Genomic DNA, 288,358 nt, shown 5'->3' with positions numbered 1-288,358 from the left:
TAAGTTTGATATTTTTGAAGTTATATATACTCAGAACGTTTTAACATACGTGCGCTATTTGTGTTGTTTACAGTAACTTAAAATATTCAACTCTGCCAAAAATTGGAACTAAAACAGAACAACATCGCGCGATTATTTTTCAACAAATTTCGACGTGAATTTACTTAGCTACAGTGCATCGATAAACTTAATTAAATTTGTGACGATAAAGCTCCATCAATGATCAGTGTTTATCATTGGTATGGTGAATTCAATCGAGGTCGTAGATCACTCCAAGACGAATATCGTGAAGTTCGTCCAAAATAAATTGTTGTTTCCGAAACTATTGATGCTGTGCGGATTTTGAACGATCGTCATGTGACTTATCTTATGATGTGGACAAATATAGATATTGTTGGAATCAGCATACATTCTAAATGGCATGAACATTTCATTGTAAAAAAAATGTATTCACGTTGGATTCCACAGAATTTGTCAATCGCTCAAAAAACGGATTGTGTCGATTAGGCGAGAGAAATAGTAAAAAAATACGATAGCGGTGCTTCGAAACACGTCTATGAGATCGTAATAGGTGATGAATCGTGGATTTACGCGTATGGGTCCGAAACTAAACAGCAGTCGACTGTATTGGTGTTTCAAGATGAGCAGAATCCAACAAAATTTGTTCGCGCACGAAGCACTTACAAGCAAATGATTGTCTGTTTTTTTAAAAAACTAGACTTACCGCAACCATACCACTAGAACAACGCAGAACAGTAAATTCTGCGTGTTACACAACTATTTGTTTGCCAGTTGTCTTTCAAGAAATCAGAAAACTTACCGCCGAAGACAGATTACTCTTCACCACGACAATGCATCGATAGAAGCAACTGCATTTTTGCTTACTCTAAACAACGATTTGATGAGTAATCAAACCCGTATAGTCCTGACTTGGCAACGAATGACTTTGTTTTATTCCCGTACGTAAAAAATAAGCTAAGAGATCAATGTTTTTCGATACCTGAAGAGACGGTTGATGCATTCAGAAGGTATTTTTTGGAGATACCTCAATTAGAGTGGTAAACGTGCTTCTGGTTCAAACGCAAGCAAAAGTGCATAGAACTTATCGGAGAATATTTTGAAAAACAATACAGCGATTTTTGGTGATTTATATTTGATTTTGTTCTTTAATGCCAAAATATTATAGGTAACCCTCGTTTGATTGGAATTTACTCATTATTTTTATAACTTGCGTGTTACTTTGAAATATGGCTATTAGTTCGCAAACATCAAAATCAAACTTCGAAATGTGCTAAAATGTCCCCACAGTAAATGTAGTGAATAAAATACCTAATATTGAGGCTGGAAAGCAAATAAATGCGAATTTATTACAATTTTTAAAGTGATCATTTACATGGTGAAGACCTACACTGAATACAAAGTGCAATTAGATATTAGATGGAATACCGTAAAATCTAATTTACTTGTGGGCAAATAATTAGCTAAGAGCGGTTAAATGCACTCACATAAAGAACTTAGATATATGAAACAGAGAGCGGTATAGCGAGTGAGCTAGCCTTCAAACCCAAACATACATATATGTTTGTATGTGTCTTCATGTAGACAGCAATAGATAAACTCCATGACCAAATGTACTGTGTCCATTAAACGCTTGAACACACTGCTGCGTGGCTGCGCCTTATACCGAATCGAAATATGTATTTGCTGGCAGCACTTCACACAATTGTTGCACGCTTGAATGGACAGCAACACTGTGTTGTGGCATAACCACAACATACAATTTATGTATGAGATACTTATAACACTACTTGTAAATAATATACCAACTACTTAGGTGGAGTGTTAACACTTTGTTGGACTTCTAAATGCATACAACTTCTAAATACACACAACCATTTGCACATACCATACATATTATGTATGTTTGTGTGTGCTTGTGTGATTGTGCGGTATATCTAAGTTCACAAAATTTACGTCCTGCGTTGGGAATTTTCACAAAATTGGTGTAGTCGAGTGGAAAGCATATAGCTTAGCAATTTAAGAGGCTTCTTACTTGCCTCTACATATGTTGTTGTTGTATGTGCTATTATGCTATTTTATGTACATATGCAGTGATTTAGTGATTTGCTATGTCTTTTGTGAAGCTTCTCATTTACTTGTTTGATATAAATTGAATAAAATATTATAGTATAGAATAAAATGCCCAAAAAGTGTAAATATTAAGAAGGCAGGGTGCCTATGTACGCTGAGAAAAAAACATTTTTTTTTTTTGACTTCGGTTGCATCGATGGCAATGGCAAATTTCGTGAGGATATCTCATCAAATTAAAAAAGTTTTCCATACAAGCACTTGATTCTCACCGTTATTTTCTTGCTTGGACAAAAAGTTAGGATCCGGAGAACGAGTGCAAATTTCAGACTACTTGACAGCAGAGTTTGATGCTGTTTGAGCGCAGTCTGAAAGAGTTTTGGCGTCGTTTCGTGACCGTCGACGAAATATAGTTTTAAGCAGTGACCAAGTAGCAGACGAAACATCGGATTTCCAAACTCTCTGACAGCTTTTCTCCCTTTCCTACGTGAAGTTTTGATACAGCAGATATCTTGGCAAAGTAAACTCGCCTTTTTGGTCTTCTAGTTATCACTGCTAGAATTTTTTTTTAAGAATAATTTAAAGAACCGACATTTAACATCAGTTAGTTATTCAGGCTCTTAAGACATATAAAATGCAATTTTTGACCTATAAGTAAAGAAAGTATCCACTCTTTCTTGAATTTTTTTTGAGTTTTCGGAACATAAATTATCATATGAAGCACCCTGTATTGGTTGTCTTTGAATTTGTTGTATCGTTGTTATTTAGTGTTTGCATTGTTTCGTGCTCGTCTTTCTGTATGAGCATAAAGTACAACATGTTATACATTGCTAAGAGTATCTCAACATTACACTTAAGTGCACCTTTTGTTCAACAAAAATGGGTTGGCACTCGAAAAACAAAGCTTCCGGTACAGTTCATCTTTTGCAATAATGTTGGTTGTAATTCCGTTAGTGGTTCCATGTATGATGTGCAAATTTTGATCTGTAACAATTCTGTAATCTGTGCAAAGGAGTGTAATTTCGAGTAAAAAGCGTTTTCAAAGAGTGAGGCGACATTTAGAAGAGATCTGATAACCAATTGCTTAATAACAGTAAACCGATTTTTCATATGTGAAAGAAAATTGTATATAAAAGCTTTAAAATGGTCTATAAATATACAAAATAGATGAGAGCAGGAAGGTCGAAACCCACTATAATATTATATTGGGGCTACAGAAAAGTTTGGCTCAAAAATATAGAGAGATCTGATACAAAGTCAACCAGAATATTTTTTATTTTTTATTTTAAGGAACAAACGATGACGTCTGCTATTGAATGGGTCATCGTTTTTGGTACCTGGGGGTTTGAAAAGGCATACTCCAATCTTTAAATCGAAGTCTGGCTAGCTTAAAATGGTAGCAGTGGGCGTTTATGTTGTCCGAGTTCACTTCTTTTAGCCTCGCTTCACCCCTAGCTTGAGCTCGCATACCACAGGCTGGATTTATATTCTTCCTATATCTCTTTAAGTTTGTCAGCCGTCTACTCCTTTTCCTACACGGTACATGGCATGCACATATGCTTTGCAATCACTTTGTTTAAGGCCAAGTGACCGAAGAGTCACTGCAGCACCGATTTATATTTAGCAGAGTTGGCCAACAGATGATTTGACAGCTATAAAATTTATGACTATCGGTGAACTTAAATTGTAGCGTAGAAAATTGCGTCATGCAATTTTTATGAGTGCAAAACCCCGAAAAACGGACGTATACAAGCACACACACAGACACATGTGTATAAATGTGAGTAAGCACATAAAAATTCGAATTTCTGCAATAAAAAAGTATAAGATATCGGGAAATGTGTGCGCAAAGCTTTATTCATGCGCATATATGTATGTATGCACATGTCATGTTTATCCGACTCACTGTGCAAACGCTTAGACGAGGCGAGTGACAATTTGGCAGCATGTCAAAAATAATTTTCAATGTTTTTATATGCAATTCCTTTTTATTATTGCAAGGTAAATACACAGTACTCCGCAACTGATGTGTCTTTATTATTAAAATGTGTATTATCAAATAGGAGAGCGTACGCAAGAGAAGAGAGCGCATGCACAGTGGGTTGAGGAGGGGCGAAAATGTCGACACATTTTTTTATTTATGAAAGAAAGAAGTATTTTAACATTAATGTCGAAAAGAGTAGACAAAAAATTAGTATCTTTAAAAAAAAACTTTGTTATAATAACCGTTTTTTTTTACTTGTACAGATAAATGCATATTTTTTTCTTTACTAAAAATGTATTATGCCCTGAACATATACCCTGTTTAAGGTATAAAAAAAATAAGTTTGCCATGAAGTTTGTAACACCCAGCAGGAAACGTTGGAGACTCTATAAAAAAATATATATAAATAACAACTGAGTCGATTTAGCCATGTCCGTCGGCAGATGTGCCTCTCTGTCTGTATATACTCGAATTATTCCTTTGGTTTTTGAGATATCGATCTAAAATCTTATACACGTTCTTTTCTTCCCAAGAAGCTGCTCACTATTTGGAATTGTCATTAACGAACCACTATAGCATATAGCTGGCATACAAACTGGGCGCTCGAAGTCAAGTGCTTGTATGGAAAAATTTTTAATTTGACAAGATATCTTCCAGAAATTTGGTATGGATTATTGCCTAAAGAAATGGTGCAATATCTGAAAAAATTGTTCAGATCGGATAACTATAGCGTATAGCTGCAATACAAACTGAACGATTATAATTTATAAAAAAATTTTACTTTAAAGATGTAAATTCAATTTGTTCTTCAAACGGATCAATTCTGCCTACTGTGCAGTGTTTTATTTAGCAGCAATGTCATATATAAACAATTTACTTTTCCAATAGTCGAGTATAATTTTTCAACGCTTTATTGCCATACACATACACACACTCACATGCCCACAGTTGCATAAAAAAATTCCGTTGACTAAAATATAACAATAAAATTAAAATATCATAGTCATTGATGTTCGCTGACAAATGTCACTGGACACGAAAGTGCAGTGTCGGAAAGCGGAAAGCTTTACAAGCATATATACGGACAAGTTGGAAAATAAAAATAACTAAATTGCAGCACAAAATAGGCAAAACAGCACAACTACAACTAAAAGTGACAGCCGAAAAACATACAATCATATAACCCACACATATATACATATGTATAGATATATACATAAGCACGTATAAACTAAGCATAAAAACAACAAAAAAAATACTTTTTAAACTCATCCAAAGAAATTTTATGCGAAGTGACACCAGCAACTGAATTTGTGTGACACCAATAAAAAACATGTATGCATACTAGGGTGGAACGAATTTTTTTTTTTTTAGCCTGAGGGTAAAATCTGTAGATTATAAGAAAAGAAAATTTTTGGACCAAAAGTAAATTTTAATTAAAGTAAATTTTCGAGTAAAAATTTTTATTTCGTAAAAATTTTTTGATACGTGTTCTAGAAGCTGAGGAGAGTCCTCTTTCTAGCCAATTAAAAGTTATCAACTTAAAAAAAAGTTTTTTCGCTCCAGCCTAATTCATACACATAGGTAAAAAAACATACATATGCATACAGTTGCGGACAATGAGCGCATCTGTGTCAAATGCCATAAATTTTCATTTGCATTTTTTATACATCGAAATTTGTGTTTTATGCATGTAAAGGGTGTTTCAAAAGCGACTTCAATTAAGCTGCCAGGGATAAACTTCGATTTTTTTATTCGATTTTCACAAGTAACTTACAGCAAACTTTGTCTAGTAGATGGAGGTTTCAGCATCTCAACTGATAGCTGAATCAGCAACAATTTTTCGGAATGAACTAATGGCAAATGGACCTAAATAGATTGCTGTCTCTGTGTGTTATAGTTTTTTAATTAATATTGCTTTCCCAAGGAATATCGACCACTACACCAATAGACAGCTGCATCCATTCACACGCTTGTTCTTGGTATTCATCTAATGTACAATATAGAGCACCTAGAAGAAACCCTGTATATTAGTTGAAAGTACAAATGCATGTTACAGTCATAACATGCTGCCACTATCGTTATAAAAGTTTTAACATTACAATGCCAATATTACAACAATTTGTTTTGGTTCTCATACCGTTATTATCAATATTATTTCGGTAAATTTTTTATTGTATTTCGTGCGGATGAGGCAACTATTGGTTAAACTAATTGGAAGCTAATTCGCGCGAACTCGAAAGCACGTTTTTAATAACATCACCGCAAGAAAACATAATAAAAAGAGAGAAGAATAAGAGATAAAAAGAAGGAAAAACAAGAAAAAATCCTTAAATTCGACTGCACCGAAGTTATAATACCCCTCACAAATACAAAAGTTTCTATACAAGAGTTTGATTTTAATCGGTCAGTTTATATGGCAACTATATGCTACAGTGATACGATATGAATAATTTCTTCGAAGATTACACAAGGATAATAATCTATGCCCAATTTTGTGCAGATATCTCTTCAAATGAAAAAGCACTAACAAGCGCTTGATTCCGATCCTTTAGTTTGCATGACAGCTATGTGCTATAGTGATCCGATATCAGCGGTCCGGACAAATGAGTAGCATCTTGAGGAGAAAAGGACGTGAGTAAAATCTCAGATTCTTATCTCAAATGCTGAAATAAATACTGACAGACAGACGAATAGACGACTCAGCTCTTCAAGCTGCTATATATATATATTTAGTGCTGGGTGTTACAAACTTTGTGGCAAACCTAATATACTCTCTTCAGGAAGTCTTGTAATTTCTCCAGCGAAAAAGATTGCGATTTATATCGCTAGCAATTGCACCAGTTTATAAAGTCGAACTTCGCAAAATTGGTGGGAGAAGAGAAATATACCATGCATCAAAAGTAAAATACCAACAGCGTCTGGGTCTATATAACCGGAACGAACCTGGACTTCTAGCCTGCCTACATTATCGAAAGTATTCTTTAGCGGATATGTGTATCTTATACCGTTACAACAACAATAACATAAAATAAAATTCCCGAGGGGTGTAGGTATCCGATTTGTTTATGGAATATTTTTTTGAGAATACATGGCGACCGCTCGAAAAGAAGCTATATCTAAATCGTCTATTTCAGTAATAACTTCTATAATATGAATATTAAATGACTGGTATTAGGTATGAATATTAAATAACTGTCTAACTCAGGCATATGAACTCAGTCAGACCTATACAATAGAGCAGTTGAGAATAAACAGAATTCTCTGCAGAAGTTTATGAGCTATTTGCGCTTTTTGATAACCTTTTTTTGTTTTCTCAATAGTGAGTAAATAGCTGTGGGAATTCACCATAGTCGAGGTGGCAGTCGTCCGGATCCATACCTTTACACTACCTTCGTGGAATCGTAACCCCGGAGGCTTTAAAAAATTTATGCTTTACGCAGTGTTTTTTTTTTATAAAATAATATAACGATTAAACAACATAACAATTTTCTCTAAATTTTTGACATCATTCGTTCAAATATACTGCGCTAGTATTGTGTGACCTAATTCCACTCTAATAATAATGATAAAATTTTATAGTAATAATTAAAAGTCATAATAGACTGCTGCTTTCTCCTGCCACCCACACAAGTGGACATGACCAAATTCGATATACTTGTACACAATAATTCTCCAATGACTCGTGTTGCATGTGAGCGCACATAACAAATGCTTTCCATGTAACCCGGTGACACAATTATTGAATTTTTGGCAATTTGTATGACTTTTGTTTAAACAAATTACCAAAATGTATGACCAGATAACACACGAGAGAGTTGTTATTCGAAGCTTCGAACTTGCAGCAACAACAATGCATGAATGTGGCAAATGGTCAAGGCAAATAAAAATTTATACAAACACATAAATGTAACCATATACGAGTATAGATATTTGGTAGTATGTGTGTGTGTGTAGTATTGTTGACTATTGGCATTTGGAAATTGTAGAGAAATATCTTGTTAACAAAATTACTTATTTTATTAACGAGACATGCTGGACAGCGAATATTACAAGACGATTGTTTTTAGTACTGTAAAATTTGCGGTAAGATACAAGGTTTTAAAATTTGACTAAAATCCAGTTATTTGAATGACATCCAGAAGTTTTAATATGCTTATTTCAAAACATACTGGAACCGTATCATAATTCGATGGAAACGTTATGTCATTATAACGGTGTTGCAAAATTTTATAATGTTCCACAAGTATTTAATTAGAGAATTGAAATTCATGAGATTCATATTTTATAAAACCACGTGACCAAATCGGGTTCCAACAACGCTTATTACTGAAGAGCTAATGCACAATGGAGAAGCGTGAGACTCATATTTCATAAAACCAAGTGACCAAATCGGTTCCTGACCACGCTAACTTCAAATATGTCGTAATTCTGAGTTTTGTTGTGGTAAAATTGGCATATCTGGAGATCGGAAAAACCGCCTGTGATCGTTTAAAAGCCAACCGAGAATCGAGAAAAAGAAATAGTAATGGGCTACCAGTCATTAATGCCCAAGTTTTCGAATACTAGTTCAACAGTAGATGCATAGTGAATCAAGCACAGCCGAGTGGAATCGAAAGTAATTTTTTAGCGAACCCCGATTCATTAGCTATTCTCTGTTCTTAGCCTCCAAGCTTTAAAGAGAAATAATTTTGTTCGAGCAGTTATTTTTACTACCCAAAAACTTTTCTCCGTAGTCGTGTTGCCAAACAAAACTCTCGTATTTGGGAATCGGAAGACCGTATGGTCGTGAAGAAGCCAAGGGAGAGAAAGAGGCAGAATTCATCGAACAGTTTTTTGATGATCGGTATAACAAAATGTGATATAGCGAACGAAGTCAGAGCAGATATATAGAGACCAACGTTTCCACGATTAATTTTTTAATTTTTAGAACACGTATTTCCTGCTTTTACGGAGAGTGAGGCTATTTGTGCGTTGTGTTATGTGTTTGAGCGCAAAATTTTTAAAGCAACCTCAAAAAAAAAAAAAGAATTAAAAAGGTTTTGAATAACGCACTTAAAGCTCGCTAGCCGGCGGCCGTTGTAAAACATTTGCCAGCCAAGCATCCTATTCATGAACAGACACTTCCATGTTTAGCTACGCTCCACTTGCGCCAAAAGCTATGGGAAAATTGAGTATACAAACAACAACTTGGTCAATAAAGCAGGCATATGGCCGAAAGAGGCGCTCGGCTAAAACAGGATTGTACAAAATTAAGGACAAGCATCGAAAAAAAAGAAAACACGAAAAGTTTAGGGCGCTTGCAAGCGTTGAAGCGTATGCTAGCAGCAATACACAGCTATAAACGAAGCAGAGTATAGCTTGGATTCACATTTACATTACATTTACACAGCTGCAACGGCAAAGCATGCTAATGCCAGTTGATGCGACCGCCTGACTGACAGATTGACTGATGCGGAGGCAGCAATGAGCCGCCGCTTACGCCGCCTACAAAGAAGGTCAATACAAAGAGGCGCTTTACTGGTAAATGGCCGACAGCTGTGAGGCAGCAGCTGGTGGGCAGCTACTAACAGTGTTAAGCAAACGCTAAGCATAATTGATAAATAGGCGAATATGGAGTAGCATTAAAGCGAATGACAGCCCGCAAAGAAAAACGAAAAAAAAAAATTAAATTATTTTAAAGTCATAAAGATTGCTACGCAAAGGAGAACACAGACGTGAAGTAAGCTCGTTGAAGTTTGAAAGTCCAGTGTTGCCGCCAGATGGAGACTTTGACCTCTTCGTAAGCCGACGAATGTACCGTTCACTTCATACATTAGCTACTTTAGGACGTTTAATGCGCTCGAATGCCTCTGAAAGCAGCTTTCTGGTGAATTTCTAAAGCGCTGTTGCTTTTTACTTTTGCCAGCGATTTATTTGTGCACGCTTAGCCGGTGTGAACGTTTTCCTAAAAGTTAATTTGGTAACAGTAAATAAGTTTAAAAAAATCTATTTATAAATTTATTTTATTTGAATTTCCAGCCAATAACACAAAGCAACGAATATGTTTCATTTGAGTGACTTCCTATCCATATCGTATTAGATATTTACGCTGTGTTTTGTGGAATCATCATTTTCTTGAGTACTGAATCGTTGTTAGAAATTTTTACAAAATTAGAAGACGTCGGAGGTCTTCACTTTGGCTCTCTGTACGACTCCTTCAAATAGTAAAATTTAAGGCGATATCTCACATTATATTTGAAGAAGATCCTCATATTTTTCAACTGCCAAGTATATTTTATTGAGTCCAAACTTCAATTTTCTAGCGAAGTTATATTGCCCAATATGGTTGTTCGGCGGTGGGTGTGGCTATTATATTATATAATTGTATCATTTTCAAGTTAATTGTGAAGTTTTCAAATAACTCGACTACTCAATAAGAGCTCTAAATTAAAAATTTCGGAAAACTACGTTAACGAAACTTTCATTTCTTATTCATTTCGCCCACTAGCAATAAAATAGAACATAATGCCCGAAATAAGCTATTCATCCAATCACTCGAAGGATGGTTGGGTTTCACTTCCTGAGTCCAATACAACATGCATTGCATACTTGACGAGTTGACAAGAAGCCTTTCTCTAACCTCTGTATAAATCGGATAGCATTATTATGACATAACAGATTTGTAAAATTCAATAATAATACTTGGTTATTTCCTTCTTTTGATCATGTTATGTTATTTAAGTCGTTATGTTATGATATATTAAGTAAAGTTTTACTATTAACCGTGACAATGTTGATTGGTCTTCCTTTCAAATCGTATTATGCTACGTTTTGGTGTAATGTCACGTCAAGTTATTATGTAAAAATTATGTTACAAGTATGTTGTGTTAAATAATGTTACAATTACGTTATGTTATGTTAAGTTAAGTTAGTTGAGCTATGTAATTTTAAAATATGTTAAGTTAAGTTAAGTTATGTTAAGTTAAGTAATGTTAAGTTAAGTTAGGTTAAGTTAAGTTATGTTAAGTTTAGTTAAGTTTATGTTATGTTTTTTATGATATGTTTTGTTAAGTTAAGTTACGTTATGTCAAGTTATGTTTTTTTATGTTATCTTATGTTGTGTTATGTTAAGCTACATAGCTATTAGGCTATGTTATATTACGTTACGTTATGTTATGTTTTACCATATATTTCATTTTAAAAATTCCTCAATTCCTCACTCTGCAAATTAATATCTATATATACGCGCAAAGCTCTGCAATGATCGCAAATCTAAACTTAAACTACTTAGTTCATTTTTATTATAGGAACATTTCTTAACCACTTACATAATAAAGACTTGAAAAAGATAACAAGAAAAGCTGAAAGAAAAGCATGAAAATTAAAAGTATTCTCAATGGAAAACGCATTAATCTTGATACTTCATACATACATATATACATGCATACTCACCCATAGAAGTATATGTTTCGCTGCCCGAACTAGCCACCACCATTGCAAGTGTCACGTTTCGGCCATCGTCAGTTTACCAGTTCATCAGTAAGTGCTCAGCACACGCTTGCCACCGCTGTTGCCGTTGCCATCCATGATGCCAAGTGGCAAGGACAAATTTGTTTAACAGCTAGAACAAGCAACAGGAAAACGAGAAAAGAGTTGAAATTCACATAACGAGAACAGTTGTAACAATTACGGAAAATAAAAGTGAACAGTGCATTATAGACGAGCGCGCAGCGCAGCCCAGCAACACGAGCAGCGATTGTGGCCGTCAAAGACAGCAACAACAACAAAAATAATGACAAAGCTCTGAACAACTGAACAAGATTGTGAAAGTTATCTCAGCTTAGAGCGCTGCAGCCAGCTGCTTTGTTGTTGCTTGACAGTGCGGCGCGGCGCGTCTGCCAATGAGCTGTCGGTGGTTGCGCCACAATGAATGGGTTCTTTCACTTTCGAGACGTCTCAATTTCTGTCACACCTCTCCATTTCTATTCTACTTATACAAGTATACACACATACACATACAAACATAGTTATTGTCTTAGTTTTTTCTTCATTTGCAAGTGGCGAAATTTCACGAACAACTTTCATTGCGCCAAAGCATGCACTTAACTCTGTATGTGTTGGTGTGGCTGTGTTTGCGTTCGCTAGTGTGTAAATGAAAAGTTTCGAGAATTTTTCTTTCGCATTTCGCACTTACTTTTAGCTTTTATTTTTGTTTTTGTTGTAGTTGTGCTTTTTTTTATGTACTTTTGCAGCATTGTCTTAGCGTCCCCCCTTCTCCAGGCGGGCACTTAGCATTCGCAGCGCTTTTTACGGCGCAGCTAGAAGAATGCGCTGCTTGCAACATTCTTTGCGCTTGTCTGCGCGCCGTTACATCCTTGAAAATTTCGCAACAAGCGAAAAGTTCTTAATTCCATTTGTTGTTAATGGAAAATAAATTAAAAGTCAAAAGTACAGTTGCGTTGTGCACTTGTGCGCAGGCACACATACACGCGGTACATACATATACAACGGCATTGAAATATATATATGGTTGTGTATCATATATATATGTATGTATATATATAAATATATGTGGGTTTTTGCACTTGCACTTCGGCTCACTGCAAAGCAAACTTTTAGTGCCATCCATATTTAGCCTATTTAACACTCTGGATCATATTCCTGGCCTCCCTTCCGTAACATCAACTGTTCCACTTGTTCAATACCATAAAACACGCCGGTTGCAGCGGCTTAACTCTTCGCCGTTCTTTGGTTGTTCCGTTTCTCAAGTTTTATTTGCATTTCTCATGGAAATAAAGTGGCAGTTAAGCATCCGTTGAGCGAAAGTGTCTCCTCTCACGCAAAGATTTGTAGCGTGGCGTTTGTTGTAAATCACTTGCACTTGTTAAGTAATGTTAAACACACATACTTACTTTGAACTTCTTAATTTACAATATAAGAAAACTTGAAAAAAGCAATATTTTTGTTTCGCGTACTTTAACAGCTTGTAAAAGCAGTTAATACAATTAAAATTTATTGTTATGTTTGTCAGCCAATGTCATGTTACGTTAAGTTATATTTTGTTGTTTTATTAACCTTAGCATAGCTGTAGCAATTTTTTCATTAATAAAATATTTTAAGCTATGTAGTTAAGTTATGGTACGTCACGTCACGTTAAGTTGTGTTATGTTGTTTTATAATCCTTGTCACAGCTACAGTAGTTTTTCTATTAATATACTATATGATTTTAAGTTAGTTAAATTACGTTATGTCACGCTATGTTAAGTTAAGTTAAGTTATGTTATGTTTATTTTCTTATTTTTCTAGTGTCTTGCATTACTTTTTTATTAAGGTATTACTTTATTCTATGTTATGCTATGTTAAGTGAAGTTAATTCAGCATAAAATACGTTATATTATATTACGCTATGTCATAATATGTTTTATTCATTGCCTGCGTTTTTCCCTTAAGGGGTTAGGACTAGTCAGAATTTTCAAAAAATCAATTTTGGTTTTTGCATTTTCGTTAAGTGTAATATCTTGAAAATATTCTCTTAAAGTTTCAAGTTGATCCGACAATTACTTTTAGAGTTATTGGACAAATGACAAAGAGCGCTCGGGCACTTCCAAAGCAGCAGCTGCAAGAAACTTTAAATGCATTTTTCTCAAAACTATGTGTTTTGAACTGGTGACAACTGTAACTCGAAAACCGCTCAGTAGATTTTAATGAAATTTATACAGCTTTTAGAACACATAATAAACTCGGGCCTGATCGAAGGATTTTTTTTCGATTTGTTAAGACTAATTAACTGTTGATTTTTTCATAAAAATCTAGAAAACATATCTTGAGGCCGCCTTTTTGTTAATTTTTGAAAAAAAAGCTTCGATTAGGCCCAGGATTATCTATTTATAAAACTAATCTGATTGATTTTAGATGAATTTCCAAGGACTTATGGTTGTCACCGCAAGCACCTTTTTTTGGAATTGAGTCAACACAGACAGCTATAACTTTGGAAATTAAATTTTTTTTTTAATTTTTGTGACTTCAAGTCAAAACATTGTATAATAATACCATATTACTAGTTTTATAAAATAACATGATTTAATAGCAAAAAAAAAAATGACTGAAAATTCTAATTTTTTCGTGCCTCTGACTACCTAACCCCTACTTACTTACTTTCTGGCGTACTTTGCCTCCCAATAAAAAGTTAACATTTTTTTATAAATGTAGTAGTCTAATGATTACGACATTATCCCAACATCAGCTCTCTTTAACTTACCTATATTTTTCGGAGAGCCACCTGTGCTAACGATGATTCCCCTAAAGCGAAAATAGACTCTATCTATATAGTGGCATTTTCTGTATAGGTATGCCTAAAATATGGCGGTTAATTTCAATGGACAAAATAAAGATCAGTAAATGCAACTAAAAGTTTTTAAATACATTCTATATAATTCAGAGTCTTTGAAATATGAGAGAAGCCAATGTTTTAGCAGGCGTAGGTAACGCTAAACTCTCTCTTCTGGTATGAGTGTTTCATAAGGTCTCAATGCTCTAGAAATTTGCTCTAAGTTACGGCTTTATCACAGAAACGTCAAAATTCTACGAAACCCAATTGATTTATTCAAAAAAAAAATATATATATATATTTTATTCTACAATACAAGTCACTTACTCGACAAACTCACATACATTGACATATTCCAGCAACTGCGAACCCAGCATGCTATTCGATATTTTCCTTAATATTCACCAGTTAATAGTATATTAAAACGATGTGCGAAGAGTCGTTTGAAAGCGTATATGGCATTCCATATGTTCGTATGTCTGTGTGTGCCTCTTTGATTTGACTTTGACTTTGTTTGAATGACAAATACTTTCAAGCACAAAGCTCAAAGATAATACATGCCCATTACTGTGGCTGATGTACATATTTGATTTAGTAAATATTGTTGGAATGTGGACACCAGAATCTCAAGAACTTTCTAATAGTTATATGCTTAGCTTTCGACATATACGAGTATGGTACATATAGTATTATGTTGGAATATTAGCTGTTGGCTATTCTGGATAGTTTCCGAAGCAGGGGTAGCATGCTAGGTCATTTCACTGTAGATGAGTGGCGGGTTATGATTTTAGGAATGATGCAACATTGACCTCCTGGGGTCTACTGTGGTGGTTTGGTTGTTGTTTTCTTCTAAACTCAAAATACAATTTAGTGATAGCAAGTTTCTAAATTGAATTTCATCAATAGATCATGTGTATATAATTTCAAGCATCCACATTGTCAATCAAGTCAAATCAATGCTCACTTCGTCAAGTTCATCAAATCAGTTAATGATTTTAACTGCAGCTGCAACTAAAATTACAATTACAACTACAACTATAACTACAATTACAACTACAACTACGACTACAACTACCATACAACTCCAAGTACAATAATAAGATATGCTAATTGAAAGCATTTGCACTTGACAGCACCGATAATTGGACATTAAGTCGCTTTGACAACAATGCCGTGACACATGACACCAATTCATACCCATAAATACAAGCATATATACGAATACATACATACAATCTGCTAACACGTTGATATTGTGACCATTTGACTGTATTGCCTTTTGACTTCGAGAATAATCGGCCATCTGTAGCGTGCTGTTGGGCTTAATTCGCTTCAGTTGCGATTGCAAATCTCTTTAAGACCATATTAATCCTTAAGGAAGAAAAGAAGTAAGAAATCACCATACAAAATACGAGTTTAGGAGGCTCGTCGATATATCTGCAGCTGATTGTTTGGGCAGTTTTAATCTATGATACACTCAATGGTAGTACAGGGTGATTAATGAGATTTAGTTGTGGTTAAAGTAAAACATTAATTGAGAGTAAGAACTTTAAATGGTTTGCCAAATTTAAATAATTAAGAATATATTAAGATGACCGGTTACCAGTCTGATTGGTTGATATTTTGAAGTTAAGCCTTAAGCCCTGAATATAACGCTCTTTAGAAACTTGCTAGGAGTTAACGGTCAAAAAAGGTCCGAATGAATAAACCTTAGAACCAACGCATGAAAAAAAGTATAAAAAATAGCGTCGCTTTTGCTGTCAGAAAAAATTAGAGAAATATTAATATTCATACGAAATTGCGCTACTGAATATGAGAGCGGCAGAGTGTGAGCGAGAAAGTTGGCATATTTAAGTGGCGAGAATGAGATGCAATGACTAAATTGAGAATAAAGAATGAGTTGCTAAAAAAGAAAATAGTAAAATAAATATTGCTGACTTTGCTAATGTTGCAAAAAATTTTTTTCAGCGAGACTTTTTTTCAGATAATTCCTCTTTTTTTGTATTGGCGATTTTATGTAAATACAGCTGCTATATAATCTGTCAGCCTTACACTGTGAAAAAAATTTACCAGACTCAGGTTATTTGCCTCAAAAGAATATAAAAGAAATGAATTTTCATAAATATGCGAAAACTAGCGAACTAAAAAGAAAGTTCATAGCAGAGCACACAGCATTGGCGAAAGCTGCCAGAAGCCAGAAAAAGGCCATGTCTTGCAGCAAAACGTACGCGCTGTCTGTTGCCAGTAGATTTGTGTATGCAAATACCAGCGAGTATGCAATAACAACACACACGAAAGAGAAGGCAAAGAGGTGCGCGTCAGCACAAACAAGCCAAGCGCGGCGAAAAGAAGCAACGAAATAGAAAAGCAGATTCGCTGAATCCGCGAACCAAACAACTATTTGTGCTACAAAGCAAAGCAATGCACAAACGCGCGCTGAAGTTGAAGAATATATATTTTTATGTTTCTTTTAAAGTTCGTTTGGCTCCTTTTTTCCAGTTATTTCCTACTTTTTGTTAATTCCGCACGTTACGTTGCTATTTTGCCATTCTTCTACGTGTTCAAAATTTTTATAAAAAATATTTGTTCCTTTATTTTCAAATATCAACAGAAGTGTGTGTGTCTATGTGTTAGCGGCGTGCGCTCAAGACAGACACACTGTGAAAGCTGCTTTGCTTTGAGTTGTCGACGTAGCACTGCTTTCAATGCAGAAAATGAATATTTTGGCAAATTAAATGTGGCAAAAGTAGACGTTCTTAAGTGCGGAGTGGCGTATGAGTGACCTCTTTCGTTGCTGCTGATTTTTGAGACAGTTTTTGTGAATTTCGCTTTAGCTTTTTTTTCTAACCGAATTCTTATTCTTTTCAATATGACATAAACTAGATTTGAGCGTAATACATAAATAGTAAATATATTATATTATATAATTTGTTAATGCATTAGTTTATAATTTTTGTTAAGCTTTATCCAATTTAATAACTTATTTATTTAAAGTACGTAAATATATTAACAGTATTTCTCTTTTTGCAGATTAACCGTTTTCGGAGCGAATAATTCCGGTAAGTCGTAGATTTTGTCGGTATTAATCAAAAAATATTATTATAAGCGAGCTGGTGTGCCTTTACTAAATTGCGTTGCCCACCTTAGTCTATAAATTACGCTTGTCAACACATATGCGCCATTTCAGCATTCTTTTCATATAAACATCTATTAAATACGAAGTCGAAAGTTTTTGAAAAAAAATTCTCAAAAAATTGTTAACGCGTATAATATCTATATATAAGTATGCTCGATGCTTATTTTATTTCCGGACACAGACTCTTTAGTTAGCTAAAATGATACACGTTGTAAACAACTTCTTTCCTTGCAAAAATATACTCCTGCCTCTTCAATAATTTTAGTTTTTATACCCGGAAAAAATCAAAATTTATACTCTTTGTTATAAAAATTTACTGAGTGAAATTTTTGGGGTGTATCGCTTAAACTATCTTCTGTAATCTTGAATTTTGCATTAAACAGACTTTTGAGCACCCAAAAGTAGGCTACTAATTGTGAGGTAAAATGTATTGACTGAAATTTCTCTTCAGCTTAAGTTTGCCTTTTCTTTTTTCAATTATCTTTTTTCTGATTTATTTTACTATATTCTTCTGTTTTCCTGCTTTATAGGTTGCTCACTGAGTTTTTCCAACTTCGCGTTGAAATGTATGCTACAAAAAAGTTTTTTTTTTATCCTGAATACGGTATATTAAGTTTTTAACGAAGTTTGTAACACCCGGAAGGAAACGTCGAAGACTCTATAAAATATATATATATATAATTGATCACCATGACGAGCTGAGTCGATTTATGATCGTCTGTCTGTCCGTCAGTTCCTCTGTGCATCCGCACAAAACCAGACCCACTCAGTTTCTGAGATATCGATCTATAATCTTACACACTTTGTTTTGGTCGTGTGTCGGAACCGCCGATATTGGACCATTATAGCATATAGCTGTCATAGAAACTGATCGATCAAAATCAAGTCCTTGTATGGAACAATTGTGCTGTTGACAAGATATTGTCACGAAATTTGGCACAGATTACGATTGAAGTCAGCGCTACAATTTGTGAGTATATTATTTGGATCGGTTCACTATAGCATATAGCTGCTGTACAAAATGACCGATCAAACTAAGGTTCTTGTATGGAAAACTTTTTTATTCGACGAGATATCTTCACGAATTTTGACTCAGATTATTATCTCAGACAGCGCAATAATATTCGAAGAAATTGCTCAGATCGAATCACTATAACATATAGCTGCCATACAAATAGACCGATCAAAATCAGGTTCTTATATAGAATCTGTATCGAAATATGCCACTGTGCAATTTGTTATTTTGTGAAGTTTGCAGCATAGTTTTTGTAATAAGCGAAATTTGTTACATGTGGCTTTGCAATTAGCTAAGCTTTTAGCATTTAAAATTAATGAATTAAAAAGGCAGCATCCCGCTTTCTACATATATGCTTGTTTGTATGTGTGTATGTAACTTCAACAATTTTCAACAGTCAAAATTTTATTTTTCCTTTACGTTTGAGTGCTTACGATTGCACGTGCAAAGGTAGAGCTAAATGGAGATTTCTAAATGGCGAGAAAAGCCACTTGGCTGCTCTTCCGCTTTGTGTATGTGCACTTGTAAATCTATTTAGAGCGCTCTTAGCGGGCTTTTGAGATTGTGCATGTATGTTGTGGTAGCGCTTGTACGCCACTAAAGTGCTAAATAATATAATAATGATGTGTGTGTGTGTGTGCGAGTGTATGAAAATACTCTGTAGGAATAGGTATTCGTAATAGCATAGTTTTCATATATTTTTCGCAACATCTCCTTCGCCTATCTTTTTATATACGCCAACTCAGCCGGCAGTTTTTGAGATTTTGATTTGAAATTTTGCACACGTACTTTTCTTCCTATGAATGTGTTGCTTTGTCGGAACCGCCGATTTCGGACCACTATAGCATATAGCTGCCATACAAACTGAGCGATCGTAATCAAGTGCTTGTATGGAAAACTTTTTTTTTGTCAAGGTATCTTTATGAAGTTTGACAGAGATTATGATTCAAGACAGTGCTATAATTTGCCAACATATTGTGCAGATCAGAGTACTATAGCATACCTATATCTGCCATACAAACAGACAGATCAAAATCACAATAAAAACCTTTTTATACCCTTTTAAGCTGTAAGAAATGCACCTGTGGAGGGTATAATAGCTCTGCATTTTTGCATTATAATTATTATTTTCAGTTAATATTTTCGAACAAAATTAAAATTTTTATTTTCAAATTTTTAACTTTTGTAATAATTAATTTTTTGTGGCTGCCACATTGCCTGCCAAAAAATGCGCACGAATTCTGCGAAATCTCTACAGCTGTAGAGAATTACAAATTTTCCTACTCAGTTTGCTTTTTCCTGCTGGGCCTGTTGGAGTTTGTGGTTTTTATTCATTACTCCGTTTTGTGATTTTCGCTTTAGCACAATTTTGGCTGTCATGTTTTTTTTATTATTATTAAAATATTATTTATTTACAGTTATGCGCTGCTGTGTTAGTTTTTACTAAACGTAGCTGGCTTTTTCCATTTAGCTGTTACTTTAATTTTTTTTTGCGCTTGTGGCAACCTCAAAGCACACTTAAGCCAACACAATTGTATTTGTTGTTATTGTTATTGCACGAATGATGCCACAAGTGCTTCAACCCACATGCATGTACATGTATGTGTGTGTACTAACCACTCATGAATAATACCAGATATGTTTTTAATGAATTTACCACAACAAAAAATTGTAAATAGAGGAAACAGAAATTGGTTGGCATTAGTTTGCGCTTGCTAGAACAAATCATTAGCGAAGTCTAATGCCAGGCACTCAACATCGCATTGGTTTATGAAAGCTCACGCTCATTTCTGTGAAAGCTCATTTTGTATAGGCAAATTGTTGGTGAGTTGTGCAACATGAAATGTGCAGCATGTGGCTTGCCACAACCTCCCATATGCACTTACATTAACTACGGAAATCTCTGTGGCGCAGTCGTTGGCATTACCGTTACCGTTATAGCGTTGCGCAATGTGAAGCTGCTGCTAATAGTGTTGTTGCGCGTGAATGACTATGCATTAGCTTACCGCTTGTTGCAAGTTAACGTTTCTAATTAACTTTGTATCGAGTCCATTTTTATACCCTGAACAGGGTATATTAAGTTCGCCACGAAGTTTGTGACACCCAGAAGAAGACGTCGGAGAGCCTATAAAATATATACATAAATGATTAGCATGATGAGCTGAGTCTGTCTGTATATACGAGAACTAGTTACTCAGTTTTTGAGATATCGCTCTGAAATTTTGCACCAGTCCTTTTTATCCCCAAGAAGCTGCTCGTTTTTTCAGAGCCGCCGATATCGGACCACTAGAGCATATAGCTGCCATACAAACTGAACGATCGGAATGAAGTGTTTGTATGAAGAGCTTTGTCATTTGATGAGATATCCTTGCGAAATTTGGCACGGATTATTGTCTAAGGTAATATTGCAATCTCCGAAAAAAATTGTTCAGATCGGATGACTATAGTATATAGCTGCCATACAAACTGAAAGATCGAAATGAATTCGTGTAAGAAATCTTTTGTATTTGTGAAGGGTATTATAGTTTCGGTGCAGCAGAAGTTAACATTCTTTCTTGTTTAAAAATTTCTTTTATCAAAATTCTTTTGGTTTTACAAGCAGCGCAATAAGAAAGTCTAAAAAAACTAATGCCAAACAATCGAAACTAACGCTACTGGCCACACAAAAACAAAAAATTAAAGAAAGAAAAAAATCTTATTGACACTGTTTTACTGCCTGTATATAAATATATAAGTAAGCGTGTGTTTGTATGTGTTTTCCTGTGCTGCTATGTGCGTTCTCGACTTCATCTTAAGGCGCGCGCTCGCTACTAAATGACGCTAATTATTTGCGTGCTTTGCGGTATACAACTTGGCAGTTGGCGCGCTCATCTGTGGCATGCTACTTGTGGCAACTTTTGAACATTTTACGCTTTCTGCAATTCAATTGGGTCGTTTTGTCGCTGCTCCAACTCATTGTGGTATGCACGTCTATGTACATTTGTGTGTGTGTGTGTGTGTCTGTGCGCAGTGAAAGTGCCAGCGTTTCGGTGTCGGCGAAACTGTGTGCACATATACATATATACAGTAATATAAGTGCAGTTAAGTCTTAGTGAAAATTATTTGACGCGACGACGCTTGTACATTAATCATACGCCGTGGCGTACCATTTAGGGTGGTTGTGTTGATGTTTTTCTCTGAGTGTCACGCTGTGCACTGCTTATGTTTAAATTACATATAGAATACAAATCTGAATTTCATTTACAAAAAATGTGAGTTAAATAACTTTTCTCTCTTCTTCTTTTTTACGATTTACAAATCGTTTAGCTTCATATCGAAAAATATAACTTTTATTTTATATAAAAATGTATATTATTATTAAATTACATATCATCTAGAGTATTGTAGACTCCAATCAATTCAAATGTTAAATTTTTACTAAGTTCCAGGGTCTCTCGGCAGGGTCAAACCGTTCTCGCCAATTTCTGATTCTGAATATCTCTAAATCACTCCTGGATGTGGTACTTAAAATGTTTGAAAAATCTAACTAAAAATGTTTATAGGTATATGCAAACTAGAATCTAAAAATGAATTCTGGAAAATGTTAACAACTATCGTAAATAGGTGGCAATATCCTTTTAAAACAATATTTTCAACTTTAAGCCTCATTAAACTTATACAGTTTGATACCTACGTTTTACTACTTCTTGAACACATGTAATTTTTTATATCTAGATTTTTCAAACAGTTGGCAACATATCTTCAAGTACATATTTTTAACGCTAAGCATCCCTAAACCTTGTTTCTTTGATTATACTATTGTAGTACTTCTTTAATTATTTTAATTTTGTTGAATTAAAATTTTTAACATGTGGCAACCTATTTCAAAATTAATTTACTATATGAGCTTTCTTAAAACCAAATCTATTGAAATACTTGTTTTATTTTTATAAATTTTATTGAACAGGTGGCAACCTTATTCCAAGTTATTTTAAAATATGAGCTTTCTTACAATTTTTGTGGGCGTAAAATTGCAGTTGTTTTTATATTATACATTTTATTAACTAAGAATATTTAAATAGGTGGCAACCTTCCCATTTTATTAATATTTTGCTTCAAAACGTTCGAGTATTTTACTCAGAAGTAAACTTTATTATCTCCATATATTGCTGTATATTTTCAAAAATAATATCATTATTACAAAACTTCTCACCTACAATAAAAAAAAAAACAAATAATATACAAGTATATGAAAATCCTACATACCTACATCACTCTTAACGCCTTTCTCAGTGCCATTTCCCGTTATTATTTATAATGTGTTTATGAGAGAGCAAAAAAACAAACCTGATTTATTTTATATTCTCTCTGCACTTTCAACATTGAAAATTGAATTATTTCCTTTATGTTATAAGCCACTTCTACGCACCTGCCGTTATGTGCCAACAACAACAACAATACCAAACAAAACATAAACAACCTTGAGATGTGAATAGAATAGTGCAAAAAGAATGGCAAAGCAGAGCGCAGACAACTGCAACATCAACAGCGCTTCCGAGTAGTTCCGAGTAGAGGGCAATGGCAATAGAGATAATCCTTTGAAATGAGTCAAGGTTATTGGGATCAGCAAACAGCGGCAACAAAGCTTGAACAACGGACTTGATGAAAAGAAAACTTTTGCAAGGCACAAGGCACTCAAAGACACGACATATATGTATATATATATATGCTCATATGCATCAGTGTAAGAGCTCATAAGCTGAGCATTTATGTTAGACATTTAAAAGTCCGAGCGCAGAACACGCGTATGTGCTTGGAAATGTGCGATAAGATACAATCAAATGTTGCAGTTGTAATTGCAGCAGAGCAACAACAAAAGTACTGCCTTCCTAAGTTTTTACATGTGCTTTTCTGTTAAGTAAATATGTCATATGAACTTACAAAGTTGTAAGTGTAGTTGTAGTTTTAGTTGTAGTGTTAGTTGTGATTGTAGTTTTGGTTGTCGTTGTACTTGTGACAGTATGTTGTAATGATTTGTAAGCCAGCTAAAAAGTTTCATCAACGTCAACATGTTGCAACTTAACTCTTCCACATTCTGTCTGTCTCTTTGTCTGCCGCAGCGTTCTTTTGTTTGGCATTGTAGTGCGTTGAGCGACAGTGAAGATTTATGGTGTTATTAGAATAGTTTTGTTAGTTACATAAACCAAAGGAAGCGTACAACAAAAGTCGCTAGAGTTTGTGGTGAGAGTAGAGATAGCAAGCGGCTCTAGTAGATACTGGAGCGCTTTGATGCTTATTGTTAACGAAATCTACCTACTTATATGGTGCCAAAAACAAAGTTCTAGCAGTTAGTACATACACTCTTATTCTTTCTAAATAAGAATCGTTTAAAGTTTTCCTTTAGTGGAATGCTGATTTTGACTTGATTTTGTTTGTTCGCCTGCACATCTTTAGAGTCTAAAGCCTTTATTGTTGTGTCTTTTAAAAAGTATTCGTATGCACATGTTTAAGGGTGGACTCGCATAAATCGATTGATCTTCTTCTTCCTTCGCAAGACAGTTCCGGGTGGAAAATTGGTTCCGCAGATTTCCAGATTCCCAACGAAGCGCCATCAGTTTTGCACGTTCCTCTCTTTGAAGTCATCGGTCACCGCAGCTACTCATCTTTTCATTTGTCTCCCCTTAGTTTGCTCTCCATATATGGTACCTGTTTCTTGAAGGCTGTTTTTGGTGCTCTTTGATTTGGCATTCTTTCCACGTGCCTCAGTCAGCGCATTACTTCGAATTTGTCATATTGAGACCTGAGTATATTCTGAAGCGAAATGCTTTCATCAAACCGAACTCTCCACCATTTTCAAAGTGTCAAGTGACTTTTATTTTGTTGTGGAGCGAGTTAAATACTCCGAAAGAAATGGAAAGTTATTTGAGAATGAGAGCACGTTCCTTAATAAGAGTATATTTAATACGATGACCTAGAGGTTAAACTGCCTTCATAAAGGCGCATGCGTTCGACTGATCTACAGAGGGTTTAAGACCTGGCTAAGGAAAAATTACACTTTTCACTTATAATATTGTGTTATATATATTATATGTTAGGAGGAGCTAACTATATTTTTGGAATGATCAAAATTAAAAAAAGTAATACTAAGCGGAAATGGTAAGAAGAGAAGGATAAATAAGAAGAGATAATATATGACAAAGTTTTGATAGAGCAAACTCATGGGAGAAGGATAACTTTAAAAGGTTTATGACATGAATACTACAAGTAGTTTGAAAGTTCCAAGCCTGCTCAAACTAAAATTTGTGCGAAAGTGAGTGAGAGAAAATAAGAGAGTGAACGAGAGAACGAAAGTGAGAGGATGAACTTATTTGAAACAATGAAAACTAAAAGGAATGAGATCAGTAATTAGAAGCGGAGTAACTGAGACTGAGTATACATAATTTCTGAAAGGTCAATAGTATACTTAATGCTAACAGAAATTTGTTTTTTCTTTTTTGGTATATAACTAGTTGTTAAAACAGTGTTTGCTATAAATAAAATCTCAGCTCCAACAAAAGCCAACATTTCAGAGGTTTCTCTATCAGCTCAATAGCAGCGCCGCACAGCTTGTCTTATAATATTATGCTACCAACTCAGCTGACATGCTAACAAAACAGCTCCGGCTGCGGTGGCAAAAACTGCTATGCATTGTATGCATGTTGCCACAAGCCGTGAACAAATTGCAAAAGAGGAAAAGGATGCGCGGCATTACCTGATAAGGTGCTTTATGTGTATGCGTGCTTTATGCAACACTAACAATAAATGTAGCTATTTAACTCTTCTTTGCACAAGTGAGACTTATTGCTTGCAAGTGTGTATGTGTGTGTGTGTGCAACAGCAGCAACATAAAAGGATAACCGCATGCAACATTTCTGTTACGATTATTGTTTACAAACTGTTTACCTGCTCTTATACATCACTCACACATACACATATATGTATATATTTAGGTGTATACAGTAGACCTTGAGCGCTTATGACTTTAGCGTCATAAATCAACTGTTACATACCTACTATGTGGCAGCATCGGTCTTGCGTTGACAGCATTGAAAGCAGCTTCCAGTTCTCGTAATAACATTGTAGATTATAAATATGTATATGTTTGCATGTGATGTATGTCTATGCTGAGCAGCTGTTGCTATTGCCAGTTGATAAGCTTGCTGCATATGGCCTCTGCTGCAATGACAGTTATAACCCTCATCATGCAACTAAATGCAAAATTTGTATGTAGTATGTGTTCACTTCATTATGCTGAAATGATTGGTGTATATGTGGCTGAGGTGTTTCTGTGTGCGTGTATGATATATATGTATATATTTTCGGTAATAAAATTGCTTGCATCGTATATGCTTATAAATGACATTTATTTGCTTTATTTGACTGCAGGAGCATTATTAAATTATCAATTAACGTTTAATAATAGAATATTTTACTTACTCTGCCAAAAGTTTATGAAATCCATGCCAGCCATATTTATAGCTGCCAATATATTAAGGCTATACCTGCTCCAAGCGACCATATATCCATAATAACATATAAGGTTCCAGTAAAAGGAAATCCATTATTTTTCAAATAGTTGGCTTAGGTAAACTGTAGCTCGCATGTCTAAGTATAGGTTATGCTATATCTTACGCTACATATCAGATGGATATTAACAGATATTCTAAGTGTGGGTTTCACATGAGTCAACGCAAAAAAATCTCAAGGACCGAACTTCCATCTGCGAATCGCTGATGTTATGCTATGTCTTTGGTGGGATTGGTAGCGAATAATCTACTACGAGTTGCTCCTCTACTGCTAAACTCTTAATTCGGACCTGTACTGTCAATAATTGCATCGTATGAAGAAAGTTATCGCCCAGAAGCGGTCAGCTTTGGGCTATAGCAGAGGAATTGTGTTTCAACAGAACAACGCCAGGCCACACATATCGATAATACCAGCAGATCTGGGAGTTTGTTTGAAAGTTTCTAATGCATTCGTCTTATAGTTCGAAGCTGACAACAATTTATTACTAGCTGTTCCTGCCTATGGCGAAAAATTTTACTGATGAAAAATTCGCTTCAAGAGAAGTTTGGGAAAATCAACTGTCTTAGCAGGGTTGACTAGTAAGCAATCAACATGCAATGATTTATTGGCGGGATAAAGGCGGCTATGTTGAAACAGCTAGATGGCGTAAAATTGGACTGAAACTTTTGAATATACATATATGTATAATGGTTAGTTGCTGGTGGTGCGCGTACGCCCGCAATTCTGTTCGAATACTGATTTTCAATAGCTTTTGAAATCGCATATTTACCATTTGATTATTTTTTCTTCGGCCCATTCCAAATAGCTCTAAAAATACTCGTCATTTACGGTTCTTAAAGTAAGAAAGGTATATATATCATATATATTTGATAAATGAAAAAATTCAGAATGTAAATATGTGTTAAAAATGTAAAGAGTTTAAAAGTCTGACCGAGATGACAGTTAAAAAAATTTCGACGTTATTAAATTATCGCGACAGCCGTTTGAGTTTCAGTTTTTTTATGTATACTTACTTTGTTGAAGACCTTCTAATTCCAAAAATATGTTTGCAAAAATTTTATACATCAAGATAAATTATGCTTTAAAAAGGCTAGACTTCTACCGTCATCAAACGTGTTTTTTTCACAATTTAATCGTTATTTGAATAGAAGAGGCACTTTACTTGAAATATATATATGTATGTGTATGTGTATGTATACTTAAGTTACTGCAAGCTATTCTTCCATTTACTTATATTGATTTTATGAGCAGCAAATAACAATACAAAGTTTCTAGTTTCTATCAGTTTTTACCAATGCCACGCCTCGTTACCCGACTAGACCCTTTGCTTCTGCATAAACTTTATACTCAATGAAATTTGTTTTGTTTGTCGCCAGGCAAATCCTCTTGAATGCGCACCAACACACGCTCAAGTGTTGCAAACAAAACGCAAATAAAGAAAGCAGACAAAGTTTTCGAAGCAATCGAGACAAGTGCCGGAGCGTTGGTGACAAATATTCGATACACCACTTGAGGCGCATGTAAATATACACGCACACATATGCGAACACACTCAGACGCAAGTACATACACGCACATACACTTTTTAACACCTAAACTTATTGTTTAGTTAACTTTTGTAAAGCGGTGACTGTGGCAATTGGTTTTATTGCTTCGAGCTGTTTGTTTCTGCCAGTCAAGTGCCGGCGGCTGTGGCGGACTGTGGCAACTTGATAGACTGTTGCAAATTTACTAATTTGTGTATAGAGATGTTGACATATGTATGTATGTCATTTGTAAGAGAACCAGAATGCAGACATGTGACAAATGCTGAGTAAGTGTGTGTGTGTTGTGCGATGCCCTCAAGTATTTAAGCGTTTTAACTGACATATGTTTTTCAAAGGGATTGCAGCGTTTGTCTACGTGTGTGTCAATTTGTAATGCGTTAAAGGCGAGCTCATCGACTCGTTGGCTTTATTTCTTATATTCAATTTTATATTTTTATTTTAAATAATGGTTGAGAAAGCAACCTTTTTAGCGTAGTTCAAGCGTATTACATTGTGGAATTCTAAGTGAAATATTTAATTTACTTTTTCTTAATTTTGTTTTGTTTAGAAAGGCATAGTTGTGAATAAAGTCAAGAACGTGTGGGATTTAGTAACATACATATATGCAAAGGTTAAATTTTAATTTGCATGTAAAGTAATTTTTGTAATTTCGAAAGTTGTTGCATGTTTTTTAATACTAGGTGGCAACTTTTAACTTAATTTAAATTAGGGTTGGCAACCTTTCAAAAAAATATTTTTAAATGATAGCATTGTGAAATCTTTCTGTTTTCATACTATTGCAAAAAAGTGATTCAAAATGTAATTTATAGACTTAAAGATTTAAAGATTTTTCAAATTAATAGTTCTAACCATGTATCTAATATTCATACGCAAAAGTTAATAACTAATAATTAGTAGTTAGTAAGAATATAATATAAGGTATCATGTATTTAAGTCCTGTTTCTGGTGGCTGAAATAAATAAATAATTAATTAAAAACTATTGCAAAAAATAATTTTAATACTTTTTATTTTTTAAATTATTGTTTTTTAACAGACGGCAACCTTGCAAAAAAAAATTTTAATATTGGCATTCTGCAACCTTTCGGCTTGCATACTCGTATCGCTACAATTAATTTTTTAATTATTTTTCAAACAGGTGGCAACCATCGTCAAAAAAATTTTAAATGAAAGCATTTTAATGTTCGTACACATTAAGCAAAAATTAATTTCTTTTTGTATTTTTGAAAATATTATAGTATGTTTTTAATAGGTGGCAACCATAACCTAAAAATATTTTATACTCTATGTTTTTTTAATATTTGTAGTGCATACTTTTTATTAAGATAAAAATTGTGTTTAAAATTTATAAACAAACGGCAACCTTTTTTTTTTGAAAACAAAATTTTTGCAAAAAAAGTCAGCTGTTTTTCGAGGGTACCAAAAACTTCTACACACATTTTACGTTCATATCAGAATGCTTCCTGAAATTCACATTGCTTCCGTTGCTCTCTAGTCTTATTCAATTACTTTTCCGTTTGGTGAGTTTGCGCAGATGTACTGTTGCTCTTTGTTGTAATTTTTGTCTCTCCATTAATTATGCTACCTGCCGGTGTGTTTATGTGTTTTAACATAATATTTATCCGGTGTTTATTGTCGGTCGTCATGGCGTATACGTAATAATCGACAGCAACGTATTGAAATATATTTTTGTCATACTATGATTAACGCGGGCTTTGTTCTGCCTGTCAGCAGCGTTATTTGTGCTTATTAACGGTACAAGTTGGCATTAAACAATCTAACGGTTTTTGTGAGTATATTTCATTTGTTTCGTGCTATTTTGGTGCTCTGAATTTTTTAATAGTTTTACGATTTTTTGCACACTTTTAGTTTATACAAATATAAATGGATACTTTTTTGGTTAAGTATGAAAAAATATATTTACTGCATGAATTGCTGTATAAAAATGTATACCCCAGAATTTTTTTTTGCCAAATTAGCAATAAATTTATTTACTAGATATTGTTTTTCATTGCAAATTATTGTTTACTACTTAAAGCTTAGTTGAAAAACATTTTTTGATTACTAATAAATTTTGCAACATTTAAACTGTACACTTTACTTCCATTTGATATATTCTGCACTTCGTTTAATATCAGCTTGTCTGCTGAGAAAGCTTGTTAGTGCAATTTAAAAATCGACTGACTCATTTACAAAATCCACTTGAGCATAAATGTCATTATAATTTCAATATATGTACTTTCCACATGGCACTAACAATGCCAAAGTGCATTACCAGCACTGCGAAGTATGCAATCAAAAGCTGTAATTTACATGAGCTGAGACGAAAGAAATTAGACAGGACATGCGGGATCCCGTTTCATTACTGTATGCATTTATGGCAGTCACTTTACGAGTATTCAGCCAACAACAAAATATTACTTTTAATTAGATGTTCAACGGGATCCCGAAGTCACATTTCCGAAATCCCGAAAACCACTTTACGATTGTTCAAAAACATGCAATTATTCGTATACACCGTAGTGCTGTGCGCAATCAAAGTACAGGTTTACTCTCATACCTCTATTGTTTACATTGAATACAGTCGAACCCTGCTGATGGCGACGTTAAACTGTTTCCGAATGATGAGCACATTGATGAAGTCGCTTGAATGTGCCAAAAATGTCAGCATCAACAAGAGGCGCATGATATGCCTATATGGCGTAGCACATAACTGTTTTACAATTGCCACAAAGAAGTGTAAGCATAGAAGGCTTGTTTTGGTCAATACATAAAACTATAACGGCACCTATATATATACCATACATACATACATTTTTGTGGATATAGATATATTAAGGTGTGCCAGACAGTAAAATAAAACAATTTGAGTATCAAATGGAAAGTGTTTTTGAAATATTTTATTTCGTAAAACATATTTCGGGAAAAACAGTGTTGCCACCTATATCAAAATAAATTATATTTAAAATATTATTATATAATTTCCGTGGTATTTGAGGTAACCTTTTGAAAAGTATATAAATAAAATATATAAAAGTATATAGTTTCCAATTAGTTATAATTTGCAGTTGAAAAAGAGCTGCCACCTGATATAAAAATGAAAAACTTAGCAAAATATAAAGAAAAAATATTATGAGAAGCATTAGATGTCTAATAAAGTCTTTAGGAAAGTAAGTACTTACTAAGGTTAAATAATTCTACCAACTATTGTTAAAAAATTGGGAACGGTGTTGCCACTGAATTCACGAAGAAAAATAAATAAACAGAAAATATTATTAAGTGTATGATATTTAAAACAAACTCATTAGTTAGTATTTTAGAAATATTTAATAGCTTAAAAGTAATTTGTTAACTATTATTAAATGTGTTATGTCCTTTAAGACACCTAGTAAAGATCATGCGAAAAGTAAAATTTTTAATTTTTAGGCATAATTTTGTTAGTGTTGCCACCTATTGTAGAAAACAATTTCAGCAAATTTAGAATATGTGCGAACTAATAAGCCTTTAGGAAAGCTTAAAGCCTTGCGAGAGCTAAAATTTTGGCATGGTTCGAAACAGCGTTGCCATCTATGTAAAAAATTTGTTGAAATAGTTATTTTTTCGAACTTAACTGCTATATTTGGTATATAAAGGGTAACGCCTTAATACACCCACATAGCATACAAGTTTACAACATCTCTATTTAGGGATACATACATATGTATATGGCCTTCCAGGCAGCCCATACACTCTTGCGGTTATGCTGACATGATTGAAAATTTCGTTTATTGGATGTAGGCGGAACAATCGCAAGCATTGGCAACAATCTGAGTTGTTAAGTAAAGATACAATGATTTCAACACATATTGTATACAGCAAGGCTGCAGCGTTGTCTCGAACGAAAATATGACTAGCACCGCATGTGTTCGAAGTTTGAGTCGCAAAGATATTTGCATTATTCTTCCTCGCACTCAACTGTTTCCAGTTCATGTAAGCCTTTTGAGAAGAGCAATTGGAACCAGTTATTTATCTCCAACTATAGTTAACGATGTTCGTTTGAAGTTTTTTTAATAACGAAGTACACCCGAAACAGATGAATTGCGAACTAGTTCTTGTACTTGCATCCAAGTGGAAGTAATACTGGTGTACTCCCAAAATAGCCTGCTCGAAGAAATTTGTGCTCCACACATATACATACATGCGTACTCATAGTTCGGACAAGTTTCGAGTTCTGTAAATAAAGTTGACAAAATTGCTGCCTATTCGAAATAAAGTGTAACCACTTTTCCAACCACTTTGTGGCAAGGCGAGCATACATACACACAGCGTTGCATATGCAAGTGTTTCAAGTGCTCAACACTTCGAAGTCGAGCAAACTCTTTTTTTTATTTATAATTTTGCTATTTCTAAGCTTGATTAAGTATTTTGCCGAGCAAACTCTATATTTACAACACGAAGCTTGATTGCCACATATGAATACAAGTATGTCAGTACGCGTGAGGGTGCGTGTGTGTTACTTTATGGTCACTTGGAAACCACAAATCCTGATTAAGTCGATTCATGCGTTTACACAAACACAAAACATGGGTGTTATGTCATGTTTTTCGATGCAAAAGTAGAGTATCATCTTAAGTGATGCTGCATGTCGTGTTTTATGAATATTTTACTTTTTTATTTTAGCCATCGAAGTTCTGTCAAAGTTTGTATGGAAATAATCGACGAACTCATGTGGGCGTGTTTATCTTATATATAATATATAAAAAATGCGATTAAAGGGTGAAGAGGGTTAATTCTATGGATTACAATGAGATAAAGTTTTGCTTTTTGTATATGTGGCAACAATCTTTGTTCGAGATGGAGTCGCTGGTGGAAGTAGTCCATATACATATGTCAGTGGGTGTCTGGCCAAGCCAAGCGGTGTAAACAAAGATCTGTTTTCTCGAAATAGTCACCTGAAAAGTTTTTAAATCTTCGAGGCTTCATAAGGTGTATAATGGAGTCCCTTAAAGTCGTTTTGGTTAAGAAATATCACTCCCCGTTACTATCATTCATAAATATAGTTATTTGTATTACTGGCTTCGTTGAGATGAAGACCCATGGGCTTACGTGCTTCAAAAGCTCGATTAACCCGATTAAGACTGGCCTCAGCAAAAATTTATAATGAAGCCGTAGAGGTAATTAATATAGCGGCAACGCTAGAAAAAACAAATCTATTGCTTGGCAAAGATAAAACATTATATAACGACATTATATGAAATTTTTAGAAGACGATTTAGAAAATTAACAGAATTTTCAATATTTAAAAATTGTACAATATTAGAAGTAATTGGTATTTACATTTTTTATAGCGGAAGTAGGTATATAAAGATATTTATCTAGATTTTGATTGGTCAGTTTACAAGGCATCTATATGCTTAGTAGTCAGATCTGTACAATATTTTCAGGGGTGTGGCAATATTTGCGGCAATAATCTATGCCGAATTTCGTCACAATACCTTGTCAAATAAAAAATTTGTCCGTACAACGACTTGATTTCGATCGTTCGGTTCGTATGGCAGCTATATGCTTTAGTGGTCTGATCTAAAATTTTTTTTCGGAAATTGTAGCGAAAATTGTCCATACAATGATTTCGATCGTTTAGATTGTATGATAGCTATACGCTATATAGTTCTTCAGCTTCTTGGTGAGATAAGGATGTGTGCACAACTTCAGGTCGATATCTCGGAAACCGAGGGATTAGTTCGCGTTTATACAGACGTACATGACTCGACTCAGCTTGGCGAGAGTATAAAAAAGTTGACGAGTTGAGCTTAGGAGTTAGCTTATATGAGTCAGCTTAAAGTCACTTGGAGAAATCAATAACCATGCGGTGTAAGTATAATAAGGTAACAGCCTTTAAGCATCCCAAACAAATAGAGCATTACTGTGTAACTTTCTTAGCGCTCCATTCATACATTATAGGCAGACTTACAACACCTTCCTGCGCTTCGACGAACAGAAACCGTTCAGCAGTAAGCGGGTCATGTGAAACTATGAGCGCGCCGTTGGCCAAATCACGGCGAAACAAATCACATTTTAATAGGATTTACAACTTCACAGCAATCTGTGAAGGCATAAATTCTCGCGAACAACAACAATAGTGGCGGCGTCTTGCAAGCGCTTTAACGCCTGGCACAATAATACATTTGCCGCGTCTTCATGCATTCCATATAACCATGTCTTTACGCGTATGTGTGTGCGCAGCCACTTATGCGCTCGGCCGTAAAATATTCAAAGAATATGCTAAAAAGCGCTCGCAAATTGCAGCGCCTGACCGCGCGGCACAGCCGCCTGCTCGAATCGCGAAAAAAAATGTGTGCACATCGTCTGCCTTCCCGATTTCTGGAAGTATTTGCATTGCCAGCGAATTTACATTCGGCCGCATATCTAGTGAAGCAAACGTGAATTAAACGCTGGAGCTGCTAGATGCGCCGTCGATTACGGTTGGTTGGCAACGAGTGAAAGTTATAGGCGCAGCAGCGTGGCGCAGAAAAGATACGTAATTGGAAAAAAAAAATGCTGTCTGCCCAACCAAGCAGCAACGCGCGCCAAATCAAAGGCGCAGCCAACCAGGCAGCAATGGAAGAACATACGAACGAGCCTACGCTAGCGCTGCGCTCAAAAGTGAAGACTTACTCAGAAATCAGGCTGCAGGCAGAATTATTGATGCGCGCCTATAAGTATGCTATGTGCTTATGCTTAAAAAGTGAGCGTCAACACTTACACTTGATATTGTGCATGTGTGCGTGGGAGAAGTGCGGTTGTTGTTGTTGGCTTCACTGCCATCACAGCTGCATTTGGCATGCAAGCAATTTGTGTATGGCCGCGCCAGCATATCGCATTTCCAACGACGTCATTGCGCGCAATCGGCAAAGTGACAAAATTATTGCTTGGATGAGCGCCAGTAATATTTAAATTGCAATTTCTGTTTGCTATATATACACATACGCATATAAACACTTTAATGACGGCGTCAGCGTTTTTACAGTTCATAGTTTCATCTCAGGCTTTTTAATTTCTAAGTCATCGTTGCATGCATTTAAGCGTTCTTTTGAGTATTCAGAACTGTGTGCTTCAAATTAAATCCTGTTACTGTCCTACTCAGCCGTAGCCTCGCCGTCAAGTTCAATTATTAAAATTTTTATGGCAGATAAAGTGTGTTCTCTTTCCAGACGCCGCACTTTTCGCTTATAGGAACTGAGGACCCTGCTGAAGTATTGCTTTTAAAGGAGAATGATTCGCTCAAAATCTAATATAAAATTTTTTTTTCCATGACTGTTCTATTAACCAAGAAAGATATATCGCAAAGTGATAGATATGGATATTTATTGAAACGATTTGCAAACCAATATACTGCTATATTTATACACATTTTGCACTATAAGCATCGACTCGAAACATTAAAACCAAAAAAATTAAAAAGCTGCCATATTTTTCAAAATTTTAATTGAATCAAATTTATAAGTTATAAACATTACAATATCCACTTCAGGATTTTAAAATATTGTATTGAAAAGTGATTTTACTAATTTGGAAATTTTAATTTGAAAAAATTATAAAATACGCGAGAACCCTTCTTAAAGACAATGACATTTACTTTACCTTTAGCGAGAACAACAACCCTTCCCGAAGTCAATGACCTCTGGTTCAAAAACCCTTCCGGAAAGCCATGGATCTTTTACCAGGAAAATTAACTTTCTTCCGGTCAATTACCCTTTTGTTTACATTTAGCGAAATAAAACACCCTTAATTAGGTCAATGGTTGTTGACTTTCATAAAAGTCATAGACGGTTGCGGTAAAGAATCCAGACCTTTTCATAACTTTTCTTTTAGCTTTATAATTTGGTTCAGATATTTTGGAGGACAACGTCCGGTGTGCTTAACGTGGGTACCTGCTGAAGACAGTCTTAACTCACGACGCTCAAAAGCACTGCGGATTAAATCAATGAGTTGATCAGCGCCCTGAAAATGCTGGGCATGTTTCAGTACCAATTGGCAGTGTTGAATAGACACACTAACCACCTTAGTAGGGGTCGAGGTCCGTCTAAAACCTCTGAAATACTTTGGGTTCGGCACCCGGTTTCAATGCAACTCCACATTGAACTGACAAAAGGTCTGTTCCTTCCGCATTCGGGTATTAACCACAATGTCCACGATATTTCCCGAAGGGCCGTGTCACATTAGCAGATAGAAGTGAACTCAAAATTATCTTGCTCCCCGTGATACCATAATTAAGTTCGTTGCTGAAACTACTATTGTACTAGGAGAGAGCTTCCATATTGCTTTGGACTGGTAACCAGAGGTTGAACCCCATACGCACAATGTCTAAACAATTCACGCGCAAACATACCAAATGACCTTAACTGTTCGGCATTCCGACTAGTGGAGATCACACTACTAATATCTAATTGTCCGTCAGTCCAGTTAATCCTCATACCCCCGAGATCCCTAACCTCCGAGTACGAGTGTACCAAATTTTAGAGGGCAGTCAGATATCTACTTCTAAAAAAACCGCTTCAAAATTAGGAGCTTTTTGGGCTATGCTCTTTGTTCTTATTAGAGGTCGGAACCAATCCCACTTGAAACAAAAAAATTATATATTACAGATGCTACTTCCTACTTCTATGCAGTTTTAGTTATAGCACTTTAGAGGGTTTACTTCAGTTATGGATTATTAGCTGACAGGCATATGGATTTCAACACGTCTCATTAGCCTGATCATTTGGCTATACATAACTCTAACTCAATTAATTTTAGGTGTTACAAACCCCCGTTAGTATGAAAAGTGTGACCATTTGAAACCGGGCCGCACTTTTATTATGCTGCATGCACAGTTAAACGCCGAGCAATTACAATAAATTTCCACAAATGCAGACAAAACGGAGAATCACAGTGGTGAAGATAAATTAACTCGCAAAAGGACACAATTTATTCAATTAAAATTTGTGGAAACCCACAGCCGTTATAATTCAATGTTAGACGGCAACAAAAAAAAATATTGTATATATATATTACAAAGAGCAGTGAGTGGGTGGTTGGGTGAAGCGGTAAATGAGCATATATAAAAAGTGGGCATTTATAGCACTGGTGAGCTATAGCACGGTAACGCCGATGTGGTTACAATAGTTGGTAACACTATCGCTCGCTCGTCGAGTTTTCAAAGTGTACGTTTGTGTTAGTGTTGTCGGTTGAAATTTGTAATAAAATGCGAACAATAGGCAAAGATTAATGTGCAGCTTCGCTTTCGCAGCAACAGCGCAGCAACCGAGCGACCAACTGACAGCGCACAGTTGGCCATTAGGCGATCGTTTGCAGCAGAAACTCAATCGATTGTTATCGACGTGGTCATGCTAGTGACCGAAAAGCGCACACACACACATACTTGCAAAGCAAATCGGAAATGCGGCGCTCAATTCGACGAGCCAACTAACCAGCCAAACCAAAAATAGTTGGGCACTTGGGTAACTCAAATTATTATTGCTTTTTTTCGCTTTTTTTCGCTTTCCAACTAAAATATCTTCCATCGTATGCAAAATGCTGTCTGTGTGGGTGTGTGTGCGGTGTGGTGTGGTGTGTGTGAATAGTTCGCAGTAATAAAATTAATGTTGGTGATTTATTTTACGCTCTCGTGCGTTATTTTTGGTTAGTTGCTGTAGTCATGGCAAATAAGCTCTATCGAAGTCTGTGCGTGTGTGTGTGCGTAGTTGGTTTTGCATTACACATGCTGTTGGTTGCTATAAAGTATGGTGTGTTGAATTCGAAACGGATGGTGGTCCAATGTGCAGCTGCGGAGATAACTGCTGGTAAATGAAAGGAAGAAGTAGGATTCTATTTTGATGGTTATGCATCTATTTTCGATGTCGAACGGCTTGTATTACTAACGAGTAAAGCGCAAAAATAATGCGAATAAGAGATTTTTTTTTTTTTTCGGGCTTATGATAAGAAAAAAATGCAGCATAATTATAGCGAAATATTAGTTCTAAGAGTGGTTAGGATTTATTTCGCAGGAAGTTAGGTTTTAAAATACAAAAATCTTAGTAAAAGGCTGGGAAGAGTTCAAAAACAACTGCTAAGTGATGTAAAGCCACGTTGGACCCACTATTTTTCTGTTTGGCAAGTCATTCGGTTATCTTCTTTCAGCAGTTTTAGAAATAACATCGCTTTAAATGGAATTCAGAATTTAAAAAAAGGTGTGTTTTTGGAAAAATGACTTAGCTTTCACCAAGTTGTGTATATTCGAGTTTCGGGTACTAGTTTCAGTTATATAGAATATTTTTTTTCGTTAACAAGCATCTCTTTTAGGACTTTTATCAGATGTTATTTCTGCGAAATATTCAGGTTTCTGTGAGGAATGAAAAAAAAACGACTTTTAGCTTTTACCAAGTTGTGTATATTCGAGTTCCGGGTACTAGTTTCAGTTACATAGAATATTTTTTTTGTTAACAATCTTTTTTTTTTATACTTTTATCAGTGCCATGGCTACGGCTTTTATATAGAATATCAGCGAAAATATATTTGTATCGATTTCTGAGATGCTGATAGTCTCTGCTATCTCAATATTCTTCCAATGTAGTTGTCTTATTAACTCAAAATTTCGCAATTTTTCTCATATTAAAAATCAACAGACCTAAGATATGTCTCTCAGGAGCTAAAAACTAAGAAAAGAATATTTTTTTTTACTATCAAAATTATACCAACCAATCAGTTGCAGTACATTTCGCTTACGATAATTAAACCAAAAGTTGGTTTAGTCCTCTGCAGTGATTCCAGCAAATACTCTATCCAAAAAGCAACCTAAAATCATCCATATAACAAATCATATACCTGAGCTACTTTTCTTTTCGCATTTTGTAAGGCAATTGTTCATAGGCAACTGAGAATATGGTAGCCATTTTCGGTATTTTATGTATTACTACCATCACTTCATATAATTCACAGAAATGTCAAATTCAGACGACTACTCATGACAGATAGCCAACAATATATGCGATTTCTAGGGTGAATATTTCGAATATCTTTATAAAATATATGTGTACTTTATTTCTATGTAATTTACGAAACTGTTGAATTGAGTATTTTATCAAAATTTAAATAAAAAATTTTTGTGTAGGTTATTTTTTTCCAATTATTTATGTATATTTTTTGGAATTCTTGAAGAAATTTGATTATGTTAATGCTGTAAGCAGTGCTTCTCTAATATGTAAGCTCGGAGTTGTTATCTGCGCTCTCTAATATGTTGAGGTTAGTAGCCATACACAATAGAGAACCCTATTATAGCAGTCGGGGAAAGTAGACCAGAAACTTTACACCATTTGCCTTACCTTAATGGTGTTATTCATTTTATTTGCACACTTAACGCTGAGACGGTTATTTTGAAGTTTTTTTTTTTGGTATTTAAAATTATGTTCCTGATTTTCATTGAATGAACTTTTTATGAGCAAGCCATCTACCTAGAAAATCAAAGATTTAACGTTTCTATGACGTCTCAAAGTATATCCTTTGTAGCGAGAATAATGCACATAGAGCAACTGTAAAATTATATTCCATTCTATTTACTGCGCTAACTATTCTTGGCCTCTAGAGAGCTATAACTTAAGGATGCTCTCCCATAAAGTGCACTTTCAGACTTTATTAGCGTAAAAATACCATAAACTTAACTAAAATTCATACAAAGACTCGCGCTCATTTCTATTTTCGCACAAGTGCGACAACCACAATGTAGATTATAGCTTTGAATGAAAACGTGCTCGTAATTAACACTTTCACCCGACGGAATTGCGGTTCATTGTGTTCAATTTGCGACTTGGTGCTGTCACACGAAGTCAAGTGTTCGTATTTCCCTTTCGGATTTCCGCACGTACAAACCGAATTAACTTAACCGATGCTTTTTAAATTAATTTTATTTTTCACGTTTTTGTTTTACTTGTTTTTGTTGTTGTTGTTGTCGGCTTTGGTTTGCCATTTCACGTCGACATTCTATATTCCGGTCATCGGACGCTTTGCATTGTCTGTTTGCAGCAAGTGGTGCACACTTAACGGTAATTACGCATACACGTACATTACTTAACAGCACATTTAATTTTTAGTTTTAATTGCCAGCGAAGTGGCAGAGAAGCGCGAAGTGCGCGAGCATGAAGAGAGCCATTGATTTTGCTCGACTTGTGGCAATTACACGCACGTGCACACACACACACACATGCGCACACACAATCGCATAAACATATGTAATACGTCCATTTAATTGATGTTTAACGCATGTCTTTGGTGTTAAAGCATGAAGCTTCCGCGTTGCGTTGTGCGAATGACCCATTTTCGCGTTAATTAGCTTTTTTTTAATTGAAAAATATTTCGCTTTAACTTGAAAATTTCATTAAAGTGTCTTTAACAATATTCGTCAACTTCAAAAGGTTTATTTTTCTTACTCTGCAGTGCTGATCTTTGAACCAAACCCTGAGCAGATTTTCCATTTAAATGCAATCGTTCAGTGTACTGCTTTTTCCACAAATTCGATATCGAGTTTCTATAAAAAAAAACAAAACTCAAGAATCTTAATATTTTTATGTCCTACGTTCTTTGTTGATCTCGATATGACTGTTGCTTATTTCTTAAGAGGTTATATCCTGAAAAACTTGTTTTTTCTTTGTAAACTCTTTTTGGAGAGGCATTTCATTTAATACATAAATAAAAAAGAAGAAACTGTTAACTTCGGTTGCACCGAAGCTATAACAACTTTAACAAATACAAAATATTCCATGCAAGCACTTTATCCTGATCGTTTAGTTTGTATGGCAGCTATACGCTATAGTGATTCGATCTGAACAATTTCTTCAGATTGTACTTCTGCTTTAGAAAATAACCCATGCCAAATTTCGTGACGATAACTCGTCAAATCAAAAAGTTTGCCAAACAAGACTTGATTCCGATAGTTCAGTTTGTATGGCAGTTATTGCCTATAGTGGTGCGATATCGGCAGTTCCGGGAGATAAGCAGCTTCTTGGGGAGAAAAGGACGTGTGCAAAATTTCAGATCGATATCTCAAAAATCAGGGACTAGATCGCGTATACACAAACAGACGTTCTTGGCTCGTCATGCTGATCATTTTGCATGTTTTTTAGGGTCTATGAAGGTTCTTCCTTCTGTCCAGCATATAAATATGTACATTTACATAATTAAATGTACATTAATAATCGGCGATTAATCTTTTTATTTCCTTTATCCCGTAGCGGATCTCCAGGAGGACCTCCGAAAAAAGGTGTCTGGCTTTTCTGTATAAAATTATCTTAAATTCAAACCACTAACTAAATTTAATAATACTCAAGATGAATACAGGTATCAATTGAAGGATTAGTAAAAATTTTGATTTTTGACAAAATGGCGGCTTCAAAAAAATCTTTTGTAAAAAAAGTTACACTTCAGAGTTACTAAAAAATTTCTAATTATTATCAAAAATCGTACTCCTTCCATCATTATTTAAAAAATATGTCTAGGAAGGTCATGAGAATATTTCAAATCGATCGGTCCCGTTATTTCGGAGAAATTTACCTCGCCGACTTTGAAAAAACAGCGTTTCGAGAAAAACCTGTGTAAAGTTTTGGAATCAATACGCTCATATCTCCGAAATAGTTTGCCGGTTAAACTTAAAATTTGTGTAGAGTATTCTCAAATATATTTACATTCGCTATATATGCAAAAATTAAATTTTTTTTGGAATTGACAAGTGGATATAACACTTTAACTGCCTCAGTCTTTTTTTTATCAGTGAAACTATTTATATTTCGCACACAAACTCGTTGTGAATATAAATTAAACAAACTCTACTTATTCCCTTTTTAACATATACCATACTTAAAGCCACTTCCTTTACTGCCACGAATTTTGTTCCCCTTTGCTGTCACTTATGCGCAGCGTCGCACGGGTAAAGCGGTGCTACAACGTGTTGGCTTTCACTTCTATTCTAGCATTAATGGCAGATAATTTAGTAATGAATAGCAAATTTAATGAATGACAGTCAAAAGTAAAATACCGAAGTCGAACAAAAAGAACTCGCGCCAAAAATAAAGAGAATAAACCAAATTTAGCAAAATTTTTGCCTTGAAATTCATTTGCGAAACGGTAAATTGCGTTGAAATTGCAGTTGAACAAAAGCGCCAAAAGGCATAAAGAAAATTCCATGCTTTGTGGGTAGCGAGATAATTATGCAAATATTTCTGAGGTTTATTTGATGTGCGTCATTCTTTTATATATATACTAGATGACATAATTAAGTCACGGATTAACCAAAGAGGTCTTTTAAAATTATGTATAAACTAAATTGTTTAAATTTAGTAAGAGTATCTGTATATTTCTTAAGAGTTTTTCAGGGAAAATGCACTTGTCAATCTGAGTTGCAATCTTTGAAGATATAGTGCACCGCCAACACTTGCTCAATGAATTTTGGTAATGCAACTGCAGGTAACGGGTGATAACCATGACCATCAAAAACTGATCATCACTAATTAATTTATATGTAACAGTCTTTACAGCTCTAGCGTCGCTCAGCTTTGATAAAATTATGTAAAAACATTGAAGCGTGTGTTTTGAGATGGACGCGCCTTCCAACCTTTGCCTCTCCATTACTAAAGGTAAGGTAGGAATGATTGCAGAATTATAACATTGTTGTGCGTCAAATTAAAAGCAAGTGCTAAACTTTAGATTTCGCTTTCAAACACTGTTTCATAGCGCCTAAAATTATCTTTATTCGGATCGAATTTCATACAATTTCACCCATATCCTAATATTTTTTCTTTTTTAAATTAAATTCTCTTCTCATATGGTCTTATTTAATTAGATCCTCCCGCGTATACCATAATATCGTCACATCTAATTTCAATTCACGCAAACTTTCTTACCCGTTATGTCACATCGAATCTGAAATGATCTGTTTTGATCTTATCTCATCTCATCTCGTCTCGTCCTCTATCTTCCCCTACCAGCACGTCCCATTTCATTTATTCCTATCTAGTCTCATCTCCGATGTCATCTCATCTTACCCAAGCCAAGTAACTCAGCTTATTTGGTCATCAAACCTGTTCTCTTAACCTCATCCATATCATTTCCTTTTATCTGATATCAATTTCTCTACTCCCATCTCACTCTATCTCTTAACATATCATGCCATCTTATTTTGTCACCTCTATTTTCAGCTTATGGTCCGCCATCTCATTTCAAATCATTAAAATTCAGGGTTAATTGTTTACAGCTAAATGCAGAATTAAAATCGCATAAACAATAAAATGCGCGCTTAATTGTTATCTATGTGAATATATGGTATTTATATATTTATTGTGTGTTTAATTTAATTACAATTTAAGTATAATTTTATTGTTATATCCATTGAATTCGTGTTCAGCTATTGCCACGATGAACGTTGATAACTATGTCTGTAATCTACAAATGAACATATGAGAGCTCATATGAGCGCATATACGAGTATGAGAAAAAATAAAACTCACATAGATTTACCGCAAAAGTGCCGTTTTAAAGTATCACTGCGCATAAATTATAGAAAGTTATTATATAATCTCTAATTTTGATATTGTAAATAGACATACCTCGCCTCCAATGAGCCTGGCTTTAAAGCGACATTTTGTTGGTAAATATTTGTTACAGAAGATTTTCTGAATGCGAGGTTGTATTGTTGCTACTGCACCATGATTCCTTACAATTTTTTTTATGCTTACGTCGCTACTGGATTCTTATAGTTTTCTGGTGCTTGCAGAATTTTATTAGCGTTAATGTGTAGACAAAGTCGAGCTTCTAACACTTTCCATTTCATATTCCCCGATTAAAAGTTTCTCCTCCGTCGCGTCGGATGGAACGTGAGACAAACCACAGTTTTACAACCAATATCTTCATTTCGTTGCACCACATCGTTACATGTACATTCGCTTGCATTGCATCGATTGCAACGATTGCCACGCGTAGTGGTGCTACAACAATCCATATTAGACGACGGCATTTCCGAAACATTTGAATATTCTGAAAGTATTTCCGAAATATCTGGAAAACACTCCGACTGCGTTTGTTGTGGATATTGATATGAGAGATTTACGGTATTACTACAGCATTCCGGTTTTGTTTGTCTACGCGCGCAACCTCGCGGTCTTTCGCATGGTTGACTCGTGGGATATCGTTGGCGCTGCGAATTGCGATCGCAAGACCTACTCGATCCATGACTTCTACTTCGTCGACTACTTCTACATCCCATTACTCAATTTAGCAGGCGCATTCGGAAGTTTTTGCTGTTTTAAGGCGAAATTACGGAAAGACGTGAAATTTTTTTCAAACAAATAAAATTTTGAAGCTTATTATTATTGTATACAAAAAATATGTTAAGCAACGAAAAGAAAACAAATAAGTGAAAATTTAAACATAAAAACTCAGAGACACTCTATTGCTTTTGTTTTGTTTCAATGCTGTCAAAAAACAAATTCACCACAGTGTCGAAAGAAAACAAAGTTCATTTTCCTAAGATATTTAACCCTATACTGACCGGTTAAAAAATTGCTATTGTTTTTACATTGAAAAAAGGAACTAAATATAATTTCTTAAATTAATAATACATAATTTCTGAATTTCAGAATACTCTGAAAGCCTTATACTTGTACTTCTTAAAATTTTTTTATATAATAATGGGATACAAAATATTTGAAAAGATCAAATTTATATTTGAATGAATTTGCCATGCACATAACATTTTTAAACAATTTCTGACTATTTTAATAATATATTTAAAGATGAAAAATATATAGTGTTGCCAGCTTAGTCCAAATTAGAAAACTGTATTGTATCATATATGTATATATAAAACAGTACATTATTTGCTCGGAAGTATTTTTAGTAGCAGTTTCCAGAAAAACAATATTTTTTGCGAAGTGGTTGTCAAATTACTGAAAACCGGTATTTAAAAAATCAATTTAAAACAGAGTTTCCTCAAATAACATCTTTAAAAAAGTAATCAAAAACCCCAAACATAGATAACTTGACCTGTGAGCATCAATGTGAGGTTTTTCTATATATTTTCACTGAAAATATATTCATATAGGGTTGCCACTTTTATCTAACTCTTTTTTTAATTTAACTATTTTAAAGCAAGAAATCACGCACATGCTGCGTATAAGATTATATTTTTAGTTTTTAATTTAAGAGTTGCCATGTTTTTAATAAAAAAAATATTACTAACACCAAAATTGAATTATAATAAACTGCAAATATGAAAAATAGCGAAAAGAGATATATGTAAATATATAAATATGAAAAACTTTATAAACGCATAGGGTTGCCACTGTTAATTCTCATCTCACCAAAAAGGTACCTTCGGCATAAATGTTTATTTGAAGTTACTTCAGTCCAGATTAAACAAACAAAAAAAAAAAAAAATATTAACTTCGGCAGCTATATGTCATAGTGAACCGATCTGAACCATTTCTTCGAAGATATCCTTAGATAATAATCTATGCCAAATTTCTTGTTGATATCTCTTCAAATGAAAAAGTTTGCCAAACAAGCACTTGATTCCGATAGTTCAGTTTGTATGGCAGCTATTTGCTATAGTGGTCCGATATCTGTGGTTCCAAAAATGAGCAGCTTTTTGAAGAGAAAAGAACGTGTGCAAAATTTCAGATCGATATCTCAATACACACAGACGGACAGACGGACGGACACGGCTAAATCAACTCAGCTCATCATGCCGAACATTTATGTATATTTTTTATGGGGTCTCTAACGTTTCCTTCTAGGCGTTACAAACTTCATGGCAAACGCAATCTCCTTGACTTACCTTTTTTGTTCCTGCTTCAGAGTGTCTTCAAAGCGCCAATATGTAGTTATGTGCATTTATTAGTTGCAAGGACCGCATCCAATATCGTCTACTGCGTCAATCCGACAAACGGGGAGGTCGTAAGTTATATTCCGGATTTCGATTTCACGACCACAAGGACAACGCGGCACAGATGGATTATTTGCAGTGCACGACTTTCGTTTTTTACTGCTACAAGCACAACTTTCAACATTACGTTGACATTCGGCTTTACTACGCGGCGCACGCGTACATTGACTTTGTTTTTGTTGCGTTCGTGTTGCATTTGCCCTCGAGTTCGTTGCACATGGACGTACCGATGCTTTAGCCTGCTCGCAACAACTATCAACTACACGCTGTGGCGGTGAGCTGCAAGCGGCACTTGTGCCGGATTTGCAAGGGCAGGCTACTGCATTTTGATCAGCCGGGTAATGAAAGCTCTTACTCTGTTTTTGATCCCTAATTCGTTTGTGTTTTTCTTCCCTTTTTTTTTGTTTGCACTGACAACATTTTCTTCCCTTGCCACGCGGCAATTTATAAGAGCGCAATAAACATTTGGCGATTTGTTCTTGCTGCGCGCATGAGCATTGACACGCGCAACAGGGATTTGGTGTATAAAGATGTTGTAGCCCGTTGGCCTTTGGCGCCTCCTGGCGGCAACAAGGACAAAATGCAATCGGCGGAATTTCTACTTCTTTAGACCTCATCTTTATTCGGCTACAGCCACAATTAGGACATTGTGAACAACAACAGGGATAGATTTGACAGCAAAAATCGCACTGCACGTAGGAAATGCCGCTAGAAGAGAGCGTAAATTCGGGATAAGTAGGACAAAACTCTGGTTGGCAATAGTAGCAAGGCTCTTTATTTTTCTGACTACGGCTTCTATGGTGGCGTCTTCTGGTGTTGCAACAGCTAGTTTTGGCACAGCTGGGTTTGGCACAGCTGGGTTTGGCACAGTCACCTCTACATCGACTTTCTCCGCTGCCCATCGGAATTGATCATGACCTGAAATTTTGACTGCTTGCGCCGCTCGAAGGTGGACGATTTGTAGTAGAAACAATTTTTTTAATTTAAAACATTAATTTTGACGAGACGAACACGTTTAAAAATTTCAATAATTAATTTAAAAAAATATTGAAAATAATCTGACAAAACTTTTTTGAGTGAATTGGAAATTTTTCGTTTGAGTTTAATATAGTACATGGAGACCAGTTTACAATAATATTACCGGAGAATCAAAAACCGCAGTCATAGTACATTTTAAGTTCTCAAATCCACTCTGAGAGAGCGCGTGTTTGCCGTGGTAGCATACTTTTACGCGCAATTGTTATTTTATGTGATCTGGTTGGCTCGTAGTTTCAAGAACGTTTTAATGCGGAACATTTTCGTATTTTCACACTTGTACCAGCAGTTAGTGGACCGTAAGTAGAGTTTGGCTTGCAGCAGTGTGGACAATACTCGCGCGCACAGGTAACTTGGGGTCCAGCGTAATTATTACACACACAAATCTTCCTTATGTTGTCCCTAGTTTGGGGCTCATTTTCGTAAGCTTGATTACTTTCGCTAACTGTTGCTTGCTCTTTACCGTTGCAACATCCCATAACTTTTTCATGAGAATTTTGAAAAGTTAAGAAATTTTATTTTGCAAAAAAAAAAAAAATTATTTAATTTTTTTCAAAAGGATATTAAGGGAGGCAATAAGACAATTGAAAAAAAATGAAGCTTCAGGGTGAGTAAAAAAGAATACCAGATCTACTAAAGCGTATTTCGAGTTCATGCTCTAACAAAAGAAGTTGAAAATAGTTTGGAAAGGTCCTATATTTGGAAAATATACAAGGAATATTCAGGAGACCATAAACTCCTAATACTTTGTGACTAGTTGCAGGAATAGTTGTAATTCAAAAGTAATCCAAATTATAAAATAAACAACTTGCCACAACCAAACAATATGCCTTAATAATTGCCTACTTCTTCTCCGTTTCTAAACTTCGACTTAAAACATTCTGGTTGGATTCACGAATGCTTAATTACTAGCACTAACATTACTTTGCAGAAAGCTGCGCGGTAAAGTCAGTGGCAGCATGAGGCTGACAGATCGAAAAGACTGCTGAAAATGTCTAGAGCACGCCACCAAGAAAATAATGGAGTATTTCTTGTGCCCTTGTCCCGTGGAGTCCCACAATATGAGACACTAAAAGAGATATCGTTAGTGAGACCACAGATGTTATGGAAATTCGCGCCCAGCGCAGGCATTGTAAAGGATAACTACTCCCCAAAGACTTCGTAACGAAACTCCATCTCGTATCGCAAATCACCAAAACTGGTCTCTTCGCGGCCCATTGGTTTTATAAAAATTTTGTGACATTTTTTCATATTTTTTTATAAATAAAATTTTAAGCAAGTGGCAACACTTCTTATAAAAACTTAAAATTGTAAACTTTTTAGTTTTTCAAATTATTTCCAATTTTCATTGTCATAAAATTCTTTTTTTGCTTAAAATTTTCAATTTGGTGGCAACTTTTTAATTTTCTTGAACCATTGAAGTAGTACGCCGCAAATATCAGACGAATTCTGCAAATACTCTGTTACTTCTTAGCGTTACACAATTTCAAAGCGATTGATTTTCCTACCATTCTTTAAGAAATTTAAGAAAGTCAATAAAAACAAGACAGTACGTTAACATCAGCTGTACCGAAGCTATAATACCCTTCACAGATGCAATTTATATAGTATAAAAAGTGCAGAAAATTTTAAGCTTGATGTTAAGCTATATGCTGCTGTAGTCCCTCTGAACAATTTCTTCGAAGATTGTAGCGATGTCTTGAGTAATAATCTACGCCAAATTTCGGGAAGATACCTCGTCAAATGAAAAAGTTTCCATAAAAGCACTTGGTTTCGATCGTTTAGTTTGTAAGGCAGCTATATGCTATAGTAGTCCGATATGTCTGACAACTGCATAGCTCCTTAGGGAGAAAAATACATATACAAAATTTCAGACCGATATCTCAAAAGCTGAGAGACCAGTTCGTGTATATTCAGACAATCAAATAGACGGACCATTTATGGTATATAGTACAAGATTGTGGCAAACTTTATATACTCTGTTTAGGGTATAAAAACAGCTTCAGAGAGCATATCGAAAATCAGAGTGGCCCTCGCAACGTCACACTGATCGGTATCGACTTCGGTACGCCGAAAAATATAGGGTTGCTATTATTTTAATGAACCTAGTAATTTATTAGTAATTTCGGAAATATGTGATACATACTTTGCTAAGAATGTACAATATTATAAAAAAAAATTACTGCTAAACTACTTCGTATTGCATTTTCATTGCACGCTTTTTACGGTATACATACTTGTATTAAAGTAATCGTTTCAGTCATTGTATGATCTGCAAGACCGGATATCCTCGGCACTTTGGTCCGTACAAGGACATGCGCGTATCGGTATAACCAAATGCGCGTAGGTGGTGGTTCTTCGTGAGCGCTGGATGGTAGTGCACGAGCGCCGTCGCCTATGTTGTCTTGACGATTTACAGCCACCAGTGTTTGAGCAGCGGCAGCGCTCTTCACCACAGTTTGCGCATTGTTGTTCCCTAGCGCCAGCTGAGCAAGAGCCCGCTGAGCGTTGTGGTTTTCGTGACTGCTTAGCGCCAGACTTGCAGCTACTCGCTTGCATCGATTGCTGTGGCATTTCGTACTCAGGCATTTGATAAACGCCGCTATCAAAAACGCAGCAATTTTCACTGCGCCGCTGCCAATCCGATTGTGTGCTTTGGCAGCTGTTAGCCGATCTTATTGAAGTTCCACGGCCCCTACGACTGCATGCACATCCCATTGCTTTTATTTACGGCGCGTGCGCGCGCATTGCGCGATCGTAGTTTGACGTGTTTCAATTTTGACTTTATAATTTTTTAATTTTTTTGCATAAACTAATAAGATTATGCATTTTTGTTAAAACGAAATATTAAGCGAACCAAAAAGTAAACATTTTCACAATTTCTTTTTATTTTCACAAAATACAACATATGACAGGTGAAAAGATATAACAAACAACATATTCGAAAACAAAATATAATTGAAATTATTGTAAAAACGTTTAAGTCATAACCACACTGCGCTTGTGCGCTTTAAAGTATGCTACTATTACCGATAGAGCATACCTTTTGGCGCAATAATTTTTAGACAAATATTACCTACAACCAACTAAACGGCTGGACTCTCTCAAACATCAAACACTTGTGAGCGTTAACATGAGCCAGGCTTCGGATGGCTACATGAGGCTGAGCAACAGTACTGCATGGGCTGACAACAACATGAGCATTCCTGTCCATAACATGGCGGCGGCTCGTAACAACAGGCTGGTGTCTCGAAACAACAGGGTGTTGGTGGGCAACAGCATGGCGGCGTTTCATAGCAACTTAACGGTATTGGCTCTGGCTGTTTCATGGACCCACAACAAGGATATGTCGGCATACAAAACGGTGGCGGTTCGCAGCAGCAGCAGCCTTGTTGATTCTGTTGGCCATTCATTTGTTGTTGTAGACGTTTCTGCAACGCTATTTGTAGCTCTGCGCGTTTTTGTAAACGCTCAGCCAATTCTTCTGCAATCTTTCGTCGCTGCATATCCTCATCGTGTTCACGTACCATGGATTGTACCATTTCTTCGGTGCACTTGCAACATTTGGTCAGCGGTACGCCTTTAGCCTTTCTACAATTGCATTTGGTTTGACACCCGGTCTCTTTATTGCTGCTTATAATTCGTTCACTATTTCTACGCTTTCTCTGTGGCTCCTTTGGTTCACTATCGTATAGTTCGCTATTAGTTCTTTTGACACGCTTGTGACTCTTCGCCGCCGCTGTCTGTTCTTCTTTACATCTGCAAGACTTGCTGCCGTCGTTGCCGCTTACGTTTGCGCGTTTTGTCTGCGGTTTCTTGCGTTGAAAGCAACAACAAAGCTGCTGCTCGCTTGAGTCTGCCTCCGAATCCGATGATTTGTTCGGCTGTTTATCCATACCTTCGGGTTTGGACGCCACCACTCTTCTATCTCTGGGTTTGCATTCGCAGCAACGATTGTCACCAGATGGCGTCTCATTAGTTGCGTCATCTGATTTTCTTGGCTGTCTTCTTGGTTGTCGTGCCGCTCCCATTACCATTTCATCCTGCTGTTGCCACTTTTCCCCCCGGACATGCCAGCGCGGTTGTGCTTCTCCTAATCTCGGCTCTTGTTCGCTTTCGATGCTACTTCGTCGTCTCCTGTTGTCTTCTTCATTTCCCGGGTTTCTATGTGTTTCTTTTAATCTCTGCGCTTGTTCGCCTTCGATGCTACTTCGACGCCTCCTGTTGTTTTCTTCGTTTCCCGATTTTCTACGCATATCTCCTAATCTCGGCTCTTGTTCGCCTTCGATGCTACTTCGTCGCCTCCAGTTGCCTTCATCGTTTCTCGGTTCTCTATGTGTTTCTTTTAATCTCTGCGCTTGTTCATCTTCGACGCTACTTCGTCGCCGCCTGTTGTCTTTTTCGTGTCTTAGTTTTTTGTGTGTTTCTTTTAATCTCAGCTCTTGTTCGCCTTCGACGCTACTTCGACGCCTATTGTTGTCTTCTTCGTTTCTCGATTTTCTATGTTGTTCCGTATCACGCGTTAATTTGTCGCTTTCTTTCATTTTTTCTTTACATTCACAGCATCGGCAACCTATCGCATCAGTTTGATCCCGACGAATTTTTTCACTTCTGGGTTCATCACTTCGTCTTCTCTGCGGTTTTGCTCTCGCTTCTTCGTCAATTTGTTGAGTGAGTTGTGCTTTAGTTGGTTTGATTTCTTCGGAGGATTCTGCCATTAAATTTGTGTTCTTCATTATCATTTCCGCTTCCTGCAGAAAATCTGTTGTAGTCCCCTTCTCACATGTGCAGCACCGATTGCTCTTTGTCGTGCTGTCTTGTGAGTGGCGTCCGTTTGTGGGCCCAGATGGTTTGTCGTATTGATCTTGTTGCGTTCTTATCATATCTGTTTGAACTTCTAATTCGATGTCTCCTAATGAAATAATATCATCGCCTGAGTCCGAGTCTAGGTCTATATCTTGCGTTACTTCTTTTTTACACGCACAGCATTTGCAGCTTTTTGCGTGATTTCGGTTGGGATTTACAGCTGCATTGTCTTGTGATTTTCTGCGTTCTTTTGATGCTGCTTCTATATATTCGATTTCTTCATCTTCGGTCAACTCATCCTCTCTCATCTTGGACTGAATTTTCTCTTCTATCACTATTTCTTCTTTCACTACTCTTTTGTGCTTCACTATTTCCACTTCTTCCTCCTCTACATCAGCATCTATATCCTCAGCATCTTCGTAGCTTTCGTGTTCTTCTATCGCCTCACCTTGTGCTTTTTCCTCTTCTGCTGCAAGTGGTTGCTCACACGCACAACATTTGCATGCGCTTTTTCCACCGCCACTCGCTCTTTCACGCTCCTTGCAACAGTATTCGCGTATTGCATTGGCTATTGCTTCAGCTTCGGACAATTCTCCCATACGCGTATCTCCCATGTTCTCACAACACATCACACATTGACCGCCACCATTGCAACGATCAATGTTTTGAAGTCCATTTCTACGCTCTATTTGATTTGGTGCCGGTGATGTTCCACCTCCACCTCCACAAGTACAAGCGCAGTTACAGCAAATGGTTGGTGGTGTGTTGTTTGCACATTGTTTTTTTCTGCCTGCGGTTCTCACCTGATTTTTCTCTCTAAACATTCGCTCCACCTCGTCTAATTGTTCCTCGGCAGTCAGCGGATCTAAGTGGTATTCGCAGTCGGTAAACGCATTATTGCATGTGCACATTCCATTTGTGCCCAGACTGGGTATCCTTGAGAGTACGTATTTGTTCGGGTGGTTACAGAGCTCTGCATTATAAATTTTACCGTCTCTTTTACTATTACTTAATACGCATGAGCATTGCTTCAGATTCATACGACTTCTTCCGGCTCCCATCGTTTTAGAAAGCAGGCTTCCGTAGCATGACAACGACGCGTTACACAGATCACAGATCAAAGACTACGTATCGTTTGAACGGCGCAGTGTGAAACGAAAATTTTTCGCTTTTTCTGTACAAGAATTTTGAGAAATTTGGTTATACAAACAAAACAGTTCGAAGACAACAATAAATTTACATATTTTTTTATAAAATTTTTTTATTTGTGATTGTCTGAATTGGAAAATTCTCTATGATATTAAGCTGTCTACACATTTTTCATCGCAAGTTTAAAATCTATTAATCAAACCGCTATCACATTTATAGCGAGAAGCCCATCCTGCACTTTGGTCTTCGAAAGCTTTGGACTGCCGACAGGATTTCGATTCGGTAGAAGTGTGCCCAGACCGAATGTAATATTGCTGTTAAGAGAGAGTGAGTGTGATATTGGAGTGGTTAAAATTTTTTATATATATATTCAATGAAAATATGTGTATAAAAGATTAATAGACTGCAATTTGAAGATTGATTTAGTGCCGCCAAAGTTCCGGGGCCTTACCCGGTACACAAAAAAAGAGAAACAATAACAAGCATAATTGCTAAGTAGCTATTTATAAATAATCTTCAGTCTTTCAACATTAAATATATTTAAATTTTCAAAATAAAACTGTTGTTTAAACGCGCTGGCAATCTAAAATTTTTATTTGATAAGCCGTTTGAGAATTACCATTTTAAGCTGCCGCCTAAAAGTATGTCAAGAGTGTGAAGGAAACATGTGTTTCACTTAAGTTAATCAAATATTTGTAAGTAAATTTAGGTAAGAAAATTTCGCGAACCTTTTTTTTTTTTTTTTTCTTTTCGCCGAACAAGTTTTTTCTCCAATTTATCACCGCTTTTCAGCAAATGGTGTACCGCCTGCTGTCAGCACGGTGTAAGCTTCAAATTTGTACAATTAATTTCAAGAAATTTAAAACTTTCGAAATGCCTGTCATTCGGCGCTTTTGTTGTTATGCTTCCCTTATTCACGCTTCTTCATATTTGTAACCTGGCTTGCGCTAGTGCCACGTTTTAAGGGTGAAGACAACAAAAACCGTAAAAGCCGGCAGATATAATTTTAAGCTGCCTAAACGAGTAAACTTTTTAATTTAAATCGAATTTTAAAAAACATCTTCCAGCTATTGAGTGGAGGCTGCAGTAAACTTTATTTTTTGCACAATAAAAAGTTTGTACAGGCAGCATATCATTATGACAAGCGCGAGGGGTGAGTTTTACACAATGCCAAGTTCACTAAACTTGTTTTGCGCTTGTGTGTTTGCGTGGTGTTTCCAAAAGCATACCGTTTTTATGAGTATCATAATAAATAAAAGTGAGAGGATATTTCATACCAAATACTGTTACTGTCACAACGTGTAGGAAAGCGTATAGGTCTCAAGCTTATATTTAGATAGTAACAATTTTCTTTTAAAAATGATGAGACCGATTCACCAAAGAACTTCTTTCTTCATTAGGATTTAAATTGTATCTATTGTATTTGCTCAACTCACAAAAAGAAATCGCAAAGTGCTCCCACCGACACTGTTCTTGTGCGAGAATGATCGGTAAGCATATTTTCCTAATAACAAAAATTCGGGATTTTGATACTACTGTATTTTACTATTTTAGATAATTCTAAAGCTGTTATAGCAAATTCCGAATTTCTAGCGTTACGTCCTCACTGGATCCCGACATTATTGAGGTGTTCATTCGGGTCTGAATATATCAAACATTGCTGTTTTAACTTTTTTATTTTATAATAAGTAGCATACATCAATATTCACATAAAAATCCGAATCTCGCAATTTCGGTAATCACTAAGTAGTGGTTTATTTGAAGTTAAGATTAAATTATATTTATTTTTTCTAAGAAAGGTATTTTTTCTTGTTACTTGTTTATAATAAAAAAAACAATTCCGCTACATCCGGAAAAAAATCGGGATTTCGGGATTGCAGTTTTTAGAAATCTTTCAAATTCTGATATTAATAATAAGTTAAATGTATTTATATTGTTTATGATCAGAAAAATAATCCCGAAAATAATCGGTATTTCGGGATTGCCTCTTTTATAATTCTTCTACATTAACCATAAATTCCATGAAATTATTTTGTTTAATATTAAAATTAATCCCGTTGGATCGCGTAAATAATCTCGATTTCGGGTTTGCATTTTTTATTATACTATTATTATAATATATTAGAAATTTTTATTGTACTATAAATTCTGGTATCAACTATAAATTATTTCTAATTATATTGTTTATGATCAGAAAAAGAATATAATCGGGATTTCGGGATTGCATTTTTATAATACTTCAAAATTCTGGTATTAACAATAAATTAAATGTAATTATATTTTTAGAGGATAGTGTGCAATTTTGGAAGACTTGGTTCTTATATTTACCTATAATATATACAGTGGAGCGCATATAATTAAGAAAAATTTAAAGTAATTGAATACTTCCATATGAATTATCTTGTGTTACTTTTTATACACTTTTGTGAGAAAAATACTTAATTTCTTCGTTGTATTATAGTGAAATCGGAAATCGAATATTATTATTTTTTTTTAGAAGTTTCAAATAAAAAGTTTAACAGTTGTCAGGTCCTTCTGGCCCAGGGTAAATCGGAAGAGGTCTAGGGAGCTCGTCGTTTTCATCAAAGTCCACCTTTCAATGGTTGTAGCAGTTCTAACTGCACATCGTCCGATCGAGATTCATGCGGTGATTGAACATCTTACCGGAAGCTAGCTGCATCAGCTGTCTAGAAGAATATAGAACAGACTCATTTCAACATTTCCTCCACGATTGTGCCGCTTTTGCTAGATCAAAGCAAAAATACTTCGGATCTCATACCATTAGACATCCAGGTAAAATTACGAAAATAGAAATAAGCAGATTTGTGATAGGTTCAGGGTAGCTGATATCCAACTATAGGAATTATTTCGTCTGGCATTACAAAGAAATGTAGTTAACAGTCTTAGTGTGATCATATACTAAAATCAGCTATCTAACTGAGCTTTTGAAGCTTGCAAAAAAATCGTTTATAATTTTCTACCCACCAGTGTATATGCATCAATTATATATAATAATTTATATACAATATATAATTTTGTTGTGCTTGCAAAATTTCGGGATCCTGCTTTCTAATTGCGGGATCCCGAAACTTCGGGATTGTAAAAAAAAAATAGCTTAATTAAATTAAATCACATTTCTTTTCTTTCCAGAAATAATACAACTTACAATGCGAGGTAAGTGCCATGCATTAATAAATTTTAACAATATATGTATATTAGACTGCTTTTTTTTTTTTGAACTATTTTTTTTTTTTTTTACAAGATACAACACTAGATACAAGATACAGAGATTTTAAGTTGAAGTGGTATGACCTCACCTGAGTTTCAGAAATCCATAAAAATTCCATACTACTTCAACTTAAAATCTCTGTATCTCAAAGAGTATTAATATTATCGATTTGGTGCCAAAGCCTTTTTTGTAGGAAATTAAATTTCCTACAATTTTGTTATTAACAATTTTTCTGTATCTAGTGCTGTTTACGAGATAATTCCATAAAAACGGGAATTTCATGGAAAAATTAGGTTTGGGGGCCCGTACTACCCCGCAGGTGCAAGTTATAACTTTACCGCAATGGAGACTTTTGTAGAGCGTTCAATTCTGAGGAATACCTAATGATGGGTGAGATAATCCCATCAACTGCCGCTGAGTTATAAAATTAAAAAGAAAAAAAATCAAGTTTTACGTGTATTTTATATGGGAAATCTTTACAGGCCTAGGTCTAGTACTTAATATTAAAATTAAAGTCCCAAATTTTTAGGGAATTTTTTTTATGGTATTTCCAACAAAATTTCACCATGGGATCGAAAAAAAAGCAGTCTTATGTATATCCAAAGCTTTCAAAATTTATTTTTTCATATGACTTTTCGGATGTTTTACGATTGCCTTTTTATCACAATAAGACAAATATACCAATATATTGTTGAACTATAAATTATTATGCCTCAATATTTTAGTAACATAAACATATATGTTAGTTTATCAAGCTTGCAAATATATGCCGCTGCAAATAATTAGCTTACAATATGCAATTGTTGGCATATTCAATTTTCCAGTTGAATTGAAGTGTAATTTAAACGAAAATTAGCGCAAATGAATAGAGTAATAGATTTATCGCTATGCGCACATACAAATATAATATAAATATAACTGCATGTAAGCTTTGCTCTTAGTTATCGGTTATTATGAAATTAGTTGCATGATTTAATTGAAAAACAAAACAATATCACTCATACGCCCCGTGCAACCGCAAAGCACATTTTATTATGGGCAGCCACAAGCCATGCATGAATGTGTTTATTATGAAGATAAAAACAAACGTACATATGTAAATATATGTATGTGTATATGCATGCATGAGACTCTATTATGTCGCAAGCCTTCCAATGCATGATTGTGGTTACCTAGTCTACCACATGCACATATAGATGCTGTATATCCCCGCGCATAGCATATGCATGCATGCCTCTGTATATATACGATATATTATATATATATATATATATAGCACTATATGCCTTTAGTGTGCATGTATATTATGCCGACATTTATTATGATAAGAGCATAAATAATTTTTAAATTAAATATCAACGCTTTGTTGCACTTTATTTGTATTTGTTGTTGCTGTTAGCGCTGTTTGCATTGTTCCGTGCGCTTCATAAGGCTGGCGGATATGGCGCGTAAAACATGCGTTCAACGGAAAGCGGATGCGGAAATAACGCCATAAATTTAGCTGCGAATGACGACAGTATAACAACCTAAAACACAGCACAACAACAACAATAACAACAGTAAATACGCAAAAGTCAACAACATTTCAAAGCCACAAACACGCACCACACCAGCAGCGTTTACCCACAAACAGCAATAAATGTGTAGATACGTGTGCAAACTGCATAGTCAGCGCTGTTGTTGGCTTGTAGACTGTTCGCGTGCGTGCGTGTTGACCGTTATATGCTGGCGACCGCATTGAAAGCGAAAATCTAACTAAACAAGTAGAGAATATCAGTCCAGGCAGTGTTAAATCGGACGCATACGAATGTAGAGGGTGTTTGCATCTACTCAAAATTTAAAAAAATCAGAAATTCTCCACACTTGTGAAACACCCTTTATTTCTGCATTTTTATACCCTGAAGAGGGTGTACTAAGCTTGCCATGAAGTCTGTAACACCTAGTGGTAACCGTCGGAGACCCATTAATATTATGTTTTTATGTTCTGTCTATCTGTAGTCCCTCACTCTTTGAGATATTTATCTGAAATTTTGCACATGTCCATTTCTATGCAAGCAGCTGCTTATTTGTCGGAACTGCCGATATCGGACTACTATAGCATACAGCTGGCATACAAACTGAACATTCGAAGTCAAGTGCTTGTATACATTTTTTTTTATTTAACGAGATATTTTCACGAAATCTGGCATGCGTTGAATTTGTTCAGATCGGATTAATACAGCACATAGCTTCCATATAAACTGGACCATCGCAATCAAGTACTTGTATAGGAAACTTTTTAATTAGACAAGATATCTTCGCCAAAATTGGCATGAGTTATTATCCAAAGAAACAAGAAGATGTATTCTCCGGAGAAATTGTTCAGGTCAGGTATCACTATAGCATATAGCTGCCATACAAACCGACCGTTAAAAATCAAATTCGTGTAAGTAATCTTTTGTACTTGTGAACGGTATTATAGCTTTGGTGCAGCCGAAATTAATGTTTGTTCTTGTTTTGAAACTAAATTTATAACCTTTTGCCTAAACACGCATTTAAAAATAAATAGCCTACAGTTACATATGTGTGCTTTCTTCTGTGTATAGTATGTGAGTCACGTAGGCCACATAAATATCTGCATATTTTATTTCACTAAAAATTATGCTGCAACTTTGACGTCATGCTGTGAACGGTATATACATAGATACGTTTGTGTATGTGCGTGTGTTTGTGAAGCGAAGGAGATCATATTGTGGCTACAGCAAACAGGAGGCGACACCTTCACACATACACACTCACACATATATACATGCGTCCTGTATTAGAATGTTCACCGCAATGCCACTTAATTCTATTTAATATTGACGAGGACGCGCACTTTTAATAAGCCCAACAAACACACACACACACACTCACCGTTTTGCTGTTGCTATTTAAGCGAAACAACCAATTTGAATTGTTGGCTAACGGCACTATTTTGCATGTTGCTGCTAAATTAGGTATTATTAAGTTAAGCTAAGTGTGTGTGTGTGTGAGTGCCTACAATGTGTCCTTGTGTGTGTGCCTGCTGTGTGCCCGTGTTTTGTGTAGAGGTATGACCTTTCACTACGCTTAATTTGACTATATGATTTATAACGGTTATTGTGTTTTTAAATTTACCGTTAATTACCCAATTAAAAGAGAATAAGTGGGAGTGAGTTTTAGAGAGGCTAGAACTTCTGCAAGACAATAATTTATTAAGAATTTATGTGTGCAATTAGCGGTTAAGAGAAATTTACTGTTATTCACTTCGGGTATATTTTGGGTCAAGTTAGTAATCAAAGCTTTTTTCTTGAGACTCAATTAGTGTATGAGATAACATTTCTTTACATTCCTTTCTTGATTCACTTGACTTAATTAACTGTATATGACTAGGTGTTCAAAAGTATGTTTGCCTTTCTTCTTTGAAAATTCGCCAATATTGGTTGGTTCGGTGGCTTTAATAAAACACCTGAATCTTTTCCTGCCTAGCTGATTTTGAAGACTAAGCATTCGAAAAAGGAGCGTTTCTGCGTTTCATCATTCTCCGCGCATGCTCTGCATTCTGAGCGTCCTCCGATTCTCCTTTTTCAAATTTCTGGAGGTGAGATCCTACCTAAAAGTAGAAACTTTTTGGTATTTCCAGCACTAACCCAAAGTACTTTTGCGGTATGCCCAGCATAAGGGAATTGCTTTCCCAACTTTATTCGAGCGAACCAAGTCGTCTGATTTTTTATTTCCTTATTTCGAATATGACCTGGTAACCATATGAGTTTTACCGATGACTGAAAGTCGTTTTTACTTCCTTACATAACCTAATGCAGTGACACTTCATGTTGGCGCTGTGTATAGCCTTAATTGCCGCTATTCACTAGAAGGTTTATGGACTTGCTGGTTAGAGCAGAAGATCACTTGCCACCTTCTGTTATACCAGAATTTTGGCTTAAAAGGCAGATGGGAGGTATTAAGTTTGAGGCTACTCTGTTTCATCTTTTAATTCATCTGTGAATACATAGAATTGGCCATTATGCGGTGGATTACAATTGTATTACCGCATCGGTCGATTTTTCTTTACTGGGGAAGAAAAACGTTGAGTTTAATTCCATATGTATCTCTTTTACTCGGTCGCATTCTCAATCTAGCACGAAGTCTATAACAAGATCGAGTACAATACCATACCCACAGTGTTGCTAAGCCTGGTGCCAATGGCCTGAAACCTCAAGTCGGCTGGCTGCAAACATTTTCACTTATAGCTCTATGCTAGAGATCGATAGTCAATCTAAAATATATTTTTCAGTCTCGAAGTACGGGTAGAATTTTATGTGTCACTCCACTCAGACTTCCAGTAAAGCCAAGTACGCCACGTTTAGTTTCTTCAGCTTCGATTGCATCAGATTGAATAAATCTTAATACTTCTGAACTCCGCGGACGATATATCTCAGCAGGCTTAATCGCTTACTTTGACAAGTTCCTGATGCTATGTAGGCTTTCAAGACTGATATTGTTTTAGATGCTGATGCTAGATCTACAAACAATAGCTGATATCACCAGGGATTTCAGTTTTATAGTAGTAAATAGGTCAGGCGAAAAAATACAAGTCTGCGGGGACTTTATTTGGTGAAAACAGATATTTCGTATGGTCTCTATTTCTTCTAGAATCATTCAGTGTTTTTAGTAATAAGTCATCGCAGTTTGTGAAATTTATCGTATTGCAATAATGCAGTCGGTCTTACAGCTGCGGTAAATTTATTACAATTTTAAGCTCTTTAATAATAATAGCTCTTCGGATCTCTGCCGAATAGGAAGATGTGAATCTTATAAACTTTGGCTGTGGTATAGTTTTTTGAATATCTGTGTCAGATTTTTCGGAAAATTTCTCTAGGTAGGTCAGAAATAATTATATTTGTTTCTTCTTAAGAAAAATTGTGCCAATTTTGTGGCCTCGAATTGGTAGCCAGATCTAATTGACTACTTCCCTTGTCGCATATATCGCATCTGCTGTTGGTATATATAGTCGTTAGTCTTTGTTTCGACAGCGTTCTTCGGCACTTGTTGGTAGTCTTCATATGTTTCTTGAACCTAGTACGAAAGACACTATCACGACGAATCGTTTGTTTATAACTTAACTCAAATCAGTATCCGCCTACCTTATCGCATATGGTCCCAGAGTTTTCACGTTTTACGGAGTGTGTGAGTAAGCACGTATAAATAGTAGAATAAAATATATTGTTTTCAAATAAAAAAGAGAGCGGTTGGTTAGAAAATAGTGCAAAACTACGAGTCCGAAGTAGCTACTTTTAATTTATTTCAGTTATCCGGTTCCATATTGATATAGCAACTCTACATAATACCATTTTATTGCACTTTCCCTTGCGCAGCATTCATTTAAGACAAGTGGCTGATTGTAAGCGCAAAGAGAGAAGTTACCAAAAGCCGGTGGTCTTAAAATATTCCGCAAAGCTCGATTCTTTTTTACTTCTCACTTTTTTGGTGGCACATTGTCTTTGAAGAAACCATTCACATTACCCGGTGGATCGTAATTGGCGACAACCCAAACCTTCTCGCCACTGAAAGAGCATTAAAACAAGTTCAAAACATGTCGCTCCACACTTTGGAATACATTCTGCACTTACGCCATCGCATAGGCCACACCCACTTGCTTCGTGTCGCGCCATATCAGCTGTGTAAAGTGTCCGGTATATGGATTGAATTGTGATTTGGCAAAATCATATTTGGCGATCTCGTCGTACCACATCTTCGCGGGCATATCCGGTGTCACCTGTTGGCCGCTGCTGTAGTAGATATTCTCACCGTACTTGCCATTAGGGCTGTGCTCCATCTTTTGCCGTTTTGCGAGGTTCTGAAGGAGGAGCGAAAGAGAATTGTTAAACATGATGGCACTGATTTTTGGAGTACCACAGCTAACCTGTGCCCATTTAGCGGCGACCTGTGTGAGGTTCGGATTAATGCTGAGCGCCGGTGTGCCGTGCATGGCTCGATATTTATTGTGCGCCTCCAAGCAAGCTTTCTCGAAATCCGCTTGTGATATTGTAATGGGTTTCGGCGGTGGTTGGTTGGGTGCACCGCCCACGGAAACTTTTTTAATGATAACGGTACGCTTTACCGTCGCCATATCAGCTACGAACCGCACCGCTTAAAGCCAGTCTTGCGGCACACAGACCTTGTGTACTCAATACGTCGCCCGTAGTCACCAGAAATTTTTTTTATAAATATTTTTCAAATGAAGAATCAACAATGAAAATCTCTGACACATCATTTTGAGTGAGCACTTGCTTTTGAAGTACTAAGATTTCAAAAAATTACAAGAGTTTCACAACATTGGTGGAACTTATCAACAGTAGAGTTTCCATTACCAAGTTAATTCTAGATAATTATAAAGTGAAACATCTCAAGAGTAAGCAGAAAACGTGCAGCTATAAATTGTTGTTACCTAAGCCATCCGATGCTGGCTGTTGGCAATCAGTTTGGGCTAATTTAGCTAATTAACTTCTCATTGCTACGCACACCGCTCTTGACGGTGATGCCTCACTAATGCTGTGGCTCACCGCTGGTATGTGGACTGTTCGTTTTGTTGTTGCTATGGTGTTGGTGTAGGCAATTTACTCATGAATCTCTTATGTCCAGAATTCTGAAATACAACCGGTAAAGAGCACTTCAGCACACTTCTACTGCCACTTAAATGCCCGGCCACTTGGCCAAGTAGAATGTTTAGCCCGAGGCGGAAGCTGCTGAGAAGGTGTTAAAATTCTTGCTTTGGTTGTTAGGAAATGCGAAAGATGTTTATTTGGACTACCTAAATAGGGTAGTAGGTGAATGGAGAAATGCAGCGGTATGATTTCAAAATATAAATACTTTAAGGTGGAATTGAAGAATAAAGAGAGAACCCTATCAAATTAAAAAATTCAAACTTAAGGGAATTCGTTAAATATATATCAGTACATATGCTATTATTCTGAACCGTCTCGCTCTGTTCGGGTATTATATGCTCTAAATCTGTTTATACGAGTAAACCGCAATATTTTTCAAGCCCCTATCTTTGACTGGTTTTTGTGACAATTACAGTCCGAGGACTTCCAGCTTCTAGATAGTTATAAGTTTTTATATGACCCATCTGAATAAATACCCGTTGAAAGAGAGCTTACTCAGCCCCTACGAAAAAGTTGCGTGTGTAAAATAAATAATTTAAAAATATTTCTTTTAAGCGCATTAAAAACTTTAAGCTCTTTTATACAGAATCTTCTCTGGCTATTAAACCAATTAAATCGTATTTTTACTGCCCTCACAAGCACACACATGTATATATCTGTATGTATATATAGTACATATATTATATATATATATATACTCAGCCATTAACTTTTGCGAACTTCCAACTTCAATTAAAACTATAATTACAATTATATATGCAGGCAGATCTCTATATATATACATACATACATATATACATATACATGTGTATGTATTTATGTAAATACAAAATGCCCATCAAAGTGCCAAGTTCACTCGAAAACCCCAATTCAATCTTATTTGCATATATTATTTACTCGAGGCCATGCCACTCGTGTGCGCCACGTACACAACGCACCTACTCGTGTTCGGGTAGTGGTATCGCTGCGTGTGTATGTGTGTAAACGCTTGCGGCGACAAGGATGTCAGATCACAAACACACAAAGATTTCAGCTCTTTTTTGTTTTTTGGCTGTGTCTCTGGAACATTTCCGACTCGCCTTTCAAATGGTCTAAGCAAGTTTTCTTATGCACGTATGGGCTCAGTCGAGCAGCGAGTTTTCAAAGTTAGAAAGCATGCATTCCCAGTGGGAAAGTTCGTTGGCAGATTAGGTCATATTGTTTCATATAAGTCTGATGCACATCGACATGGTCATGATAGAATTTCTCGAGAAACTTTTCAAGGTTAATACTACTCTCGAATGTTTGCAATCTGAATCTGTAAAGATTTTAGATTTTCAGGTTAAGTGGTATCTATCGATCTTTACACCTACAGATCTTCTACAAGTATGTACAAACTCTTATATAGTCCGGCGGATTACCGACCGTTATTCTGCTATAAGCTTTCTTATTTCGGTTCTTATCTTGCTTCAGTAAATTTTCTCAACAGGTTTTTACAATATTTTTGATATCTAATTCTCATCACAGGTTTTGCCAAATTGAATGGTTGCAGATTATCTGCAGTGACTTTAGAAATCGAAAACTATAATCCGACCTCTAAAAGTAGTCGTAAAGATATTCAGAAATGTAGTAAATAGTTTGAGGGAATCATTCGAACACAAAAATACGGGTCGACAGCTGCATTAATCATCTTGAACAATTCTCCGAGAGGTCTCTATACGCATAATAAATGTCGCCATTTTGGATAGCGGAAAAAGAGCACGAAGGTTTTCAGTCTAGGTTTCGGGCTTCCAACGAGTATGAAGCAGAGTAAGATGGAGATCGCGACATGTGAAGATTTTTAGTCTTCGGTTTAAACTTTCGGTAGCACTATCCGTGTTTCGGCAAATTGCTAATTGTGGGTTTTTAGACATTACCTTTCTGGCTTCATAGAAACCTTGAAGATTTACTTTAGAGCGCTGTTCTCTACATAACGGGAGCGTTAAGCACCACTCTAATGGCTGCAGTAGAAATGTTACTTCAATCTAACACCAATCGAAATTGCAGCTCTGCAGAAAATTCAGTTGCAATTATCTTCGAGCACAGCTCAATAAGCAGTGGTTTGATGGATAAAATAGAGTCCTAAACAGACAGATCAAAAATGGCCAATGGAGTGGGAGCAAACAGCTGGGACTCAGATGAACACTTCAAGCTTCCGGAATACTGCAGTATCTTCTTGGATGAGATATCTAACAATGCAGGAAACAACATAAAGAAGGTCAATCTATACGTCGATAGTCAGGCGGCAATTAAAGCAACAATCTCGCAAAACATTACGACTGAGAATGTCCTTAAAGGCAGGGAAGCAGTAGATGTAGTGACTGCCGGAAAGTGGCTGCAGATAAATTGGGAGTTCCGGGAAACGAAATAGTTGATGATATTGCCAAAAGTGCCAACCTTCTGCCTATTGAATCAGTACAGCAAATACGAAAGTCACTAAAAACGATATACAATGAAATTTCCGAAAGCGCTGACAAACAGATTAGAGCGAGATGGCATGCTTATGGACATAGAAGACAGCCAAGTTCATCTGCAAGAGCCCCGAATGTATGCTTTTTACTCACACGGGCGACAGGACTGTTGTTGGCCTAACGACAGGTCACAAACTACTGCCATGACATGCACGCCGGATGGGCATAAGTATCGAATATACATACAGAAAGTGCAGGGAAGTAGTCAGTATAACCTAACCTACTTTAGATGTACTTCGACACAAATTGAGATCAAGGACTTGATGTTCAGTCGAGCTATAGTGGTTTCGTGATGAGTTCTGAGGTTTCAGCGGATTTCGAATTTCAAATTATTACGAATAATTCTATATTTCTTCATCAGCAAAAAATATAATTTGAAGTTTTGAGGAAAATTTTTGGAAGTGATTTTCTTACGAGGTCCCATTAACTTGCTTATGCAGTGTATTCATGCGTGCGCATGTATTTGTATAACGGAAATTTTACAACTATTTTTATTGCCCACAAGTTTAAATTACTTTGGCAAAACAATCAGAGTCCACAACGGCGACGAAGCCGCAGGCGAACACGCAGAGGCCGGAGTCGATGGCAATGCTGGCGCAGGCGCAGGCGCAAATGCAATAAGCACAAGTAAGCGTAGCACAACAAAAGCAAACATACTTAGCAATTTGTATATGCATATGATTGCTGATATGTTTGTATGTATTGCTGTAAGTTTGTCGGGTATTCCGGTAGCGCAATTAAACCCCAGAAAGTAATCCCAAAATGGCAATAAATATTTGCTGCACAAACGAATGGACGGAGCGAGACAACTCGTTGAATGGACCAACGCTCGAAAAAGACGAACGAACGAAGTGTTGTAGATATGAAGCGGGTGTTATAGACACTGGGCGGCTGTGAGCGGTATGTTGGCACGCTGCAAACGGCCAAACGCCTAATCTGCTTGCTACCGAACGCTTGTTTATTAGCATGCACATGTATACGTTTATGTGTGTGTGTGTGTGTTTGGTTTAACTTGTGCGCAAATTGCTATTAACATAGTGTATTTGGTCATAAAATGAGCATTGACTTGGCCATTGCCAGTTGAAAAGTGTTCAACGGCAGCGGGGTGTGGAGCGAATGTCATTTGACATAGCAGGCAAAAGGGTGAATGTGCTGTGGGTGGCAACCACCGTTGATGTTATTGCTATTTTTGATGAAAATGCTGATTTGATCGCCATGACAATGCGGCCACTGACACACACATAGACATTATTTGGAAGGAACTTCTAGTTTTTATTGCAAATTGTTAACAGCCGACACATACAAATGTCTACACGCATACATACAACCACTTATGTATACATATATAAACATACATACATCCATACATACCAAAACGTTTGTAAGTGTTTGTGCAACATATCCGTGCGCTCTAATGTTGATATCAAATTGCCAGCAACCAATAAGTGTCAACAACAAAAATAACCAACAAAAAGCATATGAGAACAAAACAATTTTGTCATGAAATTTAAACCAACAACATCGTCATCATCATCAGCATCACCATCAGCAACACTCGGCTAAGTATAGATCCATCAGTTGTGTTGTGCTTGGGGAGCCATTTGCATTTTAATTGCCACACGAACGTTAATTGAGAGTTGTTCGATAAGAGGCGCACGCAACTAATGTGCTAGATAGACCTATGGAAATTCGTATTTGGTTTCGGTACAAAATGCGTGCACCTACTCATATATGTAAACATGTTTACAGTTATATGCACGCGCATAGATTATTTGAACATAATATGGCTTCATTAACATTGACATCGCAATTTAATGTAGAAATGCTGTACACGATATATTGTATTAATTTCAACATAATATGCCCCCAAAAATGAAACGGTTTTTGGAGTAATCAATATTTTCGATATGCAGATGCTAGGACAAGCTAACCAGCGTTGTAATCTATTTTTGCTATTAAATCATTTATTTTAAAACGAAATATTCACAGCGCACTGATATAAAGTCAGCCGGAGAGTAGCAGCAGTATTATAAGGGGACTAAGAAAAGATGAAAACTATTTCGCATTTATCTGGGAGAGAATTGACCCAAAACGATAATGCATTATATTTTTTTCTCTTCTTTGACACTATAAACGTGGGTTGGTCTGATCCAAAAACACAAAACTTCGCCAGTTGGGTCTAATCTCACCAAACACTTAGCACAACCTTCCTCACCGTCAAGCCAGAACCTCCTGGTTCCGATTCGACCATAACCATTTTGGCTTGTAAGTGTTTCACTTTTCATATTTGTCTCCAGTAATCATCTTCTTCAAAAATATATCGATTTTTGTTGCGATTCAATAAACTTTGCAGATAGAAATTTGGTCCAAGAGTTTTTTTTTCCTTTAACTCATGTGGCACCCAGCAACAAGTTTCTTTTGTAGCTGTATTTTTAAACGGTTCCAAGCGGTCTTTTGTGTTATGTTTAGCCCCTTGGCAAACAAAACCGTGTTTATACGACGGTCAGGCGCGTCGAAATTTTATCGATGTTTTCGCTTTACAGGGGACACTTTCTTTCTTGGCTTTCCAGGGTACACTAATATAGTACAAAAAAAATGTTGGCAGAATATTTAATTTTCAGAAGGTTTATCATAAATAATTTACATATAATATACAAAAAAGTTTAAAATATTTAAAAAAATATTCAACATTTCGAAGACACTAAAAAATTTCACCTTATCGCCGGCAAAACATTATTCGAATATTCGCCATTATAATTCCCTGGTGGATCATAGTTGGCGACGACATAAATACGATTACCGCTATTAAAACAATTGAAAATAATTATTGGGTGTTTATTTGTAAAAGAACTACCGTTCTTACCTGCTCGCCATTGCCACGCCCAGACATTTGCTCCCCTTCCACACAACTTGTGTAAAATGTCCTGTGTTTAGGCTGAAAGCACCACCTGATTGAAATTTATATTCACGTACCTCAGCATACCAACTGTTCACCGCATCACGACCGCATAAATTTGGACGACCCACTGACATGTACAGATTTTCGCCATAACGGTTATTTGTACGATGTTGAAAAATATTGCGGCGTGCCAAGGTCTAAGAGGAAAGTGTAGAACAATGAAATTGGACATTTTTTTCAACGGTAAAGAACTTTTGTTTCAAATAACCGTAACTCTTTTCAAAATTGTATATGAATTTAGTTTTGACAGCTGATTTGACAGCTATCCCTCAAGGAAATATGTCATATGTCATAAAATTAAAACACCTTACACTTTTTAACATAATTCAGATACTACTTACCTCCGCCCATTCCTTGGCATAATTGCAAAGTCCTCGATCTAGTGATAATGGTGGACTGCAATGCTGGGCCCGAAATTGGTTGTGCGCCTGAAGACAATCTCTCTCGAATTCGTTAAAGTTCATTGTTCAAAGCTGACAAATGTAATGATTCCAAATTGTTTATATTTTTCTATTTTTATAATCAGCGAAGCACTGCTAACACTTACATAGGCTAGATAAAAAAGTTACGATAAAAATAGTCTAAGATAAAAATGTCGTGTAAGCAATGTGGCATGCTTTTTTACCGCCGGCCCGTCGGTAGGTCTTTGATAATTATGATTTATACTATTTTATTAAAATATTTTGGAGAGTGAGTAATTTAAAAAAGTGGAGATTATGTGTATGTAACTAGGAAATTGATATCACGATGATAAAGTGTAAACAATGTGACTAGCTTTTCTTACTGCCGGCCAGTCGATAGGTCTTTGATAATTATGATTTATACAATTTTATTAAAATATTTTGGAGGGTGAGTAATACGAAAAAGTGGAGATTATGTGTATGTAACTGATAATTCGATATCACGAAGCTACGGTATAACACTTGTTTTTTGGAAAAAAGTGCTTAAATCCAATACTTTGAAGTTATTTCGAACTTATTTTAATTAGGGCGCTTAATTTTCATATTTTATTGAAAAGTAGCGTAGCCTACTCGGTTACGGTTATGAACGTGGCTCACTGAAGGCAAAAAACTACAGTTAAGTAGTTGCGACTAATATAATGATTGGCTTTAAATTTAAAAATTTGGAGGGGATTGCTAACTCAGGTCAATTAGTCGAAGCAATTAAGAAATTAATTGACTCAATTAATAAAAATAATTACTTTTAAAAAATTAAATGTTTTCACAACTCAATTACCGAAGCAATCGAAATGTATATTGACTCAATAAGTGAAATTAATTAATTTAAAAAAAAATTAAATAACAGAACTAAATATATAAAAATTTCATTTTCAATTTGTTCACACAAATCAATAAGCGGAAACAATTAAGCTGTTAATTTAATTACTTAATAAAATAATTATTTTAAAAACAAAAAATAAATTAAAATAAAAGAACCAAATATATACATGCATATAATTTTCACACGTATCAATTAGTCGAAACAACTGAAAGTCAATCAAGCAATAATAATATTAATTGTTTTAAAAAATTAAATTAAAATAAAAAAAACCGAATATTTACAATGTTCAATTAACACAATTAGCCGAGCAGTTAGGATGTTAATTGACTCAATTAATAAAATAAATTACTTTTGAAAATTAAAAAATAAAACTTAAACAAAAAACCAAATATATATAATTTTCACAAAACTCAATTAGTCGAAGCAATTAGGATGATAATTGACTCAATTAATAAGATTAACTATTTAACTATTAAAACTAAAAATTTTTATTTACCGAAAAAATACAATTTTTGTATATTTAAAATAGAAATAAAAAATATTAAGGCCTTTAGGATACATATTATTGTATATCTTCATTATTTTGCTTGCAAATATAATGGGACATTAATGTAGATAACGAACTTAAAGAGTATTTACTAAATTAATCACAACTTTTACTACGTGCTACGTGTTTATATTGTTTGTTTATTTACACAAATATAATATGAGCTTTTAATTATTGTTGTTTATATATTTACATTTGTATATACAATAAATGACGGATCATTATTTTCATTCAGCAAAAGCGAAAGCGAGGTTATAAATCAGGTGAATAACCTAAAAAATCTATTTCATAATATATTTTGATATGAATCACGCGATAACGAATTAAGTTTGATTAACTATTTAAATATTTACTTTACTATATTACAATTAGATTTGACACAATGATATTATATCTATGATATATGTGTTTACATCCAACCAAACACAATATTTGAAATAAAATTGTACTCGCTTTTATTCAAAGACAACTTTTTGTAGGTGTGTTTTTTTTCTTCTTTCAGAATATATTCAAAGGAAATCATATATGCTACGAATGCTCTATAGTTAGACAAAATATCATAGAAGTGTATAATATTAGGTTTACCACGAAGTTTTTAACACAAAAGGAAACGTGGAGACCCTATAAAATATATAAATAATTGATTAGTGTGACGAGTTGAGTCAATTAAGCCGTCTCCGTGTGGCTGCCCGCCTTTCCCTTTATATATACGTGAATTAGTCTCTCAGATTTTGAGATATCGATCTGAACTTTTGTACCCTTCTTCTTCTCTTCAAGAAGCTGTTAATTTGTCGTAACTGCCGGTACCGAACCACTATAGGGTATAGCTGCTATATAAATTGAGCGATCAAAATCAAGTCCTTGTATAGAAAACTTTTTTATTTGAAAAGATATCTTCACGAAATTTGGCGTAAATTTTCTAAAGCAACGCTATAATCGTCAAACAAATATAAATGATATTTTTATCAAATTTACTATTGTACTGTTCAAAATAGTTGAGATAAAATGCGTCTTAGTTAAATAAAGGCTTGAAGGGTCAGACCTTGCGACTTTCGGATGCCTCTAAGACAGTGTACTGAATGGAAACTGCACGCCCTTAAATCAAAAGAACGTTGTTTTAAATTTGGGTTCCAACAGTTTCATAACCGGTAAAGATTTCTACTTCTTTAATATTGTAATATTTCAAAGCGACATCGCTTTAGGGCCGATTCCCTTGTAAATATAACTTTAGAGGAGTTAAGTTTGAAATGATATAATTAAGTGTCCCCATTCAGAATGAATAACGCATGAAATCCGGTTACTGAAAGTAAGTAGAGAAACTCTATGAACAGAAACATAAGAACCTCTACTGAATACGGATTTATCGGACGCCAGCACGCCCCTTTAAGCTGGCTCGTTGCATGCGATTAGGTAAGGTTATATGGCTGAGAGGTTCTGCAGGTCATTTGCACTTATTATCATTAGTACTTTGTGTAGACAGAAAATAACTCTAGTAATTGCATGCCAAGTTTCTAGAAAGCATCTTGTACTCATTACAAATCTGCGTAAGCGTCAATTGCTTGTCTTCTTCCAAGCAACTTCCGCTTTTGTAGCTTCCAGCATATGGTATGATTAATATTTTTACCGCCTTACAACAGGTACACCTTAATGTAAATTGACTATTGTTTTGAATAAAAATACTAAATACATTCAAAATTACATTCCTTATTCACATAAATCCTTTTTATTATTCAACTTCAAGTAGTGGAAAATACTCTATCGCACACATATTTTTTTTTTATAAAATTCTATGCATTATGCCAGTACATATGTGAATACGTGTTTGAAATTACTTTTATGTTGTAAAATAATTAACCCTTGACCCGATTCGACCAAACACTTAATTAAGCGCGCAGAATTTCTTTCGCTGTCCGTCGCGTCGCGTCAAAGTCAAACTCAGTTATTATTCGCCATTCACTCAATTAATAATTTCGAAGACTTGATTTTCGTGCAAAGCGCGTAAACTATTCGCAAACAACAGCTATTATGAACTGGAGCGATGAAGCATACACATATTAATATTATTATTGTTCTTACCTCTGCACTTTTGCCATTTTGTTTCGACACACCCACCGAAGAATGCTGCCGCAGTTTAAAAGCGAGACACTGATAAGAAGATATAACATGTGGAAATTTAAATCAGTATAAGTAAATACTACACTTTTGTATGTAATCGCAGTTAGTTCAATGTATTTTCATATTATCGAAAGGCCGCGGCTGAAATTTAATTGCTTAGGCGCGGCAAGTTATGACGAATTCCCACTGACGCTGAGTCAGTTAAGCGGAAAATAAGAAAAAATTTCATGCCGATACACAAATCACAAGTAAAATAGTAAAATACCGCACGCATTCAGGCACGAATGTCAGTATTTCTTGCGGTCGAGTCAACCGTGTCAAATCAAAAGAGGCGCGAATTGAAGAAAAAATTGTTAGAAAATTAGTTTATAGAGTGTTTAAAAATTATTAAACGTATTTTGCGTATCGGGAATTTAAATATTATATACCCTGAATATTATATAGTTTGCCACGATGTTTGTTATACCCAAAAGTCGGAGCGTCGACAAAATATACATATAATTGCTTAGCATGACGAGCTGATTCGATTTAGCCATGTCTGTCTGTCTGTCAGTTTGATCGTCTGTTCGTCTGTCCGTCTGTCCCCATATCAGTTTCTGTGATATCGATTTGAAATTTCTCCTCAAGAAACTGCTTATTGGTCGGTTGACGAGATATTTTTAAGAAATTTGGTTTAGTTTATTGCCTAAAGCAATGATGTAATCTCTGCAGAAATTATTCAGATCGGATTACTATAGCATAGATCGAGTTACTATAGCAAGTTCTTGTAAGAAATCTTTTGTATTTGTGAAGTGTATTATAGCTTCGATGCAGCCGAAGTTAATGTTTTTCTTGTTTTCTTATAAACGATGTCATTTTAAAAAATTTGTGAAATTTTGGGAAAAAAACATATTTATTTCTAGAGACTTTCCCAAATATTTTAAGTGTTTATATCTAATTAATATATTATCGATATTTTAGGTGATAATCGCTCAAATCGTTTTAGCTCATAAGCTTCTCAAAGCTTTGTATAACCTACAGGTGCAAGCATACCCTATACTCTGTTTAATATATAATTAAACCATATATTATATTTCACAGGTCAAAATCTTTCAAAAACTCTTTACTTTTTCGATTTTATCTTTTACATTCTTCTTCATTCTTTCAATACTTATCCAATAGTTCGCTAGATTGTATAGTTCTATAGTTTAAAAATAAAGTTAAATGCATCAACGCTTCAGTCAGTATAATATCTGCCTTTTCGATGACATATGGAGACTCTATTCACACTATTTTCTCTGGGCTAGTTCGACTGGTATAACATTTATTCTAGAACTATAGGAAGGGAATTTTAAAATATGAGAAAATATCGTCTGAAAACACCCATACATTCGACTGCTGTTTACTTTCGGGCTCATACGCGTAAACCCACGATTCGTCACCTGTCACGATGTCGTGTTTCGAAATGCGGCACGAGCCTTTTTTGAGCGACTGTCAAATTGTGTGATATCTAACGTGAACAAATTTATGTTACAGTGAAATGTTCATGCAATGTTGAAAATACGCTGGTCCCACTTATGACTATAGTTGTCTTAATCTCGCGATAGGTCGCATGACGATCCGTCAATATAAGTTTACGCACAGCAACAATAGTTTCCGGAATAACAACTGATTTTGCACGACTTTCACGAAATTCGTGTTGGGTTGATCTACGACTCCTATTGCATTCACCATATAATCGATAAACACTAGTACTTGACTTAGCTTCATCGTTAAAATTTAATTAATTTAATCGCTGCACTGTTGCCGACTTATTTCTCTTCGAGAGTTGTAAAAAATAATCGCGCGCAAATCTTCGCTACTTACATAATTAGTTTTTTGGCCGAGAAGAATATTTTAAGTTACTGTAAAAAACACAAAGAGCGCTTGTATGTCAAAACGTTCTAAGTATAGCAAAAATGTCAAACTTTAGAATAAAGTTTTTAGTTGCCAGGTTGCAACACGAGGGTTGCCAAATCCCGAAATATAAAAGGAAACCTAGGTAGAGTATTTGAAATATTTACTCTTGAATCTTTTGAACATAGTGTTCAGATCTACCTAATTTCGTTTAATACTTGCTGAAGATCCCTGTCTTTTGAGGCTATGTGCTTCAAGCCCCTCGCCTTTGCTGAATATTGCCTAAATTTATTTTTTGTATATAAATATGGAAGTTCGAGTCTATGGCGAAATGTATGTCTAACTATTAGAGAATTGGATTATGCGATTTTTTTAAGTATTCTCAAAGCCTGCAATATCCCTGGGGAAACTAAAAGAACCTTTGCATTTAAATTTTGAATAGCTGCATATACTCGTATTCATCATTTATTTTAGTTTTTACACTTCCATAATACTGTGTCAATATATTTGTGAATATCTCTGAAAAAACTTCCAACCATATATATACCTTTGTATATACTTATTATCAGTATTTGGAAAATATTGAATGTTGCTGTAGTCTCTAGCTAAAATTAAATAACTGTTCATGTACGAGTATATGCCTTTGAATACATACAAACATAAATATGTAAACGTTTGCTTGTATTTTTAATCCCTCAATGGTGCTAAGCCTTAAAGTGTGTGTTTCTGAATTTTCCGTTTTGCGGAGCTTTACTTAATCCGTTGTTAATTCTCAGTTAATATTATTTTGCATAAACACTTAACAGAAGCTTAATATGCCTATGCATGTGTGAGAATGTTAGTGTTTATGAATGGAGCGAGCCGTATAATGTAAAATTTATTGTATATAGGTATGCAGGCACATGTCCATAAAGAAAAATAAAGATTTATGAGTAAAACCTGATGAAAAATATAAATACAGGTATTTTATTATATAAACAAGCTCTAAATATATAACAAAACTATTTTTTTTTACACCCTGCATTTAAAAATCGCTACTTTTTTGTTAGCCTACTTTTAGGCTTAAACGTTCAATGTGATTGGTCATAACCATTAACCAATAAGAAGTGATTTCACAGCTGAGCAGCGATCGTGTATTTAACTGCACAAACGAAGTGAAACACAAAGCGAACATAATTTTATTAACAAATACCCGTTAACGGATTTACAAAAATGAAATTTCAAGTATGAGAAAGCTAACTTTGATCATAAAAGTAAACTATTGCGATATCTCTTAAGTTTGCTAGAATTTTGTATAAAATTCTATTACTCTTTCGCTTAATATACAATATTTAACAGAGTGGCAATTTTTGACAATCAAATTTTTTATAAAAATTTTATTGAAAATTTTTAAAAAAGTTATTACATTTTTTTTTGCTTTCTGAATAACGCAATGTAATAATCGAGAAGGTTGCCACCTGTTATTAAAAGATTAAGTAAAGGTCTGAAAATCGAAAAAACTCAGAAAACTAAAGAATGAGAGCTTGGGGTTGAAGATTATTTTAGGAAAGGGTTGCCACCTGTTACCGAATATTTAACTCAATTAATCTTATATAGCCTAGTTACCATAGATCTTATTTAAAGAAACGAAACTAAAGCGGCTTGAAAGCTAAAAATATTTTTGGAAAGAGATGCCATTTATGTAAAAAAAATATTAATAAATGTTATAAAAGAAGTTAAATATTGGCATTAATTTAAACAAGTTTGAGAACGATATGCCGGTAATATTTTTGAAGAGATGGAAAAATAAAGTTCGAATAAATTAATTTTTTTCATTTCTTACGCACTTTTTATGTAGCAGCTGTTTAAAAATTGTATATAGGTGGCAACCCTTTCTAACTACTTTTAAGAGAACTGCCGCCTACTTCAATTCACTTATGCTTTTCTGTAAAAATCTGGCCACGCTATATAGTATCTATTGTCTAAAAACAAAATTTTTTTCAAAGGTCTGAACGTCGAAAAAACAATAAACACATTTGGTACGTTTAAAATTTTATTCCAAATTAAAATTATTTAATCATAATTAGATTAAAAATAAAATATTTAAATCATATTCGCTTAAAAAATATTTAAATAAAATTATATTATGTAAAAATATGTAATATATATAAAAAGTTTTATACTTGTATATGACGGAATTTTATGTTTTCATGGAAAGAATTCTTTCTTTGTTATTCTGACTAATTTCAAGTGGCAAGCTTTGGAACAAGTATCACATTTCGTAAGATCTCGTTTCATTCACATTATTAACGCGAAAAAGTCCTTACTCTCAATCCCACCCATACGTCCCGTCTTACGCCTCTTCATTCTGCCAGCTGCGACCCAACGCAAACGGGGCACCCGTTCCCGTCTTCACATAGAAAATGCCATTTTTCAGCTGTGCGGGCTCACCGCCCATTCGATAGAGATCCGCAGGTGACACCTCTTCATTACACTGCCATTCCGGCTCACGACGTTCACAACGCGTGCCCCAGAAACCCACATCGGTTGTGATAGACTCAGCAAACATTTTGTAGGCGCGTATGTGTGAGCAACCCACATAATAGCAGCGACTTTGGTAAAAACCATAATTCGGGTAGAACGTAGCATTACCGGTTGGTTCGAGGAAACCCAAATTGCCGCTTGTCTGTATCGACTCGACATATTTGGCATCCGTGGGATCGATACGAAACTCAGCGCTACGATGACGGAACTTAGGACCCGCAGGATCCAAGGCAAAGATGGTGTTGTAGCGCGCGGGTTGTATAAGTTTGCCAGCAGCGCCGGCAATTTGTGCGCCCAACGAGTGACCGATGAGGTACATATCATCGTAATCTGCTTTAACGGTACGCTGCAAGTGCTGCGTGAAACGTGCGACTTGTGCGCCAAAGCCCTCAATCATCTTGACGACCGCGAAGTAATTGACATTCGTGGCGCTGGCGCTCCAATCAACGATAATCACATTGTAATCGCCGCGCTTGAGGTAGGCATTCTTGACGTCGCGATTAAAGGAGCCACGCGACTGACTCATCCAGCCGTGTATGATGATGCTGTTGAGGATAAAAGTAAAAACCGGTTATTTATTAGTTGATAGGGCGCACCTTCTTTTAATTGCTTGTTTTCAATTTTTGTCAGTATACTAACCGCGTTGGTTGCCTGGGATTAAAGCCAGCTCGCAATATTTCTTCGCGCTTATCGCTGACACTCAGTTCACGCCCACATTCAGGGAAGTCCTGTTTGAAGAGGTAGAAATTCATATTCATCTGCGACATGCCAAAGGGATTCAAATGACTCATAAATTTCTTCAAAAATGACAAATCAAAGTATTTCTTGAAGCCGCGTGGCTCGCGCAAGTCATTATCACATTTGTGCCACACACAGAACTCGTCGTCTTCACTTTCATCCTCCAATTCTTTATCCATATTAAAGTTTTTATCCATATTACGATGATGTCGTCGCTCATTGTAGGCCTCCACTTCGAGATTGGTAAGCACATTGGATGCGATATCGTCCACGACTTTCACTTCGCGCATGGGCGCTAGAATCGCCGCGAATGCTGTGGAGTATCAAGTGTTATAGTTATTTATAGTATATAGTTAAGTTGTAGGGAAATTTATATCCATTATATTTACAAAAAACATATATAAGCCTTGTGAAATTTTGAAATAAAAGGGTGAAAACATCGTGTACTGAGATGTGATGTGCTAATAAAATTATTAAAAAATTTTAAAAATCTATAAAGTGTCATATTATTAACATAATAAGACGTATTTAGTTTTGATTTGTGATGTGATGTGTAAGGCAATTATCTTTGAAAATTTAGCGTATGAGTTATGTGATATGGTATATGACGTGACCCAATATCACATGACGTCCTTTAACAAAAGTTTTGAAAATATTAAAAAAGAAAACCATATGTTTGATAGGATATGCAGTATGATATGATCTGATATCATTTGATGAAATGATATCATGTGATATTAAATAACCAGAAAAAAAGTAATGTACAATTATAATTTAAAGAGATTTATTGTGATGTGATGGGATACTTTCTGATGTGTTTAAAGTTATGATTTGATATCGAACTTTCGTCTTCTACTAAATTTACAAATTTTAAATTATGACCATAAAATCCGAATTTTAATTAACAGTTTTTAGGTTTTGAATTCAATTTTTCTCTCTTATTTTCACTTTTGAAAAATGGAATTTTAATTTTTGTAAGTTCAAACTTTAACACTACTACTGCGAAGGTTTACCATACACCTATTTCAAATAGGTCTCCCTCTCTCTGAAAATTAGAAGCGTAAGAACAAAATAATCTATAATATTATTCTATACACAAATTTAATTAAAATCATGACATTATCATAAAATATTAAATAGGAATATAGAGAAAATGGTATAAATAAATCATTTGAACGGTTCGTAGTTCTAGGAATTGCGAATTTTACATTCTCCTTTCTAATTTCGAACTTTTGGCTTTCATTTAAAATGCTTGATTTGAAAATTCGTGTTTTTATAGTTTTGCATTTCATTTTTAATTTCGAATTTTAGTTTGAAACTTTAATTTCGTATTTTAAATTTTCCTTATTAATTTCGAATTTTTGGTTTTAATAAAAAAAACCTTAATTTGAAAATTTGTGTTGCAATATTTTTGCATTTCATTTTATTTATCGAAATCTTCATTGTAATTTCGGATTTTTTATTAATTTTAATTTTCAAGTTGAAGAAATTATTTGAAAAAATTCAGTTTTTTAAACCATAGCAGTTTATATTATATAACTGAATTTATGTTACTACAATTTCCATAAAATTAATGCTTTTTTTCAATTAAAATTGACCTTGAAGCAGCAATTCGTCTTAATGAAGTCATTCACTTACCGCACTTACGAGTACTGCTAGCAAACGCTAGCAAAGTCAACAGCAACAAAAACAACTTCGAAGTTTTGTGACTAGCAGTCATTTTCGCACAAAGAAGTGTGCTAAATTTTAATGTAAAAAATCTTATTCGATGCTCCGAACTCCCCGCTTCGCAAACAATAACTGGATAGCGCAACAGTTCCGCCAGCTGCTGGTTCACCGTTAATTTAATGTTATGTTTAAATTACGGCAAATTAGTGCGCTTCGAGAGACCGTATCAATGCAAATGCCAAGTATTAATTTTATTTAATTTTTTTCGATTTTAATTTATTTTACTTTATTCAACAGCTACAATAGTGCAACAAACGCGCTGTGTTTTTGTGTGTGCGCGTGTGTTTTTGTGTGTGCGCGTGTGTTTATGTAACTTATTTGCGCGTGCAATTCAATCGTAAAACGCTGCAAAAACAATCACAATCGCAATCAAAACAATAACAATAACAACAATAACGTGGATATAATTTTCAAGCGGCAAAGCGCCAATAACCAACAACAATATTTATTCTGCACGGCTTTGTGCCCGCCGATATCGCGCTCTTAGCGTTTGTTCTGCCCGGTTGCTGGTTGATCACAGCAGCAGCTGCTATTGAACTCTGTTGGCCGGCATCATTGGGCGCGGCACTTTTATACAACCTGCCGTTCGGTGCGTGCGAATAGAGGACGAGCGCTTTATAGCATGTCAGTGGAATATATATATGTGTGTGTGCGTTTGATAAGTGCATGTGTGTTAGTGTGGCGCATGTTCTTTATTTTATTGTATTGTGTATTTTTTGTTTTTGTTGTGTTGTAACTGCGATTTGTTCGCGCTCGCCAATTGCAAAAGTTTAAAATCGTCCGGGTATAATCGCGTGCTACGTCCTGCGGATCGCGGGTGGCGGGTTGCGGGTCGCGCGTTGCCAACTATGGACAATGCAGCACTAAGTCGATCGGCGTGGAGTACAGATTAATGCTTTTCAATTAGTAGGGAATTCCACTGTCATTGGTGTTTACTGTGAAAATGCAAACGCTCATACATATGTATGAATGTGAGTGTGTGTGTGTATAGGCACGCGAGCCCATACACAAGTGTGATTACATAAGTTATGCAAGCGTAATGCTTGTGGCTTTCGCATGTCAACACGGTTTAAGCGATTGCTGTGAAACTGATAGGCACTTAATTTTTTTTTGTTGGCTTTGTGGACCAATTGGTCTGAACTTATGGTTAATGGTTATATTTCTTTCTATATATATTCTAAATATTTCTAATATATTAAAAAATGATTTACGATTTGTTTACTTTCATGTTTGGCAGAATATATAATTTTTTTCACCTAACGGTTCTTTATAACGGTATATTACGGAGAGAGATAGGGTAGTGTAACATATCCCTAACATCAGAAAGAAAAAAATATATTATATAAAGAAGAACCGAATTAATGGACCTCTGCCCTTCATTCGTATATTCGTCTCACCTTTAGTCTCCATAGATGACGCTGCAATCAATATGGTACAACAACTTGTATTTATACCCGAAACAGGGTATACTCGTATTAAGTTAGCCACGTTATTCGTAACACTCAAAATAAAACGTCAGACACGCTATAATAAATGATCAGCGTGACGAGCTGAGGCGATTTAGAAGTGTCCGTCTGTCTGTCCATCCGTCAGTATATATGAGGACTAGTCCCTCAGTTTTTGAGATAGAAATCTGAAATACTATAGCTAGCTGCCATATATTGTTGTATATAGAATAATCCTGGTGGAGTGTTCTAGTCTAAACCAGCATAACCTTAATGTGGAGGATTAGGAATGTTCGTAGTTTAAATTTTTTGCAAAGAGTTGCAGTATGATATAAATTTGATACTCAAATAAGTTGATAAATTACGTGGAATATTATAGTGTGCATTGTACATTAAGCTAAATCAGTCAAAGAAGGCTTTTATTTAAAAATATTTATGTAGAAGCGTTGCCATATGCTTACATTTTTTATTAAAAAAAATTTAAAAAACATGTTAGAATTTCAATATAAAACTAACAAAGTTTAAAAAAGCTTATAACTGAAAATATTTTAACAGGGTTACCATATACCTAAAATTGACTATTAAAAAATATTTATGATTAGAATTTCAAAACAATTTTTTATTAAAAAAATTCAAAAAAAATTTAGAATTTCGATATAAATCTAAACGTGTTTAAAAAGGCTTGCAATTCAAAATATGTTGCAGGGTTGCCATATTTTTTTTAATTTATCAATTCAATTCTAAAAATTAGTTAAACTTAAAAAAACCGTATTAAGCTAGATAAGCTTTATAGTTAAAAATATTTTTTTTAAAAGTGTTGCCACATGTTTTAAAAACCCAAATTCATGTAATAAATGTAAGATGTGGCAAAAATATTTTATGTATGCATATACTACTTAAAAACAGTTAAGTCTATGTAATAAGTGCTATACATAGTTATATACCATAATAATATATTTAATACAACATAATTCAGGAACTTGTTTTATGCGCTTAAATTGAGCCAGTCTACGTCAATTTCTATCTGATAAAGTTTTTCTAGACTTCCGCAAATTAAATGCATTACTGTTTCTATACAACTTTTATTTTTGTTTTAATATGTTTTTGGAGCAACCAGTTTCATGGCAATTTTTTAATTGATTTTTTTACCAAACATATACATATATATGTGGGTACATAGATATCTACATCTCAAACTGCAAAGCTCGCTTTGTTTTATTTATATGCGTAAAAAAAGTAGAATTAAGCACTCAGTTGGACAACAGCAGCAAATCGAAATGAATGAGTGAATGTGTCAGAACCCGAGTTGGTGCATTCATGGGATTCCCGCGCGTGCCATTCATTCCTTGTTTTAGTTTTTTTTTTTATTATTATTTTTTCTGTGCTCTCTGAAAGGCAACTGAAGCGGCGGGAAAAACTATTCACAAAAGGAAAACAAAAAATAAATTTGTACAAAAAATTACACGCTTTCATCCACACACATTTGCTTGCATATTAAGTGATAAAAATATAACTGCAAACACAAACACAAACATATATGTATGTATATATGTATACATATATTTGTGGAGCTATGCATAAAAGTGCACTAAAGCCTCGAAATCACAACCGCATACTCTTATTCTCACACACATATATGTATGTATGTACATATGTAACGTATATATATATATATCCATATACATATATACCATATATGAGTATATCAACTCGCTTGCATACGAATCAAAATTTGCGAATAGCTGTGGCGTCGCTTTGGCTGCTAACGCGCATATTTATCTGCAATTTCGGCATGAATGCGAAAACCAAACTTAAATCGCCTTTTATTTTGCACGAATACGGGAATTACATTCTTTCCTTAATATCATCGACATTGCGATTTTTATTTAATTTTAGTTTTATTTGTACTTTTTTTTTTTTTGCCATTCAAGCTTGTGCTTTTTCGGCACTTACACTTGGCAGTTTCCTGCCAAACGGGTCTGTCACTATCGAATTCAGTAGATTCATTCATTTCATTCTTTCAGGAAATGTAGTTAGCGCGCGACTGAGTAGTGAGTAATTGAAAATGACGTAGAAGTTGAGTTTTTTGTTAGGTTTTCTCCATAAATATGTTGGCATAATCGCGTATAGATTCCAATTAAAACGCTTCAATTAGCAATACCCAAGTTGCAGCTGCATTTAATATCAGTTTTTATTGCTCTCCAGGGGTTCCAGTTGGCGTGTAATGACACGCTTACAGCTTACGTGTATTTTTTACTAATACGTCGCTTTACTGTTAACTGCTATGATTTCAGAAAAATAATTGTTATTGTGAATTTACAGAGAAATTAGATCACTGAACAGCAATTCATATGTATTATGTCATTATAAACAACAATGTATAATGGAAAGTATTGGTAAAGACTTATAATTTTTATTACGAGATGACAGAAATTTCATATAAAAACGGAGAATAAGAAAGAAGTATTAGAAATATTTGTGTTTCATAACTTCAAATCATTAAAAAATATACCTATAGATAAGTTAAGTTACGGAGTTGATCCCAGTGAAGAAAATCTCGAAAATCACAATTGAACAGTTGAAACACTCCTGTGGCTGTACTAACACATATATCCATAACCGTTTCATAAGTTCAAAGTTCGAAAACGGTTCTTGCACTAATTTGAAATTTCTTTTAGAGCTTTCAGATGAACTTACTGCCTTTAAACTGTGGTAATTCTATAAGATTTACAGATAAATATCTAATACATGTCATAGAGGTCTACATAAAGCGTTGTTCATCATATCACTAACCACACTGCTCTGCTCCATATTTTACTGAAGTAATATGAATTTATGCAAACTTCACTCATTATGCCACGATGACAATTGAAGTCAAATAATAAAAATTGGCATTTAATAAAAATATAGTGAAATATATTTGCTCTTTTACCTTATTGTTCAAAACCTTTAACATATTTTAGTGTGCTAGCTTTTTGCCATTCATAATTTTACTAGATATAGTCAAAGTATAATTGGATCAAAATAGTGTCAATGTCAGTAAATTTGACACAAGGACACAAACTGAAAATATAATATCCTCCACAGGTGTTTTTTAGTGGCGTAAAAGGGTATACAAATATATTTATCTTGATTTTGATCATTATCGATAGTTAATATGGCAGCTTAATATTATATTTTTGGAGATTGTAGCGGTAATAGTTTATGTCAAATTTCGTGACAATACCTTGTCAAATAAAAGAGTTTTTCATACAAGCACTTGATACCGATCGTTCGACATGGCTAAATTGACTAAGCTTGTTACGCTGATCATTTATATATATAATATAATATACTTTATAAGGTCTCCGGCGTTTCCTTTTGGAAACATCGTGGTAAACTTAAGATACTCTGTTCAGGGTTTAAAAATACATAAATATATTGTAATTAATTCTGATTCATTTTGAAAAATTTTGAATTCTCTTGATCACGTTGTCGATCTTAAGTAGGATCTCCGAAAAAAGATGTTTAGGGTAAGTATGATTTTTTTTACTTAAAGTTACTTTAAATCCGAAACCCGATGAATACAGATAACGATCGAAGGCCTAGTCAAAATTTTAGTTTTTAATAAAATGGCGGCTTAAAAAAAAGGTCGTTTTTTGTGAAAAAGTATATACTTCACCTATATCTATATATATATATCGAAATTATTATAAAAAAATTGTGTTCCTTCGATCATTACTCAACACATATGTCAAAGAATGTCGTAAAAAATTTCTAGCCGATCGGTCTAGTAATTTCGAAAAATGGCACTCATATCCTTATTCCGACAGGACGAGAACGAGCAGAGGTTCCCCTGCCTGCGTGCACTCGGGCGCTGGAACTATGAACTGCGCGCGAGCTCAGCAAGCGTTGGTGAGCACTTATAGAGTTGCGAAAGCCTTCTGGCCCAGAGTTATTTTATGAAAAGATTTGTTGTTGTAATTTATTATGAAGATTTGTTTGGTATTTGTTCTTTATTTACTTATTTAGCTTGCAGCCCTTGCAGTGTAAGGGAGATATAACAGAATCGGTATCTTTTTCCTTAAACTGGAATATATTTGAATCGGTGTAAACGAAATGAAATTGATATGCGTTGCAATAAGAAAAATAAGAATACATGATACAAATTAAAAAGAAATTGAAAAAAATATATAAAACCAATTCCACACGATATCAAAATATATACACTTATACGCTAATTAAGGGTAAGTGACCGATCAGTGGCACGCTTGTAAGAAACTGGCACACGCACTCGTATTTGAATTTATTACATATGAGTATACAGTGATATGAATTATGAAATCAAGGGAGCCGGTGATTTATAATAAACTCATACAGCCAATGTTTCTTTGCAAGTGATATTGACGGAAGAAATATTTTGTCGATGTATTTTTTATGAAACATACTTGTAGAAGGAGTGGATTATAGAAAAATTATGTGCTTTATTTTGAGAAGTAAGACAAGTTTTGTGAAGTCGGAGGCAAACAAATTTTAACCAATACTGATAGTGAGATCAATTTAACATATTTCGAATGATGTTAATGCGAGAGCGTGTTATATCAGACCATACCTGGACAAAAACTTAACAAATGGCAAAAATCATTTGAAACTCAAACCGACTCTTTATAGACTTTAAAGTAACCGCTCTTAATAATAAGTCATAAGTTGATGGAGATTCAAAAAAAAAATAAAAAATATGCTGAAGAATTTAACGTTACCATGTGGGACATTTTTCTAATGTTTAAGAAATAGTATTTGTAATTAAATGAGTGAGCTAAGTGAGCGCTGTGATGTGGTGAATCTCAAAAGCAAAGCTATTTTAACTCTCAACAAGTTGTGGATCTGTCTAATTATTGCAGTTTTCACATTGAACTTCGGATTGACACCGTTGATCCAGGATAACAATTTTGCTTAAAATTTAAATCGCTTGTCACAATATTTACAATTCGGGCAAGTTGCTTCAACGATATTTGCGGGTTTAAGAGATCTGTCGAAGTTTGTTTTTGGCATCAGAATTGATTTGATTGTATTTATTCAAGCATGATATCTCTCACACGGGAGTACTCTACGAAAATTTCGACAGACGCTCATCTAAAAAAGTATGCTACTCATATTAGGAGCTTATAGGGACAGCTGGCATAAAAAAGTGCAGTGCAAGAGTTTTTTCTCTCCAACTAACGCTCTCTATCGCGCTAAACTCTCATGTACTCTCTCACTATATCTACTCTGTTGTGGTACTCACTCACTGCTTTATTATGGAAAAACTATTTACCCTTATCCCATGCGAATTCGCATATCATTAACGGTAATAAAATGTTACCAATAATTGCATTACATTGCATTAGCCCGAGTTGCCCATTTACAGGCCATGCACGAAATGCGAAAAGGCGCGACTTAATTAACTCATTACAAATCTGGCTAATTGACATTGATTTGTTGCGCGCAGTTGAAGTGCAACATTTTCGTGGACACACACACACCGGCAAACACATATGCAAATAATTACCCAAATGTGGTTTCATACAGAGACACATTTACATAGGTATATAATATTTGTATGCTATTATTAGTCACCAAGCCATTTATATTATTATTGTAATTAAATGTAATGCTGTCGAAATAATTAAATTTGAAATTAAGCTGATTGAATTTGCAGCAATACGCCTAATTGTTTGCTTTTCTATGACAGACGCATGCACATACATGTACTTACTCGTATATACCTGGTAACAATTAGATGAAACATATTACTGCTACATACACATATGTATGTGTGTATGTTTGTTTTTGTAAACCAATGATACAATATTTAGCATTATATTATAGCGATTGTTCCCTATTCTATACTATACTATAATATATTTTAATATAGTAGTCTTGAACTAGTCGAGTACTCCTAAACAATTGGGCTGCTGTAATAAAGATCGGCATCAGATATTTAAAATTAATATTTATTCGAAACTAATTTCTCAATATCCGACTCGATTAATAACGAAGCATATTAAGTGTGGGTAGCATTCAGGCAGATAGTAATAACAAGCAAGACATAGCCGTGGATCTAGTCACAGAATTCGTGATGGGATGAGCGATTATATTCACATTTGACTGAGCCTTTTCTAGAAATTATTGAGTCGCCAAACTTTGCCTGCAATGTATAATGAAATATGAGGTGGCGTACCGTCTTGTTGGAAATCGAGATCGTCCGCGTCGATTTCATCAAAGTCTGAGAAAAAATCAGTCAAAATCATACTAATATGCTCGCTATTGATGGTAACAGCATTTCTTGCCTCATTTCGAAAGAAATAAGGCCCGATGATGCCGCCATACCACAATCCACACCAAACAGTCACGTATTGATGATGCATTTACGTTTTCTGAACCACACAATGATTTGACTCACCCCAATAGTGACAATTTTATTTGTTGACAAAGCCATTAAGCCAGAAATGGGCGTCATCTGAGAAGATGATTTTTCGATGAACGTGGATTTGTGAATTTTCGGAGAATATGAATTTACGTAATAATCTTGGACACTTTCTAAACGTTGTATCAAAGTGTAACGTGACTTGAGGAAATGGCACACCATACTGAACACACTGACAAAATTTGACACAAATCCGAAAAAATGAACGCCACGAGCTGTCAAAATCACGCTATTCTTATTGGTACACGCTGTATATCGAGTGTACATATGTCTGAGAATAGGAGCATTCTCCGAAAATTGTAAGCTGATCCGCCAAATTGTTTCGGTGATATGATCGTATTTGTTAAAATTTTTTGCTTCCCAAGACTTTTTTGTTTTTCTTGAAACACTATTTTCAGAGTCGGTAAGCAAAATTTCACCGAAACGACTGCACAGATCGGTTGAAACTTTTACACAAACTCCTCAGGTATACATATTTGTCAAGTAGTGTCCTCCTATTAATATTTTTTACAATAAAATTTACTTTTTAAACCACTCTGAAGTGTACATTTTTTTTACAAAAAACTACTTGTTTTGAAAGCCGTGATTTTGTCAAAAATCAAAATTTTGACTTGATCTTAGATCATAATTTTTATCCATTTATAATAACAATAATTATAATATTTTTTTTTTTTGGATTTCTGATATTTTTAAATAGTCAACCAAACCTTCATAGCAACAGTTGGATCATTTCTTTATTTAACTAATACCTGAAAGTGAGGTTATGCATATTTTGTATACGTATTCTATATCATTAGTTGTTTAAGTAAACAATTTAAGGTCATCGATGATGTGAGGTAAGGGTAGACTATATACATTATTTTTAAAATCTCTCATTGATTCGGATGTGAAGAGGGTCGAGTTATGGAATCCTACGGCAAGAAGTATTAAGCATTAATCGAATTTCTTTGCTTATAGTTTTTATAGTTTTTAATCTCTCTTAATCAAATATATTATATTTTATGCATTCATCGAAGTTCTCTGCTTAGCACGTAACGGCTGTAACTCTAGAACTAGCTAGAAAACCCACATTGATTGCAGAAAATAATCCTTTTTTACCCTTTACAATTTTGAGAGCAGCTGAAAACATTTCGTATTTCCAACGTAAACAAAGAATGGCTTAGAGCATAAATATTATTATATAACGGTATTTTTTTTAAATATTGTATATGCCTCATAAAAAATTGTAACATTTATTTATAGAAATTTAACACTTCACAGAGACTAAGAGAATAAGTCGAGAAAACTAAATATTATTTTTTGGTTTCGACTGAATCTAGCAGTTCTTACTGTTTATATGCTTCTACTGCTCAACCTAATAACTTGCCTGATTATAATCAGTTCTAAAATAATATACACCATTTAATGTTGTTGCTTTAATGTTAACTTATATCTACATATAATATTACCAAGCACACGTGTCGCATATTCAATTGCCATCGACACCCACACACATAAACTTATCTAACGTGTTTGTCTGTTTTTTACTGTTGTTACATGTGTTGTAATTATGTTGGTATTTGCTGTAATTACAAACTCATTTTTGTTGTTATCTTGTCAGTTTAGCAATTACATGTGTACAATACAATTGCGTGCGCCATATAAAACCCACTCGCATAAACACCTAACACACTAACACACCTGCATATACAGACGCACATGCGCATGCGTGTATCGTCCTTTGGGGACGCAACTAGGCGCTTATCTGTCGCTGTGTCGGAAGGAAAAACTTGTTTCGGCATTAAAAGCATTCAAATTAAACACGTTTGTGTTTAGTATTCAGCTTAGCTGCTTTTAAAAATTAGCAAAAATTAATTGGAACGCAATTTTGTGCACCAAAACTAATTTATTAATTACTAGCTGTTTGTCTCTTTTATTTAATTATATTTAAATAAATATTCAATTGGATTTAAAGTAAACAAAACACTTTTTGCTTGTTTTGAAATATGTTGCTACTACGAAAATACGAAAATAAAACAAATAAGCGTATGACGATACATTACAGAGTTACTGCCGAATATAATCGGTAATTGAAATTATTAATAATTACTTTGTGATCGAAAAAACGCAGTATAGAGCAATTCTTAAGTTTCCTTCGGCGAAAATTAATTTTTACGAAATGCATTTTCATCTCGATAGCTTTGAATTATGATTGATTGAAATTGAAGGTTGTCTAAATGCCCTCAGTTAACATATTTAGCAGGTACTGTATATAATGATTACTGTTGCGATTTTAAACGAAAAAATCAGGTACTTACACAAAATACAGTTACACTCTGATACACAAAAAAAGGATAACGTCATGAATTAAATGGCGGATCGTAAATAAAATTTCGGATTTTGTGATTTTTTTCACCGCTAATGATTCAGTTTGAGTAATTCCATACTAACTCAGCAGTAATCATTACTTTTGAGCAAAAAAAAGTATAAATCTTAAATAATTATTATGTATAATTTATATTTTTAGGCAGCAAATAAAACTCACTTCTAGATTTTAGAAATCGGTAATATACATATCTATGCGCTTAATGCTGCCATATGTTCTGTTACAATTTTAGGCCGTTACAAAAGTTAAATTTTTTTTAATAAAGTTACCTTAATTTAATAATGTATTGATGTATTAAATGAGGATCTACAAATTCTATTTGAAATGCTTACCTCTTGCTTACACACTAGCCCTTAAAAAATACGGTCAATAATCAATAATAGCACGCACAGTTTCTACTGCCATTGACAACGCTGCTCGAACAAAAACTTGATTTGAGATTTTTCAAATTTGTTTTTGGGTAGTCGACAGGCCATGTTCTCTAACTTCGACCCCAAACTGTAGTCTAATGGATTGAAAACTGGACTTCCAGACAGCCAAACATCTGTAGTTATGCAATATTAACCAGCAATATTACTTTTAAGCCACTGCTGGGTGGTTTTTGCCTTAAGTGCAGGAGCAGTTGGAAGATCCAACGCTCTCCTTCGTAGCGAGTATTGTTTAACTGCTTTACAACGTTACATAACAACCTGCTAGTATATTTTTGTTTCAGTTTTAACCCCTTTTTTACGGTAGTGGTCAGGTGTAACGCTAGACTCCCTGCCAAACGATTACAGCAGCTGGAAAGTGGTCATGTTGAACAGTTGGAATAACATTTTTGGTGTCTTAGGAAGTTTTTGTTTTTGTCGTTTTGCTTCTTAAAAACTTATTCAAGAGTAAAAGTTTATTCAACTGTAAAAAGGATACTCGGAGCATTCTGATTAAAACTATGTATGAGGAGGAATGACACTAATAGCGTTGAGTGTTCAGAAATGGTCTATTCACTGTGGCTGTCATTAAAGTAGATGTAAGTCTAATGCTCCGGAACAAAGACTCCTTCATGGAGTGGAGTGAATATGTAATCACTGATCGTGCACTCAAGATAAACTAAGAAATTTCTGCTAATATTATTAATAGTTATCGATCAAATACGACTAAATAAGTGTCTGGCCACAGACAAATTTTACGGAATTTGAAACAAGTCGAAGCTCCGCTCACTGCGACTTTATTCTCACTGGAACTTGCAAGGTTTTTCGATCTCGAATCACTTAAGCTGTTTAATGTCGGTTCGAAGAGCCTTATCGGTAAGAACCAACTTCGGGAGTTCTTCGTCATTATAAAATACTTGCCTTTAATTGCCCAAATATGATCCACAACCGGATATCTATAATGATAAGCCAATTCGCTTCCTGCAAGCAAGCAGATTAATGCTTCAACTTAAAGTTTTTAAACACAGTATCGACAGCTTATAAAAACAAGAAAAAATATTAACCTCGGTTGCATCGAAGCCATAATAACCTTCATAAGAAAAAGATTATTTACAAGAACTCGATTTCGATCGTTCAGTTTGTATGCAGCTGTATACTACAAGTATAGTTGTCCGATCTGAACAATTTCTTTGGAGATTAGATTACTGCCTTAGACAAACATGCCAAATTTCTTTCAAATATCTCTTCATTAAGAAATCTCGTCAAATGAAAAAGTATTCCTTCCATACAAACACTTTATATGACAGCTATAGGCTATATTGACTTGATATCGGCGGTGAAAAATAAGTATCATCTTGTGGAGGAAAGAACGTGTGTAAAATTTCAGATCGATATCTCAAAGACTAAGGGGCTAGTTTCTGTATATACGGACAGACGAATGTGGCTAACTCGCCTCAGCTCGTCACACTGATAATTTAGATATATATTTTATAGAGTCTCTGACTTTTCTTTCTGGTTGTTACAGTTAAAAACATCGTGGCAAACTTAATATACCCTGTCCAGAGTATAAATATACGATGTTGACTGCTGCTGCTTTGGTTCAAATAAGTGTGGAAAACATTTTCATTATTTAAGACGAGCTTATAAAACAAAAGAACAGAAGGAAAATCAAGGAAGTTACTGCTTAAGTCAATATTGCAGTCTTCTTAAATATTAATTAGAAGCATGAAATATTCGAAAAAAGATGTTCCTCATTTAAAAAACTGAGTCGCTAAAATCGTCATACCAATGTGGCATGTTTCTTCAGCAAAAGACAACAAAAGCATAAATTGCGTAGGAATGTGCAACTTTTTTATGCCGCAGCACAATTTTGAACTTTGGAATGCATTTGCTTACCTTCAAGTGCACACTCTAAATAAATGTATATATGTACATATGTATTTAAGCCTCAATTGTATAAGCGCGCATATGAAAAGCGCTAAATTTTCAGTTAAACGAAAGCATTTCACATTGGATATGCGCTCATGTGTATGTATTGTATTATTTCTGCCATTGCACTTTTACAGTATTTCACTTAATACACACAGGCACACTCACACTGGCACATGCTTGCGAATGCTTATATCGATGTAGGCGATATGAATACCGCATGAATGTTGGAAAAGGCAACGTTTGTAATTAAATTTCAAAGGAACGCAGCAAAGCGAGTCGGCCTACAAAAGCCGAAGCCCAACTTGCCCATAAGCAGCGTAAACGCACACCTATACACTCAAACAAACACTCACACCCTCACCGATCAACGGAAAGCAAAAAGAAAATGCTAAACCGAGAACAATTGTAATATAAACTGCACTCTTATACGTGTGTGGCGGTGTGTTTGTGCCTGCGAACAAATGTAGTTGGGCGCATGTGGCAGCACATGCTTAACATATGTATGTGTATGTGCTAGGCTTTCTTTGGCCGCTTTAATGGCAAAGGACCTTGAATTAAATTTAAATTTCTCATACGCATCGGTATTACAATCTCTGCCGTCGCTGCCATTCCGCAGCTTATATTGTTGTACATTTGCTTTCTTTGCGTCGGATGCAATTGTAGTATTATATATATACATATATATATTTTTTCTTTTTTTTGCAAAGTTCATCATTTTCCATGATTACATTTTAAATCTGCCAACGTTGTTTGTCGGCAGGTGCAAATTAAATGACCCTGTAGGACTTTTAAGCTAAAATGCTGAAAACATGCATACGAGAGAAAGTTGGATAACAAATTTTGTATTCTAGTTTTGACATAAACTAACGAAAAACGTTGATTTGTCAGCTTTTTCTTTTATAACAGCGATTCTTATGTTAAAAAAAATCGTATGTACTCCGAAATAAATTACAATGTGTCTAGTTGCAAACCAGTTGGTAAAAAAATATGTATGGAGTTTTAAATTGAAATATAAAATCAAAATAAATTTTAGGAAAACTACTCCGAATTTAAACACAAGGTAACCAGTTGCAAGCCGGTTGTTATAAAATATTTTTCGAAGTATACAGTACAGTTGATATAATATATATTTTTTTTATTTCATATTTTAAAGTCTAAAATGCACAAAATTATAGGAAGCCTTCTCCGAAACAATTAAAACGTAACTAGTTGCAAACCAGTTTGTAAGAAAATATTTTAAAAGTTTTTAATGGAAATATAAAATTAAAATAAATTTTAAGAAAACTAGCTCGAAATAAGGTGCAAAGTAACTAGTTGCTAAACAGTTGTTAGAAAATATTTTTAGAAGTACAATTTATATATATTTTTTTATTTCATATTTTGAAATCTAAAATCCAAATAAGTTTTAGGAAGACTAATCCGTAGTATATTACAGCGTAACTAGTTGCAAACCAGTTTGTAAAAAAATATTTCTTGGGGGTTTTAATTGAAATAAATTTTAAGAAAACTACCACGAAATAAGGTACAAAAAAACTAGTCGTAGACCAGTTTGTAGAATATATTTTTGGAAGTACAATTTATATATATTTTTTATTTCATATTTTGAAATCTAAAATCCAAATAAATTTTGGGAAGACTACTTTAAAATGAATTTGGCAGACTACTCAAAAATCAGTTACAACGTAACTAGTCGTATGCCAGTTTGTAGAAAATATTTTTCCGAGTTTTATTTTAATACTTAAAATATAAATTAATTTTAGGAACGCTACCATGAAATAAACTACAAAGTAACTAGTTGGTAACTAGTTTGTAGAAAATATTTTTCGAATTTAAAATAAAATTGAGGAAGCAAATTACAAAGTAACTAGTTGGTAACTAGCGTCACATAACTCTTTACGTTCATTTTGCGCACAGTAAAATCGATTGCATAAACATTTATCTTGAATTATAAAATTTAACGCATTATTTTATTCCAATTATATTTTTATATGGTAGTTAAACAAGAATGTGTTAAATTTCCTAGAGGATACTATAGATAAAATAGCGCTTCGCTTAAATTACGCCGGCAATAACCACTTCTCTGCGCATAAACGAAGTGCAGATTAAATCTACCAAAGGCACAACACTGCCCTACAAACCTTAACAGCTTTAAAAAAGCTTATATTTATGTTTATAGGTATGTGTATGTGCGTGTTTGTTTGCAACGCACGCGTCACCAAATTTCCACTTTGTCTCTTTGATCGCATCAGCAATTTTTTTTGTGGCAACGATTTTGACACAAATTTTAATGAGGTTTCTTTTCGCTTTCTATGGCTGCATGCCACAAATTATAGCATGCCGCATACTTTTCACATTAGAACCAACTACAACAACAATAATAATGTCGGCGAAAATAATTAAACGAAAAAGTGGTTGAAAGCCAGTTTTTTTCTCGTTGTTGTTGTTGTTTTTGTCTGCCACAGCAATATGTAGAACTGTAAATTCGCTAACAGCAATTGCACAAACACAATAACAACTCTTCAGTGTTGCAACTGCGCCTGCAATTGTCGCAGTTGTTGTTCGTAATTTGCTCACGCTCCGCGAAATTGAAATTGCTGCAGTTCTTAGTAAAATTTTTGCGCATTTTTGTTCTTGCAACTGATGCAGCAACTCATTTTTTGTTGCTCCTTTTTGTGTTGCACCATAGGTGCTCTCACTCTTCTGTCTGTCTATCTGTCTGCACTCCTTTTCTTCCTCCATGCAATTGTTTACTGTTGTTGCAATCAATGCTAACGGCGCACTTCTTGTCTGCAAACGCACTTCACAGCCCCACCCTCCCTACCTCCCTGCTTCACCCGGCAGTTAATGCCGTTTACGTCGACAATCGCGTTGGAGAATTCAAAAATTTCGCTTATACATAATTGTTTCAAGTGGTAGTTATCATTGTTGCCACACATACAAACATACATACGCAGGCTTATTTGTTAACGGCACCAATGGCAACGCGACTAAGATAATAATGCTGAAAAGTCAACGCTGGCGTAATTATTATTAACATTGCACGGCTCATCATCGCCATGAAGGCGAGCGCACGTCCAACACCCCCCTTGCCTTCAATTCCGTTATGTTGCACGTTTACACATTTTGTTGTTGCAGGCGCTAGTTTCACTGCCTTCATTCCTAGTGTTTGTTGTTGCTACTATTGTTGTTGTTTTTGCTATTGTTGCCGAGGTCATTGTTGTTGTCTTCACATTTTTGCACTGCTTTTGCTGTTGTTTGTTGTTGTTATTATAATTTGCGCGCTTTTGTTCTCCAGTTTACCGTTTGCTGCAGCATTAATTGTTGGCATTGTTTTCTTTGCCATTGCAAAAGGTGCGGATAATGTGCGCGCGCCGGCGAGCGAGGGATCCCGCTCCAGCGACGTATGCTTGTGTGTACGCGCGGTGGCAATGCGAACGCCTGACTTTTGCTCGCGCTGTGCATTTAAATCGGATTTATTTTTATTGCTCTCCTTTTCGTTCGTTATTCCTTTCATTTCTTTCTAGGTTATGAGGTAATCGTTCACCCTCGGCGTTGGCCCCTTTCAAATCAAGTTGCGCTCCACTTACTCACTGCATTTTAAAAATTTGTTCTTATTTATCGCCAGCAATATAGCTTTAAGGGGAGACGCGGCAAATCGGTTTAAATTTTCATAAATTTTTAACTTCTTTCAATCGTGTTTTTTCCCACTTAAACTGTTGGACCTTCGCTGCGTTAGACCAAAAATGGCATAACATATGGTTTAGCTTAGCGCCTGAAAAATTTGCCATCGTTGGTTCTACTGATAAAGCAACAGGCTTTAAACTATCTCTTCTTGACTGGAAGTTTTCGCTTATGGTATTTGAAATATCCTCAACTATCCATAAACAGCACTAAGGGCCTGCCATTGTGACTAATCAAGAATTTCAGAACCATAAAAATACCTTTGGTGTACAATTGTATTCTCATAACGGAATATTTTATATTTGTTTTTATCTATCTCGTTATTATGCAGTTAGGACCTACACTTTCAAGAAAGCTCCGACCGACAAAGACATCTATTGGAAATTCTGCAGAAACCATGTCATTTAATCCACGCTTCTCGGCCTTAATGAGATTGATCCGTTCCGTTTTACTCGACTCTTTCCGGCATATGCGATTTAATTTCTTGATATGGTTCAGCCATCAAAAAGTTCCTTACAAGAAAGCGATGTTTACGAGGAATATATAACTCAATGAATTATACTGTACAGGGTTTTACCCATTTTCAGCTGAACTTAAATCTCAGCTGTTGTTATATTTGCATACATGAATTGCTCCCTTCAGAGAGCTGTGGATTTACTCCGATAGGCGATTGTCTATATTGGCTTTGAGCTCGCTAACTGTGCGCTCAAAACTAGTCAAGGAGTGCATGACCTCATTAGCATAGCTTCAAGCTACTACCATATCAGAATTCTATGGCTGCTGGGTATAGCTAAATTGCTGAAAACTGCAAAGCCGATTAACTTGCTAGGGAGGGCACCCTTCCGCAATTACATCCGATTGGATGCAAGTTGGTTTTCCAATATCTTCTTGCGTCCTGGTGTTGAACCTTTGGACCTCCAGTGAGCGCAGCAAGTGCTAGTCAACAACCAGAACTTATGCGACTGCGAGTTCCTTCTAGGCCAGAGGGAGCCTTAAGAGGTCTCAGGGTTTTCATGCGCAAAACAAAGAACGAAGATCTGTCCAAGTGAGATTCATCGATTTTGGATCAACCCTGCGGCCTGACCTATCCTTTATTTTATATATACATACTTGCAATATACAATTTTTCTTTTCGAAAAAAATTTTTCTTCTGAAACCAAGAAATTTAATAAGCAACCATCATAGTTTTGGTAATTTCTTATATAGTTTGTTGCAATGTTTTTACGTAAGTTGCTCTTAGCAGCTCAAACTTTAATTCCTCACCACTTTCCTCCCACCCAAAAACACAAAAACAATTTTTAATTAACTAAATTATTATATTTTATTGACTTTTAATTCACAAAAGGCAATTTTATCGCATAAAAATGAACTATTTTCTTATTTTAACTTAAAAGTTTAAGACAAAAGAGACCAAAGTTGAAGAATAGAAACACAGTGTAGGTAAACAAAAATACACCTTAAAAATCTGCAGCAATGAAGTAAACAATAAAAACTATTAAAAGGAAGTGTATGTGTTGCAAAGAAAGGTCCGAACAAAGGATGCAATATTGAGGAACATTGATTAGAAGCTAGAGGCTGGCAGGAAGTGCCGCTCACATTGACAGAGTAGCTGGTCAGCAGTCAGACAAGTTGGTGGTACAGAACCCGGGAAAGAACACGTTAAGTTTCGGCGAATACGCAACTGCACGTGGTAGCTCAAAAATATGCAAACTATCTGCACTTGAGTCTATGGGCTGGATATCATCACTTGCTTTAAAATTTTTTGAACTTGCTTTTTTTTATTGGCCTTACAGTGGTAAATTTAGTTTCTAACCGAAAACTGGCGAGTTTTTGAACACATCGTACTAGTTCGGAACCACTCAAACAGCAGCGACATCGTTAAGAGTTTGAAGCATGAACGTATATGGTGCGAAAAGCACTAGTAACAGACCAGTTTTTAACAAGTATATTTCCCCAGCAGAATATTACCGCTAAACATGAACTTGTTGTATCGGCAGTGTTGTTGTAGTGGTGCCTAAAGCACGCCATCATCGCATATTCAATTACATAATTGCCTAACACATTGCTGCCAAGAACCTATGTTACTAAGTACATATGCAAATTAATGGAATGCTCTAAATGAATGATTGAGTGATTGGGTGAGGAACCGGTACCAAAGAACTAATGCAAGTGGTGAGGCGATGGTGTGCTTCACTCCTCGATGGTGCAAAGATTGGGCGCACGCAAAATGATACTGGTGGCCTTGCCGCCGTTGGCCAGCAGAACGGATGCGGCACCCACATGACCATTCAAGTGTCCATTGTTTCTCGACTTGCCACGTGACGGCTTCACTTGTAGATGCTGCTGGTTATAGGTGTGATGGTGTTGCTGTTGTTTGCCGTTAAGCAGCAAATGCCTTTGGTGTTGATAGTGTTGATGAGGATGTGGATGCACATAAATGCCCGTATCACGCAACTTGCGATACAAGGATATATACTTGCCGGCCGTTGTGGTTCTAGGAACTATATATTTCTCACAGAAGCTGGTTTTGGAGCGTGCGGCAGCGCTGAGCTTGTCATAGGCGAGCGCCTGCAGGAATGCCAATACGAATGTGTAACAATTGTGGCTATCCTCCTGGTAATGGGAGACGGTCCAGCGATTCGGCTGATTGCAAATCTGCGGGCGAGCAAATAGATATCAGATAACACATAGATATATGTATAGAAGTATGTGAGTGTGTATGTGCAATATATTGTGGTGGCTCTAACATTCATAGCTGGCATGCAGCGAAGCGTATCGAAGCCGTAGGTGCTACGCTTAATTGCGCTTTTCTTGCAGCAATTCTCATACATATACACTCACACACACACACACACACACATTTGTGTAATGTGTAACGGTGCATAACTTACCTGCTGCAATATATCATCCCAATAGTCATACCATGGTTCGGGGACATCGCCAACCAGCAGACATTGCCACCAATCGGACATGCGTGTATTATCGGGCCGGTGGCGCCGCAAGCCATACCGATCGAATTCCACAACACAACCCGTTGAGGTCGTCACGGCAATATGCAAATCGGTTGAGTTGTTGTAGTCGCTGTGGAATAAAGAAACAGACCAATACATAAATCTATCATCCCGCATATGTATGCAGGTGTTTGTGTATGTGTGCTTGTTTAGCGGTTAAGTAGCATCGAAGGAAACTAATTTGTCAAATTCGGAATGTTATGAATGTGGAACACAAATTGAGATCGAAAGACTATGGAGAACAAACTAATATGCATTCATTTCAATTTTGTGTGGATAGGTGGAGGTAAATTAAACATGCTAGAATTTAGAAAGCTTTTAACAGATTTAGGAGCTTTTAGATGATAACGAGAAGTGTGGACGTATTCTTGTTGCTTCTTAGCTTATTAGTGAGCTCTCTTCAATTTATATTTGATATAACTTGTGCTTAATGATGAGCGTCTAAAAATGTCAGTGTTTTCTTTGGTTTGAGTTTATAAATAGTCTTCTAGTATTGGTTTCGTTTCCTGAGCAACACGAAAAGACATTGGCGGCAATGCGGTAACCGTCACAGGCAGGAACTTTGATGAATAAACCGAGGCATTATTCGGCATTAGTGTTTCCGAAAAAATGACGAGTGCATTAATGCCGACTCTTTATATAATATAAAATAATTGTTATTAACTGAACCCTCGCGCTGCGTTACTTCACACTGAGCTTAGAACCTAACGTATAAAAGACACCAATGGAAAGAGAATTTAAAAAGAATTTGTGGTATCTGATCACCAAATACATAAAAATGCCTCCTCGCAGTTAGTAGAAATCTTCAGCCATACAATTCTGCCGAATCTCGTGTAGATATCACTTGTCAATTAAAAAAGTACATACAAGGACTTGATTTTGACCGATCACTTTGTATGGCAGCTATAACGTATAGTGGTTCGATATAGGCTGTTCAAAATAATGAGCAATTTCTTGAAAAAAACGAACGGGGGAAACTTGTAAACATTAGGGAGTCTATTACCCTTTTGTGTACATTTTATGGGGTGAATAACCCTTTCGTTTACCTTTAGTCAAGCTCACAACCTCTGTTTACATTTAGCCAAGTCAAAAACCTTTATTTACATTTGGGGTCAGTGGCCCTTTTACTTACATTTTAAGGGGTCAATGACCACTTTATTTACATTATGAGGTATACATTTTGCCAAGGTCAAATTTATTTTCTAAATTTCGAGAAGACATCTCGTCAAATACAAAAGTCATTTGTATGACAACTATATGCTATAGAAGTCCGATCAGAACAGTCTCCACAAATAAAAAAGTTTTCCATGCAAGCACTTTATTCCGATCGTTCAGCTTGTATGACAGATATATGCTATAATGATCCGATATCGGCGGTTTCGACAAAGTCTCTCGAGGAGAAAGGGACGTGTTCAAAATTTCAAAACGATTTCTAAAAATCTTTACGACTGGTTTGCGTACATACTGACAGCCAGACGGACATGACTAAATCGACTCAGCTCATCGTGCTGCTCATTTAATATTTCCTGCTGAGTGTTAAAACTTCGTGGCAATCTTAATATACCCTGTTCAGTGTATAATCAAAATTTTTATCGCGACTGTGTAACTTCGGATAGTCTCAAGCACAGTAAACGACAGAATTTTTGGTTTCTTAAAACGAAAAACAAATAAATGCTCAAATGAAGCCAATAAACCTGTATTTATTCATTTTTGTATTTAAAACAGATATGTAAATTGTATGTGTATGGGTGCATAAATATACTCACTTGAGAAAATCGCCTGTGGTCGGACGTAAAACAATCGCGCAAGGATATTGCGAGGCACGTATAAACGGATAGGGCAAGCGAAAAGGCAACAAACGCGTAGAGCCAACAACACCAACACCAACAACGTTACCGGCACGTGTACGTTCACCATTGCAGCCATTACTAACCAATTCATTACCACGTACAACGTTTTTGCCGTCGTCAGCTTCAGCGGCCGCATCATTCTTGCCGTCCACATCGACACCGGTGTCTAATACTTGTTTGCATTTGGGGCAACGATGTGGCAAGTGGAAGCAGAAAACTTTTACATTGCAATGATGAAAGCATAAAATGCCTGGATCTGAGGTAATTGTAGTTGTTGTTGTTGCTGCTGTTATGGCTGATCTGGTGCCAGTTGCTGTTGTTGTCCCAGCCGCTGTTGTTACCGTTGTTGCGGCGTGTGCCGTTTGTTTAGTAACTCTTCGTGCTTTATCGCTCATTGTTGTTATGGTTGTTGTTGTCATCAGCATGCTCGTGGTCGGCATTGTTGAGCCGTTCGTTGTCAATGTTGTCATCGCAGCGGTTGGTGTTTTTGTTGCTGTCAATGTTGTTGTTGCTGCTGCTGCCAACATGTTTTTGGCAATGCGTTTATTACGTTGCGTACGCTTCCGCTACCGTATGCGTAGCCTACTGCGTACTCTGCTGCTCTCGCGGCTACTCTCGTATCTTCCCTGTGCCTCTCGATGCCCACTTCCAACTGCTATGTACCATCCGTGGTCACTGTTTGCGGTCTATCTTCCGTACTTTTGTACTATCCGTGTGTAATCGTGTTGCTATCGTCGCTTCGCATCCGTTGTACTGTTGTTATCGTCCTGCAAAGAAACATAAAGTCCTTGTAAATAAAGTTGACAAGAATATTGCGTGTGCTTTGCGCTAAGCGGCGGACAATCTCAATGCGACGGACAAATGCAGCTACTTTTGTGGCATATTAAACACTTGCCATTCATTGTCACTTAGCCATTGAGCCGGGTTTTAACCAACCAAACCAATCGAAGGTAACAAGCGCCAACGTGTCAGCGACAGTTACAGAAGCGAGTACGAGGTCGAGTGGATAAGGCAGGAGGTATGGCGATTCAAAGTAACTAAAAATGCAACCCTGTCCTTGCAGGTATATCTGTTGAATTTTGCACAAGCTGCATTAGGTCATAGGTCCCAAACCGATGACCTGAAGATTTCCGATAAGCAAGAGAGACAAGAATTCACAAATTAAGTAAGTCACATGATCCGCGAAGAATCACTAGAACAGACTTAATAATACTTCTAGGATCAAGGTTCCCCAAAAATTCGTATTAAAAAGCAATGCTGTTGGGCCAACTTTGTCAGCTGATCTATTTTATATAAGGTATTGGAAATTTTAATATTTCCGACGAGCAAACAATGAAACATTTTGCAAGATCAGCAGGCAGCTCAAACCCGAAAATACTTCTGGGTTTGGCATATTAACAAAAAGTGAAGATCGTTAAAAAATATTCAACAATCAAAGATTCTGGTCACTAAAACATGGGCTTGAAAATCATGGTCGCCAGAAGTAAAGATGTAAGGTTACTGAAGCTAACTAAACACCTTGTTATATGAGAGACATGAGCTATTTCTCGATACATACGAAAGCAATTGTATCATGTTTTCGACTGTATTTCGTTCAATGCTAGGCTAATTTTTATGCTAAGGGAGCAAAATAAATGCCGAAGTCCGATCGGGTATAATAGGCAGTGTCAAACTAAAATCAAAGAATCGGCGTTCCATGAAGGAAATGTGAATAAAATTATGGATCTGTGAGCCAAAGTAACCCTAGGTTCCCAGTTCTATGAGTTCCTTGCAAAATGTGCCGTTCATTTCAATAGCCTCGAAGAGTTTAAACAAATACCTTACAGGCAATGTGTTGAGTTCTGAACAACAACTCTCAACTATTTCTAGGTTATAAAAAAATGTGTATAAATAATACGAACTAAGTTCGTTACTTGCGTGATTTTTTAAAAACTTTTATAAAACGAAAACTGGAGCAATAAAAGCGTTGTAAGTACACCCACAACTAACAAAATTGTTACTGCAATAGTTCACTGACTTCTCGTGCTGCCCTCGTTTGACGCACGAGGTAGCCACAAATATTTAAATTCAGTGACAATCTTCAGTCCATTTTGTTTTTGTATTTTTGTACGCAGTTGAGTGGCGCGGAAAGCGGTTTAACGAGAAGGAGTTTATTGCCAATTTCATCCAACAACGACTGATTAGGACTGAGACCACAGCACTTGTAGTTGTTGGATGTATGCTGATTCGAGCTTGTACGCACTTTGGTAGCGCACACATTTTCGCTTCCCCAACTTTCGCTACCTCCCTGGTTCTTGTTGTTACTCTTGTTTCGCCAATTCGTTGAAAGTTGCACGGCTTACAGAAACAATGCGTTACGCAGCACGGGTATTTATCGTTGACAATTGGCATGACAAGACCACCGGAAAAGGGGGCAAAAAGCTGGCCAATCAAGCAAATTAGTATAGTAAACTCTCCAAGGAGTTGTGCTGTTCTGTGTCAGGAAATTAAATGAATATTTTTCTGACATGACTGCATAAATAGTTGGGTGCATATATAATGTTATATGTATAAGCATATACATATACATATATACACGTATGTGTATTAGGGTGCGTCATTTGTAAGCAAATTTTTTTAAACTGAAAACAGACTGAAAATTTTCAAGAAGAAAACGTCTGAAAATTTAGGCTTTAATATTTGTATTAAGAGGATACCGTTCCTAACTTTCCATTTACCCTTTAAATGATATTGAAATATTTATTTTTTTATTTTAATAGCTTGACATTGAAACATTGTGAAAATGAAATAAAAATTGATTCCGGCAAGGAATTGAACGGTCTACGAACAAACCAATAAATATATACGAAAATAAAATAAACAAGTAAGGAAGTGCTAAGTTCGGATGTAACCGAACATTTTATACTCTCGCAAAGTCAAATGGTATACTCGTTTGAGATTTCTTTGTGGATGGACTGATATTTTCGGTAGAAGGTCAACTATAGGCACTGGGGTCCACATATTTAGTACTTAGGGGTTTGAACAGTTTTGGTTAGATTTAGACAATTTTTGGCCGCAGGGTGGCATACTTTAATTGCATTATTCACGCAAAGTTTTACCCCGATATAATCATTGTTACCTGATTTGCATAGTGGAAAGTGAAAGAATCAGATGGAATTGAAAATGGTGTTACATGGGAAGTAAGCGTGATTGTAGTCCGATTTCGCCCATTTTCGCACTATGATATAGAAATATGAAAAGAACGTTATGCACCGAATTTGGTTGAAATCGGTTGAGCAGATCTCAAGATATGGGTTTTCACCTAAAAGTGGGCTGTGCCACGCCCACTGACCAATTTTGAACGCGGTTCCTATAAAGCCAATTTATACCATCTCAGAGATAAGATTTAATGTCTCTGGCGTGTTTAGTGCTTGATTTATCGCGCTTTTAGTAGTTTTTAACAGTACCGTTATATGGGGAGTGGGCGGAGTTGCCACCCGATTTCAACTATTTTCACACCGTCAATAGAAGTTCTAAAAACATTTGCTTCTAGTGAATTTTGTTATTATAGCATTAGCGGTTTAGGAGATATGCACATTAAACCTATTAGAGGCGGGTCCACGCCCACTTTTAAAAAAAAAGTTTTAACTGCAGATGCCCCTCCATAATGTGATCCTGTGTACCAAATAACAGTCTTGTATCTTATTGCGGAGCAAGTTATTTGTTTTTGATTAATGGCGTTTTGTGGGCGTGGCAGTGGTCCGATTACGCCCATCTGCAATACCAACCGTCTCACGGTATCTAACTCGATTAGTTTTAGGTGATACAAACAACCATTAGGTGAACAAAACTATTATACTCTGTAGCAACAGGTTGCGAGAGTATAAAAATTCGTAATGTAAAAATTGAATATGTTCTTTTATCTTCCGATAGTAGTTTGAAGAGCCTTTAAGTTGCTGCCTAAAGAATTTTTCAAAGCTCAAATTTTAGGAGGCTACAATAGTTTATTACCTTCTTGTACATTTTCGGTCTGTTTTTTAGTTGAAAAAAGTTGCTTTAAAATGACACACCCTAATGTATATGCACTTACATAAATATTGTACAATGTTTGGAATATAAGTATTGTACATATTTGATGACAAGTGCGTGGATAATCGAGAAGCATTTTTATTAAGTTCCATAATTAATGAGGTAATTATCGTAACTCCGTTGTCAATCCAGATAATGATTGTAGATAGTTTTGTTCAACAAATTGTTGTTTGTAACATCTAGATATAAGCGAAACATCTAATACACACGCTTAAGTGATCGAAATGTCGGGACGAATTGAGCTCCGAATGACTTCCCGGCCGTTCATGTGTCTGCTCGTCTATGTAAAAAAAAGGAATCGAATTTGTAATGCATTAGGTTGCTTTCGAGAAATTACAACATTTGAACAATGTTAAATGCTGCCATTTAGAACAAAGTTACAGAGCTATAGCCCAGTAGCCAACAAAACTACAAAATTAAAATTCGTTAGAGGGTCTTTATGACAAGACGACAACATATGTATAACCTAAAAAATTCTGAAAACTGAAATTTGTAAAATCAGCTAAATAAATTAAATTGAATATAACATGTGGCAACTCTTTTCTAAAAATTACAAAACTTATTCCACATAACTAGCGCTCAATTACGGAATATGAATACTGAGTTTCGATTAAATATGGCGACGCTTTTTAGAGCTAATAATCATAAGTTTTATCATAAACCAAATTAATATGTTTACTGTAAATTAAAAATTGTTTCCTAAAAATCCTTGTTACCGTTTCTGAGCAGAATTAATAGTAATTAAATATTTCTGGTACGCAAAAATGCACAGAATGACTTCAGGTTATGAAAAAAGTAACAAAAGGTTATGTAACATACAATATCCGACTAATAACCATATACGATGTGCTAAATAACGCGAAGTTTCGTATTTGAAAAAAATATTTATTCATTCATCTACACTAAAACCTTCAACATAGTCCTCATTCGATATTCTGCACTTATACAGTGCTTCTCAAATCTTCGAAACACTACTCAAATTAGTTTTTGGATTAGCCTTTACTATCTTTCATCTTTCTTGTGAGGTGCTTTTTATTTTTGGAAATAGAAAAAAGTAATACAGAGCATTACAGTATTGTTTTTGGCAAAGAATTCACGAACAAGCCACGAAGTGTGAGCTTTAACAAATGAGTACAGCCGAAAACTTTATCGTATCTCGCGGACATATACTATTGGATATACATTTGGACTCTTCAAACCAGCGAATTTTTAAATTTTATGATTTCCACTATTTTCTCAACCCACCACGTATATTAATGCGCACAGCTAGTGTGGCATCCTTAAAAAAATTTATTTCAAAAAACAAAAAAAACTCTTTATCAATCTTTAAGGATATATTTATACATATTTTAAGAATACAATTTTTGAGCTGCTCGTGATTTCCAACGACGCTAAAAAATAGCATTTCACAGCTGCTGATTCCAGAATTCTCATGAAATGAAACCTTAAAAAAAATTGTCTACTAGAGGATGTTTTTTTTTAATTTCATACCTGTATCCTTAAGTTGGGTAGTTGGCTACTAATTTGACAGTAAAGCCATAGCAAAAAATTCATTTGACAATATAGCTCACTTATCTTTCAAATACTACCAAAATTTGATACGAGCCGTGCACTAAATATGGTTTTGGTAACAATTCGATTATCACGCCAACTATCGGAAATTGTTTGAACTAGAACTCTCTCTAAAGGCAATCATTTGTTAAAATTGATAAAATTTAAGTAAAATCTAGGTTCTTGTTCCATTCCAGCGCAAAATCTTAGTGTAACGTATTAAGGATGGAAACTAATGCGGAGCTTACATTTACCTGATTGAATAGTTGCACAACTTTGCCGACTTCAAAGACCTCTAGAACACATATTATTTTATTATTCTAGAATTTTGCTTTCAATACTACTATTTATATGCAACAAAAAAAATATTTCGTTGACATTTGTGCCCAAAAAAATTTTGCTTTGATTAAAGTACTCTGCTGTAGCAGAAAATTAAGCCTGAAAATCAAAAAACTATGGCTCTTTACGGACCATTTCAAAAGACAATTAACAACTAATCCTCATTATTATATAATTATAGATTTGTGCTGCCACTTGACATGCTTAACAACTTCATTAGCTTATACTCCAATAATATTTATATATAATAACAATCCTCTGCGCTGACACTCTTAACTTGTAGTATATAATAATAAATACAATATATTATATTATTATTGTAGTAGATAATATAATTATAATTATATATATTATATATATAATATAATAATAAGCCATATATTTTATACATATATCTAAGTGTGTGTATGTGTGTGTTTTAAAAACGAATTTGATAAGCATATCAAAGTCACTCAATCAGCAAAAGATCTACACAAACAATGAACACACTCACGCACACACCCAAAGAAAGGAAAAGATGGGGGAGGCCGGCCTATAAATAGAAAATATAACAATTTAATATCTCAAACGATGTGCTAATTTTACACACAAACATATGTGTGTATGAGTGGCGTATAAGAACAACCAACGGCTGTTTGGTTGCACAGCGAGCAATGATTGTAAAAATCTGTTGGTTACGTATACGCCGTGCTGAGCTAAAAAGCCGGTTGCAAAAGCTAAAGAAAACATAAACAAACCGGAAAAATGCCAACAAGAAAGCGAAAGAAATTAAGAGAGAGACAGAAATTGAAGTTGATAGCAAGAAAACATAATGTAATAAAAAAACGTTACAGAGAGCGAGAAAGCGAGGAAAAGAGAGAACGCGAATGAGAGTATGCAAACTGCGTCGACTCACCACCAGCGAGCCGAAGGAAGAAAAGAAAGAGCATGTTAAACGATGCATAATTGCGTACGCTGAGAGTAACTGCATCACCTATGAACCGTTACAGGTGATTAAAAGTTTTCTGAAGCAAACGAGGAAGCAGCAGCAGAAGGCGCACAATCAACCAAACTAACCAACTAAGCGTGTACACCACGCGCTGTCACCCTATAAATTGCGGCCTGCAAGTGCAGCTGTGTGGGCGCGCAGTATGACAAGTATAACAATAATACTAACAACAACAAGCACATTACAGCGCCAAACTGCAGTCGGCACGCTGCGCTCGTCGATCGGCTAGCATACGCCGCGCACTAAATTTTCCAATCCACAATCGGGGGTGGTTCTTTGCATGCGTACGACACCCTTGGCCGAGCAGTTGTCGACGAGCTACGGTTACGAATGGTCGCATTGTAGTATCACAGCGCTCGCCGTCGCCACAGCAGACTACACTTTGAATTTGAATTTGAACAATTGAGTTGCCTTAGTGCGGTGAGTAGCGTGCTCCACCTTAGCTTCGGTGTTTGACAGTTGGTGAAACGACACTTTTGTACCTAAATGCATGTTGCATCCGTTGGATGGCCAACAGTGGTGGTAGTGTCGCGTTGCATGAGTGACGTGCTGTGCCGTAACGTCGTGGTTGTCGCTTACGTTTATGCGCTGCGCAACGCAATTGAACGCAAACCAGCCAAATAAAGGCAGCAAGCGCTGAGCTGAAAAGGATAATAAGGATAACCAGCGCATACACTGCGGCTGATAGTAGGCTAAGCCAACTAGCGCGCTATTGAATATTGCATGCAGCAATTATTGTAATGCGAAAGTGTGTGACGCGTTTACAGTTACATTGAATTTACAAGCTGCAAACGCTAAATAATGCAAAATGCAATTTATTTGTAATTTATTGTGCAAATCAAAGCAGTGATAAGTTTAGGAACAAAAACAAAAAAACAACAAAAGTGTCAATAGCATGCCAGCACGTGATTGCTGCTGCGGAAGAAAGTGATTATTTACTTTGCTGAAAATTAATGCGCTACTCATAATAGAGATATACGCTTTTAAAGCTGCAAACAAATCCTTTGAGTGTGTATAAATCGCATAAATCGCTAAAGCATATTTTGTGTCAAAGTGCAGTGTATAAATCGAAATCGAATTTGTGCTCGCCTGTTGGCTTAATTTGTTTGTTTGTGGCCCGTTTTCTTTGCGGTTTCCGTAGCGATACACTTTGTGGGTTGCTTTCGGTATCAGTTAGCATGGCAACGTTTATTTTATTTTCGCCTTCTTAATTGGCTAAATGCAACATTGTTAAGCTGGCATTATTTTGTGTGGAGTATAATGACCTAAGCGAATAGGTATGTCGAAATTTTTGTTATACATTTTTGAACTTATTTATATGTGATAATAACAGCATATATAAATAACGCTAGCATACTTATTTGAAAGCGTTTATATGTATTTTTCAAAGAAAATTAGTCTACAATATATTATATATATTTTTCCACAGTGCCTAGATGAAACGTAGCGCCTCGAAATGTTGCTTAGCGTCATTCCCAGGGTTAGTTTATATTATGAAAACCCTATCTCAAGTATATTTAACACATGTATTTCAGTTATTTAATGTTCTTTGAATTATTTAATAATATTTTAATATATTTATTTTTTATAATATTTATTTATTTATGTTTGTCGTTAGCATAAAAGCAGTTTTACAAATAAACACAAATATTTTTACATAATTCTATGCTCAAATTGCTGAGAAAAATGGCTTACAGGGTACGAGCATATGCAAAAAAATTTTTATTTTTCAAGTTATTGTCACACAAACGCTTTTTAATAGGAAGAATTTACAAAAAAAAAAAAAACACAACTGCTGATGTCCTTTGATAGTTAAAAGGAATGTATAAATTTTAATTCACTTTCAATGAAATACATGCCTATATGCATATTCTCTGCTACGAATATACATATGCATGTTCAAGATATATGCATATAGGTTTTTTAATAATGACTAATGAAAATATTTAATTTTTTGTCTAATTTTAAAACAATCAAAAATATTTTTTATACAATTTCTATAACATAAACATTACAATATGAATTTGTCTCCTTTACCAAAAAAAAAAAAATTAATAAAAATATAAAATTTAAAATTAAAAAATTTATATACAAGTATATATACATATATCTAAGTAGCAAATTTAATAACAATATAAAACTCAGAATCTTAAAAGAAAAATTATATGTGGCATATACAATAGTAAACTTAATCAGAGTTGCGTGACTTTAAACACTTAAAAATAAATATAATTTGAAAAAACATCAAAAAATTCGATTTTTCTTCTCAGTGTTCAATTTATTTTTTATTTTATAAACTTCTTGGCTGTAACCTAGGCTTGTTTTGAAAATGTATGTACATTTTCATATATTCATACCCTGCACGGGGTACCATATTTTAAATATATGTACTGGAAAAGTTTTTTTCAGTCGTATGTTAACCTTTAGCTGGTTACATAATTTTTTAATTTTTTCAAATTCAAATCATAGAAAAATTATATTATTTGTCCGTGAAAATTTTATGGAATATGTTGTTGCCAATTTTTAAAAAAAAAAAAATATGCTTTGTTCATATTTTTTAACAGAAAACTAAGTTAATAAACTAATTTATTATTAGTTAAATTATTAAAGCAAGAAACTTTGGTTGCTATAATACGCTTCACAAATACAAAAGATTTCTTAGAAGAACTTGATTTTGTTCGTAGAGTTTTTATGGCAGCTATATGCTATAGTGATTCGATCTGATATATTTTTTCGGAGATTGCTCGATTGCTTTGACAATTACTCATGCTAAATTTCGCGAAAATTTCTCTTAAAATGAAAAATCTTTCTATACAAGTACTTTATTTCCATCGTTCAGTTCATATGGCAGCTATTTGATATATCTGATTTATACCATTTCTTCGTCATTATTGCTTAAAAAAATAACCCATGCCAAATTTGGTGAAGATATCGCTTCAAATAAAAAGTTTTTCATACAAGCACTTGGTTCCGATCGATCATTTTGTATGACAGCTATATGCTATAGTGGTGCGATATCGGTTAATCCGATCAATAAGCAGCTCCTTGGTGAGAAAACGATGGGTCAAAATTTGAAATCAATATCACAAAAACTAAATTACTTACTCGCGCGTCTATTCAGAGGGATAGACGGATGGACATGGCTAAATCGACTCAGCTCGTCATGCTGTTCATTTATATTACAGGGCCTCCGACGTTTCCTTCTGAGTATTACAGACTTCGTGGTAATCTTAATATACCCTGTTAAGGGTACAAAAACTAGGCACTTTTAGTTTAGTGTTAACTAATCAATTTTAATTAGTTTTATAATAAATTTAAGTTACTAATATTTAGTATCTAATTTTTATTTGGACAAAATTTGTAATTAATTTTTATTTATATATAATATATGTTATTTTAGTTCATTTAAAAATTTTGTAATCAACAATGTGATCACCTTTAAGACGACTTCTTTGAAAATCTCTTTCACTTTAAAATTATCTTCAAAAATACTTCTGTTAATTATCAGTTTAAAAAATAAAGTTTAGTTTTCAAAATTTAATTTATTTTAATTTTTTACGTTTAAAATTTAATGACATTTTTTTAATATTAAAATTTTTTTCACAAATTTATAACACCATAAAATATTTTTTTGATTTATTAAGTTGAAGTTTTAAGTTATAAATATTTCTACATTTTTTTTAATATAATTTTTTTTAATATTGTTTTTATTTATTATTTTTCTAATTATTTACCATTCAAGAAATCAAATTAAATTAAACATTGACATATGCATACATATATAATTGTTTCTATATAAATTCAAATTTCAGTTTCTTTCTTTAATTTTTTTTTTATTTCCACAATTTTTTGAAACTTTTTATTCCTTCTTTAAAAAAATTGTTTTAATTATATAACACAATTTGGTTTCTGTTATTTCTTAAATACAATTTTATTCTAGAATTATTATTCTGAAAAATATATTCCCGGCGATTATAATATTTTTAAGCAGCCTAAAATTTTGCTGATTTAGAAACAGATTTAATTTAGAGTCGACTTTCTTAGCCTGAACTTTTATGAAAATATTTATATCTGAATATTTTGTAAACATAATTAATTTATTTAAATAATCGAATAAGTAAGTCAGTAAGTAATAATGAAGTGTGATATTTAATATGTTTTTAACTTTGTTATAATTTCTTCCGAAATACAACGCAACCGCAAAAAGTTGGTAATATAAATTATAAATAAATAACATAAAATTTCAATTCATATTTGGTGATAAAAATCTGAATTAAGCTAATTTCACACAGCTTGAAATCTTCATCAGATAATTTTTCTCCACTAAAAACAGGCGCCAAATTGTAGATAACAGATCGCTATTAAAAATAAACTCTATTAAGGGGCCTACATTTAGGCGCTATTCAAATAGCTCAACTTAACTCAAACCGGACTTCAAATACAAATTCACACTTGTAAAAAGCAATTTTTTGCTAAAGCCTTTTCCATTTCAACCATAATTGATACATGCAGCGTGGCCTTTCAATAAAGACCGTCTATAAATCAACTTCATTTTGCCAAATAAAAGTTCACACGTTTTTTTTTCATCCGTAATTTATGCAAGAAAAAGTGCATTTTTTTCCATTTTGTTGTTTGCACACACCAAAGTAACAGCGGCGAAAAAGTGTACGCTTGCTTTCAAAAATTCTATACGCCAATCTGTCGGTTCCATCTGCAATAAATTTCAATCAATATACTTTTCAATGTGCTCGTTTTAATGCCATTTTGCTTGAATGCCAACAAAAGTGACGAATAAAGCAGTGTGCGCAAAGCTAAACACGTGAGCTTTTATTGAATGGCGGAAAGCAGCATAAAGGCGAAGTGCAATGCGCGTGAATATTGCATACATTTAGGAGCGCGCACGTGTAAAAATAAAAATATAAAATAAAGTAAAGCGAAATATATTATATATGTATATAATATTTGATGCACACGGGAAATATTTTATATATTTTGCAGAGCGCATAGTTTGAAGCAAAATTTTCGTAAAGCACATAGTCAATGCAAAATTGTAGCATACATTTAGGAGAGATTTAGGTATAATACGCCTTAAACTAGACTTAGTTTTTAAGCGTTTAAGCGATGTTATTATTTTTTGCGTATTCGTGTTATATATTTATGTTATGTATATGTATCCGATTTTTCATTTTTTATTTGATACGAAAATATGCCACTTCCTTTACGTTATCACTTTGTCTTTTTTTCCAGTGGTCAGCCGGGCAGCAGCCAATTTTTTTGTTACCACAAGCCTAACAAATAAAAATAAAATGTAATAAATTTGCTGTGCAAGTACCATAAAATCCCATTAGGGCGACAATAAAAAGCTATTATTTCTATTCGTTGCCGCCCCGTTATTGTACAAAAATTTCACACGTTGTTGTTGTGTGACAAAATTTTAAAACAACTTTATTTTACTGTTATCCTTTATATTTATTAAATTTTTTTATGTTTTTGTTTTATATTTTACACACTATTTGATCTTTAACGGCACATTCCAGCAGTGACCCGCGCGCATTCCGACAAACGTTTAACCGAATGGAGACAAAATAAACCACAACAAAGACATGCCAGAGACATACAAAAATATTAAAAAAATACTTTATATTTTGTTGTTCTTTTTTTATTTGGTGTTGCTATGCTAAGGCATTCACTGAAAAGCCTTCCGCTCCATAGCACACGTTTTCGTCTTCACTTGCCGATTTTTTTGTCATTTCCACTCACTGATTAAAGTGAGCGACAAATAATGCAATTGTTTTCTGTTGTTGTTGTGATTTTTTATCCAGAAAATTTTGCTTTTTCCTTTAAGATGACAAAAATTAAGTTTTCCTTTATGCATATCCACACTTCCTGCCAACTTACGTAATGGAAATGTGTTTAATGCACTTGTGTGTGTGTGTGTGTGAGTGCTTGTTGTTGTTGTGTGTCTTTGCTGCTGCTAGGTGTTGAGTCTGGAATGCCGTTAGTGCAGGGCAAGTGTAACTTTGACTTGTTTATAGCACCTTCCTTGCGTACGAGCGCCTGGCTGTAAACAAACACAAGCACACAATCAAACACGCAGTGATGCAGATGAAAATACAAACAAACACAAATGTATGTGGACCATATATAAACGGCTCTATAGTGTTTATAAGCATATGGATACTGCACAGTGGCAGAATTTTTGTGCAATTACAAGGGAAATGCTACTCGAGCCCTAGTGTGCGGCACATTCACACATACATGCATACACTCGAGCATACATACACACATATGCATATGCAGCATATGATTCATAACACATCCTCGTCCATATGCAAGCACTCATGGCAAAGTGCCTGTCAACATCCGGTACGTTTGTTTGCTCCCCACCTCTGAACGTCTTAACCCGTCGTCCTTCAGCGGTAACACTTACTGCCGTGCTATCCTTACTCTTTGGCATGCACTTTCATTTCCTGCTCCGCTGCTGCTGTATACTCTGTCGTTTCAGGCTTCCCATGTAGCGCATTTGCTAGAGTTGTGGCACTTTTCCTCGCCTGCTTGTTTTCCTTATGTTTGCCTTACCTGCGACTCGACAATTTTGCTGAGTAACGTTTCCTCAAGAAGGCGCCTTTTATTCCCATTTTCGTTCGCTTTTTTTTCTAGCCGACACTCTTCCTGCAAACTGCTGGTTTTTCGATTTTTTCGCCTTATAATTTTCTAGTTATATTATAATATATATATTTCGAGTATATCACTTTCTTATCTTTAGTTTGGCACAGAATATTTATGAATTTTTTGATAAATTGAGGTGTGGACGCAGCTCAAACCATTGTTATGCAGTTTGGGCAGGTACATTGTACACTTTTATATACATTTTTAACTAACCACGAGTCTATGTTCCTGAAGATTCAATCTTATGATTTACCCTTCTGGTGCTGAATCCTTCTTATTCTCTCTAAATATTTCTTTAACCTGCCAAATAAGCGACACCTTTTATAAAAAATAGTTTCAAAAATATTTATATTTTGAAACCTTTTAGTGTATTGCATATGCTGTAACTACAAAAATTTAACATATGGCAACCTTTTGCGTAATATAATAATACCAAATGTCTCGTAAAACTCCTTTAGTTTGAGAATCATATTGCTGCGTCTTTTAACCGAACTTCTTGTTGTAGTTTAAATAAAAATTTCCCAAAAAGTTTTAACACTTATCAAAAATATCCTAAAACTTTGTGCTAATAATAAATTTTAATATATTTTAGGAAATGTTTTGGTAGGGAGGCAACCCTTCAAAAAATATTTAGTAATAAGTACCTACTGAAAGCCATTGCCTTAATACCTATGTTATTGTATAATAATAAACTTATTTCACCAATATAAATAAATAAAATTTGTAAACATGTGGCAACACTTCTATTATTTTTTAACGCGTTTTAGAACCACTTATATTGAAAACAATATTAAACTGTACTTTAACTTATCTATTAGTATGAAAGAAAAAGAATTTTCAAAAATATGGCAACTTTTTTATATAATATTTACGCCCGAAAAATATCTTTATACTCTTTAGCTTGATAGCCTCAAGAAATATACAACTTATTAGTAATTTAAATTTTGAACATGTGGCAACACTTTTATGACTAGTTATTTTATTATATAACTATGAGAAAGCTTTCTAAAATGTTTTAAAACAAATTTTGTAGTACAATGTCTCACCCTATCGCTTAGTTTGTATACCGAAAAATATACTTAATCTTTTTTTATTTTGATATTCCGGAAGAAGCAATACTCAATTTATTTCACTAATTTAATGGTAAACAATTTGTCAATAAGCGCTTAATTCTAAAAAAATATTTTAAAAGATCTTCTGTAACTTCTTTAATTACCTAACCTCACTTTAGAATTTTTTAACTTACGCTATTTGTTTTAAGTTAAACTTTGCAACGTGATGACTACTCTTCTCATATTGCTTTGTAATAACTGTGTTGTACTAATTGGTTTATATTACTAATTTTTTTAATGTTTATTAATTTTCAATAGGTGACAACTCTTATAAAAATATCTTCGAACCATCTCTAGTTTGGTAGCCATATTGTAATAATTTATTTTATGCCACATTTTTTATTTAGCCAATTTAAAGTGGTGGCAACCTTCTATTTTTTTTTTTTTATAAACGAGTATGTTTGAAACCCTTTTAGTTTGGTAACTACATATTTTATATAATACACATATTATTTACTTAGCTTTTTGAAACGGGTGGCAACTTTCTTTTTTTATTTCATCAAGTATATTTGAAACCTCAATTGGTTGCTACTGTTATATTTAATTTAAATATGTATATGTATATATTTTTTATTTAGCTATTTGAAATGTGTGGCAACCTTTTATTTTTATTTTTTTAAAATTAACGCATTTATGTAAAACTTTTTTAGACTGGTAACCTTACAGTAGTATTTTATTTAATACATAAATTTTTACTTGGCTATTTGAAATAGGTGGCAACTTTCTTTTTTTTTTCATCAAGTATATTTGAAACTTCGTTTGTTTGCTACTGTCATATTTCTTTTAAATATGTATGTATATACATATATTTTTTGTTTAGCTATTTGAAATGGATGGCAACCTTTTATTTGTATTTTTTAAATTAACGCATTTATGTAAAACTTTTTTAGACTGGTAACCATATATTATTTATTGCCATATTTTTTACTTAGCTATTTGAAATGGGTGGCAACGATTTTTTTATTTGATCAAGTATATTTGAAAACTCGTTTGTTTGGTATTGTCATTTTTCATTTAAACATATATATGTTTATTTAGCTATTTGATGGGTGGCAACTTTTTATTTGAATTTTTTAAATAAACACATATTTTAGAAACATTTTAGTCTGGTAACCAAACAGTAGTATTTTATTTAATGTCATATTTTTTACTCAGCTAATTAAAATAGGTGGCAAGGTTTTTTTCTTATTTTGTATAAACTACTCTGAGATTGCCCAAGTGTATTTTTACACATGGTCAAATTAAAAACATATAGTAAAGAGTTAGCGAGCTGAAAGGTATACAGACTCTTTCGAGCATTTGATCAATTCAAACCCTCACTTCCGACCTGCAGAGAGAATTTTTATATACATACACAATATATATATATTATTGTTTACATTTTTCTTGTATTATTTTTGGATAGCGTCTTCATATTATTTGAAAAATTTTGGGACCGACAAAGTTTTCCCGCACAGCTATTGGATTTCTTGAGCACTTTTTGCTCCTGGAACGGTGTCCACTTTTCGGAAAAAACATCTGTGTTTAAAAGAAAGTATTAACAGCTGTATATTGTATGCAATTTGTAGCCGCCAACATATGTGTTAACACAATATAACGTTATTTACTTTCATATACAAGCCCAAAGCAGAAAAGTTTAGATAAGTTTATTTCATAAGGAGTATTCGGCCTTTATTTCAGTAAATTTTTCTCAATTATTTACACAGCTACGCAATGCGTAACAGTCTCGACGCATGTTTAAAAATTAAATTTTATTTTACCCTTGAAAGCAGCGACGCGCTAACAATTGAAACTTAAAGCGGCGCACTAAACACACATATGTCTGCCTGAATGCTTTAAATAGGCGAGCGAATATACGCCATTCGTGTATATGCGTTTATGTGCGTAACAGTGGCGTAGTAAACAATGTGCGATGTAAACATTTGTATATCTTCATGTTGTTTGACGTGTATTTACACAAGCGTAACTGCATATTCGAGCAGCCGAGCAAGTGTGTGTGCGGGTGTGTAAGCTTGTCAGCTTATTTAAAGTCGACTTGTAGGCGTTCAAAAGGATCATATCAGAATGGTAGCAGCGCGTTAGTGAAATGCTAAAGTACGAACAAACAAACATATATATGTATGTGTGCTTATGCGCACTCATACACACACACACGCCGGCCATAACTACGCTACTTATGTGCCTGTGCGCGCTGCTGTCGCTTTTGGCTGCTTGTATGCTCATGTTTGCAGCAACATTGCGCCCTTGTGATTAAAGTAGCAAGCAAACAAAGGATACTCGGAATATATGGTTATGATATGTACGCGCGCCTAAATATATGCAACGCATGGAATTTCATCGGTTTTCGCCAAAGCAGCGCGCAAACAAACACATGCATAAACACGAGCGTAAATACACAAACACAAGTAAATTATGGCGTATGATACTGTAAAATAAGTTTCGCCAGTGTGGGTGTATGTGTGTGTGCGTTGTTTTGGTAGCATACATGTAGGCGCACAACAGCAACTAGTCAGCTATGCCGTCATACAAAAGTGACGAACACACACAATCACGCTTGTCTGAACATACACATAAATACCAGTTCGCGCACATACATACAGACAAGCACAAACACATTTACAGACGCTTAGCGGCACATTATTTAAATATACATGAGCACAGTTGGCTATATATGGGCGCGCGCAACAGCACTCCCACACACACACACACACAAATATCTCTCTTTGCATAAGTTTATATAAGTAGTCATGCATGTGTGTGTGCGTGTGCTTGTTTGTGTTTATGCGCTTAGGTTTACTTTGAAGTTTTCGCCGGTGGCGCTTGTCGTTCTTCGCCTTCGGTATCGTCACCAGCCAGCAGCTACCAGTTGTTGCTTCTGGTCTGCTTCTTTCACTGCTGCTGGCCGTTATGGCTGCGCCCCTCCACTGTAAGTATGTGTGTATATATTTTAATGGCAGTGTGTATGTGTTTGTCTGCAGCCAGCTGAAATGTTGATGACAAAAGTTTGACGACACCGACGAGTTTGTTTGCTCATCATAGTTTTACCAGCTGCTCGACGCGTCCGTCTGTCGGTGCAGCTTTGGGCGTCACACTCGTATTTTAAATTGGCACTCTGACCGAGTGCGGCTGTGGGCGGAGTAACCCCGTGAGCCAAAATGAAATGAATATTTTCAGGAAATTTCACTTTTTCGCACACAAACTCAATTGATTGCGGTGCAACGCAATTTGTTGGAAAGTTTTTGAAACAGAACTGCCAAGTGCTATAAAAAAATTAATTATTGAAATTATGAAAATGTTAATAGAAATATAGAAATTAAGGCAATAGCGCCAAAATCACATTACATTACAAAAGTAACTAAAAATAATGTTTGTCTGTGTAGAGTTGCCACATGTCTCAAATTACAAATGACAATATATATTATTTAAAAAAATTAAAAAATGCGCAGGCAACATATTTTTACCCAAGTTGCTAAAAAATATTTATATATAAATTAATTTTTAGCGTTGCCAATTTTTCCAAATTAATATATAAAAATGTTCATAATAATAAAATAACGCATGCAAAATATTCAGATATTTTTGTATAAGTAACCAACAAAAAATATTTCTGTTTAGGGTTGCCAGCTTACTACAATTAAAACAATAAAGAAATTTAAAGCGTATTGAGAACAGTAATGATAAAAAAAATACTAAGAAACACTGACGCAAAATACACTTATAAACATTCACATATGTAAGTAGCTAGCAAAAAATCTATGCATTCATATTTATCTTTAGGGTTGCCAATGTTCTCAAATTCAAATTTAGCAATATTCATAGTTTCTATTATATAAAAAGAGGCAAAATGTTTTGAAATTTATGAAATGAAAATATTTTTATAATAATGTTTAACAAAAAATATTTCTGTTTAGGGCTGCCAGCGTGCTACAATTACAAAATAATAATTTTTATTACAGATCGAAAGCAGTAATATTGAAATAAAAACACTTAAAATATGTGCCTATAATTTACTTGGGGAGAAAATTATTCTGCATAGGGTTGCCAACTATTAAGAAAATTATATTATCAAACAAACTATAAGACAATTTAAAGCCAGTGCTGTGTTTTTAAATTAAACTTTTGCACAGTATAGCTGATATTTTTCGTAAAAGTGTTTGTGTGGTTGCCACATATTTGAAATTGAAATTTAACTTGAATTTAAACAAGTAAGGAAGGCCTAATTTCGGATGTAACCGAACATTTTATACTCTCGCAAAGTCAAATGGTATACTCGTTTGAAATTTCTTTGTGGATTGACTGATATTTTCGGTAGAAGGTCAACTATAGGCACTGGGGTCCACATAGTTAGTACTTAGGGGTTTGAACAGTTTTGGTTCGATTTAGACAATTTTTGGCCGCAAGGTGGCATACTTTAATTGCATTATTCACGCAAAGTTTTACCCCGATATAATCATTGTTACCTGATTTGCATAGTGGAAAGTGAAAGAATCAGATGGAATTGAAAATGGTGTTACATGGGAAGTCAGCGTGGTTGTAGTCCGATTTCGCCCATTTTCGCACTGTGACATAGAAATATGAAAAGAACGTTATGCACCGAATTTGGTTGAAATCGGTTGAGCAGATCTCAAGATATAAGTTTTCACCTAAAAGTGGGCTGTGCCACGCCCACTGACTAATTTTGAACGCGGTTTCTATAAAGCCAATTTATACCATATCAAAGATAAAATTTAATGTATCTGGCGTGTTTAGTGCTTGATTTATCGCGCTTTTAGTAGTTTTTAACCGTACCGTTATATGGGGAGTGAGCGGAGTTTTCAACTATTTTCACACCGTCAACAGAAGTGCTAAAAACATTTGCTTCTAGTGAATTTTGTTATTATAGCATAAGCGGCTTAGGAGATATGCACATTAAACCTATTAGAGGCGGGACCACGCCCACTTTTTAAAAAAAGATTTTAACTGCAGATGCCCCTCCCTAATGTTATCCTGTGTACCAAATAACAGTCTTGTATCTTATTGCGGAGCTTAGTTATGGCAAGTTATTTGTTTTTGATTAATGGCGTTTTGTGGGCGTGGCAGTGGTCCGATTACGCCCATCTGCAATACCAACCGTCTCACGGTACCAAGAAACATGTCTACCAAGTTTCATAAAGATATCTCAATTTTTACTCAAGTTAGAGCTTGCACGGACGGACGGACGGACGGACGGACATGCAGTCACCCGGATTTCAACTCGTCTCTTCCTCCTGATCATTTATATATATATAACCCTATATCTAACTCGATTAGTTTTAGGTGATACAAACAACCGTTAGGTGAACAAAACTATTATACTCTGTAGCAACAGGTTGCGAGAGTATAAAAATTAATTAATTACTACGAAATAATAAGCAAGGAGTTGAGGTTTGCTTTATAAAAATTCGATATTTTTTTTAAAAAGCAACCAAACGGTAAATTCGAGCTTCCGATAGCTTTAGAAACGCTGGTCAGAGTTAGTTATGTTACTTGAGCAATGTCTTAGATAATATATTTTTTTTTTAAATGGTCATAGTCGTAGCAGTTTTCTGCAGAAGTATTAAAAATTATTTCCTTTTTTCACGTTACCAAAAATATTTGGTAATACAGGGTTGTTTAAAAGACTTACTTTTGTATTCAGATAGATGAAAAATATAAATGTGAGTTAGAAAGTGTTGCCATATGAAAAGAAAATTGATTACTAATTTTGGCGAAATGCTTCGCCAAAAGTTTTTCGACGTGAAAAAATTCCTCAAGAGACTTTCGGAGGCCTTTGAAACTGCATTTTCAAAATTTACGTCAAAAAGAAACCACTTAGGATTAGTCTTGACTGCGTACTAGACTAGCACTCGGTAGATATTCAATCCGAATTTAAGAGGCAGAAAGTCTATAATTGTAAAGGAAATTGTTTTTGCTTATCTTTTCGTTTATTGTTGTAAAATTTCCAGAATTTTTGCAGACTGGGCGCATATTTAATTTTGCAATATACTAAACACAACGGTTATAAGCCCCGTTGTAAAATATATATGTTAGTGTAAGCGTAGGAAAATGCAGATAGCAAAGGTACACAAACACACATTCATATATATACACATACACTCTTATAGTCATGTATACATACGCAACGGACATATGCATGCCCGCCAACTTACTAAACTGAATGAGTGTATCCGTAGTCAGGGCTAAACTTTTTAATGGACCGAACATGGTCGCCTTCTACATGGCTTACCCTTTGCAGAGCAGCAACATCACCACACCTCTCCCGCACTTGTGCGCTACCAGCGCCGCTTAAACATTTTTATGAGCGTTATCTGTGTAGCATAATTGCATATGTTTTTTATGTTTTCATGCTATTTGTTGTCACTGTTGTTGTTGTTGTTGTTGTTTTTTGTCATTCACTTTCCATTAGCTTTGCCTCGCCTCGCCTTTGCTTGGTTGCCGGCTTTGTAGGTTTTCTTCCGCTGCTGCAGCCGCTGCGGGATATACGTGCAAATGCAAATGTGAATGTGTGTCAGTATGTGTATGAGTATGTGTGTGTGTATGTGCTTTTCGTTTGGTTGGGTTTTTAATTAAATTATGAATTATGCACACTTAGTTAAGCAGATTTTTGTGAACAAAACAACATTTTTTATGTATTCGCTGCCTTTCTACTGTCTGCGCAAATACTAGTGGCCATAAAGCTATAAAGCTGCAACAGGGCAGTGGAGAAATTGACGGCCAAAAATATATATGTATGTATATTTAGCATATAGTACATCTAAAACTTTAAGTTTGAAACTTTGTTTGTTAAAGCTTTCCAGCGACGCAAAATTGCTTTTGCAAAAGTTGGTGTTTGAGTGGCAATGAGAAATTTGCTAGCTTATGATTGTTTTTACTTTTGTGAATTTTAGGTTAGTGCAATAGTATATATGAGGTCTCGCATTTGGTTTCGTGTATAAAATAAGTTGTTCACAGTAACAATTAAACACATAAAATATATTTCTACTTATTGTACTTATTATAGAGTTGCCAAGGTTATAAAATACAGGAGGATTAATAAAAAATTACGAAAAAATTGGTTACACGATGATCAATATTATATAATATTCTCTAAAAATATATGTACGTATGTATATCTGCAATTTTTACAATATTAGTCAAATATTAAATAGGGTTGCCTACCTTTTCAATAAAAAAGTACTAAAATGCGTTCAAAATTACTAATGCTATGATTTTATATGCCAAATATATGTAATTTTTTTTCTAAAAAAGATAATTTTGTTTAAGGAAAATGTTCGTTTGAGCAAAGGATTGCCGCCCACTTGTAATACATATAAAGCTAAAATACTAAATAAATTGCGCTGGAAGTGACAGCAATGACGCACATTATAAGATAAAAAGTTGTTTTAGAAGGATTGCCAACCAATCGAATAGTCAAAAATAACTTAAAGTAAATATAATTTTTTTTCTTTGACAGAAGTGTATAAAAGGAAAAGGGTTGCCAACTGAGTTGTAATTTTTACATTTTAAATAAAAAAGTATATCCAAATCCTACAAAAACTGAAGGCAGCAAATCATATTAGACCAAAGTCGATAATTTAAAAAAAAAAAAAAATATTAGTAAAATATTTACGCGCGATCTGCGGTCGAAAGGAGGAATCTTGTCTAAGCATGCCTTTTTATGTCCCAAAAATATAAATATAAAGTAAGTATAGCGCAAAGTTCTATTTGAATAGGGTTGCCAAATGTATGCCAGAACCAAAGTTGTTATAATTTAGTAATATAAAAACCTTTATTAAAAGTCAGTGTAAAATACATCAACTTTAAATAGATAATGAAAATAAAACACAAAGTTTAGCACGAACGGGGTTGCCAAATGTATTCCCGAACTAAAGTGGCTAATATTTATTACAAGAAAAAATATTTTTCTTAAAAATCAATAAAAAATAAATAAATTTAAATTAAAATTAAAATTCAGTGAAAAATATATAAATTTCAAATAGACATTTAAACTATATCACAAAGTTTAACATGAACAGAGTTGCCAAATGTATTCCCGAATTAAAGTGGCTAATATTTATTACAAAAAAAAATATTTTTCTTAAAAGTCAGTGAAAAATATATAAATTTACAGTATATAATGAAAAGAAATCACAAAGTTTAACATGAACAGAGTTGCCAAATATATTATCAAACTAAAGTTGTTCAATTTTTGCAAAAAAATATTTTCATTAAAATTTTAACCAAAAAAAATATTTCAAATAGGTAATAAAAATATATATCGCAAACTTGAACATGAACAGGTTAACCAACTGTATTCCAGCACTAAAATAGTTAAGATTTAGTATAAAATATAATTTCCTCAAAAATCAGTAAAAAACAAAAGATTTCAAATAGATAATGATACTATATCACAAAATTTAACATGCACAGGGTTGTCAAATATATCCAGAACCACAGTTATTCAAATTTGGTAAAAAAAAAAAATACTTTTATTAAAAGTTTGTTTGTCGCCAAATATATTCAAGAACTAAAATTGTTTACTCTTTTTACAAATAAATATTATCTATATTAAAAAATTTATAACAATATTATTCACTTAAGTTAAAAATATCTGAAAATTAATTTAACCATATTATTAACAAATTATTTTTTTAATATTTTAAATCATGAAATTTTAAAATTATGAATTTTTATAAACTTGTTTGAAACAAATGCCGTTTGTTCTTGATTCACATTTATAGCTGTACATATACAATACAAGCATTTCCTTGCGATTGAGCAATCAACTTGCTGTAATAGGTAGTAATATTAGCATTTCTAGTGCTGTCGCCGCTCACCAAGCAAATAACTGTCAAATATAATATTACTGACATTTTTCTATTTTTCATGCTTATACTTCATTGCTTTGTGGCACTTCTTCGTAATATAATTCATACGCTTATGCTTATATTTATTTGTAAAACCTACAAATGACATTACTAACCTAAATATTATACAAACTCATTGCTATATGTTAATGCAAAAACAACAACCACAACACGTAAACGGTAACAAAAGCATATTAGATTATTACCCATCCACTTGAAGCAAGCATACCCACCTATTTACATATGTATGTAAGTATATACGCTCATAAGTATCGTACTTAAATTTACCAATACATACACATACATATGTACACATAAATAGTTTATGAGTAGCGAGTAGTAGCAGAGAACTTAAACCATCACGTTGCCGTTGCCGTTCATATAACCCAGACCAAACAAAGAGACAAATACAAGCGCATTCACAGACGCACACACAGATGTAAATGAAATATATTTTTATGTGTGTATGTGTGTGTATGCTTGGATGTACGGCATTCTTCGTCTAGTCTTATTTGCACTATGGCTCTTACTTGGCGACCCACACTTTGTCAATTTATTTATTTAGTTGCTTTCCCCTCTCTTCAACGCCTCGTCGCCTCACCGCTTGCCATCGCTGTGTGTCGTACATATTTCATCGATGGAAAAATGAGGGCAAAATGAAATTGTCTGCTATGAAAGCTTATTGGACAGAAGCGTATCGAATTTCCACTACTACTACGTTGCGAACCGCATTGCTGGTGTTGAAATGCATAGACGCACATACACACACACACACATACACACACTTAAGTGCCAGAGTGTCTCTGTGTGTTTGTAGGTAAACATTGCTTTTTCTCGTAAAAATGGTTGATGGTTGTCTGGTTATTTGTGTGTGTGCGCTTGTGCACCGTTATGTAATATCAAAACGAGTGCTATGAGCGTATGCGTGCGCTTATGCGAGTGTTCGTTTGTGTTTGCAGTCGCTAAGCATAAAATAGTGTGTTAAGAAATAGTGTCGTCAGAGAAAATGAAATGGGCACTAAATTCGCATTTTTAAGCATATTTTCCGAGCATTGCCACAGCGTAACGGTTCGTCTACGTACATACATATAAAAATACATATATATATATGTACATATATGTGCGTGCGTAAATTCGTTATTTGCATTCCTTTTCATGTTTAGTGCATATGAAATTGAATGTGATGGTCATTCAATAAGAGAATTATTTGAAATTTATGCTCAGGGTCACAAATAATATTCTCTTCACATGCTTCGTACATATTTATTGGCTTATTCTTGTTCGTAAAATGTTTATACTCAAGTTATGCAAGCAAGTTCTTAACTTAAAGGCATTCGTAAGGCTTTACAGCACGAGTTGCCATGTTTAGTAAAAAAAAATAATTTTTTAAATTGACATATATTTTTAATTTTGTAATAACCGTAACGAATTTAAATTTTTTAATATTTTTTAATAATCAACATGAGTTTCCATAATAACTTGTATAATAGTAAAAAATATATGTGTTTTAAATTGACTATAATTTTTTTTTTTTAATTGTAAAAATCCCAATATTTTAAAGATTTTAATATTTTTAAAAATTGCAAAACGGAGTTGCCATATTTAGAAAATATATATTGATTTAATTAACATAATTTTAATAATTTTAAAAATTATAACCTGGGTTGCCATTTTAAGTAAAAATTATTTATTTTAGTTTTCCATAATTTTAATATTTTCAAAACCTAAAATCCAAGTTGTCATATTTAGTAAATAAATTTTTCTTTTTATTTTATAAACATTTTTTTTATATCTGACTATTTTTAAAGTGCAATCTGAGTTGCCATATTGAAAGAAAATATGTTTTAAATTACCATAAATTTAATATTTTGATGAATTACAACCTGAGTTGCCATTTAAAGTAAAAATTATTTATTTTAGTTTTCCATAATTTTAATATTTTCAAAACTTAAAACCCAAATTGTCATATTTAGTAAATAAATTTTTCTTTTTATTTTACAAACATTTTTTTTGATTTTGTAATACTTCACATTTTTTTTAAATCTTACTATTTTTAAAGTGCAATCTGAGTTGCCATGTTGAAAGAAAATATTTTTTAAATTACCATAAATTTAGTATTTTAAAATATTTTTTAAATTACCATAAATTTAATATTTTAATGAATTACAACCTGAGTTGCCATATTTATTAAAAAAAACTTTTTTTAATTTCTTTAATTTTAAGACATTTAGAAATTTGCGCCCGTGTTGCTTTATTTAATAAACTTTTTTTTATATTTAATATTTTTAAAATTTTATATTTTTTGTTTTTTGAAACTATAAATCTTTCTTTACAACCCTTTATACTTGTATGACCAATTTTTTATTCTCTATCGCAAATTTTTTCGAAGCTTCTTTCGAATTGCTTTTGGTTTTATTTATTCGTTTACCAATTTTTTATACCTACTATTCAATTCAATATTTATCTAAAAACGCTTTCTTAACATTGTTGTCAATGGTCACTTTTGATTCCTTATCGCATAAATATTCTTTGCAGTCGGGCATCACAACGTACGAAGCACGAATAGCAATTTTAAAATAAGTTTTCGTAAGTTTTTTGCTCAAGTTCGAAATTCACATTGAAAAATCGATTGAACAAATCATTAAAATACGGCCACTAGTTCCTTCGTGAAATCTCACGTTTTTGTTTTTATATTTTCGTTAAAAACTAATATGTGAGCAGGGATTGTATAAATAAGTATTTCTATGATTTTTACTTGAATTAAATATTTACCGAAGAAAACTGCCAGAAAGTATATATTTTCAATACCGCTTTGACCAATACGTTTGAATACATTTTTCCTTTAAGTCTTACCTGAGTTTTCGGATTTATTTTATTTTTGATATAAGTTGAAAGTTTTCGTCATGAACTCAAGAGTACTATTAATTCATTGAGGAAAACCACTTCGCGTAAACATTTATTTTTTTGTTTTAAGTTTTTCGTAGTTTCTTCGCAGTTTTCGGTCTCTTATAATTTTTCGATTTCCGAATCGTCAAACATCAATGCATATCATATGTATATATATAACATTATTAGTATTTATTATTATTTTTGTTTAAATTGTAGGTGCCCATTTTTAAGAGTGGTAAATTTCCAACAAAACTATGAGCTTTCCGATTCATCATTTTTTACATTGAGTTATAAAATTTATAAGAAAAAACAAGTTTGTCTTAAAATCACCAAGAGATGTTTTTTCAAGTAGTTGCAAGCGAGATTTGAATTTTTCTTTCTGATAATAAGAAAAAATACAAAACCATTAGGCGGAGGACCTACCCGTTACAATTAAGAGCTCATACTTAGAGAGACTTGCTTAGTGGTGTCTAAGAACCTCCTTTGAGAGTATCAAACGGAAAAAAATATTCGTATGTATTATATATATTATGTATATATACATATATATATTTTAATAAACAGTTACAGTTAATATGAATAATTGAAAATTTTTTCCACCGACCGCAACATCAGCGGTTCTTTTGACTAGAATACTCACACTTGCCTAAAAAAAAAGAGAAAAAAGTAAGGAAGCTCATGTTCGCACGCAACTCACTACATGCTTGTTAATACGTATTTCGTGACCGAGTTGGCTACACTGTTCTACCAAGCCGAAAGTGCCTAGGTTTTTGTGCATAAAATCTCATCCACATATGTAGCTCCTTGTCTACTCTAGTCATCCGCTACATGAGCAGACAAAAGAATGTACAGAGAGACGTCACAAAATCTCTAGAGCGCACAATTTCGATTTTATTATTCCATAAAACAGTCGCTAGGTGAAAAACTCTATTACACTTTTTGTGCAACATGTTGAAAATGAAAAAAAAAAAAAAACATAATATAAAAATTTTAAATTTCATAATTAAAATCCATCACGAAGCGCTTGGTTGCATTTAATTTTATGGCCTGTTGCACCGCCGTCTTTTTTATTGCAGCTTTCGCGCGATTTTAATTATTCTCTTTGCATTTAACTGACTTTGCTGGATTTCAGCTCTAATGTAAGTACGAATGCGCCTTCTCCACACACACAAACACATACACATACACTTTCATATTTTCTTGCCACATTTTCACCATTTCGTCTTTCGCATCTCGCTTTTAAGCGAAATTGCATACAATTTGTGCAAATACCATTAAGTTAACAGTTGCAGCGGTGCACTGCTGCCGCCGCCAAGGCCGCAATTCTGCCGAAAAACGGAAAGCACTCTTTGACCGGCTATTTTCACCAGCACGAGTTTGATAATCACTTCTTTGACGCCGCACCGTTTTTTGTATGATGTTCGCATTTTCGTCGTTCGTCGTTTGTCAGCTTAATTTTTTATAATTTTTGCTTCGCAGTATTGCTTTTGCAGCAATTTGAAGATAGAAATGAAACTGAAAACAAGTTAAAAGTGGAACAGTAATAAAAATATGCTATATTGATTTGTAGCCTACAATCAGGCGCATTGACTCTTTGTAGCATTTAGAGAATATTCGTTTGAGAAATTGAAATTTTTTCAAACTTGTACTGAAAAATATTTATTTTTAATAAAATATATAGCATTTTTTTCCCTAGAAAGCATAAAATGGTTGAGCCATTGAAAGTTTTCTTCAAATATATAAACTTTGAACATTAAACTTGGCAGAAAAACGAAATTATTTTAGTATTTACTAAGCAAACCGCACTTTACATTTTTAGTACCAAAAAATATAAGCACGAAAAAAATCTGAAAATTTGCATTACCTACCCATTTTCATAATTTATAATATTAAAGTTGTAAAACTCGAAAATTACATTAGTTAATCAACGAATTTATAACGCTGAATGGCAGCTGTCTCAGCCCAAATGACAAATAATAAACACAAAAAAAAACTGTCTTGCGCCTAAATTGCTGCTATAAAATGCGCGCCTTTGCTAACAAGAAACAAACATACAAACTTACATATATGTATACGAGGGTGAGCCAAAACAAAATCGATTTTTTTCGCTTGGTACTGTGAAAAATAGCTACTTAGACACCTCTTAGTATGATGAGCTCTTAATTGTTCAAATATTCTTTCTTAAGAACTTTATAACTCAATTAAAATAAACATTTATAAATCTTAAAAGTCATAATTTTTAAGAAATTTACTGATCTACAAATATGGAATAAGAACCTATTTTTCAGAGTACCAAGCGAAAAAATTTTTTTTTAGATTATTTAGTAGGGTGGAGCGAAAAATTTTTTTTTTTTTTTGCTTAGCCTGAGGGTAAAATTTGTAGATCATAAAAAAAAAATTGTTTGTAAAAAAAAATTTTTTAACATCTTTATCTCCTGTCTAATTTGTTTGATAAAAAAAATCGTAAATGCCGCTCATTTGCCAATTACACTAAAAATATTTTCATCAAAATTCTTTATTTATACGAAACTTACCCGTAGGAATACCCACGCGGCCACTATTTGCAACATCACTAACTCCTCTATATATTTTCTCGCTCGTGCTTTTGTCGTCTAAATTACTCTGCTAACGAGCTAAGCTACCACCCAAGCGCCAGTTAATTAATCAAATGCTGCTAATCGATTTTACCGCTACCCCACTTTCGATTTTTCTTTTACGCTCAGCGCGCGCAACAACAACAACAAGCGTAAGCACTTTTTGCCTATCCAAAGTGAATACTACCTTATTAATGGCAAGTGTGTGTGAGGGTGAAGACTGATATATTTAAGTGACTAAGAAAAAGTGTTAAAGATTAAGATAGAAAGAAAGAGTTAAAAAACGTTGAAAAAACTGAGTAAGTAGGGTGAAAGTGCAGTGTAGAAAGGAGAAAGCGTAAAAAGTGGCGAATGAGGTTAGGTTAAATATGGTGAAAATTGCCGCAAATTAGCATGAAAAATCAATGGACTTTATTAAATTAAGGTAAAATGTGTTGGTAAGCAGTTTTAGTTGCACAAACAAATAGCCGGCGATGGTTGAGGGTAGGCAAACATAATCATTGAGAGTGTGTGTATGGAGGTATGTGTTTGTTTACAAATAAAATGTGTGTGCTAAGCAGTTGGAGCTTACATGCTTCCTATGTTGATTGTTGTAAATTGTTGTTGTAAAGTTTCACATATACATGTATATCTATTATTTGCATAGGAGATGTATGTATGTGTGTATGTAAAGATGAGTTTTTCTTTGTATGTATGTGTATGTTTAGCAAAGTTTACACATTTATGCGCCAAGAACTCACACAAATATGCTGCAAACTGTGAATTATAGCACAAAATCATGCTTAACCACAAGCACAATGAAGCAAAACTAAATTCAACAACAAAAACAACAACACACTGCTAAACAACTAGCAAAATCAGGGCAAACAACTGAAATAATGGTCGTGTGTAATGGAAATATGGAGTAGTATGCAAACGGCTGAGCAGGGCAACAGACGAGGAGTGTGAAGAGTTGAGAATTTCATTACATGGAAACATGGAAACATTGATTACACAAACTGTTAACTACATGCTTACATTAAACAACTACTAAAACAAAAATAGGAAATACAAGAAGAAGAAGAAGTAGAAGTAGAAGAAGATGAGTTAGCGGTAGGGTAAGAAGAAGTAGTGGAAGCAGAAGCAGCAGCAGTAAGCTAAAGCTAACAGCTAACTGTGTATAGGGCCTTCTTGTTTCTTGCAGGAGGTAATAATCACCAGGAATAACTACACTAACACACGCACACACATTTGAACACACGCTTGAGCTATTACTTAGTATATGCACAACAGATAATCGACAAAGTGTAGCAGCCAAGCAGCCAAATCGAAGTTATTATGTGCAAAACAAATAAAGCGTAGCATATACACAGGCGCAGACGCACGTAGGCGTAAATAAGTGAATGGCAAGTCGGTAGCAAATGAAATTACGATTGCCAATGGCGCTGTAAAAGTCAACAAGACAAAACACACAGATCTATAAAAATATATATACAAACACACATATACACACACGGCAAACAATATTAAAAGCAAAATTATATTTGCGTAAAATGTGTGTGTAATGTATGTGCGAAGGTCTATAACTATGTAGGTATTACATGGTATATGCATAAATATACTTGTATGTATGTAAAAATATTGTTATATATTAGGGTGTTCGTTGTTTCTTAAGCTGATTTAATTTTTTTTTTTTTTTTTTTTTTTGTTCTTGCAGACGCCCCCTGCAGCATCAGCTTTTGTAATAAACAGATTATTCAAAGTCAATAAGAACTTTATTTTCAATGTACAACTTGCCATATTTCATATTCATCATATTTCTTTTCTCATATATACTCGTACAACTGGAATTATTTGACTATTTGCATTAAACACGTAAATCTATAAATTTGCAAAAATTATATTGTATTACAGTCAAAAAAGCTCATATTGGTTTTTTTTTATCAAACTACTCCTTTAAAAGTTATGCGCAGTTAAGGCTATCAATTCCATCAAATGTACTGAGCATTCTTATGAATTCTGTGTTGCTCATACGCCATGGGACACTGTGGGCATGCTCAGTTTACTTAATATATACCTTTAACTACATATAACTTTTAAAATAATGTTTTTATAGAAGAAACAAGAAAAGACGTTAACTTCGATTGCATCAGAGCGTTAATACTCATGACATATACAAAAGGTGTCTTGCAAGAACTTGATTACGATCGTTTGCTTTATATGGCAGCGATATGCAAAAGTAGTCCGCTAACGACAGTTCCGACAAATGAGCGGCTCCCTTGAAAGAAAAATACAGTTGTAAACTTTTAGATCGATATCTGAAAAATTGCGCGGCAAGTTCGCTTTTACACAGAGTTCGCATGGCTAAATCGACTCAGCTCGTCACGCAGATCATTTACATATACACTTTATAAGGTCTCCGGTGTTTCTTTTTGATTGTTACAAACTTCGTAGCAAACTTAAAATATCTTATTCAGGGTAAAAAAAAAAAGTTCCTAAAATAATTGAACTTTATTAAATCGTAAGAGATCTTTGTGTAGAGCATTCAATTTCCTATCTGGCCAACGAAATATTTTTTCACGTAGTTAAAAGCGAGATTTGAATATTTCTATCTGCAATAAAAAAAAAAATAGAAAACTGTAGGACAAAGAAACTTCACTTTATAATTAAGAGCTCATACTAAATAAGACTTTCTTAGAGGTGTATTTTTTTTCAGAGCCCCAAAGCGAAAAAAATATTTGTTTTTCGTTTTATCGCACCCTAATATATATATTTCTAAGCTCATGCAGATGTATAAAGACAGCAACGAGAAGATAAAACTGCCAAGCGACAGACACATACATAATCGAGTAACTGTGCACTAATGCTAATTCCACACACACACACAGGCAAGCGCATGCACTTTGCTTTTGGTGCGAAAAGTGAAAATTGAGCACATTTACTGCTGCTTCTAGGTGCTGCTTGGCACACAAACACATATACAGATATTAACATACAGACACTAACACACTTAAAAACTAATATAATACACATATTTGTGTGTGTGTGTGTGTGTGTGTGCGCGTTTATTACCTTTGATGTTAATATTTGCAGTTGCAGAAACCATTAAATCAGCACGGATATTAAAACTTTTAACTCGCCTGGTGTTTTTTGCTGCTTTGTTGCAAGTTTTCTATGTAAATGCATTGTGCTGAGATTTGCAGATGTGGCTCCATACCATGTAAGTTGGTTTAGAAAGGTTTTTAGTTGATTTTATGTACAAACATATGTGCAGAGAATATGTGGTAGGGTCTTGTTAGTGCAATTGCAACAGCTGCAAGCGGAAATTTATTTGTTTTCTTTTCGAAAATTGAATTAGCCGTGTAGGCTGTGGTAAAGCTTGCTTAATTTTATTATATATTACTTACTAGCTCAACCGTTGTGAATAAATAAATTAAATATGCGCCAAAAATTAAGCTTTGGTTATGAAGCCTAAAATGCTGCTATAAATTCTAACAAAAAATACATTATTTTTACTACCTTTCTTTGGCATATATCGTATTACGCACACATATACCATAAGTTAACTTAATTCTGGCTTATCTTTAACAAAATCATTATTATTTTTATATATATTATTCATATAGTAGAGCAACTCTTCGCATTTGTTGGAAAATCTTCCATTTTGATAAATTTAAATAAAATATTTTTTGTATTGCGCAATTATATGCGTAAAATTTTGTTAACATGCGTGAATTGATGTGTCAGTTATAAACTATTTTTCAAATGTAAAATTCCAAGAAAATTTTTATTTCAATTTTAACTTGCTTTTTTTTTAATTTCGCAAATCATGCCTATGTTGTCGCCTTAAGTTTTGGTTATTCTTTTAACTCTAATAATTTTCTCTTTACCAGTTTAATATTAGATCAGCATTCGCCCAAATGTAGGCCACATTTCATTGGTATTGCCTATATTTAGGCACGTATTCCATTATATTTCCAAAGGGATTATTTATTGTACACAAGTTTGCTTCATGGCTTCAAGTTATTAAAGTTAGAGAACTATTATTTTATAGCCAAGCATAATAAGCACGCTTGCCTTAAAATTTAAATTTTGCCTAACCTAGGCTTCGATATTTGTCAAAACTATATGAAAAATTTTGCGAAATACGACTCATATCAATTCATTGTGTTTGGCGATCATGTAAATACCGGTATCTGATTTTGCCATTTGTTTGGCACAGAAACTCTTTTACTATCTTTAGAGATCAAAGGCTCTCTTGGAGGTGGCAGAAAGTAGTAGTTGTGTAGTCTAAACATTAAACGAAGTTTAGAGTAGTGTAAAGAGATTACTAATTGTTCATTATTTTCAGATTTTTGGTATTTTTTCACTTTGATATTTTTTTGTGATCTCAACGCCCCCAAACCATTCTATTAACACCATAAATTGGCTTCTTTAGCTTTTATCACAATAACAACTTGTTTTTGAACTTATGAAACACTTTTTCATATCATTTTGAAGCCTAAGTCAGGTTAAAACTTAATTAGAAGGCAACTAAGCTTGACAAGCTGTACTATAAAATAATATTTTTCTAATATATATATTTATATATTATATATAATATTTTGAAATCATGTTCTAAAATTTTTTCTCAGAAATCCGTTCTGAATAAACATTTAAAGCCTGCGCTTCAGTCTGTTTACAGATAGTTGTGTTGGAATCGCGTAATTCTTTTTTTTTATTTAAATAAAAAATAATATTTTGATTGAGCATTGACACACTTACTATTTGCACATTGCCACGCTTCAAAAAGCAAAGCAAATAAATCACTAACACTTCGCTAAAAGTTTTTCAAACACCTTCTCCTTCTTCTTCTTATACTTTGTCTTCTACTTCTACTTCTTTTACTTCTTACTTTGCTTTTTCCTCTACTGCTTCTCCTCTCGCCGTCTGCTTTCGAGACTTAATTGCTCAGCACTTGCTTTACTTTTGACGACTTTTGCCTCGCTGACAGCTACTACGTGGTGGCACTGACACACATACACACACGCACCAATATCACTTCGCTACATGCACAACTCTTGGCTACTTTTCCACTCAAACTCGCTGAAGAACGGCAATTTGCCACTGAAATAACAACTGAAAGATAGTGAAAACATATGTTTTCCCAGTATGTAAGTGTGTGTATACATGTGTATGTGTATATATGTGTGCTTGGTTGCAGTAAAAGCGCTTATGGGTCTATGGAAAATATTTTTCTTCGGTGCAAATGAAATGAGAACGCTTGAGCTCTATGTGACGGTAAAAGTGCAGAAAAGAGTTTGCAGCGCACAGCATTGCATAACTTAGCATAAGCTGACTCGTTAGCCATTGATATTTATGAGCAGGGCGCTGCATGTATATGTGCGTGAGTGACTTTTCCGAGCACAAAAGCTTTTTGTGAGTGTGTGTGGCAATATGAAATTAAACCACCAAGTGGAATCTGCCGAATTAATATGCAAATTTGTCAGCGTGTATCCATGCGGAGCGCCGTTAACTTCCGATTCGTCGACTGTCAGTCGCTGCCCTGGCTGCCTTGTCTGCGCTCGGCCTGCGAGTGTGTTCGCACACACCATTGCCGCTACATGCCACATTAATCAAATCCTGTCATGCATATGTGTGGGTATTGTAGTCGATGGCAGTCGACGCAGTGGCACTTGCCTCACGTTGCACCGCACTGTGGCCGCCAGTGAAATGAACCGAATCCATCATCGTCACGGCAGTCTGTCGGTGTCTGCGTACGCAATGTAGTGTCTGTCATATGCGTGCCTCGTAATGTTGCGAGTTGGCATCTTTGAAATGCATATCTTCAGCGGACAGACAGACAGAGACAGACAGCCCTCTCTATGCCATAAGCATATTTGCAGCAATCACAGATGGCAAGTATTTGGCTGCCGCAAGCTTAGCTGGTGCTATCAACCATTACCAATGTTGCAGTTGTTGTTTTTGAAGTACCAAGCACTGAGTGGAGCATTTTGCATCCAAGTGTATTTTAATTTAGCAACAGTGATAGGGATTTAATATGAGGATTCCAATTTCGTTTGAACAAGATAACTCGACTAACAGAAGTAAGTTCTAGAACCTGTAAACTTGCAATCGTTCAATAATATTGTCTACGCTACATGTAACAGCACTTTTAATAACGATATCTTCGAGTAAGAATAGGACACCTATGAAAGGTCCACGATATTTGCGCGACCACTCCGTTTTGAAGTCGATTAGTGATGCCAACAACCGATGTTGTTGCTGTTGTGGCGGCAACAAACATCGCTGAAGCATTTTAGAGAAATGCTTCCGAGTTGACAGTCCTTGGCCATATATAATCTGGGTCCATTCCGTTTGCCAACCCAACAAACGATCTGGTCCTCTGTTTCTTATTTTTTTATTATTCTAACTATGGAAAACTAAACTCTGCTGCATTCATTTCATTTAAATAACGAATCAGTCTGGCTAAGTTCGTGATATTAACTTGAGGAACGAAGAACATCTGTAGGATTCGGCCCGTCTCTGATCAACAAAATTTAGATTATTTGAGGGTAAGGTTAAGTTAAGATGTCGATCCTAACAGGGATCTCACTCGGACAGCTTAGAACGCCGGTCCGCTGTGTTACCTAAAACTCCTATATAATAAGTCACAAGACCCTTGCAAATCGGCAACGAGCTTTGCCTATCGCTATCACAAATTTGTTGAGTTAATGTCAGTTTCAGCTAAGTCTCCTGGTTCGTCGAAGGTAAGACAGACGAGAAGTTTCAACCTCAGTCTTGCAAAGGCTGGACAATAGAGGAAAAAGCGACTGAATATTTCCATTTCACCCTCAAAACAACTTTGACAACTTGCGTCCGTCAAGATTTTTAACCTTACCGCATGAATGTCAATCTGCTCTATGCCAAAAGAATCTTAGTCGCACAGAAGCTGGTCGCGATGTCCATTAGTCCAGTCCTAGACGGAAATGGAGATCCAACTCGGTTCCATCCCAATGTGAGCAGAGCAAAAGCGCCTCCTCTGGCTAGCTCATTGGTTTTGAAGTTGCCAGTGATTCCGCTATGACTAGACACCCAAACGAGTCTGATGATGAAGTAGCTTGATGCTACTTCTAGTGAGGACAGACACTCCGTGACTAGCTTAAAGCGCACCGTTATCGAGCTCAGCGCTAATATTGCCGCTCTGCTGTCGGGGTATTGCCGAAGTATTGCGGGAGTTTCCAAAAAATTAATGATATATGTTTTTAGTCAATACACAGGAAATTGCTGTCCATGCCTTTTATTAAATTTGACGGGAAAAATGCAAGTTTATAACTCCGACCAAAGCTCTTCCATGCAGTTGTTGTTGGATTTTGAGCATCTACTTCGTTCGCCATTGACTGCTCACAGTGACGTAGCAATTTTTTACGACAATTTGTTGGGTTCCGCAGTCCCTGCCGGAAAATGTATGGATTCCGAACTGTTTCGACTTTAGTTCGGCACAACTAACACACCGATGTGCTCTAACAATCAATCGACTTCCGCTACATATTCGTATATTTGCTATAGTTCCGATGTCCGTAGCAGTTTAAAGAATCAAAAAATAATAACGAATAGTAGACGAGCTCAGTTGACTGCTGGAGAGTGTTAGACTTACAATCAGGCTATAATATAATAGTTCAAATTTGTGTACTTCTTATTTGTTTAGTTCTCTAAAGTTCTCTCAGGTCATCCGCGTGACAATTTCAGCTAAATTCCCAAAAGTCTGTAGAAATATTTCTACATAGTCGTTCGCATTCCCCTGTAGGGACAACGCACCCAAACACACACTCACACATACACAGCGGTTGCATGGAAGGCAGCAGTTGTTATGCCGTCGCACACTCCAACGCGTGTAGTTCAACTGTTTACAGTCGCTGAGTGTTCGAGTCTGGGATTGTCAAATAAATTATTTTTGATTGCGCTGTCACTACTACTCCAAACAAACGCTGCCGGCGCACTGCTCATGAACGTGTGCGTGTTGTTGGCTTTTTGACAGCAACAAAAATCGCTTTAGCAATTTATTAAATTTTTTCGCACACGTTTTCGTTCATTTTGCCATTTTCACACACATTTGATTTATGGAATTAATACTTTTTTTCATTATCATCCTTTTTATTTTTTCCGCTTAATGACCGCAAATGTTGCATTTAATTTGCATACATTTATTCAGTTTATAAATTTTGCACTGAGTATGTGTTAAAATTCCATCAGAAATAACCAGTAAAATGGTTGTATTAACAATGTATTACGTACCTAATTGTGTTTCACAAGTTCACAATTCTGCATATGCGAGCAACGGTTGTTGGCAAAGCTGAAAGAGGGGAGAGAAAGAGTATGTGCATTAATTTTTAATGGCAACATTTAAATAATTTTAAAGCTCATCACTATTATAATGCGTTAATTTCACAGAAATTTATATACTCAGTGGCAAATTGAAATGTTTTTCTCTTTGGTTTTAATAAAATTTATTTTATTGAAAAATATGTATGTATATATGCAGTAAGTTGAAAAGTATATAGGATTTTTGCATGAAAACTCTTTACTTGAGCTTTAGAGTGCTTTCGAAATGTTGGACTCACACTAGTCGTAGTAAAGAGTAGATAATTTCGATATTGTTTAGAAGTGTAAATTTTTTGAGGGAATTTTCCAATTTTTTCGTTCAAATTTTGTTAACTCAGCTTTAATTGTACGTATCGTTATTGAATTCAACTATGCAGATTTTTCAATTAATCAAATTGAGCTCCACCTAGCGGATTTTACTTTTTTGACGTATGTTTCCAAACAAATATAACCTTAAATTGAAGCTTATAGAAGTCGCAAAGAATAGCGATGTTACTTTTCCTTACAGTTGAGGCATGTCCGTATGTAAAAATTAAATAACAGAACCTCCCGTCGATGTCACATTTTTCCGAGCGAGGCAATTGTGACAAACGGAAACATCAAAGAGGGAAACAAAGACAGCCGTTTCTACAAAACACACTTGCTAATCTATGGTAAGTTCGAACCGTACATTTTATACTCTCGCTCTTGATCAAAACTAACATAAGCGATTTAATGACTGCTGGAAAGCTAGATAATACTATATCGGTTTTATCGAGGCTAGGAGAAAGTCCGGACTGATTACGTCAACTTTTGGTGTTACTCAAGTATACTCGAGAACATGTTTTCACGCAATTTAGGGTATAAGGTTAGGTGACCACATTTTTCGCTGCAAAATCCGGGGCGGTATTTTCCATATTACTCATCCATGTTTTCCATATTATAATTCACTGAAAATCGCGACATATTATAGGTGGGAGAGCAACACAAATTTATTCAATTCATTCTTTCTTTTTTTTAATTCCTAAGCGCGGGACGCTTAACGTATGGATTCCGAATACTATCCTGGCCAAACCGGGACGAATGGTCAGCTAAGTTTAAGGGTAGTATGAAACCGATTTTATCCATTTTTATCAACGTTACATTTTATTAGCAGAAAAAGAAGTTCTTGGAATTTCTTTTATATATCTCATATATGCGGTTATGAAGCCTACCGGAAGCTCGAAAATATATATATTGGACTTATAGGAGTTCCCCTAGCCGATTTTTTGCATTTTCGGACAAAATTTTATTAGTAAAGACTATTTATGAATTTCAATAATATATCTCACCTTTTTCCCGATACTTTCGATAAAAAATCAACTATAGGCACATGTTTGGTTTAGGTGGATTTTTCGGAATTTTTTTCCACAGATTTTTCATAGTTTTTCTTATGTCTTTGGGTAATGTAGAAAGAATTGTTTAAATCCAAAATGGCGTTATTAGAGCAGTAGGCGTGGCTGATGCCAAATTTGTATCAGAAAAGCAGTGGTTGCAGTATAAGTTAGGGATTTATTACATTTATAATAAATTTCAAGTATTTCGATATTTCAGTGATGAGAAGTGGTGTGTCCATAGAATAAACTGAAACTACCTAGTTTCGAACTCAAAATCACATATTTTTTTTCATTTTTGAGTATTCTATCTTAGTTGCTTGCAGGGTGTATAAATTTCAAGCAAAGTATTGCTTTGCACGAACTGACAGGTGACTGAACGAATGATTGGGCATCGCGAAATCAACCCTGATTAAGCTGATATGAGAAACAGTATATATAGGTATAACATTTTTTTTATAGTGTCACCAAAAACAGTTAGATAAAATGCACTATTTTAGTTGTTGCATGCATCTTGCAAGAGTATTAAAACAACAACAACAACAACCAGATTCCATTCACAAAGGCTCAATGCAACCTAAATCGAAGCGAATATTAAATGTCAGAAATGATTCAAGGTCACACTCATATCAATATCACGGAGGATTCAAGCATTAAACGTCGCAAAGTGAAAACCCATACATATGTAGACAAGGTTGATTGCTCATTCACGCTTGTGGCAAATAAGCTTTTGCGTTAAACTATTGACAGTGAGCAAGCAGGCAAATGCAATTGATGCGCCCGAATGGGATGGCAACCGTGGCAACCGAAGCCGAGTGTGGTCAAAGCATATGCTAGGTGCGCACAACATACACATACACTAACACACACGCACACATACACAAACGTGCATGTAGTCACACCACACGCCCAGCTAGTTGCCACAAAACCGCTATTGGAAAGGCAACAAAGACAACAAATGCCAATTTGACTGCTACACATGATCTCCGAAGAGGTGTGGTCGGCGAGCTAGAATTCACAACGGTATTGTGCTACACTTGCTGGTGTTGCAGTTGGGGCAAGTAGCGCGGATAACCACGAGCAATGCAACCGATACGACCGATGTGACCAATATTGACAACGGAACCGTTGGTTGGCACTTGATTTTATGGCCGACACACACACATGCACAAACACATATACACGCCATCGGTAAGCAATAACAATGCTTTGAACAGAAAACAATAACAACTACCGAGCTACAGAGCTTTGTTTACCTCTTAATTAACTCGGCGCTAAGCGAATGGCTGTTGACATGTGGCATATGCGGCATATGCGGCATGTTGCAGCTGTCTAATAGGCAGCAAAACACGCTCACCAAACAACAACTACAACAAAAACAACAGTTGGAGATAACAAACACACCGCGTTGAGTGCGTAAATACAAACAAACCGAAAAGCTTTAACGGGCTAAAAGGATTTGTGAACAGCAGCTCGGTAAGCCAACAACAATAGCAATGACAACAAAAGCTACAAACAAACACATTTTGGCCGACAAGTGTCTAAACAATTTCTGTTTATACCGCGCATTATTGAGCCTAATTGCAATTTGTTCTGTCATCAGTCACTTAAAGCGACTGACAAATAACGGTACACGTCCACGCCACATGTGGCAGGCAACAAAAAATGGAAAACGTTACACATATGTATTTATGTAGACGGTTGAAAACGCTTCATTGCTGCCAGTTGTGTAATGGTGAATGGCGGTTGTTGTTGTAATTTACGCCCAACATTTTTTCTTGTTTTTGTGTTTGTGTTGATTTCGTGCGGTAACCCACAGTGGCAACTCTTCGCTGCAAACAAAATTGAATAAAGTGACTTTTGTGAGGTTTTGACACTTCTGCCTGTGCACAGGTTGTGAAGTGAAAAGCTGAAAATGATACCAAATATATTTTCGTAATTGAATATAAAGTGAAAATCGTAGAGAGTTGCCAGCTATTTGTGGTGTTTGCTATAATAAGTCTTGTGTCGATATGTTTATTGAGCTCTGAATGATCTATATTTTGAGGAAATGTTAGTAATTTTATGGCGTAAATTTTTATGCATTGGCAACTTTTTTCAAAAAAAAAATTTCGACATAAATTTTTTATAAACTATGTTTAAATTCTTACTAACATAACTATTTTTTTTTTTTTAACAAATGAATTCTACTTAACTTTAAATAGGTGGCAACCTTTTTCATGTATAATATTTTCTCAACTTCAAGTACTCAAAGGCATCTTAAGTTTGGTACCCATATTGCAACCATTATTTAACTTATTAATTTTATGGCGTAAAAGTTTTTAAACAGTTGGCAACTCTTCCTAAAAATATTTTCGTCATAAATTTTCCATAAACCGGTTTAGCTTAATACACATATAAACATTTATTGATTTCAACAAATCAAATAAACTAAATTTTAAAATAGGTGGCAACCATTTAAATATATATTTTCTCAACTTCTATTATTCAAAATCATCTCAAATTTGGTAACTATATTGTTATTCTTAATTAGCTTGTCAATGTTATGGCGTAAATTTTTTAAACAGTTGGCAACTCTGTCTTGAAATATTTTTGTCTAAAGTTTTTTATAAATCAGTTAAGTTTGACACCCATACTGTAGTACTTCGTTTATTCTTGTAATTTATGTACCAAGAATTTTGAAGAGGTGGCAACCCTTTACAAAAATACAAAAATGCATTTAACTAAGCGTACCGTTCACACACCAATAAATTTTAGGTGGCAGAGAACTCATTTACCTAGTTTGATCAAGCCAACCAAAAAGGACTTCCGACCGACAGCGTTACTACTTTCGATTTCGTAACTTTTCCTTCTTTCATTTTTGAGACTCACTTTTGCTTGGGAGTGAAATTAAACCACAAAGTATTTTTTTGTAATAAGTCCCTTATTCAGTCAATTGAAAATAATTTTTCACTCGAGCAAAGACAAGAAAATTCAAAGAATGTGGCTGAGCGCCTAAAAATAGATTAAGTGTCGATTTTACACATTTGTATATGTGTACACATACATATATAGCCAAAATTGAATAAAATCTTAAATTCCTGCGTTAAAATTGAATTCCTGCAATGAATTAACAAAGCACTCTCCTTTCCGCTTCACTTCCGCTTAAGCGCCATATTCGTTGCGAAGCGTCCAGCTAAACGTGCAAACAATTGCAACTTAAATGTGCAAAATATTGCCAGCCAAAGAAGTGAAAATAAACAAAATGATCGGCTAATGCGAACAAATGGCGGATGAAACAATTGTGTGGCCAATAACAACAAACAAATAATGAGCATTTCGCAGGCCATAAGCCAAGGAGCAAAGGTCGAAAGGGCGCGGTGCTGAAATGGACCACGACACAGCGAGCTAGAGCAAGTGATGAGAGCGTGTTTCAATGGACGCCAAATACTTGAGTTGAAGTGGGCGCTAGAGGGGGTTAGAGCGACGCCGACAAATGACGACGGAAGCGTAAGCGACAGATAAGCGCGAAAGTACGCAGAGGATTTAGAACTTAAGCGGCAGCTCAACGAAAAAGCATAGACCCGCATGCTCATCAAGCGTGTAAGCGAGTGTGGATAGTGTGTGTGTGTTCATATAAAGTGCAATATGTGTGTAAGTGTATATGTGCTAGTATTTGTGTGTTTATCTAAAGCATACAACTTAAATCCTCAAGATAAATACGTACAACGGCGCTACAAACACAAATGTTCGCATGCGAACAGGCGGACAAACAAACGCATTGCGCATTAACTTGCAAGTGGCGTCTTAGAAAATAGCATGACAGCAACAACAACAGCAGCAAAAACAATGGCAATGGCAAACAGTTGCGCGGCAGCAGCTGTTGCAACCACTCAAGCGTGCATTGGCTTCTGAGCTAAAGCAAACACGCGCACGCACGCACACTGAAACAAACATGTGTTTGTATATGATACATACATATATGTATAATATATACTTATGACAGTATGTGTGTGTAGTGCGCCGAGGTTTCAGCGGCGGATGATTCGCTAAGCTTCCTGACACATGAGCCACTGATGGACTGGCCGATTGCAAGCAAACGCTCTTATTCGCCTCTATGTGCGAGTGTGTGTGTGTGTGTGTTGACATTTGAACAACGGCGCAAATTACATGCGCCACTTGTGTGCGACCCCGGCGAAGGTCAGCCAAAAGGATATGCTATGGATTTGCAGTATGAGCGGAAACTACATAGCGCGTGATAACTCACATAAGCAGCTCAGACAAGCGGCCAAAGGAGCAAGCAGCAGTACAACAACACACACACCCACACACATGTTGTAGCATCGTGTGAAGCGTTAGTCACTGTGGCAGCCGGCAAGCGTCACACATCGTTGCTTTGTTGCCACTGCTAATGATGTTGGCGCACCACATTTGCACGACGAAAAAGAAAAAAAATAACAGAAAAATAAGACAAAATAACGGAAGCAGTGAAGCTTGCGTTTCCGCAGTAAATTTTGTGTGCAATACGTTTTCCCACATAAAATACTTTGGGTTTGCTTTTTTCCGCAAAATTTTCTATTTATTTTGCACTCCCAAGTGACCTTAAATGGGGCACTTGATTCATATCACTGATGACATAGCTTACTGTTGCATGCATGTTTATGTGTTTGTAAGCACAGATGACATTTATGTAGTATATGTGTGTGGGTGAGTTTGCTCATCGTTCGGATATTAGTTGTGCTTATGAGTTTTGCTCGCAGCAATTTTTAAAAGCTTGCCAACACTTGAAACCGGCTCATAGTGACATAAATTATGTTTAGACCGCAAGTGAGCTGGCATTTGAGTGTATATGTGTGTGTGTGTGTGCATGGAAGGATCTAGTAAAAATAAATCCATTATTTTTGCATTAAATTAAAGGTTTTATTTAGCATAGTTAAAACGATCCGATTTGCGTCAAAAATGCAATGTTTTTTTCGATAGCTTGTTGCCATTTTGAATACAATTTCATAACGCCACATAGAAACTCTCCTCCCTAGTGGCAAAAAACTGCCACAGTCCATCACAAGCTTCTCTTGAGACGGGTTTCCACCAACAACTATAAGGTGTATGCAGAAGAGAATCCGATTTAAGCTGCCGGAGCCTCAGTCGAATCACTATCGATATTTCTGGCTTGGTGTTATATGAACGTAACACAATACCACTGCTTTTGACCGCTGCTGAACGATTTCTTAATTCACACAAATTTTTTCTGCAATTTTGCAAAACCTTGCAGACAGTCAACCCCGGCTTGACCACTATTTGCACCGGCTCATCGCCAATTAACAACGACCATTTTTGCTTGACGTTGTCATGAGTAATTCATTTTTTATCGCCAATAACCATCCGCTTCAGATATATAACGATTCAGCTGCGATTCGCAGATGGAACTTCAATGCTTGAGATATTTTTCCATTAACTCGCGTTACTATGAGTTTCTTTTTGTATCCAGCCTTTTTGGCCTTCCAGAGCGTATCATTGACCGTTAGTCGAAAAAAATCACTAGCTGGCACCGTCAAAAATTCGACCTAAGGCTACTATTCAAATACCTCTAATGATTCAGATATCTTATTTTCATTCAATATAGTTCTTATATGTATAAAGAAGAGATACCGATAAGGTGTCATGAATATTAAAATAAAGAGAAAGATAAATCTGAGATTAAACATGAAGATAGTAATAGTGAGTTTTAAGATATTAATCGTATACAAATAGCTTTAAAAAGTCAAGCTTCTTTATTATGCTCAAGCATTCCTATTTTCAGAGACTAAATGAACTTGTGAAACATTTAGCTGGCTATGTTAGGCTCGACTACATACGATCGTTTCAGTTTTTTTTATAGTTTAATGATCGAATCGGAAAAAAGTTTTAATGGAAAGTATATTAGCACGTGACATATTTGAGAGAGATAGAAAATAATATCAAAATTTCTTCACATACCGTCAGAACTCCTGATATTTTTTTACTCTTCAAAAAAATACCTAAAGCCTAAGTTGGATTAATTAAATTAAAATGTAAATGTGTGAAATGCCTTTTTGCCATGGACGTCTGAACTTTAAACTTATAGAAATTAAAACAGCTGTTAGCTTAAGGCTTGTCCAGCAGCTCACTGGATTTGGTAAATATCGTGATTTTTTTCCACGCCAGCTGTCGCTTACGTTGGTGCACTGGGAGTCGTGGAATATATTTCGCCTCATCCGGCTGAAGGCTGAGCAATCGCAAATGTCATGTTCTAGCATATCATCTTTCTCCGGACAGTCTCTGCATTCCGTCGAATCCACTTTTCCAATTGCCTGAAGGTGAGATCTTAAGGGTAGATGTCCTGTAATGACCCCTACAATATTATTGAGTTCGCTTATGGCCTAGAAGTAGAAGAGTTTTTGTCTTTCCACCAACAAAACTACCCCGAGGTAACTTTGTGGCATGTAACGTGTTGCTAGTGTACAAAAACCTAAAATGTTCCTTCAAGGGTCCATTACCTCAAACAACTCTTGAAGGAGTAGAATGGTCGTACGCAACTTAAAATAATTGTGTTCCCTGCTGCCTCCGATCGGGCTAACCTGTCTGCCTTTTCGTTTCCTTTCTATATGATATTAATCGCGTTACCTGCTCATAATCTAGTTATTGCATGCTTTCAGTGAGACCTAATAATGGCGCTATGTATAGCCTTAGTTGTTGATTGGCTATTTACTAGAAGGTTTATGGACATGCTGGCTAGAGCAGAAGCCCGCTTTGAACTTTCTGTTGTGCTAACAATTTCGGCCTGAAATGCTGATTTGTAGTCATTTTGAAGCTGCGTTCCTTTAATTGCTTTAACTTTTTAATAGCATATGAAGCCTGCTTTTGTGCTTTGTTCAGCCTTTGATCCATCGTTGAATACATAGATTTCGCCGTTGGAACTGTCGATCAAAGAAACATTGGTGCATTTTTCTCTAATAAGGAACGCTGTGTGTTAATTTCTCATATATCTCCTCTTATCGGTCGTAGCTTGTGGCTTGCTTGCGATTATGTAAGTATTCACTCAGCCATAAAAACATAAAAAATTAAAAATATTCATGACAATTATTATTTTTGTTCTCTGCTTGTAAGGTAGTTTTCATCCATACAATTCATCTCTCATTCCTCAATTTTAAATTTCAAGAGTTAGCAGGCAGGCTTTGCTCGTCATTTTGCTTTGTGAAATTAACTTAAAATGAAAACTAATAATTTATTAAAAAATGGAAATATACAATTTCAAACATTCCAATTACTCAGTTATTTAATCTGTAAATCACAACAACCACTAAAAGCGACGCCTATCAAATTAAATCCAACTTAACACCGCAATTTTCCTATCAAAAAGACTTATCTGCTCACTGGTAGTTGCTTATTAAAATGGCTTAGAGTATGTGCAAACTACTGAGTTGGGTCAGCACGCGAATGCAATTATTTATGGACGTTAAAAAAAACAAAACACATAAAAAACAAAAAAAAAAATTCAAAAAAAAAACACAAAAAAACGAAAAAACCACAAAATTATTTTTAAAAAAATTTTAAAAATATATCGAAAAAATGCTAAAAAAAAAATGTTAACCCTGATGATAAATACATATTAGTTCTCTATGTATTTGTCAACTGCTAGCAACTACAAATCCCCTTAGACGGCCATTAGAGCGCCGCTGCGCCTGAAACTAGGCCAAACTGCCTGCTTTGCAAGCCTTCAGTGACTGCTTGTCAGCAATGACAGTTAAATTAATTGATTCGAATCAACTAAACAAAGTTTTTTCCTTAATTCTTCTCGTATATTATGTACTATATGTATGTGTGTGTCGGATGTAGGCTGTAAGTAATAAGTTTTGTATATTTATTGTTGTTGCTGTGCACATTTATAACCTTTCATTAATTTCACTTGATTTTGATAAGTTTCGTGGCGGCAGCGTTTTGATAGTTGACACAAAAAAATTCAGTGCCTTCACATATACATATACAATTTCAGTCACTCACTCAGTCACCGCTCTCTTCCGCTATGAGTGCGCCGCTCTAACTTCACTCCGCTTCCAGCTTAAGTGCTCGCATTGTCTGTGCCTCGTTGTATGCATTTACGTAAATTGCTCTTTATTGTTGTCATTTGCGGCTTGTATTGTATGCGCGCGTGTGCGCGCGCCTAAAAGTATGCCAACACTTACATATGCCATGCGCTACTCCACGCCTTGTGTGGCAGCAGCGGAGCTAAAGCTATCATAAATTACTTAATAGCCTCATGTTCAAGCCGTTAATACAACTGTGAATATGTGTTTGTATGTGTGTGTCTGTGTTTGATTAACGACTTTGTATGCCGTGGGTGTGTTTGTATTGAAGCTCAGGTGCGCATTTCTTCAGGTAGCTCGTTGCTGCTACCGCATTTATTGCTACTGATGGATGTACAACAACAACAGTGAGCAGATTTGCTTAGCATTTCGCTGTTAAAGTGCCAGCAGCGTCAACTCGGCTTGACGATGTGTTGATTTGTGTCCCCAAGCGGAGCACGTCAGACACAACTGGCGGCGTCAATTGTGGCAGTTTCTCATTCGAGCCACAGCTGACATTTAATTTAATTCAACGGTATTAGTGTTTGAATGGAAATAATTGCGTGGGATTTTCAACATTTATTACATTGGATCCTCATGTGATTTAGATCGTATTTAGATTGTATGTACAGCTGAGCGCTTGTCAACAAACGCTCAGATTTGTGTATATAGCTTACAATATTCCATTATTTATGCCACATTTAATACTTACGAGGCGTTCTTCATAAGTCAGTGAAGTGAGAGCAAATATTTTCCAAAAAAGTGAGAGCAAATATTATCAAAACAAGATTTCAAACTCCTTCCTACAATTTTCGCATGCTAATATATATAAAAATGTTATCTTCAGCCGCACTGAAGCTATAATACCCTTTAAAGGTGCATTTTTTATAGCACAAAAGGGTATAAAAAGATATTTATTCTGATTTTCATTGATCAGTTTAAATGGCAGCTATAAGCAATATCGATACAATCTGAACAATATGTTCGAAGATTATGCCATTGTTTCAGGTAATGACTCATGCCAAATTTCGTGAAGATATCTCTTTAAATGAAAAAGTTTTCCATACAAGCACTTGATTCCGATCATTCAGCTTGTATGGCAGTTATACTCTATAATGATCCCATATTAACCGTTCCGACAACTGAGCAGCTTCTTGGGTAGTAAAAAATCTGTGCAAAATTTCAGACCGATATCTTGAAAACTGAGGGACTTGTTTGCATATATACAGACCGACAAACGAAAATTTGAACAGACAGTCGGAGATGACTAAATCGACTCAGCTCATCAAGCTAATCAGTTATATACTTTATTGAGGCTCTAACATTTCCATTTGGGTGTTGCAAACATCGTGGCAAACTTAATACACCCTGTTCAGGGTATAGATATCGTACAAGCAATCTGAGATCTTCATGCACTTTTTGCCATCTCGCTATTTCCTCTTTTTCAGAAGGCAAAAAGTCTGCACTCCCTCTCTCTTGAAGAATTCTCTCTCAACATTCCTTATGACTTTTTTCGATCGTCAGTGCAGATTACCGTTAAAACGTATTTATACTTTCTTTTGAATTTTTTCGCTTCAGAGGAAAAGCCTTTAAAAATACTCTCTTATCAGTCTTCCCTTCTATATAGCGGCATTTATATTCTGCTAATTTACACCTTAATTTTAGTTATGAATGTACATGCTAAATACACGAAAGAACAAGTGCTTCAAATTAAAGTCATTATTAATCTCACTCCCTCTTTTCCTCTCTGCCGCCTCCTCACACTTTTCATACTAATCCTTACACATTTCGTTTACTTCGACTGTTTCCTTCATTAGCATCTGTGGTTTGTGGTAAAATACCATGCACAAATTAATGATTTTCCCAAAGTGCTATCGCTGAACATGCCCTCTGCTCTCTTAGTTTCAGCTGCTTGTACATATGTATGTATGTACATATAATATATATATATCACGTCCATTTGGCCATTTTTGTTCTTAATACTCCAGTAAGCGTAATAAATTTGACCATTTTTGCTTAAATACCTAAGGATTTGGTTGCAAATTGTTGTTGCTACCATTGCCGTTACGTCAGCCGCAGGTGGTTGAACGCAAATTGAGCGTAACGCTATTTTATTATACTCGCTGCACTATTAATGGTTGTAGTGCAAACTTCTAAGACACTGAAAGGCAGTGAAGTTGAAGAGGTTTCTCTCATTTGTTGACGTCATGAAGCAGCGTTTTAGTTCTTAACTGTTACTTTTTTTGTTTTTGTCTCACAGTTGAAGTTGAATTTTGGGAAACTGCACTGTTGACCAGAGGTTGCCTTTGGTGAAGTTCAACATTTTTTTTTTGCTTGAAATTTGTGAAATGGTAACGGCTTTTGGCCTTACGCTCCAACAGGAGTTAAAGACAATTATATATCGGTTATGAGTTTTCACCATTAACCTCGATCACTGGATAAATTTTATTTTTATTTTTATGTGGTACAATGATGTATGGAGTTTATCAAAAACAGTTGTCAATTAATTTGATAAGTAACGGATTTTGTTAAGATTTAATTTTCAATCATAAAAAAAGCAAAACAGGTTTTTTTATTTAGTATAATTTATTTGTAAAATAACATTTAGCGAATTTCATATTGCGTTAGGAATATCGATAAATTTACATAGATATTTTTGCCAATAAGATATATCGATTAATTTTATAAATAACACGTTCTTTTTCATATATTTTTGATAGATTTGTAAGTTTATTTTAAAGTAAAATATCGATAAATTTTACCAATAAGGTATATCGATAAATATATACATAGATCCAGGTATAGATATATTTTTTACATATATTTTTAATGAATTTGTAATTATTCACCGAGTTCAATAAAAATATATATGTCGATATATTTTATCGATATGTAATTGATAAAAAGATAGATAAAAAGACAGATAAAGTAGATTTTTATATATGTATATCTTTAAGCGATTTGTAATTTTTGGCGGAAAATTCAGTTTCGCTTGAATATATGTATACCTATATTCATATGTCGATTTTTTTACAACTAAAATGTATTGATAAATTAAATATCAATGAAATTCTAATTTTCCACCCATCTCAGTTGAAACCAAATTTTCAAAAATTAATTTAGTTACCTTATTGATGAAATATATCTATGAATATAATTGATAGATTTTATTTTATTCTTTTTTATTGTTTTTTTTCCTATATTCTTGGTTTTTTTTTTTTTGTTGCTTTCAATAAATGCAAAATTGAGCTCAACTTTGTTGCGTTATAAATTATTTAAGTAAACTTATCGTTTAATTTTGCAGTTAATAAATTTTTAGAAAGTTCGAAAACAGAATTCTATTAAAATATATCGATCGTAAAAAATGCTTCAATTAAGCTATGTTTTATAAATTGTTTAAGTAAACTTATCGATAGATTTTACAGATAACGAGTTTTTAGAAAATTATAAAATATAATTCTAAACGATTAATTTTACGGGTAACAAATGCTTCCTTTGAACGTCTAATTTCTTCATTTCGTCTTAATTATTCTATTTCGAAAAAAATTCAAAAAATCGATAACAAGTTGTCGATATTATACATAAAAAAATTATCGATTGCTGTTATAAAAATTTAAAAAAAAAGTATGCCATTATTGCCAAACTAAACGCTGCATATTCCTAAATCACATATATATATATATTTAGATATATTCATTAAAATGTTTTTGTTGTTGTATTTGAGAATTATTATAGAATTATGTTCTTTTGTTGGCAGTATGAGTTGTGTAAATAATTGTACGAATTTCTTCAAGTTGAGAAAAACTAAAAATTAAGCTATGGTACCTTTACGTTTGCAACACACTACAATTGTCTTACATAACCTTCTACAATATATTGTATTGTACATAAAACTCGAACTCGAACATGTGTACACATACATACTGTCATTGTATGCCTTCGTCACTCATTCGTTAGCTCATTCAATACAACTAGGCACGTCAAACTAGCAGGTACTTTGAATGGTGCCATGACGCACGGAAGTTAGACGTTTTGGGGATAAGCACTACCACAACACGAAAATAGGTCACTATATTAACTGCTACAATTGGACAAAATTTCAGATTTTCCGAGCAGTAAACGAACCTTTTCCCACACACACAGATACACACATAGCAACTGCTGCACGCACAATAACAACAATCGAGCTGGCCAAGCTGGTGATGACATGTGGTTAAAACGTTTGGTAACTAGCACCTCAATTTTTGATTGCTGTGCGGAAGGTGATTTTGGGAAGCGCCGATTATAAAGCTAACTGAATTTGTGTACAATTTACATATGTATGTATATAACAGTTGTTTGGTTTTTGTATATAGCAAGTGGAAGTTGTTTCCCCTAATTTGAGAAACGAAAATTGAGAGCAAAATTTTTTTAAAAATATAGAAATGTTATTTTACTCTTGACTTTTTGGAAAAAATTTAAAAAAATATTCAAATATTTATGTGAGTTTTTGCATGTGTGTGTGCCATTTGCGATGTTCGGAGACCTTTGCACTTGGCACATTTTACTCTCTCTGACACATGTAACATTTCAATGTGCTTCACAACTAACTGTAAAACGAAGTAAGTGCATGAAGAATGCCCAAAGCATTTACGAATTCACACACACACACACCTACACGCATACTGAAATAAACAAATTGTTTTGCAACTGTATATGAATGCACAAAGACAATTTGCTAAAACCTGCATCATTCAATTTATTCTAAATTGAAATGTTTATAAACATACATATATAAATAAAAATACTCATACACATAAAAATACTTCAAGGCACACTCACACAGCGACAGCAGGGCACCGCTCAAGCCATACGCTTTCACAATGTCCCCTGCTTGCGTTGACCAAAGCGCAAATTCAAAGAAAAAGCACAGCAACAAATACAAAAACAAAAACAAACAATCAGAGTACACAAAATAAAACCACAATAAGCATATAAGTGTACAAGGGGAAGAAAGGACATAAAAGAACAATTAAACCGCATGTTACTTCATTTTGTGGTCTTTGACTTGCTTTCCATTGTCAACAAATACAAAGTGCTTGTACGAAAGGGAATGCATTCATGGTTGCCTATACTGCAATATCCCTATATATAATATGTACAATAGTAGTAGAACATAATGGTGTGCATATGCATAACTGGGGTATATACTATATATGTATATACTAAAAATATATTCAAGAGCTGTTTATGCAGTTGGTGTAGCACGAGCACGACCGCGCCCATTTCTTTGGAAATCGTAGTTAGAGTTTCGATGTTTAGCTTTTCATAAGAATGGAATAGAGTATAGAACGCTGATATAATTATTAGCAATCCCTGTCTTCCATATTAGAGCGTTAAAAATGGATTCGCAGATAAAATACTATAGCTACAAGATATAAGAAACAGCACAAAACTCACATAAGTCATTTTTGTAAACCTCAATTTAGGCCTGTATTTCATAATAGAGTTGCCACCAAGTAAAAAACATTTAAAGTGAGACGCATATGACAAAAATGTATACAAGCGTAAAAGGTTGGCGAACGTCTTATAAGAGTAGAAGCAATTCGAGGAGACTAATAAAAAATATATTAACATAGAGTTGCCAGCTTGTTGAAATTCAAATTTAGCAAAATATATCAATTTAAATTTTTGTCGAACGTAAACAGTTTTGAAAAATTTCGTAAACTTTGAATTAAGAAATATTTTAGAATAGAGTTGCCACCTAGTAAAAGGATTTAAGGTGAAATGAATATTGCATAAATGTATACAAGCGAAAAAAGTTAAGGTAAGCTAATAGAAACCATTTCAAGTAACTTTAATAAAAAATATATCGACATAGAGTTGCCATCTTATTGAGAAGTTAAAAAATCGAGTGTAACTTATCAAAAAATTGGCAAACGTAGGCGGTTAAAAAAACATCAAGAAACTTTGAATTTAAAAATATTTTAGAATAGAGTGGCCACATAATAAAAAATAGAAAGCAATCAAATGAATAGCGCTAGACACTATAGGCGTTTCAGAAGCCTTATAGAATCTATTTTAGGTCACTTCAATATGAAATAGGTCCGCTTATAGTTACTACTCGAAGTCTCGAAGACCGGGGGTTTTGGGAACCGACCTTAAACGGAGCACAGAAATGGGAGTATACTTGAACAAATATTAAGAGAAGCCTTTTCCTGGTTGCAATTCAAGCAGAAGTTTGTCAATATATAAATCTAATAACACTGAACCGAAATTTTAGTAGGGGTCAGTCACTAAGGCCTTAGAGAGAGCGACACTAGGCTGAACTTTTACTAAGTACAGTTTGTTATAAGTAGTTATTTCGAAAAAAGCAGTTTGAAGCACTCTCCGACTTGCTGAACTTAATTACGTATATAATAAAGCAATTTCTTGTCCTAGCTAAGTCTGCAATACTCACAGATACTATCACAAAGCGTAGAATTTTGCGCACAAAACCCCCTACGAGTATATAGGTATAAATATAGTGAAAAGCCGTCCTGCTGTGAGTTACTCAAGCGCTCTGACCTATCATCCGCAACGGGTTGCCAGCTTCACCAGCTTCATTGACGTCAAGGCCACCCGCCATGCTGTTGACAAATAATTCATGCAAAGCTGAAGATCTCTTCGAAGGACATCTACACAAAGACCGATGAGAATTGTTTTTCGGGTGATGTGCCGAAACCGCAACCAAGCAAAGTCGATGAAGAGTAGCAGCAAGGCGGCATATGAACGCAGCACCACTGCAGGCAGGCACTGCATCAAATCTTCTCGTGACAAAAATTAAAATCGTAAATCATACGTGCAGCTGGCGAGTGAGCAAGTTACCGAATGGTCGGAAGGATGTAGGAGGGGATTCAAAAAACCCAAAGGGACACACACCTACGTGCACAAATGCGTAGATCTTCCCTCAATATCTTAAGCCACTGCTGGCTGATTCGGGCTTTTGTTACGCGTTGCGGCCTTCAATTTCCTGCAGCGGGAATAGCTTGTGAACCAGCAGCGTTGATGCGATTGTCCCTCGGTGTCACGCCTTCGCTGCCAAAATATTTATTTTACAGCTTTTCGCTATTTCATTTACTTTATTTTTCAATTTGAGTTTTATCGTTCATTTATAATTTCTTTTTTTGTTTTTGAGTTACTTATTTCTCTCCTTTGATCAGGCTAGAGGGAGCGTCGAAATTGTGTGGCGTGCCGTGAAATCAATAAATTTTCTACTTTGTTGGGAAGAAGTTAAATTAAATTTTTTGACAGGGAATGCAAATAACAATAAAAACAACAAGAAAAACAAAGTTGCCATAAAAGATTAATGAATTTATCAGAGCTTAAAACCATATGTATGTAATGCATGTGGGTATGAATTTGTGTGGAAATTTCTAATGAGGTCCAAAAAAAGATTCGTGACTTCAAATATACTAAATTGAATCTCTTAAATAAAATAAAATTTTTAAAGTACCTAAATACTACTAAATACTAAATACTTTTTCAATAAAATAAATTTACGACCAAGAAAAAATGTTAATTTCGGCAGCACTGTAGCTGTAGGCCTTAAGAAGCCCTTCCCAGTTGCATTTCTTATAGCATAAAGGAGTATAAAAAAGTTATCATCTTAACTTTGATCAGTCGGTTTTTAATCCGATCCGAACGAACAATATATTCGAAGGTATACGGTTGCTTTGGACTATCATCTATGCAAAATTTCGTGAAGATATCTCGTCAAATATAAAAGTTTTCCACAAAAGAACTTTATTCTGATCGGTAACTTTGTATGGTAACGATACTGACAGCTTCTTGAAATGGACGTGTCCAAAATTTCAGTTCGATATCTTAAAAATTGAAGCACTAGTTATAGAGACAGAACATGGCTAAATCGACTCATATATTTCGGGTTTTGGCTACGCTAGTTTTGCAATCTGGCAACTCACAACTTTATCGTAAAATTTGACAAACTTATTATTTTATATACACTCAGAACGTTTTAGCATACGAACGTTATTTTTGTTGTTTACAGTAACTTAAAATATTCATCACAGCGTATGTGCGCAAACTGATACTGAAAGATCGTCATGTGATCTAACGTAAGATTGAGACAACTACAGACATAAGTGGAACCAGCATACAAACAATATTGCAGGAACATTTGACTGTAAATAAAATTTGTTCACATTGGTTGTATGATATCGTGACAGGTGACGAATCGTGGATTTACGCGTATGAGCCCGAAAGTTAACAGCAGTCGACTGCATGGGTGTTTCCAGATGAGCCAAATCCAAGAAAAGTTATTGGCCGACGAAGCACTTCCAAGCAAATGGTTGCCTGTTTTTAATTTTTGGAACATATTATAAAAATTAGGCTACTCTATTCAAAAACAAACTTTTTTTTTAAATGACTGTTCCTCATATGATTTTGATATTCAATACGCATGCTATCAATTGGCAGACATATGTATATGTTCTAGGATTAATAAAACTAAAACTAACGGTACTTTTCAAAATCAAAATTAACCCAATGAAACCATTCGATGGCGCTGTTAGCAACGTCATTAATACAAACAAGTAAGGAAGGGCTAAGTTCGGATGTAACCGAACATTTTATACTCTCGCAAAGTCAAATAGTATACTCGTTTGAGATTTCTTTGTGGATTGGCTGATATTTTCGGTAGAAGGTCAACTATAGGCACTGGGGTCCACATATTTAGTACTTAGGGGCTTAAACAGTTTTGGTTCGATTTAGACAATTTTTGGCCACAAGGTGGCATACTTTAATCGCATTATTCACGCAAAGTTTTATCCCGATACAGTCATTGTTGCCTGATTTGCATAGTGGAAAGTGAAATAATCAGATGGAATTTAAAATGGTGTTATATGGAAAGTAGGCGTGGTTGTAGTCCGATTTCGCCCATTTTTGCACTGTGACATAGAAACATGAAAAGAACGTTATGCACCGAATTTGGTTGAAATCGGTTAAGCAGATCTCAAGATATGGGTTTTCACCTAAAAGTGGGCTGTGCCACGCCCACTGTCTAATTTTGAACGTGGTTCCTATAAAGTCATCTTATACCATCCCAGAGATAAAATTTAATGACTCTGGCGTGTTTAGTGCTTGATTTATCGCGCTTTTAGTAGTTTTTAACAGTACCGTTATATGGGGAGTGGGCGGAGTTGCCACCCGATTTCAACTATTTTCACACCGTCAATAGAAGTGCTAAAAATATTTGCTTCCAGTGAATTTTGTTATTATAGCATTAGCGGTTTAGGAGATATGCACATTAAACCTATTAGAGGCGGGACCACGCCCACTTTTTTAAAAAAAATTTTAACTGCAGATGCCCCTCCCTAATGTGATCCTGTGTACCAAATAACAGTCTTGTATCTTATTGCGGAGCTTAGTTATGGCAAGTTATTTGTTTTTGATTAATGGCGTTTTGTGGGCGTGGCAGTGGTCCGATTACGCCCATCTGCAATACCAACCGTCTCACGGTACCATGAAACATGTCTACCAAGTTTCATAAAGATATCTCAATTTTTACTCAAGTTAGAGCTTGCACGGACGGACGGACAGACGGACAGACGGACAGACAGTCACCCGGATTTCAACTCGTCTCTTCATCCTGATCATTTATATATATATAACCCTATATCTAACTCGATTAGTTTTAGGTGATACAAACAACCGTTAGGTGAACAAAACTATTATACTCTGTAGCAACAGGTTGCGAGAGTATAAAAATTGTAAACATTTGCCGACTAAAACACATATGAGTATATACAATATATACATCTTAGTTACACCCAGCAGTAATATTAACTAGATGTAGCATCTCTTACAACTAGTATACATCTCAACAACCACTAGTTAGACAGCTGTACCATACTTTTTCCAACTGTTTGCTTTTTAATAGCATATCTCATAGATTTGTCAGCCCAAAACCTAACGAAATGGGAAGTCGAGAGTCGAAAAAGGCGAAGGTTAGTTAGAAATCGTTGAAGGAAAGTAAAATAACTCGGTAATTAATCGCTTTAAGACAAGTGCAAGTTTGATCTTTCTCGAACTGGTTAATCTTCAGTTTAAAAATAGTGTTTTTACTACCACAAATGCTTTTAATTCTTCACTCAGATTTATACAAATAGATCACGTTCTTCGCTGATCCTAAACTCATTTATTGGTTCAAAAAAACATCGAAATTAAGCCGTTAAAGAACCGACTCTTTTTGAAAAAAACACACAACCTTTTTACAGCTATATAACAAACACATGCACACGCCTCAACATATTAACTTGTTAATGCGTCAATGCTGCCCAACTGTTGACAAAATTGTCCGCTCTACTCCAAAAGCCATTGCTGCACCGAATTACTGAAATTTGCGCGCTCATGGCCAACATTACAGGGCAGTTGTTGCGTGTTTTTAAGCGTGATTGTAATCCAAATTATTGTGGATTTTTACTGCTGCTGTTGCCGTTGTTGTTGCCTTCCGGTCATGTTGTCAAAACGCCATTTATCGTTGTCAATGCGCAACTTTTGCCTTCAGGCATCCCTCGCGCTGCACAAACTTTTTATGCTCGTTATCACTAGTGAAACGCTGACAACTCTGGATTTAAGTAGTATGCAACAAAAACAAAACAGTTTATTAGTGTTTTAGAATGATGATTTTTTGTGCAACTAGTTCGCAGCTGGCACCGAGGTTTACAAGGAGTTTGAAAAACAAAATAATTTGTATTTTTGCCGGAAATTCGCAGCAGTCCAACAAGTGTTTCGTGGTGAAAAAAATTAATTAAAACCGATAACTGAACGAATTTGAAAATATTCTTAGAAAAAATAATCAACAAACTGTGCTACAATAAAGTTTGGCCGGTACATTTTCCTCACAGAGAAGTCGTTTATCATTTATAAGGCCTATGAAGGTCTTGCCGAATAAAAACAGCATCTTCATAAAAGCAAGGGCGAATAATATCACCCTTCTCAAAACTGCACCAAGTTGCCATACCTTGAAAATTTAATTAGCTCACGAGGACCTATTAAAATTTAAACACGTATTGTCAACCCTCTGTGCAAAATTCGCCTCAGGCTTTACCCTTCCCCAATGGGGGGTCTTTCGACGTTACCCTGCCAAAAAGGTGAGGTACTTGAGTCCCATCCTTGTTAGAAAGCTTTCATGGAAGCACAGCGTTGAGGAGAAGACATTGGATGCCTTATATTGTCGTAAAAGAGCTATTGGAAAACCGAAAAGTTGTGCTTTGGCTTTACGAAACCGTAGTCAAGCCAAAACTGTTTTATGGGATACTTGAGTGATGTTCAATATCTTCGTGCATTCGGGCGCTGGATCTGTGGGCTTCGCGCGAGCTCAGCAAGCGTTGGTCAGCATTAACACTTGTGGAGGGGCGAAAGCCTTCTGTCCTAGATTCGTATATAAAATAGCTATTGAACTACTAGCTCTTAACAAGGCTCACATCGCCTCAATAATAGGCGTCCTAACTGAACACTGTCCTATTGGCATTAACGCGGTGAGACTAAAGATATTGGAGGACCCAACTTGTCAAAGTTGAGGAAGGTGAGGTGGAAACATCTAGACACTTTCTCCACCACTGTCCAACTTTCGCCAGACTAAGGTTGAAGCATCTCGGTTGCCATACTTTTTACGATATTGGCCAATTGGCTGCAATTGTTATTAGAAGCCTCAAAAAATTTGTCACAGGCTCTAGATATTTTATCGATAAGCAATGGTCTTTTTGATCCATACCTACGCGTTCTGGGTATCGCAACGGGGACTCATGAGAAATCAGCCTATTTACCTAACATAACCTAACCTTTCGCGAAATCTCTCATTGCTTAGTCCGATATGTGGTCGACAATTGTAACTCTATATTCTTCAGTAAGTGTTGTTAAAATGACATTGACTTTCGGAATGGTTCAGCAATGTTCCCATGCAATTCAAAATATTCTTCTCTCTCTCCCTTTCTATCTCCACCTCTCTTTCTTCCGATCCCTTCCTCTCTGTCTCTCTGCATCTCTTTGCCTCAGTGCACTCACAAGGATCACTCAAAAGAAAAAAATTAATTCTTTTTTTTTTTTCTATTGTAGCTACTCTTTTCATTTATGGTAACACGATATAGACTTTTTTTTATATATTATTCTGCACAGTTTCCTACTTACTTTCAACAAAAATATGTGAAAGGATATTGAAATTTTTAAATATTGACTACTACAAAAACGAAGCATACATAATTGCATCATTTCAATCTCATTTATTTGCAGAGCGAAATCAGAACTGTTTGCCGAAACGTAATAAACGAGAGTGCAAATCCTTTTGATGTTGCCAGCACAAGGACGATGAGTGATCAAAGCGTGCGACGATAGAAAGCAAAGGCGAAGAGTAACAAAACACTAACAGAGACACTACAAATCCAAGCGTGGCAAAGAAAACGCTAACAAGCAGTTCAATAGTGTCCATAGTTGGAACAAAAACAACTGCAAAAACAAAGCGAAAGCAAGCAGAGTATCCCGAAAGGAAATAAACAATTTACGCAAACGATAAAAGTTAATAAAACACTTAAGCGGATTGTGTGACAGCATTGCCAAAGCGACAACAACAACAATAATAGCAACAATATCACCAGCAAAAACAGCAAGGAAAGAGAAAAGAAACTACAAGCTACAAAGATAAACGACACTGTGGCAACAAGGAATTGTGTGGCAACAACACAAGCAAAACATTAAAGTGGCCGAAGACCGAGCGCGACAGAGCAGGCGGGCGGAGTAGAGCAAGCAGATATATTGCCATTGCAACAGCAGCTACAACAGCAACAACAGCGGGGGCAACAGCAGAGCATAATCAATCAATATCGACCGTGAGGCGAGGCAACGCGCAGCAAAAAACAAGGACACACAAAAAGTAGTGCAAGCGGAGGACATAAATAACTGACGCAACTGATAAGTAGTGCGACAGCGAGCGCAGCAGCAAAAAAAAATTAACAGTGATATAAAAAGGGAAGATTGGGTGCTGAGAGCGCTTGACGCAGCTTCTTAGTTGCAACTAAAAGCAGCGCTGTGAGCCGGACCTTAATGCGAATTACTTGAGATAATTCAAAAGGAGATGACCAAAAAGCGACGCTTGCCAACAGCGCCAACAACACAACGACAGACGACGCGTAGCAGCGCGCTCACAAGTCGGACGCTAGGAGCGACACGGATCGTAGTTGCCAGAGCGTCAAGCAAGATGTCGAACGCTGTTGCCATGACGTCAATGGATAATGAACGAACAAGCAGCAGCAACAACAAAAATAATGACTCAATACGTTTCAGCAACATTGACATGATGCGCTGCAACGCCGGCGACAACAAGTTGAGCAGCAGCGGCGGCGATGATCAGCGACGAAGCGAAAATGCTAACAGTAAATCCCTGAGCTGCGTCAATTGTGCAAGTGCAATGTTAACGATAAGTAATGAAAATATTGGCAGGCGACATGCAAGCTGCCTGCCAGCCACAGCCAACAAATTGGCGCCGTGTGGCAAGTACCAACGAAGCGCTGTGCAGCTGTGTGAGGGCGATGCACCGCCGGCGACAACTACAGAGTCACTGCAAGTGCAGCGCAGCGGTACGGACAGCAGCAGTGAGATATACAACTACAACAACAACATGAAGCATTCGCATGCCACACACTTTGCGTTGCAGCATAAATGCAATAGTGAGCGCCAGCAAGCGGGTGGGCAGCTGCAAGCAGAGTGCGGCATACAACAACAGCAAAGCGAACGGCGCCAAACACCAACAACATACGCAACGGCAACTGCTAAAACCAAATGTGAGGCAACATCCTCCGCCGTCGATACTTCGCAATGTCAAATTGCTAGGAAAGCAGCAAAAACAACAACAACAAAAATCAAAGCCAGCTGCAAGCCTGTTTCAGTCGAATTGACCATGTCTACAAAGGCAAACATATCAAGCGCTGCCAATACGAAGATTACAAGAAAACCTTTGGAAACGATATTCGTGTGTCCGAGCATCGTTACAGCGAACGCCGGTGCCACGCTGGCATCAGCAAACGCTTTGACTACAACAAAGACGTCTGCCATACATACAAACACCTACACACCTGCAGCATTACCAACAACAACACGTGCCGCTGGTACACTTATGCGGCAAGCGCTCGTCACTATTGAAGACTTCGTCTGCTGTCGTTCATCAAAGTATGCGACTAACAGTGCAATGAACAACAACAACAACAACTGCAGCAGCATTGCAAACGGTTTCGTTTGGTTGTTGCCCGTACTCTGCCTGTTGGCTGCATTCGGTTGCGGTCAAGCTGGCTTCGCTTGCCTGAGTAATCCTTGCGTTTTCGGTGTCTGCATCGATGGCTTGAATAGGTGAGTGAAAAGACTGTGATCATACACACTTGCATACGTATCTCCCTGCACAAATACAATGCTGGTTTTTCATTTTGCGCCCTTAATTTAATGCTTTATAAAGGTGGCAGAAGTCATTAACGAGTTTCATTTCAGTCAAAGTCTTAAACTTAGTCTTAAAAACCTCACCCCTCTCCACAACTATTAAATTTTTTCCTCGTCAGCTATTTTCTTCCAAAGTATATATACATAAGTAAAACTCTATCACTTTAACCATTTCCGGTGTTAATTATAAATGTGCCTCATACAGCATTAGCCGAAGCTACAAACAACTGAATCTGATAAAAATCACTTAATCTGTTACAAAATCATTCATGAATATTAGATGAAATTTCAAAATAATTTGCGTAATTATAATTTTAGAATATGTCAGTCAAGAATCGCATACCTAAGAAGCAAACGAGGCTCAGTGAAACTGTGGTACGAGTCAAAGAAAAATTATCTCGAGACTAAACTCGGGAATCCCCTCCGACAACAATGAACAGAATTCACACTCTGTAAATTTCAAAACAGCTGTACGTTGCATATATATAATTTTTAAGATTTTAGCCTGGGTGTGCGACTTAACTCATTTACTAAAGCTCCTAAAAGTAGGCAAAACTATCCATTATATCCAAATCGAAGCGTAACTGAATGACTTAATTTCGGTACTATCACATTCCACCGCTAGTACGGTTTCTATAACCGAAAAGTGTTAGGCAAAATTACTTTTCTATAGTTTTGAGAGTAAACCAACATTCTGGTCATCAAAGCTTCACTGATATCTCTTTATGTTAAATGTTAGTATTATTAAATATTCGAACATTTTAACTAACCTAAAGCTAAAAAAATAAATCAAACATTCAAAAACTGTGTTCAGTAAATTCTCTCTTCCTAGTGGCTTCTCTTCCTGAGTTAATGTAGTTCGAACTCTCACAATCAAAAGAAACTTAAGTCCTAGGTGTCAATTACACTAAGCTGAAATGTGTAACAGACCGAGCCACATTATAAAAAATTCGAGTTCTAAATTTAATATAGCGTTGGAACGGTACGAGTCCCCATGTTTCATCTAGACACTATTGAAAAAAATAGACTCGCCACAATTTGTACATTGTGTAAACCTTTGGGTCTCATTGAACTAGCGCTATGATCTGAGTTGACTTTGTCATCGTTTCAGTCCATAAAATTCTACAAGTACTTGTATATTATTTTAAGTAGCGCTCTCAGATTTATTGTCACATCTTGAAGTATTACAAGTTAGCATCTTCAAGTATTACGCAAATGCACTTCCTCTCTTTTACTTTAAACCTTCTTTCCCTCCTTCCTTTGAGTACTAAAACTTTCCACATATATACATATATTTTTCAAAATTCTATTGCACACACCAATCCACTTGTCAACTATGTCGCATTCCATTTAAACATATTCATTTATACACTTATATATACAACCACCTTTACCACACAGTCTCACTGTTGCACCTAAGTTTATCAACAAAGTGGCTAACAACATCCTTTAAGCGTCGCATTCGCTCGCCTTTAACTTTTCTTTGCAACTCTTTCGTTTCGATTATCATTACGTGTTTGTTTAACGCTTTTGCTTCCACAATGCAGCACACACACAAACAATATGTATATGTGTAGTGATACTCAAATACCAATCAACCCATTCGAGTGGCTATAAACCACGTTGCTGGCAAAGCAGCATTAACGTTGATTACTTTAGCCCCGCGTGTGTCATTAAAGTGTCGAGTGCACAAAACTGCTCCAACTGCACTTCCACCTTCTCAAAATACACTTCCAGCACCCTCTCGCTCTACCATCTACTCGCATATCCGTCTGATTTGCAGTGAACACAACCAGTGGGTGTCAGGGGGTCATAGGTCATATGCGTTCACACCACAATTGACTTTAAGTGGTCGACGGGAACACACACACATACACATATGTGTATATTTCCAAACCGGTGTATAGAATAGTTATGTGTGTGTTCTACACCTTTATCCAGCAGTGTATTATCCTTTGGTTTTTCTGTGGTTTGTTTTACGGCCATCGGGCGTATGAGCAACGCACAGTGGTATGGCTTAAGAATTAATCATATAAATTTTTGATTACACAAATTGGAAGTGGTGGGCGTAGCAGTTTGATTTTTATATATGCCTAGAAAAGTAAAAAAGAAAAAACAACCACAAAAGCGCTCTTTATTTGTTATAGAGAGAAGGTTTTCCTAACACAAACCCTAAATGTATGCTTCAACTTTGCCTGAACGTGAATTCTTGTTAAACTAAACGCTTGAAAAAGTATACATTACGAGCAGTTTTAGTCGAAAAATATTGTTATATATTTTCTGAGTCTAGCATTGTCAATTTCTTGAAAACCCCTCATTTTTCCACATTTTAACAATATCCCTTTATATACTTATAGTATTAAAATTTAAGAATTGATGTGGAAAAATATATTTTTCTAGCCTAAAGAGCCACTGTGCTTCGTCCATCTGCAGCCCTCCGCCTGCCACACATACCCTTCACTCTCTTTCTCCGCTCTTTCTCTTTACCTCGTTTGATTAGTTTGATTACTTGAAGTCATCAGTGGTTAGCAGGTCACTTTGTTTATTCGTGTGGCTACAGAATTGTTCGTACTGAATTGAAATGCGTTATTTCAAATGACAACAAACGTTTCTTTTTTTTCTTTTCAATTGCATTTGCCGATTGCCTTTTCATTTATGGCATGCAACTGCATTCATCGACAACTTATTGCAGCAATTGACAGCAAACGGTTGCGGCTAAGGCAAATTGGAATGCTCAATTCATGGTTTATTAAGTGAGCATACTGAAAATAACCCGCACAGTTGCCAGTCGTCATTACTTGTGTGATTTGTCATATATTTTTTGAATGACTTCCTAAACCAGCTCTTCAAATTTATACAGTTCTTACAACTAAATATTATTCAACATATGAGAAAACTGGGTTTTTCTAGGTGTGTGACTTTGCTTACTTAAATATGCGCCTAAATGTAGGCCAAGTACACTTTTCGGCTTAATTCACCGTGCGTTTTTTGCATACAATTATTAAGATTTTAGTCTACTTTTATTGAAAATATAACAATATAACTTAGCAAACATCAATATATAGGAATGGACATTTGACTTATACTGGGTGTGCAACTTAACTCAAGCATTCCACCGCTAGTACGGTTTCTATAACTGAAAAGTGTTAAGCAAAATACGTTTCTATAATTTTGAGAGTGCACAAACACTCTGGTCATCAAAGTTGCATTGAAACCTCTTCATGGAAAATTTTAGTAATATAAAACTCGCCTTTCAAATTTCTCCCTGAACAACACCTGGTGTTAATACTTATTAAAAATTGAATGCCACAGCTGTTGCAACCGCTGCCAAAACTCAATTCAAATGAAATGGAAATTGAAAATAGTCAAAAATTACACCAAAGGCCAAACAAAAGTAAACAAATATCTGCCAATTCACAGCAAGCCACCAATCTAATGCTGCTAATGCGTTCAACATATGTAGCAAAGGTCACAAGTGTGGCTAGTGAGCATTATACCTAGTAATACACAAAGGAAGTGTGAAAAAGCAAGTGGCAAAGAGCGTATGTAACACCGCTAAGTTAGTGCCAAATGTGGATTTGGCAAACGTGTGGCGCTACGAAAAAAAAAAAGGCACTACAACAAAAACAAAAACTGCTTTGGGGCCTCTATTAGTTCTATTACATAAAAGAAGTCGCAGAAAATTACGGTAGTTGTAGAAATGGTTTAATGCCAGCTCATTTCTGTAATGGTGATAAGGCAAAAGCCGAGAAATGCTTTAAGCCTAACAGCTGGCTGCTTAACAAACTGCTGATTTACTACTTTTATCAACTGGCAACCAGAAACTTGGCAAGCGGCATCCGAAGCAGGCAAGCTAAAGCGAGTAGTATTGCGAAGGAATTTCACAAAGAAAACGTAATTGAGTATGTGCTAGTACCGACAAGGTATGATTTAAAGGAAAGATTAAGGAAAGAAATCATAAAAAGTATTATATTAGCAAATATATGCAAAAGAACTCGAATGTGTATTAGAAAAGAAAAAACGTTAACTTCGGCTGCACCGAAGTTACATATAATACCCTCCACAGGTGTAGTTCTTATAGCATTTCTTACAGCATAAAAAATTGGAAGGCAGCTATATCGAAAGTACTCCGATCTAAAAAATTTCTTCAGATATTGTGGAGAATAATTAATGCCAAATTTCATGAAGATAACTCGTTAAATAAAAAAGTTTTCCATACAAGAACTTGATTTTGATCGTCCAGTTTGTATGGCAGCCATATGCTAGATTCGTCCGATCTAAAACATTTCTTTAGATATCATAGCGTTGGTTTGGAAGATATGTCATGCCAAATTTCGTGAAGATAACTCGTCAAATAAAATGGTTTTTATACAAGAATATGATTTTGATCGCTCAATTTGTATGGCAGCTATATGCTACAGCAGTGCGATATCAGCGGTTTCTACAAATAAGCAGACTCTTGGGGAGAAAAAGACGTGCACAAAATTTCAGCATGATACCTCAAAAACTTAGTGACTATTTCTCGTATATACAAAAGTACAGATCGTCAGAGAGACGAACATAACTACACCGACTCAGCTCGTCACACTGATAATTTCTGTATATATATGTATAAATACTTTATAGGGTCTCTTACGTTTTCTTCTAGGTATTACAAACCTCGTTGCATACTCAATATACCCAGTTCAGGGTATAAGAATCAGCAAATATTTCATAACAAAGTGCGAGTCTACAAAGAGCGCATAGGAAACAGGCGGAAAATGAAAGCTTCCTTCATTTTTTACTTCCAAATCTCTACCATATTACAGAAACTAACTCGCAATAACTAAGTGAAGCAATTGCAAGTAGAAAAGGGCTTATAATATCCTTAAATGAATATGTGTGTGCAACACAAACGTAAACATACTAAATAAATTACAAAGAAGCTACAAAAAATCTGCACAATAAAAAAGTAGTTAAGAAGCAATAACAACTTCTTGTGAGCGTACAGTAAAAGCAGCAAAGAATTGCAACGTAAACTATATTAAATGGGCAAAGCGATGAGCATAAGGAAAAAATGAGGTAATGTATACGCACTGGCGCACAGCAAAGCCACAGCTGCACTACACCTACACGCATATGCATTAATATATGTACGTATGTATGTGAGAGCACAATGCATTGCATGTGAAGGTGTATTGCGTGTGTGTGTGTCAAATCATCCGGTCGCTTTGCTTTTTTCTAACGGCCTTGTCGCTGATGTGCGTGTACATATGTACATGGTTCTTGAAAAGGCTTAGCGAAGTTGTTAAAAGTTTATCGTGCAGAATATGAGATTTTTTCTTGGTATTTTATTAATAAAAAGTGGCAGGCTGCGTTACTATTTATAAAAGCAGCTGTGTGTACAATCATTACAGCGGCTGTATTCTTTACATAACCACTTTATATATATATATGTATGGTACATTTACTTGGGTTTCGTATATTTTTAGACCTTTGTGCCATATATTATATATGTATATATATTTTTTCTTCTTAAAATGGCTTCCTTATACTCTGCGGTAAGTGATTAGGCCATAGACAAGTTTGCTTGCGTGACGAGTTTTCGATTACGAAGTTGCTAGTAATGAGTGATAGCTGATTGAAAGCTACAAGAAACTTATATACAAGTATTGTAATATGATGAAGCTGTTCGCTAGTCTAAATAATTGAACTTCGAGTTTTTTTAGTAAAAGAATTTCGAAACTTTCCATGTTTTATAATTGTAGCTAATAATAATAGATGCCTTTATTCTATAAAACCGGCCATAACGTCGCATCAAAATTAATTTCTACCCTAATATATTAACATTTAATCAAACATGCTTTCGTGGATAAAAGTAAAAAATTCATTACAAATATTTGCGTAGCTCTTTTGCTGTCCAAAACGCCAAGAAGTTCTCTATAATTTTTTGACTGACCATTTTTCGATTTCTGCACACAAATTACTTTATGGTGTTTAGAATGGTTTTTAACTGCTTGCTTTGTGCCTTTAACTATATGAAAAATTCAAAAAAATGTTTACCAAACTTGTTTACCTACTTACTACTCTCAGCCACTAGCACTTTGTAAGATCCTGCTGTACAAGAGTAGGTAGGTATGAGAGGTACATGTTATTGTTGTTATTGCAGTGGCCGAAAATATTCGTAAAATAATTTTGAGAAAATTTAACTGCCTATAACTAGTAACATCCCCGATTTTGAAGGAGATAATAAAGATGCGTGTTAAAAAACGTGAAAATGTTTTTTTTTTTTTTAAACCGGGTCAATTTTGATCACAGTAGTTTAACCTAATATACGCTTCTGTAACTAAGCATCGACACTAGCGTATTCTACTCGTATAAAAATAGATTGCTATATATTTTCGGATTTCATAGTGTACTAATGCTTGAAAACATCAAAGACTTCAAATTTCTTAGAGCACAGCACACTGATTTTCACAGAAACATCAAGTGTAGTGCTACCTTACTTTTTTTATTATATTCTTTTGTTATTTTGTTTGTTAATTTTTTGCTGCAGTTACGTTTGTGTCATGCCAGCAACTTTGCGGTGGCATTATTTTGCACACCTACATACACACACATGCACACATGTACACATACATAAATGCGAAAGCAGAAAATTGTATAGAAAAACACAGTTAAAACTACACCTGACGGCACAAAACACAAAAGCGTAAAATTAAATGTGCCACACACATACTACCGTTACCAGCACTGGTCCATCATATATGTATGTATGTATGTTAGTACCGTTAGTCTATAGTATTTTTCATACTTGTTCACCACTAACTAGTCTCTGCTGTGTCTTCCTTCCATTTAATTCTCATTTGTTTCATTGTTGTTGTTTGTATTATTTTTATTTTTTTTTCGGTCTCTCACTTTTGACTATCCAGCAGCTCGTATTCATGCTACTGCATCGACGGTTACACGGGAATTCAGTGCCAAACAAATTGGGATGAATGCTGGTCGGGGCCCTGCCAAAACGGCGGCACTTGCATAGATGGCGTCGCCTATTACAACTGTACGTGTCCGGATGGTTTTACTGGTAAGTGAAGTCGCACAGCAAGCTGTGAGTGCTTTCAAAAGCGCTCGTACACAGCCACACATTCACATATATGTATTGCTTTAAGTATGTATGTGTATATGTGTGTGTGTATGTGTGTATTTGCAATACTTCTAACCTCACTTATTTGCCTCCATACAATACTTTTATATTTTTTATTGCCATTCAGTTCCGGTTGCCTTTATTGTTGTTAGTGCTGTTGTAACAACAGACCAACAACTCGAAAGCGTCGAGACTCGGAAACTCTATTTTAGTGCTATTTTTAAGCTACTCACATTTGTTTACCCATTGTTTCGCCGATATTCCAATGCGAATGTGAGTGGGTCTGAAGAAGCACACACACACATGCATATATACAGCTTTACAAACACATTTGCTCGTGCGCGTGTGTTGTGTATGCGTGTGTGTGTGGTGCACGTGTAAAATGAATTTTATTGTGTTAGGAACAAACGAGACCACAAACCAAAAAAATAAAACAATACCTGAAAGCAGAAAATGGTAAAAATGAGTAAATAAAAGAAATATACAAATAAGAATAGATATGAAAGTAAAGTAGAAATAAGTGTGTTATAGCAAGCGACCAAAAGTTCGGTTTGTTGCTGCGCTGATTTTATGCTCTAAATAAAATTATAATAAATATTAAGCGTTGATATTTTGTAATAATATTTGAAATCAATTAATTAATTTGTATGGTCTCACATCCTTATTCCATTATTTCTAAAAAAATCTTAGTTTCTATTATGAAATATTAAGTCGTAACAAGAGAAAACGTTAACTTCGGTTGCATCGAAGATATAATACGCTTCACAGTTGCATTTTTATAGCATAAATATATTTTTATTGTGATGCTGATCGGTCACTTTGTATGGCAGCTATATGATATAGTGATCCGACCTGAACCATTTATTCGGAGATTGTAGCCATGACTTGGGTAATAATCTGTATGAAATTTCGTTAGTATAACTTGTCAACAAAAAAAATGTTTCCACACAAGAGCTCGAGTTTGATCGGTCAGTTTGTATGACAGCTATAAGCTTGAGCAAACCGATCTGAACAATTTTGTTGGAGATTGTAGCTAAGCATTTTACAAAAATCCATGCCAAATTTCGTAAAAAAGCTCGTCAAATAAAAGGTTTTTCCATACAAGCACTTGAGTTTGATTGGTCAGTTTGTATGACAGACATATGCTATAATTGTCCGGTATCGGCGGTTCTTACAAATGAGCAACTTCTTTGTGAGTAAAGGATTTGCGTAAAATTGCAAAGTTATATATCCAACAATGAGGGACTATTTCGCGTATATACAGACAGACAGACGGATGGACAAACGGACATGGTTAAATCGACTCAGCTCATCATGCTGATCAATTATATATACTTTGTAGGATCTCCGAAATTTCTGGGTTTTACAAACATCGTGGCAAACGTAATATACCCTATTTAGGGTATAATTAACTTCTTTTGTCTTACATCCTTATTTCACCTGAGTTGCTATTATGATTTGTTTAGTGATATAAAGTGGCAGTTAATAACAAAATTATATTATGATCCATCAAATGAGTTATACTTTTCAAAATCGAAAATTGTAGAAACGGGTTTCATCTCATCAACATAAAATTAAAAACTTTGCAGTGCATAAGACTCAGCGTCAAGGACTAGACTATTTGTCTTCAAAGTCAGAAAGCTTAACTTATAGTTCACTTGCTCTGACAAGATCTGTAATTCCTTTAGCCAGAGTCAGAAAGCTTGATTGCCAATCATCTGCATATATAGTTCAGTCACTTTCAACAAGTGATGCCAACAAACAATTTGTCTCTGTCAATGTATCTGACTTCTCGAAGACCAACTGAGGTATTTTGTGCCCGTATATTTGTCACTTGTTTCATAAGTCCTTTGAGAATTTCAGCATGGGAAAGTTGGGTGAAATTAATGTACAGCTGCACGGATATCATTTTATAGACAGCTGTAAGGAAATGCAGCTCTCATAATCGCTCTCAGTTTTAAGTTGATGTTGCGAGCGATATAAATTCGAGAATATATAAAACTAAATAAGTAAAAAAGTAATTCAACTGGCTCTAAAATTTCTAAACGTTTACCATATCTTGCTATTCATTAACTTTTTAGCATATAAAGTAAGCGATACATTCATATACCTCACAAAGCAAAGTCTGCCAAAGCTCATACAATCACTCTATCTAAACGAAAAGTGACTGCAGAGAGCAGGCTACTTTCGCAAAATTGTGTTCTCGACTAATCTTAGTTGCAAATTACATCGAAATTATAACGGTACGGTTCATAAAAATTTGGACAGGGTATGTATAGTTCGCTACGATGTTTGTAACAACCAAAAGGCAACGTCGGAGACGCGCTAAAGTATAGATATATCAGCAGATCAGCTTGACGAGAGGAGTCGATTTAGCCATGTCCGTCTGCCTGTCTGTCCGTCCGTCTATCTATATATATGCGAACTTATCCCTCAGTTTTTGAGATATCGATTAGAAGTTTTAAACACGTCCTTTACTCTCAAAGAGTCTGTTCATTTGTTGAAACCGCAGATATCTGCATGAAGTTTGGCATGAGTTATTTCCAAATGCAATGATACAAGCTTTTTCATTTGACCAGATATCTTCAAGAAATGTAGCATAGATTATTATCCAATGCTACAACATCCAAACAAATTTGTCAGATCCTTGGATAGAACCTTTTGTATTTGTAAATGGTATTCTAGCTTCGTTACAACCGATGATAACTTTTTTTTACATATATTTCAGGAAAAAATATGTTGTATTAAAAAGCTTCAAACTGCAAAATATTTTAGGAGCTTTCACTTTTGCGTTACGAGTTAAATAAACTTACAAAATAAAACAAATTAAATGCAACTGTAATTTCATGCAGACTTCTATACAAATATTAACATATTTTTGTTAAATATTTAATAAATGCAAATGTAGATGCATTCGATTTCATATGCATTAAATTTTGATTACAACTATACCTAAATACATACAAAGTCGCACATATACATTCAGGTATATCGCACAGTCGCCCAAATGCACTGTAACCTACCGCTCGCGCTCTCTGACTACATCTCCGCCATCGACCATACCTATTTGTACATATGCATATACACATATTGTACATATTCATATGTATGCCCATGCATAAATGATGTCAATGTGAATTTTTTCGCATTCCGTTATTTGTTGCGGAAGTACTCTCGGTGGTACGTGTGAAGCACTTAGCCGAAATGGAGCAAAGAAATGTAAACAATGCAGCGCACACTTGCACACATATAAATGCACAGGTGTATATATACATATATACATATGGTATATATTTATATATTTACTAGGCGCTTAACTGTAAAAGTAAATATTTTTGGGAAAAAATCTACAAAATTTAGAACTAACATTTTTTGCCACTTTCTTCACTGGACGAATTCATGCACGTAATGCACTTCGGCAATCACAACAGTATGCGTAGGTGTGCGTGTGTGCATCGGTGCGCGTGCATGTGAAGAGATTCCCACTTTGCATGCATATTTAAAGTGTGTAACACCGAGTTATTTGCCGTTTTCGAACATTTATTTGTAGCCATTGGAGTGTGTGAAAATTTATTATTTCGACATGATGTGTTGAAACCCAGTTAGCGGTTACCTTTAGCATTCTGGCTTGTTTGAAACTAGCAATTTGTTGAGTTTGTAGCTTTGTATTTACAGCAAATGCGATGGATAGTTGCATTTAATAAGTAAGTAAGGCATAACCATAATTTTATACCATGTAGAGGGGATATTAAGTTTGGCACGTAGTTTGTAACACCCAGAAGGAAACGTCGCAGAGCCTTTAAAGTAGATGTCTCCCCGTCTGTATATACGCGAACTAATTCCTCAGTTTTTGAGATATCGATCGGGAATTTTGCACACGTCTTTTTTTACGCTACGAACATATAGTTCAGATAGCAACACTATAAGATATAACTGCCAGACAAACTGACCATTTGAAACCAAGATAAACTCCTTTTATACCCTTTTGTGCTATAAAAAGTGCAGCTATGTAGCGTATTATAGCTTCGTTGCAGCTACAGTTAACATTTTTCTGTATTTGTACTCTCGCAACATGTTGCTACAGTAATATTTGAGTTCTTTGTATCACCTAAAAATAATCGAGTTAGATATAGAGTTATATATATATTGTATAAATGATCAGGATGACAAGAAGAGTTGAAATTTGGGTGACTGTCTGTATGTCCGTCTGTCCATTTAAGCGATAACTTAGGTAAAAATTGAGATATATTGATGAAACTTGTTGCCACATATGTTCCGTGGCAATTTTTTTAAAAATGGACGTGGCTCCACCCTCTAAATGGTTTAATGTATATATCTTCCAAAGCGCTAAAGCTATATCAACCAAACTTGCTGACAAGAAGTCTCTTTAGCATTTCTTCATACTCTTTGGACATGGGGGAAATCAGAAAAAACCAGGATAGAGATGTGGTATTGCATTCCATTCAGCATTTTTGTCCAGATATTTGATGTTTCTTATACTTGTAGAGTTAATGCTTGCCAACGACTAGGTTGTTCCTGCCCCAGAAAAAGAAGTCCAACAGAATTAAATTACTTAATATTGGCTGACGGCCAAAACTAAGTTCCCTTTCACTGAAGTTATTCTGAAAGTTTGCCACTACTCTTCTCCAAATATGGAATTTCGCTTATTTAAGCCTCCTTAAAGCCAGAAAACAGACTTTCTGACAAATTTTTAAGTCTGCCTCATAGAACGCTTGTTTTAGAAATAAGTTAACAACAGTTTTAAAGCCTTTGTTGAGGCTTACGACACGCTTTAACTACATTAATTTCAATAATTTTTGTAGTTTTTGAAACTCTTAAAATATTTTGAGTCTCTCTCGATACTCTGCCCATAGAAACAATCAAAGATATCGCCAAGTATCATCATAAAGTGATGTACACCCAAAGAGCATAAATATTGTATATTGAAGAAAAGGATTCCTCACACTTAAAAAACCTGCAGACTAAAAGTGATAGAAGCAAATCTAAAGATCAAAATGTACTAAGGCATTCTCTTCAGCGAGCTTAGAGATTTAACCTCACTTTTGGTTGAATATTTCTAGAATTAGTATCTGATATTTATATACTATGTTAGTTATCATGCATGGCATATAAAAATAACTGTTTACACCTAAAACATACAAAAACAACATGTTTACATTGAAAGCCAATAAAAGTGAAGTGAAATTTCTGCGAATAATATTTTAAAATTCATAACATTGCTATGCCAACGCATGCTAATTAAATATGCTTTCTCCTGCAGCGATTTTTCTACTTGCAACAGCAGTCAAACGCACCTACATACATAATTCCTAATGGGAAACCATATATATTTTTATATTCATAAAGAAATTCCTTCTGATCAACAGATTCAAATGAAACACATCGTTGCCGAGCTTAGCACGTTGCCAGAGTCAGGCGTAATGATGTGCTGTAAAAAAATGAAACCAACACACACGCAAACATTTGCGCGCGCGCACACCTACATAGACACACACTAATACAATTGCATGTCGGTTGGTTGCAGCGAACGCCACTCCATTGCTTTTTGCGTCGACATTATAGCCTGCAGCTTATGATGATATCATGTCTTCGCAGCACTCATAACCGGCGCTGAGCGGGTAACGGTAGTTAAAAGTGAGTTAAACAAGCAGGACGTGAGTGTGAGTTTAGTGGTGCTGGCATTTGCAACTGAGCGCTGCTACTAGCAATCAGCGCGCCTCGTATCAACTATCCACCGCCACTAACTAACTAACACATTCATAACGTCACAGCGTTGCATGTGGGACTTACGTGGCCCGCGGCGCTCGCAAAGCTGCGCTTTTTACTGTCACTATTTTAGCGCTTGCCTACCTCTTGTACGCCCACACTATTTTCTCTCTACTTAATTTGCATTCGACACGCCGCGCTCGGCGTCGCAAGGCTTTCAACATAGCGCTGTCGCTGCGCATTGCTGCCGCGTTCTGTTTGTGTAGGTGTGTGTATATGCTGTAGCATGCTTTGTTGTTGTCATGGCAGTTTTTGTTATTACGCAGACATGATACTGCAAGCGCGTGGTAATTGCGTTGCATGCAACGCATAATGAGCAGCATTGGTGGCAATGCTCAGCGGCGCGCTCGGCTAACAGGAAACTTCCCATCCATCCACAGTGAAATGCGTGTGTATGAGAAAATATGCAAACAAAATAAATTGGAAAATTGTATAATAACAAAATATTACAACAAAGCGACTATTGATGCGGGGCAAAAATTAAATGAGAAAAGTTGCAATGAGTGTGTGCTACCAAGTGTGCGTTGGTATTTTGCATTCAGATTTTTTTTTCTATTTTGCATTTTTCTAATACCCTTGATGTGCGGTTGTCGGCTGTTACCGCGTTCGTAGTTACAACAAGATACATTACAACGTTACAACAACCATATGGCAAGCTAAATGATGCATTTAAATTGTTTCGCCGAAGCATGTCGCCACATGTGGAAAGCAGGCAAAAATAACGTGGTAGTAATATGTTAAACAGGAACAGCAACAATAACAACAACAAAAATATGCGCTGATGTCTTCCACTCAACACTGGCATAGCCAGTCGGTAAACAAGTGCAACTATATGCATATTTAAAAAATTCATGTTGAAATATTTTCAACCACACATACATACATACATGATTCAAGCATATAGTAGTATACCATATATACTTGTAGATATACACATGTATATACTAGCATACATATGTATAAATATGAGATGATTATAGGTGCATGTGTACTCACAGCCGTGAAAGGCATGCAGTGCAGTACTATTACTGCACTTTCAGTCGTCTAAGTTGGCAGGACTCTGCACAAAATGGCTTTCGTCAACATGGCTCTCCGCCACATCGCCTACTCACTTCCTTTTTCAGTGCAGTATTTATGAAATGCAGAAAAAAATTTTGCATATGTGTTTGACTGCTTCATATAGGTTGGTATGGGTTCCATAGTATGCTTGGAAGCTGCTTAGCACTTTATGGCTGTCATGACAGCTGGTTAACTGTTGTATTTATGACACATTTGCATTAATAAATGGGTGCCGTTAAATACTGGATACCCAAACTTTCTCCCACAAAAGTTTACGTAGTAAAATTTTTATGAACTTGAATTTTAATATTTATGATAACTTTACCGATAAACCGTTTTTATTTTTTGTTTGATAAAAATTCAATTGACTTTAATATTTGAACATTTTTGATTAAATTATCGATAAAATTATGGATGAATTTATCGAAAACCAGTTTTTTGTAAAAGTTTGATTAACAAATAAAAAAATTATCGATAAAATTATGGATGAATTTATCGATAAATAGATTTTTGTAAAAATTTGATTAACTTTATTTACATTGACTTTAATAATTTAACATTTTTGATAAAAATATCGATAAATTTATGCACAAATATTTTTTTTTTGGTACAAATCAATTTATTTTTAATATTTTGTACATACATATTATAAAATCAACTTAATTTTACAGTCGAATAAATATCACATATCGATATTTCCTCTTCGATTATAATATATACTATCGATTGATTTACTTTAACTTATGTTTATTTGAGTTTAAATATTTTCGATAAAATAATCGATAGACTTATTGATAAATCGGTTTTTGATAAAATTATTATTATATTTTATTGTTATATATTTTTATTAGCTTTAAATTTGAATTGACTAACTCTCACATTACAATGACGTAGGAAAAATATAGCAAAATTTTCTCTACGATTACCGCCTAGAAGGCGAAAATATAAATTGACGATGGTAATCGTAGAGAAAATTTTGCTATAAAAATTGTATTATATAATTGCATATAAAAATTGTATTATATTTTGGAACTGAAACGAAATATATTACAAAAATTTCTAAAATTATTATATAAAGAGTATCCGCATTGGAGATATCCAATTTTATGATTATGATTAAAAGTCGCTTTGTTAATGTTGCGAACCAGTAAAGCCTTGCAAAAGATTTATTAAATAACCTAAAATAACTTTTTTCCACCTAAACTAGTTAAAAGTTTATGTTTGCGCCAATAAATACGCTTATTCATAAAAAAAAGTTATTTTTACAATTTTCAATTAAAAGTATTTAAAAATATTGCAAACATAGTCAAGATTTGTACGCATGCGCTCAAAAAAACGTAACAGAATGGCATAGTTGAACGACAACGAAAACCTTTCAGAAAATTGTCATACAAAACTGTCAGACTGTCAGACATTCAGCCCAGTCTATTAAAAAATATTACTTTTGCGCCAAAAAGTATGCAATACATTCTTTAGTAAATCCACACATTGGCTAGTTCCAAGCAAATTTTAAGAAACTAAAGCCAAAATATACTAGAAAATAATGCAATCGTGTAAAATGAATCTTCTTTATTATACTGAAAAAATTTAAATATTTCTTAGGAATATTTGAAATGTGGTATAAAACGGCGAATTAAATCCAATCAGTTGAATATTTGGATTTTCCCATCAAACTTCTATTTAAAAACGAGGCAAAACACACTTACAGAAAAAATCTGCATTTGCCACCACTCTTGCGACTGGTTGTGGCAGTTATGTGTTTCAATTTTAATACGAAATGAGGCCAACGCTAATGTGCCCACACATAGGCATTGTTCTATGCTCCCTGCCAATACAATTGTTGTTGGCTTTTATGAACAAGTGCAGATGTCAGTTTGTGTTGGCTTTTCGTAGCTGCTTTACGATTGTTTTTGTTCTTGTTCTTTTATAAGTATTCATGCTATTTCACATCAACGCACCGAAGTCAGCGGTAGTCTGCGGGAGTTCACCACCTAATTTACACGCACACACACACACACATTATTCATCTTAATGGTTGCGTTAACTGCACAGTCTTCAGGGTCAAGGCCTACAACCCGCCTTGGCAAGCTAAGCAAAAGTGTTTTTATGCTGGTCTTGCATTTTCTATTTTTTATGCTCTCGATTTTATGAATAATCAAATAAAGTTCGAGTTCCAAGTAGTAGAAATACGCTGAAGAATAAAATAGTATGGTATTATAATTTTAAATTTCAAAACAAAATTAATAAACAATAAAGTACTAACTAACCTAAAGTACTAACCAAAAAGTGGGAAATGTAATAGTGGGAAATCTTACGAGCAGACTGTGTTCAGCTACTAATATGAATCAACTGAAGTGCGGAAATCATTATTGGCTGTATATGTTAGCTAAAGTAAGGTATAAATCTATTACCACCACTACTATAATTAATAATTGTTGAACCTGCCAATAAGCGAAGCGTATTCAAATAAGGTTATTTTCGCAGTAATCGTAATTTATCCTTTTTCAGACGATCCTTATGAATAATTAGTAGTACTTTTTGGTACGAAATTTGGTAAAAATTTGGTTAAAATTTGGTCAAACGGTTTGTGAGACATGAAATTAAAAAAAAATAAAAGTGGACCGAACCACGCTCCCAGTTCTCTTAGCTGGTGCATATGTGTGTCTACTATATAACACTCATAATATAATATCAACCTATTTATAGCTCTAACAGTAATTTTGAACACTTATTCAAAGTTAATTCGATTAATTTGTAAAAACACTCTTTCACACTACTTAACTATTTAAAATTTTATGTTTGCGCCAAAAAGTAGGCAGAAAATAGTGATTGATTCAAGTAGAGGTACCTTTTTCAATAGCTTTTTTTTTAATTTTCTCTGCTTTTTTCTTTGAAAAAGTTGGAAACCTCAAAATGGAACACCCTATATCAAGAATTATATATTAATTTTTTAACTATCAATTAATTTTACAAAACTAAAACCAAAATTTTTTATAAATCATTGCACTTGTACTGCGTTAAAACTGAAACTCCCCATTTGCGCTCCCTTTTTCACATAAAGGCTCAAGACACCTCACGTTACAAGACGTTCTTTACAATGTGCCAACTCACATATTTTAAAGCAACAAAAACGGCCTAAATTTTGCATGCTAATGATTAGTTCGTTAGTTGAGGCAACCATTAGGAAAAAGAAAATTGTAATATTTCAAGCTTAGCTCATAAAAAATTATAACAAGTGACGTCAATCATATCGATCATCAAGCTAAAAACAGCTATACAGTATGTTGAATGAAACACTTCGAAGCAAAATAAAAACAAAAATCGAAAACGTACTTAACAGGTTTAAGCGCCTAAAGCGCCGCCACAAACTATGAACGCGTCGCTCGTTTCCAACCCCTCTATACGGCGATTCAGATTCAATTAAATGCGTATTTGGCTTTATCGCAGCCAAATTCGCAAGCATAATGAAATTCAAAAGCGTGTTCACATCGTAATGAGACCAATTATTCGACGTAAAATTTGTTATATGTACAGTTGTACAGATTTTATGCTTATAAATACAGCTAGGTGGCGAAAGCATACTAGTAACAGAGGTGGAGGGGTCGATAGTTTGTTGGAAAACTAGGTTAACAAATTATTTGAAATTCGGCAGGAAATATCGCGTCATGTATATATGTATCTGTGTATATTAGGGTGCAGTGAAAAAAAAAATTTTTGTTTTTGGCTAGCCTGAGGGTTAAAAAATTTCTTAATTAAAAAGTTCTAGAAGCTGTGGGGAGTCCTCTTTCCGGCCAATAAAAAGTTATCAACTTAAAAAATATTTTTGTGGTCATTATTAGAGTTTTAAAAAAAAAGTCTTAAACGACAACATGCTTTCCTTAAGCGTTAAAATAAATTTTGAGTCAGAAAACGACACATTTGTTAGTTTTCATATAAATGTAAAGCGTTTTAACCAAAAATAGTTTTTTCTTGTCCATAAAAAAAATGTAACTCGAAATTTCGAAAACTGAAAAAACAAAAAAAAACTAGATGTTAAACAATTTTTTTTCGTCCAATAATTTTCTTTTTTTATAACCTACAGATTTTACGCTCAGTCTAAACAAAAGAAAAATGTATCCACCCTAGTGTATATGTATGTTATATGCGGTACATAAATAATTTTATATTAACGCAACAGTGCTACAAATAACATACTGAAATGTCGAACAGTTAGCTATGTGGATAATTTCAAAACTTCTGGTTATTATTCATATTTATATACTGAACAGGGTATATTAAGTTTACACAGAAATTTGTAACAAACAGAAAGAAACGTAGGAGACCCTATAAAGTGCATTTATAATATATAGATGACCAGTCTTGCTATCCGTACGTCTGTATATGCGCATACTAGTTTATGAGATATCGAGCTGAAATCTTCCATACATCATTTTCTCCACAAGAAGCTGTTCATTTTACGGAACGACCGATATCGAACCACTATGGGATATAACTGCCATATAAACTGATCGATCAACATTAAGTCCTTATATGGAAACCTATTTATTTGACAAGATATCTTCACGAAATTTGACAAAGATTATTATTCAAGCCATTGCTATAATCTCTGAAGAAATCATTTAGATCGAAACACTATAGCGTATAGCTGCCATACAAACTGATCGATCAACCATACAAATTGACCGTTTCTCTTTTTCTTGAGACAAAGAAACTTCCAAGTATTTCGCATTAAAAATTCGCTTCGTAAATAAAAATATTTATCTGAAAAGCTGTTTAATAAAATTTTTTAAATAATATAAAAATATATTAAAGTAAAAATTGCGCTCCATATTTCGAACTTTATCACTTCGACGCTCATTTTTCACCACTTCACTGCCACACTTAGCAAAAACTGAATTCAGCAGCATGTCAAAATCTTTTGTACACCTATTAACCCGAAAAGCTGTGGGCCTTTTGTGAAGATTTTCGCTAAAATTTTTTAACTCTCTTTTTTTTGCGCTCACTAGCTCTAAGCTCCGCTATTCAACTGGAATTATATGCATGTATGTACGAATGTGTTTGCACTCATATCTTTGCCTGTATTTGTGTATGAAAGAAACTACTACTTCGCGCGCTTAAAAGCTTTCTTTGAACTCTTTTCATGCAGCATAGCCGCCAACCCGCCCGCGTCTTGCCTTGCGTCTGCAAAATTTGCCACTCACCGCTCTCTGGCAACGTATCAGCTGCATCGCTTACAAATCCTTTTTAATTAATTGCATTTTCAAGTGATTTCCCATTGAATTTTGAAATTACTGCCACCTCCATGTGCTGAGCATGCGGCAGGGCCAATGTGCAACAGCAACCCACCGCGTTATTGTAGCAGCGCCAGGGCTGGGTCAAAGCGTGCTCGCTGCGCTAGTAATGTGTAGTGACTGGAAATTTTCATGGCGGCTGCGGTTTGCCTTATTGTGGTTGTTGTTGTGGCCAACAACAGTTGCTAAGCAATGGCACAGCGCTGGGGACTGCGTCCGCAACTGGCGTCGGTTGGTTGCTGATTGAGGTTTGGCAGTCGCTGCACCGCCGCTTGGCCATGCCAGGCCTTCGTGAGGTCGCCCACAGCAGCAGCAGCAGCTTCTTAGCACATTCTATATTATTATTATTATTTGTTAGTGCCGCTTGCTGATGCTACTCTGCCACTTGCCACCCCAGCTAGAGCATATTGCGTGTTTGCACTAGTTGCTGCCGCTGTGTCGGCCGCTGCTGCTGTCGCTTGTAATCATGTGAATGCATGTGGAAAATTCCACTTCAGATTGCAAAAGCGCGGAAAATTAGAAAATTATTGTGGTTGACGGGTAGCAGCAGCGTGCATGCTGCCGAGAGATACAGGGTGTGTACTGATGTGTTGCTAATAGCCAGCGTAGGGTTAAGTGGGGCACTAAAGGTAACCGCTTGCCAGCAAAGCAGGAAATTGCACATAAAGTATGCGCGCAAGTAAACACTGCTGCTATATTTGTGCTGATGCTGTTGCTAGCATTTGTTGCTGTCTGAATTATGCAGCAGTTGCATGTGAAATTACATTGGAATCGAATTAAGATCACTCATACGCCCCGACAACTGGCTGTTGATGTTCAATCGAAGCGCCCTTGCCGCTGTTAAATAGGTGAAATGCAAAAAAATATCGCGCTTGCCTCTGTTATATTTGTGTTATGTGTGTGTGTGTGTAGGGTAACCTTGGCACCGCCTTGCGATTTGTTACACCGTCGAGTCTCGACAACTAACAGCAGCGCGTTTACTCAAAGCTCATTACAAGAGTTTTTCAGTTTTTCATTGCACTCCGCAATTGTATGCTGACTGCGCTCACTTGACTGATATTGCTTGCGTTGCCGTTTTTACTGCGTTTTCTGTTTTTTTTAATGTGTTTTTTCCTGCAACAACAACAACAATAGCGCTGCATTCAGCTGCTTTCGCTAGCATTTCTTCATCAGTGATTTTCCGTTTCTACTGATTTACCGCAAGGCATCGAGCCGTATTGTGTTAGCAGCCAAATGCGCTCAGTCACAACAATAGCAACAAGGCAACGATAGCATAAAAAATCGCAGGTAAAACAATGTGTGCAACACAACGCTGTCGGAAATTGAGGCAAAAGTTGCAGCGCTCGTCTTTCATTTGCCGTTCTCGTCTTTCCCGTTGCAACGCTTTGCTCGGTGGCGCAGCCTTTTGAGTTATTTGCTCTTTTTGTTTTGTTTTACCCACGCTCAGCCATTGTGCAGATGCCATGGTACGTTATTCAATATCCATGTGTACAAATACGCACTCAGCTTTGCATCAACAACGCCCGAAAGTATGCAAAAACGCCGAAGGATGAAAATTAAAACTGCAATGTTCGCTGTTTTTGCGCGCATAAGCGGGGGCGAGCAGTGTCAGTTGATTGCGTGCGGCTGCAAGGCACTCACTACAATTTAAAAGATTTCCAAAATATTTATATCAAAATAATACTTTCTTAATTACAAAAAAAGCTTTAACAACACTTTAATTTTTATAGCTTTATTAAAAAAAAAACAAAAACATATTATATAAAATTTAAATTTTACTTTGATCTTAATTGAGGTTTGTCGAAAAGAACTGCATTTTCGTTAACTTTAGTATTGGATGCCAAAAAGTATGCTATAAATTTAGTAAAAACTGAAGTACTTTTTTTGTAAACATATATATTGAATATTTGAATTTTTTTAACGTTATTTGCTTATTTTCTACAGCTGTTTTAATTTTTTAAATAATTTGAATTTTCTTCATCAAATTTTAGGCGTGCTGAAATCAGTGCAATATTTTTAACTCATATTTACCTAATAAAGTGTATGCTTTTTTTATTAAAAATAGCAAATATATTTAATTGACACTTTCCCTTTAACCAAAAACTGATGTAAAAAATATTACAGCTTAATTGCATGAAATATTCAAAGCAAGAATCGCACTAAAGCCAAAAGGTTTAATAATTAATATCACACAACCAAACTCAATGTACTTTATGACTTTTTAAACAACCGGCCAGAACCCAGCAACGATCGCATGCATATTTGCCCAACACTTTTATGCAAGGTGCTAAATATATATATATATATAAAGCAATCGAAAATGTTACTTGCGAACGTAAAGTTAATAAAAGTACTAAATCAAAAAAAAAAAAAATATATATATATAATAATTGAAATCAATGAAAGGGATTTTCACAAACAATTATCTCAAAGCAGCGACTCAAAGCTGTTATCAAGCTGCTCAAAGCATTTTATATTGATTTATTCACTCCTTGCACTGCTGACGTTATTTGCATAACAATGCAAACACTTTGCCTGCGTCTCTTTAATGCAAACGAATTCTGGCGGCAAAGATGCGGAAGACTTACGAGTAATCATAAGGAGTGCTGATTTTTGTGTAATCATTGAGAGAAAGGTATGAAGGTATGGTAGAGAAGTTTGCAATATTTTAAGGTGCCATGGCGTATGAGTAACATTTTAAGTGCAAATGTTTTGTTTTATTCGTTGCCATAAACGCTATTTTATGGCTAAATGTACTTGATAGCGCGCTTAAATGGAGTTAAATAACGTTTTCAACAAATTATGATACCAGAATACACTAAGCTAAGCGGAGGTTGTTACGAAATTCAAGCGCAGAAAAACATAAACACTACATATTTGCATAACATCAACCGCATTGCATCAAATCAAAAGGTTATGTCGGAACAAATTTCACATGTTAATACCTGCATACACTTTATGGTACGAACGACTGTTTCCAAAGCAGCAATGCTTGTAGACATACTACCATACACATTATTATAAATACATAAAAGCCACTTTATGTGCAATTTTATTTTTCAATATTATTTCATGTCAACTTCAAGCACCATTATAGTCCGGTTCTTTTAAACCAACATTGAAACCTTGATAGCACAATTAATAATGTTTTTGTTGCACGCAGCATAGCATGTAATCAAATTTACCTACACAATACATTCAGTAATAGGTACTTTAAAGATATATGTTAAGATAGACATATACTTTATATACATTGGTAGAAATATGTATGTACTATACGTACTTCAAATACATATATATATTACAATATATATATATACGTACGCCAAATATATATATTCAAGCAACAACGCTTTTGCTTATCAAAAACTATTCTACATTTCTACTGCATAAAAATTTGACTGCTAAGAAAAACAAGCTTAGAAAATATATTCAATGAAATTCATTTAAAATGCAAACAATAATTAATTTAAAACAAATTAACTTTATTGAGTAATCATATTATCGTTTTTGTCACTTGCATGTATTTTCCATTCCAAAAAATATAAATTTAATTAAATAATAATTTTTCACAAAAAATTGGTTTTGTAATACTCTCTCCTGTCCTCAAGGATACCTCTATTTTTTTTTCTTAAGGTTTCATTTTTCTTAATTAATAACAAATACATGAAACTTTTCTTTCTTTATTATTCAGAAATTGGTTTGTGAAGCAAATGTTCTGTCACTGTTAAGCCTTCCTTAAGAACTTTAAAGCAGAACTGTTTAGTAAAAATTATCTATATGTTAACTGTTAGTGTAGCAATCTGGCAACTCACAACTTTATCGTAAAGTTTTTTGAGCAAATTTTTTATTTTATACCGCAGAACGTTTTGACATACCAGCGCTATTTATGTTGTTTACAGTAACTTAAAATAATCAGCTACGTCAAAAAAATTAAATTAAATCGCAAACATTTCCGCGCGGTTATTTTTTACAACTTACAACGTGGACCATTAAACATCTTCTATGCGATTGCGCAGCACTATATAGGAAAAGAATCGCAACCATCGGTCGTGGGTTTCTTGACGACGTCTCGGAGGTTGCACAGATAAAACTTGTCTCACTGATGAAGTTCATCAGAAGCACGGGGTGGTTCAGAGAGGAGCCAGTAGAGTGAGGGGATCACAGTCCCAGTGGTATCACAATGGGCCTCCTAAAGGCCTTAGTGTGTCGAATGACAGCCACTTTACCTACCTACCTACCTACAACGTGGATTTACTCAGCAACAGTGCATTGATGAACTTAATTAAAATTCTTGCCGACGAAGCTTCATCAAGGACCAGTGTCTATCGAATTCAATTGCGGTCAACGTTTTTCGACACCTGAAGAGGCAGTTGATGCATTCAAAACGCATGTTTTGGAGACAACTCAATCAGAGTGGCAAAAGTGCTTCGACAATTGGTTCAAGCGCATGCAAACGTGAAAAGATCCTAATGGAGAATATTGGTTAAAACAGTAAAGCGATTTTAACTGATTAATATCGGTCTTTATTCTCTAATTCCGAAATATAATAGGAAATCCTCGTACATGTACATGTATATTTAAATGATCAGCGTGTTGAGCTGAGTCCATTGTCTGTCCATCTGTCTGTCTGTATACACTCAAACTAATCGTTCAGTTTTTGAGACATACAGCTGAAATTTTTCACACGTTATTTGCCCCCATAGCCTATAGCTGCTATACGAACTAACCGATCAAAATTATGTGACGGTATATCTTCACGAAATTTGGTACAGAATATTACTGTAACCAAAGCTATAATCTGCGATAATTTTTTTAGATCGGACTACTATGGCATATAGCTGCCATATAAACTGAGTCAAAAAATCACGTCCTCTGACGGAAAACTTTTTTATATGTGAAACCCAAGTTAACGTTTTAACTTGTTTAAGCTTGCATTTGTTGCAGAAATTTTTTATATTTATTTAGTGCAAAAACTTATGTTTAAAATTTTACTCTAACTTAAAAAAATATCAATTCAGTTGCTTCACATACAAAATTGATACTGCAAATATTTTAATTGCTTACATTTGCCAGTAAATATTTTTTGCCAGTTCATAATACACACAAAGCACTATTTATTGAATACTTGCCGCCTATTTTACATATGAACAAATTATGTAATTTTCCGCAGTTTTAAATCCATTGCTATCACAGATACTCGTAAATCTTCGCTATCAATAACTATAAAAATGCCAGCGTTTTGCGCTCTAAAAAAATACACTCAGCAAAGAAAAACATAGCATAGCGAAAATAATAAATAAACGCCAGCAAATATTTGACAAAAACATATCTAGCGCATAAATAACGGTTATTCACAGTTACATCGACACAGAGACGCATGTAGATACATACATAAGCAATTGACATCACTCAGCTATCAGATGACCAAGCAATAATATTTAACTGGCGATAACTACCTGTAGCAACATTTATTTTATAGCGAATAAAGCAACATATATATGGTATATGTATAATATGTGTATAAATATATATATACATATATATATATATATGTATGTATATATGGTATATGCAAATCTATTAATAGCTCGTGGGCAACTGTGAAAGCTATTGAAGCATTGACCGCCAAAAAGTGTGACATAAATAAAAATTCAACATTGAAAACCGACCAATAGGCATACACATACAAACACGCGCAAATATTTAAAGCGTCAATATAAAACACAAAGCAAAACAAAAACAATTAACAGCAACACATAAATAAAGAAATTTCCACCAAAGCGGCAACAAAAACGATTTTTCATTTCGATTTGCTACAGTTCGCCGTTGGCAACAACAACAATGGCCGGGTTTTTCGTATTTTTACACATTTGCGTGCAAATATTTTCGCAACAACAATAAATATTGCCAACACCTACCAGCGTAAACTAACAAATTCTCGCATTGTCATAGCGAAAGAGCAACAAAATCCCAGCGATTACACTGCATTGAGCTTGAGTTCAGCAGGATCTGCTCTATGGCTGGTTACGGTACTTTGCGGCTTGAGTGCAGTCATTCATCAAAAATAAATTAAATGCACAGACAATCACTTTGGCATCGAGTATTTTATGTAATTATGCCTGTAGAAGATTAACATACAATTACATGCATACTCACGCACACGGACACACACACACTTGCAGAGAATAAATTCTATTGTGCTTGTACAAAACCACTGAAGTATATGTGAACCCACATGAACAACTGCTATTGCATATTTATAACTGTATTATTATATTTGTGCATACAATATGCTTGTATGTGTGTGTGTGTGTGTGTGCATACCAAAGGCATAAATTCAACAAGAAATGTAAATAATTCGTAGCGCCGGCAAAACAAGGAAATACAGTTGACTAGCCATACATAAGGACATATTGTATTTGTACACACACACGTACACACAACACATGCAATCATATGTGTATATGTATGTATAATGAACTATATACAAATTTTGGTCGGTTGAACGCTTCGAAGACAATTTATATGCATATTTAATGGCATAAGCAGAAATATTAATAGGGCGACAGACATTTGTTGAATAATTTATTTGTAGAAAGTCCCTACGAAAACAGAATGGGCTTTGTAAAAACCCGTTGATGTATTAGCTTTTCCAGCTTCTTGAGAAATATATGTATAATATATATATATAAATTAATATCAATACAGACATTGACTTACTTCGTTCGTTACAAACACAAAATGCCTGTCGTCAATTAAGAATTTATTAAATTTAAAATATAAAACATAGAAATCAAAACGTTTATTGGAATTAAAAATCAAAAGTAAAACAAAAATTAAAATTAAAAGCAGAAAAAGTGTTAACTTCGATTGCATCAAAGCTTACAATAATACTCTACACAAGAAGTTTTCATACAAGAACTTGAATTTCAACGTTTAGTTTGTATGGCAGCTATACGCTATAGTTGTCCGATAGCGGCTATTTCGACAAATGAACAGCATTGAATATGGTGTAAAGGTGACCGGCGCAACGTAAGTCACAACATTCGGTATTTTGAATTGCGTTTAAACATTTCTAATCCTATATAGCATTAAGCAAACTGAAATATGCTCATACAATTTTTTTCAAATATGTCATGTACGTACCGGTGAATTATTTAATATATATATTATATTCAAAATCATATAAACTTGCTGAACTGTCCTACAAGTATAGTTTAGCGCATAATAATATGTTAGTCTAGGCAGTGAAGGACCAGTTCTCTATCTGATTCCGACATTGTTGTGAACTAGTCCAAAACAAGTAGCGTATCATATCCAAACTGATCACAAAGTAGACTTAAACTGATCAGTAGTGATTTGGACCGGTACTTTGATTGATATATACATATAAAGACTCGATAATCATAAAACCAAAGTTTCCTTGAAAAAATAATAAGTTTTTTGGAAGAACTAAACCATAAGAAATGTCATTTTATATGAAGAGATAAATTGCAGCGGTTATAAAAGAAACCTATAATGGCATTAGTACTGCCACAGAAGTGACCATAATTTAAAATTATTACCGCTTTGATAAGCAATGTCAACGATAATGCGTAGATATGTATATACAGTGTGTCATAAACCAATATCTCACATTTCTTATGCATTATTTCTTACTTTTTAAGCAATGAAATATTCATCGTGTATCCCAGGTCGCAATTGCATCGGCAATTGGTAGCTTCAGAGCGACAGCCACACCTACACTCCCACAACTGTCTACTATGATGATCTGCTGTCTCAAGTGAGGAGCCTAAATGTGCTATAATTTATTATAATAAGCGACCGCCATTTGGTTGAAATGATGGTTTGCTTGCGCTAAGCCATTCCAAATGACAGTAATTTATTGAAAATTGTTCTTATTTGCCGCCCCCAAAAACAAACTTATAATCCAACCAAATTGAGCCATTACACACACACACACATACAACACACACAAACAAACAGGATAGTAAACGCTGCTTTCGCCAGTGCTTTTCCCAACAACACAGCGCGTTTCGCGCAGATTTTCTTATTTATTACCGTTTTCAATGAAATTTCATGATACCATCGACGAAGTGATAAAAAATCCTTAGCTCAATACAAAATTTCAGAATATTTCAATGGAATCCAGCGAATATATCAAATTTTATTATTTTATATTAACCCTTAAAGCACTACATACCGTGTGATGGCCGCTACCGAAGGCTTGGCAGCGAGGCCGTACCGTAAGAATGATTAATTAACACATGCGCCGACAAGTCAGCGGGCAGCAGAACCGAAAAGTAACTGTAACTGGCAGGCGATATTTATATATATGCTGATATTGTATTCATATATGTGTGTATATATTGAAGAAGGATATATATAGAGAAGCGGATATATATTTAGGTTGGTTATAGTGAAAGTACAAAAGCGGCAGTCAACAGCACAAAAAACGAGCTGCCAAACGCAGCAAGCGCATGCACACACACACACTCAGCCATTGAAACGACATTAATAAAAATTTGTTACGCAGCAATGACTCCGTACAACCCGCAATAAGCAAGCAAACGAACTGCCAACAAGCTGCAAGCACAGTGGCTGACCGACGCTGCCACACCGGCTAGCCGGTGGCACGTGCACTTATAGACACACGCACAAACACATATTCATGCACGCAGCTGATACCGTTGTCGGAACTCAACATCGATTAAATTTTATTGACCATTATACCAGTCATATGCAAACACACACATTTATACATATGTACTTATTCACATACATACATACATGTACACATGTAAATGTATACCCTTAACGGGGTATATTAGGTTTGCCACGAAGTTTTTACCCAGCAGGCAGAAGGCAACGTCGGAGATCCCATGAAGAATATGTGTATACATAAATTATGCTGTGTCGATTTAGCCGGTTCCGTTTGTCTGTCTGTCTGTCCGTTTGTATATACGCGTACTAGTCCCCCAGTTTTTGAGATATCGTGCTAAAATTTTAAACACATGCTTTTTTCCCCAAGAAACTGCTCATATGTCGGAACCACCAATATCGGATCGCTATAGCATATACTTGTCATACAAACTGAACAATCGGCATCAAGTGCTTGTATAGAAAACTGGTTTATTTGACAAGATATCTTCACGAAATTTGGCATGGATTATTTTCTAAAGCAATAATGTAAACTCCAAAGAAATTGTTCAGATCGGATTTTTATAGCATATACAAGTAGTTGCCTTACAAACTGAACGCTCGGAATCAAGATATTGCAAGGAATCTATTTTTTTTTTGTGGAGGTTATTTTAGTTTCGGTGCAGCCGAAGTTAACCTTTTTTTTGTTTTATTCGTGTGTGTGTGTGTTTGTATTGGTGTTGCTGTTGGTGTTGTTTGCATGCCCCAGTGACAGTGTTGACGCAGAGGAGTCCAGCGGCAAAGGATATACAAAATAACCGAGGCAAATAAGAAAGCACAAGCAAAGCGAAAATTGGTAAAAATGAAAATGAAAATTGAAAGAAAAACAGAAAAAACGCAATGCCAACAACAAGCGACAGCAGCAGCAGCAAATATTGAGGCATGCGCCGGCGGGCGTCCCAGTGTTATGCTATCCGTTGAAAAATACTCGAACACGTGAAGCTAACCACACAGATCAAATGTTCACACAATGCGGCACGTTTATAGTTATATACAATACATACATATGTATATACATATCTGGGCGTGCGTGTGTGCATGTGTGGTGTGACGTTTGCGGACAGCTCTGTGTAACAACAGGAAACTCTCGGGAGACACATGTCCATATGTGTATTAACTTATGCTGTTACGCGTATTTCTTTCACGCGTCAAATTAAACACATTTCAAAAAAAATTTCACGAAACTACTGAAAATATATTATAAGTACTCAATAATAAGGTAAAATCCTTTGAGAGATTAATATCGCCTTAATTTTACATTACAAAATTTTCACGCACAAAAAATAGCTTTCGCGAGCTTTCACTAAAAATTTCGTTCACCAAGCTCATATTTTCAATAAGCTTTCTGTATGATCGCAGATTAATTTTATGGTTCTGACACTTTATTTTTTAAATTATAAGCAAAAAAGTGAAAGCTCAGAATCTCCCCCGAAAAAAGCACAAAAATAATTTCAGCATTTATGAATTAAATTATAAAAGCTATAATATAATAAGTACTTAGTAAGGTAAAACCCTCTGACAGTTTGAAATAACTTTAATTTTATATGACAAAAACTGTACTCCCGAAAAAGAGCTTCTGCAAGCTTTCACTAGCACAAAGTAGTTATTCAAAAGGTTCTTATAATCGCTGAGTTTTCTTTATGGTCACAGGTTATTTTTAGGATTCTGACAGCATATTTATTAAAATATTGAAAAAATAAATAATTAAATGCCAAAAAGTAAAAGCTTTTAATCCTAAAAAGCACATACTTTTAAAAATACTTGATAAGGTAAAACCCTCTGATGGTTTGATAATACTTTTATTTTATATGACAAATTTTGTACTCATAAAAAAGAGATTTTGCAAGCTTTCACTAACACAAAGTAATAATTTTCATTCAATAAGTTCTTATATTCGCTAAGCTTTCTTAATGATCACAGACTATTTCTATGGTTCTGACAACATGTTCATTGAAATATTGAAAAAGCACGTAATTAAAAGCAAAATGCTCCTAATCCCAAAAAAAAGCACAAAAATAGTTTTTAAGATTTACAGATATTTCAATAACCAATAAATGTCATGTTGAAAATCATTGCCACGATTAATTTTTATGAATATTTAATGAAATTCTTAAAAGAAATATAATATTTTAGTTCTTCAATTAAATTTTTTTAATTTTTAGAAATATTTTACAAAGGAGCTGTAACCTTTCTAAATTTTCTAAGTAAAAAAATTAGAGATAAAGAAGCCTTATCCCTAGAACTTTTGAACTTTTTTAAAAATAAAAACGCCTAAAAACCACATAATACATAAAAGCAAATACTCAAAATTCGTCTATGATAGCGCATACAACTTAGATGAGGAAATATATGAAAACTCGCCTAATTGTAGGCCACATTTGAATTTTTTTTGTAATTTATTGCAATCATACTCTTTTGCTTTTCGGCAGAAAAGCTCAGTATAAAGAAACTTTATTTACTACCAACTCTCGAAAAATATAAAATTTCAATGATATTTTTTGTTTTTGGCTTCGCCGAAAACATGGCGAGAATATTTCCTGAACAAGAATCTATACACCTTTTTGTTTGTAGCCGAAACTTAATTTATTCCCCTGTAGCAGTCACTTGAGGGACGGTATAGCACCCATCACCTTTGGTGTAAATCGATTTTCCTTTAACGACTTCACACACGAACGTTGAGCACAAAAAAAAAAACGAGACGAAATACTAAATGTGCACACAAAATAAAAATAATGAAAACACATGTAACGGTATACGTGAAAATGAAATGAAAAACAATGACAACAAAAACGGTAAAATAAATGAAAATGAAATTGAAAGTGGAATTGTAAAAACGCCAAGTGATTTAGTACATGGCTGGTGTTAAGACAGCGACAAGACCGACAACCACACGCTTAGCATGCACATAGGCGCACCATAAAATACGCACACACACGTACGCACGGCCATTTTTATATGCCTACGTGTTGACATACGCGTGCTTTTTATGACTAGGCCGCTTGTCTGAACGCCACTGGACGCTGAAATATGGCCTGCGTAGGGTGCTAGTGCCGGTTAGTGCCGCGAAAGGATAACGCTTTAGTGGATATGTAGACTCCCTTGTAAATTGTAACTCGAACAAATGTTACAAATGGTCAAGCGTTTCACAAGCAGAGCTCTACATGTGGAGGCTCACAAACTTTATCTGCCGCTTTTGGTGTCGACCATGTTGGGAAGTGTATTGGCAAAAATACACCTGACATGCTGGCAATGTAGCAATGAGTGATAAGAGGGAAAGGCTGAAAACATTCAGATTTGCGTAAAAATTGCTGGGTTGACGAAAGAAGGGAGTTCCAAAACTTTGCTAATCGCAATCGGTCGAAAGTAAGAAATTTTTGAGGGAAATGTTGCTAATAATCTTTTGTTATAACCTATATTAATATTTTTCCCAGACCTGAGGTTCTCCAGCAAGCAGAATAGATTTGAGCATTGCCGGCAATGCCTGGGTAACTCAACTCGTGCTCTCTTTCATTGTCTTCTAGACCTATATGACCGAAAAATCGAGTGATGTTCACACACTACATCCTTAGAAGTCTATTGAAACTCTCTAAAAGGTTTTAAAATATAGTTTTTTTTCCACCAAAATATTTGTGTACCTTAGCAGCTCATGTTTGCTCCACAAGCCCTTCTTTTTAGCTGAAATCCCCTCATATAGTATAAGCACATTTAACTCCATATCAGCGTAGCGGGAATTGGAGCAGAACAAAAGCAACCGCATCAACTCATTCGTGCGCCAGAAAGCCGTTATTTTTTACTCACCACTCATAGCACTTCTTATTGTTGCTTTCTTCGACTCTATAAAACAAATGTGCTTGTCAATGTTGGAGAAAATGAAAAATTCTAAAACCAAAAACAAAAATAGAAACACAACTAACCGCAGCTGTCACGGGAAAAATTCAATACAGCAGAACAAATTGAATGCGTTAATTATTGCCAACGAGAGCGCAGCGCTTATATAGAGCACTGGCTCTGCGAAGCAACGCCCACCAGAAAATGTTAGAGAGAAATTTAAAATTATTTCACTAAATTTATTAAACAATTTAAATTCACTAAAAAGCTTCAACACTAACATATTTGATAAATACATATGAAAATATACATGTTATTATCCAAGAATTTCCAATGACAAGCAAATTCTAGCGCACGCACAGTCAGGAACATGTTAACGACGAAAGCATAGAACAAGTGAGGAAAAACTTACTCTAAAAGTTTCTAGTTAGCATTAGAGAAATGGAAAAATCGCTCAATATCTCTCAAAAATTGGCAAACCATAGCTTAGTTGATGTTTTGAGTATTAAGTAGCTGAACCAAACAATCTGAGCCTTCATAGGAAGAAGTGCGTCAAGTACGGTTCTCAAACTCAAACTGAAGTCATCACATAGCCAACTTTTTTACATGATCCGGATTTCTCTCTCTTGAGACTCAAGTATTTGCTCAGTGGAACTCGATATAAAAATGCATGCGGTAAATGTGAAATCCATTAGCACTCAAATGGAAAATAATTTGGAACTCGGACTTAGTGGAAGCTTAACTCGGATCCCCTATACCCCACGATAGTTTTTAAGTCCGATTAAGAGCTCTACAAGTATATCAGCGATTGTCGATATTTATAGACAATTTGAAAAATAATCACCCCTCCATGCCTAAAACCTAAAAGTGATATTCTGGGTATCGGGCGTCGGTTGAGATGAGCTTTGTTCATCTATATGTAGTATATGCGTGATCTAATACCTCAGTTTTTGCGATATCGATCTGAAATTTTAAGCACGTCCTTTTCTTCACAAGAAGTTACTGTTTGGTTCGAACTACCGAGATCGGGCTAGTATAAGATATAACGGCCATACAAACTAATAGAACCAAATTAAGTCTTTGTATGAAAAAATTTATATTTGACAATATATCCTTACGAATTTTGACACAGATTATGACCCAAGACAATGCTACAAATTTCTAACATATTGGTCAGATTAGACCACTATAGCATATAGCTGCTATACAAACTGACCGATCCAAATCACCTTCGTTTAAACCATTTTCTTTTATTATATACTTTTATTATACTTTTTATTTGGCAAGATATCTTCACAAACTTTGAGGTGAATATTTCTTTAGAGCAACGCTACAATCTTCGATTCGATGCTACAGAGATCGGACCACTATATCGCATAGCTGCAATACACATTTTTGTATATGTGACGCGTGTTATAGCTTTGCAACCGAAATTAACGTTTTTTCTTCTTTACATTTAAAAGCTTAGTAAAAGTCTTGCGAGAAAATATGTGAGAAAAAATATTTTAAGGAATCATTCAGTTCTTTTTCGCGTAAAAATTTTTCATTTGTTAACCAAGAGGTCGCCTACTTTCCAAACTGACTTGAAATGTGTGCGTAAAAAGCAGGAAAGATCTAAGGCACTGAAAACTTGTGCGAAAACTTTTAGGCTTGCGCCAAGCTTTCAAAGACACGCAACAATTTTGTGCTTCACCAGGACGCATCTGCTCGTTCAATGCAGGCGAAGCAACACTTTACCACTACAAGTGCATGCAACGAGCATAACTGCCATCGCTTCTAGCAACAAACAACTGCACCTAACTGTAACTCTTTACAAAATAAGCAAGTTGCTGAAGAATCCAATGCCGAGGCAAAAGACTTTTGCCAACTTTTAACATGAAAGTCCCGACCAAATGCAATTCACCGAATTACGCCGCTTTGGCTGCCAACGCATAGCCCCAGCTTCTTCTTCAGGTTCTTCTTCAGCACGAGCTCGACTAAAGCTGACAGCCAAAAATCTAAGTCACAAGCGCCAGCAGGCTGTCCTGCTGCCTTGTACTCGTACCTAAGTGTTTCGGCTCGCGGAATTTTGCTTCGCCTTTTCTTGCCTCTCATTTTTGTTAGAAGTCGCTACTTTCTTTCTTTGTGGTTTTTGTTGTTGTTTTTTTTTTTTTTTTTTTGATTTTGCGTGTAAACTTTTGTTTGAATTTGTTTGCAACTTTACACGCCAGCAACTTTGCACTTGCAGTAGTCTAAGACTAACAACTGCAACAATAACAACAACAGCGACAGCAATTCGATGACTATTATTGCAATGGCAAGGCATAACAATGGGCGCAAAGTAAACAACAGCAGAAGTAAAAGAAAACGACTCAATTGCAACAACTCTCACAACAATGACAACAGCAACAACACCAACAACAATACAACCAGCTTACGTAAATATGTAAGCAAGCGCGTAACAGACGCGTTAACTGTAGCGTTTTCAGCGCTGACAATAAGAACATGACAGCGAAAATTAAATTGCAATGAAATTACTTGCAGGCAACAAAATAAACGTTACAAGTTGCAACAACAACAGTATATATATAGAAAGTATATACAACCCTCGTTATGTTGATGCACACGGCGTTTAAGGTCCTATGAATAATAACTTGTAGCAATCTAACCGCAATAATGGGCGAGACCACGCCCATTAGTTAGCTAAAAGTAACAAGAGTTTAACTGTATGCATTTTCTTTGATTATTCCGTTAAAATCTATTGTTATCGATAGAGTTTTATGCCAAAATTAAAGAGACTGTAATTATACCAGTTTGGACTTAAACACATATTTTGGTTAGCGAAAACTCATAAAGTTCAATGATAAAAATTTTATTGTAGAATTCTATAATTTAGATTATTTATAATAAATTTTCTTAATTACAATTAACTTTCGTTTTCATTCCATGAATTGTATTTGTTCCGCAAGTTTTCTCTAGATACTATATGTAAGGCTACTAAAGGCTCTGTGCTTTATAAAAACCATAAAGTATTTAAAATTATCCAAATTTCAGGAGTGTCAATTAACTCTGTGAAGCTGTCAACTTAGTAGGATAGATAGTATACAAACCTGAAACATTTTCAGTGCTGGAAGGTCGCAACAGTTTATAGCCGACTTGAAAAGTTTTAGATGTGACGCTTCTAAGAACTTTATCCCGAGAACAAATAGAAGAATATTCGAATAAGCAAAAATTCGCTTATAAAACTTTAACAAAGCTGATCAGGACTGATTTGACAACCCAAAAGTTAGACAGATTTTACTTTTTCAACTTTATCTCTGATAACCTGTACTTCTTGGACGAGATAAAAATCGAAACCTTTGGCTCCTTTACGACTCAAAGCGTTTAACGTACTCCACCTGATCGTTGCTCGGTGAGCTGCGAATTAATATGCCAACAGTGCTGAACAAACCCCACTGCAGGAATAATTCCAAACTTTCGAGAGTAACGTTAAACCTGTTCATCATTTATAAACGACGAATTTTGGAATAACAAAATCAGTAATCAACTAAGCACTTGAGACCCTTCGTTCCACCTAGGAACTAGGAAAAATATACCATATATATATATAAATATTATATGCACCTATTAAACAACTTTCAAGACTTACTACACTGAAATCGCCTATTGAGGCTTTAGCAATATATAAAGGGTGCTCCAAGTAGAGACCTTATTTTAAAATACTTTTATTAAAATAGATAACAGTATTAACATTTCAAGTTGTTCTAGATTATGGTGACAGCTTCTGTCTCTATATCTATTTATTATCGCCAAGCCAAATCGCTACTGTATGGCATCTCAGTACCAAACTTCGAGATAGCCAATTTCCATTACCATCAAGTAGCAGCTGTGGCCCAGACTATGTGATAGGACGCATAAGAAATTTCATGCAAGTCTTCAGTCTTCAATCGCAAACTCGTTTATAAAGCCATGAGAACCACATACTCTATTATAAGCCCAAACCGGAATTAAGCAGACATAGTCTGCGTTCAAATAAGGTAAAAATTGCTGTCAAAAAACGCGCTATTCAGATCCCAAAACGATGATAACTTCGTAGTTTTTAACTTTTACGACGATATAGTGCTGAGTTCCGTCAAGTTTTCTCTCGGAAAAGCTTTCAGTAACAAAATAGCATATTGCGTTTAGAGAGCCGCTATAATGAGCAACCACTTAAGTAAGCTTCTTCACTACTTCTCTACTTTATATTCTTTTAAATGCTACTACCGGTTATCAGTTCTCAAGTGTATTCTTTGGATCTCACAAAATGATTGTCATGTATAATTTCGCTACAATTTTAGGGCAAAATTGAGTTCTTCTATCTAACTTTAATGCGAGCTCAACTACCTGCGATCCATAAACTGGCATACTAACATCGAGTTACACATTAAACTAGCGCGTCTATAATGGTAATTCATGTTTAATATAATATTATATATGCGAAGAGTTAAAATTATTCTCTTGGAATTTTCTAGTAATGCCAAAAGTAGTTTATGATAAAGCAAAACTGTTGGTTCTCAGTTATTAAAACTGCAGTACAAAGTAATCCGTGTTTAATTTCGCGATCACTTGTTAAGTGTGTATTTTACTTATTTCACGTTTTCCCATAATACTGTAGTTAATGAACTTAAGCACTTCTTGTTGTACGCTTAAGCCGATGTAAACCATTCGCGCTTATTGTAAACACTATAATATTGCTGAACGTCCTTTTTTATTATTATTGTTGCAGCTGCTTACTATCTCTTCTGTTCTGTTTCCTGATTTTGTTGTTTTTTGTCTAACGCCATAGCACACACACAGACACTCACGTGTATGCAACACCACATATGCACTTTTATTTTGATTTCTATTTACATTGTTTATTTACTGGAGTAATTTTTCAATTTCTTCATTCAATATTGTTTTCATTGTGAGTTGTTTGATTTTCGCAATTTTGCTTCTTCGTTTTTCCTCTGCTGTCCTCCTTTATTTTTTTTTCTTCGAATTTCAATTTGTAATTTTTCTTGCGCGTTGAACTATTGTGTGGCATTATTTGCTTTTAAGAGAAAATTGCAATTTCAAGCTACTGCTATGGGTTACACATACATAAATATGTACGTGTGTGGGTATGTGTGTGTGGAAATGTGTGAGTGCTAAGTGAAAATGGCAGATAATGCCAGAACGCGAGTTGGTTCTTAGAAAACTTTTATGTTGTAGATGGTTTGTGGCTGTGTGTGCAATAAACATACAGTATAACTGTAAATGTAACGGTTTTTACGCAATAACAACGAAATTACGCTAATGTACAGACCTATTTATAAATAGAATGTTCAATGAAATCCTTTTGCAGGAAATTAAATGTATGGAATTTTTCTAGTAACGCTAGTAACTGATTTTATTGCGAAAAAAATATTAAATATAGATTTTTCGATTTGCCAAAAAAAATTAAAAATTAAAAAAAAAATTTGCCAGTTCCCGCTTTAAATAGAATTTTTGTTAAAAATATGACTTTAGCGCCACCTATTGAGAATTCATAATTCCTATACATACCAGCATTTACAGAACGAAAAAGCAAATAAACAAACATTAATTTTTATATATTCAATTTCTATTTAAAGCTTAAATATATTTAAATTTAGTTTTTAATTTAAGCAGTCCAAAAGATAATGACTGGTTCAAAGCTAATTCGACATAATACCTGTGTCTCAAAGTACAATTCTGCAAAAATTGTACTACAGCTTTATCAGACACCCAGGATTTGTTTTTACCTAAAGAAGTGTCTTTTTAATTATTTGAGGGTTGATCTTACAACTTACTCTCCCTTTAGGAAATAGTAAATTTCTTTCCTTGAACAATAACACATACAATAACAATAACGGTAATTTTTAGTAACATAATCAAATAAGTCAAAGCTTTAAGCCGCGAAGTGGTATGATCAAAAGTTGTACCGAACTCCATTTCTATTTCTGGCACCAATGACTTAGATTATTTAATCGAATCTAGACAAAGTTATGAGAACAACGTTTGTAGTAGAAATGCAAATCAGGTAAAATATTTCCAGCAATCGAGAATATTTCCAACAATGCTGGGTATGTAACATGGCAAGGTTAAGAAGCATATACCAAGGAAGTCAGAAGTTTAAATATATCTAAAGATTACTGAAGAAGTTATAGTGTTGAAAATATAAAAAGGCTTTCACTAAACATAAGCGCAGGTACGCTAGTCCCCATAAACGAAAATATTAAACAACGAATTTCAACACGAGTCTACTAAGCTAGGTTAATTTGGAGCTTAGAGGATATGAGAGCACCCATCATGCATAGCGATTGACCAACATAGACCAACATATACAATGTCAAAGCAAATATAAGCTATAAGGTAAACCTAGAAATTTGGCAAAACTTTTTAAGATATGTTTGAAAATTTTCAATTTCTTCTCGAATTATACACCTAACTCACCTCACTTTAAACGTCTAGGCTTCCCAAGTGAATTCTGCAAATGAAACAGAGCGAAAATAAAACATTATATAACAAATATGTTTACATCTTATTATGCTATATATTAACATTATAAAACTAATTACAATATGTTGCCGAATATTGCTTCGTTATTTCAAAACGCGAGCAAGTATCGAGTAGAGTAGTTGATTAACACGAATGTAAACAATTTTACACTCGGTTAATTGAATTTTTCTCACGGCTACTTTTCTGCTTTTATGTACAACAGGAATCAATTGCGAGGAAAACGTCGATGAATGCATGTCGAATCCGTGTCAAAATGGTGGACATTGTCGTGACCGTAACAATGGCTACACCTGCACCTGTCAGCCGGGCTACTTGGGCATCAATTGTGAAATCGATGTGGCTGTCTGCGAGACGGGTAAGTACGAGCGATGCCAATCGGGCGCACGTGCATGTCAAAAAATATAAAATTCAATTTTATTAGCAAACCAAAACTCATACACACATACACCTGCACTCTTTACATGCAATGAAACCTTGCGACCAATACACCAACTAATGTCCGCTTCACTCTCAATCAACACTGCCACTCATTCACCATGCTCATACACAATCTCTGTCACATTGCAGGCACCGGCGCGCGTTGCCAGAATGGCGGCGAATGTATTGAAGGACCTGGCTTAGAGTTCTCCTGCGAATGTACTGCCGGCTGGCATGGACGCATCTGTCAGGAAGAGATCAACGAGTGCGAATCGGCACCGTGTCAGAATGGCGGTGTGTGTGTGGATAAACTGGCATCGTATGTGTGCGCCTGTCCGATGGGCTATACGGGGAACAATTGCGAAGAGGAGATACTCATTTGTGCGGACAATCCATGTCAGAACAATGCGCTCTGCCTGATGGAGGAGGGCATACCGACGTGCTATTGTGTGCCCGACTATCATGGTGAAAAGTGCGAGTATCAGTATGATGAGTGCCAATTGGGACCGCGTTGTATGAACGGTGGTGTTTGTATTGACGGTGTTGACACGTTTTCATGTTCATGTCCACCGCTGTTGACGGGCATGCTCTGCGAGTGTCTAATGATTGGCGAAGATTCGTTAGATTGCAATTATACGGTGAGCATATCAACAATGCCACCGACAACAATAATACGACCAATTACACCGACGGCTGCTGCGACCGTGACGACGACAACGATAGCGGAAGTGACACCGCATGTATCTGCCGCACCGGTGGTAACAACAACAACAGCAGCGCCAAGTGGCGCAGTATCAGTGTCCACCTCCGCAGAAACCGAAGAAACTGAGGAGGAGGCTGGTGCGAGTGTTGGCGCAGAGAAAGCTAAACCACCACCTGAAACGATCCCTACAGCCGGCAGCGCTACTTCCATTTCATCGGAGGAAAAACCACACACCACGGAGTCATCACGTTCGTACACCGCTGAGTCGGGTAGTAGCGTTGAGTCGTCTTACTCTTCTGAAGGCAGTGCGTCGATTGAAGGCGGTACATCCGACGAGTATACGACACCCTCGCACTTAGATGCTAGTAGCGCTGAAGAAGGTGTGCCCACGACAGCCAAAACGACAATAAGTGCCGCGGGCTCAGATTATACTCCTGGCTCATCTGCAGTTTCGAAAAGCGCGGAATCTGATGAAGGTCCAGCCATCACTTATTCCACACGTCCACCATTCAAGCACTATATTACAACTATTGAGACCACATTTTCAATTGATTACTCTACTGCAAGACCCACCTCTTTTCGGCCAACGCCTGCGATATTCTTCCCCAGCAGCACAGTGCATATATTACCAGACTTATCTGGCAAACACATTCCCACCGAGTACCCTGAGTATCCGGACCATGATGTGACATCGCCACATCGTATAACCACCACAGTCGCACCATTCTTCACAGAATACCCAGAAGTTGCAGTCACCACACGTTACAAAGACTTCACCAGCAAAGACTTGAGTATGATAACAACCGGCCGACCAACAACCTATACCGCAACACCACCATCATTGACACCCACCATTGTGCATATTGGCAGCACTTTGCACCCCCAGCTCGGTGGCGAAATTGCACCGTCAACAGTGACACCGGCAACCGCGGAACGACCAGACGCTCACCATCATCATCATCATCATCACCACCATCATCACAGCACACATGCGCCGGCAACTGGTGTTGAGGAATATACACAACCGCCACAAACCACACAGACGCACATCTATCCGCACGTACCGACGCATACCACCGAGCATACGCACTACCACACCACACATCGACATCATTATGAAGGTGCACCTGCAACTGTGCCAGCGCCATTGCCAACGACTGCAGATGTTACCACAACACCACCACCACTATATACCGTCGATTTGGTTAGCCACACCACAACGCCACGCCCTCCTGTAACGCCAACGGCTCCGATACCAACAACTCTTGCGCCCGAACCAGAATCTGCGGAGACTACACAACCACCATCACCACAACCAACCATACCGCCAACAGAACCATCAATACCCGCAGCGCCATTGCCAGTAACAACGCTGCCTCCACCACCAGCACCGCCGTCAATGGCAACACCAACCGTAGTGGCCACATATCCGCCACCGACGGAGCTAGCGCCTGCTCCTGGTACACCCGCACCAGCATACACCACTTTATCACCGGCGCCAACCACCTCCGTACCGATCTACAGCACCTATGCACCGCCAAGCAGCAAACCCGGTACCACGACAATAGCCAGCAGCGAGGAAGTGGAGAGCGCCAATACGGTGGCCACGGGCGTTGAAACGGGCATAACACGCGGCGGTGCGACGCCCGTTGGTGGCGCTGGTGGCATTGATAATACCACCGAAGTGGATTGCATAAAAATGGGCTGCTATAATGGCGGCACTTGTGTCACGACATCCGAGGGTTCACGGGTAAGTAACTGAAAGCAGCATATGCGTCTGTATAATTAATAGCCTAAAGCACATTAACGGTATGTTGAAGCGATAAACGCACATTACAGGCGGCAAATGCGTCAGGTTATTACTCTGAAAGTTAAGGGCTTAGCGCAAATAGGGAAAAGGTATGAAGCTCTCGCGCGGCTTATAGCACATGCTTAATGCTTGTAGGTAGGTATTTGCTGCTCCCCTTAGTAAATATTTTAATTGAACCAACTTCGCATACAACAAAATCAAAACTAAGTTAAATGCATTAGCATTTATCATCAACGATCGACCATTGATAAGGTTGTTTATATATATATATGGATAACTCATTCTGAAGCTTCAATCCGTCGGTCATCCGGCCTTTTATTTTTATAAATGGAATTATCTGTCATCTTTCCAACTCATAGCAGGGTATGTCTTCATAAAATGCCAAGTTTTCAATAGTGTTTCCAAAAGCTCTTAGAATGTGTACGATAAATTACTAAGAAAAGTGTATGAGTCATTTAGTTCAGAGTTTCAACCTCACAGATAAAAAAATGTCTTTTATAATGCCATACACACTGAAAGTTTTAAAAGAAGCAATTCATTTGCGTCTCTGAAAACTTGAACCACTGGGTTGACTACTCCTGGGGGCTCTTTTAGAGATCACATACTGACGAAGATTATGTGGAGAAAAAAAGAAAAATGAGCTTTTTCACGTATGGGTCCAAGCTAGGGGCAGGTTGAAGAGGGACTGTTCTGTAAAGATCTCTTCATCAAGTTTAGCTTTGCATTACCGAACTAATATAGTGTCTTTCAGACAGAAATGGCTGCTATTAAAGTAGCGGTGGACTTACTACTCCGCAGAGCAGCTTCTTTTGGAAAGCTGTGCATTCATTCCGACAACATAGCGGCAATACTAGCGTGAAGCTCGCAAACTGTGCGCTCAAATTTAGTCAAGGAGTGTCTAATTTCAACTCGTTTGGGTGCCAGGTCATAGCAGAATCGCTGAAAATTGTATAGCCGAAGAGCCAGCAAGACGGAACACACTTGACCTGCTCACATCGGAATAGGAACGAATTGGAACCCCGTTGTTATTTTGCGTTGAAGTACTGGACTTATGAACCTCGCGCGACTGCGAGATCCTTCTGACCTAGAGTGATCGTAGGAGCTCTACTGAACTAGTTGTCCCTAGAAAATTTCTTAGCAATCGTGATAGTTCTTACTGGATATTGTCTAATAAGTATTCATGCTATAAAACTAGACATCCAGTCGGATATAAACTGTCAAAGTTGTATGAAAGAAGGTGAGGTGTAAACATTCCGGCACTTTCTCTTCCATTGTTCAGCATTTGCAAGATTTGCAAGAGGTTGAAACAGCTCGTTGGTCATACCTTCGGCAAACCAGATACACACGAAACTGACAACAAATTTGTGATCGACACAAAACGCTTCATCGATTTATAATGATATTTAGATTAATTTTATAAGAGTTTTAGGTACCACATCATGCCGGCTATAAACAGTTTAAGCGAGATCTGCATTACAATCACCTCATAACCTAACCTAACGTAATCTAATTATCAATGAAATACTCTTTACTTAAAAAACAATTTTTCTTATTAACATTTCATTGGCATTTCACTATTGGCAATTTTTTTCATAACTGGTGGTTCCAAGCTATCCACGAAAACTTCGAAAACTCACGTATAACTTAGTATATAGTATACATATAATATATTTATAAAGCTAGGTAAGTAATTTTTGCAAAACATATTGTAGTATATGTGTGTATGTGCCAACACTGCTACCAAATAAACATAATCGGCATCTATTTCTTATAAGCCCGCCTAAGCCAAATAAGGCGATTTCTGTCCTTCCTGTTAACTTTACGCCTTATATATCGGCTGAATATGTGTGATATCTAAATCTAATGAAATCAAGTAGATTTCTTAACCGCAGTGTTACTTAGAGCAAAGAAGCGAGTAAGATCACTAAAAATTCTCCCACCCTACTATACCGACTATGATGATTTTCGTTTGTCTGCTTCATACATATGGTTTTTGCGCATTAATTATGCCCTATATAGAATTTCATAACTCTGCTAATTAATTTAATATAAATTATATAATAATATTTCAAATATAGTTCTCGACAGCAATTTGTTCATATAAAGATTTTTTTATTCTCTTCATCTTCCACTGCCAACAAAAACTTATTCACATGTAACATTTTATAGCACACATAACAACTTGTTACAGATGCACAATGGTGTTGCTTTACATCGTCGTCATTAGTAACACGTAATTTGTGCTTTTAGTTAAAAGCCTCGTTCATGAATTTGTAAAATCCTTGCCCATTGAAATTAATTCTTTTGTAATGAGTCGGTAAAGTCTTCAGTGACATTAATTCAATCAATTATGGTCACTTCACCGTTAGCAATACATTTAAATCTCACTCATAATTAAATTGCAAATAAATTAATATAAGCTATTGTTGGTTTTTCAATTGTTTGTTATTTTGGATTTATGCCATTGAATAAAACATTAATTTAATTATCATATATTATGCACAGAATTGATATTCTAGCCGAGTGTTCAACTCAATATTTTGCGCTTGAGCATGTAGATAAAATTGTCACCGCACAAAAGCACATATGTAGCAAGTAAGGAGCGACTAAGTTTGATCGCAGTCCAAAAGCAATCAAAAAATATTTTTACTGGGTAACTGAGTACACACAACAGGTACCGAATGATTTCGTCAATATTAAAAGCAAAACAGTCTTGGTCGCTGAGACTTTCCTTTTACTCTTTGGGTGTGACAATTGCCTGATTTCGCTCATATTCAATGCGAAACTTCTCAGAGTACCAAGTAATATGGTTATAGTAATAGTTTCATAGAGATATCTCAATTTATTGACTTCGAGAAAATATGAGATTTATATAATATATATTTACCCCAAATTCCCCTAAGCCGCTCCAGACATTCAGCTCCTTTAAGGGTCGTTTGAGACTATAGACCATAGAGGTATACGTCAGGTCTTGAAACACTAGCAACACCGGACATACCACAAAGATACTTTGGGGTAGTGTCGCTGGTGGACAGACCTAAAAGCTTCTATTTTTAAGCATAAGGGGACTTAGTAATATTGTAGGAGTCATCACAGAGTATCTACCCTTAATATCACACCTTCCCAAAATTAGAAAAGTGGATTCGGAATTGAAGCTTAATAACGCTTAATTCGAGTAAAATCTGGGACCGTACGGTCTGTCACTCTTGCGCCTTCCTATTCAATTAACCGACCAACCCCAAATTTATTTCAATTAGTTCTATGTTTGACAAAACAGTGTTAACTGGACAAAGCTATTCTACTACTCTGTGCAACATGTTGCCAGAGTATAAAAATATTATCGGTATTGGCTGCAATTAATTATCATCATTTACTGAATAAAATCTGTCAATGTCAATATTTCTTAAAATATTTTATTCGAAAAAAAATATGAATATTTTATTATAATGGAGAAATGTGGCAAACAAGGTTTTTGTGAACAGCAGTTTTATTGAAAATAAAAATATACATTTTACTGCATATCAATACCGTGAACAGTGCATATTAAGTTTGCTACGAAGTTTGTAACATCGATATGAAATTTTGCACACATCCTTTTCTCTCCAAGAAGCTGCTGTTCAAAATAATCGTACAATTTCAAGGCCTTGTATGGAAAACTTTTCTATTTTATGAGATATATTCACGCAATTCGGCATAGATTATTATTCAAGCAGGCGCTACAATCCCCGAAAGTATTGTTTATATCGCATCTATGTTGCCTATAGCCGCCATACAAATTGATCGATCAAAATTATGTTCTTGTATGGAAAATTTTTTTATTTGACAAAATATCTTCATGAAATTTGGCATAGAGTATTGCCTAAAGTAGCGCCTTATTATCCAAACATATTGTTCAAATCGGACCAATGTAGCATATAGCTGCCATACAAACTGATCGATCAAAATAAAAATATATATAATTTTTACACCCTTTACACTATAAGAAGAGCAGCTATGAAGGGTATTAAGGCTTCGATGCAGCCGAAGTTAACATTTTATCAGGTTTTTTGTACAATTTTTAATTATATGAATATATTCATCGAACTTCAGATAATGCGCAGAAAGGTTGCGTATACGCCATGTCGCTCGAACGTTCAAATACGAACTTTTAAGTCGCTGCCTACAGCTAATGACACAATAATTCGATATATGTAGCACTTAGCAAAAAACATCACTATTAATTACATTTATTTTACATATAAAATAGCAAAAAGAATATTGAACTTCTCAGCTACAAACTGTACAAGTATAATTGTAAAATTCAGAATCACTCACTTGTTATTGAATTTATTACAAAAAAAAATTAAATAAAAATGATTACCGTTTATTGAAATTCAATCGGCTTTAAGCCAACACAACGTCGCCTTTGATAATTTCAAATTTTCAACTTCAATTCACAATCAACGCAATGTGGTGGCGTTGCCAATAAATATGCGCAATTTTACTTTAGAACTTAATGGTAAACTTAACACTATATACAATTGCAGCGTAAATACATGCTGTACTATAACGGTATACGTCTGCAACTACCTTTGATGAGGTGCTTTTTATTAAACGGTTGTTTACACCGCAAATACCGCAACAACACTGACATTTAATAAATGAGAGCGTATTTAACGCAATTAACGGCAAAACTTAAACAAAAAAAACTCCACAACAACAACATGACTGGCCATAATTCCCAACAAACTTTCATTTGGAAACAACAACAACAATAACAGCAGCAATAGCAATAACACAAAGCCAATGAAGCAGCGCTGGCCAATTAAAGTCGCTTCTTGTGTTGCGTGAAATTATTGTGAATTCACGGAGCATTTTTCACCCCTGTTTACCCTCATTATATTATAAAAAGTAGTATGTGCATAAAAATTTCCGTTTAATTACGCAATTCGCACGAGCATATGTATTCCCGTTGGCTGAGTTATGCACGTTTGCAAATAGTTGTTTGATAATATTATTAAGTAAGCACACACACACCTACATTTATGGATATATTTAACACAAGTTTATCGTAAAGATTTAAAAATTTCAAATATTATACGGTCCAGTGTTCCTTAATAAGCTCTAGCAATCATTGTCTGCAGGTTTTAAATCGACATTCTAGTTTATTCGTTAGCATAGTTTCCCACCATCTGCTGAATGTTAGCTTACTTTCGAAAGGAACATAAGCAACTAGCTTTAATAAAAACAATTGGCACATTATAACACGACAAATTTCAAAATCTTATAAAACTTGTTTTCTCATCACAACAGACAATCTCGAAGTGTAGTATCGTTTATATACGAATCGGAAATATTTGCTTCTTAGAGTTGATTGTACTTATATATGAGGGTTGCCTTTTTACATTTCGGATTGTTTTTATATTAATCATCGAAAACCGCTATGTTGTTTTTCAAATTATTATTCGTCATTAAGATCTATACAGTTTTGTATGCGTTGGAAATAAAAGCAATTGTTTGAAGAAATATTTCTGTGGAAAATTATATACGCTAGATGGCCGTCAAGTGATTAATATAAATTGTATTTAACGATTAAATGCTATGTTTCGCAAGGAGAAAAATCATTTAGATTAAAAAAAGATTGAAGCTACAAATCGATACGAAATTACGCAAAAATACTAACTGTAGGTTGAAGTTGCTCTTCAACGGTGGAAACCCATCTGTCATAGCGACTCGCTTCCTACAATTTTTGTTTGGTTTCGCATTTGCACCCTGAGATCATGCAGTGTTCTCTTATATATTGAAAATTCAAGCTTCTCACTTTGTCCATTATACCTTGCGTGCACTCGCTTTTAAAAATCATAAACTTTCTTCGTTTGTGATTCGACGAAAAACATTGTTCAGCAGCTTGTAATTTAACTCAATTAAAAGAAAAGTGAGTCGGCGAAACTTGTTAGTAGCAGTCAAGCCTACGTACGCACAGGATAACGTTTGTACAGTCATTCCAGCTATTAATAAAAATATTGGAAGGAAAATGTAACTATGCAGTATCACGGTGCAATGGTTTTCTTAGCTTTCTCAATATACATATTTACTCTTATGTCGCCATAAAATTGTGTACAGTTATAAGACAGAAATCATAATCAATAGTTATTCGAGGAATATAGGAGGTATTCAGCATATTAAACTAAATTATATAAATCAAGGAAAAAACATTAACTTTGTCTTCAAGTCAAGTTCAAGTCTTACAATAGTTTTAATGCCGTTCACAGGTGCATTTCTTATAGCAAAAAAGAATATAAATATATATTTATTTTAATTTTATCATGCAGTTTGTATGGCAACTATATGCTATAGTAGTCCGATCTGTACAATTTCTTCGGAGATTGTAGCATTATCTTGAGCAATAATTCATGCTAAATTTCATGAAGATATCTTAATCAAATAAAAAAGTTTTCCATACAAGGACTTGAGTTTTGTCTGGTAATGTGTATAGCAGCAACAAGATCTAGTGGTTCGACATCGGCGATTTGGACAAATAAGTAGCTTCTTGGGGAAAAACGAGCATGTTAAAAATTTCAGATCGATATCTCAAAAACTGAGCGACTAGTTTGCATATATGCAGACAGAGAGACAGGCATGACTAAATTGACTCAGCTCGACACGCTGATCATTTATATGCACCCTTCTGGTTATACTTCGTGGCAGGGTATTTACGGTGTCAGGGTATAAACTTAATTAAAGTTATCAGCGCTACAGTTATTTAAAAAGTGGAATCCAAAGCTAAAAACTTAAGGCTTTGTATGCAGTTTAATATTTGCAGAAGCATACTTTAAGGCGCAAACACACCGCAGGCAATTGCAAGCGCACGAATTTAATTTTCACAACATTTATCTACTAGGCGATAGTTTACAAATGAAAAAACCAACACTAACACACACACACACTTTCCTTTTTGTGTAAGCGTCTGATAGGCTGACAGCTACCTGCCACCTGACTGCCACTGCACATGACACTTTATGAACTTTTTCGCATGTGGTAGTGTGTAAAGCGTCACTATTTTGCATATGCAAAGCCAGCTTTTATACACCATAAAGCCACACATACAAGCAGCATGGCTATGTGCATGCATTAACCTTTTAGCACCGTTTGCATTGAGTGCCGAGTGCTAGCGAGCGAACGAACTACGACCATTTGTGTCAAAGTTTTCACCTACGACCTGCCCACTGACATGAACTCCGCTAGCTTGCCACTTTATGTTTCATAAGTAATTAAACTATCAGCATGACAGAGAGGCTGGACTTGAGCCCTGTTGCAACGCACCGCACAGCGATTGTTCGCAGCGGTTTGCGATTGAGCGACGGCTTTTCAAGGCAATTCGTTGCTAATTTCCTCCATATGCCACCGCTGTGTTGTATGCCACCATTTTAAATGGCCTTCTCCATTATTACAATTTTTTTTGTTTTAATTTTGTTGTATTTTTTATATTTTTTTAACTTTTTTTATATTTTTTTAACAGTTTTTTAATTTTTTTTCTCATTGCATTTATTTCATTTTTTCTTTATTTTTTTTTTACTATTTTTAAAGGAAAAGTTGTTGCTTGCGTACATCAACAGCATAGAGTCAAGCAAGTTGTCGACAATGTTTTCGCTTTCGCAAAGTAGTTGACGCCTGGTGAGCCCACAACGAAATTGTGGCAAGCAGCACTTGCATATATGTGTAGTCGCTTAATGTCACAGGTACCATATGCGCCAACACATTTATGTGTGTGTGTGTGTGTGCCTATATGAAAAAGTGACCTTGCGGCATAGAGCTGACAAACAACGTGGCAACTACACCAAAGCTACAGTGACATTAGTGTTAGCTGTTGTATTGCTATTGTTTTTGCTGTTGTTGCACCTGTGTGCCGAGTAGGCGAGCGCGCGCGTGTGTGTGTGTGCGTGATTGCGCTAGTGTGTGTAATTCCATTATCTTGTGGCATTAAGTAAGTTCTTTTGCCGCAGCGCACTTTTAAGTCAACTTTAATTTGAACCACAAAAAGTTTGCTTATGCAACAGCAGCCGGTAAGTAAGTGGCTTGCAACACAGCGCATAAAGTCAAGTTGCACAAACGTGTGTCTCTTGCGTATGTATTGAGTGGTTATGTGTCAGCATATGTTGGTGTGCTTGTGTGTGTTTTCACTTAACTAAAAACCTGCGTACCTTGGCGATTTCTAACTGTTTGCTAACACTAACTCTTATGATAAACAGCAGCCAGGAGCAACGGTAAACCAACATATCGGTAGGCAACTGCAGAAGTTAGCTGCTTCTATGTGGTGTATTGTTGTAATAAATATGCACTCTGAAGACAGACAATACTCACTTCTATTGTAAATTAAGGAAATAAATATTTTTTAAAATTTCCAAAATTTTCTTTAAATATATTTTGAACAAAATTGAATAAATTTTCAATATTAAAGAAACTGTGAGTACAAAACTATTTTTACATAATTAACCACTTAAAATCATGGCAGGTTATTTAATCAAGTCTCAATACAAAAATATTATTTTATGTACATAGTAGCCACCAGATTCCGGAACACTGCTATTCTACAAAAAAAAAGAAATTAAACGACAAATTATGAATTGAAGTGCAGGTGTCAAACATTAAACGGTGTCGAAGGCTACAACATGCGATAGCCTTTTACAAAGGTTTGTAAAACAAATTTCGTTATATAAATATTGCAGTATTTAATATAGTTGCCACCAGACTTTAGGAAAATATTTACAAAGATTTTCCTACCCAAAACCACGGATTTCCGCAATCCAATAGAACTGAAACTAAATTCGGTCCACAATATTGCCTTCCCCACAAGAGAGGAGTGGAAAAGGGACGAGATGGACAGTAATACAGGAATTAGCATCTAGTCGTTTACCAGACCACTGCAGTGTCTTCCAGGCGGAGATCACAGCAATTACAGAAAGCCTTGTGGTATTGACAAAAAGTGTGCTCACAACAAGGAGCATATATATATATACGGATAGCCAAGCGGCCTTGAAATCACTCAAGTCTCCAATGGTCTCATCCAAGCTAGTGAAAGAATGTCTTGACCTATTAGAGGATCTCACATCCTACTTCACAATAAACCTGCAATGGGTTCCAGGACATACTTGTAGTGATATCCCTGGTAACTGCGAAGCAGATGAACTAGCCAGAAAAGGCACCACTTTGCAACTAACCCCTGAAAAAGAGGGTATTTTTATACCTCTGGCAACTTGCAAACACTTAATCAGCGAACATGCTATAAGTATAGCAGAGTATCGGTGGAGACAATCAATAACCTGCTCAACCAGCAGACTAACGTGGCAGGAATGGAGCGTGAGTCGCACAAACCGACTACTAAAATTTAAAAGGAATGATATAAGAACTCTGATAGGAGTATTAACAGGTTACGGTCTAATTGGTAGACATTCCAGTAGGCTAGGTGTATCATACAACAACTATTGTAGAAGCTGTCAAGAAGTAGAAGAAGAAGAGACAGTAAAGCATCTTCTATGCGAATGTACAGCTCTATACAAGAAAAGAATCGCAACTATCGGTCGTGGATTCCTTGACGACGTATCGGAAGTTGCTAATATAAAATTATTTGTACTGATGAACTTCATCAGGAGCACAGGTTGGTTCAGAGAGGAGACGATAGAGTGAGGAAACATTAGTCCCGGTGGTATCACAATGGGCCTCCTATAGGCCTAGGTGCGTCGTTAGACAGCCACTCTACCTACCTACCTACCAACAAAAATTCAAAAACTCGAAAATTTTGAAATGGAAGTATGCAAACAAAAATTTAAATCGTTTCTAAAGCTTACACATAAGTGTTTAAGTTGCTACGAAATTGCCACATTTTAAAAAAAAATTCCCCAAACCTTCTAAGTGATTGAAATGCAATAGCCTTTTGCAAAAGTAAATGAAAAAACTTGATTAAAAAAATATCATAATAATTTATGGAGTGGCCAGACTTCAAACCAATGTCGAAAAAAAAATTTAAAAAAACATAAATTCCAAAAACCAAAAATTTTTAAAATTAAAGTGTTCTTACAAAAATTTAAATAATTTTTAAAACTCACACATAATTATTAAAGTTGCTACAAGGTTGCCACACTTACAAACACATTTAGAAAAAATTCGCCTGTTAAAGAATAAGAGAAAAACTTTCATTAAAGAAAATATTATTTTATGGTGTTGCCACCATAAATTCGAAAAATACGAAAATTGTTGAATTGAAGTGTGGATACAAAAATTTAAAGAATTTCTAAGGCTCAAACAAAAGTGTTAAACTGCCCACAAAGTTGCCACACTTTCAAAAATATGTGTCAAAATTTTGAAAAGCTTTTGAAAATTAAATCTTTATATGTTACAATTAAAAAGTGCATGAAAATGACGTTACCAGCCGGCAAAATTTAAACAAATAGTCAAGGCTTAAAAATTGAAGTTTTTCAAAACAATCCAACGAAATAAATAACAATTATAAAACTTTTTTTTAATAAAAAGCTGGCTTATTTAAAATAAAATATTTGTTTACCTCAGTTTTCTCGGGAACAAGTTAATTGAGAATTGCCTTTGGCTATTTTGACCATGTACTTATTGTATTTTAATTGGAAAATTTAACAGTACCATATCTTCCTCGAATCACCTCATAATAAACATAAGCCTCTGGTTGACTTTATCAGATATTAAGCTCCGCTTGTGACACATTATATAAAAGCAAAAGGTAGCATAACCTAACTTAACACCAAATAAACTGTCTTCTGTCTGTTCGGTTCATATAAATAAACTTAATCATAATGAAACTGTTAAGCGTACAGTCTTATAATAAAAAATTGTTTACCTAATCAACTTATAACTATGCTCCACAGCGAAGACAACGAATTTTCAAAAAGCTAAGTAGAGAAAGTACCCTTGAAATAACCATAGCAACACAGCATTTATAAGGCACAGCATAAGGTATGCATGGTGTGCCTAATAAATGCTGTGTTGCTCATACGACATGTAGTACGTTGTGTGTTGCTCACACGACATGTAGTGTATGAATGCTCAATACACTTGATATCTAATCTTAACCGTGTATAACTTTTAAAGAAATGGTTTTAAGAAAAAATGTATTAATCGTATTTTGTAAAATTTAAAATTTAGTTTTATAATATCCTTTTCTCTAAGTTGTAGATTTACTTGCTTAATGCAAAATATCAAATAGTCACCTGTTAAACACATGAGAAAAGCAAAAAGTTTTAGGCACGGTTTAAATGGAAAATAAACAGCTACTTTATGTTGAATAATTTTTTTAAAGCAAAAACTAAAACTTCAGTTGTCACAATCAAAAAAAAAACAGCTTTAAACGTACAGCCTTTTAATACACTCACATTGAAATATCACAAGCCTTTATCAACATTTAGCTCTACATAATCATTTCATATAATTTGGCACAAAAAATGTGTTCAAAACTGTTTAAAGCGCTCAACTTAATATCAAATATCACAAAAAAAAATATATATACATATATCACATATGATACATAAAAAAAGAATACAAAGTTACAAGCCATTTGACTTTTTTAGAAAGGGCGCTAAAAAGCATTTGTTCACTAATATATGCACACACAATGATATAAATATATAAAAAGTTATATAAATATGTATATGGGAGCATATATTTTTATATACTACATAAACTCATTTATGTGTCTGTCAATATGTCTATGTAAAACTCATCCCCATGAATGTACTTATGCATTTATTTCATATGTTACGTATACGCACTGTCGACTGCAAAGCAAAAGGCATACAAAAGTTTTGGCAACAAGTTGTATATAAGTACTGAGGTAAACTACCATAACTAGTATACGGTAGTATAGCGACTACTTAAAACTATACCCTCCACACTTAAGCGCACAGTAATAAAATGTGTCGCTTTGCCATAAAGAAACTCAAATAAAAGCATGTGCATACGTATTGGTGTATTATGCTGTTAAAGCGTATGGGTCTGCTACGCAAATCACACACACGACCGTACCTCAAATTATTATATCATTAAAGAATTTTTCATTGTTTATTTGTTGTAATTTGTGGCAAGTAGTCACAGAAGGACAAGGGCTAGCAGTGGAAGAGCAAGAGAAAGTTTAGCGACAGTTTGGCAAACCACAGACAAATATGCTGGCAAACAAATAAACCTGTTAACTCACACAAATATGTATAGTATACACGAGTTAACAGTAATGTTGTAAAATTTCAAAATTCACTGCTTTAAAGTTTCGAATTTTATATGGAACTTCGACGATTGGACCGCTGCGTAAGTGTAAATTGTGTACTTTAGCAACACATGCTTAGTTTTTACTGGCAGAGTTTTTACAAAAAAAAAAAATAAAAATAAATTTTTAATTATGTTGTTATGTGCATTAAACTTTGAGGGCTTTTGCATATTCTAATGAATATCCACTCATATTTTTTTAAATATTCCAAAAATGTTATATTTTTCTTTTATTTTCTCTTCAATTGCAGTGTGTCTGCCGCTTTGACCGCCAAGGTGCACTGTGCGAGTTACCCATCATCATCAAGAATGCCGCCTTCTCCGGCGATTCATATGTGTCGCACCGCATCCACAAGGACATACCACATCATGAGTCATTGGATTCGGTGCTGCCGATGCATGTACAACTGAAAGTGCGCACACGTGCCACAAACGGTCTGATAATGCTGGCCGCTGCTCAGGGCACCAAGGGCGGTCACTACATGGCGCTGTTCCTGCAGAAGGGTCTATTACAATTCCAATTCTCTTGCGGTTTACAAACGATGCTGCTCAGTGAGCTGGAGACACCGGTGAATACGGGCAATGAGATAACAATAAGAGCAGAGTAAGTACTAGTAGAGCATAATATTTGCAACACATTTTTAAAACTTAGATCGAATTTTAAAATAACTGTAATTTTATATTAATATATGTGGCTGTGCTTTTATTAAATACTAGCATAATATACAAATGTTCACTCGAACAAATTTTGAAGTTTTCAAAAAATTATTGCATATATTAGGGCGCTCTTGCCCTGAAATGGAATAAGCAGAAATATACACATAATTGCCATAATCACAAAGACCCAAACGAAAATTTTCTAGTGTGGCCAGATCGATCAAAGCGGAACAGCAATTCGAAGTTCTAAAAATTATTTGCATATTTTTAGGCGGCAACTAATTTTTTCCCTTTAATTAAGATGTCATAATGAGAAAAAGTCACCGAATGTTATCTAGTGTGGCCAGATCGATCAGCGCGGAACATAAATTCGAAGTTCTAAAAATTATTTGCATATTTTTAGGCGGCAACTAATTTTTTTCTTTTAATAGAGATGTCATAAAGAGAAAATGCCACTGAATAATATCTAGTGTGGCCAGATCGATCAAAGCGGGACAGCAATTCGAAGTTCTAAAAATTATTTGCATATTTTTAGGCAGCAAGCATTATTTTTCATATAATTGAGAATTTGTATAAAATTTTGGTATTCCCATGTTATTTTCGCTTCCACAAGTATCTTAGAACAAACAGAGCGGCCAAACTTTGAACACACCTTCGAGTACTGCAACTGCTTAGCATACAACTTAGAATGATAGCCCTTAATCCAACAATAACCACACACACATCCACTCACACATATGTATGTACATATATGTGTATTTCGTGCCTGCCAAACTAGTCAAGCCGATAGAGTAACCGAAGCTAGCATCATTTAGCGGACAAATCAATGCATATACTTAGTGGTCGTACACATATAACAACAAGAACAACAACAACAGTCATAACAATACCATAACTACAATGATAGCCTAGGTAAAGGCAAACGTCAAGGCAAAGATGCTAACCAAAGCAACGAGGACGACTGCCAGGACAATTGTTATCGCGCTATAATTATCGTAATTGCGTGCACACAATAATGGCTCTTGAGAAAGTCGCCTCACTCCATGCCAAGCTGCGCTGTGTGAGCGATTGGATGGAGAGCTCTGAGTGAAAGCGTTGAGGGGTCGATCGGAAATGCCGCCAAAGGACATAATTTCGGCGTGAAAGCTCATTAAGGCTAAAAGCGGTAATTTCGTGAATGAGAATGCCCTTCCGCTTCCGTTAGCGCCACGCGCATCTATTTACATACCTTTTTACATACCGTTATAGTACGTCGATGTGAAGGGAAGGCACTGCGCTTACTACTACATATTCTAGGTTTGCCGTTAGGGATATTTATTTTCTCGCTTTCTCCTCATTTTCCCTCATTCTGCGCTCGTTTTGCTCTTTGCCTTACGAGTTTCCTTTGTCTAAATAACTACTTGCCAGTGTTAGTTTTATTAGTTCCATTTGCTTACCTACTTATTTCTCTATTTTCGATATTCGGTAAATAGTCCCCGGAGAGCAATAAAAATGTGGTTTGTGTCGTGCTTTCGCCTTTTTTTACAAGCTTGAAGAGTGCATTATCCACTAAGGATTTGGCAAGCTATAAAGAATATGCTCCGTAATAAAAGCATACATACACACATATATATGTTATATGCATATATATAATATATAATATGTGCTGAAATGTATGTACATACTGCTATATATGTGTGTCTGCACGTTCATATTTATATATGTATGTATGCGTGCTTGCTCATATCGCCCCGAGCCGAATGCTCTTAAACTGCCGTCTGGCATTATTATCATTGAGCATGAGCGCTGGCATTAGTGGGGCAAAATGGTCAAGTGCGCCTTGAGCCAAAATGTTTGAATAGTGTACTCAAGTAATTCACTTCAAACGGTTATTATCTCCCATACACATATGCACGGCTGCAAGTAAATATGACAACTTGTGTGGTATGCCATCATAAGTTCAGTTGTATGTGTGTGTTTGCTATTTGAGCAACCAATAATAAATTAAACCCATTCTACGTCGTTATATTGAGTAATAGTAAAAAAGTGGGAGAAAATAAATGTGAGAACATCTAGCATTTTATGAGACTTTTACTATATTTTGACTTGACTATTATGTTAACATGACACTGCGCCGAAATGTAGGCAACGATTAAATTATTTTCTTATTTGTTATAGAAAATAAAGTTTTATGGTAACGATACAAGTAACTAAGGTTTAAGAAAAAAAGAGTTGGTCTTTCCGACGGTCTGACCGTCTTCCTATCAGCATATACGTGAACTAGTCCCTTAGTTTTTGAGTTATCGGTCTGAAATTTTGCACACTTCTTTTTCTCGCCAAGAACCTGCCATACAAACTGACCGAAGTTCTTGTAGATAAAACCTTTTCAATATCCGAAATAATTGTTCAGATTGGGCTACTATAGCATATAGCTGCCATACAAACTGAACCATCAAAAGCAAGTTCTTATGTGGAAAACTTTTTTATTTAAAGAGATATCTTCAAGAAATTTGGTACAGAATTTATTTTTAAGGTTTTTGTTTTTTTATTTTTATTAGTTATAATTATTAATCTTACTATATTCAATATAAATGAACATATTTCAAATATATCTACATACACTTTCATATTTAATGTCTCATATGAGTATGTGCGTATAAATACGTAAATATAAATACGTGACATCTTCGCTTTTGGTTCATTGAATGTTTGTGGCTATTAACGTAAATTCATCAGCATGTGGCAAAATGTGCATTTTCGATCCAATGACGGTCAACGAGTTGAGCACGAAATACGCATTACCAAAGTATTCGGAAATTTATAGCTCGTAAATAGGCAAATAAATACGTATACTACTACTACTGCCACTAATACATACACATATACTTATGCTACACTTTTTCCGCACTTATGCGCACTTGCATGCTCTTGCCTCTTCCATTTTCGCCTAATTTCCGATAAGTTGGTGCTCATTCACTAAGCTGATCATTTGCGACGCTTTTACTTGGGTCCTTTTTGGTCATGGCCAACAAACACTGTAAGTTGGCTTATTGCACTTGAATAACGCTTGGCTAGTGAGCTAAAGTGAAAGTGGTGGCCTGATGTGCGGTTGAACCAATAAAATCATAAAATATGTACATACACATATATATATATATACTTCACATGGATATGTAATAAATATGTCTGTGGTGTACAAATATGCTTCCTGTGAAATATGTGTTTTTGAGTTATTAAATGCTCATTCAAGCTCAAGTGTTGGGTCAAGTATAGTATTTTAGCATATTTTACATACATAGGTGAATATATATATACATATACAAATATACCTGCTTCTTTAGTGAAAATATCAAATATTGGGGGAAAATTGGGAAAAAAAAACCTTGTGTGAAAGTATTAGGATTAATTGTTAGACCACTTATTCTACCAGAAATTATTACTATATTACAAAAACAAAATATTAAATTCGGCCGCACCGTAGCTGCAATATTCTTCACCGGTACTTTTATTTATAGTATAAAAGGGTATAAAAAAATCTTGATTTTCATCGAACAGCTTACACTGCTGCAGCTATTTGCTACAGTGCTCCAATCCGAACAATTTGTCTTGAGATTTTTGCACTGTACAAGTATTTGATAATAATCTATGTCAAATTTCATAAATACAATTTGTCAAATAAAAAAGTTTGCCATAGAAGAACTTGATTTTGATCGGTCAGTTTGTACCGCAGCTATATGCTATAGTGCTCCGATCTACACGATTTGTTCGGAAATCGTAGCATTGCCTTGCATAATAATTTTTACAAAATTTCGTAAAGATACCCTGTCAAATAAAAAAGTTTTCCATACAAAGACATGATTTTGATAGTTCAGTTTGTATGGCAGCTATATGCTATAGTGCTCCCATAACGGCGATTCCGACAATTGAGCAAATTCTTAGCGAGAAAAAGAAGTGTGCAAAATTTCAGATCGATAACTCAAAAACTACATACGAACAGACAGACGAGCATGGCTAAATTGACTCGGCTCGTCACATTGATTTCATTTCATTTAACTATATATATACTTTAGAATGTCTGGCACTTTTTCTACTGGGTGGAAAATTCGTGGCAATCTTAATATACATTGTTCAGGTTAAAAAAAAACCAAAAAAGTTTTTTTATAATTTTATAAGTTTTCATTAACTTATTTATTTTGATAACGCCAGACCAAATAACTTAAAAATACCGCGAAAGTAGAAAATTTAATATATAAAATATTTTAGTTTAACTGCCATAAACACAGAAATAACTAGGATTATTCCGAACAACAATCCAAAAACAAAAAATATAGTATTTTTACCCTTCATTTGACTTTCAAAACTAATTTTCTTAATGCGGAATTTCAATGCAAACTAATGGATTGAAAGAAAACTTATGAAATTCCCTGAGCCAAACTTAGCAATCAAATTGTCAATGGTCAAACTGAAATTTAACAGTGAAAAGTTTTTGGCAGCACCACCCGCTTTTCCAATTCATTGAACAATCGAATGCCCGAAACACAAAGACGCCAGAACACGAGTGAGGCGCACACAGCTGGCAAATAGATTCAAATAGACAAGAAAATACTCGTATCCAAGTAAATATATGTATGTACAAATATGTGTCAATGTGTGTATGTGTGTGTGTGCATAGAAAAATTTATCAATGATTTAGCTACAACTCACCTGAGCCTCGAGTTTACCGAAACCAACAATCAGTGACCCAGTTTGTTGCTGCAATTCCTGACAAACAATAAAACAACAAAAAAATAAATAAATTGAATAAGTGCAAAACAAAAAAAATGTAAACAAAAAAAACGACGAAAGCTAAAGTAAAAATAAGGAAATTCGAAAATACACAATATGGCCAACATTTCTCATATGAGCTACTAATACGGGTCATTTCTCATTTCCTGTGCTTTTACTTTATTTCAATTTCATGTTTTTTGGTTGTTTTCTATTATCTATGCTGCATAGAAAATAGAGGAATGCCAGGAATTGTTTTAGCGCAGCAAAAACAGCGAAAAGGGAGGAAAATAAGTAAATATTATGCAATCAATGCAATTGTAACTCACTAAGTTCTACTCTCGAATGTCACATAAAAATGCCAGGACAAAGCGTAAACGATAAAAAAGAAGGAAGAAAGTGTAAAGAAATGAAAAAAAGCAACACAACATTGTTGAAAATATCAGAAGAAAATAAAAATAAGAAAAATCCTGGCAAAAGCAATAAATTAGTAAACTGAGGGCCAACACAAAGGCAACGTATTGTTCGTAGAGAAACCAAGGAACCCTAATAAAATGAAACGAGAAGCAAATAAGCTAGGCAAAGTATGAACAGAACCGCATGTTAGATGCGCAGGAGAATTTAAAATATTGAGGTCAAGAAATAATAGAAATAAGTATGCACTTTTTATCGTATGTAGATGATAGCCGAAGATTTGGAACAAATCTGATATTTTCGATACCTTGACACTCAATACCTTAAACTGCAACTTCGTATTAAGCTTTTCATGTGCTTTTGCATTCAGCGCTTTATTCGGCTTTAACTTATGCTGAATACGTTACCCTACAACTCTTAAACTATAACTCCATACACAGCTTTTCATGTGACATACAGCTTCTTATTAAGCTCTCATTATCTTAAGCTGATTAAGTACTATAGCCAGAAGCTTATCAGGTGATTTAATTGCGGCATTCAGCACTTTATTCCGCTATAATTCTCTTAAACTGAGGACGTTACACTAGAACTCTATATAAAGCGTTTCATGTGTTTTGGCATTGAGGGATATATTCAGCTCTCATTCTCTCATTTGTCATAAGTGCTGATAGCCAAAAGCTTTCACTGCGGCATGCAGCGCCTTATTCAGTTATCATTCTCTCGAGCTGAATATGTGCTGAAAGCCAAGAATTATCAGTGGCTTTCATTGAGGCACTCAGCGCTTTATTCAGCTTTTACTCTCTTATTTCATTGCGACATTCACCGCTTTATTTAGCTATTCTTCTCTTAAGCTGTTACGTTACGCTATAACTCCATATAAAGCATTTCAGGTACTTTGGCATTGAGGGATGTATTCAGCTCTCATTATCTCATTTCTCATAAGTGCTTAAAGCCAAAAGCTTATCGGGCGCTTTTATTGTAGCATGCAGCTTATTCAGCTTTCACTCTTTTAAGCTGAATACGTTACAGTAGTTATCGCAAGGTCAAATGAACTAGAGCGATTTAAAATATCCTAAAATTAAGAGCAGGCAGTAAAGTGTATCAGAAGATATCTATGTGCTAAAGTTGGTTGAGATCGTTTGAGTAATTGCTGTGATATAAAAAGTCAAATAGAAGCGGCTGGTATCACGGCCATAGGTACTATACCATACTCTTTGAACTTTTTTGGCACAACTATTTTCAAAATCAAAGTTTCAAAATCAAAAAGTAATAGCTATGTATTCCAGCATTGAAAAGCAGCATGTATTTCTTTCTTAAATCGCTATTTTATAAAAATTTTGAGATTTTTTGATAAGTCATAAAATGCCTTCGACTTTCGATGTTCGAGTTTCGATTCCCAATTGCCAGCAAATCTCGAGGATCGAGTGCCACTCTTAATTCGCACCTTTATTTGTAGGAACTTTTAACATTATTTTGAATAAATAAATGAATGGGCGTGGCAGTCCAACGAATATGCTTAAAACGTCTTTATTTCGGGGTTTCCGATTTTTTTTATACCAAATTTCCAGAACATATCTCACTAAAGTGTCGAAACGGACTGGCAAAATAGTAAACATACAAATTGCAATTCCTCTGCTTATTATTTCATATTATTTTTAACTCTACACGCAACTTCGGTTTAAACCGTTAGTGGAACAAATTTATTATACTCAGCGCAACATCTGGTGAGAGTATCAAAATGAAAGTGAAACATATTTTATTTCAAGGTATATGACGTTACTTCAAGGTATATACACAAACACACACCAGAACATGGTGTGATTGAAGTACATTGTAGCAATTTCGCCGCATATTCCTGCTGCCACTGATTCTCGCCGTCGTGGTCGCATTTCAACTATATTGCCTTATATTTGTTGTTATTGCAGCGTTTTTGTTGTTGTTTCTGCTGTCCATGCTGCGTTACCAATAAAATTCACGTGTGTAACAATAAGGCAAAACACTCACGTACAAGCAGGTGGCACGCGGACGCTATAAAATACAACTTGGTGTCGCTACAATGCTACTTATAATGGGCTACAAAGTAAGAAAGAATAAGCAACAACAGCAAAAAGGTTTTGGTAGTTAAACATGAGCTCAAAGTTGCATTATTATGCATGAGTGGCAGATCTGGATGTGTTTGAAGCACTTCTCGAAGGAAAATGAAAAAGGAAATAAAATTTGTTAAGGTAGCAGCAGCAAATGCAATCAATTAAAAAGTGGCAGTGTGGCGATTGTGCCGGGACAATACATTTGTACTTATACATAAAATGTAATAAGCAATTGTAACTTTAGATTTGATATATCTAATCGGAAATTTTGATACCTAACTACCCATTAACTCAAGCTATAAATCCATATAAGATTTTTCAGGTGCTTTCGAATTCTATGTCTTATTCAGCTATTCATCTCTTGAACGTTACTTATCGCTAGGGCACATGAACTAATGCGATACGAGTATACCGAACCGTTGTAAGCCGAATTCGAACGAATAATGAATTTTCAATGTATCCTTTTATGACTAAAATACGCTCGAAGGTTTGCAAATACCTGATTTTTTTTTTTATTTGCAGAACAAGAAATGACCTGGAAGTGTGAGAAATAAAGATTAAATATTTTTGTTTGTTCAGAAATCAGCTGTGATACAATTTTATGTACTCCTTATAAAATTCTATCACAACGCCACCTGGCCTTATTTTTAGATACAAATAAACTTACTACTTACTGCACTACCCAAACTAATAATTAAATAAACTACAAAAATTAATTATTTGCATAATAATTATATAACTTGATCAAATTGTACTAAATTTTAATTACATAACTAGTTTCCGACTTTAAATACACAAAACCAAAGATATATTTCTTATAAAATCTCTTGATATTATGTTTTGGGAAGTGTCAAACTTCATTTACGTTCACTTTTATCGATTTCTCTATGAAAAACGAAAAAATCAGAACACATTGCCTACATTTAGGCACATATGACACTATGCCGATACAAAATAATAAACGGTAATATAATAAACGATGAAATAAGAACTCAAACCTTCACTTACACCACTTTCAATAATTTCTCATCATACAACTCAAAAACGTTGCCTACATTTAGGCTTGTAGGACAAAAGAACCATTCGAAATGCTGAATTTAAATAAAATTAGCCTTTAAAAATTTATAAAATAAACCGAAACTAAATTTCTAATAATTTAAACACCAAATGCAAACAAATTAACAAATTTCTGTGAACTTGAAAAGCTTTTAGTTTTTTGGTTGCTTACATTTAAGCGCAAGAATGTACTATACAAAAGCGCGCACGGTTTGCTTTTCAATAGCAAATATTTCCAATACATAAATTCGTATATTTATTTCAAAAGTAAAAAAATGTTGCACACTTATTTAATTCAATTTGCACTGTGCAACAATTGTTGCAGGCAACCCAATAAACAATATAGAAATATTGAATTGGCGGCTATTCAAGGCAAAGGTTCGAAAAAGTGTACTTCTAACGAAAAATACAAAGCGTATATAAACTTTATTGCAAAGAATTTCAGCTATTAGCTTCAAACGTGTGCACTCCTACTTGCTGCCACGTACTCTCTCCAAAGTCGCCACTGTAGCCCCCACAAATTGGTACACAAATTCCACACATGTCAGTAGCCACATACAAGTATATGCCAACAAAGTTTATTTATATAACATATTGAATTTGCACTATTTTCACATAATCTGCACATACATACATATATATGTGTGCATGTATATACAAGTATGTAAAGAGAAAAAGCAAATTTCCTCTGGCCAGCACCCACGCTTCCTCCACATGTAGCGCGCTTTTCCGTTGCAAACAAAGCATATGCAGCAGCTCACCTTTGACTGACCGCCAATAAATTCCTGTTCAAGGACATTGTGCCAGTTACGGCAGGCGCACGTGCAACCATGACAACAACAACAACAGAAACTGTGAACATTGGAATACTTTAACACATACAAACATAGTTCTAAGTTAACAATCAACGGCAAATAAATAAAAAAACGGGAATGAAAGAGAAAAATTAAATGCAATAACAAAAACAAAAAAAATGTTAACTTCGGTTGCACCGCAGCTAGAACACACTTCATAAATTAAAAATACTGCTTATGAGGACTTGGTTTCGGTCGGTCAGTTGGCATGGTAGCTATATGCTATAGTGATCCGATATCGGCGGTTCCCACAAATGAGCAAGTTCTTGGATAAAAAAGCACGTGTATAAAATTTCAGATTGCTATCTCAAAAACTGAGGGACTAGTTCGCATATATACTGCTCTACTAACTAACATATAGTCACACGTATTTATATGTGTGTGTGATCGTGTTGACAACTGGTTGGTTAGTTGCTGAGTTCACCATCGCCAGCGCACCTTCACACCCATGCATGGACCTACGCCATGGCATGACTAGACAGTCGCTCGTTGCTCCATTTGTACATATTGTACATAGGCTACTGTAGCGAGCTGTTATTGCCGGCGTTGGGCAATTTCGCTATTCGCTTAAGAAAACTTTACAAGCTCGTAAATAAGCTAGTAAAAATTTACGCCACAAATAACTAACGCATAAATAAAGTACCGCTACAAAATGCACACACACGCAAGCACTTTGGGCGCACACACCTGGCTGGTTGCGGCAATACTTGTAGTTGTCGCAGCTGGCGAAAGTTACCTTGGCGATTTTCAGCAAACAACGTTTTTAATGCATTTTTTTCTCGAATTTTGCGTAAATTGCCACAGCAAGCTATTTACCGACTGTATTTTCTCACACTGTCTTGCCATTACGCATACATGGGTGCGAAGAAATTTTCCAATTAATTAAATGCTTATGCACTGCAATGAATTTCCGCGCGCAATTACACTTAAATATACTTATTTTTAAGTACATACAGAATTATATTATACCTATAAACAACATGTTACACATATAAACAATATATGTATATGTGATATAAATAAAAACAAAATATAACACATTGCAACTATATTTGTTTGTTTGTAAGAAAAATTTAACACTTAGCTTATCACTTCCTTTTCCTAACTTTTTTCTCTCGCCTATTTTCTTTGCAGATTGGATTTCAGTCGCAATTACACGCATTGCAATGCCTCACTGTTGGTCAACGACACGCTCGCCATGTCGGGCGATCAGCCGACTTGGCTGAAATTGTTGCCGCCGCGCATGCACACACCGGAAGTGATACTCAATACATGGTTGCATTTAGGTGGCGCACCGCAGGCGCCGATCGGCCTGATTATCGAACTGCCACCAGCCCAGAGTGGCACCGGCTTCACGGGCTGCTTACATTCGTTGCGCATAAACGAAGAGACGCGCGAGATATTCGGGTGAGTAGTTGGGGAACGATGTTGTTAAGAATAAATGTCGAATATATTGATTTGTTTCTGATTGCCGAAATGAAAAAATCATTTGTATTTCTAAAGATATTTCTGTTACAATATCAGTGAAACTGATATAAATGTACCCCAATTAATATCCTCTGCAAAAACGCGAATACTACAATACTTAGTATTGCCATAAGTTCTGTTACAAAGTGCAGTAAATTTAGAGTGCTAACCGAAGCTCTCAAACATCACTGACCGGCTCGCTCGATTTTGCAACTCTCTCTAAGGAATTTTCTTCAACGACTCAAGAGCAAAAATAAAAATGTATTTACCGCTTTTACGCGAAATTCGACCACCACCGAATTTTTTGTTCCCGAAACACGAACATCCGCTCGGGGAAACGAGTCAGAAGACAATTACGACCACAAAAAATAAAAAAATAAATTTCTAGAGGAATTAAAGGAAATACCAGCCGAAATGCAAACAGCAGTGTATATTAGATAGGATAAATAATAGGCTTTCTTGTAAAGACTCAAATGGATACGCTATGAAACCACCCAAATTCGACATATACCTATATATTATAATTTGAAATTTTCTTTATTAGTCTTAAGTACCAGTACTTCAGTTAAACAGCTACAGCTTCTTAGCTAGAAGATCTCAAAACCTCCCAACCTCTTCGTCCCAACACTCTGATTGTATTAAGTGGTTATTAATTACCATTAATTGAGTGCAACAACTATGTTCTCTACCAAATACATACAGATGCATGCTTCCAAGTAATCCTTTCATCTAAATATCACTAATTCGAGTATCGCTACTTGAGACCGGCTTATTACAGAAGGCGCTGAACTCACAACTTTCACGCCTTTGTGAAAAACTTTATCCCCTGACATGCTATACATCGACATTTTTTTTGTAAGTATGGTAGATGCGTTTAACGTTAAAGAGCGACATTTTTCAGCATCACTGAGTGACAAACAATTTTCGTCGATAACTTTGCCGGCGAAGAAAGCGCACAAAATATTCAATGTTTGACATTTGTTCTGGGCAACAAGAGCGCAGGAGAGAGAGACAGTGTAATATGAGCACACAAAAATGTAGCAGCAACAGCTACAACAGCAACAAGAAGTCGTAGTAGTACACTCACTTAGTTAAGCATATCTCGTAATTAATTTGCAAAGTTCGGGTAGCAAAAGTTTTCGATAACTAAACTCATTGGTGGACTCGTTGCTGCACTCAGAAATTAATTTAACTTTTCGAAAATGTCAATTGTGTGCCACTTGACCTCGCCGCGTGGGGGGTGAGAAGGTCGCAGGGTCGCAGGGAGGGCGGCTGAGAGAGAGAGAGAGATAGAGGGAGAGAGGAAGGCAGTGAGCGGCAGGGAGTTGACTATGGTAATGCTATTTACAGCGCAAAGATGAGAAGCGCCGCAACGCTGTGGCACTAAAGTGCACTTAAGCGCATACATACACACTCACACACACACACATACTTATATGTCTGTAAATGTATTGTACAAGTGCACAGTGTGCTAATTTAAATGTCAATATTAGCAGCAATGCGAGTTCATAAATATTTCAATTGTGCTGCACTGCCCTGCACTTGCAACACAGTACTGCAACTGACCCAACGACCCATTAACTAACCCATTGACAGTCAACTAGGATGGCGCGCAATCGCCCGTACAATCGCCATAGCTTCCAATTGTGCTGAGCGCTGCACTTTATAAGTGAACCCAACACCCACCAAAAACCACCAATATCTGCACCATCTCACACCACCATCACCAAAAACACCAGAGGAGCCTTTAGTCGTTGGTGCGTTGCCGTCATCTTTTCAGTTTCCGCACACTAAACGCCAAAGAATCGCTTCATTTCCATTTCGTTTCCGTTCGACGTGAAATTGTCATTCACAACGCGCGCCCACCGTTGCCAAGCGACCCACGGCTTTCGCGACCCACTTGCCATTTTTGCCTAGTCGCTCTTCTGCATTTTGCTTGTTGCTTGCATATTTTATTCCGAGTGCATTCTAAACGACCAGAACTGTAGCGTTTAGTTCATTGTTTAAATACTTGAATGCTCGGAAATCGCATGACCGTTGGGTTCGCGCCGCCGTTGGTATCGCCATGCCATGCCACCAAAAAAACAACAGTTAAAAGCGCTTTTGCACCACTTACCTGCTGTGCATCCAAAATGCGTGGAGTGAGGGATGTGCGCTTGGGTTCAGGAACAAAAACTTTACAATGTCGTACAAGTATCTATTCAATTGTGAAGCGTGAATAAAAATTCTGCTGGTACTTGTGACATACATATACTATATACACGAATTTAACGGCACTTCTCTACTTTTCAATATGGATAGCTTTAAATTTGCATGCCACAAAGTATTCACTAAAGGTATCAAGTTTATGAGCTCTTAAAGATAATATTTATATCAAATGGTGTGCCATTCGTAAACTGAGAATTTAAAGTGGAAATTAGAGAAGAAACAGAAAGTGGTTAAAAAAGGACGGATATGAGAGAATTATACAACATACCTAACTTCTTAACTTCAGTCTTATCCAATAGTATTGAACCGCTCTATTAGATAATTCTATGTTTCTATCAGTTCTAATTGCCATTTCTTTTGGAGAGAGGTTTCTTTGTTAGCCTCGAAAGCTAGTCAGGTGATTAAATCTTGTCCAGGGTAACTTTAAGTTCTTGTGATTATTAGTATCTCTCAGCATAGGCCGAGAATCGGTCGAATTAAATCATGTATGATAGTAATCCATAGTCCTTATAATCATGGCATAAAAGTAGTCCTATTGGCTCAGTCATTTCCTCTCATTTGCATTACCGTTGCCATATCTTAAGTACGGAGTTATCCTTCTTTCACAACATTTCCCTCAAGCCTGCTAAGATCGGTATGGGAACCATTTCCTACAGCGTCGGATCTACGTAGTCAGAATGGATTCAGTTTTGTATCTGATAAAAACCTGTCTTCTTAGAAGCTTTGCTCAGGCGAAAATAGTGTTTCAACTTTTATACTGCCTTAGTTCAGACGTTCTAGTGCATGATTATCATTGAGAGGCATTTGTTTTGAACCCTTGTACTAGGGCTCTTAAAATTATTCGAATAAACCGAAAACCGATTTTTCGAATATCCGGTTTGTAACCTTTCGTAAGAGTACTAACCGGATAGTACTACAATTTGAATAGTAGTTCTTCTACGACTATACGAATAGTCGTTCAACTGTGACTGTTCAAATAGTTGCTCTGCTACGATTTTTGAATACATAAGAATTGCTTCAAATACATGCAGCCTTTGACTTATACTTTTTGAGTTTTTTTTTTAATGAATAGTGCAAACTGACCATTATTATTCGAATTATGTCCTATACGCTTAATTCGTTTAGTCGATTGGTCGAATACCAAGAGCTCTACCTTGTACACTAAAATGATAGGTAACATTTTCTAACAACTATCGATTTTCAAGAACATAATAAGCAATTAGTCGATAAATTTGTAGCTTGAAACTAGTAGGAGACTAAAACATCACCATCAAGGTTCATATTAATAAAGGAAGGCCGTATATTCGTCATACTGCTGTATTGGGACTGTCTGTTTTTAAAAACCCGACAGGTTTCTCTTTAATTAACTCATGTCTACAATGGAGTTTATAGGACATACGACTTTACTGATCTCTTAAATATTAATGACTTGTGTTAATGGAGTTTGGTAGTATATCAACCATTTAATAACCACATTTCAAAACGGTCCGCTTTACTTCTTAAAATTATTGTTTAATATTTAATTTTATTGCTTAATAATTCCCTTCCTCCTCCTTAATCTCTTACGTTGCAGTGACGCTTTGGACGGCTTTGGCATAACGGAATGTGGCTCACTCGCCTGCTTGTCGAGTCCGTGTCGCAATGGCGCTGCTTGCATTAAAATCGAAACCAACGAAGTTGATGAGAATGGCGAAAAGGCGGAAAAGTGGAAATGCAAATGTCCAACCGGTTATATGGGGCCAACTTGTGAAATCTCCGTTTGTGAAGATAATCCCTGTCAGTATGGCGGCACTTGCGTACAATTTCCAGGCAGCGGCTACCTCTGCTTATGTCCTTTGGGCAAGCATGGTCACTACTGCGAACACAGTAAGTAAAACTTTGCGGAAAATAACCATACACACGTACATGATTGCATAATACACAAATTCGAAGAAACCATCCTCATCCCTGCAAATCGTTAGACTTTTTTCAAGTATTCAGTGTTCGTGCATACAACCATTGGTAATATTGTGTTCTCGTCCACATGTACTCGTATTCGTACTCGTACATAGGTACATTGCAGTAATGCAACTTGGAAAACAGGCAACTAATCAAAATTAAACTACCCAAAACCGCTGTGAAACCCAATCCTTTTTCTTCTCCTACAAATATCCTAATACAAAAAAAAAAACAAGATTTTCCTGCCCATACGATTTCCCCCGCTACAATTAAAAATCTTACAGATCTCGAAGTCGCCCTACCGTCGTTCTCGGGCAGCGTTAATGGGCTCTCGTCCTTTGTCGCCTACACTGTGCCCATACCGCTGGAATACTCGATCGAGTTAAGCTTCAAGATATTACCGCAAACGATGTCACAAATATCACTGCTCGCGTTCTTAGGACAATCCGGTTACCACGATGAGAAGAGCGATCATTTAGCGATCAGCTTCATACAAGGCTACATTATGCTCACTTGGAATTTGGGTGGTGGACCTCGACGCATATTTACACAAAAACCGATTGATTTCCGTTTGGATGCACCACGTGTGCCCTACGAGATCAAAGTTGGACGCATTGGTCGTCAGGCTTGGCTTTCGGTGGATGGTAAATTCAATATTACCGGTCGTTCACCGGGCAGCGTTAGTCGCATGGACGTAATGCCTATACTATATTTGGGTGGACATGAGATAGCGAATTTCAATACGCTACCGCACGATCTTCCGCTACATTCAGGCTTCCAGGGTTGTATCTACGATGTGAACTTGAAGGCAGGTCAGGTGACAGTGCCGTTGCAGGAGACGCGTGGTGTGCGCGGACGTGGTGTTGGACAATGTGGCACCAGAGAATGCCACCGACATGCCTGTCAACACGATGGCGCCTGTTTGCAACATGGCGCCACTTTCACGTAAGTTTTCTGAAGCTTTTGTTATAAGTTATGGCTTGAACTATAGATATGGGTCTTAATTTTAGCTGCATCTGCCAAGAAGGCTGGTACGGACCATTGTGCGCTCAGCCCATTAATCCATGTGACTCGTTCAACAACAAATGCGCTGAGGGCTCAACATGTGTGCCACTGGTAAATGGTTACGAGTGCGATTGTCCGGTGGGCAGAACGGGCAAAAATTGTGATGAAGGTAGACCTAGTCTTAGTTATTTATATTTTGATCCCCTATAAAATAACCAACTTTCGCTCCCGCAGATATACGCTCGCTAAGTGATGTCTCGCTAACCGGTCGTCGCTCTTATTTGGCTGTACGTTGGCCCTACCTCTATGATAGCTCCGATAAAATTGGTTCGAAACGTTCGCAAATTATCAGCTATCGCAACTTTACGAAAAAACTGATGCCACCGAAACCGATTGCCTCCTCCAATCAGCACTTCGTTATGAAGTTGCTCAACGAAGTAGAGAAACAACGCAATTTCTCGCCTGTACCGCTTATGGGTTCGAAGACTTTTGAAGAACATCATCGCGTACAATTCTTTTTCATCGAATTCCAATTGCGTCCACTCTCGGAACGTGGTTTGCTACTCTATTTCGGCACTTTGAACAATAATCTGGATAAGAAAGTCGGTTTTGTGTCACTCTCACTACAAGGTGGTGTTGTGGAATTCCGCATTTCGGGTCCCAGTAGCCATGTGACAGTCGTACGAAGCGTACGTATGCTCGCAATTGGCGAATGGCATAAGATCAAGATGGCACAACGTGGACGCTGGCTGACGCTTTGGGTTGAGGGTAGCGCATCATCGGCGCTAGCACCTTCCGCCGAAGTACTTGTCGAACCCGATTCCCTACTATACATTGGTGGACTTAAAGATTTATCCAAACTGCCACATAATGCCATTTCTGGCTTTCCCATACCATTCCGTGGCTGCGTACGTGGTCTGGTGGTCAGCGGTACGCGTATTGTGCTCAACGAAACAAATATAATGGGTAAGTATTGAGAGAGTAGTAAACTTTTGTTTGTTTGAGATTGACGTCTGACTTTTCTTCTCTTCAGATTCTCGTAATATACGCGACTGTGATGGCACTGCATGTGGCGGCGATTCCTGCGAGGCGGGCGGTCATTGTTGGCTCGATGAGAAACTGCAACCGCATTGTATTTGTCCCGAATATGCGAAAGGTGAACGTTGCGAATACTCGGAGAGTTGTAAACTGATACCATGCAAGAATAATGGTCGTTGTTTACGCAGCGGACGTTGCTCATGTCCGAATGGCTGGGGTGGATTTTACTGTGAAATAGGTGAGTAATGTAAAAAAAATCTTCGAATGGTATTTTTTTTTGTTGTGTAACAAATAGCGAATACCCAAGCGACAGGCTACGTGCAGAGTAAAGCGTTTACAAAATAGTATATTGAAGCAAAACTCAGCGGCGGCACTGGCTGGGTCACGTCATCCAAATTAGTACGGGCTCCATTCTGAAACCTGAAAGTTCTTAAATTGCTATCAACTGGAGATAATGAAGAAAAATAGATAAATCTTGACTATAAGGATAGATCGATTGGATAAGGCAGGAAATATTTTGCTTTCAGTTTTTTTTTTTTTTTGCATTGGAACCAACTTGCGAGACAAAGAAATGACTGGATAAAGTGGACTCACAAAAATACTAAGATAGCCATGGATCCCATTAAAAAGAAGAATGGAATAGATATACAAAGGTCTCACAATCTCACAAGGGTTAAAAAATAAAAAATTTCCAAAATTTAGAGGTATTAATCACCAATAAAGGTAAACCAAATGCCCACTTTAGTGTTAAAAAGTGTAGACAAGTGTAAATGAGATCACGCCATTAAAAATCAAACTCAGTGTGAGTGATTGATTACTGTAAGTGCGGCAGTTATTATCAACAAAAACAAATATATAAAAAAAAAACAAATAAAGTTAAGACAAATTAAAGAAGCATGACTTAAACTAATGTGAAACAGCTGGAAGGCTGCACTTTGACATTGAGAGGCTTTACATGACGCAAGTGGCTAATTGCACGTATGCCACTTTGACTCTATAAACATTACGAGTATTTAGTCGTATATGTATCGATGAATCAGCCTGCCATGAAAGCGATTAAATGGAGGAAATAGCTTCTAATAGAAATAGAATGGCCATAAAAATGCTGCGCATAAAATTAATCATGAACTTTTCCAAACAATTAGTTAATTGCTGCTAAATGTATAGTTAAATGTAATATATGTATGTATTATGTATGTATTGACACTTTTAACATTGAACACACAGCGCGCTAAAAGCTGATAAAATATTTGGCAAATAATTAATTCGGCTAAAAGGCAATTTGACTGGAGTGAAGTGTCATGAATCAGTATGTATGTTTGTACATATGTGTGTTGTCTAAAACGTATGTATGTATCTAACTCTAAGTTCGATCTTTGTAATCAATTTTACAGTAGTATTTTTAAGCGCTAAACAGGATACCTATAACAAGTTTGCCATGAAGTTTGTGACCCCCTGAAGGATACGACGTTGAACTAGTCCCTCAGTTTTTGAGATATCACCCTAAAATTTTACACACGTCTTTTGCTCCCCAAGAAACCGCTCATATGTCGAAACCGCCGATATCCGACTACTAAGTATAGGATATGGCGCCATACAAATTGATTGATCAAAATCAAGTTTTTGTACGGAAAACTTTTTTTAATTGACAAGATATCCCAAACTAAACTCTGGCGACTTTTTCTCTGCCCACATACCTGCGTGGGAGTTGTGGGTGGCTAGAAGCCATTGAAGGAGAGGCGCCCAGCTCTGGTGAAGGTTGGTGGAGGGGTATATTGTCAGGAACTCTTTATCAACTCCAGTTTCAGACTTTCTGACTGTTGTAGTGTTTTTCAAGCTGAGGTTGCTGCCATTAAGGTAGCGTTAAATTTACTGCTCCGGAGTGCAACCTCCTTCAGAGAAGGAACTATCCACTCTAAAAGCAGATCGCCACTAATAACCTTGAACTCACAGGGTGGGTTAAGGAATGCCTAACCTCATTATCAACGGCATCGAGTCTCTTAGTGATACGATTAGTATGGGTGACAGCCTACAGCGGAATCGCAGCTAACTGTAAAGCTGATGAGATGGCAAGGAAAAGTACCCTAGCAACGCTCTCACTAAAATCTCTGGATCAGCTATCAAACCTAACGTACAATCTCCGTTCAGATCGGACCACTATAGCATATAGCCTTTATGCTATAAAAAAGGCACTTGTGATGGATGAAGTTAAAAAAACTTTTTAATGCTTTTTCACCCTCCAAAGTGTGAACGATTAATTATCGTATGCAAATTTGCACACACTGTACATGCATACATACATACGTATTCATTTGCCTATGTACATATACACACTTATGTATATTTATACCTACAATAAGTGCCCAGTAAGCGAAACCAAACTAACGGCGATACGCGTCAAAAAGCAAACATTAATTTCAGCAATCCAGTAAATGTCTAAAGTTGAAAGCAAAGACAAAAACAAAAACAACAACAAATAAATAGAATTCAAATAAAAACACTTTAACGAATTTCAGGTAGTACATATACATTACTAGAACGGGTTTTAATTTCTACAAAATTATCTACAAAAGTTAGAATTGAAAAAAGAACAACAACAAAAAAATTGAAAAACACGAAAGATGAATTATAGCCGAAAATCAAGCGCACAACGACAGCCGCAACGAATTTATGTGTAGTAGTTAACAACAACAAGCTGTAATTGCAAAAAACAACAACCAGCAGTAACAATAGCAACAACAACAAAAGCAACCTTGACAACAACAGCTGGTCCAAGCCACTGACTGGCGCTGAAGAAATACGCGCAGTCGCTTTGTCAGCTGGACTAACTGTGCTCATAGCGTTGAATTTTATTTACCTATGCAGTCCACTTAACCACATACATAAACATATAAAAGTACATATGTATATATACATACATATATTATATATGTGTGCTTTGAAGTCGGGTTGTTGGGTAACCCTTTCTACTTTTCGGTTGTATTCTTTGTAATTAAAAGCGCCTACGAAATCGAAAGATGCACACGTGAAACGCAAACACAATAGCAACAGCAATTGTATTTGTACTTAGTACCATAGGTATGATAAAAACAAACAAAGAACAACAACAAAAATATAGTTTACATTAAAACAATAGAAGACGATGTTTGTTGAGCAATCGCAGCAGCAATTAGTGTCAGGCGAGAATTGAAATCGCAAATACACAACAATAACAATGACAACAAGTAGACAAAGTTCTTAGAAAACTGTGAAGATGTTGTCGATCCAACAAAGCGCTGAGTTAGATTACGCGCATTAGAAGCAGACGAGGCAGAAGCGTTGAAATGAGATCAGGGCTGCTGTGCAGAATTAAGCAAAGGCGCCGCAGAAGCATACATACATACACATATACATACATTCTTACATATATTCGTATATATTAGGGTGGAGCGAAAAAACAATTTTTTTTGCTTAGCTTGAGGGTAAAGATTAAAGACTATAAAATAAGAAAATTTTTGGAAAAAAAAATTTTTTTTAACATCTAGAGGCGGCCCCACTCACTTTTAAAGTAAGTTTCAAGTTAAAATTTTTTTGGACAAAAAAATTTTTTTTTGTTTTAAACTCTTCACATTTATATAAAAATTGTCGAATTTTACCCGTTTTTGACTCAAAATTTATTTTAACGCTTAAGGAAAGCATGTTGTCGTTTAAGACTTTATTTTAAAACTTCAATAATGTCTAAAAATTTTTTTTTTAAGTTGATAACTTTTTATTGGCCAGAAAGAGGACTCTCCACAGCTTCTAGAACACTTATCAATATTTTTTTACGAAATCAAAATTTATATTTTTCGCTCCGCCCTAGTATATACGTATACTTTTATAAAACAAACAAGGCGTGTAGGGAAATTTTACCCAAGGTCTGAAAATAGTTATGTCCAACATAACCCCAAAATGTCCGAAAACGATTTACTTTACTTTAAATGAAAACATTTGCAGTAATACTAAATAGCTGATCCGAAATGTAAGAGTACCAGGTTCACATACTAATTTTATACTACAACTTTGACTTCCTTTCCACACAAAACTTGCTCCACTTTGACAACTTGAAAAATTATATACAAGTATATAAACTTCAAGCGTACAATTTCCTACTGAGCATACCGACAAGCAGTAAAGTACGAATATCGGCGACGTTACGCAAAAGTTATAGGAAATAAAAAAATAAATCTGATTTTAATTATACCCTCCTTCATATAAGACACACTTTGCTAACCTCATAATTATTAGCAAATATATCTACAAGTGAATTACTTGAGATATTTAATAAAAAAATCTATGCTTTCCATATGCAATTATAACCGTTACAATGATTTCTTTTACTTCTCGCTTTCTTTCATTTCACGCATTCGTTTGCGCTACTTCCTGCTACGTGTCTTTGATTTTTCTGCCATATTCTTCAACATTTCTGCTGCCACCTATTTGCTCTGCCAGCCATGAGTAAGCCCACAACGCCAAGCTTCCGTGGAAACAGTTACCTGATCTTGCCACCGCCCCGCATACCAATGAAAGACAAACGTCGCGGCCCATCCATGTATGTCCGACCACGTGAAGCCATTCAAGTTTCGTTGAATTTCTCCAGCATCGAACCCGACGGCCTGCTGCTGTGGAGCGAGCACGATCGTAATCGATTTTTGGGCTTAGGCTTGGAGAATGGTCATCTGAAAATGGCTAGCAATTTGTTAGATTCCAATAATGATACCGTGGAGATGCCATCGACCGGCTTCATTGCGGATGGCAGTTGGCATTTGGCAAAGGTCATAATGGATCGCAATCGTTTGGAGTTGCAATTGGATGGTGAAGTGATATTCTCGGAGAAGGTGCTGGACGCGGCAGCCGCTGCATTAGCAGCAACAACACAACGAACAGTGTTAACGACGCGACGCTCATTTGCAACACGACGTGGTAAGGAGCCATCAATCACCTACGAGGATGTCTTCTATTTAGGTGAGTGGAAATTTATTCAAATTATAATTACTTCTGATATAACAATAAGTTTGTCAAGTTCGTTGAGTCAGTCTGAGTAATTAGAGGAAACATTATCAAAAACGTGAAGCTAACCTCCAAATTCTTGAATATGAAGTAGTTTCCGACAATTTCACCGACTTTCTGGATATATTAAAAAGTTATGTTTTTTATATTACCACTCGTAAGAGTCTAATATTGTGAATGTTGGATCTATAGCTTGTATGTGTTTGGTTAGCGTCAATGGAAGAGCTTTAGCACTCTCAACCCTATCTCTAGAAGCTGTTACCACTATCGGAATGCCTATAGGAATTTTTTTCTTCGGTTTCCAGCAATTGCTGAGATCTACTGCTCCGACTATAACGAAACCCAAACCTTTCAAGTTCAGTAAAGATTGAACAAAATATGGTAAGAAATGGGCTTCCATGCTAAACCTTTTCACTTCTATTGGTGCTAAAATATGGACTCGACATTTGAGTCAAAGTTAAATGAAAAAGTGAAAATAACAAGTGAGTCTCAATGCTTCGACTAGATGTGGAACCTCTTGGTTTTTTAAAACCACCGTTTCTATATAAAGTCCTCACATTCAGTAACCCTTGTGGGGTCGTGTCCTAGTTCTACTAGGAACCACATCATTTTCTCTTGTTGGAAAAATTACGACAGCAGTTCGTGTTTTCAAGGCTTAATTGGAAATGAACTCAAGAGGTGTACCTCTCTCAATATTGCGCTTTTTTCCCAGCAACGTCGTAATTTTCATAGGTTGTTCATAGGTTTTCCCGTAGATTTTACTCCACTTTCAAGATTTTAACCACCAGGCATGGCAAATAAAAGTTTCTCTTCAATTCCCACGACAATCAAAAATCGGTTAACGGTATTTATCCTCATTTTATTCACCCAAGAACTGTTATTTCGACAGTCTAACCCTGTTTGGATCGGTAAACTGTTGTATGGCCAGAATTCTTCAAGTTTAGCTTAAGCATATTTTGTATAGCGTCTACTATAGGAATAACGTGATTTTGATAGCTCGCGGCGGTCATGTTTGTTTACGGATTCGTGTCGAATTTTGTTAGTGTGATCAGTAAGGTTAATCGAAAAATCATCTGCTCAGTTGATCCCATTTCTGGCTTAATAACTTTGTCAACAAACAAAATTGTCACTATTGGGATGAGTCAAATCCTCGTGTTGATTCAGGAAACGCAATTGCATCCCCGAAAATTTACTGTTTAGTGAGAATTGTCGTATGGCGGCATCATCGGGCCTTTTTTCTTTTGAAATGAGGCAAGAAACGCTGTTATCATCAATAGCGAGCTTATTAGTAGTATTTTGACCGATTTTTTTAACCGGAGTTAGATGGAATCGAAGCGTACAATCTCTATTTCCAGCAAAACGGTGCGCCACCTCTTGTTTCACGTCTAAACATGGGCACATTGCGTGCAAAGTTTGATGACGCATTAATTTTTAGAAATGACACAGTCAAATGCCCGCCAAGATCATGTCATTTAACGCCTTTAGACAATTTTTGCTCTGGGTATATATTAAATGAAGGAGTTCGAAGACAACATTTAGTGACTAAAGCCGAAATTCCAGCCGAAATGCAGCACTGGGGCATCGAAAAATAGCGTAAATAAAGATATACAAACAAAGCCATGGTGGTCATTTTGTCGACATTTTGTTCAAATCAAAAATGGCATAAAATTACCTCGACCGAATTTGAGTGTTTTATTTCATTTTAACATCACGTCGTTCTTACTGGTCGAACCTAAACTTTCGTGGTATATAAGACTACTGTAAGGGACCTCCAACAATCAGATAGAAGTAGCGCTATAAAACATATAACAGTAAATCCATCTATTCTAAGCAAAATAAAACACGTCTCTTCTTAGGCTCGAGAGATAACTCTTCAAAACCCTAAATCTATGACCCCATCAGCTCTATACTCTATTTAAATAGTGTATATATATATATGACAAATAATTGGGAACATTTTAATTAATTTTGCGAGTCGAAAAATTATAAATAAGAAAAGTAACGAATTTAGAGATCATAAAGCATGTCATCAACTCAGCAAAACCTATCACATTGACATCGAGTGACATCGAGCGAGATTTATGTCAAGACTCGTCCAACGCGATTTTACCAACATATACCCACATATGTACATATATATTTGCACAATGTCTGCATGTATACGATTTTATTAGAAATATCTTTCGCCAGCGAAATTAGAGTTTTATAGTTTTTCTACCTCCCCTGCTGTTCACTTTTCGCTGTCAACCGGCAAATCAAACATTTCACATTCTATAAAAAAATGCCAAAAACAATAAAAACAAAACCATCAATGCTAAGCATCAGCTAATATATATATATATATATGGTGTGAATATATGTTTGTGTTAGTGACAGTCACTTAATTGACAACTGTAGCGATGCTTACCTCGTCTCAAGCGTACAGGTGACGAAAATTCCGACACGCGCACTGCAACTACAACTTTACGAGCCAACAAAGTACGAAAAGTTAGAAAGTTGTCATTAATATTCAAATCTCCTTTGTTTGGCTGTTCGTCTGCCGTTTTAAGTGTTGATTCACGCAAACTCTCAGCGTTATTGTTCGAAAGCCGAAAGCTAAATGCTAAATGCTAAAAGCTAAAAGCCTTTCATTGCAGATTTTTATGCGTTTTTTGGCAACGTCTTCGTCGCTCACCACTCGTCGCTCGCCGCACGTTATTTGTTGCTGTTTGTTTATTTCAATTTACGCGCTTATCGCAGGCAGCGCCGTTTATCGACAATCGAACCGCGTCTTCGCTAATGAAAACCGCAAACCACAGCAGAAAAAAAAAAAAAAAAAAACAATAACAAAAGCAATAATCAATTGCTACTTGGCAAAAAGCGTAATGCTAATAATCGAAAAGTACGCGCTGCACTCAACCGGCTGGCGACGCAAGACGGCTGCGCACATTCACTTGCGTTGCACTTTTCTGCACTTCGCTGCACTACGCTTCCCTTCACTGCACTACGCTTCCCTTCACTGCACTACGCTTCCCTTCCTTGGCTGCCACAAGACTGTGCTTTGTGGGGTTGTTGCTGCCGCGACCGCTTTTGCAATTCACTTCAGCCACTTTTTTATAAAGGTTTTCGATGGTTGGTGTTGTTGGTATTACATTTCACGAAAGTTGCTGCGAAAAAGGGCCACACGCTTTTCATTAATTTTTTTTTTGATAGTGCTCACCTACTTAGTAATTTATTAACTTTTTGTATTTTTTTTTTTTTACTTTTTTTCTATTGTATTTTTTGCTCTATCTTCTGCGTTACACAAAGTCTTTGCACTTGCAACGCAATCCAACTGAGCTCAAGCGGCAGTAAGCAATAATTTTTTAAACGCCAACCAACGAACCACTGAACGCACGACACCGACCGCACTGGTGTACTAACCCAACCAACTTTGGCCAACTGAGCTGATCTGCACTGTTTCTTGAACTTTTCATTCTACGTTTTCGTGTTTTCTTTGGCGCTACACTCAACCAACTACAAGACAGCGTAGCCAGCGTAGCCAGCGTAGCGCTCACAATAACTTACTCGCACTCTCGACTTTATTTGCTTTTGCTGCGCGGCTTGCTGTTGTACGCCGTTTGTAACGCGTTGTGCCTTTGTTAACTGTTGTTTTTTAAGCGCTTTTTCACAATACACGAGTAATCGCCATGACGAATGTATCTTCTAGATACAATTAAATCTGCATCTCTGAGTTCGCTTGCCGTCCCCGTTTTCATGTGACGTTCACAAACTTCGCTTATCCCTGTCACTGCGCCGCCAATTGTTTAGCCATCTGACTTAGCATTAGCTTGTCTCGAGATCCAAGTCTAACTGATTTATATGAGTATGTATACAGTTTCGTATTTGCACTGTTAATGCGAATTCTTTGCGTTAGTCCCGTGTTTGCTAATGCATTTTCATGCTCTTCAACACACGCGCTGACACACAGAATTCGTGGCAAAAGGTGAGCGGCACAGAACAAACTACAAGCCTAACTTAAAAGTCGTGCTGTGCTTGGCTGAAAACAAAAAAAAAAAACATTTTGTATACGAGTTGTTGTTGGATGCGTATATGTATACACCTTTTCTAAGCGCTCTCTGCGTTGACAAGCACTCTACCGGCGAGAGAGCGCTGACCAAGCAAACAGCTGTTCGGTGATCAGTTGTTTAAAACAGGTAACTAGCTGATCACAACTCGAATCCGGTTTCAAATCGCAAATTGTTGAATTGTTGAAATGCACTGTTGACTATTGATATTCTGTGTGGTGTAGTTGATGTCTCGGATAATTTTTATAGGGTTTACCATTTCGTGCAAAGCGTGTTAGTATTTATGAAGAGAAAAGGCATGAAGAGCGCTACTGATTCGTAATGGGTAATAAGATCGTGTAAATTGATGCTCTTACTTCTTATAAGCGGTACCCGTTGTGAGTCATAATCGTGCCCTTAAAAATTTCTTCGGAAAGTAATTGAAATCAATTTGCTGTAATATACGCCAGAGAGAAGCTAGAGCCAATTTTTTTAGAGCAGTAAATTTCACCGAAAACTAAGAATTGTGCATTTTAATTTTGATTAAATTAATTTTTCTTTTGAGCTATAAAATTCATAAGCTTTCAAATAATTAAACTTTAACCGTTAATATCTTTTAAACAGTTAAGTTTACAAAACAAACGTTAGAGAGATTTTTGTAGAGCATTTTCCTACAAAATATATTTAAGGTAATAATTTTCAGTATTTGAAAGCGAGATTTGAATTTTTCTATCTGATAATAAGAAATATTAGAAAACTATAAGGCGTAGGACCTTGCCGTTACAATAAAGTGCTCATACTTGGAGCGAATGTTTTAAAGGTGTCTAAGAACCTATTTTTCAAAGTACCAAGCCAAAAAAAAATCATCTTTGCCTTAGGCTACTATATATTTGGTAACATTTTCTTAGTGATGTTCTCTAATAACTTACGGCAATTTTCAATTTAAGCAACAAGGTAATCGAAGTTCAAAAAATCGAGACAATATTCGAGAAAGCTAAAAATATTAGATTTCATATGAAGATTGAATGTCCAACTGGAACATCAGCGTTCACACTTGTCAGGAAATTAATTGATTTCTACAAAAACAATGCCCCCGTGTCTATTGCCGAAGTTAGTACATACAAAATTCGTGATTCAACTTATTATTACGATTACTTCTACTTCGATTTAATTCTATAAACATTCCAACTCCTAAGCTATTAGTATGAAAAATTCATTTAATACTTAAAAATTAATGCAGCATCCGAAACTCGAGAGCTTTTTCTTATTGTTCTTGGTAACCTTGCTTAAATCTAATTGATATATTGACCCCAACCACGCCAGAAAGCTTGAAACGAGTCGCAGGAGAAGTAATCAGCTCCAATTTTTTAATAGAAGTTACCAACCACTGTTAGTAAACAAAAAATGTTGCGATTAACCGACGACTATCAGATTCTTTCAGCATCAGAAATTGTTTCTAGAGCCAAAATCTCGAAACTTCAGGTTAAGAAGTAACTTGTGGTGCTTCGGAATAAGTAGAACGAGAGAAATATTTTCTGCAACCATACCATCATCCATCAAGAGATGGCGTTTATACTCTTCAATAAATTTTGAGATCTAAACAGAAACGTTTATCAGCTCAACATAACCTCACCAAATCAAATTCTTACTGGTTGCTGTTATTTTTGTTATAGTAGAATAGAACATTCCTCAAATAACTTTGATGAAATATTGCGGAGTCTATCAACTATATGCTGGGAAAATAAAACGGAATCCAACTCGATCGTGGGAACAGAAATTTGTATTGGTTTGTCAATCGAATTTATTAATTTTTTAAATTTTTATATACCATATATAATATTTATGTTATAGATAATTTTTTAAGACTTGTATTCATATAAGCATGTATTTAAACCCTCTTTTGCTACTTCTCTCGCCGTAGGTGGCTTCCCCAACCAAGAATTGGTTAGTGTACGCACACTCGGTCGCTTTAACGAACCCTTCAAAGGCTGTCTGCAGGATATACAATTCGGTGCCGAAACGAATGCCGTCATAACCGATTTCTCAGCTTACAAAGGCGAGAATATTGGCTCGTGTGATCTACATGGAGATGAACCAATCATTGTATAGGAGAGGGAAGATAATGTGTAGCAACAAAAAAAAACCAACACAACAACAAAAGAGAGATTATAAATCTTCGGTATAAAATAAAAACGATTAAGAAAACCACACAAACAAAAAGACAAACATACTGAGAAAGCTTAAAAGTTGTGTTTATTTTATTAAAATAAGCGGAGCAAAGAGAGAGAAAGGAAGAAAAAGAGCATAAACTATTGTAGGCACTTATGTATGTATGCTTGTGAGTGTATAAAGAGCAAAAATGCTCTGAACTTAAACACAACAAAATTAAACTAAATGAAAAAAGAACGAAAATTAATACAAATAAATAATAAATTAAAAGATAAAAAATAATATCAAATATAAATAAATATTAAAAAAATAATAATAAATAAAACTGTTGCGAGGAGCAAAATAAATAATAATAAAATGATAAGAAACTAAAAACAAAACAAAAACTAATTTTGTAAATTTTATAAAAAAAAAAAACAAACAAAACAAAAACATATTAAGGACACAATAAAATTTGGAAATTAAATTTTAAAACTTTTAGATTGTAAAACAAAACAGAAAACAAAAAACACAATAAGAATCAGACATTTTTGAAGTTAAATTTAGTAGTATATTATAAAAAAAAAATGTGTATGTGAGTAAAGAGCAGAAGAAAAAAACAAAAAATTGCTAAAAACAAAACTGATTGAATTTTACAAAACGAGTTGCTATGGACTTTCCTCTCTCATATATTTAGTGATATACATACATATTAACTTATATAGTACATAAATAGATACATATGTACACATGTTTAAGTCAATGGCGGAATATTGCTGCGAAACAATGTCGAAATAGTGAGGACACTAAGCACTAACAGCATATACTATCTATTTACGAAAACGAACTACTCAATATTTATATATGGATAAACATTATTGCTAATTCGTTACATTTACAGTTAATTATGCGCATTTTTCTCTCGTTTAAAAGCGAATTATTTAAATAATTTTATTATGTATTTTTTGTTGTTGTTAGGTATATTGAATGAAAGTAAAACAAACGATTAAGTCATCTCTCCGATTTGCTTCCAAATGTATTGTATACAGAGGTTCTTAATGTGATTAAAAAAAAATCAATTTTCATACGTCTTTTTTGATGGAAAATTTTTATTCCAAAATTTGGAATTGGTGCGGTCAGACCTATTTGTTTATAAAATAAAAAATATTTCAAATAAAAAAAATTAATTCTATACATTTCAAATTATTCCAAAAAAACATTATTTTTCAATTTTTTTCTTTAAATTAAAACAAAAAACAAACTCTATGGAGTAATTTTTATATATTATGTAAAAATAAAAAATTTCTTTACTTACTTTTTATTCAACTTTTTCAAAAAATTTAAACTATTTTAAAAAGTTTATATATATTAAGTTTTTTCAAAAAAATTAATTTTTTAAAAATGTTTTTTTTTGCAATTAAAAAAATATATATATTTTAAATTAAAAAAAGTCTCCTTTTTCAATTTTTTTCAAAAAACAATATTATTTTCCCAAAAAAAAATTTTATAATCTTTTTCATAAAAAATTCTATATATTTTGCATTAAAAAAGGTTTTTTTCAATTTTTTTTAATTTTCAAAAAACAGTCTTTTTAAAAAAAATGTTAACTATTTATAAAAGAATCTATATACTTGAAAATTTTCCATAAAAGCAAGTGTTTTATCAATAGAATTCCTTTCTGCAATAAAATATTGTAATAGTATAATATTTTAATAGTTAATCAGTTTAATTATTATTGTTTTAGTGCTAAAAAAAATATATAATTATTTTTTTAAATGAAAAAAAACTAATTTTTTTAAATCAAAAAAAAAAAATTCCGACTGGTTTTTTTAATTAACGCCAAAAAAGCCTTTAGTGTATTTCTTGTAATGGCCTACAGCACCACTGTGTAAATTTTCAAGCAAATCGCTGCGGTGACCTAAACGAAAGTATAGCCGAAATGTTTTTAAATATTGTGTTTTTGTTGCTTTTGTTGTTGTTTTATGTAAAATTAATTTCGTCGCCATTAATTACACTTGTTATTATTAATTAGTAATTAAACATGTAGTGTATTTTCGAAGCGCTCACCACACGTGAACCGAACAACTGCCCCCCTCTGGTCTGCCATTAAATTGATAAGTGTTATTATGTACTATTTACTATATGTATTCGCCATTATTCTGCAACAACACTTGCATTTGTTTTTATTGAATTTTCTTATTAGAATATTTATATAACTAGACGCCCCGCCTACTTTGTGTGCTGCCCACTTTTTGTGCTAAAGTTAGTTAATTACACGCTACTTACATACTTACATGCATATGTACATATGTATATGCATACATACATACATACATACAAATGTATTTACATCCACAAAATCTACATATATACTAATATGAAGCCATTTTGTTGCCTTGTAGTAGTTTTTATTAAATTTAAACAATACATGCCTACATACAAAAACAAAAACAAAATCTAAATTAATAATATTTAGCATAATAAAGCAAGCGTCTTAATGCTGTAGACTTCAATTATTAATTAGCTTATTCTATTTCGCAAAATCTTTACTTAACAACTCTTATAAACATACATAGACACACACACACATACAGCTACATGCATACATATGAAGAAAATACTGTTGCAATATGCGAGTATTTAGCGAAGGAATTAATTATGTAATTATAAAAGAAAAATATAATACAACAAAATTTTAGACAGTACTAACACTAGCGAGTTCGTTGAATTACATAATATTTTTTTTTTTTGTTTTTGAAGAGCGAAATTTGACTTTTCGTACTGCAAAAGATTGATAAATAACAATAACAAACATACAAACAAAAATGCATACATGTAAACATACACACTATACATTGCCTAAGGCAGTGAATACAACAGTAAATAACACACATATGAAATGAGAATTATACAAATCACAAAACCAAAACCAAAACCAAACAAAAGGAAAACAAAAACAAAAATGAAACTCGAATTGAAAGTTAATTTAGTAAGGCATTAAAATGATATATACATACATATATACATACTATACTATATATAAAATAAATGCTAATAAAAACTAATGTTCGTAAAATTAATGAAGGAAACTGAAAACGAGGCGTTGGCAACTGTAAAACATTTATTTGATTACAAAAATAAATAAAAAATTAAAATTAAAAATGATAAAAGTAAAAAAATTAAAATAAAAAATTATAAAAATAAAAAAATAAAAAAATAAAAATAAAAATAAGAAATTATAAAAATAAAAAAATAAAAATAAAAAAATTAAAATTAAAATAAAAATAAAAAGATAAAAATAAAAAATAATAAAAAACAGCAAGTACAGTACTTCTATTAAAGCAAGAAACAAACAAAAAATATATTTAAAAAAACACATAAAAACTACAAAAACAACTATTGAATTAAATAAAATTGTAATCACAAGAGTTTATTTCGAAAAGGAACTCCATAGAATTATTATTTAAATAAAACGGTTAATAAAAAATTTTCAAAAATAAATCACTAATTTTGTTTAATTAATTAATTAAATTAATTTTTTTAAATAATGGTAAGTATGTATGTATGCGCACAAAGTTTAAATAATATTGGAAAATTTGTATTTTCGCGCGGAAACGCGTGAAAGTGCTTCCAGACACAGCGAGACTTTAACTAGAATAAACTGTTCACCGAAAAACCTCACTTTAAAACGTTAGTTGTTTCGTTGAAAAGTGATAAGGAAAACTTCCCACGGCAATCGGGTTTAGGTAACCGGAACGTACCCGGATTTCTTTCTGGCCAAGGACCGTCAACACAGCAGTATATCTCCAAATTATTTCAACAATGCTGCCTGCCGCTACGAAAAATACTTTTCTATCCAGTTTTAATTTTTCAACGCCGAACATTTCGCGTACAGCTATCCCTCTCTCCCGATATTTTTGACTTTTGCTCTTTCCATCTGCTTTTCTTACCTGAATTCTTTTTCGCAACTTCTCTGACTAAGTGTGCATATTCTCAGATGATTCTCCAATATAACCTTTATTATACCCTAAACAAGGTATATTAACCCCTTGCACTCGAGACCTTTTTCGCGAGACCTGCAGCAACTCGCGACGATTTCGGCCGCATTATCTCAACATCTTACAGGTACTTTAATCTTTACCGCCGGAAATCAATGTAAGTTCGTCATCCAAAGCGGCAAAATCGTATTCCTCCAAACTCAAGCTGATCTGATCTTTCTCCATATTTTAGGGCTCAAATATTTTTTAGCTGCTATACGACTAATTCAAACGAATGCTACGCTGAGACTAGCTGAACTGAGCTAAGATGTGGCTACATCGTCAGAGAAGAATATCTTATCGATCAATCTCCGAACATATCAGATCGGAATCATATAATTGGCGTACAAAATCAAGATAAACCCCTTACACTCTTTTATGCCCTAAGAAATGCACCTGTGAATGGTATCAAAGATTTGGAGCAATCGAATTTATCGTTTTTTCTTGTTTTTCAAATCGTTTGCAACGAAAGCACTTAGATTTCAATTTCCTACGGCATCGCCCTCACTGATGTCGCACTTGTATTCGTCTATTTGATTGCAACACGTTTCTATGGATGGCGGTTCCCGACATATAACAAAAAAAACAACGGGTGTATATCTTCGAAATCAGTTCAAAACTTCTAGATCGCACCACAAATGGAAGAAGAAACTCAACCAAACACCTCAGAGAGGTGTAATAATATTTTTGTGGAGAGAAATTGGGGTACTTAAAGATCCTTAAATGTTAATAGCAAATAAACTATGTAAAGAAAAACACAGTATAAAGAAAATTGTCCACCCAAATATTTGCATCGGATCTTTCAACCATTACGGCGACAAAATATCGCTTAAGACAATACAAATGTTGAACCATTTACGTTCAAAAATACGGCCAATAGGGTTATACTCTATTTTTGTAGACCAATTACAATGAACTAATCACCTAGACACCGTAAAAGTAGTACAACCAAAATCCTTTGGATGAAGTTTTGTCGCATAAAAAAATCGTTGGCAAAGTATATCTCACATTACAACTTCGGCACAAAAAACTTGTCTTTTGTTGTCGTCGTAGCAATTACCTAGACCCTGTTTGGGGTCAAGCGCAAAATTCACCGTTCTCGAAGCCACTTAATGGTAGGTCCAAGAAACGGGTTGTTGCGACGGGGTCGAACCATAGGGAAAGCGTTATTAGTTGGATGGTTTTTGTGAGACATGCAAAGAGATTCATGCGGGGACTCATTGCACGCAGGCCATATATTTGATATGGGTCGAATCTGGATAAGTAGGAGTTTAATCTGCTACAGTAGCCAGAACGCAGTTGTGCATGGCTCACCCTAGATTCGCGAAGCAATTGGAGCTCTTCGTCTGCAAAATGTGGTGATTTGACTACAAGGACGACATGCGCTGTGTGGGAGTCAATGAAAGTGTTAAAAGCTTCACTACGAATTTTGTTTTCGACGTACTCTCATTTTAAATGATATTTTCTTTCGTTACACTATTAGTCTCAAAAATTTTTTTTTTTTTGGAATTTGCATATACACACAGCTTATGATTCATGATATTCATTTTCTCGCAATTTTTTTCTTTATTATTGTTTTTCATACATACAACATAGTAGTAAATTGATTTATGTATAATTGGAAAATATTATTCGTAATTTTATTTTCGATTAAAAAATAAATTTTTTTTGTAATTTTCATATGCATACACATATGTATGTACATATACAAATTTTTAAATAATAATAATTAATATTATAATAGTTTTTATTTAATGAATAAGTGTGAAATAAGTATTACACAATTACTTTAAATATGTATATATATTTGTATATATATATATATATATATATAAACAGCATACTTTTCAACTTCATCACACCTTACAAATGTTGCATTCTAACAGTAAATTTCTTGCTTATACATACTAAACCGTAAGTGAATTTCAATTTGGAATTGCTAATAAGAGATTTGCGAACCGCTTGACACACGCAAAATTGACTTGGCCCAAAAGAAAAATGCAAAAACAAAAAAAAAACATCAAATAACAACAAGAATAAAAAAAATGCTATCTTTACACCGACCGGCGACGAGCAAATTTAATTGTGTATGTATGCTTGCAAATATTTACATGCAAATGTGCATATGCACCTGTATGTGTGTGTGTGTGTGTTTGTACACTGTACAACCAACAACAGTTCCAACGCTGGTACACACAGCAATCTTACAATACTGCGTCATAACAACGTACACACGCGACATACATGCATATGTACGTGTATATTAACAACAACAATGCGCTACTCAGTATGTTGACAGCTGTTTGTTGGCTGGTCGCCTGGAATTTGTAACGTTGCCATAAACGTGATCTCCGCAGAAACTCAAACGACCGCTCGAACGACCAAACGACCGCTCGAACGACCAAACGCACGTCTCGTTACACATTAAGCTATGCTATGCAATACATATGTATGTATGTGTATAGTTTATGTGTTCCACGTTTAATTTAATTAATTTATTGTTTTCATTTATTTTGGGTTTACCATTTTTTACTGAAAAAGTTTACGCTTTTAACTTTCATTTAGTATTTAAACTTAATATATTTTTGCTGATTTTGTATATATTTTGTGATTTGAATGTTTTTGCGGAGTAACTAAAACATACATGAAACGCTGTATGCATTCAAATGTCGCTGTGGTTACGGGAGTGGGGGTTGGAGTGTACGCTGCTGTGGACAGTTGTCACACAGACGGTTAGATAGATAGTTATAATACGCTGCTGTTTGATGCAGGGATGAGGGAGCTGAAAAGGGGAGCGTTCTTTCTTTCTGTTTGGTAAGGTTTTTCGTTAATATATATATATTTTTTTTTCATTTACTGGTTTTCTATTTTCGATTTTTAATGTGACTTTATTTTAATCTATTTTCATAGCATTACCATCATTATCATAATTTTTCATAATTTAAATTTTATATATTAATATTATTATTGGTTGCTTTCCCACTCAACATCATCATCCTTACTTTTGTTTCTGCTTTCTAATTCTGGTTTCTTTTTGTTTCTTGTTTTTTATGTAATTTATATATTTATTTTTTTATTTATAATTATCAGCATAAATTTTTCAAATCTCTCATTGGAAATTTCATTTTCTGCAAGTAGATAATGGTAAATATCTTAATTAGTGGTTAAAATGATGGCATTACGGCATATTTCAAGTGGATAAACTAACCTACAAAAGGACATCACTTGCAGCAATTGTTTGTTTGTCGGTTATTTTCATTTTCATTCAGCCTTCTACCCACAGGAGCGCCTTGATTGTGTGCTCCATCGTTTTTAGGTAATTTCTTAGCTGAAAAAAGCAAACCAAAAGGAAATTGTAGTGTTAAGGCATAGAGTTTGGTGAACGAAGATTTTTTAATGCAGAGTTGTAATATAAAATATATAAAAATACCCATAATTAAAACAAAAACGTTAACTTCGGTTGCACCGAAGCTATAATACCCTTCAAAAGTACAAAATTACATACAAGAACTTGATTTTGAACGGTCAGTTAGTCTGGCAGCTATATGCTACTGTGGTCCGATCTGCACAATTTGTTCGAAATTTTTATCGTTTTTTTGGAAAATAAGCTATGCTAAATTTCGTGAAGATATCTCGTCAAATGAAGAAGTTTTCCATATAAATACTAGAATTCGAGCGTTCAGTTTGTATGGCAGCTGTATGCTGTAGTGGTCCGATATTGGCGATACAGACAAATGAGCAGCTTCTTGTGGAGAAAAGGAAGTGCGTAAAATTTCAAATCGATAACTCAAAAACTAAGGGACTAATTAGCGTATGCACAGACAGGCAGACGGACAAACGGTCAAACAGGCAGAAGTCTGTCGAGTTGATAGTCCTTGGCCGCATAAAAATCCGGGTCCTTTCCGGTTACCTCGATCCGACTGTTGTGAAAACAGAATTCTGCCGCTACAACAACAACAACTAAGCCGGACAGGTGGTCAGACATGGCTAAATGGACTCAGCTCGTCTTCCTAATCATTCATATGTATATTTTATAGGGTCTTCGATGTTTTCTTTTAGGTGCTACCAACTTCATGGTAAACTTAATACACACAGCTCAGGGTATAATTAAATGTAAGAAAATACAATATAAAAAGTATATTTAAAAAAAAAATTTCATATTATATTAAAAAAAATTTAAAACAAAAAAATGCATTATTTAATGATCTAAAAATTTTCTAAAATTATTTTAAAGTAATGAGTAGTTAAAAAGATATAACCTACCAATAGCTAAGAATATATCATTCACATTCATTCCCGTTTTTGCCGAGGTTTCCATAAAGAGTAGACCGTTCTCTTCGGCATATTGCTTTGCTTCTTCGTATTCTACAACACGTATATTTGATAAATCCGCTTTATTGCCAGCCAGGGCAATAACAATGTTCGGCGATGCCTGAAAAATAAAAACAAGACAAATTTAGTCTGCACTTTATACAAAAAACTTAAATTTACAGATTTTCACTAAAAGAAGTAAATAAAAAATAATATTATTTGTTCACTTATACGAGCGCCTTTCAAACCAAAAGCGGCTAAAAACCTGAAAAGGTGTGCAAAAAAAACTATTTTAGGAATATTTTATACTAGGACAACAAAAAAAAGCATGCTTGATGTGGCACAAGATCGCTACTGCAGCCATTTTTATCAACATAGTAAAAAACAACGCCCACAATTAAAATAGGCGCCATGAAAGTTTTGCATTTTGTTTGTGTACCATAAATAATTATATATAACAAACACATACTTTTACAAATTTAATTCATTTTAGTCAATGAGCAAGTCAGAAACAAAGACAAAAAAAAAGACAAAAAAAAAAGACAAAAAAAAAGACAAAAAAAAACCAAAAAAAAACCGAGCTTGAGTTGGTTTTGGGGTCAATAACCACTCTCAATAAAATACAAATATGTATGTAAATTTTATAACACATTGCTTACATATTTGACGCACGATCATTAACCGCCATGTAATCAAAAACAAAAACAAATCAAAATTTATAAATATATGACAATGTCACGTTAGCGGCAACAGCTAATCGGTGTCATCAGCATACAATATTTGTTTTTTTTTTTTTTGTCTTTTGCGCAAACTCACTTGTTTATGCAGTTCCTTGACCCAGGTTTTTGCACGCTGAAAACTGTCTTGATTTTGTATATCGTACACTACAATGGCGGCTTGGGCACCACGATAGTACATAGGAGCTAAGCTGTGATATCTGCAATGGACAGTGAATTAAATACATATATATATATATATATATATATAAACATATTACGCATTTATATGTGTGTAACTATACGCACCGTTCTTGACCGGCCGTATCCCAAATTTCAAATTTTACCACCGTATCCTCTATGCAGATGGTTTGTGTTAGAAATGCAGCGCCTATCGTACTCTCTTGATATTCGTGAAATTGCCCTTTAACGAAACGTAGCACCAGCGATGATTTGCCCACCGCCGATTCGCCCAATAGCACCAATTTAAATTGGCAATTCTTATTTTGCTGTGTACCGTTGGGGCGCTGAGCTGTGCTGCCACTGGCATTGCCACCGCTACGTGCAGTTGTTGCCATCTTGTTGCTGTTGTTCTTGCTGCTTTTGTATTGGTATGCTTTTTTGGTGTTGGTTGTGTTGTTGCTTCACTTGCCAACCGATTTCTATGAGCTTACTGCCGCTTCCCACGTTGCTGTAGTCACAAATTTTTGTTTTATAACTTTATAACTTGCGCCTAATATTGTATGTTGTTGTTGTCGCAGTTGATTATTATTATTATTGTTTTTCTTTGTTTTCTTTAATAGTATTTCTTTGTATTGTTGTAATTATTTGTTCGTTTCGGTGCGAATGTTTGGATTGTAATTAGATTTGCAGCTGCAGTTCGTTCAAACCTTTACGCAAAAGGGACGGCCGATGTTGTCAGGTGTTGTTTTGGGGTGTCGATTCCTGTACTGTAAAGAAAAATAGACAAATATTGTTTTTTATTTTTAATATTTAATTGTTATTATTTCTTAAAATTTTGTAGAGCAGTTTTGTGGAGCGAATCCGTTAGAAAAGCAACAATTGAGCAATATAAAACCGCTATATGCGCTTGAATTTAGCACAATCCCCGCTATGGCAACGACTAGTTTATTTAATTATCTTCAGAAATATAGAAAACTATATCATATACAATAATATAAGCCCCCTCACACCGCTATCAACGCCTTACGACTCCAAATATTTGTTGTTGTGCAGTATAAAGCATAATATTCAATGTCATGTTGAAAATCGGCCTATGAATCACAAAAGTGTATGTACCTTAGTATCAAAAATTAATGCTGATAACTTTTCACTGCCCATTAAGCTAGCTTTTTCAAACTTTTTTTTTAATACACAGCAATACATTGTTAAACAAAAGAATTTGTTTTACTAATATGTCCGATTTACGCCACCGATAAGATATATAGAGTTCATGAATTTGCAAATATGTACTTATAACGTATATAACGTACATACATATGTATGTAAAACTAAACAACACTAAACTTAAAATAAAGCAAGAAAGCAAGAATGAAGATGATAAAACAATAGCAAAAATCGTTAAGCGACACACAAGCGTGTTCGTATTATTTCGTCATTTATGCAGTTAAAGTGAGTATTAGCAACAAGTATGCGTAGCTAAAACAATGATAGCAAACATATACTATATATGTGTACATATGTATGTATGTATGTATGTAAGCATTGTAGGAGTAAAATTATAATTAAAAACTCGCAACGCAATTGTTTTTCTTACTAAATGATAGTAAATTTAACGACACTTCCGCTGACAGTCGCACACTTATGCGCAATGCGGCTGCAAGAAATATTCAATTAACAATATATGCATACAGGCATATCATATTTACATACATACATACAATATGAACATGTAATGTACATTTACAAAAGTTAATACATATATACAAGTAAGGAAACCACTACTGTGCCGTATTTAGTAGAGTTCAATTGTCGTTTGTCAATCGCACGCCGGTCGCTCATTGCGCCGCAACTGTGTTCGAAAAATTAATATAATAGTTTTCACGCTACATCCGCTTTGATTGCAGTAGAGCTATGCTATTGGCTTGTTAGGTCTAACTGGCAAGTGCTCTGAACTGTTGTCGCAATCTCTTTTCGCCAGCTTTGCTTTCTACTGTCGTCGTCGTTTGGTCTGTCTTCATTCATTTTTCTTGAGCCCCTTTCTTGCTTGCTCGCTCACATTGTCGCTCATGATTAGTAGGGCTTCCAATGGCAATAGCGCTAACTACTGCTCGACTGCTACACTGTAACGCTCATTATCTGTGCTATGATCTTATGATTGTAACTTGTCGTTCGCTACTTGCACAGTTACTGCATTGCTTGGCTTGTACTTTTTCGACTAACGTATGCTGTACCAAACTGATTTGCCAGTTTTACGCTCAACGACTGCGATAGCGACAATATTTATAAACTGTCTGACATTGACATTTGTAAGCGATAACTGCAATTGTGAGTTGAGTTCCACAAAGTGAGAGGAGGAGGTATAGAGTTTAATGAAACGCAACGAATATTGGGTGAATGGTCTATAATAAACTGAAGACTATAATATATTATATGTTTGCAGCTCGTCCGTGATTTATATTCCGCATAATTCATACTGACAAGCGGGAATAATATCAATTTATTTTAAATCACACAGTTCAGTTACTCGTAACTGTTTTAATGACAAGCCTATTTGGTGTCAACATTTATACACTTTTTATACTCTGAACAAGTGTATATTAAGAAGTTAACGTTTTTTCTTTGTTGTTGTTGAAACGACAGAAAATATTTTACAAATAATTTTGAGAAATCACACAGACTTACATAGTTTGCAACGCATTAAAAAGCGTAAAATTGTAAAAATAAGAATGTAAAATCTGCACTATTTTGCTCTATACAACGCATAGTACTATAAGATTTCAATTGCAGGTTTTCCCAATTGCTGCCAAAGCACATGTTCATTGGGCTCTGCTTTGCCCAGCAGTTCGTCTCGGCCACTTAAAACTATTGCATTAAGCGCAAACTTAATTAAACAATAACTCAATAACAATGTGAAAGAATGCAAAGAGAGAATGTTAAGAAAAGCAGAAAATAAAGAAAACTTGCGAAGTACAAAAATACATAGAATAAATAAATCTAATGTGTGGGTACTAATTAAGCAGTGAAAGAAAAGAAATTAGCTGTCAGTCAACAAACGATTATAAAAACAAAAAAAAAAAAACACTCACAACCGCTAATAAGCATTAAATGTATGGAATAACATTCATCGAGACGTATGGTACAAAACTTATATACAAATTCCACATATTTTTATTTCTAAATAAAAGTAAACAAACGCCTTGGCATTGAGATGAAACAAAGGCAGAATTGTGTTTGAAAAATATACTCAAATACAATATCTTAGTTGTAAAACAAAAATTTTTTCACCAGAGTAGAACTTTTTAGTATAACGAAATTATAGGAATTTTTATTAGTACGCTAATGCACATTTAGAACAAAGTTATTTATTTTAAAGCAACATTATTGATAGTGTTTCTAACTGATATATTTTTCATTAACCAAAGCCACTTAACCGTAACATAATCAAAGGCAAAAATATTTTCCCTTACTTAACAGCTAACAACACAAATAGGCGCTACCAAACAATATTAGCTGTGTTTAAAGTATCATGTGATGCGCGTTGTGAGAACTGAATAACTGAGATAGCGATAATATCGTGCCAAGCACCTTTAAGTATAAACAAATAATCTGTAAGTATAAATGCGCAAAATTAAATGAGAAAAAAAAAGAAACGAAACGTAAAGCGTCATTGCAACTCCACCAAAGTGAATTTATCGGCGCAATTATTTGCTTGCACGCATTTGTGTAGAGATTTATATGAATGAATATGTAGTTGCATTCACTTCCAAGGACAAAGTATACATTGGACAGCTGGATATCTGAAAAACTAAGTAAACAAGTTACCCACATAAACGTATTCGTTACGTGCATATTAAACATTTAAGTGCGATAGTTAAGAGTAGTGACGTTATGAGGAAAAGTATATTGAAATGCAATAATATTCCTGGAACTCATACCAACACACACGAACAACGGCTGCTACTCCACGCAATATTGGATACTTGACCACCACTATTGTAGAGCAACCTTGGAATTCTTTTTTTTTTTTATTCAACTCACGGAATAAATTTCACCAATTAAACAAACTGATAAATTCAATAAAATATACCACATAATTACAAACGAATTGCACTTAGCTCAGTAAAATTTAATAAAGGAAAACAGCTGACGCCGATACAAAACGACGTACGATGCGTCATCGTATATCGTAGAACTGATATAGAGAAACATGAGAGAAAAGCAAAACGGTGGCGACGAATGAGAAACGTCAACAAGTGCAGGATTATTTGACATATTTTTATGTTTCCCTACATATCCACACATAGGAGCATGTATTTTGCTTGACGATAAAATTAATAAAAATGTATTGTTTTGATATATGTATGTTAGCCACGCAGCCGTCACTCATTGTTTGAATAAATACAACATATAGGAACTGATTTAGTAACTTTCAGATAATTAGTGGGCGTTTCCAATAAACGGGTACCATTTATAATCATTTAAATCCCCTCAACAATTATTGAAATAATAGTGGGAAATGGAGATCACATCTTACAATTCCAACTATTATTATGAATGCTTGGTGTAAGCTATCAGCGCGTCACAGTCATAATTTTCTATACTTAAAATACACGCTTGCAACATACACGTTTTACTAGAACACTCTAAAAAGTGAAATGAGCTTATTATCCGCACTGTTATCACCGAACACTCCCCGCCATATATCTATGGGGCGGATTTACAGTACACCGATAATATTCCAAATATACTTATGTATATGTAAAGTTGCTTGATTATAAATGGAAAAACATGCAAAACACATTTGAGAAAAGGACAATGTAAGAGAAAAACATGTAACAAAAGTCCATAATTCCTTTGGAGTGCATACAGAAGATTAATAATAATGAGTAATATTCAGGCTATAGCATAAAATATAATTCACAGCGAATTGCGACGTAAGCATAAGTTCCAGCAATACAAAGAAGTCGTAAATTAAATTAAACAAAAGCAGACAAACACAGCAGCCCTACTGACTTGGTTTTCTGGAAGAGGAACTCGTCAAACACGGCACCATACACAAAAAAAATAACAATATAAGCACAAATTCAATATTAACAAGTCACACAAATATTCATCATAACCCGTACTTAGTTTTTCTTCATAATTTAACACAAATTATTACTTTGACTTTGCCTTTGCAGCGATTTTACGTTTTTACAGATTTCGCGAACAGCAAATTGAAAAATGCACTTTCTTTCGAACACTTAGATTTGGCAGCACTGAAATGCCCAGCTAAGCAAATGTCACCCACCCAACACAACATGCCATCTTTCTCTAACATACACTGCAACCTTTAGCACCCACATTGTTTTTATCGTTTGTGGCGCATAATTCGTCCATTTCTTACAACTGGTTGTATGCTTGTGAACTGTCATTACAAAAAAAATTTTCATGGCGCTGCACCAATAGTCCATCTCAATTCCCCTGTTGCTTTTAACTACTCTAGCATCCACAAACACCTCCATCATTGCGATGACTCGTTCATCGTTAACAATTTTGTATAGAAAAATCCAAAATTTCATCGCCTTTCCAATAATAATCGGGTTTTTACTTAATTAGGTGCACGAAAAGACAAATTGCACATTCACCTTAACAATTTTTATCTTTCACTTTAATTGTTTAAATATGGGCTTACAAAGCCGCCACTTTTCCCAAATAATTTTTTCCACGGAATGCAAAGTATAATGATAATTCTTTAATGAAAACAGTAATTTCTCGCATAAGTTGCAAACCGCACAATACGTGTTATATGGTGATGACAACAGCAATGCATCGAGTAAAACTGATTGCTGTTAAATAGTCAGTTATCGACTAGTGGAGGGTTTTAATAAGTATAATTTTTTGCAAGTACATCAAAGGATTGAAACTGTAAATGCTAATTTACCATAATTGTGGTAAATCATAATTAATTAAAATATATAATATTTAATTGTTTTCTCTGTCAAAATAAAATTTAGTGAATAATTTGTATTGTATAGCTCACCTAGCGGACAAGACTGGTAAACTGGATTTATGGACGGCGACAGCTGTTGGAAATAGTATAAATTGATGAAAGGAAAGGAAATAGACTGGCTAGGAAGGTTCGTGTCTTAGCTAATAATATTTTTAGCGGAACTTCCTGTCAAAAACATGTATTTATGATGACAGTAAGAAATAAGTTGCTAATTGTGAGTTTTTCTGATTTGCAGTGCTTTAAAAAATATTAATTTATAAAAAAGTGAGTGTAATATTTTACTATATTCTGCTCTAAAGTCTCAAATCTAGTGCACGTAGTGTAATTGTATTGGTATCAAATACGAATTACATCAGCGCAAGTTAAACAGACTTAAGTACGGCGAAGCCCCAATTGCTGCAAGCAACGTTGAGTACCTCTCTTGCGGAGTGCATGTTGTTGAGCGGAAATGTTTGAATTTAGGTAAGAAATAGTATTCAATATATGTATGTAGATATTACTGAAAATACTGAAAATAGAAGCGAAACAAGCTATATTGTGCAAATATTAACTAGTTTCGGGGCGTCTTCTGATAATAGTGAGGTTATGTTGTAACGCTGGATTCTAGCATACTAAGGCATGAACTTTATACTCAAGCATCAGAAAGTCGGTAGCTTTAGAAATTCAATACACAATACACGATCTTAACAAAACCGTTAGCTAGCTGTTATAAATATGTACTCACCACTAAAATTAGTTGAAATTAAAAATCACATACTTTCTGTTCCGCTGTCGAGAGCTTTACAGTTTTTTCAATCTTTATTCATTTTCAATATTCTCCACCTTCTTCTGAACATTGCGTTTGTTACGTAAAACTATTTTCTACAAATTACATTATATGTGTAATTAAGTAATTGTATGACAGTAATAATTTACTTGGGCATGTGAATATTATTTGATTTTGTTTTTGTCATTAATTATCATAATTTTTTCATACGTACATATGTTTAAGTGATTATTAGATGGTTATAAAATTAAAAATAAATCTAAAATAAAAATGCGGACAATGAGCTGGACCAGTTGTTATTTTCCAAGCAACACCGTTACCGCCAGATGACTATCAATAAGACGTACAAGCTTCTTAACGGGCTAGAACTGTTAATAACTAAAGTTAGAGTTTGATGTTACGCTAATTACAAAGGTTTATATGTATATTTTATATTTTATAATTATATTATTATATATACTTCGCACTATATACAAGCCTGACTTACGATCATATATACGTTCATATTTGTCCAATTAATTTGTTATAAATCGCAACAAACATAACACATTTTGTTTTACAATAATATCATTCTGCAGAATCTTAGTAAGCATAATATTTGCTTCCAAATATTTACAGAAAACAGAGTCAGCGCCAAAAGTTATTGTTGCTACCTTTGGCAAGTGTACTTTGTCTTCCAAGCCATTAAAATAAATGCAACTCCATCTTCGCAAACACACCTTCCAACTTGCATACATATAGCATGAATTTTACTTCGCCACAAGCAGCTAAGGATAGCGTGCAAGTAACCGCTTACATGCGCTCGGCACCTTTCTGATTGGCCAGCTCGGTTGCCGATGCCACCAACCGTCACTTCCGCATCCTTTATGGTGCTTGCAGCCAATGAGCAAAATGCCAATTTGCGTTGTTGTTGTTCGGCACTCTCATACTACTTGGCGCTCTCGCGCTTACTCACACTTGCACACTAATCTCAGCGTGTGGCTACCACTCAACCACCACCACCACTAACCACAAACGCTTCAAATTTCACGTGCTGGATATATACATGACTCAAGAGGCAAAAAAGCGCGAGCTATGTCCTGCAACCAGGCGTATGAGTGACGCCTTACACACTAAATACTACTTACAATACTACTCTCTCTCTCTCTGCGACATGGCGCATCAGCACAAATCGCGTGATTGCAAGGCATAGCTGAGGAAATTCGTTTTTCGTTGCTTTTGCCGAGTGAAATGCATTTCCGGTGGTGAATTGTTTTTTTGACGCGCGTTGGTGTGTGTGTTGGTGCGTCAGCCGGCGAAACCGCCGCACGCCATTGGTTGGTCACTAGCCAGTGACGTTGACGTTTGTATGTTTGCGCTTGACTGCAACGTGGTAATTGCCAATCGGTGAGATTTATGTGTGTCGTTTGAAAGAATGAATTGGATTGTTAAGTGTTGCTAACTGCTGATTTTATTGCTGTTACAATAGAGTGGAGTTACACGCCTGTAATGAGAGAGAAAGAGTAGCATAATTAGTTACATAGTTATGAAAGATCTTTAAATAAAAAAAAATTGTGTGTTTGAGGTTAGTTATTTTTTTGTACAAAAAATTAAAAATGTATCTATTTTTATATGCTATATTGAATTTTTTCGTACAGTATATAGATATGTACATATTTCGGATTAAAGTGAATTTTATATGGGTATATGTTGGGAAAAATTTGTTAATATTCTGCAAAATTTTGTGTGTGCAAATATTTGGTGGAAAATAAAAATTTGCATTATTTCCATTTCTTGTACATCTGTATTGCACACCATTTCAACGCAACTGATATTGATAAAATATATTTAAAAATATTTTAATGAAATGGTGGCATCATAATATTTTTTCGTTCTTTTTTTCTGTTTTGTTTTGTAAATGTATTTTATAATCTCGATTGTCACTTTTCAGTTATAGAAAAAATTTTATTAATAAAATAAAATAAAGTTTATACAAAAATTATTATTATTAAATTTGAAATAAAATTTTATAAATAAAATAAATGTGTAAAAAAAATGTATGATTCCAAGAAAATATTTTTTACAAATTTATTAAATTATTTTTCAAAAAAAAATATTATTTTAGGAAAATAAATTTTCTTGCATTGAAAAGTTTTAACTTTTTTTTAATTATTTACAAAAAAAATATTATTTAAAAAGAAAAATATTTTTTTTTCTTATACGAAAAATTTTTAAATAATATTGTTTAAAAAGAAAAATATTTTATTTCGTGTTATGAAAAATTTTAATATTTTTAAATAATTTTTCTAAAAAGAATATTATTATAAAAAAATATATTTGTTTTGTATGGGAAAGTTTACATTTTTGTTTAAGTTTTCTGATAAAATTGTATTATTAAGGAAATAATTTTTTCTTCCACTGAAACATTTTTAGACATTTTTTTTTGTGCAATATAGTTGCCATATATCGTTAACACCCAAAACTCGCATTTTCTCCAAAAAGAATTTTCGCCATGTCAACCATTTCAAACCACCCTAATGATACTTTATACATTTTTTTATTAAGTTTATTTTTATTTAAGAAAAACAAAAATCTACGCTTGTTTACACACTATTTCAAATATTTTTCTTTGCGATTTTCTTGGCACAGATTACTATACCGATTACTGCAAAACTATTGACGATTGCGTATGGGAGTTGTAACTATTTATATGTACTTGCATGCATGTGCCATTTGTTACAAAACAAGGAAAACACAAACTATCTGGCAACCTCACAAAGCATATTTAGACTGTTCACGCATAGGAACCGATAAATACTTGTACACAGATGGACAGAACATAAAAACTTAGCCGTTGGCACACATCAAGCGTTTGCCAACAAAGTGCACATTAAGAGATTATATAAGACGCTAACGGGTTCATTGCCTGAAACAGGTTGCCAGAAAGGGGAGCAGAAAGTAGCACAATATTCTTTTTCTGCTCATATATGCGTTTGTGGGAACAATCCTTGGCAAAGGTTTCCCCCGAGTCTCACTGCTCCAAGTTGTTGCTTGCCAATTTTTCGCTGTTGTTGGTGTGTGGTGCGGGCGCGGTAGTTCGGTAGTTGACCATCACTCGAATCGAATTAATTTTGGCAATGAAATTTGTGTTGTGCGTAAACAATTGGAAATTGGCAAGTGAAATATAAATAATAAGTGCAGGAAGAAATGTGTGAATGAAAGCACTTACACATACATGTGTACCTTATTACGTGTGCGTGTTTTTTTTTTTTTTTTTTTGTAATTCAAAAACGTGACTCAAATTACCGTAGTTTTTATATTAATGTTTCCTTATTGTTAAAAATATCAGCCAGTGATTTGGTATATCTTAATTGACGCCAAAGAGTGCTGCGTGCGAAAGATTAGGGTAGGCCGTTACTGTAGCACATCAGAATAAGTAGTAGTGCAATGATAGTTGAGTACAGACTGCCTCCTCATGACCTTCAAAGTGTCTAACATATATTATTAAATATACTACATATATATGCGCTCGAAATCTTACTATGAAAGAGTGAGCTATCAGTTAGCTGAGAGAGAAAGCTATTATTAACTTATTTTTTAACTGACTGTTTGACTGCTTGAAGGTTTTTATTCAAGTTATTTGTGTCTAGATCACTAAAATATAATACATAAGCAGCTTGATTATTTTGTTATATATAAATAGTTTGTAGTTTCCATAGAAACCTTATATAGCAAAAAAAGCTCACAGTTTTGACTTAGATTATTTCCAACTACAATAAAATTGCTTAGTTTCACTAAAATTTTGTAAAATCTTTCAATATTAATTCCCACCTCAAATTTTCGGATGACAATTATTTCCTGGTGGTATATCGATAACAGATAACTTTTTAACTTTTCATGCAGTCTTGCAGCATCATAACCTCAAAAATTTTTACAGTTTAAGCGAGCATTCATTCTTGAAGTCCTTGCACCAGTCATTCTCAATTACTTACAGTCCTTCTTTGCTGTTAGTGCGGTATTTAAGTACCGGCAGTCTATAATCGAACCATTAACTAACAAACGCACTTCAAAACCATTAAGTCATACCAGCGGACAATGTGTGTCCTCATGAAAATGAGCTATTATTCACATCCGTGCGCAATAATTTCCACCGCAACATGAACACATTCGATTTCTTCGCATTTCTGCTTCCCCTCACAGTCTCTATTTCTCTCTAACCTTCAACAAATTTTCGTTCAATTTACAAGCAGTTAACACATGAGTTATGAGTTTCTACAGCAACAACAACGTCTACTTACTTACTTATGAGCTCATAAGCACAACAGACCCTGACCTAAGGCAATGCGAAAGTATTTCCCGTCTACACCACTTGCTAACTAAAGCAAACATAACCTAAAAGAAAAAACATTTAAATACAGAAATCCAGCTTCTCAAAGTTCTACCGCGACTTTTGTCCGTCAGTCAGTTCGAAATAAAAACGAAACTGTTGCGTATGCGTAAAATACGTAATAAATGCAAATGAATTGTTGTGGCGGGCGCAACATGCAGGAGGGCGGGCCAGTGGTGATTCGGCGTCAAGCCAAAATCGGCTGATTTCTTGGCAAGCGGCAACGAAGCTGGCGCTAGTGGCAACCACTGACAGACGCCGCGGCGTGTGCCTGAATGGGAAGATGTCCAGAAAACTTATTGGCAAAACTCCATGGCTTTTAATTTATGATGCAGACGCATCACCGCCGTTGTTGACGGGTGAGAGCGGTGCGGTGCGCTGCGGTGCGGTGCGGTGCGGTACTGATCGTCATATAGGGGTTGCTAATGGCGTGCAAGAGCACTTATGCGATTTGCGGAGAAATAAAATCATACATTTTATAGCTTGTCGTGGGGTTTTTGACATAAACTAAGCGTGGCAACAATTCACGATTAATTAGTGGCATATTAATAGGTGATTATTTAATAAGTTGTTGCTAGTTAATTGAGTTCACAACTCATTTGGCGCGACAAAGTGTGCAATATTTGTTTTTTATTTTTTATTTTTGGCTTTCAATTGGCTGGTGGCGCATAACGGTAGATATCAGACTTATATTAATACTTATATACAGATATATATATATATATATATATTTATGTATATGTATAGTATATATAATGTATGCTTGTAAATATTTTGTTTTTTTCAGTTTTTAGTTGTCACACTTGTTTGTTTACATTTTTAGCAATTAAAAATTTGTATAATATTTTTTTTTTTTTATTATTTTCGTTAATTAAAAACATATTTCTAGTTAAATATTTCACGAAAATAATTTTTTTTTTAGCAAAAAATTCTAACAACTTGTTATACAATAAGCAAAGATTTAATTAACAAATTATACTTTAGTTTCTTATATAATATGTGCATATGTTTAACAGATTGTTGCTTTTAGTCTTACATTTCAGCGTACATTTTCTCTATTGTGTAATTAAAATTATTTCAAAATATGTTTTTAGACAAATTCGCGTAAATTTTCGGTGCGCACAAAAGTCTGCAAATATTTATTTATTCTTTAGTTAGCTACGCATATACATACAAACAAACATACAGATGTATTTTAGCGTCTATATGATTTAGCTACATGCATACCGTAAGTGTACGAGTGTATGTATACGCATACATATATACAACGATCTATTTCAAGACGCACATGATTGCGTCTCTTTTGCTATTTTAACCTTAATTAAAATTGTTCTGAGCAAATAAATGCGATTTCGTGGCAACAAAAAATATAATGTATATACATATATACTTATATACATGCTTACATATGCATGTAAGGCTTTGAGAATACAAAAATACATGCATATTTACAAGCGCATTGTAGAACACAATAAATGGCATATGTAAAGTCAAAAAAAAAAAAAAAAAAACAACTACTAGTTAGAGCTAAAAGTATTTAAAACTTGAGATCGGAGTCTTCTGATAATGCGGATCATTGAAAAACTCTTGGTACTTAGGCAAAAAGCAATGCATGTTGAAAATCAGCCATTTACTAAGCGTTATATAAAAATTGATTCTTAGGTTGGATTAATAAATTTGTGAAAAGCTTATATAATTATGCATATTAATTAAATTATGAGAAATACAATCTACAAAACTGTGCAAAAAAAAAAAAAACGTTAACTTCGATTGCACCGAAGCTATAATACACTTCACAGTTGCATTTCTTATAGCATAATAGGGTATAAAAAATTGCTTCTCTTTATTTTGAACGATCAGTTTGTATGCCAGCTATAAGTTATAGTGATCCGATCTGAACAATATTTTCGGAGAGCGTAGCACTGTCTATGTCAATAATATATGTCAAATTTCGTGAAGCTATTTTGTCAAATAAAAAATTTTCCATACAAGAACTTGCTTTTGCTCGCTCAGTTTGTAAGGCAGCTATATGTTATATAGATCCGATCTAAACAATTTCTGCGGAGATTGCACCGTTGCCTTAGGCAATAATATATGTCAAATTTCTTGCTGATATCTCGTCAAATGAAAAAGCTTTCCATACAAGCACTTGATTTCGATCGTTCAGTTTGTATGGCAGCTATATGCTATAGTAATCCGATAGCGGCGGTTCCAACATATCAGCAGCTTCTTGTGGGGAAACAGAGATGTGCAAAATTTCAGAACGATAACTCAAAATCTGAGGAACTATACAGACGCATATAACTAAATCGACTCAGCTCGTCATGCTGATCATTTATATTATATATTATATGTGTTTTATAGGCTCTCAGCCGGTGCCTTCCAGATTTTAAAAACATCGTGGCAAACTTAATACATTATGTTCAGTTTATAAAAAATAATATTTTTTATTAAGTAGTAAGTTAACGGTACACCCTACTGTGGCGCATTGCTTTGAGGAGCGCAATTATATTTCTAAAGCTTTTTTCTTTCATTTAATTGCTATCTTTTTGCTTAATTACTCGTGTAACAAATGCTTGTAAAACAATGCAAATATAATTTTAACTAAATCAGCTTAGCGTTTGATGCACATAAGCGCATGAACAGGGTTGGCAAAGAATAAAATAAATTTAGAAAAAAAAATTAAAAAAAAAAAATACAGACAAACAATTAATTAAAATATATATATTTTTTTTAGCTTATTAACCAATACAAGCTCGTCAATTCACGAGTGACGGCAATAAAGTGAAATTAATGACACAAAACGAAAATATAGTTGTATTCGATGAATGTGATTGTGTGTGAAGAAAACTGTAAACGCCGCGCTTGTGTGGGTCGCTTGCTGATTATTTAACACTAAGACTAAGTGTGTAAGCAACTTTAAAGCTGTAAAATCTCATTAGAAAGTATTTGCTTTTAAGAATAAATCAATGCTAATGATACTACATGCCTTGATGCGGTTCGAGGTCTGAGTAAAAACATTTTCAGTTTGAGATCTGTGTTTTTGTGCATTATCATGCAAAAGTGTTCGACTTGCTGTTATATATTATGTTATACAATAGAATTTCTGAGCATAAAAGTATAGTAATATATATAGTTTTTCCAATGGTACAGTCATCTTGCCATAAGCGAAGTTAAAGCTATAAATCTACTGCTGTCAGAAATCTTGCAAAACATATCGCTGAACTCAAGAATTTTTCAAATATTAGATTCTGCTTCTTTACCGTTCTTTTGTATTGATTAGACAGAGTTTTAATAATAAAGTCTTTAATCTGAAATATTTAATTGCATAACTGAGATTCTTAAAGCTCGAGCAAGAAAAAATGCAATATTTATGAGTTACTTGTACTGAGTTGCCACAATAAACATATTTTTTTTGTCTTTTCTTAAAAGTTGGAAGACATTTTTGAAACTAATTTCTGTAAATTGAAACATACAATTTAAAATTCTCCAACAACTGTAGCCTTAAAAGAAACGAATAGTAAATTCAAAATGCGGTGGGCAGATTTCCGCGCGCTAATGGAATATTTATAGCTGAATTTCACAAAAGTTACTCGCACAGCATTTCAACACATATTGATTTTGACAGCTGTCAAACCAAATATTTTTTAAATCAAAGCATAACGAACGCGAACCCGCCTAATACGAGCAACTCTTTCAAAAGTAGAACTATAAAACTTACATAGCTTAAAATACACAAAAACAAATTACTAATAAAGAAAATAAATTATTATTATACATTAGAAAAGAAAATAAATTAGTGTCGCAATTGCTCGCTTACTACCGGTTTTAATCAAGCTCAAGGCCTTTCTTTGACATGTCAGTCTATACCTGTCAGCAACGACTGTCAGCACCACATCAAGGCAATGCATAGAAAAAACACTACAGTCTCAATAAACATAAGTCGAAGGGTGTTGAAATACATACTATACTTGTATATATATAGATATATATATACATAAATTCTTCTGTCTATACATGCCGCAGTGAGTCTCATCTATTCGAAAGAAACTTGCTTAATCGCGCCACCAGCTGTCCGTCCGTTCGTGCGTTCATTAGTGCTTAGCGATCGCTGCTACAACCATTTCAGGATTTCAGCATTTGAAAGTGACATTTCTGCGCATTTTCGCTTTGACGTTTTTCGAAATCTGCGCGCGGTTCACACAGAGAAAACAAAAAGCAAAATAACAACAAAAATTCGGCAGACGTATAAAAATAGCTAAGCAAATAAAGAACGCGAAGCGCGCAGATAAAATAAATAAAGTCAGCTTTGCCGGAGGTGATCAACGCACACACACACGCAAGCACAAGTCGATATATATATATAAATATATATATATGTATTATAAGTCAAGTGAAATGTATGAATACTTGTAGACGCTAGTGTTTGTTTGCGACACTGACTACAAGCAAATGAAGGAAAAAATACAAAAATTTCATAAAAGAAAAGCGAACAAAGTAAGCGCACGCACACACACACACACGCTGACGCTGTTTAATGAGCAAAGAAAGCAAGCTGACAGAATCCATTAAAGAACGCAAACATGCGCCACCTTCCTCGCTGCCGCCAGTCACTTCACCTTCACCTGCTGTTGTTGTTGTTTTTTTTTTTTTTTTTTTGAAATCTTTGCCTGTTCATTTGTGCGCAATTTGCATCTGTATATGTAAGAGGATGGCAACAACAACAATGACAACAGCACACTTTGGCAAAAACAGCAGATATTCACTCGCCCAGCATTCGGCGGAGGGCTGACACATATGCATCTACGTATATAAAATTACCGAATGTGACGGTTTTTGACTGAAAATTTATTTTAACGCTTAAGGAAAGCATGTTGTCGTTTAAGAATTTATTTTAAAACTCCAAAAATGGTCACAAAAAATTTTTTAAGTTGCTAACTTCTAATTGGCCAGAAAGAGGACTCTCCATATCTTCTACAACACTTATCAAAAAATTTTTACGAAATAAAAATTTTAACTCGAAGATTTACTTTAAAACTGAGATGTTAAAAAATTTTTTTTTTTTGTCTAAAAGTTTTCTCTTTTTATAATCTACAGATCTACTCCCAGTCTAAGCAAAAAAAAAAATTTTTTTTTCGTGCCACCCTAATATACATATACTTAATGCATATCTATGTGTATACTTTATACATATACTTGTAGTACTATGAAGTAGAAAAATTTTATTAAAATACACAATTGAGAACTTTCAACAAACCACTTTACATTTAAAAAGAAACATTTTTATGGAGGAACATTTTTGATTATAAAATGAGAATGGCGAACGCTAAAGTATCTTCAGGCCATTTTAAATATTTATTATCATTATGCAGGTTACAACTTTTTAATTGCTTACACTTTTAAGAGCAAATTGCTCATTTTCCAATTTTATGCGCGAAAAATCATAAAATTTTAAAATATTATTTCAATATACCACTTCTCTAGAAACATCTTTTTGTGATTCATATGTGCGAGTATTTGCATATGTACATACACTCATGTACTATATATACCATATTTATCTTTGCAGTTAAGAAAATAATTTTAAAATAGAATTTCCGAAAACACATGCCTCTTTAAAAATTACTTAACCTGAAACAAGCTGCCGATTTCCATTGAAATTTTTGTTTCAATTTGCTTAACTTAAATATTATCTTAAATTACAGATGTCTATAGATTAGAGTTGAAAATTTTAATTATTTTTTACATTAAATTTTAAAAGTATGAATTTTAAATTTTAAGAATATGTTAGGTATTCTTTTTCGGGTTTATATATTGTGTGTTCAATACGAATTCTGCAACAATTGAACAGATTTTGTTGATTTTGATTTTAATTTTGTTTTTCAAATCGATTCGCCTAAACTATTTTTGTTTTAGACGGTACAAGATGCGTTGGCTCAGCTAGTTATTGAAAAAAAATTTGTTTTTAATTCTTTTGATTCGATTTGGAACCAAATATTGCACAATTATCACAAGATCAATATTGAACCGGACTGCCTGACTGGCAGCTGTTTGTTTCGCCAACCACACACTAATTGACATATGGCGATTAAGCAGCACATAAATCATCAGAATTTTTTTATCGATTTACTTTGCGCGCGCAGTTTAAATATGACAGTCCGGGTCAATTTTGATCTTATGTGTATGTTGCTAAATATTGTGCATTTTGTTCAATTTGCGTCACTAAAGAAATTTTTATCAAAATCGTTTATAAGTCTTCAATCTTTTTTTCTTCGCTTCATTTATTATTTTTTGAAATATTTTTCTCATGACATTTTGTAATTTCAATTTAATTTTACAGAATGCTTTTTATTGAAGTTTTTAGCTCGATATTCGAGAAAAATGTCACACTACTTTTGTTTGCAATTTCCTGCGTATGTAATAAAACATACATATATATTTTGCTATAGCGCCAACGGGGAACATACGACTTTATATACATATGTATAATGCGACCTTATTGACTAAAGCACTTACTGAGGTTGAGGCCTTTTAGAAAGAATATATATATACAAAAAATATTGCAATATTATGTCCTTCCACAGTGGACCTTCTATAGGCCTAGGTGCGTCATTAGACAGCCACTCTACTTACCTACCTACCATTGTCCTTTCAACATCGATAATCTTACTATAATATCGTACCCTCTAACTTAATTATATTAGATTTGAGACTCGCCTACTTCCTTCTTCAACATTTTTTCATAATTTCTCTTTATTTTCATCCTATTTATTCCCTCTTTCTACCTTAAGTACCTTATCAGTGTTCATGGCAATTCGGTATGGGATCCTATCAGTACATATGCCCAATATAAATACTTTCTTCAATTCGTTAAATATTTTCTCTTAATGCATCTAAATTTTTAATAAAACATCGCAAGCCTGTTACTAAAATACTGAAACAATTTGTTGTTGACAGTTTTTCTGGTATTCGAGGCATACTAAAAAGCCTTACACGGAGTAAATATGGTATTTGTCCTAACCGAGAGATGGCACCATAAACCATGCCCTATCTGAGAGTACTAAACTTAACTCCAATTTGAAACTGTGATAACACTACTTTATACTTCACTGCCTAAATAATATACCTTGTTATAAACTTTTACGATAATTTTGTATATACCTATATAGACCTTTAGACCTTTAGACCTTTCTGAATCTATAGTATCAATGCCCCTATAGGGAAGTGAGTCTTAACCTACAATTAAGGCTTATCTCTTAAACTGTTCAAACCAGAGGTGCTCGCACCAAAGCTCACTTAGTTCCGTTCGGCTCTCAACAACATCAAATGGCACTGTTTGTCTTGCAACGACAACACTTACAACAAACGTAGCATTATTTAAGAATAATATGCAAAATGATCACAGCAAGCACGTGGACTTGCACTAGAACCCTCTCTATGGTTCGCGAGGGTTTAGTCGAAACAAATGTATTATGCATTCGGTTTTTTTCTTGTTATGGTTTTTTCTTTTTGCTATAGTTAACTCATCAATATTCATATTGGGCCATATTGACCCAAAAATTAAAAAATGTTTACATTTTTTTCTTATGTTCTAAATATAAAGTGCATACCAATCGACCATACATTGACAAACTTATGACTATTTTTAACATTATAGAAGAAATAAAAATGCGCTATATACCATACATTAGGGTGGTATATATAATTTTTCGTTTAAGTTAAGCGTTTACGAGGTATTCATCGTCAAATATCAATGCCTACCAAAGCAAAACATAAAACACAAAAAATTAAAAACAAATAAATGAAAAAAAGAAAAATTTTTTGGAGATCAGTAAATTTCATATAAGACTATGAGCTTTGCAATTCAAAATAATGCCTTTTCGTTGAGTTTTAAAATTCTAAAAAAAAAAACAAATTTGCCTTAAAATAGGTAAACTTCAACCGTTAATATCTTTTAAACGGTTAGGTTTACGAAAAAATAAGAGATCATTTTGCAGGGCATTCAAATTCCTCGAAATATTTTTTCAAACACTTGGAAGCGAGATATGGATTTTTTTATCTGATAATAAGAAAAAATAGAAAAGCGTTAGTCAGACGACCTTCCGGTTACAATTAAGAGCTAATACTTGCAGAGCCCTTATTAGAGCTGTCCATCAACCAATTTTTCAGAGTACGAAGCGAAAAAAACACTCGTTTTTTTGACCCACCCTAAAATGCATGTTATATACTTTCTTTTTAAAAATCAAATGTAACTTGTTACTCATGCCACAGCGAGCTCATTGTTTGCGTGATTATTTTCACGTGATTCACTTAGGGTTAACTAACTAACTTCAAAAAAAAAGCGAAGCAGTCGAAGAGTTAATAAATTGCTATTGACAAGCCTATAAGTCAACAAAAATTGACATAGTACAAGTATTTGCAACATTATCTGTCAGAAACATTTGATAAACTTTCACTATGCTCGTTAGCAACGTCAACACAGGACGCGTTCGCCGACACCAACGCAAATGCAAAGGTGTGCCAATCAAACAAGTGATTTCACCAATAAATCCAACAAAAATGCAAAATTGGCAACATCAAATATTAACTAGCTGCCAAGACGACGTCATCACTTTATTGGCGCTCATAATAGCAAATGAAGAAGCTGCCAAATACAAATCAAATCGAATGAAATGAAATCAACAGCAACAATGCGCGCAACAATAACAACTCAGGACGCAACTCAAAAGCGTTGAAATATTTGTATGATAGCCAATAAATGCGCGAGCCCACTTGATACTAGCCAAGCACAAACTACTTACATACGCTACTGGTCATGATGGCCAACTAATGCTGTCAACACGCCGCGATGAGTAGGGTGAATGAACAGCAACAGCCTTGCTGCACACCAAACGCTTCACCTCCGTTTAAGCGGGTTTATGCACCAATCAAACAACTCAAATTCATGATTTTCGCAATAACAATAATATTGAGCTTGCTACAAGACACCTGTTCGACCGGCAACACAGCGGCTAGCTTGCCAGGAGCAAAGTGGTGACAAACACTAAGTTGCGGTAGTCGCGGTGGCTGCTTGCTGCACACGTGTGGCAGGCGATTTCTTTTACTTTTGTCACGTTGCAGAGAAATACTGAACACAAGCTGAGCGAGCGCTGCCAATAAACAATCAGCGCCAATGCAGCGGCAGCATTCGCTGAGACGCGTGTCCAACTGGGCAAGTCGTCAAAAATGTGCGTCCACAATTAAAACAACTTAAAGCGCAAATTAAAAAACACTAAAAATCTACACAGCACAAATTTACTATGTTTGCGTGCACGTGTGTTTGTATGTGTGTGTGTGTGACGGCACGCTAATGCGATTTCCACGGAGCAACGGCGCAGTGTTTGGATTATGAAGGCGTTGCTCTGGCGTCTGGCGCTTGCCAAAAGGACTTGCCAAGAAAAATGAGTAAACACACCAACGGCGGCGAGTAGCCAACAACGACCAGGCGACCAGCAATCGGCGGTCGAAGATGCTGTCATCATTGGCTAAATGCCTGCCGCAGGCGCGCAATGAATGAATTTTATGAGCGACGCACGCAGTTTCAGCGCGTGCACTTAGCGTGCTTGCCAAAAAAGATGAGGCGCGAAGAAATGCTACAGAAGCCGCTACTATGCTGTTCTTGGCAGTGAGTAGCGCTGTTGCTGGCGCTGAGTTTGTGGCTGTGGCTGGTTAGTGGTGCGAACGCTTTATGGCCAAAACGCCGTTGGCAGGAGCCAAGAATTTCGTATTTGTGATTAAGCACGTGCACACACATACACTTGCGATTTTCTCCGTGAATTGTTTATTGTTTTCTTCACAACACGCTCCGCTGACGTTTCCCCCGCTGCCACACTTTTTCCGGTATTTTATTGTTTTCTCGCTGATGACGACGTCTACAGTCGCCTGCATGTTGCCGGCTCCAGCTGCCAAAATGTGTATGTGTGTGCAGCGTGTGTGTATGTTGCGTAGTAACATAAATCTCAGCGTTGCACTCTGACATTTCTTGGCGTATAATGTTTACATTTTACTGGCCAGAAACCAAATAAGCAGCAGCAAATAAAAAAAAATGTGTGTGTGTAGCTGGGGTTTTCCTGCTGCGGCATTTGTTTTAGATGCGAAGACTTTGCTTGCCAGCAAATCATATATGAAAATTATGTATGTGTGTGTGTGCTGGAATTTTTAAAAATTCGTTATTTGCGCGTGCTGCTTGTGGCAGGCAATACTCTTGCCGCACACACACACACATATACACATATATATGATACATCGGCGAAATGCCAGCGCGTTTCTTGGCAGCCGAAACGCGTACCAGTAACGGCAGTTATGAAGAATATCGAGTAAGTGTTTGGCTGTTGCGGCATACTTGTGCGTTGTTTGCTTACTACATTATTGTTGCTGTTGTGTTTTTGTTGTCGCCTGTGTCTTGTCAGCCAAGTGAAATGCTGCAGTAGACTAGTAGGCGCTGCAAATTGCAGACTTTTCAACGCATCACTGCAGTGATTATGGTGAAGACAAACAGACATACATACTTATATGTATAAATAGATACATACATACATACTTATACACATGCATTCAGACTTATATAAGTATATAAAATATTTACTTACAAACGTAGGCTTCCAAAGCACTTCTCTTAAACTCTGTTTAAATGCATGAGCACCAATACACACACGCGCGCGCTTTTCATAAAACACATTATTACTCATACGCACTGTCACACATGCGATATTTTTATAGCCTAAGTACAGCGTTTACTCATAACAAAACCACTAAACCGTGGCATTGCGATTTTCATAAGCAATAACAAATAAATTTTGTATTTTTTCGAATGTGCGCTACAGTGTGTTGTTTACCAAATTATTCAGAATATGAATATTTTTTTTTAATAACGGTATGATATAACGGTATGTTTGCTGCTTTCTTGTATTATGTATACCCATAGTACCCTCCAAAGAGTTCTCCGATCTAAATGTTCAAAAACTATTATAGACTTAGTGTTGCCAAAAATTCTGTTACAAAGTTTTTAATGCATGCAGCGAGTAGAAATTCGCATAAAAAGTGGCGTAATGTTTTATTATAATTTGTATGCAGTGTCCACTCATGTATAATAGCAAGTTCAGTGTTTGCTTTCTTTTATTAGTAATAGATTGAGGAGCAAAAGAAAATCATAAAGCGGCGATTGCATTACATAAGTGTCGAAGAAGCACAAGTGAAACTTATGAACTTAATATTTCGAGAATGTTAGTTTTCCGCACTATTGAGCGCTTTTCCCAAATGTCTACAGTTGATGACAGAAAGTGAAATGATCGCCATCGCGTAGTTCGCACCAATTCAATTTGCATGGTTCAGAAGGCATTTGCGGAAGTCTCCTTAGGAAACAGAAAATTATGTGAAGCGCAATAGATATATCCACCAGATCATTATCAAGGCTTATTCGTGATGATATGTACATCGCATTCTACAGAAAGATTCTGCTCCACCAAACAAGGCAAAAATCACCAAGTAGCGGCTTAAAAGCAATATTCCTAATTTCTTAGCTGCAAATGATTGGCCGCCCTAGAGTTCAGATTTTAATCCATGACTACAGCTTATTGTCAGAGTTGGAGAACATGGCCTGGCGAATACCGCACAGAAATTTAAAAATCCTTTTGTTGGAGTAGCGTCGTCAATATCAATAGAAACTTTGCGTGCTACTATGGATAAATGTGTGAATCGTTTGAGGGTTTGTGTGAAAGCAAAATGTGACTTTTTCGAAAAAAAAACTTCACGTCACTCATTAAATACATAAATTCGATATTTAATTAAATTTACTTTATTAAAAAATGTATTATAATTTTATTTTTATAACAGCTTGAACTTGTAACAGAACTTATGGCAGGACTAAATATATAATTTTTTAATTTTTTTTTCAAAATTTAATGTCAAATTTTTTTTTTTTTTTTTAAATAACCAAAAAAATCTTATTCAATTGGTTTTATTTTCGTTTTTGTTCTTTCTTCAAATTATAAGCATTGCGTGCTATAAAGCATTTTGTCACTACAAATTAAAATATCAATATATCTAAATTTTCGATTCGGCGTGCAATGTGTGTTCAGCATTACCATTTACATATACAAATATATGCATGTATCTGCAACAATAAATAAATGTGCAATAAAACTATTATTTTTATGAGATACATATGTGAGGTTATAGCGTCTTGCTAACCTCTAATATAAAACTAAAATAATCAGCTTGTGGTTTTTAGGTTATTTTTCATGGCATTAATCAGCGAAAATCAAACACTGTGACGCGCTGACCAGACCAACTGACCCACACATTAAAACAGAACTAAAACTTCGGCGGTCAACAAAACAAAAAACCGAGAGAAATAGAAAAATATTATATATATATGTATATATATGAACTGAAAAGCACAAACAAAGTCATAATTCTTATTTTTTTTACAATATTTTTTTAAGAATTGCTTAAAACAGTAACAACAACAACGCTGCAGTTTGTTTTTAACACTCAGTAATAATTTTTAAGAAAATGAAAAATCGTTTGTGAAAGCAATAATGATGTGCATGTGGCAGAGCGCATGAGATGCGGCAAAGGCAAAGTGCAAAAATATGCAAATCACTTAAAAGGCCGAAGGTGGAGCATGAGAAATTAGTAAAGCGAAGTGATGCAAACGAAAAGTCGGTAGGAGAGTGGACACTGCAGTGGGGCTGCAAAAGTTTTTAGGCGGCGACGGCCGAAGGACATTAAGTTGAGCGCCAAGCAGTGTACACACACAAAGCAATGAAATTATCGAAAATAATAACTTCGCATTTTCGCCTACACAATTTCGGCAAATGAGCGTACGCGGGCGGGATGGTGGTCACCCGGTCAAAGGCGAGCGAATCCGAGAATTGTCTGCATTTGCGCTTTGTGGCAGCGCCACGACTTTGTGATGGTAATAAATTGCGACACAAACAGACGGCCGTGGATAGACACAACTGCAGTGTAAATTAAAGCATGAATTTGATTTGTAATTTGCGAATTTTTCATTTTAATGACCGCAGCGATTGCTTGAGCTTTGTGGCTTCATGGCAACGGCTATTAAAATATAAATGCAACAAAGCAGACGTTATGCAATAATTATGCAAATGCACATTATTTATGTGTGTGACTATATGGAAATTGAAGCTAAGAAGTATTTATTATTTTTGTTTATTTCAAGAAAGCACAAAAAGAGATTTATTTTTAATTTTATATGTTGCAATATTTATGTGCCATATATATTTGAAATCTCAGCTGTTAAAAAGCGATAAATTTCATGTGGCAACTCATTCAACTGTAAGCCATAGCCATTTGGTCTATCAATAAAACTGACACCGATTGCAGGCTATAAATCTGCGAATAGCCAGCAGTTTTTTCCAACGCGCGCGCTTAACTTACACAACATGTCGAAGAAAATGAGGCGGAAATGATAAAGAAAAATGCGAAAAATATGCAACTGTAACATTGTTTGTGCGACAGTGACAGCAAGCGCTGAGCGCAGCTTCGAACTGACCAGCATTTTCCGGCGCTGAGAAAAATATGAAAAAAAAAATAACGCTGAAGGCAAACATATGCAGCAGCGCAAAGAATGGCCAGTGAACAGGAAAACAAGACTAAGTTGCCAATTTCCGGCGAAAAAAATGCAAAGAATTAAAATTGTTTGTTATAAAAAAAATTATAGCAGCGCAGAATGTGTAAAGCTGCTGAGGAATTATTTCGGCAGGATGTCCGACACATTGTTTGTGTCACCAGCGAATGCGAAAATTGGCAGCAAAAAGCGCTGCCAGCAAAGTGTGGAATGCTAAAAAATATTCTAGAGGCAGCACAATATTGTAAAAATAATATGCAAAGAACGAAAGAAACGGTATTTGCTTTGTGGAGGCTTCGGCCAACACCATGCTTTCATTTTTTTGTTTCTCGACACAATCAATTATTTTATCTTTTGCTTTGGCCATTGCTGCACCCATTCAATCTACTACATATTTGAATAACAGTATTTTTTTCTCGATTTCATGTCAGCAATAATTCACAGAGCCACACATAGCCTCCAGAAGCAACTTGAACATACTTTGCATACGACACACAATGCATTGTGACAAAAGCAGCAAAGTGACGGTTGAAAATATTATTTTCCACGCTGCATTTCTCAAATTCCTCAGCAATTAAACTTGTTCCGCCAATGAATTCACTTAATTTACCTTAATGTGAATTTATCTTCGCGCGAGTTGCCGGGGACATCGGGCTAATGTAGAACGAAGGATGCTAATTAACTTGAGCAATATCTGAGTGCTTCATGCTACGAAGCTAGTTGTAGTAATGAACATGTAGATTCAACTGTTTGCTTGTTTTTATATGCAATTCTAATTGTTTGTGTAATTTAAGCAGCAGAGGTGTGCGGAAGTCTCTCCTGCTTGGCTGCTGTCTCTGCTCTTGAGGCTTTCTTCCAAATTGTTAATTGTTTTAATGGCGTATAAATTTTGGCTGCCAACAGAATTTTCCTTGTAAGACATTAGTTACGCTGCATTTAGTAATAAACAGTTTGAGTAATTACTTATTTGGTGTGCAGGTTGGGAGAAATAAAAATAAATTATAGCATTTTGCACGTGCTTGCAATAAAATATTTTTAGTACAATAATAAATGAAAATGAAGAAAGAAAATGTAATTAAAAATAAAATTTAAAAAATTAAAAACAAAATAAAAATAATTAAAAATAAATAGCAAGGAAAAGAAAACGACAATTTCAGTTGCAGCGAAGCGGTAATATCCTACATAGTTGCATTTTTAATAGCATAAAATTGTATAAAAAGATCTTTATCTTGATTTTGATCTATCAATTTCTATTGCAGCTATATGCTATAGTGATTTGATCTAAACAATTCCTTCGCAGATTGTAGCGTTGCCTTTGATAATAACCTGAGCTAAATTTCGTCAAGTTATCATGTCAAATAATCAAGTTGTCCATACAAGCAATTGATTCCGATCGTTCATTTTGTATGACAACTACGTGCTTTAGTGAACCGATCTGAGCAATTTTTTCGGAGATTATACCGTTGCCTTGCGCAATAATCCATGGCAAATTTCGTGAAGATATCATTTCAAATGAAAAAGCTTTCCATAGAAGAACTTGATTTTGATCGACAGTATGACAGCTATATCATATAGTGTTGCAATATAAGTGGTTTCAACAAATGATCAGCTTCTTGAAAAGAAAAGGACGTGTGCAAAATTTCAGATCGATATCTCAAAAACAGTGGGTGGCTAGTTTACATATATACAGACAGACAGAAAGACATGACTAAATCGACTAAAAAATATTTTTCAACAATATTGTCAGCTGTTCGCAAATTTTTATTATTTTCTTTTTACCATATGTAAGTATTTCTAAGCCTATTCAGTGCTGCGTACAGCTTACCATGGCGTATGAGTAATATTTCTAATTTAATATCACTCATACGCCCCGTTTAATGCGCACATTAAAAAATTTTACTGCTAAAACAATAACAACACAAGTTGTAATAATAAATTTTGTTTTTATGTAATTTTTCGCTTTTCATCGCTGTGTTTCGAATATGACAACCATACTGCGTTCATGCATGTTCGCGTCCACAATCGCATGAAAACATGACTCCCCCGCAAATTTTTGTTTTCAAAAAGAATATTTCTGAGTGTATATATATACATATATGCATATACATATGTGTATATAGTATACAAATATATTTTTTATTGTCAATCGGTTAATTTTAGTTTGTATATTTATCTACAAATTATCAAGAGGCATAAATTAAATTTGCGTTTGAATTTTTTAAGTTTTTCCAGTTACCAATTGCTGTTATAATATTTGATGTCGTGAATTTAGCATTTTACTTACTGCAATTTTAAGTTTGGAAGCTTGAAGCTGAAGAGCAGAAGTACTCACAGCTCCGCCACGCAACGCTCTATGCGTTTGCAAATTTATTACAGCGGCAAATGCATAACATTCGTCGAGGCGTCATATGGCGAAATAAATATTTATTACGGCGCCAAGTGGTCGTGCTCTTCTGCTTAGTTATACTTATGAACTATATACATATATATATACATAAGTAGGCATACATTTAATGACTTCCACGCGTGCAGCTCCATGCTTTTGAAAACAATATAACGGTATTAAATCAAGTTTTTCTATGTAAATAAAACACATTACATTTGTAGTAAGGACACTGCTCGCTTTAGACATCTTTAACTAATTTGTTTTCTTTATGTTAACCCATTTATACCTAATACTAAAATTTATTTGAAAGAATTCCGAAGACAACACGTTTAAGGTCCTTATGAATAAATATTTAATAACAAGGACCAGTAGATCTATGTATGGCGTGACAGCCAGCCAATATAACCTAACCTAGTCTATCGTAAAGTAAGTTAAATATTTTTTGAGTTTAGTTTTGCAGTTAGAATTTTCAAAAAATCGATTTATTTTTTAATTTTTTTTTGCTTCATGTACATATATTTAAGAATACACACAGAAAATTTCATATCGTTCCGGTGAATATTTTCGAAGTTATACGCAAATTTGAAAAGGCGTTTCAGAGTGCTTGGAAGTGCAAGGCCGGAGCGGCAGCACGTTTTTCTCCGAATGGTGTTTTCAAAGTCGATGACCAACATTACTCGAAAACGGCTAAACTGAATAGTCTCAAATTTAAACACGAGCTTCTTAAATATATGTTTTAGTAATTAATCGTAGCTTTTTTCTCTCCAATAAATACAAATAGTTTTGTTTTTATAAACATATTTTGCTTATTCCTTCGATTAATTACTAGGTTCTACGTTACTTTAACGAAATCTGTTTGGTTTTTTAATTTTATAAGATCCCGTTCAGAGATATAGTGGCCACAGCAAAACGTCTTTTTTTAGGAGGAGCTCCCGGAGATCAGCTATAGCTCTTTTCCAAATAAATGTCTTTACTTATACTAAGTCTTAAAATATAGTTGAAAGATACCATAATATTTGTATATATTTTTGGATCAATAAATTTAAAAGTTTTCGCAAAAAACTTCTGGAAAATTCACTTTTATTCGGCCTTCTAACTGTATAACAAAACAGGTCTGTATATGGCAAAACAGGTCCAGTAATAACTCAAAGTAGTCTTGACTGGCCCACATACTTGTAGTTACAATTATTTCTGACCGTCGAAGATTTGTAGTAAATTTTTATTTTTTTTGTGTTTTTTTGTAAACGAACAATGTAATTGTAATTGCTAGCGCTATTATAGAGCTCTCTAAATAAATAAAAATATATGTAATAAAAAAAATTTAACTAAAAAAATAAAAAAATTATATACCGAAAACTCTCTAATTTCAGCCTACAATTAAAAACTCTAATTTATTTTATATATAAATATTGTTGGAGCTTATATCATCAGTAGATGCTCCAATTTTCGGTTTGGACCTCGTTGTTATACGACAAACGGAAGATCTTACAACTTTTAGCTTAAAACTGGCAGCCAGATGCAACTTCGCGCAGATATTATAATAATTTTTAAAAAGCTTTGTTTTGGCGTTGAGTAAACGGTTTGCTGTCGCTAAGCAACAGCTATTAGGCTAATGCTTGAAATTGAACTCAAAAACTTTCTAACTGTAGCACGGACATAACTCAGAAACATAAGGAATTCTATTTGGTTTCCAATCTTTAGTGCTGAAATATTTTGAAAAAAAAAAACGCTCAAATATCTTTTGTGATTAAGTCCTACAAAATCTTAGATTTTTTATTTCTATTTCGTAATACCTTAAAGTTTTTTGAAAATTTCTTTAAGTTTAAATAGCTGGCTTTAGTTAAAATAAGCAATTTGTATTATTATTTTTAGAATTTTAGATTATGGCTCGATTAAACTTGATTTTGCAAGCTTTTTTGTGCTCTTGAGGCATTAAGTCAAATGGAAGCTTAATATTTTCTTACTTTTATATAGAGACTATATACCGTTTTATTTTAAGTGGAATTCAAACCAAGCAATTTTTAGAATTTTTTTGTTTTAAATATTTGCTTTGCTTGCTTTACTTTGCTATATTATATTGTGTAAGGTGCTTTGGCTGGCTTTGGCCTTGTGAGTGACTTTGATACTGGGCTGTTAGAAAGACCCACTAAAAATTTTTGACAGGTTCGATTTCACAAATTCTGTCATTCTTAGGTATACTTTGAGCCTGACATACAACAAAATCAAAAAAAAAAATTTTTATTTTTTTAATCTTAATATTAAATTTCTATTAACCAATTGTAAGGAATTTCAATACAAATCATAAATCAGAAATTAAAATCCAACTTAATGTATTTAGTTTAACAATACTGTAACGTATTTAAAACGTCTCTTTGAATATTTTTGCTGATGGCATCTGCCTTCAACTTTACACTTATACATATTTATTTAACTCACCAGAATTCTGATATTTTTGTGGTTTCAGGAAATTCCATCTGACTGCTATGGGCGAATTGCGGTACTATTTTTATCAGCGTGTACATTGCGGTATTGAAACCGACACTGATAACTGGGTTCGCGACAGTTCACCGATTTTGCATCATGATCGTTGCGATTATGTAAGTAAATGTATGCTTTACAGCTGTTTATATATTTATAGATTATAGTTGATATATGTATATATTTTGATTAATGATTTAATTTATTACTTCTTAATATTTAATATTTTTTTAAACAATTTTTCGCTTAGAAAATTGTTGCTTTCTTATGCATATATTCGAAACTAATATTGCACATATGTTTTCTTAACGTTGTTTTACCGTTATATGCCTGTTCTAGTTTCACTACACTTACAGTATTATGTAATTGTCTTTTTTAATTGTTGAATTATAATTACATGTAATTTATTATTACATAATTTTATGTGAGTGTAGACTAAGCGACTATTTTTTGTTGTTGCTTAAGCACTTTATTGAAAACTAAGTTAATGCGATGAAAGTTCACTACCTCTATTAACGTTTCATTGATTTTATATTTAACTATTTAATATTTTATTGCTACGCGTATGCTTTTGGATATTTTTGAATATTTTCGAAAACGTTGTTATCCAAAATTTCAAGTTATGATGCGCAGTATTCACTCGTAAGCCGCGCGTGTGCAGCCTTCAGCGCGTACACCAGCGTTATGCGTATTTGCAACGCTCCAAAGGGCAGCTGGCTTTGATTTTCCGGCCAATTGGCCACGGTTAAAGTGTGTTGGCGCGGTGGCTGTCTAGTTTGGCACGGCTTGGCTTGATGCGGTGTTGACATTTCGCAAGCACAACGCTACGACTTCATAATTTGGCGTTGTCAATTGCCAAAAAAAAATAAAGTGAAACAATAGCTTTTTTGGGATATAGCCAGCAGCTGCTTGCCGCTAGACGAATTTCGTCAATCAGGTGTGATAGGGTGTGTGTTATGGCCAGCGTTCTTAATTGTTTGAATTCCAACTGCTCCATTTGAACGAAAAGTTAATTGAACCGTTGCTATCGACAGCGTACCGTTATGGCAGTGAGGTGGTCTGGTGCGTGCGTTCGACCAACGTGTGCATCTGTTGACGTGCGACGCGCACTGTTGGTAGCTGCATGATTGAGACGGACGTATTCTTCTTGTTTTTTAATTGCTACTTTCCCGGTTGTTGTTGGTAGTTGGTTGTACGTAGGCACCAGCACGACATCGTTGCTGATTGGTAACTGTCAAAGTCGATCAATAGGATTTCCGTTAGTTTCCGGTCGACATTTAGCAAACACTTTACTGGCGTAGAACTTAAATTCGAGCGGCTGTTGTTTTTGGCCGCGTTCACCTCCAGCGTCGACTTTACCTGATGTCTGCGATTTGCTGTTGTTATTGCTTTCTTATTGCCTGTTAGCCAACACTGGCTTTGAATTTGGCTAATCGTCTGCATGTTCCACCAGCGTGTGTGTGTGTGTTTGTGTGCGTGTGTGTGTGTGTTGACTGGCCGTTGGCATCATATTCTTTGCCACTTCATGACATTTCTTGATGACTTTTTGAGTTGTTGGCCAAGTGCTGCAATTGTCATCGCCAATAAGCAACACCAACACACGACATACACCGTTATGTCTTGCATAGCGCTTAACCCGACACTGTGTGTTTGTCTTAATTCTTGGACTTGGATCACAACATCATCACATCACTTGAACAGCTGCTCTCTTGGCCAGAGCTTGTGGAAAAATAAAAATGAATCGCCAAACAATGAAGACGAAATATATATTATTTTTAGTTTTTTTTTCGTCGATTTTTTCCCCCTGTGTTTAGTGATTTGCTGCTGTTTGTTGCTGTTGCTGCCCGTATTTTTCTGGCTGCCGTGTTGGCGATTTTCTTGGATGCGTTGCGATCCAAGAAAATCGCCCGAAGGGCATACCGCCACTTTCGGTGCCAAGCAAGCACACCACACGTTGTTGGCTGCTGCTACTTTGTTGGCCAACTGACTGACGACTGCCGTGCCATGGCTCGGTTTGTTTCGGTTTGGCCTGCCAAACGGCAAACAGCAAACGGCCGGCCGCTGTCGCAGTCGCAATCGCCTTGCGTAGTCGGCCAAATCGTAGTCGGTCGTCGTTGTTGGCGCGTCATCATCGCGTTGCGCCATCGTTGTTGCTATTGTAGTTGTTGTTCTAGCCGTGCATCGTCGTATGTGGCCAAAAAATAGTCACAAATTGGTTTGTACTTAACCCAACGTGTCTCTTTTTGTCTCACTCTGCTCAAAATACTCATACAAGCAGTTGGTTGCCGCTCTATCTCTCTATTTATTTTGCTATGTGGCTCTCACTACGGCATACATTCCCAGTAAGAATGACTAAATGTGTACATGGTAAAGTTAAATTTGTTTTGTTATTAAATAGAAAAGAAATATAGTGAAATTTAAAACCTTAATGGATATCGAAAGCGCTTAATATTTGGAAAATCTTTAAAATACGCTAACTGAAATTTTTACTGTTGAAACATATTTATGAATATTGAAATGACTTATATATAAGTTGCGAAAATATTTTTGGATAGGTTCGTGGTCTAATTTTTTGGTTTGTATACGCTATACAAGATATTTTAAGTTTGCCACAATGTTTATAACACCCAACGTGAGAGACACTCTGAAGTATATATATAAATGATCAGCTTAGTCGATTTAGCCATATCCGTCTGTACGTCATATATACGAACTAGTCCCTCAGTTTTTGAGATATCGAACTGAAATTTTGCACCCGTCCTTTTCTTTCCAAAAAGCTGTTCATTTGTCGGAACGGCCCAAATCGTACCACTATAGTATATAGCTGACATACAAACTGAACGATCGGAATAAAGTGCTTGTAGGGGAAACTTTTTTATTTGACGAGATATCTTCATCAAACTCGGCGTGGGTTATTTTCGAAAGCAACAGTGCAATCTTCGAAAAAAATGTTTAGATCGTGCCACTATAGCATATAGCTGCCATACAAACTGACCGATCAAAGTTCTTGTAAGAAATGCTTAGTATATGTGAAGGGTATTATAGCTTCAGTGTAACCGAAGTTAACGTTTTTTTCTTATTTTATAATGCTTACAGATTTGAAAAATCTAAAAGAGACATATGACAAGCCGATATACACGGCAAGAAGTAGCTTCCGATATTACTTATCATTTATTTTTAATACTATAAGCACAAACTTTTTCCTTTTGACACTCTTTGGAACGTTATGAAAATTTACACTGAAAAAAAATTGTGTCTAGATACAAACATTTTATGACTTCATTTGACATCTTTATCAATTGTTTCTCAAATGAATGTGTTTTCGTCATTGTTATAGTTTTATTATTGTATAGTCTACCTTATCGACTGGCGCTAGACTCGACTTGCAACTCTGATTTTCGAAATACCTGAGTAGACTTGTAACATGCGATTCCTCCATTTTCATCGCCGAGAAAACTCCCATCACAAAACTCATTGATTTTTTTGTTTTTGTAAAAATATTGTCAAATAAGTTCACCAAGGAGATATTAAATATCGCCTGATATCAGCTGAAGCTTTGTTTTTGTGTCGATCAGTACTATGAAAAAAAAATCGTTGTATAAACTATTCGCTGACGTCTGTCACCAAAGTTTCGAAAATTCCTTTAATTATTATGGGTTTTGTATTGACTTAGAAGAAACCTGTTTTGAAGACGATACGGAAGGTAAAATTTTATGAGATTTTGTTTGTAATTTCGAGCTTTTATTTTTTAATAATTTTTTAATTCCGTGTATTACTATATACTCAGTCTTATGCTTATATGTAAAATTAAAATTGTTTTTAAGATTTTAGTTTTCAGTTTATTTCACAAATCCTAGCAATGTTTTTCTAGTTCCAAATATTTATTCATACAGTTATTTTACTCTTTTCGTACTTTCTATTAGATATGCCCTTTTTTGTACAACACTAAACTTACGCTCATACTTTCTTCAAACCAAAGCTGCACGTGATCCGTTTGCCAAATTTTCTTAAACTAATACATTTACGGGAATGCCATAAAACAAAGCAGAATATATATATATACATATGTATATATTTATATATGGTGCATATATATTTATACTCATATCGCTGATGCCTACGCATTGACAAAGTCTCCCCGGCTTTTTGCCATACTTTCATCAGCGCGCCACTCAAACTTTCATCAACATCTTACTGCAAGTACTATTGTGCCGTTAGTTGCTTTTCTGGCATCTTGCGGATGTTTCGCAACTTGTATTTATCTTTCTTACTCCAGATCCAGAGAAAGAGTCAAGTGCTACACATTTTTTCGCCAAGTGGACGACGGAGTTGCCTGCCGCTTCGCTGCGCTGCGGCTGGTTCGGGCGCTCAGCCTGCACTGGTGTCTATGTGTTGTGTGTCCTTTGGCCTGGTCGTTTGGGTAGGTAATAAATAAAAATTGAATTTGCTCAGGGGGTGAGGGGATACTGCAAATGCAGAGGACAAACAAAGCAAGCAGAGGGACTGCAATGCATCTACTGCTTTGCGGGAGAGCGTGAGTGTGGGTGGTCAAAATTTGGAGGGGGGGGGTTGAGATATGTGAGTTTGTGTATGGATTTGCGCGCGAGTAATTGGCGAGAGCATTTAGCATTGTAGCGCGCATGTTTACAGGATGTGTCGAAGTAAGCACGTGCTATACGCTTGTTTACTTTTTTGGCTGCTGTGTTTAGTTTGTGGGCACACGTGGTCGTTGTGTTGACTGGCGATTTGGGAGACGCACACCCACACGTTAGAGTAACTTTATTGTGGTGAAAAGGGTGTTTAGTGTGAGTTTGGCGAAATTTTTTATATTTTTATTTGTAGAAAAAACTATTCAAGCTTCAGTGTTAATGTATTTGATGTAATTTTGCGTTACAAGTAACTGTAAAAAGTTTAAACTTGTGTTAAAAGCTCCTATTAAGTCACCCTTTATATAATATTTGTTCTATGCTTCATTAGCCTCTAATCTAGCTACTGGAGCATAGTAATTACAAAAATAAATTTACTGAAAACGTGGTAATTGTTGTAAAATTAACACTAACCATTTCGACATGTGTGCTGCTTGCAACACTTACCACAAAAATGGCGAAATTTTGCATTTGAGTTATGAGATTTTAGGCCATGTTTAGCGACCAACGCTGACCACTTGCAATATTTTTTATATGTATATGTATACGCTAGGCAGGGATTTACATACATAGCACACTAAGCACGCCGTTTAGAGGCCATTCAAAAATTTATAAAAAACATTAAAAATAAGATAAAAAAACCTGAAAAAAAAATTTTTGTTTATTAAAAACTTAAGCAAAACTTTAAGTAGTTTTAAACAATAAGAAAAATATAAAAAAAAAATTTAGAAAAAAATATAGGTCTAAATTTGCTATACTTTTTTTTTACCAAAAAATCAAGTGTTATTAAAACAAAAAGGCGACCACAAAAATTTAGAAGTTTAAGCTATCAAAGAAAATTATAAAATACCAAACTTTAATTAATAAAATTAAAAATAATAAAATTAAATGTCTCAAACTATTTAAGGATTTAAGCAAAATTAAATTCTTTATTTATTTAAGCAAAATTAAAAAAATTAAAAAAAAGTATACATAAATAAAACATCATACAAAACCAATATTTCCAAAATTTTACTACAATAATTTAGTTAAAAATTTGCTAAATAAATTTTTTTCAAAGACGAAGCAAACTGTGGCGCCGCTTGCTCACACTACTTACATACACACACACATTAAATTTTATATGGTTTTGGTAACTGCATTATATGATTCGTTATGAAACCATAGGGATTTCGGTAAGCACTTTTTATGCACAAAAAAATTTACAAACTCAACTACATACATATGTATTTGAACATGTATACATACGTGGAAGATTGCTGTGTGCATGCCCTGGTCCGAAATGGCTCTGTCACCACTATTGGCCATTTGCATTCATTAGAATGCATTTGCAGCTCGTTCTTGGGGTGTCTTACTTTTAATTTTCTTTGCTCTTACTTTATGCATTTTTATGCATCTTTGTTGATTGAGATCTTTGCCCCGTACACATACACATATAGGTATACACATGTGTGTTCTCAATAGAGCAAAAGTGGTTTATATCGGTGTACGCATTTTTAGCTAAAGGGCCGTGGCTATAAACATAAGTGCATATGTATGCATTTATGCATA

At 35.1% G+C, this 288,358-nt stretch overlaps 8 protein-coding genes and 2 long non-coding RNA genes across 27 annotated transcripts; 2 read left to right on the top strand and 8 right to left on the bottom strand.

Annotated features, from left to right (window-relative positions):
- Window positions 1-42,920: 42,920 nt before the first annotated feature.
- Window positions 42,921-47,136, bottom strand: LOC106624271 (uncharacterized). Its single transcript, XM_070107458.1, has 4 exons — window positions 45,459-47,136; window positions 43,231-43,920; window positions 43,132-43,167; window positions 42,921-43,066 (listed from the first exon to the last, which is right to left on the bottom strand). The coding sequence occupies exon 1, from the start codon at window positions 46,466-46,468 to the stop codon at window positions 45,518-45,520; it is 951 nt and encodes a 316-aa protein (XP_069963559.1). The 5' UTR covers window positions 46,469-47,136; the 3' UTR covers window positions 42,921-43,066; window positions 43,132-43,167; window positions 43,231-43,920; window positions 45,459-45,517.
- A 2,593-nt stretch (window positions 47,137-49,729) lies between these two features.
- LOC138855897 (golgin subfamily A member 6-like protein 25) lies at window positions 49,730-52,318 on the bottom strand. The gene has a single exon (XM_070106187.1). It carries the CDS (start codon window positions 52,316-52,318, stop codon window positions 49,730-49,732), a length of 2,589 nt encoding a protein of 862 aa, XP_069962288.1.
- An 8,716-nt stretch (window positions 52,319-61,034) lies between these two features.
- On the bottom strand, window positions 61,035-62,053 carry LOC138856391 (Golgi-associated plant pathogenesis-related protein 1). The gene is made up of 3 exons (XM_070107456.1): window positions 61,709-62,053; window positions 61,416-61,642; window positions 61,035-61,349 (listed from the first exon to the last, which is right to left on the bottom strand). The coding sequence occupies exons 1-3, from the start codon at window positions 61,913-61,915 to the stop codon at window positions 61,262-61,264; spliced, it is 522 nt and encodes a 173-aa protein (XP_069963557.1). The 5' UTR covers window positions 61,916-62,053; the 3' UTR covers window positions 61,035-61,261.
- A 5,495-nt stretch (window positions 62,054-67,548) lies between these two features.
- Window positions 67,549-71,743, bottom strand: LOC106626405 (Golgi-associated plant pathogenesis-related protein 1). Of its 2 annotated transcripts, none has more exons than XM_036370334.2 (4): window positions 71,559-71,743; window positions 68,240-68,450; window positions 67,803-68,035; window positions 67,549-67,741 (listed from the first exon to the last, which is right to left on the bottom strand). In XM_036370334.2, exons 2-4 carry the CDS (start codon window positions 68,360-68,362, stop codon window positions 67,651-67,653), a joined length of 447 nt encoding a protein of 148 aa, XP_036226227.2. In that variant the 5' UTR covers window positions 68,363-68,450; window positions 71,559-71,743; the 3' UTR covers window positions 67,549-67,650. The 2 variants fall into 2 exon arrangements, with proteins under 2 accessions (XP_036226227.2, XP_069963558.1); XM_070107457.1 differs by having other exon boundaries at window positions 68,240-68,371.
- Window positions 71,744-75,810: 4,067 nt separating this feature from the next.
- LOC106624269 (phospholipase A1) lies at window positions 75,811-79,232 on the bottom strand. Its single transcript, XM_014243966.3, has 3 exons — window positions 78,616-79,232; window positions 76,879-77,290; window positions 75,811-76,784 (listed from the first exon to the last, which is right to left on the bottom strand). Exons 1-3 carry the CDS (start codon window positions 78,695-78,697, stop codon window positions 76,049-76,051), a joined length of 1,230 nt encoding a protein of 409 aa, XP_014099441.3. The 5' UTR covers window positions 78,698-79,232; the 3' UTR covers window positions 75,811-76,048.
- A 17,043-nt stretch (window positions 79,233-96,275) lies between these two features.
- Window positions 96,276-241,122, bottom strand: LOC106622541 (uncharacterized). Of its 7 annotated transcripts, none has more exons than XM_036370329.2 (7): window positions 239,528-241,122; window positions 219,966-220,022; window positions 199,372-199,405; window positions 137,169-137,226; window positions 99,758-100,608; window positions 97,872-98,061; window positions 96,276-97,635 (listed from the first exon to the last, which is right to left on the bottom strand). In XM_036370329.2, exons 5-7 carry the CDS (start codon window positions 100,366-100,368, stop codon window positions 97,171-97,173), a joined length of 1,266 nt encoding a protein of 421 aa, XP_036226222.2. In that variant the 5' UTR covers window positions 100,369-100,608; window positions 137,169-137,226; window positions 199,372-199,405; window positions 219,966-220,022; window positions 239,528-241,122; the 3' UTR covers window positions 96,276-97,170. The 7 variants fall into 7 exon arrangements, with proteins under 7 accessions (XP_036226222.2, XP_069963553.1, XP_036226224.2 ...); XM_070107452.1 differs by having other exon boundaries at window positions 199,377-199,405; XM_036370331.2 differs by lacking the exon at window positions 137,169-137,226.
- On the top strand, window positions 107,099-243,338 carry eys (eyes shut). Of its 5 annotated transcripts, none has more exons than XM_036370328.2 (14): window positions 107,099-108,064; window positions 158,938-161,043; window positions 168,042-168,190; window positions 199,640-199,792; window positions 200,005-202,307; window positions 214,877-215,229; window positions 225,571-225,843; window positions 229,685-229,977; window positions 230,334-230,994; window positions 231,060-231,223; window positions 231,289-232,020; window positions 232,088-232,330; window positions 236,563-237,075; window positions 243,067-243,338. In XM_036370328.2, exons 2-14 carry the CDS (start codon window positions 159,776-159,778, stop codon window positions 243,252-243,254), a joined length of 7,293 nt encoding a protein of 2,430 aa, XP_036226221.2. In that variant the 5' UTR covers window positions 107,099-108,064; window positions 158,938-159,775; the 3' UTR covers window positions 243,255-243,338. The 5 variants fall into 5 exon arrangements, with proteins under 5 accessions (XP_036226221.2, XP_036226219.2, XP_036226220.2 ...); XM_036370326.2 differs by having other exon boundaries at window positions 230,286-230,994; XM_036370327.2 differs by having other exon boundaries at window positions 168,039-168,190.
- Window positions 243,339-248,863: 5,525 nt separating this feature from the next.
- Window positions 248,864-258,361, bottom strand: Rab5 (RAS oncogene family member Rab5). 7 transcript variants are annotated; one of them, XM_014243894.3, is made up of 6 exons: window positions 258,168-258,361; window positions 252,667-253,307; window positions 252,458-252,578; window positions 251,594-251,762; window positions 250,539-250,658; window positions 248,864-250,482 (listed from the first exon to the last, which is right to left on the bottom strand). In XM_014243894.3, exons 2-5 carry the CDS (start codon window positions 252,933-252,935, stop codon window positions 250,552-250,554), a joined length of 666 nt encoding a protein of 221 aa, XP_014099369.1. In that variant the 5' UTR covers window positions 252,936-253,307; window positions 258,168-258,361; the 3' UTR covers window positions 248,864-250,482; window positions 250,539-250,551. The 7 variants fall into 7 exon arrangements, with proteins under 7 accessions (XP_014099369.1, XP_014099368.1, XP_036226192.1 ...); XM_014243893.3 differs by having other exon boundaries at window positions 248,864-250,458; XM_036370299.2 differs by lacking the exon at window positions 258,168-258,361 and adding an exon at window positions 257,702-257,841 and having other exon boundaries at window positions 248,864-250,458.
- On the top strand, window positions 254,448-256,573 carry LOC138856390 (uncharacterized). Its single transcript, XR_011395659.1, has 2 exons — window positions 254,448-255,268; window positions 255,328-256,573. It is a non-coding gene; the product is annotated as an uncharacterized lncRNA (long non-coding RNA).
- Window positions 258,362-259,289: 928 nt separating the features above from the next.
- On the bottom strand, window positions 259,290-284,354 carry LOC118682260 (uncharacterized). The gene is made up of 2 exons (XR_011395658.1): window positions 282,120-284,354; window positions 259,290-260,781 (listed from the first exon to the last, which is right to left on the bottom strand). It is a non-coding gene; the product is annotated as an uncharacterized lncRNA (long non-coding RNA).
- Window positions 284,355-288,358: the final 4,004 nt, after the last annotated feature.

Source organism: Bactrocera oleae, chromosome 3 (genome assembly GCF_042242935.1).
Source record: "Bactrocera oleae isolate idBacOlea1 chromosome 3, idBacOlea1, whole genome shotgun sequence".
Taxonomy (NCBI): Eukaryota; Metazoa; Arthropoda; class Insecta; order Diptera; family Tephritidae; genus Bactrocera; species Bactrocera oleae.
The sequence above is the reverse complement of the archived record's forward strand: the minus strand, read 5'-3'. Positions and strand labels throughout refer to the sequence as shown.

What these genes read in the sequence shown, in the direction of transcription:
- LOC106622541 (XM_036370329.2), bottom strand. Translation starts at nt 100,368, where the DNA reads ATGTTGGCAGCAGCAGCAACAACAACATTGACAGCAACAAAAACACCA. An exon ending in ACCACAGGCGATTTTCTCAA is followed by an intron (nt 98,062 to 99,757) that starts GTGAGTATATTT and finishes TTTATTCCACAG; the next exon opens with CGACTACAACAACTCAACCG. An exon ending in GGGATGATATATTGCAGCAG is followed by an intron (nt 97,636 to 97,871) that starts GTAAGTTATGCA and finishes GCTCGCCCGCAG; the next exon opens with ATTTGCAATCAGCCGAATCG.
- eys (XM_036370324.2), top strand. Translation starts at nt 159,776, where the DNA reads ATGACCAAAAAGCGACGCTTGCCAACAGCGCCAACAACACAACGACAG. An exon ending in TGCATCGATGGCTTGAATAG is followed by an intron (nt 161,044 to 168,038) that starts GTGAGTGAAAAG and finishes TTGACTATCCAG; the next exon opens with CAGCTCGTATTCATGCTACT. An exon ending in GGGCAAAAATTGTGATGAAG is followed by an intron (nt 231,224 to 231,288) that starts GTAGACCTAGTC and finishes TCGCTCCCGCAG; the next exon opens with ATATACGCTCGCTAAGTGAT.
- LOC106624269 (XM_014243966.3), bottom strand. Translation starts at nt 78,697, where the DNA reads ATGACTGCTAGTCACAAAACTTCGAAGTTGTTTTTGTTGCTGTTGACT. An exon ending in TAGCAGTACTCGTAAGTGCG is followed by an intron (nt 77,291 to 78,615) that starts GTAAGTGAATGA and finishes GATACTCCACAG; the next exon opens with CATTCGCGGCGATTCTAGCG. An exon ending in AATCCCAGGCAACCAACGCG is followed by an intron (nt 76,785 to 76,878) that starts GTTAGTATACTG and finishes TATCCTCAACAG; the next exon opens with CATCATCATACACGGCTGGA.
- LOC138856391 (XM_070107456.1), bottom strand. Translation starts at nt 61,915, where the DNA reads ATGGCGACGGTAAAGCGTACCGTTATCATTAAAAAAGTTTCCGTGGGC. An exon ending in TCGCCGCTAAATGGGCACAG is followed by an intron (nt 61,643 to 61,708) that starts GTTAGCTGTGGT and finishes CTCCTCCTTCAG; the next exon opens with AACCTCGCAAAACGGCAAAA. An exon ending in GGTGTGGCCTATGCGATGGC is followed by an intron (nt 61,350 to 61,415) that starts GTAAGTGCAGAA and finishes ATGCTCTTTCAG; the next exon opens with TGGCGAGAAGGTTTGGGTTG.
- LOC106626405 (XM_036370334.2), bottom strand. Translation starts at nt 68,362, where the DNA reads ATGAACTTTAACGAATTCGAGAGAGATTGTCTTCAGGCGCACAACCAA. An exon ending in ATGCCAAGGAATGGGCGGAG is followed by an intron (nt 68,036 to 68,239) that starts GTAAGTAGTATC and finishes CTTTCCTCTTAG; the next exon opens with ACCTTGGCACGCCGCAATAT. An exon ending in GGCGTGGCAATGGCGAGCAG is followed by an intron (nt 67,742 to 67,802) that starts GTAAGAACGGTA and finishes TTGTTTTAATAG; the next exon opens with CGGTAATCGTATTTATGTCG.
- LOC138855897 (XM_070106187.1), bottom strand. Translation starts at nt 52,318, where the DNA reads ATGTGCACATGCAATAATGCGTTTACCGACTGCGAATACCACTTAGAT.
- LOC106624271 (XM_070107458.1), bottom strand. Translation starts at nt 46,468, where the DNA reads ATGGGCAGCGGAGAAAGTCGATGTAGAGGTGACTGTGCCAAACCCAGC.
- Rab5 (XM_014243894.3), bottom strand. Translation starts at nt 252,935, where the DNA reads ATGGCAACAACTGCACGTAGCGGTGGCAATGCCAGTGGCAGCACAGCT. An exon ending in GATACGGCCGGTCAAGAACG is followed by an intron (nt 252,579 to 252,666) that starts GTGCGTATAGTT and finishes TGTCCATTGCAG; the next exon opens with ATATCACAGCTTAGCTCCTA. An exon ending in TCAAGGAACTGCATAAACAA is followed by an intron (nt 251,763 to 252,457) that starts GTGAGTTTGCGC and finishes TTTATTTTTCAG; the next exon opens with GCATCGCCGAACATTGTTAT.